The 243,793-nt window shown below is 40.7% G+C and overlaps 1 protein-coding gene and 1 non-coding gene across 3 annotated transcripts; one reads left to right on the top strand and one right to left on the bottom strand.

Moving 5' to 3' along the window:
- Positions 1–34,872: 34,872 nt before the first annotated feature.
- On the bottom strand, positions 34,873–243,252 carry RSU1 (Ras suppressor protein 1). Of its 2 annotated transcripts, XM_066385508.1 has the most exons (9): positions 243,071–243,246; positions 242,726–242,837; positions 217,430–217,480; positions 197,380–197,500; positions 189,928–190,046; positions 187,882–187,964; positions 187,489–187,603; positions 138,819–138,951; positions 34,873–35,732 (listed from the first exon to the last, which is right to left on the bottom strand). In XM_066385508.1, exons 2-9 carry the CDS (start codon positions 242,832–242,834, stop codon positions 35,630–35,632), a joined length of 834 nt encoding a protein of 277 aa, XP_066241605.1. In that variant the 5' UTR covers positions 242,835–242,837; positions 243,071–243,246; the 3' UTR covers positions 34,873–35,629. The 2 variants fall into 2 exon arrangements, with proteins under 2 accessions (XP_066241605.1, XP_066241606.1); XM_066385509.1 differs by lacking the exon at positions 217,430–217,480 and having other exon boundaries at positions 243,071–243,252.
- Positions 148,144–148,219, top strand: TRNAI-AAU (transfer RNA isoleucine (anticodon AAU)). The gene has a single exon. It is a non-coding gene; the product is annotated as a tRNA-Ile (tRNA).
- Positions 243,253–243,793: the final 541 nt, after the last annotated feature.

A 243,793-nucleotide genomic window follows, 5' to 3' on the forward strand; every position in this document is an offset into this window, starting at 1 on the left:
CCAGGCCGACGCTCTACCACTGAGCAACCAGCCAGGGCCTTTTGTTGACTTTTGATGACTTCTTATGTCTGTAGGAAAGCTATGGCTGCAAATGGTAAATGAGCTTAGTCCTGACATGAATGTGGCTGATATTTTCATTTATGTTAATGAGTAAGAGGAAAGTGAAACAACAGAGAAGACATATGTTGGAATTTCATTCATTTATCGATGACAAGATGGATTTCTCTGCTGAATCAGGTAATAATTTTGAGTACTAGAAAACTGCCTCAATTTTTTTTGTGTGTGGGTCACAATATATTAGCTACAAATACAACAGAATTTTAAATTTCATCTGCATGGTTAACATTTGCCCTATCACTTCATCTTTTTAAATAGTAACTAACATTTACTGAGTAGTTATTATAAACCAGAAAGTATTCCAAGGCCTTTATAGACATTAAAACATCGAATCTTCATAATGACCTTATGAACTTGATAGTACTATTATTCTCACTTGACAGATGAAGAAATTGAGAGATAAAGGGGTTTCCTTGTCCACCCACAGTCCAAGTCACATAGTGTTCTCTCCAAAGCTGCCCCTTCAAACTTAAGTTCAGAGAGTCAATAAAAAACCTCAAACGTGTAGAGCTTGTCAATTGCTCTGCTGTAAATCTTTATGTAACCCTCAAGTGTTAACTGCTAAGCTGGAAGCTCACACAGGGTTTACACTGCATCCCCAGGAGTTCGTACAGTTTACAACACTTAGTAGGATCTCAAAAGATTATTTAAAGGACGAATAAGTCCTCTCTATCTTCCCTATTTGAAAATAAAGAAAAAATGAACATCCCTAACTTTTTGGGAATTATTCTATTAAAATTCCTTGTTTTTGAGTTTTTTGTTCCTTTTTTTCCTGATTTGTGATTTAGGTCTAACAATACCAACAAAGGCCTAAGGGTGCCTTCCAATACGTTTCCCTTCCTTGGTCAAGAACAGAAGAGCTGAAGGAAAAAAGTGAATCAGAAAATCCAAGTTACATTTCTGCTATTTAGAGTTTGGTATAAATTCCTAGTAAAGCATGGATTTGGGTGATGAGAAAGGGATCACTAATCCATTCTAAACTTGCCTTTTTCCTCCTCATATTTGTGCCAGTTACAGTTTTTCATTCCCCTCCACCATCTCCATTTTGATCCCAAGTGAATTCTGCCTTCTTTAGGTCTTTCCTTAACTATCACTTTGCTGGTATGTCCTTCCTTGGCCACCATATGCATTCTCTCAAATCACTATAATCTCTACCCTTTTAAAAAATTTTCTCTCAAACTCTCTTCATATTATATATATTTTATATATAAATTATTTACATAAAATTTATATTTTTTCTCCAAAATATTCTAAATACTATATGTTTATTTGTTCATTTTATGCCTCCTCTTCCTCCCCCTCCCACCCCAAAATGTAAGCTCCATGAGGGTAGGGATTTCTTTTGGTCTCTTTTATTTACTGTTATACCTTTAGCTCCTTGAACAATACTATGAAATCAATGAACAAATATATCAAGCACCTATTTTGAGCCACATATAATGCTAGGAATATGTTATCACTATCCTAATTCAGGCATAATTTTTATCTTTAAAATTTATATTGTCTAGGAAAGCCATGAAACAAAAATTAAGCAACTAATTAATTATAATTTTGTTCAGTTGTAAGAAAAATTACAGGGGTATTAACTTAATTTTAAAGTCATGGAAGACACTGTTTAGGCTGAGATCGAGAACAATAGCAACACAAAGCCGTCACCAAGCACGTGAGCATGTTGGAGTACAGTGACTCTTCTATAACAAAGTTGCTTGCTGACAAGACCCAGCCCATCATAAATTAATAAAAATAAAACCTTTAGGAATAAAGCAGATACGGTGCAGAACAAGCTGTAAGCATTAAATCTATTTAGATAAAGACTAAAAATCAATATAGTGGCAATTATGGTTACGGACCACAGTGAAAATAATATAAACCTTGACAATATAAATAACAGTAGATAACCACAAAAATAGGAAGAGATGGGAGACATTGGAGAAAGTGTAAGGGCTAATTTCCTCATCCTTTGTTGCAAGGAGTTAGGAGATTCTGTTAAACTCAAAGTATGTAGTTAGAAAATGTATAATGAGTTGTTTGTTTTCTTGAGTTTTGAGAAGTCTGCCTATATCCTGGACACAAATTCTTTCTCAGATATGTGCTTTGTAAATATCTAGTCCTAGTTTGTGGCTCATCTTTTCATGCTTTCAACAATTTCTTTTGAAGAACAGAAGTTTCATATTTTCAGAAGTCTAATTTAACACTGTAATAGCCTCAAGTTATGAACAACCCAAATGCCCATCAACTGGCAGTGACAAATTGTTTTATATACATACAATGAAATATTATGTAGCAATAAAAAAATACTACTGAGGAACACTATAGAGGAATCACAAAATAATTATGCTGAGTGAAAAAAGCCAGGCAACAAAGCGTGCATACTGTATGACTTCATTTATATGTAACTCTAGAAAATTCAAACTAATCTACACAATAGAAAGCACATCCCTGTGATGGGGCAGGGTGGCATGCAGGGGAGAGGAAGAGGTTTGCATGGGGCGGTAAGAAACTCGAGGATGAAGGAATGTCCACTCTCCTGAGTGTGGTCATAATTTCAGGGGTGTACACACATGCAAAACTTAGCATATTTTAACTGTTTAACTTGTATATTTTATGTACAATGGTACATTTTACGTGTAATTTATTGCATGCCAAGTATTTATTGGATGCTAAGTATATCTTAATGGAGCTTTATAAAGGAGAATGGTTCTAGTGATAACTTGTGTTTTTATTAACTTTACAGAGGTTTTTTAGAAAGTAATATTACTTGTGGTGAAGAAAACTTTGTTTTTCAATTTCCCCTTAGTTTCTTTTTATTATTTTATAAGTTCAAATAAACATAAAATTTTAACTTAAAATCTATGTATAATGCAATCCTTTTTTAAAAAAAATTATCCTTATTGGTCATTTTTGTAAAAATATACACAAAGTAATTTTTATTTCTATATATACCTGTGTGTAATATACATACATACATATATATATGGTTTTATATATATATGTATAGTTATATATACACACATATTGGTTATATAATATATATAAGATTACAAATATTAAACATAAATGATAGTTATTTCTTAGTAGTGGCATAATTTTTAAAAACTATATTTTGAAGTTCTCTGTATTGGTTGGGTTATATCAAGCATGCATTTTTTCATAAATAAACATAGTTATTATGTTATTATGAAGAAAAGGAGGGTGAGGAGAGGTATAAAAAGAGGGTCACGGGACAGGAGGAAGAACATTTGATGCAATGAGAGGACTACAGGGAACAGCACGCAGTAGGAGGGGTATCATGTGAAAACAGATAAACGTACAACCAAACCAACCAATAAGCACACACACACACACGCACGCACACACACACACACACACACACACACACACACACACACAGGAATATGAGGCTGTTCCCATAGATAAGGTGAGGACAGAAAGTGAGATCCTAATTATGTAGGACCTTGCAGGCTTTTTAAGGACTGAGGACTTCATCCAAATTTGAAACAGGAAAATACGATGAGCTGTGTGTATAATAAAAAGATCACTCCTTTTAAAGTCTGCCTAGATTGCTGCTGTTTACAGAGGCTTCGTAATAGGGGCCAAAAACAATCATTTCTAGAAAATCTAATTTAAAAGAAAGGAAGGAAGGAAGGAAGGAAGGAAGGAAGGAAGGAAGGAAGGAAGGAAGGAAGGAAGGAAGGAAGGGGAAGGGAAGGGGGGAGGGAGAGAAGAAGGGAGGGAGGGAGGGATGAAGGGAGGGAGGGAGGGTCATCACAGGGCTTTCTTTTGAAGTGAGGTGAGTTTTTCCAGTCCTACTTGACTCAGCAATGCAGTCAGCACGTCTGCGGGAGCCACTGTGGCACTGGAGGGGACTCTGGTCTTTGCTTTGGGTTCTACCACCAGCAGGGCATTATATAGACAGATGCATGTTTTCTTGCACCAGGGTTTGATCAGTTATGAAAAGTGAGATCCTCATTTAAGACAGGCAGAGAAGGGCAGGGAGAGAAGGAGAAGAAGCAAGGAAGAAAGAAAGGAAGACAGAGGGGATTGCAAAGCTGAGCATAGTTGAATGAGGTACACAATGGTGCTGAGGGCAGAAATGAGAGAGGAGGAAGGCAGGGAGGGTAGAAAAAGAAAAGAAACAAAATAAAATGAAAAGAATACCAGTAGACGTGGGTTGGTACCTTCAGTCCTTGGCCTAATTATTTAGCTTCATGGGTTAGGGCACCAAGTGATGGACCCTAAAGGGCTGGATTAGAACCATCACTGGGACTAATCAGTTTCACTGTATTCCCTGCTCACCTCAGCCACTTCTCATCACCTTGGGTCCTGTACTTCAGATGTTTAGTTTATCACCCTGAGATGATTTTCCTATAAAATGGAGCCATAGATATTTTTTCCTACCTCATGAGACTGCTTAAAAAAGATTTTCAGCCTGGTCTGTGGTGGCGCAGTGGATAGAGCGCCAACCTGAAACACTTAAGTCGCCAGGTGGAAATCCTGGGCTTGCCGGGTCAGGGCACGTACAACAAGCAACCAATGAGCAACTAGAGTGAAGCAACTACTTCTCATCCCCCCACACCATGCCCTGTAAAATCAATAAATAAAACCTTTTTAAAATCTGCATAATTTGCTTGAAGGAAGCTAGAATGTCTACATTTAAAACAGAACTGTCAATTCAGAGCTAATGTTTTTGCTTTTCCCAGTTTGCCAATAAACAAAGATAGACTAAGGGTCTACTTTTGTGTTCAAAAAGCTCTATTCTAAGTTCAAAGCTGTGGAGGAGACAAGAAGTAGATATTATAAAGAGTTGTTTTTATTAAAACTCACAACTTCTGGTATTCAAATTACAAGAAAATGAAAAGGCAAGAACCTGATTAGAGAAAATACAGCAGGTCCTAGAATAACGTCATTTTATTCTACATAATTTTGTTATAACATTGATGAGATGCTGCAGGAATTTAACTCTTGTTTATATCAATTATCTTATGGTAAAATTGGTTTTTTTATGTGCTCATTCACTTAAAGTCACAAAACCTATCAACAATGTTAAGAAAGGACTGACTACACACACAGACACACACACACACAGTCACGCACCACTTAACAATGCAGATACATACAGTCTAAGAAATGCATCATTAGGAGATTTTTGTTGTGAGTATCATAGAGTGACTTACAGAACCCTAGATGGTACAGCCTACTACATACGTAGGCTATATGGTATGACTTACTGCTCCTAGGCTAAAAGACTGTACAGCGTGTTACCATACAAAATGCTATCAAGAGACGTGGTCAATGTGAGATCTTTGAGGCTGCTGTTGCTATAGCATACTATGTTAGAGCAAACTTAATTTTATAAGCAGAAAAGATACACTCTAACAATAAAAAGTGCAGTACAGTAACTACATAAACAATTAATATCATCTGTCATTATCATACTCAAGTATTATGTCCTATACATAGTATCATTACCAAGTATCTTGTACTATACACAATTGTATGTGCTACACTTTCACACAGCTGGCAGCACAGGTTTGTTTAAACCAGCATCACCACACATGTGTGAGTAATCAGCTATGATGTTATACAGCTATGATATCACAAGGCAATAAGAATTTCTCAGCTCCATTATAATCTTATGTGACCACTGTTGTCTATTCTATCTATCTATCATCTATCATCTCTCTATCTATCTATCTACCTACCTGACAAAGGACTATATCTAGAAAATATGAATAACTTTCACAACTCCACAATAAGTTGAACAACCCAATTGTTTAAAATAAGATAAAGATACGAATGTACACTTTACTAGGGGAGATCTATGCATATCTGATAAGCACATGAAATGATGCTCAACATCAGTTGTCATCACCCGCACTTTGCTATCATTACAAACCCATTAGAATGTCTGAAATTACAAAGATGAGACAATACCAAGTGTTGACAAATATATGGAATAGCTGGTGGTGAGGATATTAAACTGTTCAACCTTTTTCAAAAACACTTCAACAGTTTCTTATAAATATACACGTACCTTGTGCCCTACCATGCTAATAATGCATATTTACCCAAGAGAAATAAATACATATGTTCACAGAAAGATTTATTCATGAATGTATAAAGCAGCTTCATTTATGATAGCTAAAAATCTAAATAGTCCCATCATCAAGTGAATGGATAAACACATGCACTACCTTCATATAATGGAATACAAACAAGCCAAAAAAAAAAAAAAAAAAAAAGGAATAAACTATTGATACATGTAACAATCTAAATGAATTTCTAAAATACTATGCTGAGTAAAATAGACACAATATACCACATTCCGTAAGATTCAATTTATATAAAACTCTAGAAAAGACCAATCCAATCAATAGTAACAAAATAGTTTAGCAGGTGCCTATGGTTGAGGAGAAGAGGAAGTGGACTAAGAAGAGAGAAAATAAAAAGGATAACTTTTGGGGTGATGAAAATGTCCTATACACCTCGATTGTGGTGGTGGTGGTTACATTTGTGTATAAATTTGTCAAAAAGTATTGAATTGCATGCTTAAAATAGGTACATTTTATTGTCTATAACATATACCTCAATAAAATTGAATTAACTTAAAAAAGAAAAGAATCCTTATATCAAAACCTTTCAGTATAAGAAGCATTGTATCCTTAGGGTACTTTGTTCCAAATTATATCAGTTTGAGGACAGGGAGAATTTTCTAGGTAGGGGATCTTAAAGCTTGTTCTAATATTAACATACTTTCTATATTAATGTTACCATCAATCTTATCTCAATCTATAAAGTGACAAAGATGCTAAGTAAATCAAGTCGCATACCAATTCCTTCACCTGACATCTTGATTATCCCTTATAATGTCATGTGCCTTCAAACAAATCAAATTTTATCCTAAGAAGTACTATTCATAATATTTGTGCCACAGGTTGTACATTTACTGTGCATACTGGCCAATAGCAAGGTTTTTTACATTTAAGAGACGTAAGTGACATTTGAAAAATATCTGAGATAAAAAATAGAGTAGATGAGGAGTTTCCTTAATCAGTTTAATCTTCGAGAAATTGATTATCACAGTTTAAAACTGATCGCTGGGAGTATTTTTAAGGTCTTGGACTACCGTGAAAAATCAATGTATTACAAATGATCATTTATATTATAAAGAGAGAATTAATAATAAAAAGCTACTTTTTCATATCTTTTCTACTCAAATTATTTCTAATTACTGTCACCCATTCCTTTGTGAAATTCTTGCCATTACTTTTCCATTCCAAGTTTGAGCTCTGGGGTGTTCACAGAGAGCAAAAATTGTGCTACTGCAGAGTGATGGTTGCAGCAAAACAACAAACTTTAGTCACTCCTAAAGGTGACATTTCCTTGCGAGTGCTCCTTGTGTGGCTCCAATTATACCCCTGTCAACCAACATGTGGTAGAAAGGTCCCCTCTGGTCTCAAGAGCCAACAGGTTGCAGTGCAAGATACAGGTTTTTCACTTGCCCCTCGTTTCCATTTGCAGCAATTAGGGAAACGGAATGATAGGGTTGACTTGAGAGTCTTCTAGAATTAACCAATACCAACACCCTGCCTGATGTGGAAGACAGGTTTGTTGGTCCAGTAAATCTGCTGGACCCTATTCAGTTACAATCTTCATTCTTATTTGGGCCAAAACCATCGCTTCCCTAAAATAAACCAGCAAGCGTCTATTGTTCACGAGGTGCTGTAGAAAGAGTTTTAATTTAATCCTCTGAATCTCTCTACTTTTTAAATTTTTTTCTTGAAATAAAACAGACTCAGAGTGGTTATATAATATCCCCAAGGACACACAGCTAATAATTAGAAGAGGTAGGAGTCAAATGTAATCTGTCTGCCCCCAAAGTCACCAAGGCATGTAACTTTTCTTATTGGAAAATTGACACCTAAATATTTGGAATTCAAGGAAGAGAGATTTTGCAGAAGAATATTCCATGACTCATACCAAAATTATAAACTAGGGTATAATCTTAACCTTGCAATATACTGCAAAAATATTAAAATAGGAATAGTAGTTATATATGTTCATCCACTACTAATACTACTAATTTTCAATAACGTTGATTCAAATAAATTCATTTCTTAACAGCTAATGAGGAAACATTTTGGAGGGTAGACTGGCAGCATCTTAACAAATTTAGATTGTATAATTTTTTACTTAGTGTTTCCACGTCTAGGATCTGTCTTACAGTTAAACTTGTACAAGTATTGATCATCTACCTATCATCTATCTATCATCTGAATATATAGATATATACAAAAAACATTTTTTTTTACAAAGGTGCTTATAGGAGCAAAAAACTGAAAGAATTCAAGGAGCCATCACTGGGGAGCAATAATAGGTGGGTATAAGACTCATGGACATAGATAAAAGTGAAGTGGTTACCAGGGGGAGAGGGTGTGGGGGAGGGGTTGGAGAAGGGAGTAAAGAGGGACAAATATATAATAATGAAAAATGATTTGTGTGTGATGGGTATACAACATAATCAACAGTTCAAATGCTATAGAAACATTCACCTGAAATCTATATACTCTTATTGATCATTGTCACCCTGTTAAATTTAATTTTCTAAATAAAAATTGTTAAAAAAGAAAGCTGGGTAGGAGTTATAAAAGAAATAAAAAGAAAAGTTTTGCTACATTTATTGAATGACATTACTATGTAGGTTTAAAAAAAAAAGAGGTAGATTTACATGATTTAGGAAGTTATCCAAAATATATTGGCTGGGAACATATATTACATAACATTATGTATACCACTTTGGTTAAAATAAAAAATATATATTTGTATGTGAGTATAGAAATCTGAGAGGATACATGCTATTCGTTAACAGTGGGTACGTCTGTGGAAAAATATTGATGCTATAAGAAGGAAGTGGGATTTTTGTTATCTTAGGTACTCCTGGATGTTCGCAATGAGAATGTGCGTGTGTTTGCTTCAATAAAAACAAGGCACCTGAATTTAATTCATTACTTTTTATAATATATTTTTATCTCAACTTAAAAACCTAAATGAATAGATCAAAACGGTAACAATGGTCATGGATGTCTGGGAATTGGGACTAAGGATCATTTTTAATTTTGTGCTATATATATTTTCATACTTTAATTTTCATTAATGAATATGTATTAGAATATGTGTTAATTTTATTATCATAATGGTTTATGTGAGACCTTAGAAAAACATCCTCTCTCTGGAATGTGGCTCTACCAGTCATGCTGAATGCGCTAGCCTGAAGCTGAAGGGTGTCCTTTAGCACATTAGACAAAACAACACACTCTCCACATTTGGCCTAACCATATGAAAAACAGTGTTTGGTTTTCTGAATATCTATAGGCACATTCTTACATCTCTGATGGCTTGAGGATATTTGTTTGGGGAAATGATCAATTAACACAAATTTATTATGCACTTGTTTTTTTTTAAAGATCTCAAAGGTAGTTTATTTTTTTTTATTTTTTATAAATAAATTTTTATTTTAATGGGGTGACATCAATAAATCAGGGTACATATATTCAAAGAAAGCATTTCCAGGTTATCTTGTCATTTAGTTCTGTTGCATACCCATCACCCAAAGAGAGATCGTCCTCCGTCACCCTCTATCCAGTTTTCTTTGTACCCCTCCCCCTCCCCCTCTCCCTCCTTCCCTCCCCCCACCCCCCGTAACCACCACACTCCTGTCCATGTCTCTTAGTCTCATTTTTATGTCCCACCAATGTATGGAATCCTGCAGTTCTTGTTTTTTTCTGATTCACTTATTTCACTCCACATAATGTTATCAAGATTCCACCATTCTGCTGTAAGTGATCTGATGTCATCATTTCTTCTAGCTGAATAGTATACCATGGTGTATATGTGCCCCATATTCTTTATCCAGTCCTCTATTTTTTTACAGTGATTAAATGCCTTTAAGCAAACTCTTGGCCAATACAGCAAGAATCCATAAAAGAGTAGTGTCCTTAACATGTTCACCAAGTCCAAGTTGGCCCCATCACCATGCCAAATCCCTGAAAAATGCAACCCAACCACAGTTCAGTCTGTTAGGAGCTGTTACAGGGAGCAGGAGTCCAGGAAAAGTCCACATCCAGGAAAAGTCCACATGGCACTGGAGTTGTCACCATTTATACTTTGCAGCTCATGTCCAAGTCCCAATGACCGCAGCTTCTAGCTGGTAATGATTCAGGTAGACTGGAAAAGCCATTTGCAGCATGCGTGGATATGGAGCTTCTGTTCTCCTTTGCCTGGAGAGATGAGACCAGGTTGCTTTTCCTTGGAGCTCTGTGACTGTGGCATAGTAAAGAGAACCTTGGGATACACTAAGCTGGGTGGCAAAGGTAAATTCATAATAGAAGTTGGCAAAAGGGGGAAAGAGAGCTCTAAATTAGGAGTAGGTCCCAGTCTGAAATATGAGTGGGGCATTGAGGTAGGAGGGATAAAGAAAACACTATATATTAACCAAAGCAGCAGAAAATAGGACTATCAACACCCACAACAGAGATCTTTGAGGGAAGAATAAAGAACCTGACTATTCAGGCAAGACATAGTTAAGTGGCCCTTGTGCAAATGAGATCAGTTTACCTGCTTCTTGGAAGAAATACCCTAGGCTCATCCACAGTGTCATAGATGGGGCCGACGGCCCTGGGCACCTTCAGCCTTCAGTGGCAAACCCCAGCTTTCTGGGCAAGGTTAGGTCATAGGTGGCTGGAGCAGGGCTGGAAGAGACTGAATCCTCCCTTAGAGGAGTGAGGGGGAAGCCTACCTTCCAGTGTCCCTGTTTTCTCACAGCAGAGGCATGTAAGCCTGGCAGGCTTTAGCTCAATGACCTTCCTTTCCACTATTGAAGCAGGATCCAGATGGCATCCTATGAGACCCCTTTGGGGCGTTGGAGCCTCTAAGGGTGTATCCTAAAAGCTGGTAGTTCCTATTATGCACTTGTTTTGCTTGGTAGGCAAGTGCAGTTGGAGAATACAATAATAGGACATGGAACTCATCTTCAGGGAGAAGGCCAGCAGCTTGTGGAGCAGGGAAATATGTACACAAGGAATAGCAGACACAATCCAACACAACTGCTGAAGGTTTTGTATGTGGAGTACAGATTAACAAGCACCCAGACATCCGGAAGAGTCAGAAGAGATTCAAAGGGTAGACAGGGCTCACGGCAATGTCGCCCACTTGCCTCATTTGACACAGGAGGAGACGCCTCAGCCTTAGGGAGCTGACGCTACTCAGCAGAGCTCAGACTGACCCGCTTCTTGTACACATTTGATGAGGCTAGGTTTTCTTAATCTTGCCAATCTTGAATTTGGGGCCAGATAATTCTTTGTTGTGAGAGGCTGTCCTGTGCATTGCAGAGACAGGCCAGTAATACCCTCTTGTCTAGGTGCAATAAGCAAAAATGTCATTGCCAAAAATCACCCCCAGCTGAGAACATTGTACTAGTCCAGGCTGATTTTTGATAGATTACAAAGAAAGAGAGAGTAATTAAGACAGGGAATGAGAAGGTAAAATAATGCAATCATTTTAGGGGGATAGGCAGAAAATCAGTCTGAAGGAATCAATATATATTAGTGAATAGTGGAAAGTATTGTTACATAAGCAAAACAGGAAAGTCTCTGCAAAAACAGATGTACTTAGATATAAAAGAAAATATGAGGACACGGAGTTAATTTGTTTATTTACATATTTATTTGTATTTTGAAATTAAATTCAATGGGGTGCCAGTGATCAATAAGAGTACAACAGGTTTCAGGTTTACTGAATTTACTAGAATGACACTAGTTAACATAATTATACAGGTTTCAGGCGCCCAATTCTACAACACATCTCTGTACATGGTATTCTGTGGTCACCTCTCCTCCCACCCTGCAAGTCAGTGATGATGGTTAGACCATCACTTCTGTCCCATACCCTCCTCCACAACCCCACCCAGCAATCATCACACTGTTATCTGTGTTCGTGACATTTAAAAAATTTTTTTCTATTGGTTTGAGGAGGCAGAGGTAAAGAGAGAAGCATCAATTTGCTGTTCCACTTAGTTGCTCCATTTAGTTGTGTACTCATTGATTGCTTATCCTATATCAGTGGTCCCCAACCTTCTTTGGGCCACGGACTGGTTTAATGTCAGAAAATATTTTCACAGACTGGCCTTTAGGGTGGGACGGCTAAATGTATCACGTGACCGAGACAAGCATCAAAAGTGAATCTTAGATGAATGTAACAGAGGGAATCTGGTCATTTTTAAAAACTAAAACATCGTTCAGGCTTAAATATAAATAAAACGGTAATAATGTAAGTTATTTATTCTTTCTCTGCAGACCAGTACCAAATGGCCCACAGACCGCTACCGGTCTGTGGCCCGGGGGGTGGGGACCACTGTCCTACATGACCTGACTGGGGATCAAACTCATGACCTTGGTGCCCCTGGGTGGTGTTTTATCCACAGAGCTGGCCAGAGCCATAAGATTTTTGTTGTTGTTATTCTTTCTTGCTCTATCCATCCACCTCCCTCATCCAGCCACCCCTCAGAGCTGTCAGCCTGCTCAGGACACTGCGAAGTTTGAATAGGGAAATATCGTGATGAAATAATGTTCAAGGTAGATTGGCTGCATGCAATAATTTTATGGCGGACAGACTGGATCCAGGTAAAAAATTGGGAAGAAATAACAGTATTTTTGGCAGCTAAGGATGTGGAATGGGGTGGGGGCAATGGGAACAGAAAGGAGGGCAAGAGATTAGACACCTTTTACAGAAAACATAAGCAGGATATGGCTTGATAGGGACAGTAAAGGGGGGAATGACTCAAAGTTGGGTGTTCGATTCTGGGTGACCACAGGCATGGGGATAAAAGTAATAGGAATGAGAAAGTCAAGAAAGGCAGCCAATTTTTGTTCACAGGTGATCATGAACTTCTTTATAAATCTGAGGTCTTAGTAATACATCCAAATAGAAGTGACATCTAGGCCCTGGGAAAGAAATCATTCCACCTTTAACAGTTCCAAATGTGGAGATATGACCTCAAAACAGTGAGACCAGTTTTGTGGATAGCTTGTGGATTTGCGCACCTCTTCTATATAATTACAGCTTGTACAAACAAACTAACACACAAACTTAACAACAACAACAAAAGACATAGTGATGCATGGCCCAGATCACAGGTACAAAATAGTTTCCAATCCTATTACTATCTCACTTAGTCATTCCCTCATAAAGAGCATACAGGACATAAGCTGAGAATGGAAGGTTATGCCTCTGAGGGGTTCATTTCATGTTTTCAGATATCTTCATTACCTAGGAGGATTTATTTATTACCAAATTAAGCTTGAGCTTTACCAGGTGTTGCACAAAGATAATAGCACAGATGTGGTGGTCCCTGGCTTCCAGACTCAGTTAATTCAAATGTCATCATGAAGGACCCAGGCATTTTCTGTCTTTCTACTCTGACATCCTCTGGATGTTGGCTTCAGTCTTTAGGTTTATCCCTGTTCATGTACAAAAATGGCTGCCACAGCTCCAGCCATCATATCTTCAGGCGACTGAGATTGAAACTTTGAGGACTAAGCAATGCATATATCAAGTATAGATCCTGGCATATAGAAATTGCTCAATGGATGTTAGCTTTTATTATTTTTGATATTATGGAATAGTATTTTGCTCCAGAGAACTGCTATATTAACTGCTGCCATAACAAAGTGTCCCAGATGGGATGGCTTACACACATGGAAATGTGCTGTACCACAGCTCTGGAGGATAGATGTTTGAAAGCAATGTGTTAGTAGAATTGGTCCCTTGTGAAGAAAGAATCGGTTCTAATCTCCGTCCTTGGTTTGTAGATGTCTATCTTGTCCCTGTGTCTCTTCACATTGTCCTCTCTCTTTGTGCATCTTTCTCTTCAGTGGCATTCCATTTATAAAGACACTGGCCAAATGGGATGAGGGGTTCATCCTAGTTCAGTATAAACTCATTTTAACAAATTACATCTGCAATAGCTCTATGACCAAATAAGTTTACATTTGGAGTTCTGGAAGAGGTTAGGACTTCAACATATGAATTTGGGTGGGGAGAGGGACAAAATTTAACCCATCAAATGGCTCATCAATTTGCTTTAGTTAAGGTGTCTTTATTTACCTATACTTCTAAAAGTATTTTTCCTTTTAAGAGAAAGAAAATAAGTAAGAGGTTGGCCATGTGTTCAGTGGACTAGCTCTCCCTTCTAGGTAGCAAACTCCTTTTCTCTGACGGCAGGTAAATTTACAATCCACTTGGAGGTTAAAGCTACTGTAGGAAATTTTACATATACTCATTTCTTTTTATAAAGAATTATTTTTGGGGCCCTGGCCAGTAGGCTCAGCAGTAGGGCATTGGCTCAGCATGTGAAAGTCCTGGGTTTGATTTCCAGCCAGGGCACACAGGAGAAGCTCCCATCTGCTTCTCTACCTTTCCCCCTCTCCTTTCTCTCTGTCTCTTCCCCTCCTGCAGCCAAGGCTCCACTGGAGCAAAGTTGGCCCGGGCGCTGGGGATGGCTCCATGGCCTCCACCTCAGGCACTAGAATAGATCCAGTTGCAGTGGAGCAATGCCCCAGATGGGCAGAACATCGCCCCTTAGTGGGCATGCCAGGTGGATCCTGGTCAGGTGCATGCAGGAGTCTGTCTCTCTGCCTCCCTGCTTCTCACTTCAAAAAAATACAAAAAAAATAAAGAATTATTTTGTCTTCCTTTGGTTTTATTTCCTTCACTCTGTTCACCTCCAACAGCACCTCACTTATTTGCTTGTTCTTTTTAAGGAAAGAAAAGAAAATCCCAATATAATCATTTGCATTTCTTCCCAACGTGGGGGAGAAAACCAACGGCCAAGAGTTGGTGAGAGTGTTGTTTGTTGCCATCCTTTCTACTGTTAGAGGCTGGGCCTGGAATCCTGCCATGGTTGATGTCGACCACAGAGTAAAACAAAGCATAATACTTTTTTTACCAGCTTACACGTTCTCCCAGGTGCAGAGAGAGTTTGTAAGCTATTAAACGCGGAGCGAGGGCTCTCAGCTGCTTGAGGGAACATCAAGGCCATCTGCACCGTCTGTCCTTCTCTTACCTAGGACCCCGAGTCTCATTTCTGGAAAGAGATAGAAGATGAGAGGGGACTCACAGGGCTCTCCCTCCTGCTCCTCAGCAGGACAGCAGGCTTCTTCATTATGCCAAGCTGAGCAGCAGCCTGGTCTCAGCCCCTGTCCAGCTCCCTCTTCCTTCATCATTCCTTCCCACCAGTCCTACTAGTTGTTGGGAACCAGGGTTTTTAAATTTTGTACATTTGAACATCTAACCCACAGCCATTCTACCAGGGCACCTGGCGCATGCTCTGCAGCCACTCGCTGGGATGGAGAACCCGGCACTTGTCTTGACAAATAAAATGATCAGGTTTGTTCATTGCGGTTACTTGCAGAGGCTTTATTCACAGTTAGATGTACAATTTTTAATTTCAAACTTAGCTGTCAGAAAACCAACTTAAATACTTTTCCTTTCTTTTTTAATGCTCACCATTAATATTTTCTAAGAGGAAACGAGAAAAGTTTTAGCATTTCCAACAGCGTGTTCCATGAGTTTCCTGGTGGGAGGTGATAAAGGCATTTTTTTAACTGACTAAAAATGGTTAGCCACAACACCATGGAAATATCTCAGAATGTTTTGAAATGAAAAAGAAAACCCACAAAACTCTGTGACATGGAAATAACAATTTAGAGGGGGGTTCAGGGGTTGCTGGCTGCTGTGAATGGCTGGTTTAAGCCTGCCCTGGGCCTCCCTCATGATTTCCACACAGATTTCCATCTACTTCAAAACAGCGAGCCTCCTGAGGTACAGAGGGGGAAGTATGGGACCATTTGTTATTTTGGACATAGATGCTTCCAGCTGAGGGAGGACATTAAAATGTTTCAAGAAACACACCCTTTGAAATACAGCGATAGATTCACATTTATCACAGACTCTCCTGTAACACGCAGCCTCCACGGGGTGGAACCCTTCTGTGACTCCGCGTGCTTCAGATCCCAGCCGCTAGGCACCTTTTCAAACAGTGCACTTCAACTACAGCCTTTGCTGATGCTTAACAACTGCTTGTCCCACACACAGATCTAAGCACAAGATTATGGTTGAAAATGTCGTTCTATAAATGTTTACCATTTTAAACTTTTCTGTGGAAAGGAGGGTGGGAGTACACCGCTTTGCGATATATTCCTGAAAGAGGATTAACACCACACCTGTAAAGAGCTTTGTGTCCCTTATCCAGAGGATTCCAGTTGATGAGGCTGGAAAGCAAAAATGTTTTAGCGTATTAGCATGTTGAAAATAGAGGTGTGACGAAGGAAACTTAGTTATTATTTACTGTTAATCTCAATAATACTGAATAAGAATATGAATTCATCATTTCGGTTGTTAATGATTTGAATTGCTTTATTAATATGCACATTCTTCAGGACCATCTCTTTGTTAGGCTACTGTTTCTCTTTGATGCTACTCTAGTAGTTCTAGGTTTTGATGTCCACAAACCAGCCTACTCAAGGGCTTTCACTCGAACACCCTTCTAGATGCTCATTTATTCTGGTCACTACTGATTTTTCATTTATTCAAGCTCCCCCGTACTTAGGGAAAGCTGCTTAGTGCTTGTAACCTTCTTCTGTAAGAGACAGAGGGGCAGAGGGCTGGAAGAGAGAGCAGGGAGGCAAAACTACAATAAGATGCTTCTTTGCATTTCAACCAGGTTTAATGTTTAAGCCATCCTGAAAAAATAAAAAAAATAAACAGCAATGAATGGAGATATGCAAAGCTAATATTTAGCACTAATGTATGATGCTGGGATTTTTTTTTTTTTGTATTTTTCTGGAAACGGGGAGGCAGTCAGACAGACTCCTGCATGCGCCCGACTGGGATCCACCCGGCATGTCCACCAGGTGGCGATGCTCTGCCCATCTGGGGCATTGCTCTGAGGCAACCAGAGCCATTCTAGCACCTGAGGCAGAGGCCACAGAGCCATCCCCAGTGCCTGGGCCAACTTTGCTCCAAAGGAGCCTTGGCTGCAGGAGGAGAAGAGAAAGACAGAGAGGAAGGAGAGGGGGAGGGGTGGAGAAGCAGATGGGCGCTTCTCCTGTGTGTCCTGGCCGGGAATTGAACCCGGGACTCCCACACGCCAGGCCGACGCTCTACCACTGAGCCAACCAGCCAGATGCTGGGATTTTTGAAATTTATGAAATAACCTACACACATCTAGGCACATATTAGGGGCCAGATTAAATGAGAGATAGTCCTCTTTCTTTGCCTTCTACCTCTTTGTTACTTTGGGAGGGAAATCTAGTCTTTACTTGAACAGATTAATCCAAACAGTTCTGTGGACAGTATATGTCTCTGTTAAGATAGGTTTGATGAATTTTTAGTCAAATTGAGTTTTCCACTTCAGGCAGTCTTCAAAATGTGTATAAAACCACCAGTTCCGTTTCACTAGACCTTCCCTGACTGTACTTGGATCGTTCTTGAGGTTTTTCCAACAATTAATGCTTATCTTTGAAAGAGTGCTGCTCCATTTTGCTCAGGGAACTAAGGAAGAGGGTTTGTTTTTGCTTGCTGGGGTTGTGTTTCCCCGCGCCTACAGTAAATCTCTGGGACTTTATATATAAATATCCTGTTACATTCCATTTCAGGTGTGGAGGCTTTGCCATGTGGCCTTCAAGTCAGCTGTGATTAGATCCGAATGGATCCAGGAGGTTCGGCTCTACCAGTGGTGGTGGGTCTGAGGGTTCTGTGCCATGGCAAAATAGTGGTACCCACGCTCTCGATGTTTGGCAACTCCAAGCACACCTGGAACATCAGGTCTCCGGAGTCACTCAGCTCCTCAGAGAAGTGAGAAGAAGTAGATGTTGTCATTCTCACTTCTCAGGTGAGGGAAGGGCTGCACTTACATGTGCTGACCACGCACGTTCCAAGGACAGACCCCGTTAGCATAGCTTTTGTTGGTTTGTTTCTATTCTTCCCCTTTAGTGTTTTATTAAATGATTCCTGAATTATGTCTGGACATCCTGATTCTTGAACTCCTGGAGTCAATTGACTTCTCTGGGCATCAATGTTCTCATCTACTCAGTGCAGAGGCTGGATGGGATGGTTTCCAAAAACTGTACTTGAATAAATCCGCCAAGATTCTGTGACATTGTTTTCATACTGTGATATTTGGGGGGGAGGGAGTGGATAAGATTATAATATTTTAGCCTGACCAGGCGATAGTGCAGTGGATAGAGTGCTGGATTGGGACACAGAAGACCCAGGTTTGAAACTCCAAGGTCGCTGGCTTGAAAACGGGCTCACCAGCTTGAGCGTGGGGTTGCTGGCTTGAGCGTGGGATCACAGACATGACCCCAAGGTCGCTGGCTTGAACCCAAGGTTGCTAGTTTGAGCAAGGGGTCACTCTGCTGTATCCCCTGGTCAAGGCACATATGAGAAAGCAGTCAATGAACAACTAAGGTGCTGCAACGAAGAACTGATGCTTCTCATCTCTCTCCCTTCCTGTCTGACCCTCTTTCTGTCACTTTCTCTCTGTCACACACACAAAATAAGATTGCAATATTTTATTTCCCAAAGCTTTGATTCAACTGAATTGGCTGAGTAGGAAAGTGATATCTCCCTACTCTGGTCTCCATATATAAAGGCATAAGTTACTAACTATATGTAAGAAAGCATTTCTTGGGAAAAATATAAAAATTATAAATATGCTAAGAACTTTTATAATGCATACATATGATCTCTACTTTATAAAGTTGGTGACCTCTGATCTCTTGCAGTCAGAAATCATAAAGAAAAAAATGAGCTGCTACAAGAGTAAAATAACAAAATAAAAGTTATAACAGAAATATGATTAATTGATTTTGTGCAATGATTTGGTGCCTTATCTTATTCTAGTGTCATTATAGAGCTCCGAGTTTATGACAGGCTGTTAAATGGTGGGCAATGGGGAATTTGTGCTAATTGATCTTCATGGTGAAATGAAATTTATAATGTTCTTTAAAAGTCAGTGGTCAAAACAACTAGATCAAATACCACCTTCTTAGTTTTTGTTTCCTAGAGAAACTTACTCAGAATAGACACATCATGATTATAGGATAAAATAAACATGATTTTTCTAAAGCCAGTAAAATAAACATTGGTTATAACTTTGGTGTCCCCAGCAAAGTGGCCCGACAAAGCTCAACACCCAGGTGCAGTGCTCCTGTGCCAAGGCAGACTGGTAGGTCTGTTCTCCACTGCTCCAAAGTGGTCTTCTAAACGACTACATCAGATCATATCAATTCTCTATTTTGAATCCTTCAGTGGATTCCCTTTAGCTTTTACTGAAACCCAATCTCCACCAGATGGCTTAGAAAGCCCGTGCCTGTTTACTGCTGTGGTTCTAGTTCTGCGACAGAACCAGGCGCAACTTACTTGTTGAATGGATTAAAATTCCATCTGAGCTGGTCCTTGCTTACCTCTCCTACTTCTCTTTCCTCACCTCCAGCCACTCTGGCCTTCCTCCAGGTTGAGAACTGTCCCAAGTGCCTGTTCCGCTCCAGGCTTCAGCCTGGACTCTCCTTCTCCCTTCTTGTCTGGTGACTTCCACCTTCCTTCACATGAAACATCGCTCCTAGGTTTTCAGAGATGCTCTCATTTTATCCTGTCCACCAGATGATTCATTCTTCTAGTATCTAGTTCTTCTCTTCCAGAGGACTAGAAAATTTGTAATTATGTAATTATTTGTGTGGCTATTAATAAATAGATGGTTTCTCCCATTAGATTAGACCAGCGATTTTCAACTGGTGTGCTGCAGGAATTTTTAAAACATGCAACACCTGAGTATTTAGTCAGGGGCACTGACCTCTTTTCCCTTAGACTGTCAAATAAAAAAATGACAACAGCTAATACAATAGATGTCCAGTGTGAATTAATCAAAATTATACCTATTTTTTTGTTAGATCAGCAAAAATATATAAATTCTTTTGGTGTACCATGGAACTTTAGTAATTAGTTTGTGTGTGCCATGAGATGAAAAAGGTTGAAAATTGCTGGACTAGACTACTACATTTCATGGAGGCAGGGAATATGTCTGCTTTGTTTACAACTGCATACTCTATATGTAATGCATGCTCAATAAATATTTTCTTATATTTCCAAAGTTTATTGATTTTAGGGAGAGAAAAGGATGGTATATATATATCAATATATATATATAGAGAGAGATCAATTTGTTGCTGTTGCACTTATTTATGTATTCATTGGTTGATTTTTGTATGTGCCCTGACTGGGAATCGAACCTGCAACCTTGGTGTATCAGCATGATGCTCTAACAAACTGAGCTCCTGGGCCAGGGCCTCAATATATATTTAAAAGATTATTTTAGAGAAACCATTGGCTGGCATACTAAAATTAAATACTTATTTTTTTATTCTAACTATAGAATACATGTATATACTTCCTAAAAAAGGGAAGATAGTGACAAACAGCTCTTCAGTTTCTGCCTCTGGAGCAAGCGCTGCCACACTGCGGGGGCACCCTGCCAGAGACCGTCTGAGAGGAGGGGCACGTGTCCACGGCACGCAGCACAGGTTCTTCCCTGAATGAGGAGATGCATCATTTCTATGATCAGAAAACCACTGTGAAGTTTTCCAGGGGACAGCAGAATGAAAGCTTTTCATTCTGTGCATAAAACTATATAAAGTAAGCCTTACCTAGGGAACAAGGGAAAAAATAATACAATTTGGCAGTGCAGAACAAAAAAACCTTTTCATATTGATTCATTTTGTCTTTGTTCATAGCTCTGGATCAGCAAATATGCATGAATATAGAATGTCACTAACACCTATAAAGAAATAAAATTTCTTTAATGAAGTAACCAAAAAGTACTTTTTCCTCAAAAGACATAATTCCACTTTTAGCCATTTTTGCAGACAAAGGAGCTACCTGAAGGAACAGGAATCACTCAGGTTCTTCCCTGGGGGACTGGATGCACAGCCCGGAAAGGGGTGAGGCATCTCTCTAAAGCCGTCCTGGGACTCACAGTCCAGGTGGACACTCGGATGCTGACTGCACCTCATTCTGGGTCAGCCTACAACAGAACCAACATCCACAGACAGCCCTGCTCTGCGCTCAGATCAGGGGCAGTCACAGCTGGCCTCCTCCAGGGAAGTGGCCCAAGTCTGTTCTGAGCTGATTTGAGATGCCTGTGTTCTTTTCCTAGGTGTGCTGTGACACAGGTCCATAAACCTAGTGGCTTACACCAACGGAAATGTATTCTCTCCCAGTTCCCGAGGCGAGAAGTCCAAAGTCAATGTGGGGGCAGGGCCGTGCTCCCTCTGAGGGCGCTGAAAAGGACCCTTCTTGCGGTTTCCAGCTTTGATGTTGCCGGCAATCCTTGCAGCTGTATCACTCTGACCTGGGCCTCCACTGTCATCTGGTCTTCCCCACGTATGCCTCCCACCCCGTGTCATCACATGGCCTCATAGGGACAACATCGTTGAACTCAGAGCCGACTTGATTCAGTACAACTTCTATTTTCACTTAACTAATTACATCTGCAAAGACTCTATTTCCAAATAAGGTCACATTCTAAAGTTCCAAGGGTAATGAATTGGGGGAGGGGGGGACACTATTCAAGCTGTCTAGTCCCCAAGGCAGGGGACTTGCTGCCAAAGCAAGCCAAAGGCAGCGCCCATCTGAACACCTCCGCAAACACGACTGACTGCAGCTGCTGCTCTGCCCTCGGGAGCCCAGGCGTCTCCGCGTGCTCCACACCCCTACACTTAAACCACAGCTCTCTCCTACCCTTTATTTTTAGAATTAGAGTGGTTTCTACTGCCTTTCACCGAAACACTTTCCATCGCCGATGCTAACGACACAGCAACAACAAAGCCCCAGCCACACAGTATTTTAGGTGAGACAACCTCAAGCTCAGACAGCGTCTCCAGGCAGGGCCTTCCTAGTGAAAACCTCGGTCTCACGGCTGCGCTGCGATTGAAGAGGTGGCGCCTTGTTACCATCCTGGTTGCACAGTGAGAAATACAACAGCCCACGCAGGCAGCAAGACGGTGCGCCTGGCATGGCAGGGTATTTTGGGTGGTGCTTCGGGAGAGTTCTGAATGGATCGAGCTGCTTTCCTGACTTCAGCTGCTCACCAGCGGAAGCTGCTTTCCTCCTGGGGCAGGAATCAGCCAGCGGTACTGCAAACACCTGGACACAGGATAAGCCAACTTCCCAGCGTGTTGGGCAGTACAAGCATCCAAAACACGGTGCCTCCAGAGCCGAATGAAGTTGGTTCTGGGAATGTGGAAACTGGGATGCTTGCTGGGGTGGGATGGCAGAGGTCTTGACCTCAGGGAGCAGTGTGACTGTCAGCAGTGGAACCAATAGCTTGTTCAGTTCTTGCATGAGGAGCTGGTGCATTTTGTAAGTAGCAGGTGATGAGCAATTTTCATAACTGGAGAGCTTTTCTGGAACACTATATTCATACTCAATCCTTTTTACATAGATTACTCCTCCTGATTCCTGAGCCTGCAAAATTACCGTATTTTTCGCTCCATAAGATGCACTTTTCCCCCCCAAAGTGGAGGGGAAAATGCCCGTGTGTCTTATGGAGCAAAAAATACGGTATTTTATTAAATATTTTAACACACCATTTGGTTCAGAAAATCTTTTGTTATTTTCCTCCTTAAAACCCTAGGTATGTCTTATGGTCAGGTGTGTCTTATGGAGTGAAAAATATGGTATTACATGTACTGTCAGATTCTTCAGAAAGTCTCCTCATATCTCCAATGAGACATGGCCTCTCCATGTATAAAACAAGTACCAGTGTTTATTTAAGATAGCATAAGACATCAGAATTATCCAGTGAAACAGCATCCATTCATCCAGCATTATCGCCTAACATGCTCTATGAACTCCGCCAGGAATGAGGACAGCTGGGCAAGATCATTTGTACTACTAAAGACAGAGTCAAAGGCCCTGATAATGTCAGGACAAAGTGGCTTGAAAATAAACCCAAAAGCCATTTGTCACCTCTTTCAGGAGAGAATACTCTTCGGCTGGGCCATGTGAGAGAACCTCGTTTGGAATGAAATCTTTCCTTGATGGGATAGTGTGTGAAGAGCTGCATCCCAGACAAGACAGGAAAAGGGCAAAGCTATTCTCAGGAGTGAGGTGTACCTGCTTCAGTCAGTACATCGCTGGGCCATCAGAGAGACGCTGTCACCTCATCAAGCACCAGGAAGAGGCCACAGGAATCAGAGGGCCAGCAAGTAGAGATGGAATAATGCTTCACTAACCTGGCTGTCGTCATGCACTGCCTTAAATGTGTTAATAAATGAACATTTCAAGGGATCAAAAGCAGAAACTCCAATGTGAGAGATGGTGGGAAGGGAAACGGCTGCCTTTGGAGAGACAGAGGGAGATCTGCGTGCCAGCAGGGTGACAGTGTGGGGCTGCGGAGAAGGACATCGCTCCAGGGTGGAAAACCTCCCGTTTCATCCCTGTGCTGCCACCAGCCAGCTCTGGTCCCTTCATCTCTCTGAGGTTAAATGTCCTTTAAAATGAGGAGACCACTGAGTAAGAATAAAGAAAAATATACATATATGGAAGTCTCTCAATAAATAAGTCCTACTGATAACATTTTTTTTTAAAAAAAGGAGAAAATTAAGCAATGGTAAACTACCAAATTCTATTATGTATGAAACATGATGTAAGAGGTAATACCACAAAATATTTATATGCAATATTAAAAGAAACCTGACTTATGTCTAAAGTGTATGGAGGATTCCTAAGGTTATAAATAGGAAGATTACACACACACACACACACACACACACACACACACACACACACACACACGATTACATGATTAACATATTTATATGTATATATAACACATATATGTAGTAAGATCTTGCAACCATATTGTAGGTGGACAGCAATACACATGAACGACTAATGCCTAATTTGAGGTCACAATGTATCTGCGTAGAACAGAACCTAATAATACTTTGGCTGCCATCTTTAAACATCATTTCTCAGAGTGTATTTTGGTGAAGACGCACAGGTTCTTTTGCAGTTGACTCACACTGACCAGAGCACTTTGGATTTTGCTTTCGAGTCCTTCCTCTGGACTCTTAGTAAGTAAATTGGGGTCTGGGGACCTTCCAGTTCAAGCTGCTACACAACAAATTCATAGTTATTTGAGGAAGGTTGTTAACTAATTATGTAACAAGTTATTATAAGAGAAACTAAAATGTCAAGTAAGAGTCTGAAGGTTATGCAGGGGCCAGAGACAATATGTAAACAATGGGAACGGCTGGGTTCCAGAAAGATTTCACGAAAACAATCATGGGCAGAATTTGGCCTTGGGCCACTTTGCCAATTCTCTTCCTCATAGAACTGACCCTCTAGGGATGAGAGCACCCACATTTGAGGGGTAGGAGACAGGCAATAAACAAAATAAACTGCAAGTTAAAAACAGGGTGATCAGGGTAGGACTTCCTGAGAAAGTGATCTTCTAACAAAGACTTGAGGTTGGTGAGGGAGTTACAGTTGGAAGAACATTCCAGTAAAACGATTGAAGGCACAAAAGCCAGGAAGTGGGAAGACGCTAGAGGCCAGGACAGCTAGTGTAGAGTGAGCAGGAGCAGAAGGAGCAGGGCCAGGAAAGCAGATCACATGTGATCAAGCAGATCACTCTGAGTGAAAGGAAACCCCAATGGAAGATTCTGAGAAGTGTGTTCTGATGTCTCTGTTCAGAGCATCACTATTGAACATAGATTTTAAGACAGCAAGAATGACTGCAGGCAGTCAAACCGGATGGAGGCGACTGCAGTACTCCAGGTAAGATGATGGTGTGAAGTTCATAGTTCTGATTACCTTTTGAGGGAAGAGCCTAGAATACTTTCTGAAAGGTATACATTGTATCTTATCATTATGAAGCTTTGCTAGAAACCTAACTTCATAATTCAATACAATAAACAAGTATTTATTATTTATTATGTGAGTGTAAGTAAAAGTAAAAACATAGGAAGCTAGGGTCAACTTTTGTTCAATATTTATAGCAATCAATTGACACACTGCTTGAGATAATTTAATTCATTTGGACTCTTATAATTTTCATTCTATATCCCAGCTTATTATAGTAGGATTTACCAATGCAAAATGGTTCCAAGTAGTTTATACTCCACAGCAAATCTGATGTGACTCTAAGACAGTTGCTTGCCTCTATAGGAAATGTATTCCAACGTGAGTTCCACAGATATCAAGTGTGCTATAATGATTAGTGAAAAAGTGATTCTGTGGCCCTAAATATCATAGCCCCTTCTAAGAGATTCAAAATAAGTATTAAAATGGAAAGATAGCTGCAATCTTGCACCAAAAATACCCCCCAAAACAAAAACTAATTAACCACATACATTACAAAAAAATAAATAAACTGTAACAACAACCTAAAATGTGAGACGAGAAGTAAAAGTGTAAAGTTCAGATTGCTAACAAAGTTAAATTGTTGCTAGTTTAAAATAGGATATTATAACTTAAAAATAGTTTAAGTAAGCCTCATGGTAACCACAAAGGAAAAACCTGTAGTCATTACAAAATAAAACTTGATAAAGGAGTCAAAGAATACTGATATCAAAAGATACCAAAACACAATGACAGCAGGAAAAGCAAGAAACAAATCTACAAAACAAGCACCAAACAATTAACAAAATGCCAAAACGCCAAAACATCCATACTTATAATTACTTTAAAAGTAAAATGAATAAATTCTCTATTAAAAAGGTATGATCCAACAATATACTGTGCACAAGAGACTCACTTTAGCCTTAAAGGACACATATAGACTAAAAGTGAAGGCATAGAAAAGAACATTTCAGGTAAATGATTCCAAAAAAAGGCTAGAGATCTATATTTATATCAAACAAAATAGACTTTAAAAATGTTAAAAAAGAGACAAAGGAGATCATTATATCATATAATGATAAAGGGGTCACTCCATCAAGAAGATATAGCAATTGTAAATATTTATGCACCCAACACTGGAGCATCTAAATATATGAAGAAAAAAATTAATAGAGCTCAAAGGAGAAATAAACAGCAATATAATAAAAGTAGGTGACTTTAATATGCCATTCTTAGTAGCTCATACAGGCAGAGAATAAGAAAACAGTGAATTTGAACACTATAGGTCAAATAGACTTAAAAGACATACAGAACATTCTATCTGACAATAGCAGAATACACATTAAGTGCACATAGAAGATTCTCTAGGCTAACTCATATGTTAGGTTACAAAACAAGTCATAGCAGATTCAACATTAAAAGCATGTCAATTATTTTCTCTGACCACAATGGTATGACACTAGAAACCAACAATAGGAGGAATACTGAAAAACTTACAAATACATGGGAATTATACAACACTCTAATGACCAGATAAGAAATTAAAGAGGAAATAAAAAAGTATCTCAAGACAAATGAAAATGGAAACACAATATACCGCAACTTATGCAAGAGTTGAAGGTGGGTCATTGCAATAAATACCTACATTAAAAAACAAGAACAATCTCAAATAAACAACCTGACTCTATGTCACAAGGAAATAGAAAAAGAACAAAATGGACCCAAAGTTCATAGAAGAAAAGAAATAGTGAAGATTAGAGAAAAGGATGAAGAAATGGAGAACAGGAAAAAAGCAGAAAAGGTTAAGCAAATTAAGGGGTTGGTTTTTTGGAAAGATAAAATCAGTAAAGTTTTAGTTATACTAACCAAAGAAAAAGAAGAGCCCAAATCAACACAATTATAAATTATAAAGAAGAGACATTGCAATTGAAACAGAAATACAAAGAATCATAAGAAGTTAGTATGAACAACTATATAGAAAAAAAGCTGGGCAACTTAGAAGACATGGAAACATTCTCAGAGACAAACAACCTACCAAGAATGAATGAGAAAGAAATGGGAAATGTGAACAGACCAATTACTAGTAAGGAGATTGAATCACTTAATTAAAAAAAATATATCCCAACAAAGAAAAGCTCAGGACCAGAGGCTTCTCTGATAAATTTTAACCAAACAAATAGGTGTGAACACCAATCCTTCACAAACTCTCCCAAAAAATCAAAGAGGAGGGAATATTACCAAATTCATGTATTGAGACCATCATTACCCTGGTACCAAAGCCTGAAGAAGATACTACGAATAAACTACAGGGCAATATCCCTGACAAATGACAAATGCAACAATTCTCAATAAAATACTAACAAATCAAATTTAGCAGCACACTGAAAGGATCTTCACTGTAATCAAGTGTCACTTATCCCTGGATACAAAGATGGTTCGACACATAGAAATAAAAAATGTGACACATAACATTGAGAACAAAAACAACAACAACATATGATCACCTCAGTAAATGCAGGAAATGCATTTGACAAAACTCACCATCCATTCATGACAAAACCACTTAACTTAGGTCTAGAAGAAATATAAGTCAATATGATGACAAGCCCATGGCCAACATACTTAGAAAAGTTGAGAGCTCTATGATCAGGAAGACAAGGGTGCTCACTCTCATCATTCCTATTCAAAATACTACTGGAAGTCCTAGCAAGTTCAATAGGCAAGAGAAAGAAATAAGGTATCAGAATCAGAAAGAAAGAAGTAAAACTGTCTCTATTTGTAGTTGACATGATTTTATATATAAAAATTGTAAAGACTCCACCAAAACCTGTTAGAGCTAATCCATAAATTCAGTAAAGCTGCAGGATACAAAATCAACATGTAAAAATCAGTACCCTTTCTTTGTAGTAATAATGAATTATCTGAAAAATAAAGATAAAAATCTCATTTACAATAGCATCAAAAACAATAATATACTTAAGCATAAACATAACCAAAAAAAGTGGAAAAATCCATACACTAAAAACTACAAGACACTTATGAAAGAAATTGAGATAGACACAAATAAATGAAAAGGTATCCATGCATTAGAAGAAGTAATATTGTTAAAATGTTCATGTTACCTGAAGCCATATATATAGATTCAATGCAACCCATATCAAGATTTCAATGGTGGCCCTGGCCGGTTGGCTCAGTGGTAGAGCGTCGGCCTGGCGTGCAGAAGCCCTGGGTTCGATTCCCGGCCAGGGCACACAGGAGAAGCGCCCATCTGCTTCTCCACCCCTCCCCCTCTCCTTCCTCTCTGTTTCTCTCTTCCCCTCCCGCAGCCGAGGCTCCATTGGAGCAAAGATGGCCCGGGCACTGGGGATGGCTCCCTGGCCTCTGCCCCAGGTGCTAGAGTGGCTCTGGTCGCAACAGAGCGACGCCCTGGAGGGGCAGAGCATCGCCCCGTTGGGCAGAGCGTCGCCCCCTGGTGGGCGTTCCAGGTGGATCCTGGTCGGGTGCATGCGGGATTCTGTCTGTCTCTCCCCGTTTCTAGCTTCAGAAAAATACAAAAAAAAAAAAAAAAAAAAAAAAAGATTTCAATGGCATTTTTAACAGAAGTAGAAAAAAACAATCCTAAACTTTTTATTCAACCACAAAGGACCCTGAATAACTAAAGCTATCTCAAGAAAGAACCAAGTGGGCAGCATATAATAAAGATTTGATAATCAAAATGGTATAGTAGTGACATAAAAAAGACATGTAGACCAATGGAACAGAATCAAGAACCCAGAATTAAACTCAAGCATATATGGATATTCAACTAATATCTGACAAGGAAGCCAAGAATACTTAATGAAAAAAAGACAGTGTCTTCAATAAATGATGATGGGAAAATTGGATATTCATATGTAAAATAAAACTAAACACCTATCTTACATTCACAAAAATTAACTTGAAGACTTCAATGTAAGACCAGAAACCATGAAACTCCCAGAAGAAACAGGAAAAAAGCTCCCTGACCTGGTTCTTGGCCACAAGTTTTTGATATGACACCTAAAGCACAAGCAACAAAATAGAATACACAAGCGGGGCTGCATCAAGCTGAAAAGCTTCTGCACAGCATAAGGAATGATAAAAAAAAAAATGAAAAGACAACGTATGGAATGGGAAAAAAGATTTGCAAACTATCTATCTGATAAGGAGTTAAGCCAAAATATATAAAATCATTAGAACCTAACATCAATAAAACAATCCATTTTTTTTAAAAATGGCAAAACACCTGAATGGATGTTTTCCCAAAGATATGAGTGGCCGACAGATACCTGAAAAAGTGCTCAACATCACTAATCATCAGGGAAATGTGCATCAAAACTACAATGAGATCATCTCCTCATGCCTGTTAGAATGGTTATCACCCAAAACAAACTAACAAACAAATCCAAGGGATACAAGAAATGCTGGTGAGGATGTGAAGAAAAGGGAACCCTTGTCAACTGTTGGTGGGAATGCAAAGCCCATATGGAAAACAATATAGAGGTTTCCCAAAAAGTGAAAGATAGAATTACCACATGATCCAGCAATTCCATTTCTAGAAGTACATCTGAAGAAAAAGAAAACACTATGTTGAAAGGATGTCTGCCCTCCTATGTTCACAGCAGCACTATTCACAGAAACCAAGATATGGGAACAACCTGTGTCCATTGGCAGATAAATGCATAAAGAAGCTGTGATACATATATACAATGAAGTATTATTCAGTCACAAAAAAAGAAAATCCTACCATTGTGACAGCGTAGCGTGGATGTACTGAGGTCATTATGCTAAGGGAAACAAGTCAGATGGAGAAGGACAAACACAGAATAATCTCACTTATTTGTAGAATATAAAAAAATCCCCTAAAACACAAACTCAAAGAGAGGTAAGATATGGTTACCAGAAGCAGGGAGTGGGAAGTGGGAGATGATGGTGATCAAAAGGTCCAACTACCAGCTATAAATAAATACTAGGGATATAATGTACAACATGATGACTACAGCTAACAGTGCTGTTCAGTATACTTAAAAGTTAGATTGTAAGAGTTCTCATCAAAAGGAAAAAGCATTTTTTCTTTTTTTGTATCTACATGATGTAATGGACATTAAACTTATTGTAATAATCACATTACTATATATGATATATATCTATATATACACAAACTATAATGAACACCTTAAATTTACACTGTGTATGTCAATTATATCTCAGTAAGACTGGGGGGGGGGGGGAAGCTACCTATTAAACTATGGATCTTTTCTTAATCCAGGTATCAGGAAATAAAAAAAAATACACAAAAATATGTGAGAACTCACTTTAGTGACAAAAAAAACTATCCTAAGATTTTATATTATGCCTTAAATTTAAATATATTTTCTAGATTGCATAATATACTAATTTCATTCTTAAAATATGCATTTAATATTTTCTTATTAAAAAAATATACATGCTCATTATAGAAAATTTAAAGAAATAAGTATAAAAATAAATTTTAAAAAGTCCTAAAGTATCTAAAATAATTTATCAGCCATAAAATCCCAGTCCCTCTCCATTTAATTTTTCTACACATACATATTACAAACACAATTTCTTTTTTACACAAATAGAATGGTTCTTATAGTTCATTTTAAAAATTTTGTTTTACCTAACTGGATGATATAACTATTCCCCTTTGCCCTTAGATATTGTTCAATGATTTTCAGCGTCTTCATAAAAACTTACCATGTGGATATAGCAGTGAACCCTTCCTCCACTGGTGAGCACTTGGCTTTTCTCCATGTTTCCATCAGTATATACACTGCTATCAGGGCAATTTTCAAGCATAGTTCTGTGTGTGCATCTCTGATTATTTCCTCAGGATAAATTCCTAGAAATAGAATTTCTAAAGTTTTGCTGCTTATTTTACAAGACAAGAATGTCTACTATCCTCACTTCTACTCAATAGTATTGGAAGTTCTAGCCACAGCAATCATACAAGACCAAGAAATAAAAGGATCCAAACTGGGAAAAAGAAGTAAAATTTTCATTATTTGCAGGTGACATGACAGAAAACCTTCAAGACTCCACCAAAACACCGTTAGGACTAATATGACTTTAGTAAAGTTGCAGACTACAGAATCAATATACAGAAATCTGTTGCTTTTCTACACACCAATAACAAACAGAAGAAGAAATTTAAAAACCAATCTCATTTACAACTGCATCAAAAAGAATACGTAAATAAATGTAAACAAAAGGTGTTAGACCTGTACTCTAAAAACTGTAAGACATTGAAGAAAGAAACTGAGCAAGACACAAATAAAAGGCTATAACTTGCTCACGGGTGGAAAGAATTAATACAGGTAAAATGTCTATACTCAAAGTAATACACAGATTCAATGCAATCTCTATTAAAATATCAATGGCATTCTCCTCAGAATTAAAACTAATCCTAACATTTATATGGAACCACAAAAGATCCCAGATAGACAAAGAAATCTTGAAAAAGAACAAAGTGAAAAGTATCACATGCCCTGATATTAAATTATACTACAAAGCTAGAATAATCAAAAAAGTATAGTACTGACATAAAAATATAGATAACTGAAAAAAAATGGAGACTAGAAATAAACCCTCATTTATAAAGTCTATTAGTCTATAACAAAGGAGATAAAGACAGTCTCTTCAAAAAGTGCATTGGTAAAACTAAACAGATATGCAAGGAAATGAAATTGAGCCACTTTCTTACACTATATACAAAAATAAATTCAAACTGGATTAGACACTTAAATGTAAGACCTGAAACCATAAAACTACTAGAAGAAAATAGGCAGTAAACTCTTTGACATTGGTCTTAGGACTATCTTTTTGGATATGTATGTCCAGGCAAGAGGAACAAAAGAAAAAAAATAAACAAATGGGATTACATCAAACTGACCCCCCCCCCAAAACTTTGCATAGCAAAAGAAACCATCAACAAAACAGAAAGACAACCAACCTACTGAATGGAAGAAGATATTTGCAAATGATTGGTCTGATAAAAGGTTAGTCTCCAAAATATATAAGAAACTCATGCAGCTTAATATCCCCCCAAATCTGATTAAATATGGGCAGAGGATCTGAATAGATATTTCTTTGAAGAGAACATACAGATATGGCCAATAGACTTCTGAAAAGATGTTCAACATCACTAATTAGCAGATAAATACAAATTAAAAGCACAGTATACTATCACCTCACACCTGTCAGAATGGTTATCAATATATCAAATAAAAAGTGCTGGCCAGGACGTGAATGTGAAGAAAAGGGGAATTTCGTGCACTGTTGGTGGGACTGTAAATTGGTACAGTCACTGTAGACAGCAGTATGGAGGATCCTAAAAAAAATTAAAAGTACAGTTGCCATATGATCTAGCAATTACCCTTTTGGGTATTTATTTAACGAAAACAAAAACACTAATTCAAAAAGATATATGTGTCCCTATGTTCACTGTAGCATTTCTTACAATAGCCAAGAGATGTAAACAACCTAGATCAGTAGGTAAAAATGTGATATATGTATTTTTATATATAGTGTGTATATATATATGTATATATTATTTAGCAATAAAAAGAATAAAATGAATGAAATCTTGCCATTTGCAACAATATGGATGGGCCTAAGTGAAAGAAAAATACTGTATGATTTCACTTATGTTGAATCTAAACAAAACAAAACAAAAATCCCCACACTGTCTATAGCTGTGTTGTTTTTTTTTTTTTTGCTTAATCCCTCCCCCTTTTTCACCCAGCCCCCAACCCCCATCCCCGCTGACAGCTGTCATTCTGTCCTGACTGGAGGTGAGGTCTGGTGGGGAGCGGTGGGGGAGGGTAGAGGGGAGAGATGGTGACAGAGGGAGACTTGACTTGGGGTGCTGAACAGCCAAATACAGATGATGTATAATGGAATTGTACACCTGAAACTTGTAGGATTTTAATAACCAATATCACTCCAATAAATTCAATAAAATTAAAAAAAATAACAAACAAATAACAAAACTAAACAGGCCCACAGATATAGTGAACAAGCTGATGGTTGCCAAAGAGACGAGGATGGGGGATGGGAATTTAAAAAAAGGAATTAAGGCCCTGGCCGGTTGGCTCAGTGGTAGAGCGTCGGCCTGGCGTGCAGAAGTCCTGGGTTCAATTTCCGGCCAGGGCACACAGGAGAGGCGCCCATCTGCCTCTCCTCCCCTCCCCCTCTCCTCCCTCTCTGTCTCTCTCTTCCCCTCCCGCAGCGAGGCTCCATTGGAGCAAAGATGGCCCGGGCACTGGGGATGGCTCCTTGGCCTCTGCCCCAGGCGCTAGTGTGGCTCTGGTGGCGACAGAGCGATGCCCCAGAGGGGCAGAGCATCGCCCCCTAGTGGGCAGAGCGTCGCCCCCTGGTGGGCATGCTGGGTGGATCCTGGTCGGGCGCAGGTGGGAGTCTGTCTGACTGTCTATCCCCATTTCCAGCTTCAGAGAAATACAAAAAAAAATTTTTTTAAATAAATAAATAAATAAATAAAGGAATTAATACTAGAAAATTGAATCAGAGACCGGAAAAATATAGGAAACTTTTGATAAAAAGATATAAGAAGTACAGAGTTTGATTGGCAGCTTCTCTAATCCACACATTTTCTTTTCTTTCTTTCTTTTTTTTTTTTACAGAGACAGAGTCAGAGAGAGGGATAAACAGGAACAGACAGACAGGTACAGAGAGATGAGAAGCATCAATCATTAGTTTTTCGTTGCGCACTGCAACACCTTAGTTGTTCATTGATTGCTTTCTCATATGTGCCTTGACCGTGGGCCTTCAGCAGACCGAGTAACCCCTTGCTCGAGTCAGCGATCTTGGGCTCAAGCTGGTGAGCTTTTGCTCAAACCAGATGAGCCCTCGCTCAAGCTGGCGACCTCGGGGCCTCGAACCTGGGTTCTCTGCATCCCAGTCCGATGCTCTATCCACTGCACCACTGCCCAGTCAGGCTGACCCGCACATTTTCTAACCAACTCAAGATATTTTGTTGTTTTGATTTTGGCTTCTTACATGTTCCAGTGTTCCTCGCCTTGGGGTTCCACTGTGCAAGGAGAGGCCCTCGGCTGATGTAGCTCCACCACCGTCCGAGTATGTTATAGCTTCACACACCTTTTGTCTGCAGGCATTCTGGGGTTGGCAGCCCTCTTAGCACTAAAATTCTGCTTGGATGTATTTTCACTTAAGTACACGTTACTGATGATAAGAACAAAGCTGCCTATCACAGCTGTTCAACTGTCGGTGTTGGATGACTCTCCGCGTGCAGTTTCCTCACGAGGTGTGTAGCAGAGTGAGCACATTTACACAACTTCTTTGGCATCGCTAAATCCCCTTAGAAGAACGCTTTGATATGAGCTGATTTTCTGCAGTGACAAAAAACATACTTGAGTTTTTTTTCTCCCTGTTTCACAGCTCTTGACTCCCAGCCACAGGGAGCAGTTACCGTTTCTTCAGCTAAGAAATGCTGCTTTCCAAAATCCTTTGGCAGAATCTCCCAGAGATTTGTTTTTTCTGCTTCTTCTTAAATTAGTATCAGACTTCAAAGAAAAAAAAAAAACACCCCAAATCCTGACAAATCAATGTGAGACAAAACTAGTTCTAATTTTACATTATTTTTTTTCCCGTGGAAAGTTTGAGTTTATTATCTATAGCCAGTAAAAGGGGATAAGAAAATTGGGGGCGAAAAAGTAAAGAAATATGTATACACCCCAAGATCAGATTGTTTTCTATACAAGAAGAAACACATGACACAATTCAAGATTTTATTAAAATCATTTGTTAACAATATCTCAGTGGTGAAGAAAAAATTTTAATAAAGCAAAAGAATGAGCTATGTGAATAAAGAGAAGAGTGAGCAGTGTTAGCTATGACAGGAAAGTGACTGTGATTTAATTATTCTCTGGCTAATAAGCAGCTCTATGAACATCTATTCAAGAAACTCAAACCTGAGCCTACCATGAAATTTGCGGCTGAATTAGAGCTTTGTTTCCTGCCTTTGGTGGTTTTGAAGAAAGAAATTGAAACGCTTTTAAAAACTTATAAAAAATCTACCACATACAAAAGAAATTAAAAGTAAGATGGTAAGCACTAGGAAGAAAAGTGAAAAAAAGACACACACATGGTACAGATGACCCTTGACCAATACTGGGGTTAGGAGTGCCAACCCCCACAAAGTTGAAAATGCACATGGAACTTCTGACTCCTCAAAAACTTTATTACTAATAGCTCACTATTAACCAGAAGCCTTACTGGTAACATAAGCAGTTTATTAACACATATTTTATATGTTACATGTTTTATTTATATGCTGTATGCTTATAATAAAGTTAGAGAAAAGAAAATCCTAAGGAAGAGAAAATACATTTATAGTATTTATAGAAGAAATTCCACGTATAAGTTCAAACCTCTGTTGTTCAAGGGTCAACTGTATTTATTTGTGGGACAGAGCAAGAAAGAACAGAAATAATAGTGAGAAAAGGGAGAAGTCCAGCCCATGCCCAACCCCTTATTTATTCTTGGTGGTCAGCGGTTTCCGGCTGATCTTTTTTGATTTGTCATTATTTTTCTTCGGTGGTTCCGGATTTGCCTGCATGTGTCTGCCGTAGAGACTGAAAAGAGAGAAGGAGAAACCATGAGATCGACCTTCCTAGTACAAGATAAGCTTCTACTGGTAAAGCTGTAAACAATGGATTCATCTCCAGGAATATTCAGTAACCCAAGTGATCAGAAAACCAAAAGATCATTTCTGCTTTCTCTGGGTCATACACTGTATTTAAGAACTAAAAATGCTTACACACACACTCCAGGAGGTCCAATTCTGAAAGTCTCTTGGAATTTCTCAGTCACTGGCTGGCTGTGACGACACCAAAGAGAGAAACAGGGCTGTGATAACTGACAATGCCCAGCCCAGATGTTCCAGACAGACACTCCGAAGGCTGTGAGCGTTTAAGTCGACAATAACAAAAATTGGATAGAACTGAAGAGACAGAGTCTCCATTTAGTGAAAAGTGAGCACCATGCCTGGCCCGAAAGCCCAGTGGCTGGATAATGTGACAGAGAGCAACGGCGTCCAGCCGCGCAGCCTGCTCGTGCCTGATTGATGGTGCTGGGTGGCGACTGCACATCAATGTCGTGTTAATAAGTACCGCTGATTAAATGTTGACAAAGTACCCTACAATTACGGTGGATGGCATTCATCACAGAGAAAACTAGCTCTGTGGCTGAGAGGATTGAACTGAACAGCAGATAGTAATTAATCAATAATTTATGAGTAATTCTGATTAAACTAAATTAAAAGCTACCTTAAAATAAATTCAGCTCAACCTCAACTCCCTTTATTGATGATATAACTGTGTCACTAAGAGCCGGTGGGTGTCTTGGTTTCTGTAGAGCAAAGGCAATGCCGTACTTTGCCTCTGGCAAGACATCTGTGCCAACTGCACTAGGGCTGCACGAAGACTGGCCTCCCTGTTCTCAGGTCGTCAGGGAAGCGAGCCCTCTTCTGATGCTCGCGTTCTGCCAAGGGCACAGTGTGGCCCTACTTGGCACTTACTGATCTCTGGATGGCACTGTGGTGATGGCCTGAGGGACAGGGCTGGCACATAAAGTTGGTCAACTGATCAAGTGCTATGGGGAAGTTGGACACTAGGGTTTTGCTAGGCGATTCTGCATTCTATCTTCTCCAGAGGCTGAGCATCTCCTTCAGAGCAGTCTGAGCAGGTTCCACTGACAGTGGCCATGAAGAGAGGGCTCTGCTCCCAAGCAGCTTAGAATGCAGCCCGGCGCCGGCAGCACACAGCCCAGACGCTGGAGAGCGTACGTCCAGCCAGGTGCTGGGTGTTCTCCAGGGCCCTGGTTGGCAAACTGCAGCCCGCGAGCCACATGCGGCTCTTTGGCCCCTTGAGTGTGGCTCTTCTGCAAAATACCATGTGCGGGTGCTACTTCATAAGGAATGTACCTACCTATATAGTTTAAGTTTAAAAAATTTGGCTCTCAAAAGAAATTTCAATCGTTGTATTGTTGATATTTGGCTCTGTTGACTAATGAGTTTGCTGACCACTGCCCAGGAAAGCAGAGGGCCATCTCTTGAATCAAATAGGTTCCACATGTTGTAAACAGGTAACATCTGAGCGTGCAATTAGCTTTCAACTTCTTTAAGGTAGCTTAGACTGTTTGCTAATGCAATGGGAGAGGCCCAGGACTACCCTGCCTGACAGTGGGCGCCCTGTGCCTCCACCGGAAAAATTCCTCCTTCAAGAGACACTGCTACTCAGGAAAACGGATATTTAAACCCACATCTGTCCCTCTCCGTCAGACTTTAAAAAGGGTCACTGGTTTCCCTGAAGTCTATGTCATGGACACCAGGGGCCCTGGACCCCAGATAATGAGCCATCGGTTTAGGCCAAGAGGAAAGCCCAGCTGGTCCAGTTCTACGGCTGTGGCTTCCTCAACCCTAGTGATGCCCCCGTCCCAGTCCCCAGAACCTACGACTGTAACCTTTCATGGATAAAGGGATTATGCAGAGGTGATTAAATTGAAGATCTTGAAATGGGAATATTCTCTTGCATTGTCTTTTCTCTCCCCCTCCAGCATGTCTCCACGTCTCCCAGATGCATCTAGCAGGTAGAGTAAACCCTGAGCCAAAGCAGCCTTGTTGGTTTATATTCCTTGATCACACACTTTGAAACATACATCTTCTACCAGCCTGCCCTCCCGCTCCTCCTAGCATGCCCCTTGCCCCACGCTCAGGGCTGAGGGCCTCAGTGTGATATGCCGGAGGGAGCCCTCTGCTCTCACTAACACAATGCAAAGACATGGCTCTGCTCTGACCATTCGCACGGTCCCAGGATCTTCAGTTATGGCTTCATGTATCTCCTCTATTTTCTAAGTCCTTACTCCATAAGGGAAAAGAATATATACACGTTATTACTCATAGACAACATCAGACTTTAAGGGTTAAAAGACCCTGCACTTGGAAATGCAGCAGTACTTAGGTGCTAGGAAAATGGCATTAACAAAAATTAGGTCAGAGCAAGAAGAGAAGATGTGATAAGGGCAGGCTACGTACCACGTACTGACCTAGGAAGTGTGGAAGGCTTCTCGGAAGGGGTGGGGCTGACTGGCCTGGAAGGTGGTCATCCAGCACAGTCATTTCAGAAGGAAGTGCTGAAGTCCTCTAGGCTCAGCAAGGCTCCTTTTGTAAGGAAGGAACTGGAATGTTCCACAGTTTCCATTCCTGCCTTTTTATATGTAGACCCCACTGTGAGCCTGAACTTCCCAGGGCTGCACAGCAAGTCCCTGCAAAGGGCCAGATGGACAGCACTCCTGACCTGGATGTTTAAGTCATAGTTTTTCCACTTCCTAGTTGTGGACTCTGGGCAAAGACAAGCATCCCTCACCTCCACCATGCCTCGGTTTCTCCATACGTAATTTGAAAATAACATGGTTTTCCTCATGGTGGTTCACTAAGCCAGCACCACGACAAGCCTCTTGCAATTGGACAGCAAATGCCACTTGAAAAACAGGACTGACATGGGGTTATAATCAGAGTGATTAAACACAGATAATTACATAATTACTTCTTAAGGGATTTTTCCTCTGAGGGGAAAAAAAATAATATGGTCTTTTCTATTGTGCCAAATCCCCAAGCATCTCTGGAAGAAAAGTTTTAATCCTCTTTTTAAAAGAGCAACTAAGGCAGAGCTAAGCGCAATGCCCCATTTCCCCAGCGAGTCGCCACCGAGCCTGGATGACACTGTCTTTCTCTGCAGGACTCTTCTGCTCCTCCAGCTTTGTGGGCAGATGCAGGTCGCTGTGTCACTAAGCAGCCATTCCCACGTGGAGATGTCACTGTGCAGACCGATAAGGACAAGTGTCCCTGGGCCCACAGCCATGGATGTGTTTTTCTACCAGCAGTCAGCCATGGGGGCTACATTTGGGAAGTGTGGTAGGCAGAACAATGTTCCCCCAAATGTCCACGTTCAAGTCTCTGAAACCTGTGACTATAATATTATATTGGCAAAAGAGACTTTGCAGAGCTGAAATGATAAACCTGGATTATCCAAGTAACCACAAGAGTCCTTACTAGATAGAGGCAGGAGGGTCAGAGTCAGAGAAAGACCGGAGCCCGTGACCCTGCTGGCTTTGAGGGTGGAGGAAAGGCCTACCACCCAAGGATGTAGGTGGCTTCCAGAAACCAGGAAGCCAAGGGGATGCATTCTTTCCAGAGCCTCTAGAGGAAGCAACCCTGATTTCGGATTCCTGACCTCCAGAATGGTAAGATAATTCTTTCATTTTCAGACACCAAGTTTGCCGTCATTTGTTACCACAATAGGCACCTTATACAGTAAGAGAAACTCTCTGGGCTGTACACAGGGCAGCCAATCAGGAAGATTCTGCTTAATTTTATCAGCAAAAATAGAAATTTTCTGGGGTAGCAGCTCATTGAAAAAAGGAAGGAAAAGTTAAAAACCAAGTTTCAGAAAGGACACAAAGTGTGCCCACAGGAACCATGGTACTGTTTCTACCAGCAGAAGGGAACAGGCTGGCAGACTGCCCCCTCCCCACTGCAGTTAGACTGGACGGTCCTGCCCCTCCAGTCTCTGAAGCTAATACGCATGGCTCATGTTTTGACTTTATCTGGGGTTAATTCATAGAGGGCAATGAAGGATTACTGAGTGATGACACAGAGGTCACTATCACTGAAAGTTTTCCTCTGTGCAGTTTCTGACAGGGGCATGCTGCGCCATGCAGGGCCACGCCAGGCAGCACCACGGGCGGTCAGGAGGCAGAGGGAGTGAAGGGAGGGGCATGCTGCACCATGCAGGGCCACGCCAGGAAGCACCATGGGCGGTCAGGAGGCAGAGGGAGTGAAGGGAGGGGCATGCTGCACCATGCAGGGCCATGCCAGGCAGCACCACGGGCGGTCAGGAGGCAGAGGGAGCGAGGAGAGAACGTGGCCCACAGCCTTTACAGTGGTTCTGCAGAAAGAAATGGGTGAGGCGGCCTTTGTGGTGGTTCTATGGAAAGAAACGAGTGAGGCAGAGTAGGCAAGTTTGAGAGTGTAGGGTTAGGGTTTGTCAGTGGCCTCTAGGCCACAGGGATAGTGGCTAGCTGAGGAGAGGGGAACCCTGTCTTGGTATATGCTTTAGATGAGGGCGGTGGTTGGGGGTACGGGCGCAGAGTGGTTGGTTTGGATGGGAAAGGCATGCTTGCAGGCGTGGTGGTGTTGTCTCCAGGAGTCAGCTAGCTCTTGGAGGGCAGTCTCTCCCAGCCAAAAAGAACCCCATATGTCAAAGCCTCATACAAATATAGAAGCCAAAAGACATGATGAATGAATGCAGCTCACAGCGTGTGGGCGAGACTTCTGTCCTGACAACCACATACCCTCCTCTCATGAAGTACTCTCCCCCTTCAGGCTTGGTGACTACAGTTGCTGGGCTTGTTCCTTCTACCTCCCCACCTGAGAAAATCCCAACTATCCTTGAGATCCTGGCACACGGCACTTTCCTAACTAGCACATCCCTCAGTCCTCTGCTCAGGTGGCATCTGCCCCAGCCTGCCCAGAGGAGCCCTGGGGAAGTCCCAGTCCTCACTGACCTCTCATCCCTGCATCATTTGGCTCTGAATGATGTATGACTTTGGGCAAAAGACTAACGTGACACAATCTGATGTCCCCATTTGCAAAATGAGGATAAAAATTTCCAGCTACCTTACGAGACCTTGGAGAAGGTTAACTCAGACAGGGAAAAGCTCTTGTCTCTTCAAGTCCCTCGTAGTCTTTCCGGGACGGCTCCGCCACCTGAACCTCTCACGAAGGTCCGTGACTCGGGCTCAGGTGGCCAGATCCCTCCCCTTCTCAGACACAGCCTCCACGCAGAGCACAGGCAGAGTGCTGCTTGACACCAGGTCCTTCTCAGGGAGGTCTTTGGCAGACATGAAACCTGGCCACATCGGTGTGAGTACTGACAAAGGGAGCCTGGCTGAAGGTCACCAATGGGGCAGCCACCACCAGTGGGCAAGCGGTTCAACCCAGAAAATTAAGGAAACCTATGGCACAGAGCCTTAGAAAATCTCTCCCCTGAAACCTGAGCTTTATAGATGATAATTGGGAGATGATTAAAGAGGGGGAAAAACCCAACAAAGAACAATCTAAAGTGACAAGAAAGGATCGATTACACTCAGGAGTCTGATGAGTGGGATTCTGTTGCTAAAGAGACTACGGAGGCGAGATGTGAGTGCACTCCTGCTGTGGGACATGAGCGAGCCAGGACTACCAGATCTTCCCCTCGTCCCTGTGGGTGGCCTTTTCCCGAGCAGCCACCTGGAGACTCCCTGCTGAAGGGCAGCACTAGAGGCACCATCGTGACTGCTGGGGTCACCAGGCGGGCCCCTTAGAGGCGTCCTGGGAAAGCAGCCTGCACACTGGCCACGTAAAGCTCCACGCAACTGAAAGCTCCTGACTGTTGACATCTATGACTGCATAGCAAAAAATTCTAGCCCACTAGAATCAGAATACATTTTGCAATAAATATTATATTAAGCAGGATGATATGCATGCTTTCTATTATCAATAGATATTTACTATGTGCATTTTCATTTTTAGGGAAAAAAACCTCACATGCCTTAGTGTCTGTTGGATCCAAGGGTCTCATAGAGACCCTCAACCCCCTCATGGCTGCAGCAATAAGACCAGTGTGAGCCACTCCAATTCCTTCTTGAAAACTTCCTCATTACTTGAAAATTGGTTGCAATACACTATCCTGGTTGTTACTTTCTCATGGGATACTTCCTTGGTCCGAGTGTTTCTGCATTTATCTCTTTGTGTTCTTTTCCCTAAAACAATCATCTAATTCTATAGCTTTGATGATCATCTCTGAGCAGCAGCCCTCCAAGTCACTGCCATCCTCAACCCCTGCTGTGCCTATTGTCACTTGGAAACTTTGCTCTTAAACCCAACCAGAACATATGACAGTTCTTTCTTTATTCCAACGTCCACAGTCTGTCCACATCTCTGGACCTTCAGGATCAAAGCTGAAGTCACTGAAGTCATTTTGACTTCTGTCTCTTTTATTAGGTCACCACATAAATCAAGTTTGACTGACATTTGCTCTACAAAAGATGTTCTTAGCCTGGGACCAGGGAAGCACCTGAAACTCTAAGCAAAGCTGTATTTTTCAGTGGAAGGGGAATTCTGTTTTCTTTAGCTTCTCAAAAGGCTCATAACTCAATGGATCAATTAGTTGCTTATAATGTGTGTTCTTATTTTCATCATCTTATAATTTTATCCATTCTTTTTCTCTCTTGCACTAATTCTGGCCCCTGTCACATGGCCATTGAATTATTATAATGGGTCTTTTTTTTTTTTGTATTTTTCTGAAGTGAGAAGCAGGGAGGCAGAGAGACAGACTCCCACCTGCTCCTGACCAGGATCCACCGGGCATGCCCACTAGGGGGCAATACTCTGCCCATTTGGGGAGTTGCAACCGGAGCCATTCTAGCGCCTGAGGCAGAGGCCATGGAGCCATCCTCAGGGCCCAGGCCAACTTTGCTTCAATGGAGCCTTGGCTGTGGGAGGGGAAGAGAGAGATAAAGAAAAAAGAGAGGGGGAAGGGTGGAGAAGCAGATGGGCACTTCTCCTGTGTGCCCCGGCTGGGAATCGAACCCGGGACTTCCCCACGCTGGGCTGATGCCCTACTGCTGAGCCAACCAGCCAGGGCCATAATGGGTCCTTTCTTGGTCTCTCTGATACTGGTCCATTTCCTCCTCTAGTGTGTCCTTTACATAAGTGACAGAATTATCTTTTCTTGGTTTACTCATGGAAAACAGCATACACTGCCCACAGGATCCAGTACCCAGTCTGGTACATGGCATATAGCTGTCAAAGAACATGCCACATTGCACTTAGCTTATGCAACCTCATCTCTCTGTTCACTTCCACACCCGAGTATAGAAAGGCTGGCCTGGAGGAAGGCTGTGTGGATTGAGTGTGAATTCTGCCACGTATTAGCTGAGTAACCTTAGAGTCACATCTTTTTCCGGGACACCTATTATCTTAGCTGGGAAATGGGTGTATCTGCACCTGTCTGCCTCTCAGGTGTATCTGACAGACTGGCTTCAGTTCACTGAACTGTTGTGAAAAATACAAAAGTGCTAAATCAACCAGAGGCCTGGGATTAACCTTCCCTGCCTGCCAGCACTGCTTTGGGCCTATTTTTTGCTGATCTGTGTTACTACTGCTTGGGATGCCTGCCTGAGTTCTTTCTGTAATTAAGATCTCATCCATATTTTTAGGCTTTTCACAGTCCCCATCCAGCTCCCCCACCCCCGATTTCTGTCTTCACAGAATACTGTGGGATTTATCCGGGCTTCCCCATGAAGTCCTTGATGGGCTACACAGCAATTCCTGCTCCTGGCTTGTTATTCTGAAGGACCAGTAGAGTGCTTTTATGACTGCACATTAAACTATGGCTACCATTCATTCTACACTCACTGTCAGAACAGTCCAATGAAGTAGGGGCTTTTCTAGTCTTCATTTTTCAAAAGAGGAAACTGAGGCGTAGCAAGCTGGGGCTCTGATCAAAGCCAGGCAATCTCCAAAAGATCAAATTCTTTAATTCACCAAGTTACCCTGTCTCCCATCTTGGTAGATTTCTCAGCTTTGTCTTTTTAATAAGCTGTCCGTTTCCTTGTGGGCAGATTTCACTTCTTTTGTGTTCTATATACTATGGCACTGCTAGAAGCACATTGTGTGCTACGTAAATATTGTGTTTCAGAATGCCAGGTATATGAGAGGTACAATACGCTGTTCTTCAGTCATTTGCCCATGTCATCTTCCTCCCTCCTGTTGTTTTGGGTGTTCCCATGGAAAGTCCTTAGACCAAGAAAAGAACCAATTTTAAAATCTAAGTACATGGCCAGGGACAATAATGAAGAGAAGCAATTTATTTATAATCTCAAATCAGATGCTAAATTAAAAATTTTTACAAGTAAATCTGAGTACAATGTGTGAAGCCAGGATTATTAATAAGCATTTTTTAATAACTTTATTTTTGCTATCTAGAAGCTATGAGGGGCCGGTGACAGAAACTTAGCAAATAAATTGCTGAGTCTTAAAGGAAAAAAATTAACATTAACAGCATATTCTCATGAGAAGTCTCATTAATTCAAAAAACAATGATTTTTGGAGCTCAAACCTCTGAGAGATGGTTACACGTAATTCAGTAATGGCAGTATGAGGCTTCCTCATTCCCCTTATAACCCACAGTGCCCTTCACCAACACACAATATAGAAATGTATAAAACACACAGGTACCAGTGGCACCCCTATAAATAGCCAAAAATGTCTATAGCTGGCTTACATATTAAGCTATACCAAAATATAAAATATAAGATATTTTAAAATGCACCATACATTCTAGACTCACTATCTGCCTCACTGGAGGGGAGAAACAAGGATTCTGGCAGAGCAAAACTAACAATCTCATGCACAAAAGATGCTCATTAAACTTCATCATCCTGTCTACTCTAATGATACTTTTACTTAATAAAAATTCCCCGCGCAGTTGCAAGGGTATTAGGCAAGGTCTTTGGTTATGTATCAGAGGTCCGAGCTGTCACCAGCAAGCATGCAGTTCAGAGGTATGGTCCCTGGGGACAGAGCAAATACAGCTTTCACGGAAGACATGCAGAGAAAATCAATAACTGCAACTTGCTTCCCTGCTTAAGCATTTAAGAAAATAGGTAATCCTTTTAAATTAAACTGCAAAGTGCTAAATGTTGCAATATCCAGAATAAACTAAAAGACAACAGAAAACAAGTCTAAGGGATTTTTTAAGTTCCTAAACAAGCTTTTTCCTTAATAGATTTCGTACCTGGATATTGAAGAATATTATTTCGAAAAATAATTATTTTGTGATCTAGTACTTGTATCTACAGAGATTTAAAAAATGATAACCAACCTTACAAATGCATGTATATCTATGCATTTGTAATACATGCACAGATATACAAACCTATTCATAAATATGAGAAACAGAAAGATTATTTATTTATTTAGTGACAGAGTAAGAGAGAGACAGATAGGGACAGACAGACTAGAAGGGAAAGAGATGAGAAGCATCAGTTCTTGTTGTGGCACCTTAGTTGTTCATCAATTGCTTTCTCATATGTGCCTTGACTGGGGACCTTCAGCAGAGTGAGTGACCCCTTGCTCAAGCCAGTGGCCTTGGGCTTCAAGCCAGCAACCTTTGGGCTCAAGCCAGTGACCATGGTTCATGTCAATGATCCTACGCACAAGCCAGCAACCCTGTGCTCAAGCTACTGAGCCCGTGCTCAAGCTGGATGAACCCACGCTCAAACTAGTGACCTCAGGGTTTCGAACCTGGGTGCCCTGCATGCCAGTCTGACGCTTTATCCACTGTGCCACCGCCTGGTCAGGCAGGAAAGATTGTTTTTATATTTGCATTTACCCCCTTCAAAATGATTCCTAAAAAATACTACTATAAAACTCACTAACTTGAATCTGGCTCTCAAAAGCTAAATAATAATTACCTAATAGATCCTTTCACATGGACAGCTAGATGTTAGTATTATAAATAATCACAAATGACTGCTTTTGTTCATCATATTACCCACTTTAAATTTCAGAGCCTGCACTCCAAGCATCCTGAGACAGGCACAGTTATCGTCCCCAACACACGGGAAAATGGGTCAGGCCCCTGCCCACTTCTGAGGTTTGAACTTACTATTCACGCCCTCTGAAATGTTCTTCTCCAGGTGCCCCTGAGAAGGGCGGTTACTGCCCCCATCTTACATGGGGAATAGGCACAGCACTGATGGGAATGGAGGCATCCTCCTGCCTCCCGCCTGGCTATCTTGTTGCAACTTTAGTGTCGCAACATGACTCAGTCTCAGACTTTGCTTTTACTCTGGGCACAGTAACTGGCTTCCACCTGAGTCTGTGCCTCCAGAGGGAACAGAAAGTTTTTCTCTCTTGTTTAGTATTCTTTGTGACTGCTATGCCATGGCCATGCAGTTAACATTTGTTGACTGAATGGATGACTGTAGGATGTAGAGGAAGTATCCAACTATGTGAGTAGCTTCCCAACTGGATCATTAGTGCCTCTGAAACAGAATCTACCTTAATCATTTTGTTTCCTCAGCCCCTGCCACATGCTAGCCACCCCATAAATATTTACTGGTAGACTGAGAGAATATCTTAGCTAAAGAACATTTCCTGATGTCCTCAAGTCCAGGCTCAAAAATTGATTATATTTCACTTTCCCAGTTAGAGCTGTCTACTGAAAGAATATGTCCTGTGCTGGCCAAAGGGCTGTTCTAGTCTGGTTTCTATATCTGTTTCTCACATGCTTTCCTCAGTTTCTGTAAGGCTTCTGAGTCTGGAATGCTCAGGCTGAGATGGGACTGTAGTAAATACATCATGGCACCATTTAGTGAGGCCTCTGGGGGTCCAGCATCCTCCTCGCATGGAGAGTCTCTTTCCCGGCACTGTGACCAGGGGTTTCCATTAAATTCCTTTAAGGTACAATGGCATTTTGTTGAATATTAGTAAGAACTAGCTGAAAATAGTAACTGTGTATAAAAGAGAATTAACTTAAAAATAAACATCATAAAACCAGAGGGTCTTTACCTTTGGACAAATAAAAAATCAGAATTTTTATTATGGATATAAAAGTCTTTCTGGTCACACATGGTTCCTTCGTGAATGGCTCAAGGTTGTTCACAACCTCAAACGGTATTAAGCCAGTGATCACAACAGCAAAACTCATGTAATTCTGATTATATGTTAGCATTTCCACTTGAAGCTTCTGTGGAATTTTCTACGTATTAACTCATTTGAACCTCACACAAAATATCACATAAATGAAAGAAACTCTGTGGGGCACATATTTGTCCTTTGGCTCTAGATCAGAGGTCCCCAAACTTTTTACACAGGGGCCCAGTTCACTGTCCCTCAGACCGTTGGAGGACCGGACTATAAAAAAAAACTATGAACAAATCCCTATGCACACTGCACATATCTTATTTTAAAGTAAAAAAACAAAACGGGAACAAATACAATATTTAAAATAAAGAACAAATAACTTTAAATCAACAAACTGACCAGTATTTTAATGGGAACTATGGGCGTGCTTTTGGCTAATGAGGTGGTCAATGTCCGGTTCCATATTTGTCACTGCTAGCCCTAACAAGTGATATGATGCGCTTCCAGAGCCGTGATGTGTGCATCCTGCATCACTGGTAGTACTATACGTGAGCGACGCTGTGCTTTGCTCTCCCTGACCACCAATGAAAGAGGTGCCCCTTCCAGAAGTGCAGCGGGGCCGGGTAAATGGCTACAGGGGGTTGCATGCAGCCCGCGGGCCGTAGTTTGGGGACCTCTACTCTAGATAATGATGTCCTAAGCACAGTTAGTGTCACAACAATAGAAATACCAGTGTCCAAACAGGGAAGGCGTTGCTTTTTCTCTTTTTCATTTTCCAGATGAGGACAAACGGTAGAGTACAGAGGTATTACTATCTTTCTCTTCCTCTTCCCCTTTGTGGCTAACGATTTATACTCTGCTCCGGGAACCATACTTTCCTCTTAGTTTCTCTCAGTCCAGGCGACTCGATGATTTGACCATGGCAGGTAACACATGAGTGAGTCAATGGAAAGCTAGACATGTCCTTAATTTAAGTACAAACTATAGGTTCCAGAGTGGAGGACAAATAATACTGCATGAAACTCAGAAGGCTTTGGACTGAATCCACAGTCTGTGTTTCCTAGTCAGACAGCGGGGCACTTAGACGGAAACACGTGGTCGCTGTCCAGGGCGCTGCCCTCTGCCCTCACACTCGAATCTGTGCCGTGTCAGACTGGACTGCTTTGACAGAGCACTCTAGGCAATGACCTCAGCCTGGCAAGACTGGGCATCTGAAAGGAACTTGAACATTTTACATGTGAAACCTGCACAGCACTGTGCTGGCATCAGCTCATTTAGCCTTAAGCAAAATCACATTAACCGAATCCTTACAGGACTCACATCCCTAAGGTTCTTTCTGTGTTCTGGTCAGATCAAGGCACGATACCTGAGATTTCAGACAGCATGGTAACATTTGTCTCTCCTCTCTGTCCACAGATTTTCTGTGAGGTGATTCACATTCCACTTAGAGCAAAAATATATAAAAAAGAATACTCTTAGTAATCACAACCAGAAGCATCCATTTCCCACAGGCGGATTTATCCACACAGTGCTCTAGCCAGTGGACTCTCCCCGGGTGCATGTCAAGAAGTGCAGCGCCATTCGTGAGCCCTTGCCATCTCCCTGGCAAAGCTTAACTTCCTCATGTAAGCTGGACTCTCTCTAAGGTGCCAAACTCCATCCCTGGAACATGGCAGGGCAAGTGGCTTCCTGCTTTCTCTCCTTTCCTGACCCCAGTCATTGAACTGCTGGCCAGCGGTAAGGAGAGATGGCAGAATGGAGGAGTCAGGCTTTCATGGGCAATGGAAAAGAAGTATTTGGGAACAAGCCAATAGTTGTCAAAGAATCATGGAGAAGATGTGTGAGAGCTCAGCAGTGGGTGAGTCTTTGGACCCCACCCTTCCTTTAATTCAAAATTCATGGTTTTGTATTTTGTGGAAAAAACATACTCCAAAAGAATTAAGGACTTAAAAAATACTTTTATCCCTGATATATTCAGCAAATATTAATAAAGATATGATATCCATGTCTTCCTATTTCTTTAAATCAGATTTTTAAGAGTCTCAGAAATTTACGGTCTTTAGCTGCAAAAAGGATAAAAACTAAGGTGTTTGTGGTTTATGCCTGATGTAGAAATGATATGCTACAGGATTCTGGGCATCAGCAGTAAATCTGGGCCGGGACCCTGGGAATGCATCAAGAGGGGACCTGACACTCTCTGGGAACTCAAGCCTCAGTTATTGGGTGTCCCCCACAGGCCTTGTCGACAGGGAGCAAAGCGGTGGCTGTGTGTGGGGAGAGAAGAGCTAAAGCTTGTCACAACAGACCTGTTCACTCAGGAATCTCAAATGTGGCATCTGGGAATCTCACCCACAAAACACTCCTGGAAGGTGTCGCAGCACTCTAAAGACAGAGGGGGAAGTGAGGTGGAGGCAGAGCATGAGGCAGAGGGGCCAGAGGGCCGGGGTATTTGTGAGACGCTACCCAGCTGCTCTTCTGTTATGGCTGCCAGTACGCCCAGTGGATGAGGCCCCGAGGTGGCCAACACGGAAACACCTGGGTGAAATGTCAGAGGAAATGCATGCGTAACAGTTCTCTCACATACTAACAAACCATGCTCTATAAATACTTGATTCAAGCTGACCGATGTTCTTACGGAAAAACATTTTCCCCAAATAGCTATTAATAACCAAGATGATTTCTGCCCAACGTATTTTTCTGAGAACGGTAAAACAAGCCTCTCTCAAGTAAGTAGGGTCTGCTTATTGAATACTTAAAGTTAATTAATTTCCTCCTCCTGTGTTTTATAAAGCTATTTTTAAAATCTTCTTTTAAAACACACATTAGTACTTCCAATTTATAGAAACATATTCCATACTTTCAGTTATTTATAGAATAGCTCCTCCAAAATATGAGATCCACAAATGTAACTTTAAATTTCTAGTAGCCACATGTAAAAAGTAAAAAAAAAATAGATGAAATGAACATTAATAATATATTTTATTTAGCCAAGTTTACCCAACATATGATCACTGCAACATCTAATCAATATAAACAATGATTAATGATCATTTTATCCTTAAAAAATGATTGAGTTATATATGTGTCTTTGAAATCTGGCAAGTACTTTACTCTTCCAGCACATCCCCATCAGACAAGGTGGAATTCACCAAGAGCCACAGGTCCTTAGCAGTTCCTTACTCACAACACAGATAAAGACCATTTGAGCCTGACCAGGTGATGGCGCAGTGGATAGAGCATCGGACTGGGACGCAGAGGACCCAGGTTTGAAACCTCAAGGTCGCCAGCTTGAGTGTGGGCTCATCTGGTTTGAGCAAGGCTCACCGGCTTGAGCCCAAGATCACTGGCTTGCACTGCTGTAGCCCCCCCCCCCCCCCCCAGTCAAGGCATATGTGAGAAAGCAATCAATGAACTAAGGAGCCGCAAAAAAAAATAGATGCTTCTCATCTCTCTCTCTTCCTGTCTGTCCCTCTCTGTCTCTGTCACACACACATACACAAAAGACCATTTGAATATGAAGGAATTGAGCCATCCTCTTGTACTTTTTGAAAACCAATGGACCCTTTCTTGGCCCAGGGTTACTTTTAGTGCTTTAGGAAAAGGATAAATATATATACCATATAATTTTTTTAAAATAAGTAATCTCAACTAAAGGTCCTTCCAATATTTTTCACTGTTTATAATAGTTCTGAGTATGAACTGGAAAAATCTTCAGATCAATACAAATAACTCCTAACTCCTAAGGCCCATTACCACTACTTGGTTAGAGAAAAGTATAGTCAGTCCTTCTCTTTCCCAAAAGCAAGAAAACATAACACCTTCAAGAGCCAAAAGCGCTCAGCGTGGCCCTGGCCAGGTAGCTCAGTTGGTCAAAATGTCCTCCCGATACACCAAGGTTGCAGTTTGATCCCTAGTCAGGGCACATACAAGAATCAACCAAGGAATGCATAAATAAGTGGAACAACAAACTGATGTTTATCTCTCTTTCTGTTCGCTCTCTCTCTAAAAATAAATCAATAAACTAAGAACTATATGAACCCATACATAGATGGGACATAAAAATGAGACTCAGAGACATGGACAAGAATGTGATGGTAACAGAGGGTGGGGTGGAGGTGTGGGGAGGGGGTGAGGAAGGAGAAGGAGGGGGTTGGGGGAGGGGAGGGGCACAAAAGAAACCAGTTAGAAGGTGACAGAAGACAATTTGACTTTGGGTGAGGGGTATGCAGCATAATCAAATGTCAAAATAATCTGGAGATGTTTTCTCTCAACATATGTACCCTGATTTATCAATGTCACTGCATTAAAATTAATAAAAATAAGATAAAAAGTGTTCATCTTGAAGTTGGCCGGAGTGCACCACCTGTGCAGCTTTCACTAGGAGGGCCAAGTCTAGCGCAGTAGTCGCAGGCTGTGTGCATTAAGTTTTACCGATTCCCAGGCAATCCTGACTGTCACCTTGCTGCGCTCCTTCTCAAGTGGCAAATACTAAATCCGGACGCTGGCACTCTGCCCTGCTCTCACTCCGTCCCCTGTCCATCTCTGACTGGTGGACCAGGGGCTGGGGGCTGCAGGGAGGTCTATAGAATCTCACTATAGGTGGCCACAAAGCAGGGCATCATCATCAAGCTTTAATAAAGGAGAGAACAAGGTGCTTAGATGAAATAGGAGACATATATGAAACTTGCTGGCTATATTAAGGTAATAGTATTTTTAAATTCCACATTTTTTCTCAAGTTTTTTCCCCCAATAAAACTCAGAAATTGAAAACTACAAGAAGGGGAGACCCAAAGACTCACCTACTCCTGAGCTCCCAGAGATGCCTTATTCTTTTTTTTTTTTTTTCTGAAGCTGGAAACGGGGAGAGACAGTCAGAGAGACTCTCGCATGTGCGCGACCAGGATCCACCCGGCACGCCCACCAGGGGGCGATGCTCTGCCCCTCCAGGGTGTCGCTCTGTTGCGACCAGAGCCACTCTAGCACCTGGGGCAGAGGCCAAGGAGCCATCCCCAGCACCCCGGCCTCTTTGCTCCAATGGAGCCTCGCTGCGGGAGGGGAAGAGAGAGACAGAGAGGAAGGAGAGGGGGAGGGGTGGAGAGGCAGATGGGCGCCTCTCCTGTGTGCCCTGGCCGGGAATCGAACCCGGGACTTCTGCACGCCAGGCCGACGCTCTACCACTGAGCCAACCGGCCAGGGCTGATGCCTTATTCTTTTGACAAATGGCTGTCCCCAAATGCCACTGCTTCTTTGCCTGCAAAACAGCTCTCCACCCATTATTAGCCTTGTTGGAGTCCCTTATTGTGATGTGTCTCCACATCACTAAGTACTGCCACCTTCACCTCTGGCTATATCAACAGGAACCCTCATGGAGGACATTTTCCTGAGCTGACCTACAAACTGTGCACAGTGACCAAGGCTGGTGTGACTCGAACAGCGCCGTGCAGCCTGGGCTCGGCGGAGCCTGTTTCCAGTCTGCACAATCAGGCCCGCACTGCTTACAGCTGTGAGGACTGGATGAGAAATCATGTAAAGAGCTTATTGTTGTAGCCCCATATTAAATATAAACTTTCTTTTTCATTACAACCACTGTTAAGAGAGGTTAGGTCACTTTGTTAGTTTTAGAGGATCTCATCTCAAATGAAAAAGTAAAGGTCCAAGCCCTAATTTGTCTGATTTCAAAATCCAGCTGAGAGAGAGAGAGAGAGACAGAGAGAAAGAGGGAGAAACATGAATCTCTCTCTGTGCTCAGCACCTATGTGGAAGTTAAAATATCTGGCAGACTAGTAAGTTCATCTATAATAACGCACAGCTGGGAACTCTTGGAGAACTAACCTCTCTAAGCATATTTTTTTTCATCTGGATAAGGGACTGTTAATAATATTACATACTCCATAGGGTCATTAGGAGCATGAAATATAAATAACAGTTTCTTTCCATAGGGATATTTTTTAAATGTAGTAACATTTAAAAATGGCAGAGAACATAAGGTGGAAACCTTGGATATAAAACTATCAATAAGTTTAGTTGCTTTCCTTATCAGCTGATCACTTTGTAAAGTACATAAAAATGTCTGATCACTATGTTGTACACCTGAAACTAATATTATATTGCATGTCAACTGTAATTGAAAATGAAATTTAAAAAAAGTTCATATAACATGCTGGTCAGTGCCAAAGGTAACCATGGACAGTCTTTGTGGAGGGAGGGCCCATTTCTGTGCTCTGCCCAGAGTTCTGGAAGGGCAGCACACATGCTAACTGGAAAAAATGAATGAGGAACAGTAAGCGTTGAGTACATCTTCCTCCTCCTCTTGCTTCAGGCTCCCATTCACATGCTAAGCTGTTCTCCAACCTATTCAGATGGGAACTGCATTACATAAGAGTCAATAATCTTTATGGTAACTCTGCAGTGAAAGTGTCATTCGTTGTAATGAACACTGATCATAAGTTAAGCCCCTAGCTACTCTCTCTGTTATTTTTCATTACACTGTTCCTTGCTCTGTTATATTTCAGGAGTACTGAGGGAATTCAGCCAACTATGTTCACTAGTCAGCTCTTCGTTACTCAGATTAGATTCTGCTAAGAAACAATGAAGCAATTTGCAAACACACTGAATCTTAAGGAAATGCAAAAGACACTATTCCATGTTCTCCTGTGCCAATGCCAGCAGGCATCCTGCCTTCCCCTGGCTATCTGTCCTCTTAATTTGCTATTTTTCTCTCTATTTATCTTCCCTTCAACTCACAGTATGGTTCTCCAGGCCCAAATCCGAAAGAGTATTAACAATGTGTTTCTGGTTATTTTTCCCTTCAGTAAAAGACTCTGTTCATTTCAACACCCAGAATAATATTTCCAAAGTCGTCATCAGCTCTCACACAGCTCTCCCTTGCAGACGCCACTCTGCTTACATTACAGCCATTCCCTCTCCGGCTGCCGCGAAGGGTACTAACTCCAAAAGGCACACCAATGACAAAAAGCTGAATTCTTTCATTTTTTAAAAAACCCCAATGTGAAAAATTCATTTTGCATGTTGCAGTATTAAGGCTGAGAGTGAAATTTCCATATGCCTCTGTGCTTCAAGTGCTTGGAATGGCTTATAAGTAGGTTGTGAGTCCTGGGAGAGACCACGTCACTGCCACACTGCAGGTCACCAGCACAAAGGCTCGGAGACCACGTGGGCTGGATAATGGCTACCAGTATTTGCAAGCTTTCACACTCTTACTGGGGGGGAGGGGGCTTCCATCCCCTCACCCCATCTGAGAGTGGACATCACTACTTTTCATTAAGGCCCCGAGTCTGGTCCTTTTTGCTATATTGCCAGAGAACAATTTAAAGTATTATAATAAGGAAACAACACCTGCAGACGCTGAGGATCTGGGCTTGCCACCCTGGGTGTCGTTTTCATGAATCCTTGGCTGGGAATGCTCCCTTTTCAGGGAAATCTAGTCTGATTAACTGAAATGCATTCTGACAGGCAGGCTGCCGTAATGCTATGCTTTCTGTTACTGTACCTCTCTCCTGATGCACATCAGAGAAAAGCTGAGAAGAAACTGAGTGCAGAAGACTACATACTGGTGGACAGGAAGACCACATATTTGTAACTATACATAAAGCAACCTCACACCAGGTGATAGTTCTTGGGAATCTTGTAGTTGTGGGGAGGGTGCACATAGAATTAAGTCCAGGAAAAGAAAAAAGAAAGAGTTTAAACTAAGGAAAAGGAAGGCGATTCCTTTAAAGCTGAGATGAACCATAGGCACCCTCACATTATGAACATGAGCAAAATCGGTAAACCCAGTCCTGCTGTGCTTAAGGGACATAATCATGTTGAGTAGTTATTTCACCAAAATCTCAATTTGAAATTAGATGTAACACAGGAAAAGTCAATAGGCAAAAGCATCTCAAACTTTTAGCAGATATTAAGTGAAGAAACAGCATTTAACAAGAACTATACACACCAAAAAGAAAGCTCCCTAAAATGGTACAACAGATTTATTGTATATTCAAAAGGAATCACAACAGACTATATCACCATACAGAACCAGAGGCAGGAACTGTTAACCTATCCGAGCCTCATCTTACTCAGATAGAAAACGGGCATTCTCACCCCACCACCTAAGACAGTGGTTATAAGGCTTAAATGTCACATACTTAGCAAATCTTGTGCACAAAGTTCACAGCTATTGCCCAAATACTCCAGTCAAAAGCACATCTATCTATTATGAAAAAATGAAAAATGAATGGCAAGACACTATGGGAAGAAGGTTTAAATAAAAAGATCATGTGTGATATCACCCATGTAGTTTAAAAAATATGTTCTATGCATCCTGCAGGCAAAGAAGCATCTATTTGGCTTATGTAACCGAGCACAGCATGTTCACTTCAGTCTTATCAATTTGGTTCCCATTTGTAGTCTTCACTAGTGACATGGGACACTATCATCACCCCTCTGTACAGCAACATGAATAATGGCTGTCACTAAGAGTGAACCAACTTTGCCTTTTCTTCAGGTAGGTAAGGCTTAAACTCATCACATCGGTATTTTTTAAAAAACAACAAATCACCACTGAAAACAGAGGAGGCAAACCCATTGCTTGCTTCCATCAGTATATATTACTTTGCCCAAGTGCCTCAAGGAACTACACTGTGTGCTTCTTTCCTTCAACAAGACGTGGCTGCCCAGCCCTCTGCCCAAACATACAGCAGAACCAAATCAACTCTGAAAGAACACTGACCCCAGACATACAGGCATTTGTACATGTACAGAAAATGGACATTCCTTTGCTAGAATTATAAAGAGAACTTTAGCATAAATTTGAACTATACCTTCCTTAATTTTTTAACTTAACAATTTCATTTTTATTTATTTTTTAAAAAGATTTTATTTATTGATTTTTACTGAAAGAGGAGAGAGAGGGACAGGGAGGGAGAACTATCAACTTATAGTTGCTTCACTTTAGTTGTTTGTTGATTGATTGATTTTCATATGTGCCTTGACCAGGCAAGCCCAGGGTTTCAAACTGGCAACCTCAGTGTCCTAGGTCTACACTGTATCCACTGCACCACCATGGGCCAGGCACCATTTTCATTACTTTTTCTTCTTTTCCAAGTGAGAGGAGGGGAGATAGAGAGGCAGACTCCTGCATGCGCCCCAAATGGGATCCACTCAGGAATCCCTGTCTGGGGCCGATGCTCTGTTTCTCTGGGGCCATGCTGGCAACCTAGATATTTTTAGCTCCTGATACGGAGGCTCCATGGAACCATCCTCAGCAACCTGAGGCCAATGCACTCAAAATAATAGAGCCATGGCTGTGGGAGGGGAAGAAGGGGGAAGGGTGGAGAAGCAGATGATCACTTATCCTGTGTGCCCTGACTGGAATCGAATCCAGGACTTCCACATGCCAGGCCAATGCTCTACCACTGAGCCTGCCAGGGCCACCAAATTTTTTTTTAAAGAAATAGAAACATACTTCAATTCACTTATAAATCCAGATGTCTTCTATTTAAACAGAACTTTACTAATATCTTGGTTAATTTCTTTCAAGTTTATATCCAAAGTACTTTTTAAGCAGTAATGATGATAACTTATAATTTTCTAATTAGGTATATAATTTTAAAAAGTATAGCTTTAGTATTTACCACATAATCATAAACAAAATTATTGACAAGATACCTATGAATTCCTAGCGTATTTCATAATTAATGTAAACATTTCTTTGTTGAAGACAGATGCTTCCAATATTCCACTTTAATAGAAAAGCAACTTCAGCACTGTGGCTTTGGGCAAATCATTTAACCTATCGCTTCTGTTTTTCCCATGAGGGAAAAACTAAACACAGATAAATGATATTAACCAGCATCATTAGACTTTTGTGAAAGTTTAAAAAGATAATAAATTTAAAGTACTGTTGCACAAAATGTAGGCCTTCATTGATGTAAATAGTGAATAACAGATAATATTGAATTTTCTTAAAATGAAACGTATCTGCATATCAGTCAGAAACCCATGAGGAGGTAGGGAAGGTGAGCCAGTCTTCCACTTACCAAGGAAAGTCCTTTGGGAGCTGAAAAGTAGTGGGAGGAAGTGACTCGCCCTACACAGGAGGGACTCGGTATGCCCCAAGATCTCAGGAGAGGCCAGGCCAACTTCCATCTTCCTACACCAGGGGAGTTACAGGCACGGTCACAAGAATGCTATAAAACATGGCCTCAAAAATTGCAGTGTATTTTATTTTCTTTTTGAAATGATTGGGATGACAAGGTTCACCAAACCATACAGGTTTCAAGTGTACAATTCAATGTAACAGCGCCTACATACTGCATAGCGCACCCTCCGCCCTGAGCTAACTCTCTTTCCGTTCCAATTCCCCCTCCATTTGTCCTCTGCCCCCTACCTCCACCCCCCCACCCCATTCCCTCTGGCTCTGAAGACCCTGTTGTCTGAGTCTATGTGTTATATATATGTTTTTGGCTAGCCCATTTACCTTTGTGCATTCAGTCCCTTTGCCCGGCTGAACCAACCCAATCTCATCAGCAATGTATTTTAAAAATACACACTCAAAGTAACAATTTAAGACAACAACAACAACAACAATAGAAAAGGCAACATAATAATTTATGGATTACACAGTGGCTCCCAACCAGGCACAACTCTGCCTTTCACCAGGGGCCACCTGGCAACGTTTGTCCACTCTGGGTGTGCTACTGGCATCTAGTGGTGACAGGCCACGGATGCTGCTAAACATCCTCTGACAAATAGGACAGTCTCTAACAACAAAGAACTGTCTGGCCCAAAGGTCAGTAGTGCTGTGGTTGAAAAATCCTGGTGTAAACAAAACTCACAAGTGAAATGAACCTTGAATATTAAAGCTAGGGATACATGGGGCTGCTCCCCTCCCCTCACCCCAGCCCCCCACAGTACAACATCTGCTTCAAGCTATGTTTCTTACAGGTGTTCTAGGAGGTGAGTGACACAATATTTACATTTTAATTACTATGTATGTATTTTCCTTAATTGCAAGTGATGCCAACTTATTGTTTAGAATACTGCAACACAGTTTCTTTTAAAAATATATTTAAGGATATAAATTGCTATCAGGAAAAATATGAGATCCTGTAACAATGCAGGGGTTATCTGGAGTTGGCAAAGCCACTTTCACAAACAGTGTTCTGTACTTATTCCCCTCTTGGAGCAATTGAACAGATTCAATCTTGAGGCTGAGAATGACATGAAGTGAGTAAAATTCTCCAAGTCACAAAACAAAAAGAAAAGCAGAAGTCCGCTAGTTCCAAGGTTTTGTTTTCTCTGAAGGGAGCTGTGTAATAACATTCAAGTATTTTAGGGCCACAGAATTAGGGCAGCATTCCAAGGATGGCAACTGATCAGGACTGTGTCGATAGCAGCAGCGGGTAGGTTTCCAGAAAGCCCTCAGTGGAAAGTTTAGTTGGGGGAAAAAGGATTGTTCTGGATGTCTGGATTTACTGAAAAAGGCTGTTTGGTAAAGCAAGGCTAGAGAGGGTTTATACACACATACCAAGTACGTCTGACCTGTGGTGGTGCAGTGGATAAAGTGTCAACCCAGAATGCTGAGGCCGCCAGTTTGAAACCATGTGCTTGCCTGGCCAAGGCACATATGAGAAGCAACTTCTACCATAAGTTGATGCTTCCCACTCCCCCACCCCAGCTCTCTAAAATCAAGAAATAAAAAAATCTTTAAAAAAATGAATAAAATTAGCACTCGTAAAGTAGGTATGAGATGAAAGAGATCAGTGGCAGAATTTAAGGAGACGTGTAAATCGAATAGCTCCCTGAGATGAGTCTAAATCCATCGAGCACAGGCCTTATAAATAACCGTGGCTCAGGCTTACAGCTCAGGATTCCTGACTCAGAGCTCTCCTTGGATCATCTGAAGGAGACGCTACCCCACAGAGTCGTGAGGAGCATGGATGGTTGCAGATTTCTGGGTTTGGGACCCTTGCAGGAGACTTGCAGCATTCTGCCAGGTGTTTTAATAGAATGTCAATCCACAGATATAACTCAGCAATTTGAGTTTTTAAGTACAAAATTAAGACAGAATTGCAAATTGACCTGCAATTTGAGCTTGAAAAAAAAAAAAAAAAACCCCTGAAAATTAACACTCATCAGGAAAGTCAAAAGAAAGTACATTAAAACATAATCTTTATATAATCCATCTTCAATTGCTGGGGATTCAAGGAACTAGAATTCAATGGATATTAACACATCAACGTCAGGAGACTTAGACCTTAGGAACGTGGACAGAGATATTGAGGTGCTTCATGTAAAGCCCCTCATGCTAGGAATAATTAATTGTATTAAAGAACTGAGAGCATCGAGTCTCTGCTTCAGTCACCTCCCCCACCCTCTGGCTCAGGGGACTAAGCATCTGCAGGTGGCCACATTTTAGGTGTTTTTCTTTTTTTAAAAAAATTACATTTCAAGTATGTGCAGTCTTTTTTGAATCAATTACACACACATTAGCCTGTCTATAAAACAAACAAAAACTTCTCACCTTCTCATCCTTACACATTTCATTATTTTCTACGCTCCTGAGGTTATTTGCTGCTACTAGATCAGTGTACCAGAAACAGAATACGCTGATGTATGTACCACTGGCAACTTTCCCAACTCGATGTTCAATGCCATCATGTTGGCAGCTTGAAATCGGCCATGGCAGGCAACTGGAAAACACTACAAACTATGGGTTGATATATGGTATTGTTGAATACCTAGATTTAGGCGGTAGTAATGCAGGTAAAATTTAAAAGGATGTTAGCACACGGCCATGCATGTGTCCAGCACAAAAGCATTTAGGAAATATTGCCGTATTAAAAAGCGTGTGTGGAAGCATGAGCAGCGCCCACAGAACCGTTCACGCAGCAGCTGGGGACGGACTGAGCCCTGAAGAGCTGGGGTGCGGGTACCAGGGTGCTGCCCATTTCTTCCCTTTTTGGTCCAGCTGGCCTGCTCCCTCTCCTTCCACCTCTGCAGGCTGCCCATGGCTCATTATTCATTGGAAATCTTGTCCCTCTTCTTAGAGCCTACTCTAGTCATGCCCACCATTTCCCTACTGCTCCTTCCTTTGAATTCCAACTTTCCAGTCTGCTGGGTGGTCCTCAGCCTTTCTCCACCCTCCCATACGTGGGGCTACGATACCCTCCTTAAACTGGGGGCTCCTGAGACCCTGGCAGAGGGCGGGCACCCGTGTAGTTTGCAAGAGCTCCCTCCCACTGTACCGTACCCTCCTCTTACTCAGCTGATATGACACCCAGCCTTCTTTCACTTCGCTGTCCTGGAATACCTGTTCTGTTGGCATGGACTCCTCAATTAGGTGGAGATTCTGAAGGCAGAGACCGGCTCTTACAAATCTGTCCACACAGCCTGGTCCCATAGACACAAAGTATACTTAACAGATAATTGTTTGTGAGCTGATTGATTAAAAGAAGCTCAGGCTTACTCCCTTCAGAGATTCTTAAGGAGAAATATACCATAGAACCAAAGGATTCAGCTAGTTTCCTAATTAATATTAGTCACTTGGCAATTCTTAATTAAGAACTCTAAAATAAAGACCACCTTTTTACCATGTGAAGTAGGTATCACCTTCATTAGTATTTAAGAGCCATTACCAGTACTTCATTCTGACGCCCCTTTCTGTGCCCTGCCAGATGGGAACATTAGTTGCACAGTATTTATTAATACACAAAGACAAGTGCAGGAGCTTGGGGAAATCCAGGCAGAATTAGTCAGTTGTACTACTGCCTTTACATATACACTGAAGGAAGCCTTCTCTTGCCTTGCTTCTCAGAGGACGCGAACAAGGTTTGATATAGAAAGCAAGCTCTCTCTCCTGGTGTCCCCAGCAAACAGTTTCTGTCTCCTGCGGGTCCCGTGTGTCCCAACCCTCCAAGCCTGCTGTCTGCCTACTCTCATGATGCCCCGAGAAGCAATACTGAATGCCTGCCTGTCCGGGCCTCATGTGCTCTTAGGATGGGTGTGATGTGGAATTTTTAAACTGGAAGAAATCTCAAAAGAGAAAAGGTAATGTCCCTTTCAAGATGGTCACAGTCACTGGGGGCAGCAGCAGTGTGCCTGTGAGAGCAGGTGCCCAGAGCATGCTCAGTGAGAAGCAGGTGGCACTTTTTCTAGCTCTGCGTATGAGCCTCCCTGGTGAACTGGCGAGTGTTTCCTTCTTCAAGGCCTGGGAAAGGGGGATCACAGTGGCTTTTCCTTTTAATTACACAAGGAACAGGTGATGTTAGGCAGTCTGTTTCTGGATTGCAGAGGCATGACAAAAATACTGGTTCCATACAGAATCCGTGAGGTCTGAGGAACAGGGCCTGTCCTCACAGGGCTGCTGTGAAGACTGAGCGAGGTAACTGACAGCAGAATCCCGAGAACAGAGCTGAGCACGTAGTAACCGTTCAAGAAATGTTAGTTACTATTAATACCACTCACATCACCAGTAATCAACTTCTCCACTTCATGTTGCTTGACTAATCACTACGTAAAATAAAGTTCACTTTCTGGTTTTCCACGTACTCCACTCAGAGGTCAGACGGGCAACACTGAAGGACGTTTTTCTCTGCACTGGAGGGAGACTAGTAACGGATGGCAGGACGCCCAGAAGGAAGAGAGATTTTTCCCAGTAGCTCTGACACGCACAGAGAGTAGTTCATTAGCCTGTCTATTACAAACCACTTCGGAGACATATTTATTGACAGCAATCTGCCAATTGATTAAACATCTCAATATATGAAGCCGACTTTACATTAATTAGCAGTTTGGAGAACATGATCCTAGAAGTTAGAATGCAGAGCTCTGGAAATCCTGGCAACATTGCTATTTGCTTTATAACCTATAAAGTATCAACACATTACAAAATCAGTTAGTTATCTCCCTCCAAATCAGAACACATTAGGTACACACACATATTAACACACTTACATTCTCACAATTCACAATAGATTTAATTTCCATTATAATCAATCCATTTATGTTTTATTACTTTTATATAATTCTTAGTTTTATTTTCCCAATGTAAACCTTAAAAAGTTCAATGAGGCCCTGGCCTGTTGGCTCAGCGGTAGAGCATTGGCCTGGCGTGCAGGAGTCCCAGGTTCGATTCCCGGCCAGGGCACACAGGAGAAGCGCCCATCTGCTTCTCCACCCCTCCCCCTCTCTCTCTTCCCCTCCGCAGCCAAGGCTCCATTGGAGCAAAGTTGGCCCGGGTGCTGAGGATGGCTCTGTGGCCTCTGCCTCAGGTGCTAGAATGGCTCTGGTTGCAACAGAGCAATGCCCCAGATGGGCAGAGCATCGCCCCCTGGTGAGCATGCCGGGTGGATCCTGGTCAGGCGCATGTTGTGGGAGTCTGACTGCCTCCCCGTTTCCAACTTCAGAAAAATACAAAAAAAATAAATAAATAAAAGTTCACTGAATACATAATTTACCTCCCTTTAAATAAGCTAGGCTTCAGTTTTCACTTATTGGTTAGAATAAACTGATTGCCAGAAGTTTTATGTTTTTTTACTTTATGTTATAAAATTCTGTGCATTTAAGAAACAGCTGCAGCAGCAGACAGGCAGGAAAGACGCTGTTGGCAGGATGCCATGCATTCCTTCTTAACAAATATGAGCAATTATTTCATACGACATGTATGATTTTTCACTTTGGAGTTGTTTTTAGAGGAAATGTGGACTTTTAGGGGAAAAGAAAACAAAGGGGCTAAGAGATCTACAGTTAGCTTAAAATGAGAGCCTTGGAGTAGTCTATTTCATAAGTTCTCATCTTCTCTTTTTATTATTACTTTTTACTAATTGGAATTTATTGTTTGAATTTCTAAACAATCTAAAATAAATCTTTCTAAAAGAATAAAGACCGTTTCTTCCTCAGCTATGTAAAAAGGTCCATGGAAACAGAATTTTATTTTACAGCTTCTCTTGTGTTCAGGTCATTCTCACTCCTCAGGAGTCCCATTCTCCACACCTTCACGCTTGGCCACAATGTTACTAACAGTACAATCATGAAGCTATAGTGTGTCCCTCTGTCCAGCCACACAGGGTTGTCCTGGGGACCGGCCAGACATGAAGAGCTCCCCAAAGCTCCACGTGCACAGGAAGCACTGGGGAACCTGTGCACGTGTGAATTCTAATTCAGTGGTTCTGAGGAGTTACCAGGCAATGCCCATGCTGCTGGTTCAGGAGACTATACTTGAGGTCATAGTGCCAGAGGATCTCACCATCATTTTAATTAACAAAGGTTTGCCACTAGAGCCACTGGCAAAAGGATGATCTGGAAACACTGAATCCTCTGTGTGTTGTGACACAAAATATTCAATAATGAAAAATATACAGAAGGGCTCTATGAGTACTTATGTGTCTGTAGTAATCACATTAAATTATTTCAATTTTATTCCACCTGCCATCATGCGTGCACCAGACTGCTCCATGTGTTAGGCTACTGGGTCTTTGAGTCACATAGAAGATCTGGACTCCAATCCCATTGTAACAGTCACTGATGTGTGAACTTGGAGAAGTTACTTAATCTGAGTCTGGATTTCTTCATCTGTAGAATGGGGACAGTATGAACATCACAATGGTACAAGGGTACTAACAGAACCTCCATCTTAAGATTGTTGTATTAAATGAGGTCATGTCTGTTTGGATAACACATTGTAAGTACTCAATAGATGACAATTGTAATTACTAAAGCAGCCTCTGACTTTAGGCAGCTTAGCTGATATTTTAAAAATTCATCTTGTCCTAAAAGGGGGAAAAAAATTTTTTTTGTTCGGTTTTCCCTCCCAAATCTGTTTTGTTATTTATGATAACAAAATCATTGGGATAAACTTTAAAATCACTGGTAGTGATTAAAGTAAAAAGCGTATTTTAGCTCTGGCCGGTTGGCTCAGTGGTAGAGCATCAGCCTGGAGTGTAGGAGTCCCAGGTTCGATTCCCGGCCAGAGCACACAGGAGAAGCACCCATCTGCTTCTCCACCCTTCCCCCTCTCCTTCCTCTCTGTCTCTCTCTTCCCCTCCCGCAGCCAAGGCTCCATTGGAGCAAAGTTGGCCCGGGCACTGAGGATGGCTCTGTGGCCTCTGCCTCAGGCGCTAGAGTGGCTCTGGGTCGCAACAGAGTGACGCCCTGGATAGGCAGAGCATCACCCCCTGGTGGGCGTGCCAGGTAAATCCCGGTCGGGCACATGCGGGTGTCTTGCCTCCCCGTTTCTGGCTTCGGAAAAATACAAAAAAAAAAAAAAAAAAATTGTATTTTAAAAATTAGGACCTAAACTTACCTTCTTTAAACATCTTATTTTACAAATGAGAAACTGAGGCTTGTCTGGGACACATGAGTTGGCCAAGATGACATAGGTGGTCAGTGGCAGAAACATGCTCAAAAACTGCTGGAGGTCCCGCTGAGGCTCTTTTCAGACTGACTGCATCACTACACCAAAGTCACACAGAAGTTTCAGGCAAAGCTGACGGTGTTCAGAGACCCACTTGATTAAACCACTGATGTTATAGTATAGTTTTCTGATATTTGAAAATCAGGGGGTGCAAAGCTGTAATTCTTGTGTCCATTCATAATACCCAGTAGGTAACACAGCTCTTAGCCTGTATTAACTTGGTTCTTACGGTTCATCTCTGTGGGAGTTGCTGGTGTGAGGTGTCTCAAAGCCATATAGATGCTGCCATGCCCAGCTGGGAACTGCACCCTGAGGGTGGGGCCCATGTCTTCCTCACAACGATAAAATATAGTGCCTGGCACTCTAGTAACACTCAGCAAGTTACTGTGGACCAGTTATTGAGTGAACAGGTGTGTGACTAAATAAATGTGGAACTCCTAAACAAATCCAGGTGTTCATGATGGAGGCTTGGCCCCAACCTTTCTCACCCCTTCCACTCTCCTCCTGTGCCAGGTGGGGCTCGGTCACGGCAGCTTCTCTGGAGCAGAACCAGGGCACATTGGAGGCGCTGAGTCTCTTGAAACACAGAGAGGGCTTTCCCTCCGGCTCATGACAGGGAGCACTGAGGTAACTGAATTGCTGCATGGCAAGAATAAAAATTATCAAAGGGAAGTTGGGGAAAAAAAAAAGAAATGAGATTTAATAAGAAAAATTCTCTAAACTTCCCATTTGTCTTATCTTGCACATGTACCTTGGCAGCAAGAAAAAGTATTAGATTTAACCAAAGTATAATTGGAGAAAAATTTTCTGAATTTTTAAAATAGCCCCTAGAACAGAGCTGTCTCCTCAGCTACAGCCAGCTTTACATGGAACACTATAGTTTATCTTTGAATATTATTATTGTTTTTATTTTAGAAGACTTTTTAATTTAGAAATTAAATTTAATGGGGTGACATTGATCAATAAGAGTGCATAGGTTTCGCCTGACCAGGAGATGATGCAGTGGATAGAATGTCGACCTGGGACACTGAGGTCCTAGGTTTCAAACCCTGAGGTTGCCAGCTTGAGCGTGGGCTCACTGGCTTGAACATGGGGTTACAGCTTTAGCATGGGATCATAGACATGACTCCATGGTCACTGGCTTGAGCCCACAGGTCTCTGGCTTGAAACCCAAGGTCACTGGCTTTAAACCAAGGGGTCACTGGCTCAGCTTGAGCCCCCCAGTATGAGAAAGCAATCAGTGAACTAAAGTGCTACAACAATGAGTTGATGCTTCTTATTTCTTTCCCTTCCTGTCTGTCTCTCTCCCTCTCGCTTTAAAAATTAAAGGAGTCCATAGGTTTCAGGTGAACATCTCTATAGCATTTGAACTGTTGATCTTGTTGTGTGCCCATCACCCAAAGTCAAATAATTTCTGTTGCTGTATATTTGTCCCTCCTGACTCCACTACTCCCACTCTTCTCCCCTGGGTAACCACTTCACTTTTATCTGTGTCTATGAGCCTTATATCCCACCCATGTGTGAAATCATACAGTTCTTAGCTTTTTCTAATTTCTAGTATAATATACTTAAGGTCCATCCATGTTGTCATAAAAGGCAATATGTCATCAATCCTTCTGGCTGAGTAGTATTCCATTGTATATATGTACCACATCTTCTTTATCCAGTCCTCTATCGAGGGACACTTTGGTTGTTTCCATGTCTTGGCCACCATGAATACTGTGATGAACATGGAGTGCATTATATCTTTGAGTACTAATGTTTTCGAGTTCTTTGGGTAGATACCCTGTAGAGGGGTTGCTGGGTCACATGGTAGAATTATTCTTAATTTTTGGAGGAACCACCATACTTTCTTCCATAATGGCTGTACCAGTTTAATTCCCAACAGCAGTTAATAAGGGTTCCTTTTTCTCCACAACCTCTCCAACACTTGTTATTACCTGTTGTGGATAACAGCTAATCGAACAGGTGTGAGGTGGTATCTCACTGTAGTTTTGATTTGCATTTCTCTAATAGCTAGTAAAGATGAGCATTTTTTCATATATCTGTTGGCCATTTGTATGTCTTCTTGGGAGAAGTGTCTGTTCAGGTCCTCTCCCCATTTTTAAATTGGATTGTTTGTTGCTGAGCTTTGTGAGTTCCTTATATATTTTGGATATTAATCCCTTATCGGAGTTGTTGTTTGTGAATATCATCTTCAATTTGGTTGGTTAACTTTTAGTTTTGTTGTTGGTTTCTTTTGCTGTGCAGAAGCTTTTTAGTTTAATATAGTCCCATTCATTTATTTTTGCTTTAGGGGTCAAATTCATAAAATGTTCTCTACGACCAAGGTCCATAACTTTAGTACCTATGTTTTCTTCTATGTAATTTATTGTTCTAGATCTTATATTTAGGTGTTTGATCCATTTTGAATTAATTTTTGTTCATGGAGACAGATTGCAGTCGAGTTGCATTTTTTTTCTGCATGTGGCTTTCCAATTTTTTCAGCACTGTTTATTGAAGAGGATTTCTCCATTGTGTGTTTCTGCTTCTTTGTCAAAGACTATTTGTCCATATATATGTGGTTTAATTTCTGGGCTCTTGGTTCTGTTCCATTGCTCTGTACGTCTGTTTTTCTGCCAATACTATGTTGTTTTGATTCTTATGGCTCTGTTGTATAATTTGAAGTCAGGTAGTAGGACTACCTCTTTTTTCTCACTCTTTTTTCTCGGGATTGCTTTGAATATTTGGGGTCTTTTATGATTCCATACAAATCTGGTGATTTTTGTTCTATTTCTTTAAAAAACGACACTGGGATTTTAATGAGGATTGCATTAAATGTTTGGTAAAATTCACTAGTGTAGCCATCTGGTCCTGGCCTTTTATTTTGGAAAAGATGTTTTATAGTTGTTTCTATTTCCTCCCTGCATATATATGGTTCTATTAAGGTTTTCCACTTCTTTGTGACTTGGGCTAGGAAGATTATATATATATACTTCTAGGAACTTATCTATTCTAGATTGTTGAATTTGGTGGCATATAATCTTTCAGAATACTGTTGTATAATCTTTCACATATCTGTAATATCTGTGGTAATTTCTCCTCTTTCATTTCTGATTTTGAGTCATTTTTCTTTTCTCCTTAGTAAGTATAGGCAGGGGTTTGTCAATTTTAGTGATCTTTTCAAAGAATCAGTGCTTTTTTGTTTAACTTGTTAATTTTTTCTATAGTTCTTTTGGTCTCTATTTCACTTAGTTTTACTCTGATTTTCACTATTTTCTTTCTTCTCATGTCCTTAGTTACCTTTGTTTTTCTTTTTCTAGTCCTTTCTGATGTTAGGTTGTTTACTTGGAATCTCTCTTGCTTCTTGACATAAGTCTGTAATGATATAAACTTCTCTCTTATTACTGCTTTTGCTGAATTCCAGAAGTTTTGATATGTTATATGTTGTCATTATTGTCTGTTTAAATATTTTGATTTCTACTTTTATTTTTTCTTTGACCCATAATTTTTTTTTTATAAGTATGTTGTTTAATTTTCACATTTTTGTGGGTTTCTTTACTTTCGTTTTGCAGTTGAATTCAAATTTCAAAGCCTTATGGTCAAAGTGTATGCTTGATATTACTCTTTGAATTTGTTGAGGTTAGTATTATGGCCCAACTTATGGTCTATCCTTGAGAATGTTTCACATGCACTGCAAAAGAATGTATAATCTGATGTTCTGGAATGAAATATTCTGTAAATGTCTATTATGTCAATTTGGTATATAATGTTGTTTAAAGCTGATTATTTCTTTTATTAATTTTCTGTTTCGGTGATCTTTAAATCTTTCAATGGTGTGTCAAGACTCCAAATATGATCCTGTTTTTGTTTATCTCTCATTTTTGTTCTGTTAGTAGATGTCTTATATATTTTGGTGCTCCCTGATTCTGTGCATATTAAGAAGTGTGATGTCTATATTAAGATGTGTGATGTCTCCTTGATATAGTATCCCATTTATTATAATAAAGTGTTCATTCATCTTTGTTTCTTGTTACCTTTGCTGTCTTGAAATCAGTATTGTTAGATATAAGTATGACTACACCTGTTTTCTTTGGGTATTATTTGCTTGGAGAATCGTTTTCCAACCTTTCAGTTTGTATCCACTTTTGTCCCTGAAGCTTACATGTATCTCCTAAAGGCAGTCTATTGTTGGGCTTTGCTTTTTGATTCAATGTGTTACTGTGCCTCTATTGATGCATTCAGTAAATTTACATTTACGATAATTACTGATACATGAAGATTTCCCATAGCCATTTTATGTTTTGTTTTCTGGTAGAACTTGTTTCTCTCCTTTGGTTCTTTCTTTTTGTTTTTCTGTCAGTTGTTTTCCTCTGGTAGTATTCCATGCTTCTTTCTGCTATTTCTTAAGCTATGTTTTTCGGTTTTCTTTCTTTTTTTTATTGTAGTTGGTTATCTTTAGGTTACTGAGAAAAAAGTTTCATATATACAAGAGTCCTTTGCCTTATAAATGATAATACACTCCACTCTCCTTTACTACTTCAGACTTTATCCTCTCCCCTTTTATGTTTTTGTTGTCTCAGATTATCCTTTTTTATACTGTAACCGTATTGGAGCTCTTACCTGTAGTCTTGGTTGTTTTGTTCTTTGTGTCCAGTAGGATAACTCCCTTGAGTATTTTCTGCAGCAGAGGTTTTCTGGTGATATATTCCCTCAGCTGCTGCTGCTGCTGCTTTTTTTTTTTTTTGCTAGAGACAGAAAGATTGAACTGCTCCTGTATATGCCCTAACTGGGGAATCGGCCTAGCAACCTCCACACTCTCAAACTATGTTCTAACCAATCGTGCTATCCAGCCAGGGCTTAATTTTTAATTTATATAGATGGGAGAGGGAAGGGAAACATTCATTGGTTATTCCAGTAAGTAGTGCATTCACTGGATGCTTCCCAGGTATGTCCTAACCCAAGATCAAACCCACAACCTTATTGTTTCAGGATGACACTCTTAACTGAATGAGGTAACTAGCCAGGGCCAAGTTCCCTCGGTTTCTGTATCTGCACAAATTTTTATTTCTTCTTAATATTTGAAGGATAACTTTGATGGATATAGTATTCTTGGCTGGTAGCTTCTCTCTTTCAGTACTCTGAATGTTTGGTTCCATTCTCTTCTGGCTTGTAGAGTTTCTTCTGAGAAGTTTCATGATAATCTAATGGGTCTTCCTTTATATGTGATGTTCTTCTTTTTCCTAACTGCCTTGAGGTTTCTCTCTTTGTCACTGATTTTTGATAGTTTTATTACAATGTGCCTTGGAGATGGCCTGTTTGGGTTGAGGTAACAAAGTATTTTCTTTTTTTCTTGGATTCAAGGACCAAATTCTTTCCACAGACTTGGGAAGTTCTCATCAATTATTTGTTTGAAGAGGCTCTCCATTCCCTTCTCCCTTTCTTCTTCTTCTAAATACACATTATTCTTATATTGCTCTTTCTGATGGAGTCAGACAATTCTTGTACAGCTCTCTCAGTTTTTAAAGTTCTTGAGTCTCATTTCTTCCCTTTGTATCATCTCTAGTTGCCTGTCTTCAATGTCATTGATTCTCACCTCTGTCTGGCCTGTTTTATTAGCTTAACTTGCTAGTTCATTTTTCTTTTTTTTTCTTTTTTTTTCTTTTTTTTCATTTTTCTGAAGCTGGAAACAGGGAGAGACAGTCAGACAGACTCCCGCATGCGCCTGACCGGGATCCACCCGGTACGCCCACCATGGGGCGATGCTCTGCCCACCAGGGGGCGATGCTCTGCCCATCCTGGGCGTCGCCATGTTGCGACCAGAGCCACTCTAGCGCCTGAGGCAGAGGCCACAGAGCCATCCCCAGCGCCCGGGCCATTTTTGCTCCAATGGAGCCTCGGCTGCGGGAGGGGAAGAGAGAGACAGAGAGGAAAGTGCGGCGGAGGGGTGGAGAAGCAAATGGGCGCTTCTCCTGTGTGCCCTGGCCGGGAATCGAACCCGGGTCCTCCGCACGCTAGGCCGACGCTCTACCGCTGAGCCAACCAGCCAGGGCGCTAGTTCATTTTTCAATTCATGTATTCAGTTTTTCAAATCTGTTTTTAAAGTTTTAATCTCCTTGGTGAAGTACTCACTTTGTTTTCTGAGCTCATTAAGTTGACTATAAATGTTTTCTCCTCTCTCATTGAGTATTTTCAGATCTTCAATTTTGAGTTCTCTGTTGCTTAACTCTAAGGTTTCCATGTGATTGAGACTGCTCTTTGGAGATTTTTCATTTTCCTTCTGAATCGTGTCTTTCTTGTATAGCCATGGTATGTATGTATGTATGTATTTATGTATGTATGTATGTATGTATGTATGTATTTGTCTTGAGGAAAATTCAGAGTGGTATTGTTTAGAAATCAAGCAAAAAAAAAAACAATAAAAAATAAAGATAATACTGAAGATATAAAATAAAAAACCAAAATAAATAGAAATAGAAAAACCAATAGTCAAAAAATAACAACAAAGAAAAATGAGGGAAAAAAAGAAAAAATTAGAAAAAAAAAGAATACCCCCAAACTTCTAAGGAAAAAGAGTTTTTCTATTTTTTTTTCTGGTAGGTGGCACTGAGCTACAAGTTTTAGCTTTGTGAAATTTCCAGGCTATCCTCCACTGAGAAGCTGCTGTCTGCATGATGGAGGCAGGGATGCAGTCACAAAGAAGAGTGGTGCCTGCTGTGAGGTTTACAGCTTTAGCAATGGTGCTATCAGGCCTCCGGGCACTCCTTCCTGTGTCTCAAAAGACCAGGGAACCAGAGAACAGAGCATCTCTGTTCTTCAGGGGAGAGACTGGCTCTGTAGAACTAGCTGTGGGGCACTCTCTGTGTCCACAAAGGGTAGGAGGCAGTACCTGTGAGGTTGGAGCACTGCACTTCATATTTTTTTTGTCTCGGTCCAAGTGCAGGCTACCAGCAGAATGTGGGAACCCTGGCCACGACCCCTCATTCTGCCACTGCTTTGTTTCAGTATAATGCCAAATTCCCTCCAATCTTTCCACTCCTCCGGGCAGGAGACCCAGTCACTCTGGGTTTCTTCCTTTTCCAGAGCCCAGGCAGACAGAAACCCGGCAGTCTGGGTTTCTCTCCTCTCTGCAGCCCACAAGGAGTGCATCTTATCTTATGACCTCCCTATCAGCCCAACCAGGTGTGTGTCTTATCCCCCTCCCCCCCACAGCCCTTCTCACCTTTAGTCCATTTGGTGTGCAGACCTTTCAGGTGTGCCTGTGAGCCCAGCTGGGGTTCCTTTGTTGAGCTCTAGCTGTTCGTTCACTTTGAAATTTTAAGGGGAGAGATCAAGAATCTCTCTCAAGCCATCATTACTCTCAAAATCTCACAGCTTATTTTTATACGTCTTTGCCTTTGTTATTTTCCCCAAGAAATGATTCTGCATGGAGAGTGGCTCATGAATAGGAACTCCCTGTACCACTGTGTCCCTAAGTTAAGAACTAACAGGTAGTTCCATGTTTCTACCACATGGTCTTATCTGATAAGTAATGTCTGAGACATAATATTAATTAAATACATTTACTTTTCATATTTTTATTTTATTTCTGCCACCTGATATAATAAGAAATGATGAAATCACTGAACTCTGAGAAAAAAAAATCTATTTAAAAAACAACAACATGGAATCCCCCTAAAGTATTTATAGTCTGGGTGCCTTTTGTTTACTTAGTCTCTTAAGATTTCTCTGGATTTATGTTTGGAATATTGTCTGTACCCTATCATAAGCCTTGCAAAAGAAAACCGACCCTTCACATACCTATGTGAATTTATTAGCAAGTTTCCTGTTCTTATTTTCTCTACTTTTCTGCTTTCTCATTAGTACTTGTTCCTCTTCCTACCTTTTGAACAACATCCCAATAGATTCCTTCCCAAGATCAAGGGTCTGCTGACCTTCTTGTTTACCCCCAATGAAAACCAGTGAAAGCATCTACTTTCTTGTGTCAGAGAGCTCCAGGAAGGACCCACCAACCTTTTTCTCTCCACCTCACTAACACTATTGATGGGGAGAATGAAATAATATCCAATGCCAGTGTTAGCACAGGCTGACTCCCAAACTGTTCCTTTGTGAGCTGAGCAGTTTTGTTCACATCATGGCCTCACAATACAGGTACGTTTCATGATTCTTTCTCCAGTGGTTACAATCTATTTAACTGGAAATAATTCTTCCCAGGTAGAACTGGCTAGAAAGAGTCCACAAACCTGGGACACAGTATGCAGTCAAATCGAATAATCAAACTTAGAAATTCTGAGAACATCTCCCCTAATGTCGCCTTCAATTTAATCAATGCCAATTATCTTACTTTGCATTGAAATATCCAAACTAAATACCTTCTTTGCCAGAAAGTAACAATTAACTACTTCTTCAATCCCTTTCCCCCACTAAAGATTAAGTAGCTTTAACCCAGATCACAGTTTAGCACAAAGTTTCCTGGCCTAATCTGCATCGCTTTCAGTTGTTTTAAACAAACAAACAAGAAAACCAACAAAATTTCTTTCACGTTATAGCTTTTTCATTTTTAACAACAATAAACAACAGATTTGGGCTTAAGGGCCCCAAAGGTTCCAATCATAATTAGTATCCAACTGTCTGCCAGCAGCCCGTTTCTGATAATTAATTCGGCCATCACAGAGAAAACTGTCATGTTCTGTGGGAGAGGGTCAGAAGACAAGCTTTTGCTCGAGCTTCAGTGCCCCCCGGTGGGGGCGGTTCAGAGCATATCTCCGGAGGGAAGAGCTAAGAGCAGTGGGACGGTTTAAGCCACGAAGAAGCACAGGCGCTTCAGGGCACAGTCACTTCAGGGCACAGTCACTGTTCAGAGAGCACACCTGCCAGTGGCACCCACCAGCAGGACCTCATCGGGCTGCACATATTTCCGTGAGCCTCACCATAAAAGAAAATGGGGGAGGGGGAATACAGACACATTATTTTTTTATCATCAATAAATAGCACCACCAAAGGAGTATTTCTAGAACACGTTCAAACTCCAGTTGGTCCAATACTTACTTAACAAAGTTTACTAACTTTAGTTTTGCCATTTTCATTTAAAAGTGAAAATAGTCATTCAATAATTATGTTTAAAAGCCAGAAAAAAAAAAGAAACTCATCCAGTGGAGCAATTCACTCCTTTGTTAACACTGCGGGTACACTATCACTGTGTTATTCCATGGCGTACTGTTCATGGGGCCAGGGCTGCCTCCGTGACCCTACTTCTACAGCCCTAAAGTATGTGTTTCCTGTTTCCATTCTAATACCCACACCTAGCAGAGTCCGCACAGAGGGGTGCCCCACAAATGTTGATGTCATTCATTTTCAAGTTAGGAATGGTCTGAGTCCCAGGAATGGGGGCAGAAGGGAACCGAGCTGACACTCGTGGTGAATGTGACAGGGTGTGTGTCTGAAAGCTGTCCAGGGACGCACTGGAGCTGATCTAATTAGCTGCTGCCTTGGCTGACAAGCTCCTCTGCAGCCTCTCAGCATGGGTTCTACCCCAAAAAGGGTGGTGGGGGAAATTATTCAATGCTTATAAGGTATGCTATCATATAGCAAAACTGGCATAAGACAATGTGGAAAAATAAGACTCACAAGATGTTTTTCAAAAAATTTTCTTTTTGTCTCCCCACCTAAACAAATACAACCAATGAAACAAAACCCCTACCAACAATAAAGGATACACCAGACTTAGAATCCAATGGAAAACAAGTGCTTCCTGAAAGCTTAAAAATAAACTATTGAAAAAGCAAAGCCTTTTATAACTCTCTGATCCTGACTGCCCTCTCTTTTTTAACCGGACATAGTCTAGGACACTGAGTTCAGGACATAGAGGACATCACGCATGCACAGGGTCCCCAGGAGTACGAGATGACTCAAGGCAGGAAACAACAAACAACCTATACCTACCTTGGGTTTATTAGCAGTCAACTAACTTTAAAAACTCAGAAGGCCTTTAACAAATAAGTCCCTATTTAAAATTGAAAGGTACGCACCAGTCCATGAGGGCAGTTATAAATTAAAGCAAGCAAATGCAATGCCACTAGCACCCCATTATAGCCACGTCCCCAACAACTGATTCTCAGTGAGTCCTTTCTATGGCAAACGGCTTAGGTCTACTCTAACTCTTCTGTAAGAACTGCGAAGACAAATACAAATGCAGAAGCTCTTCTGCTTATGAAATTCAAATTCTTTACTCTTCCTAGATTTTTTTGTGCCAGAGCAAAAAAAAAAAGTCATCTATGCTGGCTGCCACTGGATGGTATTGGTACCTTTAGACTGAAGTTTCTCAATTCCAGTTCAAAGACATTTTGAATCAGGTAGTTTTTTGTTGGGCGTGGTGTGTGTGGGAAGCTACCCTGTGTACTGTACGAGGTCTGGAGGTTTAACAGCATCCCTGGCCTCAATTCATTAGATGCCAGTAGCATCGCCCGCACCAGATGTGGCAACCACAGTCTCCAGAGTGCCAAGCGTCCCCCCGTGAACAAAACTGCTATGGTTGAGAATCACTGCTTCAGGACAACAAACAAATGGACCTTTGAACAATACAAGCCCAAAGTGAGAAAGGAGTCGTCATTCTAGATCAATGTAAGGACATATCATGGCCTTTTAGGACACAATGGTCCCTGAGTTGTAAAAAAAAAAAAAAAAAAAGCTTATTTGTGTTTCTTCAGACTACTACAAAAAATCATAAATAAAATGCTTATGGTGCCCATGACCCATCCCCTCCTGAGAAGAGAAATAAATTCACCAGAGCTGCCACCCTTGGAGCTGTGGGTATGCTTTCCTCACACCACGGGGAAAGGCCACGTGGCGCTGGCTGGCGAGACTGTGTCCTGAGAGGATGTACATGTGCTACAGCAAACATGCTGAGAGAGTGAGTTCCAGGTCCAGTGGAGGTCAGATGACAATCAGGCTGGAGACACCTGGGAAGGGACTCCACATGTGACAAGAGTCTGGCTTAAGTGACCTCTAATATTCAAATCCAGTATTCCATGCCTCTGTCTGCCTTTCAATGCTCGGACTCTTCAGAGACCCTTTTGAGAAAGCTGTGACAAGCAGAGGGCATTCATCCTGCCCTGGGTGGGAGGATTTAATAACCCCTGGACCTAGGACGGTGACGGACACCCACTGGACATTTATCTTCCCCAACCAATCACGCTTAGTCAAGACTCCCCACCTAGCTCACAGTCATCTCCAACTGGTTTTTCCCTCCCCGCTCCCAATCCTCATTAACCCGAAAGACAAATTACAGAAGTACGTGATCTCACACTGATGTTCAATCTGTCATTTCTAGCATTCTCTATTTATCAGATGGCTTCAACCAAGTGAACCATGACTCCCAGCCCTTACCACGCAGTGGTGAAGCCCAGGAACAGGCAGCCAGGGAGTGATGAAGACTTGAAACAGCAAACAGTTAAACCTGTTTCTAGACAAAATGTAGGGCAAGATGGCAATGGGGCTGTCACTTCTGTTGCTGGAAGGTCACAGAAATTTTCTTTGCTCTTGGCTGAAGGGAGCACAGATGAAAGGAATACTTACCCAGTTCTGCAAAAGTAAGAAGCCAATGTTTTGTTTCTCTAGTTTCAAAGCAAACCACAATGATCCAAACAGTGGATGTGCAGGCAATACTTGCTTGAACCATCTAATTGCATCTTTAGTATATGTTCTAATGAAATCAGAGTGGGCGCTATTCACAGGTAAACAACTCTTTCTATTACATTTTCAGTTGAATACTCCATCAGCTTATGTTCTCTTTTAAAGAATATGTGATTTTCACAGGCAACAGTGTGCATCCTATAAGCTTGTTTCTCTGCACCTTATGTTCTAAGATTGTGTTCCTGTGTCCAGTACATTAAATGCTGCTCAACTCCCACAGAATAAAAATGTGCAGAGATGTGATTTTCTATTCATTTATTACCATGTAATACTGTAAGGATATATCAGGGCCTTTTAGGACAAATTCACCAAAATTCACTGTTCAAGATCTAAAAGAGACCTAGTAGATCACCCAGTTCATTTCCTCCATGTAGCTTTTGAGGAAATTGAGTCCACAGAACTTCAGTGACTTTCCTAAGATTAACTAATGACTAAGCTGAGACTGAATTTCTCCCACCGTGCACTTTCCATTCACTGTAACATTTTACAATGAAGAGGGTGAAGCATTTGCCTGGTTACTTTTGCAGAAACACTTGAGAAAACTGGCAGTTTCTTACAAAGTTAAATATATATATTTATTCTACATTCCAGTGGTTCTGCTTCTAGGACATTACCCAAGGGAAATGAAAACATATGTCCTTAAAATGACTTGTATAAGAATGTTCACAGCAGCTGTATTCTTAATAGCCCAAATTGGAAACAACATTAATGTCCAACAGTAAGCAAATGGATAAACAACTTGTATATTCCTACAATGGAATAGTGCTTACTTTTGTAGATATCCTGGGCAAGTTCTCTAAATAAAGTAAGAAAGAAAATAATTCAATTCTCTTGGATTTCACCAGGAGCTCTCTGTGGCCCTGGCCAGCCTACCTCATTTCCTCAGGCTGTTCTTTTTCTTTTTCCTAGCCAATTATTTTAGTCACTTGTCTCTCTCAAATCTGTGATACTATAATACTTTCTCCTCCATCTTCCTCCTCAGCTGATAATCCCGCTCCCTATTTTACTGAGAAAATGGAAACACTCCAAAGAGAAGTTCCATATAGTCCCAGCATCACATTCCCAACCCACCCGTTCCTGTACCATATACTCTACCTTCTCTTCCATCACTCCAGACGAATCCCCTGGATCCCTAAACAAAACCAACCCCTCCACTTCTATTCTCCATACCAATGCCTCTTACTTACACAATGACGTTGCCCTAGCAACTCTCCCCTTTTATCCTACATTACCTACTCCTCTAACTCTGCTAGCCACTCATTGGACATAAAACACACTGTATTACTGCCCATCTTAAAAACACCGTCTCTGAATCCACACCCCTCCAGCTGCCATCCATCGCTTGCCATCATTTGGAGCAAATTCTCAAAAAATTTGTGTTGAACCCATTTCAAGTTCATTAAGCTTCCTATTCAACTCCATTTTGTCATAAAAACAAGCTCTTAGCCTTGAGAAGCCTCCACAATGTTAACTCCAATGTTCAATCTCAATCGTACTCCAGTTACCAATGACAATCGGCAGGTTGATCATTGCCACCTTCTTGAGAACCTTTACTTCCCGTGGTTCCTGGAACACTCTCAGTCCAGGTCACGACTCAGTTTCCTGTGACCCCCACCTTTTGCCCTTACTCTTAAACATTGGAGGGCCTTGGGCTCGGCCTCTGGACTTCTCTTTTCTTTATACTCACTGCCCAGATGATCTCCAGACTAGTGACCACCAGTCATTCTATACACCACTGCCCTCACGTCTGCATCTCCAGCCAGGATCCCACCCCTCCCTCCAGACTCGGAGAGCCACTTGCAAACTGAGTGTCTCCCCTGGGCGGTTTGAGGGCACCTCCCCTTAACCTCCCCAAACTGTGCCTCTCTCAGATCCACTCCACTTGCAGAATCCCCTTCCCCCAATTTGAGTAATATCAACTTCATTCTCCTAGTTGCTCAGCTGTAAGGAAACATCATTCTGACTCCTTTCTTTTCCATCCCACATCTGGTTCATAAGCAAATTCTGTCAGCCTCTTCCCCTTGAAGTACGTAACTAGTGTTGTACTACTTCTCGTCATTCTCACTGCGGCCGTCTGGGCCAGGCCTCCATCAGCTCCTGCCTAGGTCCCTGCAACGGCCTCCCATTGTTTTCTCTGTCCCTCCTTTTAACCTCCAGGTAACAGTGATCCTTCTAAAACATAACCATATCTTGTCACTCTTCTGCTCAAAACACTCCAATAGCTTCCTATCTCATTGAGAAAAAAACCAAACTCTGGTTCCTGTCTCCTCCTTGACCACATGAGGGCCTCACTCCTGTGTCACAAGCCTGCTTCTCCCTGGGCGGGTATACCTGCCAGCTCTACTCTGAAGTCCTCCTCTCCAAAATTTCTGCACATCCTTCAGGTCTCTGAGGCCTCCCTGACAAGTTCTTCCCCTCCCTCTTACCACCATCTACCATAATACCCCTGCATTTGCTCACTGAGTGTTTACCCCACTAGAATGCACACTTCAGGAGGGGGGAAGGGTTGGATGTTATTCCCTGTTGTACCCAGGGCCAGTAACATGTGCTTTAAATGGGAGTTGTTAAGTAAATTGCAGAAAGAATCCTATGCTTCAGATTGGGCAGAACAGGTCCCTTCTACTTCCTCCAACCAAAGCATTATAAATGTTACATTATCAACAAATTAGCTCCCTGAGACCACTGCTGAAAAGCTGCATGGTCTCTAAATCCCAGAAGAGAAGAGAATCAACAGCACTGACTCAAACCATGAAGAAATTCCATCTTGCCTCCACATGATATCAAAATAGCATTCATGGTCGCAAAGTTACTTATTAATTCAATAAACACTTATAAGTAAGCTACTGTGGGCATAAACTAAAGAGGAAAAATCAGGCAGTTGGAGCCAGAAGGAAGTTTCTTGTAGGGCAGGCTGTCTACATATCTGTGTTGCAGGAATCTGTTGTGAACCTTACTGCCTTGCCCCATCTTTAAAGCTTAGACCAAGGCAGAAACACTGACTGCGGGAAACTGAGGCAACATGCAGGTGATTGCAGGGTTGCATCAATACAAAGAAAGCCATCCTGGCATTTGGAACTGACAGTGAACACAGCGAAGGCAGCGGAAACACAACCAGAAAATCCACGTAAAATGAATACTCAGATCAACCACAGACTAATGATCAATTTCTGTAATCAGTAATATGAACCCTCAAACAAAGAAATGATCCGCCCACTGTGGAGGCCGCAGGGTGGGAGGCAGAGGGAGCACAAAGAGCAGTCCCCACATCACTGGCATCTGAACAATTAAACAATGTGGCACATGATTTTTGACACTATTTCCAACAAGATCAAGGGAGAAAAATTACCATAATCTGTTACATTTTTATAGCACTTTACAGATTGAGAACCTGATGAACATACACAAAGTTTGCGTTGTGGACAAAACACTGTAACTGTGTACTTTCTATACATTTTATTCATAAAACGTATACATTTTATAAATAAAAAATATATATTTCAGAGGGGAAAAAATAGCAGGGTAAGGCACTCTTCCAAAAAGGATTCTATGTCAATAAAGTTTGGAAATTACTGCCCCCTGTATGCACTGGCTCACACGAAACGTGAACACTTACATATCAGAAGTTTCTCCGTGGCTCTTCAAGCTTATTTGAACATAACAGACGTTTTCAGCTTAGAATGTATTCATATCTTTGCATCATATGCAGACTGCCCCAGCCTGAAGATTCTCCAATCTAATTTTGTGAACTCAAAAGACTTTCCAGAATAAAAACCCATTGGGCTTATGATTTTAAATAAAATCTTTCCAAAACGACAGGCGTAAACTAGCCCCGTGCCTGTTGTCAAGTTGTCAATCACTGAGTGTGTGTTTCCTGGCTTCCACACAAGGACAGCGTCCTGAGGTGTTCTCACAGGGGCTCTTAAAGAGGTTAGTTTTGGATAAGATGTGCTGGGCTGTCCCTGAGATGGCAATGGATGCCCAGAGGCGAGGATATAGGGAGGCTCTGCAAAACCTAACTAAAGCATGACACACATGCCATTAAAATACAGACAGCTCAATCTAGTCCACAGAACAGCTTCTGACATGCCTTGAAGCCTGGCGGGACTGGGGGAGGGGGCAGTGTTAGACAAGAAAAGGCCACAATATCTCATGAATTCAAAACCCTCATAAGTTTTCACAACTGAAAGAATGGACGTTTACCTCACCGGCTAATTCGTGCTTATTAAACATGTGTGAAAGGACTGTGCTAAGTCTTCCCTTCTGTTTCTTAAATGACTTTGTGGAACTAGACTTGGCATCCACAGAAATTAGGCAAAATGACTTCATTATTAAAAGCACTGCAACCCTGCCAAACTCTGTTCCTGTTGATGAGTGGTAATGTATGGGGTTAATTAATTCTTAGATATCACGCAAACGCAACTTCTGAACTCATTATGTATAAATTAAGTTATAAAACACCACTGCTAATGAAACTGGCTACAATAAGAAGTGTGATTAAAGTCACACGTGATTGTGACCTATTAAACAATAATGCATTAATTCACAAAGCTGTATACAGCTTATCCAGTTACTATAATTAAAATATGCTTCACCCCTAATTGCCTTACCAACCCTTAAATCTCCCTGAAACTATTTGCAAGTGATGGCAATACAGCGACTGTTGCTATAATAAGTTCTAGTGCTGGTAGCCAAGAAAACCCTTCTAATAAAAAACTTCCCATCTCTGTTTTAATGCAATCCTATTCATTAGTCACAGATTTATAGCTGGCAATTATTTTGGTAAATTAATGTATGTTTAAAGGTTAAAAAAAAAATCCATGCACAGAAATTGAGGGGAATAACAATGTTTCACATATTTCTGCCAACATATTAACTAATACTGCAAAAAAGATCCTTGATATGTCATTTGCTGAATGATGAGTGCACAGAGCAGAGACTCAAGCACGGAATTTTATTGCTGAAGACATTTTCATCTGCAGCCAAATCGCTAGGGAAACACTTTGTCAAACAACTTCATTCTGCATGGAGACTCTGTGACAATATTGGCACCTTAAGAATTTGTTCGGGTTTTTCCTATTGCATCTACTTGTCTGTGCCCAGAAATATTTACAGCAACACTGCAATTCATGCAGACGTTCAGTTTACCACCTAGAAATCGCCTAGCCAGCTCATGTTTTTATCTCACCAGAGATTTAAAAATAAGTGCTCAGAAGATGTATGCTTTTAATATGAATGTGACAATATATTTTAGAATGGTTTCATATCAAACTTCCATTTCATATTAATAGAAACTGATCAAGCATTGGGCATTTCCAAAGCTACTGAGTGAAGTTTCTTTACAAGCACCGAATCTTTCGTCTTTCTTCCTGAGTTGAACCAGAAACTTAAGAAAATTAGGAGGAAAAGAAAGAGAGACAAGAGAGAGGAAGAAAGAAAGAGAAAGAGGGTAAGGGAGGAGAGGGGGGAAGGGAGAGAGAAAGAAGAAAAAAGAGAAAGAAGAGAATGGTGGTGGAGGGGAGAGGGACTGAGGAAGAAAGAGTGAGGGAAAGGAGGGGACAAAACTCATGGCTTGTTAGATTGTGGTTATTTTGAATTTTAGATCCTGCATTTAATTTGCCTGAAGTGGGAACATAACCCCTCGAAACAGTATTTGACACTTCATCTTTCCTCCTATCCAATAATCGCATAAATGCTACCAAATTCTCAACCCTTAATAAAGCTGTCAACCTCTCCAACACCCCCTGGGCCGAGCTACCATATCTCTCTCATCTAGGCTCCCGAGGTGGCCTGGCAATGGGCATACAAATCCTCTGACCCCTCCACTCCATTCTGTCTGTGTAGTCTAGAGTGACCTTTTCAAAGAGCAGATCTCCCCACACTTTCACAATTGCCATTTCCCTTTGCTCTGGGATAAAAATCCGTAACATGGGCAACCAGCCAGCATGAGGTGGTTCCTGCTCAGAACTCGGACTTTACTTGGGATGTCATACTGTCAGTTTCTCAAATGAGTCTGCCCTCTCTCGCCACAGGGACTTTGCTTGTGCAGCGTTCTCTGTCAGGAACGCTCTTTCTGCCTTGATGCTGGTATCCACTCACCTTTCTCAACCTTTCATCTGCTTAGCTTCTGCCACTCTTCAGAGCTCCGTTTGACTGTCAAGTCCCCTAATACAAGTTCTCACAGCACAGTGTACTTTTCTAGTTCCATAGTTATTGCTGTTTAGAACACACACCGATTTACGAGATTTTGATTAGGGTGTATCTCCTCTACTGCACTGCACAGCTCGTATGTGCTGGGGATGTATCTTTCTTCACCTCTTGACTACTTTAGTGGAAGGTCTCCCGTGAACACAGGTGACTGAAGGAATGGAGCTGAACAGTGTGTCCCCACACCACATTAATATTAGACAAGAAGATGACTAATATCACTCCTGCCATCACCACCAGTCAATTCATAGGCTCTGCAAAACCACATAGGGAATTGCCTGACAGGATGACCTTGTACTCAGTATTTATGTTATCAAGTATTTTTTTTTCCTCAGAAAATTTTAAAAAGGTTACTTATACACATACACACACATGCACACATGCACGCGCTCCAATATATAATGGCAGTTATAAACAAATCTCTTTTAGAACAATCAGAGAGCAAGAACTTGGGTCTTTCTGTTCATGGACCTGGCTCTCCATGTGGGGCCAGAAACCTGCACCACAAAGTGAAGGGTCAAGGGTCCACACCCTGACACAGGGCCACCCCGTAAACTGGCTGCTTTCAGTTTAAAGTGTCCCAGGTGAGCCTGGGTGGTGCAGTGCATAGAGCATCCGACTGGGACACGGAGGACCCAGGCTCGAAACCCCAAAGTCACTGGCTTGAGCGTGGGCTCATCTGTATTGAGCAAGGCTCACCAGCTTGAGCCCAAGGTCTCTGGCTTGAGCAAGGGGTCACTCAGTCTGCTGTAGCCCCCCGGTCAAGGCACATATGAAAAAGCAATCAATGAATAATTAAGGTGCTGCAATAAAGAATAGATGCTTCTCATCTCTCTCCCTTCCTGTCAGTCTGTCCCTATCTGTCCCTCTCTCTGTCTCTACCTGTCACAAAACGGTGATACCTTTTTGCTCTGAGAGCATAAGATACAAGCTCACTTTTGTAAACCTGGCATTGTATGGTTTTTTGTTTGTTTGTTTTTTGTTTTTTGTTTTTTTGGCATTGTATGTTTACAAAAAAATCCTGCTCTTGATTTTTCATTGGTATGGAAATAGGGATGGAATTGATCATGGGCACCAGTCTGAATTTAGTCTAGTTTTGAATTCCTCTGTCACCTAACATAGACCCTGGTGATGCAAAAGAATAGTGATATTCACTTTCTCTTTAATAAAGTTACTAAAAAAAGCAATTAAATGTGCAAAGGCAGGCAGATAGGAGAGGAGCTACAGGAACAATGAACACGGCAATAGATGGTCTGAAAAACCAAACCCGGAATAATAGATCTGCCATAGAAACATAAAGAAATAAAGTGCTGCTGTGTAGAGACCCACACAGGGCACGCGAAAGGAAGAAACTGCCCCAATGCCAGCCTTTGCTTTGGACTCTGGTCAGCAATAAAACCTACTACCAACTGTATAGAATTTGCTGTCTAATTTCTTCCATCAGTGATTTTTCACAGACTGTCTGCTAAGCACTGGGAAGAGCCACTTTCTTTTGTCTAAAATTTTCTGCCCATTAATTATATTCAAGATGACATGTTATCATATGGTAAGTAAGCAAAGAAACATGATTCTTGGCTTTGGAGGAATATCAGTGTTATGTAAAACCCTATCTATAACATTCTTTTCTATTCATATAGATATTCTCTAAATGGCCCTGAAATAATTTATTTTGTAAAAGCATTAGACTTAAATTTATTTCCAAAGACTAACCACGATATAGAACAAAATCTTCATGAATTTTCTGTTTTGAATTTATATATGATTCTTTGCTGCTAGTCTCAAGATTTCAAATGTTTACACTTTATTTTTTAAAAGTTAGGTTTCCTGGGATATCATTAATGTACAGTGAAATCTCATGCTTATCCTTTAAATAACAAGCCAGAACAAAAATTTACCAATGCTTTAAAATTAACAATCCTAAGAGGTAAAAGGTAAAAAGCCATTTTTGATCAGTTCATGATAGGTTTATTGCTTAATTTACTAAGGAGACAAAATAAAAAGTAAACAAAATTTTCATAACAAAGGGATTTACAAAACAAGATGGCTCTCAGAGATACTGTGAGGAAGGACAGTTAAGACTGTACAGGATATAATAAGAGAAGTCAATCTAATAACACCTGGCCATGTAGACCGTACAGATTTTTCTGGGCAACGTCAAGCACATAACAATGACTTATAGAAAATGAAAACAGATGTCTTCCGTTACTGAGAAGACATATACTATAAACGCCTTAAAAATGATGACTACCCCTTTACTTCAGAGTGGATTTCTAGTGGACACTTAAAGATACAATTATTTTCAGTATGTGAATAGTGCTCGTACATTAAAGAATTCATTAGATCATTAGTTTAGCACTTTATGAAGCAACGTTTCACTTATCACAATGAATGAACTACATAAATATTATGTGAATTATTTATTATACAAGAAATTATGTTAGAAACAATATATGGTAAACTCTTGTTCCCTTACTGTCTCCTTTGGAGAATTAAAATAACAACTCCTGTATCATAATTCATTCCCACTCACATAAAATAAAAACAATCAATATGTAAAATGAACTGTATAGTTATCAATCTGGTGTCATCTGTAGTATAGGTGTGGCTTTGTCAAAGTTACCTATCACACAACGGAGATAAGTTTAAGCCTCTGTGCCTCAGTTACCATATCCTACAACGGAGATAATAGGAACACCTGCCTAACAGGGTCACTGTTCAGCTCAATTAGAAAATATTATACAAGCATAGTTCTCCATACCCCACCCCTGCACTCCCAAGTTGTGCCTGGCACAACCCAGCCCTCAATAAATCTAAGTTGTGGTGGTTATTATAAAAAACTTATCCACTAAATACCCAGATGGAGATGACCTACAAATTATATAAGAAGTTCATGTTTTCACAGTAACTTATAACCACCACAAAAGTGTTTCTTGCATCTAAGAGATCAAATTTAAACATTCTCCTTTCCTCTGAGCAGACTTCAGCATGACAGCAGCTACAGATTAGATGGTGGGTGTGTTCCAGTACCAGGTGCTCTGCCCTGTGCTTTTCATGTGCTATTTTATTGATTCTCACAACAGCCTGCGGATGTGTACAATTATTGATTTCCCACGTTACAAAGGAGAAGACTGAGACATAATAGAAGTTAAAGGACTAGCTCAAGGTCGTGCAACTAAATAGTGGTGACGCTAGAATCTACCAGACCCTGTGAGTCTCCGAGACCTATGGAACTAGCTATCAATGCCAAGTGCAGAGTTCTGACTTTGTGTGCTAAAGTTCGGGTCTGCAGAGACAAGAAAAGGAATATTGATGAACTAGAGTAACATTCAGAGCAAAGGGATTACGAATAAAAGTTGTCACATTGCTATTAATAAAAGCAATTTTTAAACAAATTACATATGTTAAATTAGTATAAGAAAACACTAGTACAAATGATTGAATTCTAATTATTTCTTGGCATTTCTGCAATAGCCTATTTTTTTGTGAAAGCATCCAAAAACCCTTTGAACCCTTTGTTCCTCATCTAATTTCATCTACAGAAAAATAAAATCAAAGAAATTTTGTGTATTTAATAGCTCTGCTTACTCAGAACCCCCTTTTTGAGGGGAGGAAGACATGTTATTAGAAAGGTTCCAGAAGTTTCAAGATGCAAGTCAGTTTTTCCTTAAGCTATCAAATGTTGTCACCAATGGGTAAAATCATTTTATATGGCTTTCTAAAATATCACATCAGAGTTGCAAATTTAGTCAACATAAATAAGGATTTCAGCTAGTCAAGAATACTGTAAGTCACTTCTGTATCTCCTTTTTTTTTTGAGAGGAGACAGAGGGAGAGAGTAATGAGAGAGAAGGGGGGAGAAGTGGGAAGCATCCTAGTATATCTGTTAAAGACCATTTTGGAGAATATTTAAGAAGAGAAGTATCTAGGTGAGATTTAGTACATTAAGTTGTTTTATCTACATGCTTCACAACAGCTGATCTTTTTCTCTAAAACCATCATAGCAATCAGAAAGAGAAAGAATAAAAACACAAGGAAAAAATTCATTATGCAAAAGACCTAGGGAACTCATTTCCAATTTTATCAACTGAAGGTTACAAATCACATATTTTCTAATTTATTTTTGATTGGTTTATTGATTGACTTTTAAAGAGAGTGAGACATCTATTTGTTATTCCACTTATTTATGCATCCATTTGTTGATTCTTGTATGTGCCCTGACCCAGGGATCAAATCTCCCTTGGTGTATCAGGACAACACTCTAAGCAACTGAGTACCTGGCCAGGGCCTATATTTTTTCTAAAGAATTTGTTTTCCAGGTGTCAACTGGGCACTAAAAAGAAGTCTCATGTGTAGTCAAAAACAACAACAACAAAAGCAGTTTCCAGACCACAGCACTTCTTATTTAGCTGCTTGAGCTCTCTTGCCTGGTTCTTACCTGATATAAGAAAGGGAAGGGAAGGGACAAACACGGTTGTAAGTGCTGTTATATGTGCTCTAAGACATACTGATGGTGAAAAATCCAGACCCACAATGGCCACTGATGGCTCTTAATATAGTCAGGAGCTGTGTCTTTTCATTCTTATATCCCCTCTTGGGTTCAATGCGTGAGAGGTAATTGTGAAGTTCACACGTAAACCAGTATCATCTCTGTGACTTTTTTATCTTGATCAATCCCCTTCTTTTTCTCCAGCAGAATTAAACTTGTCCACCTTGTGTTCCCATTGTTCTCTGACCATACCTCCATCCATCATAGCTCCCCAAAGACTTCCACACATTAGTTAGCATGTTTTTTCCTTCCTTCCTTCCTTCCTTCCTTCCACCCTGCGTGTCAGGGGTTAGAACAGACACAGCACATGCTCACAGATACTTCTGAGAAGTGGTTTCACCAGATACAATGGCAATAAGCAGCAGTGTGTAACATACTTCACTGACAATATTGAAATATGAATACACACATGAAAAGATGCTCAATTATCATAGCCATTAGAGAAAAGCAAATTAAAACCACAATTAGATACAACTTCATATCTACTAGAATGGCCACAGCCAAAAAGACAAATAACGATGTGTACTGGCTGGGAGGTGGGAATATCGGAACCCTCTCACACACTCTTTGGACAATGTTCTGGAAGTTCCTCAATTGGTTAAAGGCAGAGTTGCCATTAAGACCCAGAAATTTGACTCCTAGGTATATACCTAAGAGAAATGAAAACAGAGGTCCATTCAAAACATTGTACAAAAATGTCCACAGCAACATTGTGTACAAAAGCCAAAAAAAAAAGGGGGGGGGGAACAATCTAAATACCTATCAACCAATGAGTGGATAAAAGAAAGGTGGTATGACATACAATGGGACATTCTTTGGCCGTGAAAAGGAATGAAACACTTGACACATGGATGAACCTGACAAAATTATGCTGAAGTGAAAGGAGCCATTTGTAAAGGACCACATCATATGATTTAATTTATATAAAATATCCATAATAGGTACCTGTGTGGAGACAGAAAGTAGATTAGTGGTTACCAGGGGCTGGAGAAAGGGTTGAGGCAGATGCTAGGTGGGTGGATCTTCTTTGGGGGTTAATAAAAATGTTCTATAGTCGACTGTGATGATGGATCCCGACTGGATGCATATATGACAAGTCACTAAACAGTACACTCTGGATGGACTACATGGTTTGAGGATTATATCTCAATAAAACCATTAAAAAACCAACAGCACCTAAGCTCTTTGGCATTTGACTATTCTTTGATTGTCACATGAGCAGAAACTGGGATGGTCACTCAACTAAGTACTTACTTCACAATGAAGTCTCCCTGAATTACTTTTTTCTACAGTCTCTCTTGGACTGATCATTTTGGGGAAACTAAAGCAGTTCAAAGACAGTTCAAACTATCAGGGTCAGCTAATCTGATTTCTCTGATGCTAATCTGCTGACTCTAGCTATACTGCTCATTGGTTTTCTCCCTCATACTGCCTGTGAAGATTTGTCAGAGCTTGTTAGGAGGGCCTGAACTGCAGATACTTTCAGGAACAGAAGCTGCAGTATCCATTAGTCAAGTGTATCACCTGCTTGAGGAAGCAGGAGGGAGACAATAGTGAGGGAGGGAGGGCTGGGATGGCTAAAACAACAATTATTCATTTTCCATGGAATTAAATAGGAAATTCATCTTACACATAAAAGCAATGGCTCACAGAAAATTAAATGTACCTGGAATACATGCAAAAGATTTAGAACGAGTTTCTGTAACTGCTGTTGAAAAGTAAGTTACCATTTTATAAATTACATAACTATTACAAATAGGAAACAGTGGGACAACACATGTTAAATTTGCTCAAGTCTCAAGCATTAGTTAAGGCAGATGACTTTTAGATTTCATTTATTTACATAAAAAAAGACTTCGATAGTATACTCACCTTTCTCTTTCTACTAGTTCTCCTTTAAAATGAGGATGTATTCTGAGACTTCTAAACAGTTAAGGGAAATTCATTTAAATATATTTTTTAAATATGCCATAGAACCTTATAAACTTGTTCAAAGATTTAAAACAACTTCATCTTCATGTTTAATTTGCTTTTTGATCCATCAATGCAAGCTTTAGCTTCAAAAGGTTTACATTTATTCATAAGCAAGTCAAACACCCTAACAAAATGCAGATTAGATGGGACCTTGTGAATCACCAAGACACAATATTCAGCATCTGTGAGAACTCGGGATTAAATTACTCTCCTTTCGGGAGATATGGATCTTACTTCTTCAATATCCAAACAACTGAAATAACTTATTTATCTAAATCAATTAACAAAATTAAAAAGAAAAAGCATATTCAAAGGAGAGAACAATCTTATCAGGATTAAAAAAAAATATATATATATATATATTGTACAAGAAAGAATCCAAGACACAGCTTTGTAAATCCTAAGAGGTATTTAAAATCAAAGCTAATAAAGGAGACAAAAGAAACAAAAAATTTAACTTTCCTATACAGGAGAGGCACAAAAAGAAAGAAAACTGAATCAAAGTCTTTGTTATCAGTTCTTGAAAATCAGGGTAGAGAAAATGACAAAGATTATAGTTTCCTGTCTTCTCTGTTAAGTTCTTTATAGGCAAGCGATTTTTATAGGGGGAAAGACAACACGACTGAATTCTTCACTGAATTCAGTATAAAAATCCTCTGCAGAGAAGAATACAAGCAAGTATCTTTACAAATCAGTTACGTTTGACTCACGTTCCAATTTTACTAAAAATCACTCCTTAATCTTGGTTGAAATGAAATTTTATGAGATGCAAGGATGTTCATTGGAAAGCTGAACAAACCCAAACACAATGATATATAACTTCCCATTGTCAAAAACTTTTATAGTATTTAACTCTACTTTAAGATTTTTGTTCAAAATAACCTACCAAAAACATATCCTACCTTTTAAACTCTTTCCAACTCCACTCCCTCCAAAAAACGAATCAGGGTTAGGCATTTCTCATCAGGAAGAAACACACTTGTGGAACGTCTAGCTAAATTACATGTGTGCAATTATCTCATTAATTTTGACAATAACTAACTTGTTCTTTCCCTCAGGTTCAATCTGTAATAATGAAACAACGCTAATACAAAACTAAATTAAAACATGCAGGCATGTCCTCTCTGTAAAAGCAGAGACCACCTCTTTATGTCTTTGAGGTTATTTTTTAAATTTCCTATATTTACAGGCACATCACAAGGTTGACAGGAATAAGCAGGTTATACAGTTTTATTAATCACCTTTTCATACAACAGAGGTTTAAATGAAGACTGTACAGTAACACAGGTAGGTACAATTTTAACACTTGTCTTCCTATTCAAAATACTGTTGACCTACTGTCAATGTCTATCAAACATGGCGCATAGTAGGTGCTGCATAGATGTTATTATTGATAAAGATAATAAAAAGGTATCATTTGGGAAGAGACTCTTTTATAGGTAGATAGGTAGAGAAAAGAAAAAAGCATAATTATCAAGGACTTTAACAAACTGAAAATCAGCAACAATAGGGAGTCATAAAAAACTTTGTTTTTATCTAAAGAGAGAAAGCAGTAGACTTTCACAATATATATTTCATTCATGATTTTAATATTTATAACTGACACATGGAATTTATGAACAAAATATAGACTGTGGAGATTTAGATTTGATTTACTCAAATCATCTTTATTAAATTAATTTTTATTATTACATACCCAAGATCATTCTCTGCACATGAATTTTTACTACAAAATAGTTTAAAATTTTAAATGCTATCTGTGTCAACATTTTTACTACTGAGCTATCATGTTTCTTTTCGTGTATTTATAAAAGCTGTTTTTCAGGCTTGTGTCAAAAACAAGGCATATGTGATTGAATGAATGCTCGGAAATACCTTCTTTATTTCCTTCTTTCTTTTAAAAGATGTTCTGTTTCTTTTCCAGGTTAAAAAGTGGTGTTTAATGATGACACTTATTCATATATTTTGCTAACTCTTCATCCAAAATTTATTTGATGAAGAGCCAGTTCTAATTTACATTATTTGAAGGGAAAATGCCAAATGCTCACCCTTCAAGATTATGTATTTTTTTACTTTCCTTCAGCATAAGCAGATAAATTCTCAGTGTCACTGCTGCTGAGTTTCCCTGCTATTTTTATATTCTACTGACACAACATCCAAAGCTGACAAATGTTGTAGAACAGACATAGTTATTAAAAGCTTCAATTTACAACAAATAGTGACAAGTTTGCTTTTGCTGCTCATAAAGCAGAATCGAAAAGGTGTAAATACACAGGAAAGGTGAGACAAACACACCTCACTTGAAGTTCCAGTAAGCAATGCCCGTTTCAAATACTACTCTAATTAGGTCAGTTTTTAACTCAAAGAATAATAATAGAATGATAACGGGCAACTTTTAATAGTACTTTAAAAACTTTACTTTACTTATGGATATCGTTTTCATCTAAGGAAGGTGATTTTAAAAATCATAAATAACTTATTTAAAACACAAGATGAAGAGTTCAAAACTAGTCAAGAAAGAAAAAAAATTAAGCCAATAAACTAAATATTTATTTCCACTTCACAGGAATGGCTAGTTTGCTGTTGAGTTAAATTTCCTAAAATTTACAGTAATCCCAACTTTTACTACATGTTACCAAAATTTTTTGAGGGGAAAAAGCATTTATATTCCTCCAAATATATAAATTTTGAGTGATGGCAGGGGTAAAATAATGTAAGGTAAATTTCAGAGACAACATTAAAATATTTCTTATATGGAATCGACTTGATGACTCTCCGGTGACGCTCTTTGGAGGCTGACATTCCGTGGTCCTAACCCTTAAACTATATTGCCAGCAGAAGTTAGAAATGGGAAGAGAGGCAAAAAGACACAGAAATTCACACAGAAAAAGCAAGCAGACTCTCTCCCATTCAAAAGGCATGTGTCATCAGCAAAAGGGGCTGAGAAAAGTCTATTGGGAAGCTATGGGGGGGAACCAACAAGTGAAGAGGTAGGCGATTCACCAGCCCCAAGGCCAGAAAATCAAGTCAGAGTCTGGAGAAATGAACCACATTCAAACACAGATAAACTTTTGAGGATGATGAAAGGGTTCTATAGGGTTTTACCCCTTTATCTGCAGGAGATGCGTTCTAAGACCCCCATAAATGCCTGAAACCTTAGATAGTATCGAACCCTACTATGCTGTTTTCCTATAAACACATACCTTGTCACTTAAAGGCAACAGTTTACAGCTTTTCTTTGGCATATCTGAATTGGCAGCATAGCAACTCTTGTGCTCTGAGGCCATAAATAAGGGTTACTTGAACACAAGCACTGTGAAACTGCAACAGTTGGAATGGTAACTACTACTAAGTGCAAATGAGGGGCATCGACATCGTGGGGGCGCTGGACAGAGAGATGATTCATTTATGCACAGGCGGGATGGAGTGAAACAGAGCAAGTTTGATCACGTTACTCAGAACTGCATGTGATTAAAAATGTATACGTTGTTTATTTCTAGAATTTTCCATTTAATCTTTGCAGACCCGTAGTTGACCACAGGGAACTGAAACCGTGGAAGATGAAGCCATGGAAAGAGAAACTGAGGATAGCAGAGGACCTACTGTACCTTGACTGGGGTATTGCTTATATGAATATACTTGTTAAAACTCAAGGAACTATACACATATGGTCTGTATGTTACATGTATGTAATTATATTTCAGATTTTGAGGGGCTGGATGAAAAAGGTGAAGGAATTAAGCAAAGAAAAAAACATAGTCACAGACAACAGTGTGGGGACTGAAGGAAAAAAGGGTGGAGGGGAGGTGGCGGAGGGGGGAGAGATGGTGATGGAGGGAGACGTGACTTGGGTTGGTGATACACATGATGTGCTATGGAACTGTACACCTGAAACCTGTATAATTAATTTTATTAACCAATGCCACCCCAATACATTCAATATAAATTTTTAGAAACTCAAAAATATGTTGATTTTAATGCTTTAGAAGGAAAATTAAGAATCTCTGTTAACAATTTTTTATAAAGCTTTCTTAAAAGAATAGAAAATTTTCCCTGGCCAATTGGCTCAGTGGTAGAGCGTCAGCCTGGTGTGCAGGAGAACTGGGTTCGATTCCTGGCCAGGGCACACAGGAGAAGCGCCCATCTACTTCTCCACCCCTCCCTCTCTCCTTCCTTTCTGTCTCTCTTCCCCTCCCACAGCCCAGGCTCCACTGGAGCAAGTTGGCCCGGGCACTGAGGATGGCTCCATGGCCTCTGCCTCAGGTTGCAACAGAGCAACAGAGCGACACCCCAGATGGGCAGAGCATCGCCCCCTGGTGGGCGTGCCGGGTGGATCCCGGTCGTGCGCATGTGGGAGTCTGTCTGACTGCCTCCCCGTTTCCAACTTCAGAAAAATACAAAAAAAAAAAGAATAGAAAATTTTAAAAGGGAGAGCACAGCACATCTAGGGGGGAAAAGCAGGAGTAGAGCAGAGATAAATCATTAAACTTTGAGTCACCTTTGGGAAAAAAAAAATGCTTCCAAAGGCTTACATATTTAGTGCTCATCTGAGCAAGTGAGAAACAGAAAGGAATAGTACCTCATATCTGTACAACTCTATGCTATCTACTTTTTATAAGCAAGTTTTTGCGTTCTAGTAGCTATTTAGGGTATTCCCATTTTAAAGTTGATGAAACACGGAATATAGTTCAGTGATGTGCATGAGGATACACAATTAGGAAAAGGCCAGGATGCAAAGAGATCTTCTACTCATAATTATTCTCACAAAACAATACTGTGTGTATATTTTGTGTGTGATGTGTAAAATAAAAACAACTATTAGCTTCACATAGTGGTGATGGAGCTTCCCTGCCTCCCTTCTACATGAGACTGGTGAGTGTCAGTGTTTTGGAAACTGAGTGCAGAACTAAAACAATTAAGAATTTCTTTGTCTGAGATATTCATCCACTCATTGGCTTAACATCTGCCACACATTATACTTGGGTATTCAAATATCTATCAGCTAAATACTTACATCCCAAAGGGCTCTTTGACTAAAAGTATTCAGCATAATTTTATTATTTCAGTACAATTTCTACTATTTGATTGAAGTTAACTGTAACTGATGTCAGAAGAGCAGGAAGAAGATAATAGCACAAGACTGCATTTTCAATGAATTAATTATTAAGATGTGCTTTTTGAAAGTGTTACAAAAAGTGGGGGGAAATGGTATTCCCAAAAGAATTTCACAGAAGTTCACTGAGGCCCAAATGTGACACCAGAGCTAATGGGCACCAGGGCTGCTCCCAGAAGCCATGTTCTTATTAGACAGTTCAGATTCCTAAACACAGACGTAGGATTCTGCATTAGTATGTTCCTCTTTCCATACAGCCTCCAGAACCTCCACCTGTGAAGCCTAAGAGGGTCAGTGTGACCTTGAAGCACAAATGTTTGGCATATTTGGCTCACTGTGCTTACTCCTAATTTAAAACACACATACCTTTAATAAACGGAATCTGTTAGTGTGTATTTAATAATCATCATCACAACTCATGTGGACCTTATTTTTCCTCAATAGAAAAATGCATTTGACCAACTATACTTAAATTTAAAGTTTTCAAAATAAATAAAAAGTTGGCACTTCAAAAAAAGTATGTATTTTGTATTATTCAATAAAATGTGGGATGATATCACAGTAATAGCTACATGAAAGACTCTTGATCCACCTCTTTGAAATTTCAACAAATTGAACAGCTGTAAATCAGAAAAGAAACCCAAGCTGGGCTTGTAGCTTACCTGAAAAGATATGTGCATGAAATTGACTAATGGTGGGAAGGGTAAAAACAGCAGAAGTAGGTGGGGAAGCACTAGGGGTCAGGACTCCAGATAAGAGCGAGGCCCAGACTGTCTGGTTTCGTCTGCCTGGGCTCCACAGAGGAGGGAAACCCAGAGTATCTGGGTCTTCTTCTAACAGGAGGAGTGGAGAGACTGGGGGACGGGGGGCACTTGAGGCTAGTGAACCAAAGCAGTGACAGAGCAAGAGGTCATAGCCAGTGTACCTGGGGCCTGCTGGCAGCCAGCACTTTGGACAGATACATCAAAATACAAAGCAAGCAAGATCAAAAGATATATATAGACAAATGAGAATGACAACACAACATATCAAAACTTCTGGGATGCAGTGAAAGCAGAAATAAAAGGGAAGATTATATCGTTACAGACTTATATATCAAGAAACAAGAGAGATCCCAAGTAAACAACCTAACATCACAACTGAAAGAACCAGAAGAACAAATGCAACCAAAGTCAGCAGAAGAAAGGAAATACTAAAAACCAGAGCAAAACTAACTGAAATACAAAACAACAACAACAAAGAAAAAAACTATAGAAATGATTTAGACTAACAAAGAGCTGGTTTTTTGAAATGATCAATAAAATTGACACACCTCGGGCTAGACTCACTAAGGAAAAAAGAAAAAGTATTCATATAAACAAAATCCAAAATGAAAGAGGAGAAATTACCACAGACATCATAGATATACAAAGGATCATACTAAAATACTATGAAAGATTATATGCCAACAAATTCAATAATCTAGAAGAAATCGATAAGTTTCCAGGAACTATACAATCTTCCTAGATTGAGTCATGAAGAAGTAAAAAAAACTAAATAAGCAAGGAGGAAATAGAAATACCCATCAAAAACTTCCCCCAAAATAAGCCAGAACCAGATGGCTACACTAGTGAATTCTCCCAACCATTCCCATAAGATTTATTACCTATCCTTCTCAAAGTCTTCCAAAAAATCAAAGAAGCAATACTCCCTAACACAATTTATAAGGCCAACATAACCCTTTTCCAAAACCAGGTAAGGACACCACAAATAAAAAAAACTACAGAATAATATATCTAATAAATACATGTGCAAAAATCCTAAACAAAATATATCAAATCAAATCAAATAAAAAACATATTACAAAAATAATATATCATGATCAAGTGGGATTCATTCCAGGAACAAAGGATGGCTCAACATAGCAAATCAATCAATATGATACACCATATCAATAAAACAAAGGACAAATTTCATATGATGCTATCAATAGATGCAGAAAAGACATCTGATAAGATACAACATCCATTTATGTTTAAAACACTCAAATAAATGGATATAGAAGGAAACTACCTCAACATACCTCAGCATATATGACAAATTATCAGGCAATATCATACTAAAGGTGAAAAATGAAAAGCTTTTCCTCTAAAATCAGGAACGAGACAAGGCTGCCCACTCTCTCCAATTTTACTCAACATAGTTCTGTAAGTTTTAGCCAGAGCAATCAGGCAAGAGAAAGAAATAAAAGGCATCCAAATTGGGAAAGAAGTAAAGATATCACTTTTGCAGATGACATAATTCTGTATATAGAAAACCCCAAAGCCTGACCAGGCGGTGGCACAGTGATAGAACGTTGGAATGGGATGCGGAGGACCCAGGTTCGAGACCCCGAGGTCGCCAGCTTGAGCTTGGGCTCATCTGGTTGGAGCAAAAGCTCACCAGCTTGGACCCAAGGTCACTGGCTTGAGCAAGGGGTTACTTGGTCTGCTGAATGGCCACGGTCAAGGCACATATGAGAAAGCAATCAATGAACAACTAAGGTGTCGCAACAAAAAACTAATGATTGATGCTTCTCATCTCTCTCCGTTCCTGTCTGTCTGTCCCTATCTATCCCTCTCTCTGACTCTGAAAAAAAAAAGAGAGAAAACCCCGAAGACTCCACCAAAAACTATTAGAAACAATAAGCAAATACAGTCAAGTCACAGGATATAAAATCAATATGCAAAAGTCTACTGCTTTACTATATGCCAACATTGAAACTTCAGAAATTAAACTGAAAAAGCAATTTCTTTTACAATTGCACACTAAAAATAATATACCTAGGAATAAACAATATAGGATATGAAGTACCTATGTACTGAAAACTACAAAACATTACTAAAAGAAATAGAAAAAAACACAATTAAATGGAAAATATTCTATGTTCATGGATAGAAAGAATCAACATAGTTAAAATGGCCATATTACCCAAAGCAATATACAAATTTATTATAATCCCCATCAAAATCTCAATGTCATTTTTTAAAGAAATAGAACAAAATATCACCAGATTTGTACGGAACCATTAAAGACCCTAAATAGGCAAAGCAATTTTTCTATCCTAAGAAAAAGGAGTAAAACTAGAGGTATCACATTAACTGACTTCAAATTATACTAAAGAGACACAATAATCATAATATCATGGTACTGGCAGAAAAGCAGACACAGAATCAAAAGCCCAGAAATAAAACCATATATACAAAGAAATAATCTTTGACGAAGGGGCCAAAAACACAAAATGGTTCTCCATTTCTCTTTTTAGAAAGCCTCTTCAATAAGTGGTGCTGGGAAAATTAAAAAGCCACATCTAAAAGAATAAAACTTGATTACAACTTGTTTCCATGAACAAAAATTAACTTAAAATGAATCAAAGACCTAAATATAATATCAGAAACAAGTTACATAAGAAGAAAACATAGGTAATAAAGCTACGAACCTTTTTCGTAGAGAACATTTTATGAATTTGAACCCAAAGGCAAGGGAAGTTAAGGCAAAAATAAATGAATGAGACTACATCAAAGTAAACAGCTTCTACACAGCAAAACAAACCAAAAACCAAACAGAAAGGGAGCCAACCAATTGGGAGATGATATTCACAAACAACAGCTCTAATAAGAGATTAATATTCAATACAGAAAGAACACATACAACTCAACACCAAACAATTCAATTAAAAATAGAGAGAGGACCTGAACAGACACTTCTCCCAAGAAAACATGTAAAAGGCCAACACATATAAGAAAAGACGCTCATCTTTGCTAGCTATTCAAGAAATGCAAATCAAAACTACAATGAGATTCCACCTCACACCTGTTAGATTGGCTATTATCAACAAAACAGGTAATAAGTGTTGGAGAGGCTGTGGAGGAAAAGGAACCCTCCTCATTGCTGGTGGGAATGTAAACTGGTATAGCCATTATGAAAGAAAGTTTGGCGGTTTCTCAAAAATCTAAGAATAGAGCTACCATATGACCCAGCAATCCCTCTACTGGGCATCTACTCGAAAAACGTGAAAACATTGGTACACATAGACACATGCAACCTCATGTTCACCACAGCATAATTCACTGTGACCAAGAATCATCCCAAGTGTCCCTCAATAGAGGACTGGATACAGAAGATGTGGTACATATATATACAATGGAATACTACTCAGCCATAAGAAATGATGATATACTGCCATTTATGACAACATGGATTGGCCTTAAGAACATTATACTGAGTGAAATAAGTAAATCAAAAAAAGCTAAGAACTATTTGATTTCACACATAGGTGGATATAAAACTGAGACTCATGGACGCATCCTCGACCAACCAAGTGGATACAATAAATATACTTCTATAAACACAAAGAGAAAAGGGGTTTTAACAAGCCAGAAATGTTACTGAATTTTTTTTTGGACGTCAAATAAAAAAATACCTTATTTCTTGTACTATTTACTCAACATAATTCATAATCACCAGAAACAAAGTGAGAGGCAGATGTATTAGTAACTGTCAATAATGTTTTTCAGTGCTATATAAACAGAAGAAGCAGATTAATGTTTCAAGAAAAAACACTCTTCCCTTTAAATCCTGGAAATATGCAAATACAATATAGCTTCATATGCTCAGAAAACTGGTTATTTATTCTGAAGAGATTTTTCTGTCAGTGTAACAAGCTAAAAGCAAAATATGAATGACAGGTGCATACACTTAGCTGATGAAGAACACAGAATTCAACAGTAACCATATTAATCTCTCATCAAGGTTATGTGACTTCTAGGCAGAAATATTGATTCAGTCCTAGTCTACCACCAGAGTTTGACAAATATTCACATCCGTGCTGGGAAATTTCCCCCATGATGGTAACTTCTAGTACTTCTCATAGCTTATCTGGCTAATCAGGTAACTAACTTGATTATCTAGTTTAATTCAAACATTAAGAACTTTTAATAAACAGGCTGTTAAATAATAAAGGTATATGTGTGTATGTGTGTATGTATATGTGTGTGTATATGTATATACACACACATATATATATATACCTTACCAGATGCCAAAAGTTCTCTGAAAACTAAAAATTTGGAGAATTGGGCAACACTATAAATGTCATAATTCTAGGTTAGGTTTTTAGCTTTGTGGGGCATTTGGGGTTATTTATTTTTGTGACAGAGACAGAGAGAGGGACAGAAAGGGACAGACAGGAAGGGAGAGATGAGAAGCATCAATTCTTCGCTGCTGCTCCTTAGTTGCTCATTGATTGCTTTCTCATATGTGCCTTAACGGGGGGCTACAGCAGAATGAGTGACCCCTTGCTCAAGCCAGCAACCTTGGGCTCAAGCCAGCAACCCTGGGCTCAAGCCAGCAACCTTGGGCTTCAAGCCAGTGACCTTTGGGCTCAAGCTAGCAACCTTGGGCTTCAAGCCAGTGACCTTTGGGCTCAAGCCAGCAACCATGGGGTCATGTCTATGATCCCACGCTCAAGTCAGTGCCTCCGTGCTCAAGCTGATGAGCCTGCGCTCAAGCCAGTGACATCGGGGTTTTGAACCTGAGTCCTCTACATCCAGTCTGATGCTCTCTCCACTGTGCCACTTCTTGGTCAGGCCATTTGGGGTAATTTTTAAATATTACCATAAAATCTTTATCATGTCCAACAAAAAGAACAATTCCAGGTTAGATTTCATTCTTGTATACTAAAATTTTGTGTTCGCATAAACAGAGTTCAGAAAATTCTTATTTCTCCTCTCCACAAGTCTTCAGGTGCCCCAGAGGTCATCCTACAGACAGTTCTTGTACCCATGGTGATCAGGTTCTGTACCCCTTCCTCATTACTCAGGATTAGATCCAACTTGATTTTCTACTGGATTCTTCTGGTAAATAACTGGGCTTTGTGGCACGATTTCTCTTCATCTAAAAAACAAGGATATTTAGTGCCATTTCCTTCAGTATAATCACTGTGTAGCTTGTGTTTTCATTTTTCATTCTGTATGCCAACTTGACAACTTTAATCACAAGAATAAAAGCACAATACGTTTTGACTCTTCTTTTGAATTACCTAACCTTGGGGTTTAAGATAAAAAACAAACGGCTGTTGTCTGGTCTGCTGTGGATCTTTCTTGAAATACAAATCAAGTTTGTCTGAAGGTTCAAGTTTGACCAGAGAATATTCTGGCTTCAAAGTTTAAGTTAGTGCTTATTAAGAAAAACAAAATAGCACTTTGTTGAATTATTTTTCTCATTATATATGACACAATTAAAGATAAGGTAGATTCTATTTGTCTATCTGGGTTTTGAATGAATAAGATTGCGAGAACATGAGAATTCCGGCAGCCCCACACCCTCGCCCACAAATAGTAGTGTTCCAAATTTTACCAGTTGGTAAAATTTTAAAAATCTGTTAATTGTAAAATGGCATTATTGTGGTTTTAATTTATAATCTCTAATTAATAATGAGTTTGATAATCTTTCATGAATAAAAACCATTAATGTTTTATTTTCTTTGAAATGTTTGTTCATAACCTTTTACCTATTTTTATTTTACTCATATAATTTCTTTATTTTAAATACTAATCTGTTGTCAGACATATGTGTTGAAGGTAATTCCTCCCATTCATGGCTTGTCTTTTTGTTAATTCTTTGATAAATTGAAAATGTATTTGAATGTAGTTGAACTTATCAATTTTTGTCCTTTACTGTGTTTTTTTGTTTGGGGTGAGAAATCTTTCCCCCATTTTATTTTATTTTTACATTCTGTTTTGCATTTATTTCATAAAAAAGCTCATTTCAAATCTACATTAAACTAAGCTGAGTACAAAGTCTTACTGAAATAGCCTTTTGGTCTCATTTACAAAAACATGACTACTGTCCTTGGCCTTCAAATTTCAGGAATCTTCAAAGGGCTTCGTGTTTGCATGTTTCCGCGCCAGAGCACAGGAACGACTCCCGCGCCCACGTCTGGTGCTCTACAGCCACCAGCGGCACAGCTCTGCAGCAGGAAAAATTGCTGGTGAAAAATTGCTGCCAGAGATTCTCCACGCCCTGGCTTGTCACAATGGGTGGGGTACAGTTTGACAAACCTGGATCCATACGTACAGCTGGAGACCATTCAGCAACATTTATAGCCAGTTTCTCCTCAAGCTCCCGAACAGCTTGGGTCATAAAAATATTCTCTTATTTTTCTTTCTTTCCTCTTTTTGTTCATTGAAAGTTCTATAATTTTTCTGTCTTTTTAAAACATTCTGTTGTTTCAAATATTCAAATATTTAATCTACCTAGACACAATTTTTTTGTATACAGTAAGTGCCCAAGTTACAAACATCTAAGTTATGTACAACTCGTACTTATGAACAGAGAGCACTTTAAGGGCTACTGGTAATCAGCTGCAGTTGGACATCAGTGAAAATGATATCCTAGAGTTACCTGACTCCCGCAGCAAAGAACTAACCAATGAAGACCTTAAGAAACCAGAGCAGCAGATGACAGCATTTAGAGAAGAAAACAGGGACCTAGAAACTCCAGAACAAAAAATGTTTTCTACAAGAGTTGGCTGGTGCTTTTCATCTCAATAAAGCAGGAATGGCAAAGTCAGAAGAGCAAGATCCTGATACAGAGAGGTTCACCAAAGTTTACCGTACAGTTACCAAAGGCCTGAGATGCTACAGGGCCATTTATGACGAGAAAAAGAAAAGCTCTGCACAAACCTCCCTTGATGCTACTTCGAGAAACTGACTCCAGCAGCAGAATCAAACTGTGTCTCTAACACCAGTCCCCTCCTCTCCAACAAGTCCACCATCTTCTGCATCATCTAAGATTAATGTTGTGTTTAAAAATGTTTAAGTATTTATATGCACAGAAAGGTAAAAATAAATACTATGTTAAGACACATCTAAGTTGCGCTTATTAGGTAAATGTACCTGTTCTAACTTACATACAAACTCAACTTAAGAACAAATCTACAGAACCTATCTCATTTGTAACAAATCTACAGAACCTATCTCATTTGTAACCTGGTGCCTGTATGTCATAATTGAGTTGTATATTTTCTCCACAGGTATAATCTTGTAACTGCATTGTTTACTGAATCGTTTATTACCCTCCCATTGATTTGCAATACTCATCATGTCCTAAATCAAGTTTGCATATAGGCATGGGATTATGTTTGAGCTCTCAATCCTGTTCCATTGGGCTCTTTTGCCTATACCTACACTAACACACTAATACCACACTGTCTTCATTACTATAGGTTTATGGCAGATGTAGGTCTTTATAACACAAGAGACACTCTTCTTTCCTGCTCTGGTTCTTCCTAGCAATGTCTGGTTATATTTTGATCTTTCATTTTTCCAAACAATTGTAGAACTAGCTTGTCAATTTGAACTGTTTGTTCTCTGTGGCTGCTTTGATTTATTTATTAAGTTAATTAGTTAGTTAGTTAGTGAAACACAGAAAGAGACAGACAGGGACAGACAGGAAGGCAGGGAGATGAAAAACTTGAAATCATAGTTGTGGCACCTTAGTTGTTCACTGACTGCTTTCTCATATGTGCCTTGAATGGGGTACAGCCAAGCCAATGACCCCTTGCTCAAGCCAGCAACCGAGGCAGTCATGTCTATGATTCCATGCTTAAGCCGGCCACCCCGCGCTCAATCTGGATGAGCGCATGCTCAAGTCAGCAACTCTGGGGTTTCAAACCTGGGTCTTCAGCATCCCAGGCCAATGCTCCATCCACTGCACCACCGCCTGCTCAGGCTCTGTGGTTGCTTTTAATGTCTCCTCTTTTGCTTTGGATACATACCCTATAGTCCTATCATGGTATGTCTAAATATGCATTTGTTCACGCTGCTTGGTATACAGTGTATTCTTTCTCTAGAAGATGCTAATCTTTCAACATTTCTAGAAAATTCTGTCTTTATACATTAAACAAATTGCCTCAGAACTACTGATACATGATTTCCCACAGGACTCTCATACTTCTGCATATTTTGTGAGCAGAAGCATTGACAGCTTTAATTCTGGGATAAGTATTCAAGGATCTGTACAAGGAACAGCCTTAGAAGACAGAGGCGGAGTCCCTGTGGAGCAGAGGACAGATTTGTTCACTGTTCTAGGGAGTAAAGATGATGTCTCACTCCAAGGCAAACAGCATATCTGTTTACAGCCCATTCTAAAAGATTATGTTTGCCTAAGCTCGGGTCCTTTGGTGTGACTGAGAGTGCATACTCAGCAACCACTAGGGCCACTCTGCATTACTCCCATGGGACTTGGGGATCGGGACAAACTGGCTTGAACATACAGCTCATGCTGCTTCTTGTGCTGAGTAATCACATCCTTCGTGTCTGACCCAGGAGCCCCATGTCTTCAAACAGCATCCATGAAATTGTAACAAGCTAATTTATCAAAATAAAATTTTTTAAATTATTTTTATTTATAAAATGTATTAATAAGTGTGTAATGTAGTGATATTTCAGTCTCTTCACAGCTCTTGACACCCCCCCATTTTCAATATTTTAGCATTCTTTAATTCCAAATAGACATTTGTTAGATATTTTTCATTTACTCATCCCCACGTCCTACTCTGTCTTTACTATTTTCCACCTCCTTTGTCTCTTGTGTGTCTCATTTTGGGTGTTTCTTGACCTTTAAGTCCATTAATTCTCTCTTCAGCCCTCTCTAAACCTCTGTTTAACCTATCAAATTTTTAATTGTGATGATTATATTTCTCATCTCTTATAATTTTGTTTGGTTCTTTCTCAACTCTTTCTGATCACTTTCATGGTCTCTTATTCCTTGCTCAATTCTTCTCTTTATATATTTTACCTGCATTTGTCCTGACCATTCCAGTGTCCCAGGCACAGGGTATCTAAATCTGTTTGTTCCTACTGATGCTTGTAAATTTTGGGTTTTGTTATTCTCTGTTTGGTAACTGTCTTTGTTGAGTGTTCAATGTTTTTGGTTTTTTGTTTTGTTTTGTTTTTTAACAGAAACAGAGAGAGAGTCAGAGAGAGGGATAGATAGGGACAGACCGACAGGAACAAAGAGAGATGAGAAGCATCAATCATCAGTTTTTCGTTGTGACACCTTAGTTGTTCATTGATTGCTTTCTCATATGTGCCTTGACCGCGGGCCTTCAGCAGACCGAGTAACCCCTTGCTCGAGCCAGTGACCTTGGGTCCAAGCTGGTGAGCTTTGCTTAAACCAGATGAGCCCACGCTCAAGCTGGCGACCTTGGTGTCTCGAACCTGGGTCCTCTGCATCCCAGTCCGATGCTCTATCCACTGTGCCACCACCTGGGCAGGCAAGTGTTCAATTTTTTTTTATGGTAACCTCACATAAGCTGAATCTGAAGGAATCTGAGGGAACTGAATGCTAGTGTGTTCCTTCGGAGATGGTTCATGCTTCTCTCTCTACCAAGTGATAGAGGGTTCCACTGATCTGGAACCATAGTATTTAAATTTTTTAGACTAAGGTTTACATGACCCAGAAAGAATTATAAATTTATACCACACATTTATCCAAAAACAAGCTTACAGCAACAAATTCTTAGAAGATATGATTATTATTTTTCCCCTTAGAGCAATAGCAAAAACAGACTTGCTCATCAGCTCTTTGTCTTGGTGAGCTAATATTTTTCATCGCAGACTTTCACTGAGGGCGCAGCCTCTTTGAACGTTCTAGCTTTGTGAGAGTATTTCATGTTTGGCCCTCTACCTTCTCCAGACCCAGGGCTAGTCATGCAGTGACGCTCTGAGTTCCTTACACAGGTACTGGCACTAGGATCATCCTGGACTCTTTACCACATCCCTCTGCTTTTAAATTATTGTATATAATTTGCCCCTTGGGGATTCCTCTTCCTCTCTTACAAGTTCAACATTTCTAATAGGTATGTTTCTTGGATTTACTTCACATCTAGTCTTTCATGTTGAGAAAGCTTTTTGAATATCTTGTTTCCAGAAGTCATCATTTCTACGTTGTTTTTTTTTGTCCATACACATTCCCCACAGTGAGTATCTTTTTCTTCTTACAAGATCCTTTAGAGATGGTTAAAATTAGTTAACCATACAAGCAGACAGGAAAGACTTTGAAATAATACCTTTTCTTTAAATTACAAAATTTAGAGAAAAAGCATTATGCAAGAGCTATGCAGCTGGTATAATCTAGTACATTTATCACACTGACATTCCTACTTTCACAAGTTTAGGACAAAACATTTGCACTGACCATTTTACCCAATGTGCCCATGGTATCTATAACACTTCTCTTGAGAAATATCAGAGAAGTTTTTAAATGAATTTCTGATGAAAAATACTAGAAATTCTCATGTTCCAGTATTTATTTGAGACATCAAAAACTCCAACTACATACTTGAAGGAAAAGTTACCTTTTATTTTTGTTAAATATACAATGTAGCTTCTTATTGATCCTATAAGGATGTCTCTATGTTCACTTTTCTAACAAAATAATACTGTTACTTTTTTACTGTCCTTCATGTGCAAAATCTAACCCACCTTAAATCCTAACAGACAATTTGGCTGCCTTAATCGTGGCAAATTTTAGTCACAGCTTGAGAAGTATATTTTTGGTGACATAAAATATACTTTTTAACAAATCCCACAATATAGAAATCAATAAATGGAAATGCTGTTAAAATTCTGTGTATTTAGATCAAAGGAGCTTCCAAATTTCAATTAGTTAAACCTTATCTGATAGTTCATAAACTAACTCATAAGGATTTATTTTAATTAAAGAAAATAATTGGAAACAATTCTTTTTCTGTCATTTTATAACTGCAAGACAAAATAATCAAAGAACTCAAGCAAAAGATAATTTTTCTTTGAAGTTCAAGATAAAATTAAACTTGACTATAATCCATGACTGTGGTAATGGCAATAATTTTGGGGACATCTCTCAGCAACCGCTCAAAAAAACCCCATAAGTTTGAAAGGATGAAAGCATATTTGTTCAGTATAAAAACATAAAGGAGACAAAAATAATGATGTATAGAAAATCCCCTTCAGCCCTGGCCGGGTAGCGCATCGTCCACATACCAGTGCCTTGTGGACCAATGAATGCGTAAGTAAGTGGGAAACAGGTCCATGCTTTTCTCTGTCCCTCGAATGCCTTTCCTCTCTCTCTAAAGTCAATTAAGTGAAAAAAAAATTTAAGCCCATTCATGTTCTTTAGACCGTTGCTTTCACTTCATGTGACATGTGCACATTTAAATATCTGCCAGCCAGATCAATGTCATGGGCAGCTTGTCAGACACGTTTACTACTGTTCTGAAAGACTTATTCAGGATGGTACATTCAAAGTCATTGTGTTTTAAACACGGGGCGTTTGTAACATTCTAGTTTGTTCTGCTCCTTTTCATGCATCAGAGAGGAGACTCTTTACCTTGGAAACATGGAGAAATTGAAATAAAGATGGATTCCTTTTTTAAGGTTATAATTTTCTTGTTTGGATGTATCTACTTTCTTAAATGGACAGAGCTGCATTGAGACTCTTGGAACATTTCCTCCTAATGCTCTTGATAATGGGTTAAAAATATTCTCCAATTAAGCCTCAACACTGCTCCATGGAACAAGCCGGGACCATTAGCTCTGCCATTGCGCAGGGCTGGAGGCTGGCGGCTGAAAGGCTGTGCTGACAACCAGAGAGGTTACAGACCCCGCCACACGCGGAGCAGAACCGCCACGTGGTTTGCATGCAAAGGTCACCCAATAATCTTTCTTCCTTTCACACTTGGTCTCCATGAAAATAGAGAAGGGGTTCACTCAGCACACCCTACAAATTGTTTTGATGACAATCTTCTCACTTCAACCACACATAAAACTCCAGCCCAGCCTAAGGGAGGTTCCTAAGCCCATGCTGGTAACACGATGAAATCATCTGTTTTCTTTTTCCCCTTTGGTAAAGGGTTGGGCCCAGAGACAGTAGGTTAGTACTTCTGTGAAAGAGAGCACCCAGGTGGCAATGGAGTCATTTTGAGGAGGTGGTGTGGGTCATGGGTCACTTTCAAAGACCAGTTCAGTTACTATACACTCCGGAACTCACAGAAAGATGGGGGTTAAATATGCATCCATGAAAACTGTTTATGGTACAAATACTGACCTTTATTGAGTATTTTACAGAACCCACTAAAATATAGCTCAGAAGCATCTACTGCATCTCCTTGAACATATGAATCTATTTTTTTTAAAGAAGGAAGGCTTCATTTTAATTTCAGAAGTTTATGACATCTCAAGGGAAAATCTACACAGCTTCAGAAATGTTCCCTTTTCTGTATCTTGCCCAGAGCTGCAGCTGTAGTCTCACTGTGGCATTCAGATAGAGCTCCTTCTACTCACTGAGTTAATCATTTTCTTCATGAAACAATATTTCTGGAGGATTAATAATCACTACAACGCCAAACCAAGAGAGTAAGTGTTATACTGTATACTGAATAAGATGTCATATGCTTAGTTCCTAAAACAGTGATCACATCTGGGAGGTGTTCAATAAGTGTTTCCTGTTGGTAAGGCAATACTTTAAAATAGAGAACTAGGCGTTGAGCCCAGAGACATTAGTTAGTCTGTTGTGGCTTGGTAATCCTGGGAGTGCACTTAGATATTCTGCAGATGCACTTCCCACCCATACAAAGAGAGGCATTAATCTAGATTACCCAAGATTTCTTTGAATTCTAGTACATTATAATATTCTATATTAAAAGCTTGCACATGTTCTTCTTTTCTAACATCACCTAATTTTCACCAGTTTAGAGACATGTTACTGAAGATAAACAGCTCTTTACCTTATATATTCTTGCTAAAACCCCAGCCCACACTTCCTGTAGCCCTTCCTCCCTTCCTCCCTTCCTTCCTTCTTCCTTTCCTTTCCTTTCCTTTCCTTTCCTTTCCTTTCCTTTCCTTTCCTTTCCTTTCCCTTCCTCCCTCTCTCTCTCTCTCTTTCTTTCTTTGTATTTTTCTGAAATGAGAAGTGGGGAGGCAGAGAGACAGACTCCCGCATGCGCCTGACCTGACTGGGATCCACCGGCATGCCCACTAGAGAACAATGCTCTGCCCAACTATGGTGTTGCTCCTTTGCAACTGGAGCTATTCTAGCACCTGAGGTGGAGGCCATGGGGCCATCCTCAGTGCCCGGACCAATTTTGCTCCAATGGAGCCTTGGCTATAGGAGGGGAAGAAAAGACAGAGAAAGGAGAGGGAGAAGGGAGGAGAAGCAGATGGGCACTTCTCCTGTATGCCCTGGCTGGGAATCAAACCCGGGATTTCCACACACTGGGCTGACACTCTACCATTGAGCCAACTGGGTAGGGCCTGTAGCATTTCAAGATATATTATGTTTAACATATTCAGCACCTGATATTTATTTAGCGCAGGGGTCCCCAAACTTTTTACACAGGGGGCCAGTTCACTGTCCCTCAGACCATTGGAGGGCCGGACTATAAAAAAAACTATGAACAAATCCCTATGCACACTGCACATATCTTATTTTAAAGTAAAAAAACAAAATGGGAACAAATATAACATTTAAAAAAGAACAAGTAAATTTAAATCAACAAACTGACCAGTATTTCAATGGGAACTATGTTCCTCTCACTGACCACCAATGAAAGACGTGCCCCTTCCGGAAGTGCCGTGGGGGCCGGATAAATGGCCTCAGGGGGCCGCATGTGGCCCGCGGGCCGTAGTTTGGGGACCCCTAATTTAGCGCTTACTACAGTGTTTCCATAAAGTCATGGTGCACTTTTGACTGGTCACAGGAAAGCAACAAAAGACGATAGAAATGTGAAATCTGCACCAAATAAAAGGAAAACCCTCCCAGTTTCTGTAGGATGATGTGGCAGCATGTGCGCATGTGCAGATGATGACATAACATCGTGTATACAGCAGCGCAGCCCACGGCCATGCCAGTAGAGATGTGGACGGTACAGAGGAAAGTTCAGTGTGTTCTGTGGCTCGCTAAATTCAAATCCATGACCAAAGTGCAACGTGAATATCGATGTGTTTATAACGAAGCGCCACCACATAGGAATAACATTACTCGGTGGGATAAGCAGTTGAAGGAAACCGGCAGTTTGGTGGAGAAATCCCGTTCTGGTAGGCCATCAGTCAGTGACGAGCCTGTAGAGGCTACGGGATAGCTACCTAAGGAGCCCTAAAAAATCTGTGTGTGAGCCCATATCGAACTGCACTAAATAGCTATGAAACTGGGAGAGTTTTCCTTTTATTTGGTGCAGATTTCACATTTCTATCGTCTTTTGTTGCTTTCCTGTGACCGGTCAAAAGTGCACTATGACTTTATGGACACACTGTATGTTCTTGACCCAGTTTTAAGTACTCCATATACCCTATATTTTAGAATCTTCCCTAACAGCCCTCCAAAGAAAACATGATCATTTAATTTTGCAGATGAGATCATTGATGCTCAAAAGTTAAATAAAATCAGTAACAAGTGAACTTAAGGTAGGAACTAAAGGCAGTCTGGCTCTAGAACTCATCATCCCAACCACAGACCACAGCAACATGTTAAAGACTCCACGAATAATACCAAAACCAAACACAGTTCTTTATTAAATATATATGAAGATGAAGACCAACTTCTACTACTTTTCTACTATTCCAGAGAATTCATATCTTGTCCAAATTTTTACGTAACAGGAGTATTTTTGATCCCTAAGTATTAATGGTTTATAATAACATAATGAATAAAGATTTTGTCTAAAATTTACTCCCTAAAAAGAACAACTGTAATTTTTTTATATAGATGATTTCTTATAAACGTATGTAAAATATCATATTAGGCAAAATAGAAATGATAAAATATATAGTTAGGAGATGCTGATACTGAAAATATTCCATGGATCGCTCTAAAATTTAGACAAATTTCTATTACAATACCATGATAAAATGGACAAGATTATATATTGGATCAAGGAATAAGAAGAACTCAACAGATTCATCTGGGCAGCCATGCAGTTATGAATAATTTTAATAAATATGCAAAGCTGGTATTTGGCCACATAAAATATAGTCAGTTGTGAACCTGAAATATATTTTTAGACTACAATGTGTCTGTCCTTGGAATTAAATAATTAATAGTCACTTTCATGAATACTAGTATTTTTTATTCTAAGATAGCTGCATTTTATCTTGTGCTTTAAGATTAATTTTGATCTCTTCACCATTTATCTGTGACAACTATATAGATTAATTGCATAGCTCAATTTTTATTCTGCAGCTAGGTTCTATATACTAGAATGTATTGCCAATCACTTCCAAAGGCATCTCTATACCCTAACGATAACACTGCTGAATTAACTGCAATGACATGATTTGAAATAATAAATCCCATTCACACTACACAAACTATATACAGGAAGACATGGAATATATGTAAAGACAAATGTATCTGAAAGACCCAAGAAAGGCTCAAGAAGCAAGCACTTATCTGCTGCAATTTAATGAGGACATAATAAATACCCTGAAATAATGTGTTGATTTGAATAAACTTACTTTAGCCTTTCCTAATGGTCCATGTTCAGGAGGCTGGTTCAGAAAGTTCCCTATATATCACCACTAGATCATAAAGACTCTGGATCTGACTTGGGCTCAAGGACGAAACCACTATTTGCCAAAGGTGAAACTTGTACTTTATTTGCCTATCTAGTTAAGAAATCAGCTCTGGAAAGAAATATATTTTCTAAGATTCACTTTTCTAACTATGTTCATTATAGGTATAAAAAGGAATACAGAATAAAAGTTAAGAGCACTAAACATTTGAACAGAGATTCTGTCTTGTGGTCTTAAGTTACTGCTAAGTCCGTTTATCATAATTCTAGCCTGCAGTGACTGAGCACTTAACAGGTGACCTGAACTAGTGAGCACTTTGTGTGCATTTTCTCAGTTTGCAAACAGTGCAATTGTATTGTACTACTCTATGCAGTGGTACTACAGTACAATGCAATTAGAACCAATAACACCATAAAATGTACTATTATTATTTTTATTGATTTCAGAGAGAGAGGTAGGGAGAGAGAGAGAGTTGGAAACATTGATCTGCTCCTGTATGTGTCCTGAATGGGGATTGAACCTACATCTGCGTTTTGGGATGATACTCTAACCAACCAAGCTAACTGGGCAGGGCTAAAACTTTCTATTATTATCTCAATTTTATACATGAAAATGTGAGCCTGCTAGACGTCAGGCACTTGAGAGGTAAGCAAAAATATACTGCTCACAAAAATTAAGGAATATTTCAAAATGAATATAAAGCAATTAAAAACAGAAGCATTGCCCTGGCCGGTTGGCTCAGTGTTAGAGCGTCGGCCTGGCGTGCAGAAGTCCCAGGTTCAATTCCCGACCAGGGCACACAGGAGAGGCGCCCATCTGCTTCTCCACCCTTCCCCCTCTCCTTCCTCTTTGTCTCTCTCTTCCCCTCCTGCAGCTAAGGCTCCATTGGAGCAAAGATGGCCCGGGCGCTGGGGATGGCTCTGTGGCCTCTGCCTCAGGCATTAGAGTGGCTCTGGTCGCAACATAGCGAAGCCCAGGATGGGCAGAGCATCGCCCCCTGGTGGGCAGAGCCTTGCCCCTGGTGGGCGTGCCGGGTGGATCCCGGTTGGGTGCATGCGGGAGTCTGTCTGACTGTCTCTCCCCGTTTCCAGCTTCAGAAAAATACAAAAAAACAAAAACAAAAACAGAAGCATTTGATTTTTTTACTAAACAAGAACATCAGAAAAGCAAATGACAAGTAAAAAAAGGTGTTCAATTATGCAAATGAGATGCAAAACCAACTTTTATTTCATTGGTGAAAATGCACTATAAAAAAGGTTGAAAGTACTGCAGTATCTGCACATTCCCTGATCCCCTAATTTTTGTGAGCAAAATGATACATGATCTGAATATTCCTGAAGGTTACAATCTATTAGTAGGAAGAAGTATACACTATTACAAAAGTAAATACAATATTAAGAGCAGTAAGTGCTAAGAGAGGTACAAGGTATCCTGATAACAGATAAGTGGCAGAATAAATAGTATGCTGAGTTGAGCTCAGATTTTGCAGCAAGAATGCCTGGGTTTGAAACCTGGTTCTACCACATATGAACTGAAACCTTGAGCAAGTTATTTAACACCCTTGTGTCTCAGTTTCTCCTATACAACGCAGATATAATAGCTTCTCCCTCAGAGTTGCTAAGTTGATTAAATACGTGTTGAATAAACAATTGTGGCTGATTTCTGTTATTATTAGGCCTTGACGAGGGGTGGAGGCAGTTGTCAGGGAGGGAAGACTCCTTAGAGAAAGTGACAAATGTCCTAAATTATGCAGGACAGTGAGAATTAACCAAGCAATAAGGGAGTGCAGATGTTGCTTGCTTATTAGGACAAGTACTACAGACAGTGAAAAAGCATCTGAAAAGGTTCTGTCAGCACAATCTGATGTTAACCAACTAGGTTATCTTAGATCACTTAACCATTTTGGGATTCAACTACATCATCTAAAAAAATTGGAGGAAACTTAGATTATTTTTATGCTTTTATGATGTTCTTTTTTTGTGACAGAGACAGAAAGAGAGAAACACAGACAGGGATAAACAGACAGGAAGGGAGAAAGATGAGAAGCATCAATTCTTCCTTATAGCACCTTCGTTGTTCATTGATTGCTTTCTCATATGGACCTTGACCAGGGGGCTACAGCAGACAAGTGACCCCTTGCTCAAGCCAGCAACCTTGGGCTCAAGTTAGTGATCACGAATGAGGTCATGTCTATGATCCCACACTCAAGCCAGTGACCCCGCAATCAAGCGGTGATTCTATGCTCAAGCCAGATGAGCCCGCACTCAAAAGCCAGTGACCACAGATTTTCAACCTGGGTCCTCTGCATCCCAGTCGGGAGCTCTATCCACTGTGCACCACCTGTCTGGCTATGATGTTCTTAATTCTATAAAATTTGAACACAATAAAGCAAAATACTTGAAATAGACTTTCAATGAATGTGTTTTACTCCTTTCCCCGATTCCAAATGCAACCAAAAAAGATCCTTAGAGGTAAAATTTAAGAACATTCCCATCTTATCTCCTTTCTACTCCCCTTACTCTGATCTTCCTCATTATTTACTTCCCTACATCTGTAAATAAAACAGTCACACTGCAGTGCCCTCATTTTCTGCCTTTGAAAGCGGTTTACAATTCTACAACTGTAATGTTAATCTTCTGTTTCAAGAGTACTGTCCAACGTCCATCAACATGATTCCAGGCTAGGTCCTGTCAAAGGGCCTATTGTATACAAAGATGAATGGATACATGTTTAACTTAAGCAAACTGCTGATGTAACATTTCATACATTTACAGTGGTAAGATATTGCCAACTCACTGAGAGGCATGTGCTTTTCTTCCACATGGTGGTGTATTGCTTTCTGTGGGAGTTCAAGACTCCCTACTTCAACCTCTAGTCCAGTGGTCAGAAAACTCATTAGTCAACAGAGCCAAATATCAGTAGTACAACGATTGAAATTTCTTTTGAGAGCCAAATTTTTTAAACTTAAACTACATAGGTAGGTACATTCCTTATCAAGGTAGCGCCCGCATGTGGTGTTTTGTGAAAGAGCCACACTCAAGGGGCCAAAGAGCCGCATGTGGCTCGCGAGCTGCGGTTTGCCAACCAGGGCCTTGGTGGATTCAAAGTTATTTGGAAATTTTTATTGTTTAAGGGAAACTTTGACATAAATTCAGAATTGTGAGGTGTTGGTCTGTCAGAGCTTATTTTCAATAACCAAATGTTAGACCAAGGTTATTCAGAGCGTGACCCATAGTACTGCAGTCTTTCAAATGTTACAGAAGGGCAAACAGATTCAGAGCAATTAGTAATGCCACCACCTAGACAGTGGAGCTGTGATTCAAACCCAGGCCTGCCTCGCTCTGAAACAGGGCTGTAAGTTCCCTTATGGTGTCTTCTTGAAATTCACCTTTTCTTCCCTCTCCCTCCCTGCCAAGTACTACATAGCTGTTTAATCATTTCTCATGAACTTCCATTTTGGGATTTCCACAAGCTGCTGGTCTTCCACTGTTTTGCTACTTTACCCACTTAGGGAAAGCCACTGTCTTTCTCCCAGTTCATTAAAGAGAAAACCTCTACCTAAAGGTGACATTGAATCCATACATATTTCTTCATCTTGTCTTCTTCATTCTTGCTTATATACCAGCCATCAAAACAAAGCAAAAGAGTTGATGTGTAATAGTGGCTAGCATGTATTACCTTGCAGACTGACTGCAAAAGGTCCCCTAAAAGCACAGCCCAATCACAATAGTTTCTAGGTCAAAATCTTAAATTATAAAACCAAGATGTAGACAAAGTAGTTTCTCTTCAGGCCTGTGTAACACAAACCAGTATATTGTTTTCTAAAGCTGACCATATGAATGTCTGCTTCCCATTACTTATGCTAGAGACCAAATGAGTAGGTTATTTACAATATATTTTAAATTAAAGAAGCAAGCACAGGGACTAGTAGATTTGGCTTGGTACCTAAAAGGAGAAGAAATAGAGTCTGCCCAATGTTCCTCATGCTTGATGCATAATAGGAATCCATATTATTCACTGATAAGATCCAAAATATAGGCACTTAATCTCTGAGAAACAACTTCCTCAACTCAGCTAGCGATGCACATGTATAGACATGAACGGATAAGCTGATATCATCTTACTCAAAGCCTTTAAAAGCCCAGCAGAAGAATATTCTGTTGCTGCCTATCTTGGGCTACAAGAGAGGAAGAGGCTGACAGGCTGGTGACTAATCTAAGGCCTGGGAGAACTTAGCTAAAAGATTCCACCTTCAGCCTAAATGGGCTTCCTGAATCCTAGGTTCATAAAAAATCTCTTTTCTACTAGATATCTCTCCATCTAGGGATATTCGGAAACCTCAAATTCAGTGCATATAAGACCAAACTTATTTTTCATGCCTTCCTGCTCTGCCTCCTCCCCCTTCTACACTGTCCTTGGTCAACACCGGTCAGCACCATGGGCAGCTCTGCAGGGACTTTCAGCCCCACACTGGACTGAAAGAAAGAATCTTTCATAGTCTGGGGAGGTGGGAGGTGGCTGAGGTGGAGTGCATGGGATCTTAGCTACTTTTATTTTCTTTTTGAAGGTGAAGTAATGTGAGGACTTTATAGACACACAATTCCACAGCTGACATGCTATTCGTCTTCATCCTATTTAAAATATTTTTAAACTTTATTTGGGAAAATTTCACCCATACACAAGTCAAAAGAACAATATAGTATCTCATGTACCCTTCATCAGTTCCAAAAACTATCTATTCAAGGCAAGTCTTGTTTCATTAATTTTCACTTCTACCCACCATCTCCAGCTCCACTAGATTGTTCTGAAGCTAAATCCCAGAAACTGTATTAGTTCTTCCATAAACATTTTAGGATATAGCCACAAAATATTATCACACATTAAAAAAACTAATAATTCCTTAAGTATTCAAATATCCAGCATTCAAATTTCCTGATTATTTGGGAAAAAATTTTTATACTTTACTTGAATGAGACTTTGTAAAAGCACACTGGAAGTGTTTTTAAAATGTTTTAATATTTAATTATTATTCTTACTGATAACCACCAACCTGTCCCATCTGTGGCCAATGGAACCTCGTTAGGGTTGGCACCCCGAGTTCTTAGACACAGTCTTTGATAGCTTCCCTGCTTTCTGAACTGACAAGATATTCCCGGCTCCCGATAGAGACCTGGAATTAGTCATTTTCCTAAATATCTCAAATGTTCTCGTAGTGGGAAATGGCATTTACAAAAATGATCCAGGGCTGCTGTGTTGGTTATTTTTTTCTAGGCCTCTTTGGTGCAGAAAAATATATATATATTTTTAAAGAAAAAAAGCATATCATAAATTTTTACTGCTTTTCAAATTCAAATTTAAGATTTTAAGATCTAATTACCTTTTCTAATTTTTATTTCCTTTCTCTTTTGCTGAAAATCTTAGTCCCTGATATTGATCTAATTACTTACTTGATTTATATTACAATACAAATGCAATTATTTCAAAAACAATAAAAATGTTATTACTAATATATATCTAAAAATAGTTATTTTTTTGCCATTCTTTCATCACTAGAGTTTAATTGAATAGACTATACAACCAAATCTCTGTATTTTCAAGTCACTTAAAACATTTTTAAACTATGAAAATACAACTATTACCAAAAGTGCATTTACGTGTGTGTGTATGTGTATTCATTTAACAAGAATTTTTTTTTTCATTTAACAAGAATTTTAAAATAAATGACCATATAATCTTCACCTATAACACTAAAAAAGTAGAGGTTGGAGCCCCTCTTCCTCAAATTGTCTCCCTTTCCTATAGAGTTCATCAGTAACCTGACTTCTAGATAATACAAGAGACCCAAAATAATTATGAGACAAAAATATATGAACTAAAAAGATCAGTGAATTTTAAGACTACAGAAATGATTTAAAAGAAAACCCAGGAACAGATAAACAGAATATAAGTGAGCTGTGGGAACTATGAGAGGCTGAAACAGATATAAATAAAGTCCCCAAAAGAGAGGTGGGAAATGGGGTGTGGGGAGATTAGCAAAAATATCTGGAGGAATGTCTGAGAATTTTCAGATTTAATAAAAAATTAAAACCCACAGAGCTTAACAAAATCCCAATGTGCGTGAGTGCATGGGCGCGCACGCGCGCGCACACACACACACACAATGAGGAAAACTGCACTAAGGCACACTAAATCAAATGCTGAAATCCTGGAGAAAGAGAAACCCTTTAAAGAAACCATGGTGGTAAAAGGGTGGCAGACAGAGGAACAAAGACAAAGATAGAGCAGATTCCTTGTCAGAAACTATGCAAATGAGAAAATAGTGGGAAAAAATCTTTCAAGTGTGGAAAGATAAACTGTCTCTCCAAGATTCTATATCCAGTGAAAATGTCTTTTAAAAAGAGAGGGTAGGATGAAGAGTTTTGTGCATATTTGTAAATTCAGAAAGAATTCATACATAGCACAGCTACATGACAAGAAAAGTTAAAGGAAGCCCTTCTACTAAAAGAAAAATTATACTAAAGAGAAATATGGATCTTCACAAAGAAATGATGATCACTAAAAGTGGTACATACATAAAATATATAAGATGCTTTGTTTTTTCATATTTCTAGTAGAAATATTTAATTTTGAAAGTAAAAATAATAAAATGTAATGTAAAGTCTATAAATCTAGTAGAACTAAATGTATGACAACAAAAGCATGAAATCCTGGAGATGACAAAAATACATCATTTTAAGGTTCCTATACTATATGTGAAATGGTATATCACTGTAAAATATTAAAGATGTAAACAACAAATCCCAAAGCATGCACTAAAATTAGAGAATAAGAGACCAAAAAGGAGACAAAATGATGTCCTAAATAATACATAATCTAAAAGATACAAAAGAAGCAAAGGAAAAGAACAGATGGAACACAAAGAAAAGAAACAGTGAAGGGATAGATTCAAACCTACCCATATCACTAATCACATTAATCCTTTGAGTAGTACGAACGTTCATGTACGTCCTTGTGCCTCCTGACTATCCAGAGTACAGTTGTTCATGTACGTCTTTAAACTCTAAGCTGGAGGAGTTTGTGAAAGAGAGGAAATCACCCAGAGGAGGCCGACCATTGTCAGTAGGAGACAGCCTTCATCTTTCAGGGCATCACTTCCCAAAGCCAGTCCCTGCAACAGCCTCAAAGGATAAGCCACAAAGAAAATGCTCCGTATGTCAGCACACTACAAGAAGGGAGCATGAACGGGGACACAAGGGTGGTGTACATTGAACGTAACAAACCACTTTGCCTGCATCCATGTTTTGAGGAATACCAGTTTGAAAAAATTTTAAATGTAAGGAATAAAAATACCTATAAATTGTCCTAAGAATATCATCATATGAGAGTACATATTTGAGATTCTGCTAATAACAATACTTCTTTATTTACAGATGAGAGATACGTGAGAATTGTATGAGATAACAAAAATTTTTATTTTAAAAATGTATAAGGCAACATTAAAAAAAGGGAAACATAGGCCCTGGCCGGTTGGCTCAGTGGTGGAGCGTCGGCCTGGCTTGCAGAAGTCCTGGGTTCGATTCCCGGCCAGGGCACACAGGAGAGGCGCCCATCTGCTTCTCCACCCCTCCCCCTCTCCTTCCTCTCTGTCTCTCTCTTCCCCTCCCACAGCTGAGGCTCCATTGGAGCAAAGATGGCCCGGGCGCTGGGGATGGCTCCTTGGCCTCTGCCCCAGGCGCTTAAGTGGCTCTGGTCGCAACGGAGCGACGCCCCCTGGTGGGCAGAGCGTCGTCCCCTGGTGGGCGTGCCGGGTGGATCCCGGTCGGGCGCATGCGGGAGTTTGTCTGACTGTCTCTCCCCGTTTCTAGCTTCAGGGAAAAAAAAAAAAAAAAGGGAAACATATGTTCTTCTTGTTTCCATAAACTGGCTACCAAACAAACATGGTTTTAAGTTAATAAAATTGTAACTGGAACTAATTTCATTTTTTGAAAAAAAAACTCTCAGCGGTCAGCGAGCATGAAAAAACCTCACTTCTCAAGGGGTTAATAAAACTAAGAATGTGGAGGAACAATACCTCTTATATGATCCACCATTCCATTCCAACATATATTTAGTGACAGTACATGTTCAAGGACTTCACACAAAAACTCATAGATGATTTATTTATAATAGCTCCAAACTGTAATCAACTAATCCAAATGTCCATCAACTGGCAACTAGATAATCGAACTGTGGTTTATCTACTCAATGGACTACTGATAATATGTAACAAGGACTCTCAAAATAATTATGCTGAATGAAAGGATCCTAATTTTTAAGAATATATACATTCTTAAAAAAAAAAAAATATATATATATATATATATATGTGTGTGTGTGTATAAAACACTCTACAAAATGCAAACTAACATACACATAGGAAGTAGGTCCGTGTTTGCTTGGGGACAGGGGAGAAAAAAGGGGGGCAGAGCATGAAGAAGGATTATGGTTTATATCTGGGCACAAGAAAGCTTTTGGGGATGACAAATAGATTCACTCTCTTGATTGTGGTAACTGTAATGCTGGTGGCCGAGGCCAGGCAGGTCATGTTGGATTCAGGCAGACGGTAGAGGAACTGCGGAGCAGGAAAGCGATGGGCCATTTCTGTGTATTGGAGGCTTGCAGAGATAGGTGAGTGAATAAACAAAGGAAAACCGCTTTTCATAGTGGAAGGCAAGAAATCAGGAGCAACGTCCCTCACGGCGGCGGCTGAGGGACCAGGGAACCTCACCTCGCAGGGGCAGGGGAGCGATCTGGGAGAATTGCCACTGAGGGAAAGCGCCCGTGGCTTTTCATAGAGACACGCAGGTGGCTTTCTGCCACGTGCTCACATACTAACCTACAAAGTGCTTACAGACAGGAAACCAGGGAGCAAGGCTAACAAAGCTGTTACCCACCCACAGTAACTCTTTTACAAGTGTATACATATGTCAGAATCTATCAAACTGTTTACCTTAAATATGAAGCTTATCAGCTCTTCAATGAAGATGTTAAATTAAAAAAAAAAAAAAAACAACGAATTGAACCGATGTGACAAAGCTAGCAAAAGGTAAGAATCAGGTTCAAACTCAGGCAGATCAATGAACATCCACTGGTCTAAATTACGGAGGAGACTCCCGCATGCCTGCTGTAGTTAGTTTATTGTCCAAGGCCCAGTCCTCCTCCTCCAGTGTTCCTTCTCCTCCAGAGACATTACACATTTGTTTACACTTCCGTGGGGTATTCAGAGGTCCTTTGGCACCATGGAAATGCCTCTCCAAGGTCCCCAAAGCTTTTTGGCAGAAGTCTGCCCTCCAAGCGCTGGCAAGACTGTAAGGCCCGAAGCTGGGTGATGCTGGCCACTACTGTCTCTGGTTCTTCTTTGTAAGGGAGGCAGCTACACTCATTTGCAAAAGAAGAATTCTGATATAACGTTAACAAAGCAGCTACATTTCTCCTGCTCCTTTTGTTTTTGTGGTACATACACATAATTAAAACAAATTCACAATATTCCCATGTCTTAGGAAAAATATATAAAATGCTATCTTTATGTACTCAACACAGTTAATAATGAAAATGTGACTAGGAGAATTTTGTTTTAAATATAAAAACAATGCAACCTGTGAAAAACTTGAGTATCAAATTTGAAAGCAGGGTTAAGGATCCTTCTGTGTGTAGATAAGTCAATTTTTTTTTTCTGAAGTTGGAAACGGGGAGGCAGTCAGATAGACTCCTGCATGCGCCCGACCGGGATCTACCCGGCATGCCCACCAGGGGGTGATGCTCTGCCGCAATCAGAGCCATTCTAGCGCCTGAGGCAGAGGCCACAGAGCCATCCTCAGCGCCCGGGCCAACTTTGCTCCAATGGAGCATTGGCTGCGGGAGGGGAAGAGAGAGACAGAGAGGAAGGAGAGGGAGAGGGGTGGAGAAGCAGATGGGCGCTTCTCCTGTGTGCCTTGGCCAGGAATTGAACCCGGGACTCCCGCACGCCAGGCAGACGCTCTACCACTGAGCCAACTGGCCAGGGCCAGTCAAATATTTCTTTAAGCACACCATCACTCCTCACCTTTGTTGGGAGTCTGCTGAGTTAAACAGGTCATACAGCACTTCAAATGGCATAGTTGAAGGAGATAAGTAATGACATTCAACCTCCTGCAGGTTAAGGCTTCTTAGGGCAGCTGATCGGGTTCCCCAGGACTGAGTGAGCCCCGAGGGATACCCTACCCCCTTTCACATCTAGCTCTGGTTGAGAGATCAGGCACTAAACAATTGTTCTGATTTGTCAACAAAACATATTTTGAGGGTTGGGAGAAAGAACTACCTCCTCTCCTCACTCCCCTTTTTCTGTTTACTGCTAAGCAATTACTCTAGTTCAAAGCCTGCCAATTCCCTTTTGCAGACTCTTCCACACTGCTGTGATGGAGGACAAAAGCTACACCTGCATCCTGAGATGCTCAGCAGCCGAGACCAAGGCTCTGCACACAGAGGTACCAATTAGAGGAGGGAGGCCCGGTTGACTCAAAATCAAAACCCCAAACAGGCTATCGGGTTGGGTCCAAGTCAAACACTCTCCTACGGCTCTGTTATTTTTTTTTTTTTCATATTACCCTCTAAAATTCCACACGTAGAGTTTCTTTCAAATCCTAGCTAAAAGAAGCTACTAGATTTAACGGGAAATAGCTGGCTGGCTAAGGCTAAGCCTTGGAAACATCACAGAAATGTTCATGGTGATGGAAGCAGCACTAATAATATCACGAAGTCTTAGCAACTGAAGACACGAGAAGAAAAGGGAAACACTAAAATCATGTAACGAATGCATGATGGAAAATGTTTTTTAAAAAATTTCCTCTAGCGGAAATGAACTCTGGGCTACAATGTACGGTTGAAAGAACAACTATCACTCATCGGGTATTTTGGGAGCCCACTAGTACCAGGCAATGTCTGAGGCCCTAGTCCCTGGTTGGCAAACTGCGGCTCACTAGCCACATGTGGCTCTTTGGCCCCCTGAGTGTGGCTCTTCCACAAAATACCACGTGCAGGCACTACCTCGATAAGGAATGTACCTACCTATACAGTTTAAGTTTAAAAATTTGGCTCTCAGAAGAAATTTCAATCGTTGTATTGTTGATATTTGGCTCTGCTGACTAGTGAGTTTGCCAACCATTGCTTTAGGAGAACCGCTATCCTGGAAAGGCAGAGGAGTACAGATGAACAATAAAGTTGGGGGGGGATGGGTGGTGACAGAGTGATACGGAAATGTTTTGTGAAGATGACACCTGGGCAAGAAACTTGAATAAGATGAAAGAACCAACCAACCAACCAACCAAAAAAAAAAATCGTTAGAGTAAAACTATTGGTGTTAAAAGACAAACTCTAGTGCCCAAGAAAATAAAGAGACAATACACAAAACTTCCAAAGGTTGCATTGGTATGTTTTCCTGCTTCACTGTTACTGTTTCTGAACCTAATAGGATTCTGTAGATACCAGCTGATCTACACCATTATATTACCAGTATGTGCAGCTTGGCAAAGGGGAAACTGGATTAATAAATTGCAGTAATAGAGAAAGGGCCAAACTTAACAAAGATATAAAGAAACAGGAAGCATCAACATGCATGCATGCTCCTTCGGATACAGGCAATTTTTCTGTTTTGTCCCTGAAGGGGTGGGCAAACTGCTTGTCATTCTACTCAACCCTTGATGCTCATTTGGGAGACATGCTCTTCTAGACCTCAGACTTTGGATTCTAATGCTATTTGTTTAAAAGAAGCAAGGCTCCTTGGAGAAGAGTCAGTTTTTTGTCGTTGCTGTTGTTTTAGTGGGGAGATAGAGAGACAGACTCCCGCATGTACCCCGACTCGGATATACCTGGCAACCCGTCTAAGGCCAATGCTTGGAACAACAGAGCTATCCTCAGCACCCGCGGCTGATCCTCAAACAAATCGAGCCACTGGCTGAGGGAGGGGGAAAGGGCGAAAGGAGAAAGGGGGAAAAGGGACAGTGGGAAGGGGAGAGAAGCAGGTGGTTGCTTCTCCTGTGTGTCCTGACCAGGGATCAAATCCAGGATGTCCAGACGCCAGGCCGATACTCTATCCACTGAGAAAACTGGCCAGGGCCAAGAGTCAGTTCTTTGTTGGAGCAAATGATTATAATCTCAGTTTCGAGTTAGTAAGAAAATAAAAACACAAAGGAGAGACCACGGAGAAAGTCTGATGCTGGTACTGCTCAGAGATGAGCTGAGAAAGACTAGGAGTCCACATGATGCCCAAAGAGATAAATACTATAGAGTAGAAAAAGGTCACACCCTTGAATATCATTAAATGCTTGAACTCCAACTACAAAACAATATAAACATATAGCCCTCTGTGGATAAATACACAGCTATTGAACCAGAGTGTCTATGTAGCGGGCAGAAAATGGATCCATATCGGCTGGACCACAACCACCCACACAAGAGGCTATTAAATTGAAATTAAGGTAGATGCAGGAAGACAGCCTTGCAGGGACTGAAAAGCTAGCAGCGGGAATATTGTTTTGGGACTCCCAAATGCCACCTGTGCCTTCAACTCTAGGAAGAGGATGTGCCTTGCAGGAGGCTGAGTTCCAGTGAAGTATAAGACAAGTGCAATGATCACATACAGGTACTCTTAAGTTCCATACACCGACTTCTCGTTAAGGACATTATCATTATCTCAGCATTTCCTTAATTTCCTCCTAATTACTGCCTAACAGCAACAAGGAAAATTAGAGGCAGGACAGATGGACTCTGATTTCTGGCTCCATCACTAGGCTAACCCACTGGTTATTTCACTTGCTATGCGGCTCTCGTTTCTCAACTGAAAGCTGGGTGAACACTTACACTTCATGGAGTCCTGAGGCCTCTGGAGACAAAGCCTGTAAGGAACCTATCAGGGCCGGAGCCATAGCAGAAAGTCAGTGCCTGCCAATTCTCTCTCCTTAGCGTGACAGAGGAAACCCGTCACACACAAATGTACCTGGATGTTAGGACAGGAACAGAAGGAAACTAAGGGAGGGAAGGCATGGGCGGGGCCAACTTTATCACATCTGTTCTGAAAGTTTCTAATAAAAGCTACTCCAGACTCTCAGTAACAGCTCCAGCAGTCACCCAGTGGTCTGCAAGAGCATTTTCCCTATTTACCATTATTTCTTTTCTTAGCCATGATTCAGTATAAAATTATTAGAGGTTATTTTTACTCCATCAGCTTGATGATCAGTATTTTTCTTATTGTTCTACCTTGTTAATTAGACTTATAATAGTAAAGCAGAAGACATTTTCAAAAAACTTTTAAAAATCTAGTTTCAAGATTATTTCACAACAAACAAAGAGAAATTTATATTCCTTAGGAATTATCTAGAATATGGTACCAAAATAAATTTGCTAGTTAGAAGACACATTCTATTAAAAGATCACCACTCATGGAGTATCTATGAGAATGCACAAAAAAATAGATTAAAACTGCTCATAATCTCACAGAAACAGTCTGAAACATACACAACATCTTAACTTACAGCCAAAATAAGTAACTAAATAAACAAGAGAAAAGAATTAAAACAACAACAAAAAATCAATGTCTCATAAATGGAAACCTGAAGCCCAATCTCATCCTCCTAATAATTCTTCCAAGCTTCCTTCTTCCTTATTTCAAACGGTCACGACCTTCCAAATACAGAAAAGCTTACCTCACAATCACTTGAAATCCTAGGTGAAAAAAACACCCCTTTATTATAAAGAAACTCAATGAAGAAATATGTTTTGTTGTTTTTTTGTTTATTTTTCCTTGTTCTCTTTTGTTAGGTCTTTGTGAATGACTACCTTTTCCTATTTCATGTTGGATTCTGAAGGAAAAACAATCACTACAGATTTACCTAAGGATACAGGAAAGCCTGAGAGGTATTATAAACAATGTAAGATTTCATAATGCTTAAGCCAAGAATAGGAAAGATCCATGCGTTCAGTGAGAAACCGTCTCATAAGCTCATTCAGACAATTCTTTTCCAAAACTCAGGACACATTTTAAGAGGCATCATCACCTGAAAGGTGTTTGGTGTGCCTGGTTAAAGGAAGACTGGTAAGTATGGATTCCACTGGGCAAACGAATGGGAAGGGGAAAAAACAGAAGAAAAACCAATTTTATTGCTAAATTATTTGTGGTTTCCTCCCTCTTAATTTCATGGGTCCTACTGGTTACTAGTTGGTTTTTCATTTTAAATAATCTCTTAGAGCCCCAACCCCCGGGCCTCGGACCAGTACCGGTCCGTGGGCCATTTGGTACCGGTCCGCAGAGAAAGAATGAATAACTTACATTAGTTCTGTTTTACTTATATTTAAGTCTGAACGATGTTTTATTTTTAAAAAATGACCAGATTCCCTCTGTTACATCCGTCTAAGACTCACTCTTGACGCTTGTCTCGGTCACGTGATACATTTATCCGTCCCAACCTAAAGGTCGGTCCATGAACATATTTTCTGACATTAAAGCGGTCTGTGGCACAAAAAAGGTTGGGGACCACTGTCTTAGAGAACACACATAGAAAATAGAACAGTAAAGAGATCCAAAGGATAAAAGACAATGTACCCTCACCTCCATGCCTCTAGCCATCCAATTTCCTTCCCTAGACATAACTAACAGTACTAGCTTATGATGTCTCCGTCAGAATATTACAAACATTACAAACAATCACACATGCCACACACCTCATGAAACAGTGCCTTGGTGGACAAGGAGAGGCACACAAAATGGCCACAGAGTGGGCAGATTCATAGAAAAAACGTCTTGCTTTCAAACATGATTCACTTACTTACAAAGTTTAGGAACTGTTTCACTTCCAATATAAGAGCAGCATGGTAAACAGAGATGTGTATAAACCATAAAAGACTATTGTGAAAACACAATCTTCACTTAACCCTTTGAGTAGTGAGTTTATTTCATGCTTGCTGACTGCCAGGAGTGAGTTTGTTTTTTTTTTTCAAAAAATGAAATTAGTTCCAGTTCCAGTTTTATTAACTTAAAAGCACGCTTGTTTGAGAACCAATTTATGGAAACAAGAACATACATTTGCATTTTTTTAATGTTGCCTTACACATTTAAAAAAAAAATTTGTACAATCATACTCTGGATGGTCAGGAGGCACAAGGACATACATGAACGTTCGCACTACTCAAAGGGTTAATATGATATACTGAGACCACCTTTTACTGTTTCAAGTATTGCTTATTATGTAACAGCAAAAAACAGAGTTACTATACTGTGGTCCCTTCTCAATGTCAGAATGTTTTCCTTTCAGAAATCAGGGTAACCTGTCAGAGCCTCCACTGCATAAATGACAGGTCACTTATATAAGGTAGGAGGGCATGCCCCACACAAAGCCCAGTCACAACAGAACCATGAGTCTTACTTTCAAAAAGATTCTAGTCCCTTAAGGAAAAGAAAACAGGTATATAAACACCGATCCATATATAAGTAGTACTCACAGAAATAAATGTGAGTTTCAAACTGATGAATAGCACATGTGAGTTTATCACAATGTCTGTCACATGGTAAATACTAAATAACCAACAAACATTATTATTATTAAAATTGCTACTAAGGAAAAGTAAAGGCTCTGAAGAAAACTGATAAAAGGGAGCTAGAGTGGATGGGCAGTAAGGAAACGCTCAGGAGGAAGGTCTCTGAGGATGCAACATTTAACTTGATACCTGAAGAATAACTGGACATTCAATAGGTAGGTAAGTATGCGAGGGAGGAACATACCAGACAGAAAATGTAACACTTATGGAGAACTTAGGTGCAAAATAGGTTGTATTTTTGACGGGAAGTAACCCAGCCTTCTCTGGCCGGGTCCACTCCCAGTGGGTTTGTATACAGGCACACAGAGCAGCCCAGCTCCCGCTTGGCCCACTGCCATTATTCTTCTGTCCTGGAAGACAGTGAGATTCCAGTCCTATCAGGACAGGACTAGCATCATGGAAAACCTCCCTCCAAGGAACTTATCTTACACAATGAAGATCTAGGTCTTTTATTATGCCTTCAGAAAAGCTGTCAAAACTGCGTCAGGAAGACGGTAGACATAAGCCTGTGCCTCCCATTTGTCAGAAGATACACATGGAATGCATCCACAAGAAAGGCAATTTGCATACTGCTATTTCCCAAAGCCGTATCAAGGAGTTTAACTTTAGCAATCTTGTCCCAAAGGAAAGGACTGAATTCGATAATTCTTAACTTTGGATGACAACTATAATAAAATGCTGAAGAAAATTTAGATACTGTTTTAAAATAAACGCAATGAGCTTAACATTAGAACACGATGTTTCCTCCCATCTGTATATTTAGCATTCTCAGCCTTACAGTGAGACCAACGCAATATTCTCCTGGAGAAGACTTTACACAAGAAGCTAACTATCACCCTGCTGACTCTGCATGAAATTATGAGTAAGTTCTCTGCTACTGGTTGTAAATATAACACACAACGGACAAAAAGCACAGTCCTAAACGATCCTTTACATGCCACTTTCTCTACCCTATTAAGATTCTCGTTGTTTCTTTGATTTATCTGGTAATAAATTTTTGATGACTGGTAAGTCTCATAAAATTGCTCTGGTGCTGACTACACTGATTAATAAGTCTGAAGAATCGAAAGTGTCAGGAATTCATGTGTACGAATAAGTTACTGCCAAATATATATTAGGTATTCCATAAAATATAGAATAAAAAGGTTGATCTGATAATTTTATCTTGTATCCATTTTCCTGTAACAATTTATATTCAGGGTCATCATCATCTTCCATTCCCTAGTAAACCCAAATGGGGACAAATTCAACAATTAAACTAAATTTTAAAAATAATGAATTGATATATACCATAAAGATATTTCCCCAGAAAAATAAAGAACTCAGAATTAGAAACCATTGCTGGACGACTCTCAGAGATGATCTAGTTCATATCCCTTACTTTCAGAACAAAGAAGCCGACATGGGCGTGCTGCGGTCCCTTGCCGCGGACGGGCCAAGACTGGAGCTGTCACTAAGACAACCCGAAGAGAGACCTCCCTGTCCGTTCTTTCCCTCGCAGCTGCAGAGCCGAGTCCACCCTGCATATTTACGCTGCGATGCAGCGTATGAAACGATGCATCCATCTCTTACATCCCTATGTCCTCTGGAGAAGCAAACTCACTTTAATTACATGAGCAGAGAATTCTGTGCCCTGGTTTTAGCAGTCTTGATCTTGCCCATTAAGACTCCAGAGCTCTCCTGAGACAAGGCAGGAAAATGAAACAAAGATAGAAGGGCTCCAGGTGTGGCCACTGGAACTCCAAGGTGAGACAGAAAATCCCGACTCCACATCTCACAGGGCAAGACGCCAGCAGCTACCACTTGGACAGCTAGGTCAGAGGGACAGTCCATGCCTACCAGTGGGGATCCCGTCACAAGGAGCAGCCACAAAGGCCCTCCACACTGCTTCTTCCCTCCACAACATTCTTGTGAAGGAAACCACACAGGGTCCATGGTCGGTGCTCCACATGGCCCTCCCTTCCAGAATTCTCTAGCCCAGGGGTCCCCAATCTACGGCCCGCGGGCCGCATGCGGCCCCCTGAGGCCATTTATCCGCCCCCGCCGCACACCCGGAAGGGGCACCTCTTTCATTGGTGGTCAGTGAGAGGAGCATAGTTCCCATTGAAATACTGGTCAGTTTGTTGATTTAAATTTATTTGTTCTCTATTTTAAATATTGTATTCGTTCCCATTTTGTTTTTTTACTTTAAAATAAGATATGTGTAGTGTGCACAGGGATTTGTTCATAGTTTTTTTATAGTCCGGCCCTCCAACGGTCTGAGGGACAGTGAACTGGCCCCCTGTGTAAAAAGTTTGGGGTCCCCTGCTCTAGCCAAATAGGACAGTGTCGGGGATTTTGTTAGCTGCTTCCATTCCCAAGGGATCTTCAAATTCTAACCAGCTTCTGTTTTAACATTGCCCATGCTAAATAGAAGACCTGAAATAACATTACTGACCCCTCTCCCAAGATCAAGAGCCTATCAGAAAAAGTGTGTTCCCGAAACGAAACAGTGGTGAGCTGCATGTGTTGGAGGAATATACAACTCCGAAAGCCAAGCACTGGGGGCGGGGGGTGGGTCAAGCCTGAAAACAGTTAAAACACATTCACTAACACACAGAATTGGCCTGCTCAGGAGTTGCGGGGACTATGGAAGGGAGTACGGAGAAGTGGTGGGACCACCTGATACAGAACCCAAGGCTACTCCTCGGAATGTGAGTGACAGTAGTGCTGTAGGTTAGCATTTTATCCACCCCGTCCCCAACAGTCATCTTTAAGTCCTAACCACCAGTACCTCAGAATGTGACGATACTTGGAGAAAGGGTCTTTACAGGGGTAATTACCAAGTTAAAAAGAAGTCATTAGGGTGGGCCCTAATCCAGTATGACTAGAGTCCTTATAAAAAGGGAGATTTGGATACAGAGATGGACACATGTAGAGGGAAGACTGTGTGAAGACACAGGGAGAAGATGTCATCTGCAGGCCAAGGAGAGAGGCCTGGAACAGACACTTCCTTCATAGCCCTCAGAAATTCACAACGCTGTGGACCTCTGGACTCAGACCTCCAGCCCCCTAGAACCGTGAGACAGTACATTTCTGCTGAGTGGCTAACCCAAAGTTAGGTATCAGAAGGGGAAAACAAGGCCCAGTGCTTCTTCAGTACACTTGCCATGTCAAATAAGCAAAACTCAACAATAATGTATTTACTTACTAAGCAAACATTATCTACTTGGATACAGAATAAAAAGTCCACATATTTTGAAAGTAATACATATGTTTCAAGTGAGACTTTAAATATTAACTATGTTTTATAGTGGAAAACAATGTTTTCACCACCACAAACTTTTTATACCAACAGTCTTAAAACCACATATAAAATAATAAACAGCATAATAAAATAAAACATGTGAAGTAATTACTTTAATGTTTGATGTATAAACTGGGGCATCAGTAAATGCTTCTGAACTCACTTTTCAGGTTTTTATCTCATAAAGCTGATTAAAACGTCTTTCAAAATAGTATGTATTCTAAACCAAAATATCTGACAACAGATAAGAATCCTAACTGCCAATATAAAATCCAAAACAAAACAAAAACAGAAAACAAAAAAACTACCCTCCAACAATGCCCCACCAGAATAAGAGAGCAGAGCTCAATAAAAAGTCAGTATGTAATAAAACAAGATATTACTGTGTAGAGAATAGCAATCACAGACAGTTTTGTTTGATTATAAAAGCGCCAGTTGTTAATTTATCTCTCAAATAAAAACAGCAAATGCTGGCAATAACTCATCTTAGCTGGCTAGAAAGCAACAAGCATTGAATTTTTTAAGATTACTGGGAGTTAATAAAGGTTATCAATATGCAGAGCTGGCCAAATTTATCTCATTGAGTAGGTCAATATTCAATAGTTCTATATGATTATATCAAATGACTAGCATCAAAAAATGGAACTAAAATAGCTTCTCTGTAATAGGAAGTAACCTGACACTTTTCCTTTCTGAAGTGTGAACTGAGTCTAACCTTTATCTACCTTGTGTTAAGTGGGAGAAATTATATTCTACTCACCCTAAATCAATACTGTAATGTTTTATCTGCACCTTAGAGGCTGTACAAAATATACTGAACGCAAGCTTGACAGTCAACACACAAGTGAGGAGGGGATCAAGACAGAGGGAGAGTCCCAAGTAAAAGCCTTTTGTAGCACAAGGTTCAGAATAAACATCTCTTCCACCTCTGCTGTAGCAGCCTGTTTGTTTTCCTTCGGCCCTTCCTAATCTATCCGGAACTCTTTCAGATACGTGTACTGGTCAGTGAAGTAAAATGCAGAACAACTGACACAGATCTTGCCCATTGGTCCAGCCTGATCCTGCCAGGCCTCTGCAGAGCTCACAGCCAGCAGTGTGTCGCAGGCGTGACCCCACTGGAGAGCCAGAGGACGCACACGGACACGGATACATGAGGGGAACTTTTCCAAGTCTGGATTTGTATGTTTCACTGCACATCACAGTGAAAAACATTCCAGAATATATACAGGGTGCGGTTTCTTAGATTCTTCAGGAATAAAAGCTAGCCAGAAGACACTGGTCTTTAAACGCCTAACAGGGTTCACCCCTGATCTTCACAGGTTAGGTGTGAGGTTAGGTGGGAAGGGTGGGTGCAGGTTCCCTACTGTAACTCTCCCAGAATCCGAGGGCATTGGAAATTTCAAAAGGGAAGCACCTCCCATTTTAAAAACTAAAGCATTTTGCATGATCTTTACAATTATAGAAAAATAAAGCTTCAAAGACTTGAAAAAAATTATGTATCAAAAAATTGTGAAAACGCATACACAATACTAATTACCTGAAGTTTATCTGAATAATAGTGCTTACCAATTTAAAAAGCAAAAATGCTTTTAAATGTAAAATAACTTGAAAAAGGTAGAAAGTTGTTATAAAAAATGCTTTTAAATGTAAAATAACTTGAAAAAGGTAGAAAGCTGTTATGTACTCTTCCTCGAATAGTCTGTTTTCTTTCTGTTACCTTAACAAGGAAGGTATTAATTTACCTGAGCAATTAACAGCTCATGCCATACTGAGGAACAGTTGAGTGACCATGTCAAAGATCAACAGTTGCTTTCCTGACTTACATTTATTCGACAGAGAAATAAACATTCTTCTACTCTATGCCCAGCAATATACTAGCTGAGGAAAAAGGGATGATATGTAATTTTACCATCTGAAGTGAAATGAAATAAGATATATGACACAATACTACTCAAAAGATAACATTTTATGGTTTTACCTTTTCTCTTACATATTTTTTAGCAATGTTAGTTATATGGAACATATTTGCATAAAAATAGGTCCAGATATGTCAAAAGTTTGAATCATATCTTGTATTATGGAGGAAATATGATAAAACATTTATAACCTTAAAAAAAGGAACCAAAATATACATGTGTAGTATCTATAAAGGAAATACAAACTATATAAACTACTGGGAACATAATACATAGTCAACTTTTAAAAATAAAAAAATCTCTGTCAAAAGTTTTGTGTTTTTTTTTAAGCAAGAGACAGACAGGAAGAGAGAGTAATGAGAAGCATCAACTCAGAATTGTGGCACCTTAGTTGTTCATTGATTGCTTTCTCAAATGTGTCTTCCGGGTTTCCAGCCAAGAAAGTGACCCCTTGTTCAAGCCAGCGACCTTGGGCTTCAAGCCAGTGACCATGGAGTCATGTCGATGATCCCACACTCAAGCTGGCGACTAGTGCACCAGCTGGTGAGCCCACGCTCAAGTCAGATGAGCCTGCACTTAAGCCAGATGAGCCTGAGCTCAGCCCAGTGGCCTTGGGGTTTCAAATCTGGGTCCTCAGCGTCCCAGGCCAACACTCTAGCCCAGGCATGGTCAACATATGGCCCATAAGCCGAATCCAGCCTGCGTAATGAGTTTATGTGGCCCGTGATTAAATTTTTAATATTCTCCGCTACTTTAAAATCTCTGCTACTCGGAAGCGGAAGCATAGGAAATCGAGATATTTAAGAAGATGGTGAGTAATACGCAGAAAATTCCACATGTGACAAATCTAGGGTTAACTTCCAATAATTGGTCGAATGGATTCGTGATACTTATTTTTTTTTAAACTGCATTATAAAGATTTACAACTTTTTTATTCGTCTGTACTCAATATGAATGGTTTGACGTTTAGTGGCGATGTGAAACCCATTCTTTTAGACGGAGTTTGCCAGTGTGTACCCAAGGTCAAACAGTTCGTTATTTTTGTGGTCAAGTGTGCTGAATCAAGTGGGCTTGTAGCATAGACAATAGCTGTAGCTGATAACTGAAAACGTGTTCAGGCTGTTTGTAAAATGAAATAATTGTTTTATTTGCAATATAACCCCTTCAAGCTCATTCTATTAATTAAATATTGTTTCAATTGATTGTGATATAGTTTGGATATTTATACAGTATGTAATTATATTTTTATTAAAATATATTTTTATTAAAATAATATTGTATATTAAAATTTTTTCCACTCACATTTATTCATAAACAAATTACGTAATAAAATTTTGTTTACTTAAATGAATCATTTTTGTTGGATTCAGAGTCCAGAGTGCTAACCATTACACTATGGAACCTGACTGCCAAATCATTTTTGTATTTAACATCTTTAAATTTTAATATTTCATCCGGCCCGTGAAAAAAGTTTTCTTTCTAATCTGGCCCAGGGGCAAAAATTGTTGGCCACGCCTGCTCTAGCCACTGTACCACCACCTGGTCAGGCTATGTCAAAAGCTTTATTAAAAAATAAGTGGCCTGCCCTGGCCAGTTGGCTCAGCGGTAGAGTGTCGGCCTAGCGTGCGGAGGACCCGGGTTTGATTCCCGGCCAGGGCACACAGGAGAAGTGCCCATTTGCTTCTCTACCCCTCCGCTGCGCCTTCCTCTCTGTCTCTCTCTTCCCCTCCCGCAGCCAAGGCTCCATTGGAGCAAAGATGGCCCGGGCGCTGGGGATGGCTCTGTGGCCTCTGCCTCAGGCGCTAGAGTGGCTCTGGTCGCAACATGGTGACGTCCAGGATGGGCAGAGCATCGCACCCTGGTGGGCAGAGCATCGCCCCCTGGTGGGCATGCCGGGTGGATCCCGGTCAGGCGCATGCAGGATTCTGTCTGACTGTCTCTCCCTGTTTTCAGCTTCAGAAAAATGCAAAATAAATAAATAAATAAATAAATAAGTGGCCTGACCAGGTGGTGGCGTAGTGAGTGGATAGAGCGTCAGACTGGGATGTGGAAGGACCCAGGTTGGAGACCCCGAGGTTACCAGCTTGAGCGCGGGCTCATCTGGTTTGAGCAGAAGCTCACCACTGGATCCAAGGTCGCTGGCTTGAGCAAGGGGTTACTCGGTCTGCTGAAGGCCCATGGTCAAGACACATATGAGAAATCAATCAATGAACAACTAAGGTGTCGCAACAAAAAACTGATGATTGATGCTTCTCATCTCTCTCCGTTCCTGTCTGTCTGTCCCTATCTATCCCTCTCTCTCTGTAAAAAACAAAACAAAAAAGTAGCTTTTCATTTTCATGTCTACTAATAAATCTGGATTAATCTGAGCTATTTTCAAATATAGTAAAGACAAAGAAAAGTCTACACTGTTCAGCATACAGATTGTCACTATGTAAAATTCACTCACTGACAGAAAGGTCCTGGCAATTTAACCCTCTCCTCTATCCTTCTGTGATATTTCTAAAGCCATCTGCTAGTTCTGTGTAACCACTTATATTTCACCAGAAAATAATACAGTTTATACAGATTTGTTAGACAAAATTCCTTTTGCAAAAGGCTGTCAAAAAATGAATGGATCACCAATAAGGTTGAAATGCTCTAGCCTTTTGGTAGACCATATAAATCTGTTATTTTAAGGATCTTTTAGACCAGTGGTCCCCAACCTTTTTTGGGCCACAGACCGGTTTAAGGTCAGAAAATATTTTCACGGACCGGCTTTTAGGGTGGGACGGATAAATGCACACACACAAAAATTATGCGACCGGCGTAAAAACTGTGGTATTTTGATATATAATTGTCGAACTTACGAGACAAGCATCAAGAGTGAGTCTTGGATGTAACAGAGGGAATCTGGTCATTTTTAAAAAATAAAACATCGTTCAAACTTAAATATAAATAAAATGAAAATAATGTAAGTTATTTATTCTTTCTCTGTGGACCGGTATCAAATGGCCCATGGACCGGTACCGGTCTGCAGCCCGGAGGGTGGGGATCCCTGTTTTAGACCACTGACTCAGAAGCCATTAGAGGACAGAGCAGTTGTTTAATAAAGCTCATTTATGCCCATAATAACCTCTAATATGCTTGCATACAATATGGAAAAAACAAACAAACATTACTTAGTTTTAGTTCTACAAGTAAAACAACTTGAAAAACAATAACCAGTAGATACAAGTAGCCTTCCTTACAAATCAAACAGGATGATTTATTCTGCTAGATTTCTAGTGAAGAGAAACTGCCAGCATTTTCTTCATCATTGCTCACTATGCACCAAGCATTGCTTTGTTAAATGTTTCCATTAACTAACATGAGTAATACAATAGTATGGCCAGTCTTCATTTAAGACTAAAAATCAAAATAAAACAAAACAAAAAACAAGGGAGTGTGGCACCTCTCTAGAGAGAAAAGAACGTCACAAGACAGGAGAATGACAGAGAGGCATCCACTGAGCTATGTATGCCACCCTGGAAATAGGACTGCCATGCTTCACAAATTGTAGCCTTCATGAGGATGCCTGTTTTCCAAATGCCTCTTTCAACCGACACGTTTTCAGCCTAGCATTTGTCAAACCTCGCCTTTTGTTAAGAGTTAACTTGTCAGCTTTTAAAATAGCTTACAGTTTCTATCCACCTTTCTTGATGGAAATGTGAAAAGTACAAGTTACTCCCTTTCACAAAGAATCTTGTCAAGGATCCTGACTCCAATCTGACTTCTCCTCCTGGGGGGAAAAAAATCTACCTTCTGAAAGCTTAACAAGTGGTGACTATTGTATCATAATTTTGCTTCACAGCAATAAAAGAGGTCATACAAAGAAACGGGGACCATCAAATAATTAGTTAAAAGATGACTGTATAATTCAACAACATCCGGAAAACAGTAATGTGCTTGTAGAGTTGATCCTCCAAGCTAATTATTTTACTTTAAGCACTGGAATAACTCATAGTGAAAGGGCAATGAATGCTATGATCCAGCCAGGATGTTCCCTTTGCTGATAGGACGATAAATGAACAAAGAGTAATCTCCATTTGAGAAGTGTTGACGAAGACATGATGAATGCCCAATGTGTACTCAAAAGAATCATCTACTAAAGAACACACTTCCTCTGTCTTAACTGCACAAGCTCATCTCTTCATCAAGTTCAACAATCATACAGTACTTTAATTTTTACTAAACACTAACTCTACTGTTTTGTTTCAAATGTCCATGACTCCTCTTGGACTCCATCACAGCCTGGAAATCATATGATCTATCATGGCTGTTTGCCACTGCTCTAGACTCAGAAGACTTCTGAGGATGTGCTTAGAACATGAAGGTCACTGTGAACGTTTACCACAGACATGAATGAAATGAAACATACTGGTAAGCTTTTTACTACTTTCATTTAGCTAATGGGTCAACTGGTTAGAAAATATTTTTTTTAAAAGGAAGGAGATTCACTGATTTTTTCAGTGCCAAAACAAAATTTAAAATATACTATCATGACAGTTTAAAGATCTACATATAAAGAATTTTTTTATTGGATGGGGGTGTTTGTGGTTTATATAAAAAGACAAAGAAGATTGGAAACTACAGGCTTTAGACTAGAGAATTATGACTAAGGTACTGAATGTCAAATTTGCTTTTAAAAAAATATTAGCTTAATGATATACTGCCTTCTTGAAGATCACTACAGGTACAATTTTAAAAAGTAGCCAAGTATCTGCTAATTAAATATTTTTTAGATAGTTGTAAAGGAGACTGAAAGTTCTCTAATTATGAAGTAGCTGCTTAAGAACATAAAAACATTCAGTTGGATTCAGTTACATTAAGATATATTTTATTTATGTAAAAAAGAAACTTGAATTTTAAAAATCAACATAATTAATTGCATTAATAAGTGTACATATACTATATTCATATAAAAGAGGACCTTAAATTTTAAAAATCAGTAAAACATAATAGTGGTATTTTTTACACAAATATTTTTTTAAAAGACTAAGATTGATTTAGTCTCTATTCAGTCAACAGTTCATGTTTTCGGCTGGTATGTCTGATAAAGGAGGGAAGGTAACTACGGAAGAATGATGACGGACAGAAAGGCTAAAATTAGGATGTGGTCAACACTCTCCTTCTCAAGGAGGAGACCTCTCGTTGACTTCCAAAAGGTCCCCACCCTTGAGCAGTTCACATCAAGTGTTCTCTCTCAGCAGCAGCTCAGAGAAGCCTCTGAAAGCAGTGTGTCCCCCTAGAAAGGGGACAATGACTCTCCTGTACTCACTTAAGCATTTTAACATTGATTTAACTGTATAAAAAATAATATATATAATTCTCCAGGAGGAAATCAAATACAAAAAGGTATGCCAGTAAGCAAATTGCTTAGATTACTTCAATCCCCAAATATAGGATGCCAATAATAGAGATAGGAATATCTACATCAAATAGGTTACTGATTAAACTGTTATGTTATATATATTTCCTTTCAAATAACGTATCAGTTTGATTTTGGCTTTCGAAGCAACACAGCCTTTATTCATTCAGAATCCTGACCACCATCAAATCAACTGAAATCCTGTTGTGGGTAGAACGGTGACTAACTGCCTGATGACTACTGAGGTAATGCAAAATTAACACATTCACAACCTAATCTTTTAAAATGAAGTTAAAAGTAGAAGCACTTTCATATGTAATATATTTCAATTTTCTGTAAATTATAAATTAATGTATAGTAAAACAAAATAATGGTTAACCAGAATAATAAACTACTAGTATCTACCCCAATTATGGGTTAACAGTAGCTCATTTGTATACTTCACTCCATGTTAAAGCAGACACGATTTTCTAAAACGATTTCTCACAGACCAACCTCTAAATAGCCTCCCATGTAGTGACAAAAAATTAAACCTATATCTCAAACTGATGATAGCAATGATTAACAACTTAAGAGGAACAAAATGAACAATAATTTGCAATTACATTTTCACACATTTTCGTAATTAACTAAGCCAATTTCCAATGCTGAGCTATATTCATATCTATGTGTTGCATATGACTTGTGGCTTGTGAAACAATACACACATATCCTATACTTCCCTCCTTCTACTCTTAAGGTAAGACTTACAATATATTGTCATCCACGGTATTATATTAAAATAAAATCTAAACCACAATTTAAGCTGCTTTTATATATGAAGATATACTAACATTTTGGCATTACCATTTAGTCTATTTACTTTTAATGTCATCTTTCTTCAGAGCTCATCTGCCTGTGATTGTGTCAGACAGGACATATGTGCATCCCAAGCGCTAGCGTGTGTGACCAGGAACGGTGCATCTGGAGAAGAGGCTACAGGACCACAGCTGGCCACTAATAAGTAGTGATCCTGCCCTGTCAGTCTGTGCTGCCCCATTGCCCAGCACAAGTTTGGCAAGGGCCACACTAAGTGTGGGGCATTTTTCTGATTAACAAAAAAAAAAAAAAAGGAGAGAGGGAGTCCTACCTGAACGTGACCTTCAATAATCCTCTAATTTTTCTCTAATAGTTGGGATGTTAAATTCTCAAATGTTGGTAACAGATACAAAAAAGACACTAAATTTAATTGTGGATTTTTACAAGTTGTTTGCATTTGCTTAAAACTAGAGGTGACTAGATTTCAGCATTAGGGGGTCACTGAAGCATAAGATAAATGATCACCTCAATATGGAGGTGGGATGGTAAGAGGGGAAGATAATGACAGAGGCTATCATGGAGTAGATGGGGCCAGCTCGGTGTTAGGGCGGGGGTGGGGGGTGGGGGGGTCCCACAGTGCCCTCTGGCCTGAGGCGGAGGACAGAGGGACTCTGACGCTGCGACCTAAGCTAGCTGGTTCCTCTTCCCTACCTGCCGTTCCTTACTCTCTTAGAGATATTATCCTCTCACTAGAGTAAGAGCTTCTACAGAATAGAATGATGTGTTCCTAGTATTCCCTACTCACTTAATAAACAAACTGCTTAACAATTTTGTTCATAACAGCTGCTATTCTTGGAAAAAAGGTATGTTCTGATCTTAACGTGTCTGGCGAATTTTCTTAGTGTCATGAATATTCAACTAATATAATACCTTAAAATTTTTCTATAAACTCTGTATAAATTCCCTTTGATAGTGTCAATTAAAATAATCAATATGAAACAATTACTACATGTGATTATTAATAAAACATGTAAAAATGCTATGAGCTGTCTGCCACCATGACAATAATATCACACAATAGATGTTAAAATGGCATAATTACAAATGCAATAAAACAGGGGTTGGGAACCTTTTTGGCTGAGAGAGCCATGAACGCCACATATTTTAAAATGTAATTCCATGAGAGCCATACAACGACCTGTGTACGTTACGCATTACCCAGTAAAAATTTGGTGTTGTCCCAGAGGACAGCTGTGATTGGCTCCAGCCACCCGCGACCATGAACATGAGTGGTAGGAAATGAATGGATTGTAATACATGAGAATGTTTTATATTTTTAACGATATTATTTTTTTTATTAAAGATTTGTCTGTGAGCCAGATGCAGCCATCAAAAGAGCCACATCTGGCTCGTGAGCCGTAGGTTCCCGACCCCTGCAATAAAACCACAGTGTACTACTTTGGAAAACTAGTCTACTTACTACTTATATGTCTCAGAACGAATATATTCAAAAACGTGGGAAACGCCAAGCTGGAACTGGTCAGCGATCGGGGTAACCCAAGGATTGTTTTCTGCTTTGAATACCTGCTTCTGACCAGTCAGATCCAAGTTTCCTGAAAATATGAAGAATAAAAAAAGATGAAGGTCCTTTCATCTAACACAGATCAGGACTAAGAAGTCCTACCCAATAACCACAGCACAATCATAAGCACATATTGGTTCATTTGATCCAAATCTTTAAACATTTCTTACCCCAAGTCATTACTGGTGCACAAGCAGTTAGTACTCTAGTGCAAGAAATAAAAGTCAAAGAAAGAGGGAAAGAGGTCGTGGAGAGAAGGAGGTAGATAGAAAGCAAACTTGGAAGGTATTCTTACAAAGGTAGTATGTGCTTTATTTTTCCTAGGTATTTGCTACAGAACCTAAAATGATGCTGTCCAAAACTGCATGAAGTGTTATTAGAACCTCTTAAAATTCTGCCTTGACAAAGTGAATCTCTGCTTGTCTAATCTGGTCTAGACTCTAATGGATCAACACCACCTTTTTAAATTAGCCAAAGAACAATATGAATGAAGAGATAAAAATATTTCCTAAGTAAAATTACCATTGAGTTACTCAGGTACCATAAGAAAGAACATCCCAGCAGCACCACCAAATCAATCTCATTAACATGGTTATATGTGATAGAAATTCACATTTGTATTGTCCTCATCAGTTTACAAATTATCTATTCAAAGCATTTCCTATTTGATTCTCCAGCAATTCCCAAGGTCAGTTATAACATCACTTTATAGGTAAATAAATAGAAATGTGGGGAAATTAAGTAACAAGACTAGAAAATTGTCACAGCGGGGTTGAGAACCAAAAGCTTCTGACTCCAAATCTCATATTTTTTCTATAATGTCTGTCTATATACCTGTTAGTCTAGATCAACCAAGGATGACTTAATAAAGGTAGCATAAAAGAACCAGAAAGTGCCACCCTGTTGATCAGTCGGCTTTTTGTTTGTTTGTTTGTTTGGTATATTCAAACATGAAAAAGCAGTGTGTAAAAAGCTTTCTGTAACTTGCTTATAAAAGGGACAAGGACAGAGAAGCTAAGCAGCAGAGATATATGTGACTTCACTTGACACCAGACTCGCCGAAGGCCTCTCCCTAAAAGTCCAACAGAGGAATTCCTTTTCAGACTCCTGGTTCACGGCTTTTAAACACAGACAAAAGCAATTATTCTTCCCGGCCACAATCAAAGTAACATATTTGTCCTATTCTGGGGCTCTATTGCCAATTTTGTTATAACTAATAGCTGTGATAATGAAAACTCAATCTGGGATGCAAGTATAACATAAAGCACAAAATTTCCTAGCTGATCTGACCTTCAAAAAATGAAAAGTTAATATTTTTTACTATGATTATATATATTTCTTCTTAAAACAAAAATATTAATATTTTGAATCCAAATTTTTTTTGTTAAACTTGAAACAATCTAAAAGAATGGAGAAAAGACCAATATAAAAGTGATTATAATTGCCTAAAATGCTTTTGGAAAAAAACAGATGTCACCAAATATCAAAAGGGAATAACATGTCATGATCTTTCCAAAGCTACTTAGATTCTGTTGATGTTAAGGACAAAAATAAGCAGATATATTTCTAAGAGTATCAACAATATCAATTTTCTCATCTTAATGGTTAAACATCAAAAGTCAGATATTAAATCATTTGGGAAATTAATGGGCTTGATTCAGAAAACTGCCTAGGGCAAATAAAAATCCAAGAGTTGCACTTAATATCTTAGCTGGGTACTTACCTGGGCATGACCTTGCCAGCAATGGCTACCTTTTATCTTTTTTTGTTTTTATCTTTACTTGGGGAGGGGGGTTATAGCTTCCCAAGAAGGAAACTGATCTGTTCAAATTTCTCTGTAATTCTTATCTTTCCTTAGGACCTCTTTGCTATATACTCTACTATGTCCTCTCTTCCATATCACTCATTTTTTTATTACTTCTTTTTATTTATATTTTCACTTTTCCTAAAAATGAATACTACTAGAAATTTCTGGAAGAGTCTTCCATTCAAAACAAGTCTATTTCTAAAGTGTCCTGTTTTAGATGCACAGTGTATATGTTCCCCATTCTTCTCCGCAAGCTTGGTCCTCGAGAGAAGGGTGTCTGTATCAGGAGACAGGAACCATGCTGCAGCAATTCACTAATAAGTCAGGGGTGGAGGCGCTGGAGGTGAGCACATCTCTCTCAAAACATTCACCTACTTAACAGCTTATGCTTACATGTTATTATTCTGTCTGTAAATATGCCCACAGACATCACCACAGAATCAACTATGGAAAAGATTACTAAGACCTTTGGGAAAGTATACACAATTTAAAGGGAATAAGAAAAAGAAAAAAGAAGTCATGAAAAGCATAAATTGCGCAAGAAATGAACCAATTTCTAAGCAAAGAGGATCTCCCTGCTAGCAGCCGCTTGTGCCCTAAATACCTTTCCTCCTCATCCCCCAAAGTCAGCCATCCTAATGAGAAATACGGTCTAAATTTCTAATGGGTAGAATTTGATCTGTTGAACATGCATCCAGGACTCCCCATCATTCATTCGCACATTACCATGAATTAACTCAAATGAATTGCTTTCCTCTCCACATCTGATTCAGATGCGGATCAAGGGAATATGATTTTTTTCACTCTGAGGAAGAAGAGAGGCAGGAAGAGGAAGCCTATATTTGGAGCATTTCTCAGCATGCTGTGGATTCAGAGCCATAGATCCATGTGGGAGCAATGTAGACCAGGGAAAGGCTCTAGGAAGGACCCCACAGACAAGCCTCAGCTACTCCAAATTAGTCCAGGGATGACTTCCATGGTGCAGTAAGAGAAAGGAGAGGCTTCTTGCCCAGGCTGTATCACAAGCTCCTTTCCAGTTAGGTCCAACAATCCACAAAGACAGCTATGTTATGAGCAATCAGGTTTTAATTATCTCTGAAATTAAGGTATAGGTGCATATTTATAGGGACAAGAAGAATGTGCATTCTATTGCCATCTACCTACATACCCACTTTGGAATGTACACAGCCTCTTGTTAACTTATTAACAACCTCTTACTAAGCCTGCATGCAGCCTTTTGAGTAATAATCCTCTAAAAATGATGCGCTAAATTCTACACTCCCTGATTGTAACACATGGAAAACAGACCTAAGGGAATAATGCCAAGAAAGGTCAGCCATGTTCTCTGGGCCCTTTTGTCTGAAGCGTCTAACCCCCAGAGACCTGTCAATCCCACACAATGTCTCTATTAGAGTGCTGTCAATGGAGACAGAGGAGGTGTCGGGGATTGCTAACGACGTCTGCTAACTGGAACAGGCAGAAGATGCGGGATGCGAGGTGGACACACTCCCTTCAGGGAAAAGGAGTCTTACACGGATGTCTACAAAGTCTGGATACACAGAAGGGCCCAGGGCTCTTCATGAGCATTTTCACTGACATCACTTCAAACTCATCCGTACATTCCAGCTATTCATTTTAGTCTCAAACATGCTACACAATCACATCCACAGGGGTTTCATACAGCTACCAGAAATAGGGAGCCTAATAGAAAAGAATGATTCAGGTTCACTGGGGGAAGAAAAAAACCCCTAAACAATAGCCTTGCCGGTGACGCTGTGTTTTCTTTTTAACAAAGAACCATGAAAACCGTTTTTAATGTCCACAGCAACCCTTAAAGCAGGCGACTATTACAGATGACAGAGATGGAGACCATGCGGGCCAGCCGAGCACTGCCTCTTCAGAGTTATCACCGCGCTTGGCGGAATAGGGTGTGCTTATTTTGTTTTTCAACTTAATGTTACTAGCGGAGAACACAATACCGGCTTCTGTGTAGCCGCAACTCTCCCAGCCAGCTATTTGTCTCTGGCTCTCTTACCTCACTCGGCACCAACCTGGAATGTGGCCGTTTCAGAAGAGGGTTAATATAATTAGAGTAAAGCTAGGCCATTATACTGTGTGAAAAGATGACACCCGTCTCGTACTGGCCTAGCAACAAGTTACCCTTGCCTCAGCACAGCTCATCTGTCAGCTGTCGGAGGTGGCTTCCCTTTCAAGTAATAACATGCAGGAAGCATCTCGCCCGCTGTCAGTCAGGTGGCAATCGCCCTAACTGCTGCACGCTTCAGTGCGTCTAGTTAGGAGCCCTCACCCATCTCCTTTATTAGAAGCCTGAGCACTGCTCTGGTGCTGTTCTAACAAGGATCAGGCAGCAGGATTAAGCACTGTGACAAAGAGGATCTAATAAGCTAGAAAGTGGTGCGTCTACAGACACGCTGGCTGGCTCCCACACAGAGAGATTCCCCATGCTCACTCTTCAGTGGGATGGGCCAGGCCACAGGGGAAGCCAGCCTGTGCGTGATTAGCAATGACCCTCTGACTGATGCTGCTATTAAAATCATATATTACTCAGAAGCTTATTCTGCAATTGCAAATTGGATTTTCCATTTTATTACCTGCAGAAGTACCACATATGCTTCATATATATATAGTAAGCTTTGCTGTGTGATTGCAATTTTGTAAACACTGAATTGTGCAAAACAATCATTCTTCTTACGAGTTATAAATGTGCCTGAATTAGGCAATTGCACCTCCATTAATAAGTATGCTCATTTTCACTTATGGAAATTGGTTGTTTTCATAATCACAGTTAAAAATTCTTCCTTAGTATTCAAAATCCTGAAACATATGGCCAATAATATTACTGATCACATATTAAGCAACTGAGGGGGTCTGGGCAAATTTGTCACCTCATGGAAGCAGGATTTCCTCCTTTCCTGATTTCAAAACACCATAGAGCACTTTTTAAATTAATGCACTGTAAAAGGTAGGCTCTCTCTCTCATACGTATCTAAGGCGATGGTCAAAGAAGATAAAACTAGCAAAACCTGGCTGACTGGGTAGTCTATCATTAGATTACTAGATTTGCCCACACCCAGGTTACTCTTCACCCTTGAAGTGGTCCTGATGAGACGTTGACAGCTAAAAGATCACCTCTGCTCCGCAGTGAGGCCACACACAGAAGCTAACCACAATAAAATAAAATAAATATTTTTTGCTCCAGCACAAAATAAAAGCTATGTTTGCATCCACTCCAGGTATAAAGAGATATTCTACACATAAATCTCTATAATTCTTATTACTAGGTTACAGGCAATTAATTATAGAAGTGCATGATTATAGTAACAGCTGAAGATGCAAGGTTCCTTCTTGACCATTTCTTTAGCAACACACTTTATTGAGTGTAAAATGACCATAAGGCTTATGAAATGATTCTTATAATAGTAAATGTTTGCAATAATAAAACAGTGGAAACAACCAGAATGTTCAACAACAGGTGAGAAGCTGAATAATATATGCTACCGCCTTACAATAAAATGTTAATCAGTAATTAAAATGAAATATATTTGTCTGTACAGGCTTAGAAAGAGGTCTACACTTAAAAAAAAAACACACACACACAAGGATTATACTGTTTGTTATGATTTCATTTTTGAAAAAAAGTAAAGAAATCCCATATATGTGTATGGAGGAAAGACAAACAAGAGACAGATACATATCTAATTGGAAATGTTGTTTCCTCAAAGAGGGGAAATTAAGATGGGATAGGAATTTGAACCAGCAGAATGAGGGGTAAACTATTAATTTTCTCTTTTGAAAATTCCATGTGACTACAAATATGAGTTATTTTCATAATTAAAAAGGAATAAAGTGTACTGAAAGGAAATCATCAAAAACAAATTCAAAGTACACGCAATCATCAATTCAATTTGTACAAAAGAGTGCATGCTATTTAAAACAGCATCATCCTACTGCAGTGAAAACCATGCTTTGCAGATGAAGATCCATGAAGCCCTGCCTGGCCTGGAAATCTAGGTCTGAGGCTGCTTCTGCGTGTGCAGTGATGATGCATCACAGTGGGCTGTATGTCTCATGACAGCTCTCAAATTTATTCCGTGCAGAACTTGAGGCCACACTGTCACATTCTGGCAATTGTGTGCTTCGCCTTCCTGGCATCACATTTTTAAAAGAAGCGTTTTGTTCATTTAACAATTATATGCATTGCTACTTTAAGAAACGTACTTAAATGTTACTCTTCTGATTAGGGCAGGGAGAGTACAAGTTAAGTAGAAAAGACTGAAAACCAAAACAAAAAACCCCAAGCCACTCTGCCAAATGGCTCCAACAAAAATGGCTTTTGATTTAATGTGTATGTTAGAGTGAATGGGTCCAGAAGCCCACCTACCAATGAAGAAAAACAGCATTTTACATAGTTTCCCTGTGATGCTCTTCTTGGTCATTTGTTGTCTGTGTTCCAGGGTGAGGTGGACTAGAAGGGGCTCTCAATCAATTACAATAAATATGATTACCCAGCAACGGGTCAGTGGGCACCCCAACACATACTTCCAGTTACTTTACCTTGCAAGTCCCGTTCTGTGGATAGTAAATAATCTGTTTTGAACCTGGTATTCATGTAGAATTTCCCAACCATTTTTCTAAATGTGGGAGGTCATCTTATTTTGCTTGCAGGATTTCCTGTGTTCACATAATGCTATCAAGTGGAGACAAATCCCCAGTGGCTCTGGCCAGGGACCTGGTCCCTGATCCCAAGTACATTCATGGACTCTGTGACCAAGAGACTGAGTAAACGCCTATGCTTTTCTGAGCTTCAGTTTCTTCATCTGCCAAAGTCAAGATTATAGTACGAACTGACAGGATTGTGGACAGGAGCCAAAAAGCATATATGCTAGTTCTGTAACCTGGAAATCACTGACTACACACACACACACACACACACACACACTCATATACATATGTATATATATGTGTATATATACATATATATGCATACACACACATATACACCTACAAAGATGTGTCTATATACTCTTTATGTTATTCAATATTATTTGAAGGTAAATCTGCAAAGGAGAGAAAAATATATATTTGAAAATAAGTGCCTAAAATGGTTTATTCAAGAAATTCACAACCTCCTGAAACTGAGTGCACAATAATTTGCATGGTGACACTCTTCTGGGGCAAGTGCCCTGTTCATAAGCTTCTCAAAGGTGCATGGTCAAAATCAAGATAAAATTTATGTATACTAATTTCATTTCCTAGAAGACTGAAAGATTGATGGACAGCAGTAGTCTAGAGCATCCCCTAAGGCTGGTCCCCAGCAAGTATTTCTTCACTCTGACCCCCACTCCACTCAAGTCCCCCAGTTCACAGGAACTGAACTCAGGACGACAGCCTCTGGCCACCTGGGATGCTGGAAACATCAGCACCAAGGGAGCCCCGTTATCCTGGAGACCTCAAGGAGAAGTCACTGATGAATGCAACACAAACTAAAATAAATATATGTTCAAAGAATAAGTCTTAGTGATCACAACTTTTTATAGGATCAATAAAGGTATCACAAAGCAGCCTTCACCATAGATGTTTAAGTTCATTCAGGCACACCTCATTTTATTGCACTTCATAGACGCTGCATTTTTTACAAACTGAAGGCAAGACATTCCATCATTGAAAAGATTATGACTTGCTTTATGTCAATACTCACTTTATTGTGGTGGTCTGGAACTGAACCCACAATATCTCTGAGGTACGCCTGTATATGAAGGCCACCTTACAATGTTTTCTGCTAGTTTAGCATTTACTTAACATTCTATCTCAGATCCCTTCAACAATGCTCGCCCTAAGTAATACTGATATTTAGTATTACTATGTAATACTTAATTGACTTGAAATACCACAGACAAAACTCGTGTTTTTCTCTCCCTAGAAGGCCCTCTAGTCCTTAGTCCCTACAGCCTGAGGCACCTACGCTCACCATCACATCATGCTGTGTAGTTACTACTGTTCCAGAGCACACCTTTATAGGAGCTACAACAGCCTTTCAACAGAACGTGTAGTCTTTGTGAGATGAAAAGGGCAAGCAGTAGTAGTATTGGGCAAGTAGAGTCAACTTTAGAAACTAACAACCTTTAGTTTTATAATTAAGAGACAAGAGTCAAGACAGCATCTATCATTTATGCTTGTGAGTACAAGAGTGTAGGCCAATGCAAAAACTAAGAAGTTATATTATATTCACTTACAGTTCAGAACAGGTTCCTATCAAACTGACGTGTATTCAAAAGAACTCAAAGTCCTGGGTTGGCCAGGGCTCCAGGAATGGACACTTCGTCTACACTGCTGGTTAGAGTACAAATTGCCACCTCTTTTCTTATAGGTAACTTGACAATTCATATCAAGAGCTATAAAAATTTTGATACCATTTAAGTCAGTAATTCTATCCGAGTAATAAATTTATGCTAAGAAAATAATCATAGATGTTTATAACAATTTATGAATACAAATTTTCAGCTCAGTGTTGCCATGTTCCTCTTAAACATCTGGAAGTTACTCAGATGTCTAAGGAATTGCTGAATAAATTATGAGATACAGGATGGCACATTATATAGCCGTATGATTAAAAATGGTTTTAAATAAAATTTAATAATGGGTAATAATCATAATATTGAGTTGAACAGTAGGCTCTAAGACTCATCTAATAAGATCATAATTTAAAAATATGAGTTATACACATATGAATAGAGAAAAAAAGAAAATATAATCACAATTTGAACTGGTTATTTCTGGGTGGCAGGATTATGAAAATTACCCTTTAATGTAATTCTCAGATTTCCTAATCAGTGTTCCTGAGTGTGCATCATAATTTCCTGGGTTCTTTGTTAAAACCTCTAGAGTTTTCAGTTTTGTAGTAATTGAGATTCAAGAGTTTACATTTCTAACAAGTTCTGTTGATGTTTCTGTTCCAGGGATCACACTTAGCAAGTAACTATATATTTGTAATAATAAACTTAGTAATCATTCTGCCATGAATATATCAAATTGTCCCACTGTACACTTTAAATACATAAAATTATATTTGTTAATTACTCCTCAATAAAATTAAAAATATTTGAAAAATCAAAAATTTTTAGAATTTGAAAATAATATAGCAAAAAACATTAAATCCATTTAGAGTATTGAAAGAGAAATCTGAATTTTTAGAAGTTATTATAAGTTTCTATTAAAGGTATCAAAAATAAACCCACAAACCAATGAATGCTTACCAACATCATCATCATCATTGCTATCATTTATTGAACATGTATTTTGTACAGATGTTGCTTTAGGAACTTTGCATACATTATTCCAAAAAACCACATCATGCATGGGAAGTATTATCAGCTCAATTAAAAATAAAACAAATATGCCCTGGCAGGTTGGCTCGGTGGTAGAGCATTGACCCAATGTGTCAATGTCCCAGGTTCAATTCCTGGTCAGGGCACTCAGGAATAAGTGACCATCTGCTTCTATACCCCTCGCCCCCCCCCCAACTCCCTCTTCCCCTCCTGCAGCCATGGCTCGGCTGGTTCAAGCAAAGTTGGCCTGGTGGGAGGGATGGCAATAGGATAGCTCCATGGCCTCTCCTCAGGCGCTAAAATATAGCTCAATTGCCAAACAATGGAGCAGTAGCTCCAGATGGCCAGAGCATCCCCTGGTAGGGGGCTGGCTGGGTGAATCCCTGTCGGGGTGCATGCGGGAGTCTGTATCTCTGCCTCCCTGCCTCCTACTTAATAAAAAAATAAAAATAAAAATAAAACAAATAATAGGGGCATCAGACCCACACGCAAGGTCATATAAGTAGTACATGGCAAAGCTGAGATTCAAAAGACAATTTATCTGGCTCATCCAAAGCCCTGCATCTTTCTAGTATATGACACACAAGTTCTTGCTCATGCAAAAAGGTACTGAGATATTGTTGAAATAGTAAAAAATGTGACATCATTTAAGGAGTACTATCGGAGCACTCCCCACCTCCGGCCCCACTCAAGAGATGCCAGAAATTCTATCATCAGAACCATTTTCTTAGGGCTGAAAGCCTTGTTGCCTCCAGGAATTTTCTTTTTAAATACCCTCGCAGAAAAGCAAATTAGAATGATAACACTTTCATTAATGTGACAGGGCGACTTTTAAAAGGCATTAATATAGACATGCACTTCTTTACTCGAGTCAAAACACTAAGTCAAGGACTTTTTTGTTTAAAATTAAATTAAAAACAATATATATTATTTTTTATAGTTTCTTAGAAGAAGAGAATCTCATGTAATTGTACAATGAACAAATCATTATTTTTAAAATAAAACTTTTTTAGGGCCTGACCAGGTGGTGGCACAGTGGATAGAGCATCGGGCTGGGATGCAGAGGACTCAGGTTCAAAACCCCGAGGTTGCCAGCTTGAGTGTGGGCTCATCTGGTTTGAGCAAGGCTCACCAGCTTGAGCCCAAGGTCGCTGGCTCGAGCAAGGGGTCACTCGGTCTGCAGCAATCCCTAATCAAGGGACATATGAGAAAGCAATCAATGAACAACTAAGGTGCTGCAACAAAGAACTGATGCTTCTCATCTCCCTTCCTGTCTGTCTGTCCTATCTGTCACTCTCTCTGTCTATCTCTGTCACACACACACACAAAACTGTATTAGGTCAGAATTTTTTAGGACAACTACAAGACTATGAGAGCTGAAATTACCCAGGGGAAATTTTGAGCATAAGAAAAGGCAGAATAGGATTGAGTCTGGGTAGGACATCACAGATAAGCTGGCAGGACCAGGTTAAAAATGGTGTGAGCCAGGCTATGGAATATTGGGGGTAGTAGTGGCATATTTTAATCTATGTTTTTTTAAAATAAAAAATTTCTATACTGTTGCAGAGAAACAACCATAATTCATGTTTCAAGCTCTGTAGCTGATCATAAACACTTCTGAGAGGTCTCACCTGTCCCTGACAGTTTCAAATGCTGCTTTTTGGGGAAGCTAGAAGTGGAAAGCAATGGGATTGTTCCCCCTTCACTCCCATCTCCTGTCACTTCCCAATGGTTAGATGTGTCTAACCAAGCAGATTTCAGACTCCTTTTCACCTGAGTCTACACTTTGAAATTCCACATGCACAAATTCAGGTATCTCTTGCTTCTGAATGTTCACTTTATATCACTTTGCTTTTAGGAAAGACCTATATTAACAACTGATTTTGATAAATGAATGAAACCCAAAGAGAATTTTTGCTTTTACAAAAAAGAAAGAGTGAAAATCGCATTCTGCACGTGATTTGTATGGAGGCAATATGTAAACCGAGCAGCAAAAGTGGCCCGGCCAAGCGCCTTCCCTGGAAACTCCACTCAGCGTCTCCACATCAGACACCAGGGCTTTGAACAATGCCTGTGAGCATGCGCTTCACTTCTATTGCTTCCATGCGTCCTTTAGCAGGGTGGGTCCTAATGTATCCAGAAAGTCCAAGGCAGCTCATAAGGATGCTGAGCTTAGTGTAAAACTAGACAGTTAAGTGGATTTGGTAGGTTGCTTTTGGGATCTGGGAACACTCAATAATTTTTCCATATAAATTAATGGTAACTGTTTCTTTACTTTAGGCCATTTAGGTTTATAAAAGTTTGCACAGACATATTCTACTTTCAGCTAATGGGGAAAACTGCTATACTAACTGGAACATTTATTTCCTAAAGAAGGAATTGAACCATAATCCAGATGCATGTACAACTTGAGAGCACATTCAGCGAAATCTTGGGTGTGAGAGCTTAGGGGAGACTAAGATTTCTATCAAATTTTAATTTACAAATTATGTAAAAAAAAAAAGAAAATGACTTCTTAAATAACTTCATAGCAGATAAAATACCAGACAAATACAGACTGATTCAATCAGTATAAGTACATAAACTTAATGATCATCTTAATAACCTTCCCAAATGATAACAAATTACCTTGTTAATGCCTATCTTCCTAAAAAAGTATGCCCATTTTTCAACCAATAGGAATAATACTAAAGTTTAAATGTCATTGTAATGCATTACTAGGCACTTGCTCATATAGAAGTATGAAACAAAATTAACTTTATTTTTTATTTATATAGATGGTAAATACCCTTGAATCCAATTTTATTAAAGGTTAAGTAAGGGATCAAGTTACTACACAGAACCTACACTTCAGTTCTATGTAAAAATAGCTTGTTTCAGCTTTGTGCCTCACTCTCAAGCTTACACTTTTATTACTTTGGTGCCATGTGTTACGCTCTCTGAAGAGGCTGTAGATGGAGGGCGGATATTATGTCACGTAAAAAATGTACTAAGATAATTAAAAATTCTGAATGACACAAATGGTGTCTCCATGAAAAACTGCAATAATTGTAACTTAATTTCCAGTGAATTAAAATTTTTACATTAAAATAATGTTGACTGGCCTGACCAGGCGGTGGCACAGTGGATAGAGCGTCGGACTGGGATGCTGAGGACCCGGGTTCGAGACCCCAAGGTTGCCAGTTTGAGCATGGGCTCATCTGGCTTGAGCAAAAAGCCCATCAGCTTGGATCCAAGGTCACTGGCTCAAGCAAGGGGTTACTCGGTCTGCTGAAGGCCCATGGTCAAGGCACATAGGAGAGAGCAATCAGTGAACAACTAAGGTGTCACAACAAAAAACTGATGATTGATGCTTCTCATCTCTCTCTGTTCCTGTCTGTCCCTATCTGTCCCTCTTCTCTGCCTCTCTCTCTGTCCCTGTAAAAAAATAAAAAAATAAAAAAAAATAATGCTGTTTTTAGACTATAAATTAACAATCTATTTTAATATGTTTTGATAAAACTTATTTTCACTTATTTTTTTTTTTTAATTTTTCTGAAGTAAGAAGCAGGGAGGCAGAAAGACAGACTCCCGCATGTGCCCGACCGGGATCCACCTGGCAAGCCCACTAGGGGGCGATGCTCTGCCCATCTGGACCATTGTTCTGTTCCAACTGGAGCCGTTCTAGCGCCTGAGATGGAGGCCATGGTGCCATCCTCAGCGCCCGGGCCAACTTTGCTCTAGTGGATCCTTGGCTGCAGGGGGTGAAGAGAGAGAGAGATAGAAAGAAAGGAGAGGGGGAAGGGGGAAGAAGCAAATGAGCGCATCTCCTGTGTGCCTTGGCCGGGAATCGAACTCAGGACTTCTACACGCTGGGCTGACGCTCTACCACTGAGCCAGGGCCTTCACTTATTCTCAAGATTAACTGTATATGTTCAGAAGTAAGAGATAATGGAAAGAATACTATCTGATCGCAGTATTTCCATGTGTGTAAATGTATCCATACACACCTGTATACACACACCCTACTTCGGAAATACAACAAAAGCAAAAAACTACGTATTATACCAGAAAGAATGTAGTAGGGGGAAAAGCAGAAAAAAAGTTGATAGTTCTACTTTCATAGAAACCCATGTACTTTTTCCATATAAGTGATAAAAGGTAAATGACTACTCCAAACTAATAGAAACAAAAGAGTATCTTATTATCTAGTGCTAATCCAGAGTTAAGAAACAGGCCAAAGACATAAACTAATATGTTTTAAAACTTTAACAATAAGGCTGGAGAAAAATCAAAACAAAATTACTCAAGGGAAAAAAACAATGACTCAAGGTAAATAAAGTCTACCCCACTTCCCAATTTAGATAACGAGCCAGTCCTAACATATGACAAAGCATTACCTATAAATAACAGAGTATAAAATGAAGATTTACCACAATTTGGGATTCAGGCGAGGTTGATTACATCATGGATTTATTTACAGTATTTTTGGAAAGCCAACTATCTTGGGTTAAAAATACAAAATATTGTCACAGTTAACAATAAAAAAGGAGAGTACTATGATACTCTACTGAAGGAAAAAACAATCCATAAATACAAAATTGTTTTCAATGTGTGAAGGTATTTTAAAGCTCAATTTATTTACCCAAAAAAATAGAGCTCAAATTAGCCAAGCCCTGGCTTGACTCCAGGCACCGACTGGTATTGCTAAACAACTCTTCTCACTGCTGCTGGTTTACACAGTGTTGTCAGTCCCAAAACTCCAAGTTGCTACTGTCAGTCCCCAAATCTCAGACTATCCTGATATGCCACAATATCATCATAAACATTGTTATTAAAAATAATGTATTTTTAATGGCAAATGTTTTAAACACAAAATAACAACCTTTAGTAAATAAATTATTTACATGTCATTTTATACGTTAGTCACATTTGTCATTTTATTTAATTTTCATAATCTAGGGCCTTGGTCAGCAAACTGTGGCTCGTGAGCCACATGCAGCTCTTTGGCCCCTTGAGTGTGGCTCTTCCACAAAATACCATGTACGGGCGCTACCTTGATAAGGAATGTACCTACCTATATACTGTAAGTTTAAAAAATGTGGCTCTCAAAAGAAATTTTAATCATTGTACTGTTGATATTTGGCTCTGTTAACTAATGAGTTTGCTGACCACTGATCTAGGGAACTACAGAGATGTTCACAAGGGAAAACTTTGGGAGAGCAATCTGATATCAAGCTGCATTGGTTACAATAGCCAAGATCTGGAAACAGCCTAAGTGTCCATCAGTGAAAGAGTTGATAAAAAAGCTGTGGTATACTTATACAATGGAATACTATGCATCCATGAAAAAGGAAAGCTTACTTTTTGTGACAGCACGGATGGACATGAAGAATATTATGCTCAGTGAAATAAGCCAGACAGAGAAAGACAAATACCACACGATCTCACTTATATGTAGAATCTAATGAACATAATAAACTGAGGAACAAAATGGAAACAGAAGTAGGGTAACAGGAAAATGGACTGCTGTCAGAGGGAAGGGAGAAGATGGGACAGGAACAAAGAAAGTGAAGGGATTAGCCCAATCACATACCATATTTCCCCATGTATAAGATACACCCTTTTCCAAAAAATTTGGGGTCTAAAAACTGGGTGCGTCTATATAGTGGTTGTAGATTTTTTACTTGCATTTCCTGCTTTTTTGACAGTGATGAGAAGTATGAATTTTATAATGAATAAAACTTGAGTTCAATAATTTTATGTAGTACATTTTTTTTTAATTTTGGGCCCCAAAATTAAGGTGTGTCTTATACACAGGAGCATCTTTTATATGGGGAAATAGGGTATATATAACACACAGATATAGATAACAGGGTATCTATATCTTTCCCCAGAGGGAAAGGGGGAGTGAGCAAAGGGGATGAAACGGAAATGGAAAGAGATTTTGCACGGGGCATAGGGGGGCACAGTGCCGGGGTTGAGGGTGTTATATTGTGTAGGACACTTGAAACCATGTTAACACAGTAAATTAAAATTTAAAATTATAAAAAACAAATATAAACAAATGATGTCCTATGATTTCTCAAAAACCAGGTCCCCTTAGTCAATGATGCAAATTTAAAATAATGTATGAAGTGTAGGATTAAAAAATAAAACAAAAAACCTAGGCTCTTCACAGTGGTCAGAATCATGGCTTCAATTTTTAAACAATTATACTTCAAAAACTGTACCATGCAACATCATGCACAGAACATCCAGACTCAACTTCCATCAGACAATGTGTGGCTTACTTGTGATTACCCAAACTCACTATGAATTTATCCAAATGACCTCTCCCCTGTGAGTCTGGATGAAAGGTAACCTCATTCTGTGTAACCTCTTCAGAGAAAACTTCCCTACAATTTGCCCACTACAGCACTTGTTTGTAGTATTTAATACATTTTATAATTATTTTGTTGGTTTTCTTTGGTTTGTTTCTCTAACTTCATTGTAAGCTCCAAGGACACAGAAGCCATGATAGTCACACCCTGTGTGGTGCTGAGCAGCACTCCACAGGGCCCTTCTCCGCTGTTCTCCCAGCGCCTCCTGCAGCACTCCCTGTGAGTATCCGCCCACTACACCACCAAGCTGGAATTACAACCCAGCTGTTTCCACTTCAGCTCATTAAACCGGAGGGGCACTCTGTCTTACTCTTTTTTCCCTGGTGTCTTGCACATGATAGGGATGTACTTCTCAACCGGGATGAAATTCGATCCCTTAAAGGTGTCTTTCCATGATCTAAAGGGAAAGGGTTTTAAAAACAACTCAAGGCTAGTTTATCTACGCTCGTGGAGCCCCTACCACAAATTCTGATGTGCCCCTTTTGCTGCCTCAACTGAGTGATGACAGAAGACATGCGAGTGAGGTAGGCATAGAAGGACACGGAAGAGAAGCTGAGGGCACTGTCGCAGGACGCTAAAGTATGTCAGACCGGAAGTCTGCTAGTGTTGATTTACAGGCAACTCAACTTCACCAAAACATAAAAAGGAAACAAACTTTTTTTTGGCTTAAGTGATAATGTAATCATTTGAAAATGGTGAAAATTCTTTTTTTGAATTTATGTCCCAAAGACCAGCCTAGAATACTTTATGTATATAATTTCAGGCCTTTCCAAAGGACCCCGCAAACTGAAGGGAGCTTTACAGTTAAGGAAAAATGAGGTTCTGAGAGAATTCATTATTTCCTTTCTATTCTTGCTAAACACTGTCTCATGTACTGGAGTTCCTCATATTAATAAGTCTACGAGATAGAAAATAAGTTATTCCAAGGACTGCAACTCTCTTTCACATTGTCCCTGTGCACACACACCTCCAAATATCGCACTGGTTTTTAGAAGTTGTCTTCTATGCCGCCATGTTAGTCTGCTAGGACTGCTATAATAAATGTCACAGACTAGGTGGCTTAAACAACAGAAATGTTTCACCTCACAGTTCTGGAGGCTAGAAGTCTAAAATCAAGGCACCAGATCCGGTTTCTCCTGAGGACGCGCTCCCTGGTTTGCAGATGGCGTTCTCATTGTGTCCCACATGCTTTCCCCGTGAGAGCACAGCCCTGGTGTCTCCCGATACATCAGACCTGCTCTTCTTATAAGGACACCAGTCAAACTGAAGCAAGATCCACCCTAAGGGCCTCAGTTTAGCTCAATCACCTCTTTAAATACAGCCCTATTCTAAGGAGCTGGGAGTTAAGCTTTAACACATGAATTTGTAGAAGGACCCTATTCAGCCCAGAGCAGTCACTCTTTTTTATTGTCTTAACAGCTGAGTAACTAGAGTGGCAAGAAGTCTGACCTACATATCTGATTCTAATTAATTGAGGTACTTATCCATTCACAAACATTTGTTTAGTACAGTTTGTGTCAGAAAGATAAAGAAGAAACTGTCCCTAAGGTGCTCATGGTCTAGTGGTTCAGACGGTACACAGGACAAATAATCAGAATGCAAGAGGCACTTGATCCAAAATGGAGATGGCAGCAGAGGTTAGAAATCACTCCCAAGGGGAGGTGATACTTAACCAGTTCCTAACTGGAGTCTCCAGAAAGAGAGGAAAATCTCTGCAGGCAAAGAGCAAACACTACACTGAGAACAGGGAAGAGTGGGAGGTGAGCCAGATTGTTCTACAGGGGCTAGACTGTCAGCCACGCCAAGAAGCCTGGGCTTTACCTGCACCAGCTGTGAACCAAGGGAAAGGTTAAAGCCTGGAAGTCAGAGTCATTCCGTACAGAAGGGCAGTCTTGGCTACACAGGCACACTGGTATGTATGTGGCCTCGAGCTGCTTCCCAAGCAATCTGTTCTTAATGATAGCTGAATGATTTATAAAACGTTCTTTATAAATCAGGCTAGATCCAAGACTAACTCTTTAATGTCAACGTGCTCATACTCTGGAGTGAGAAATGGGTGGAAAACAGCTAGTGTGCCAATAACTGCAACGTGGAAAGAATGTTCTGGTGTTCCTTATCCATTTCTATTCATCGCCATTCAAATCTCAGATGCAACATTCACTAACTCTAAGACTTTTTACAAGTCATGTATCCTCCCCGTGTGTCAGATGCTTCATCTGCAAGACGGTGACTGTGTTTACCTCACAGTGCTGCTGAGGGATTAACATGCTTAATAAATGCAGGACTTTTAGAACAATGCTCGGCACACAGCAAGAACAACAAAAACATTTTTATCACTACCACGGTGACTGCTACACTCCTCTACTCTTACAACAAACAAGATAAAGAGGAGAAACTTCTGATCTAGAAAACTTATTTGAAAAAATACAAGAACTGATACCAGGGCTTTTATTTGGCAAATGTACAAACGGTTGTGTCACCAACTGAAACACAGAATTCAGGGAGAACAGCAGAAGAGCCCAATCTCAGGCATGTTCACTGTGATGTACCTGTGGGAATAGCCGCCAGGCAGTGAGGTACACAGTCCAGAATGTCAATCAAGAAAAGTAGCTGGGTTGAGGATATGGAGTTAAAACTCATGAGTAAAACAATTCAAAATTGTTTTAAAGTTAAGCATCTTCAAGAAATGGGCCCATATAATATTTACAGGTGGGCCAAACAGACAACATCCTAGACAATAGATATTAGAGAAAATCAATAATTCCAAAGAGCCCACAATTTGTATGTAACTCAAACTACAACATATTTATATAAAAATGTACAATTTATTATATTAATTGCCACAACTGGAACAGAGGAGTAAGGGGCATGGCAATCTGACTCCATTGTTTTTATTGGCATTTTCAATTTTGGCTACTATTTTGGTGGATCAGAAAGAGAAGGATACAATCAGATATACAGGTTAAATTTCTCTTTAATTATGCAATAGCCAGTATTCTTTCATCCTTAAGAAAAAATATTTCCTCAAAAATGTTGCTGTCACTTTAAATCTTTAAACTGTGCATATTCTAGATAGAAGTATTTCTCCTTTGTAAAAGTTACAGCTCCATCTTCAGGGGCTGCCACACTGGCACCAAATTGCACACAACAGAACAAAAAACACCTCCATACAATCCAAGGAAGCAAGGGCACTGGAGTTCTGATGGCAGCTTTCAGATGCTTGCAGATGATGAATGATAATATTAAGCTCCTACTCGAAGGCAGCATACAATAATTCTCCATTCCCTGATATTAAAAACCTATAAAGGAACATAAAGCTAGATTCAAACTATTATTTACCCCCTTTGGTTAAAGCACGCCTCCGAGATCAGCAGCCTCAAAGAAGAATGGGAAGCTTCCGATAGGGTGTCAGGTGTCAGGGCTAACGCAGGACAGGAGAGAGACGGGCCTGTATAGAGATGGATACAAAGGCTGCAGGTACAATGCTGAGTAAGGGGGGAGGAATGCAGATCGAGACTGCTCCAAGAGGAACCGAACGATATTACACCATTCTTCCATATTGGTCAATTTGTACTATCAATGTTAGATTTTAAAAATAATTATTCCTAAGGTAACCTATGAGACACACAGAAAAATAGAATGGAATAATAACATTTGTCTATATCCCCCTTCCTTAAAATCCACTAGGAGAAGGAAGAGAATAATTTCTTAAATGAAACAAATAAAAAGTCACCACTTCATATCACAACTATGATGAACAGTAGCTGAATTCAGAGATATTTAGACCAAAAAAAGGGAAAACATTTGTAGATGACATAAATATAGCTCCTCAGAATTCAGACACACCGTAGATTTTTATAACAGTCCTAACATCATCATCATCAGGCAAATGCAACTCAAAAACACAATGAGGTATCAACTCACACCTGTTAGAAAGGCTATATTCAAGCCTAACCAGGTGGTGGTGCAGTGGATAGAGCATTGGCCTGGGACGCTGAGGACCCTGGTTTGAAACCCCAAGCCCTCCAGCTTGAGCATGGGATCACAGACATGACCCTATGGTCACTGGTTTGCAGCCCAAGGTCGCTGCCTTGAGCAAGGGGTCACTAAATCAGCTGTAGCCCTCCGCTCAAGGCCCATATGAGAAAGCAGTCAATGAATAACTAAAGTGCTGCAGCAAAAAACTAATGCTCTCATCTCCCTTCCTGTCTGTCCCCTTCTTTCTTTCTCTCTGAAAAAAATAAAATAAAATAAGAAAAGAGAAAGAAAAAGAGGTTATATTCCAAAGACAAAGACAGTAAGTCCTGGGAATGTAATGTACAGCATGGAGACTACTTAATAATACTGTATTGCATATTTGAAAGTTGCTAAGAATAAATCTTAAATTTCCACATCACAAGAAAAAATTTTTTAACTAAGTGTAGTAATGACTGTTAACTACACTTATTTCACAATCTATTCATATATCAAATCATTATGCCATGCATCTGAAACTAATGTTATGTGTCAATTAAACTTCAATTAAAAAAAAGAAGAAAAACCCCATCAAATGAGTAGTCTTTGATTAAAGCACAAACAGCTAAGGGCACAGGCTAGCTAGAAGGAAAAAGGAGCAGTGACTATCCCCAGACAAACCCTGTTCCACTGCAAACAATACAAGAGGAGCTGCAGGGTGGGCCACCACCAACAGCAGCTGTACTGTCTTGAGAAGGGAACTGACAGGAGGCCGCACCAACACCGAGAGCCGAAATTCCACTGCTAGCCCCAGATGAGGAAGGGCTAAACAGTGAGAGGGATGATGCTTACGCAAGTACATGGCTCAAATGAGAAATGGGGCTGATGTCAAATAAGTCACATCATGGAAGCAATGACAATACATAAGAGTCAAGTGGTCATGGGGGGGAGAGGGAGGAGGAATGAGAGAGAGAAGAGGGAGAGAGAGGGAAGAGGGGTGAGACAGGGAGTAGGAGGGGAGAGAGGGACAAATATATGGTGACAGGGATAGAAAATGATTTGACTTTGGGTGAAGGGCACACAACATAATCAACAGTTCAAATACTATGATGTTTACTTGAAACTTATGTACTCTGATCAATATCACCCCATTAAATTTAATTTTCTAAATAAAATTTAAAAAAAAATTAATTTCTAAATAAAAAATAGAGCTATATGAAACACTATAGATAAATCACAAAACATAATGTCAAGAGAAAGAAGCCAGAATAATAGTAAATGGTTCCATTTATATAAAATTCAAAAACAGCAAAACTAAGTGATCATACCCGACGTTAAGAGAAGTAACTTTGGGGCAGAAAGAAAGACCTAACAATTGACTGGCAGTAGCCCTAGGACTAGTGGTATTCTATTTCTTGACCTGTGTAGTTGTTGCTAGTGTTTGAGGGCTGATAACTCACTGAGCTATAAGCTTATGCTGCATGACATTTTATGTATGTGTGTTATGCTTTAATAAATAGAATGGGATAAGAAAGGGAAAGGAGAGGTAGAAAATAAATTAAGTTATCCTATAGGCATCCTAGTAGGAAAAGCAAGTCTCCCAGCAAGTACAAAACTTGGCTGACCTCTGAAGTCCCCCTAACAACACTCAATGTCAAAAGGCAACATTTACAAATTTCTAGGAAAAGAAATGTTGGTTCATGATTTTTATACTCAGACAAGTTATCCATCAAATTAGGGCACAGATTCTCAAGTATGCAAGAACTCAGAACATAAAATAACCAGTTTGAAAAACAACTACTTGACAATGAAATCCAGTCAAATAAACAAATCAAAAAGCTACCAAACTATTTTTTAAAATGTAGTTTTTCAAATACATTGTCGTTTCAAGCTGGTGAGATTTTGAAGTTTCTGAGCTTTATGAATGCATTAGTTCTTTAAACTAATGAACATAAATTATTGTATAACAGCAATACAATATTATTCCCAAACTGAATTAGCTGATACCAAAATGTGGTGTCCCCTCTCCTTTACCCAACATCCTCCATCCCTCCCTACCCCACAAAAAAAACCCACGAAATTTAATGCACCTAAAACAGACCTTGTTCTCTACAATCTGTACCCACTAGATGATGTGAGCACCAAGATTCAAGAAAGATCTGTACCCTAATGATAAAACTGATGCCCACAAGGAAAGAAACTATATATGAGTTGACTGTTTTACAAACAAGATGACATACTCTGATGACTAAACTTGTTTTCTTTTTATCAAGTCCAACACTCTCACCTCAAAAACATCTTCTCTAATAATTTACCTGGAATTAATGAGGGAAGACTTTCAAGCAACTACTGAATGCATATCCCTTCCAACACAGTCTGCCATTTGCGGGTTTCCCCACGAAGGAGCAGGCTGCTACCCTCTCACCTGAGTGACAGGAGCCGCAGACTCCAAGTTGACTCACTTGGGTGGGAAGAGTACAGGCGTTCCAGCTGGCTGCATCTTTTAAATAATTATGTGGAGTAGATAACTCGAATTGAGACAAGTCATCCCAAAATACTAAATTCAATTTTTATATTAAACAAAAACAAGTGTTACCTTTTCTGACAGAGATGTGTTTCTGGCAAATTCATAATCACAATGAAGGCCAATTAAAGTTCAAACAGAAGTTAGCAAGAATTTTAGAATTCATTTTTAATCAGCAGAGGCTGTTCAATTGTGGATTACGGTGACAAACATCTAAGTATTACTGATCGTGCAGGGTATAAATGGAGCTGAAATTTCAAAATTCAACTCTCAAAATACACAAAACATCTAACATGGGCCACTGCTTCAGCAAAAATTTTGGGATGCTCTTAAGGAGAACCTTTTTCACTGCCGATCTACACTGTGGACTGGGCCTTGACATTTCCAGTGGAGAGATGAGTAAACAGTAAGAGTAAAGTGATAAAATATGAAAAAACTGAAAACAGCATCCAAGACACCACTAGCCAAACGATACCGTGCTAATGACTTCTACTTTTAGCTGACAAGTTGTGCTATTTCAACAAGCAAATTTCACTGCAGACATCCTTCAGGAGCCGGTACCAAGGCAACCACGCTGACGCTAGGCTGCAGGAGCCGTGGGGGACTGGAGGAGGAAGAGCGCACTCGATATATTGATAATGATCCAAAACACCACAACACACTTCGAAAAGTCTGAAGAAAAACTAAAAACTGGACTTAATTCAACATCCATCTGGCATCTCTGAAATAGAAAGACATAACTTAGGGCTCTCTGTCTTTAACACATTTGATATTTTATAACTGCAAGTAAAGAAGATTCAAGTCCTTTGAATGAGAGATTATTTAGAGGTTTTGTGCTTGACATTTTAGTGATATTTCTGGCCATCCATTTTTGGTTGATTACTCAGGTATGGACTATTAAGCTAGGAGTCCCCATAACTCACTCTTGTTAGATCCGCTAAAAGCATGACACTGCTGCTGTCAAAATACGTCATAAAAGACTCCTATTTCAAAACAGTTTTATGTCAAAAACTATTAATCATAATATCAATATATAGAACGAAGGAAGCAGGCAATATAAACTGCATATCTCCCAATATGAATAATGAAAATCAGTCATACATACACCTACACTGTTCATCAAACCCAGACCCAAGTCCCAGTGGAATTAGGTTCCGAAGTCAAGAAGCACCACAAAATCAGCCAGCTTACATGGTTCTGCAGTATAAGAAGCAGGTGTACCAAGAAGTGGGGAAAAGAAATTATTTTCACAAATGTGACCGCATCATATAGCTCATGGGTGCATTACTATGAGTGATAGGCTAAATAATGCCCCCATCCCAATCTCTGGAACCTGTGAATGTCAGCTGATATGACAAAAGAAACTTTGTAAATGTGATTAAGGATCCTAAGATGGGAGGCTATCCAGGTGGACTTGATCTCACTGCAGCAGACCTAGAGGAATGGGGGCGGAGCCAGTGTGGGAGGGCAAGGGGATGACAGGATGCGGGAAACAGAGGCTGGAGAACCGAGGCCAAGGTATGCAGACAGTCACTAGGGCTGAAAAAAATGCAAGGGAGCAGATTCTTCCCTGGAGTCTCCTGGAGGAGCCAACCCTGCCAATACCTTGATTTTAATTCAGTGACTTCTGACCTCCAGAACATTTGGTAAGAGAACAAACTGGTGCTGTTTTAAGCTACTAAGCTGTAGTAAGCTGTTACAGCGGCAATGAGAAACTACTACACTAAGCAAAAGCATTCTGGGTGCTTAACTACATTTGCTCTGTCAGCTATTCACAAGGTCACCTTCTTCAACATAGGAAACTCTTCAAGTGCTCAATGAGCTATTCATAAATGTCTACGAAAGTTGTTGCCTCCTGTTACATAAAGTGAGACTAACATGATACATTTTTATCTCAACACAAAAAAATTTGCAAATACATTTTTTCTCCTCAGAGAAGTTTATAAAACATTATTAGCAATGTTACAAAAACAAAAATATACTTCTATGTCAGACCCATAAAATGGGCATTCTTCTGTTAAATTTCCATTAACTTCCATGTCATTCTTTCTATTGGGCATGGTAGAAAGTTTCAGTTCAAGAGAAATAAAGATGAATGGATAAGCCCAAGCTCCTGGCTCCCCAGGCTGGGGAATGGAGTGGTAGGAAGATGAAGGCAAGAAAGCCAGAGGAAAATTAACTGTATGTCAGTTCCTTGCTCACTACTCTGTTCTCTACTCATCACAACCACAAGAGAGAAATGATGAGGAGACAGTCAATGCCTACATATCATAAAGGTGCTCAAAGGTTGGAAAGTCAAGACTTCAAGTTAGTTTGAGGTTTCTTTTTAATCTTTTGACAAAATTTATTTCAATATTTATGCCAAAGATTGCTTGCAAAGAAGCTGCCATACTCCCTTCTCCCCGTAACCACAGACTGAGCCCCCTGCACATGGACTCTGGGCTCAGTCAAGTGACTTGTGTTAGCCAATGGGACCTTAGCAAATATGACCCAGGCAGAGCCTTAAAAAATGCTTGTGTACCTGAGCTCATACCATGTGAATGAACCCAAACTAGCCTTAAAGGTGATGGAAGCCACATGGAAGGGTACTGCTGAGCCTTGGTCGATAGCCTGATAGCCACCAGACATGTGAGTGATATGAACAAAACCATCCTAGATCATCCAGTACCAGCAAACACCAGCCGACTCCAGACCCATAAGAAAGTCAGTAAGTTTCAGCTGAGGCAATTCTGACCAACAGAATTGTGAGCAAATAAAATAATGTCTTTTGTTTTAATCTACTAGGTGTTAGCTTGATATACTTTATAACAAAAAACACATCATTGAAATTTTGGGAAGAAAAAAAAATTAGAGCCTGATTTATGGTGGTGCAGTGGATAAAGTATCAACCTGGAATGCTGAGTTCCCCAGTTCAAAACCCTGGCTTGCCCAGTCAAGCAAGGCACAGATGAGAAGCAACTACGATGAGCTGATGCTTCCCACGCCCCCCTCCTTTCTCTCTTTCTCTCTCTCTCTTTGCTCTATAGTCAATAAATAAAATCTTTAAAAATTAAAAAAAAAAATAACAAGTAGGAAAAAAAATGACTTGTAATCCCAACACACAAAAAACATGAACCAATAACTTTTTAATTAATTTATTTTATGTAGTTAGGTAAACATTCTTATAATTAGAATCACACCATAAATTTAACCTTATAACATGCTAAGAATTTCCATGTCATTTTATATTCCATAATTTACCATAGTTTATTTAACCATTCTTATATCATTGGACTTTAAGGTGGCTTTAAATTTTCACTATTATAAATACTGCTGCAAAAACACAGTGTACAAACTTTTGTCTAAATTCTTGATTCTTGACAACAGATTCCCAGAAAGAAACATACTGCCACAAAAGGTGAAAAACTTCAACAGTGCCAGGTATTTATGGTTCAAATACAGTCTAAGACAACCTTAATAATTTCCAATCCAACAGCACTGTATAAAAATGTCCATTTCAGCCTGACCAGGTGGTGGCACAGTGGATAGAGCGTCAGACTGGGAGGCAGAGGACCCAGGTTCGAAACCCCGAGGTTGCCAGCTTGAGTGCAGGCTCATCTGGTTTGAGCAAAGCTCACCAGCTTGAATTTGAACCCAAGGTGGCTGGCTTGAGCAAGGGGTCACTCGGTCTGCTGTAGCCCCCTGGTCAGGGCACATATGAGAAAGCAATCAATGAACAACTAAGGTGCCACAACGAAGAATTGATGTTTCTCATCTCTCTCCCTTCCTGTCTGTCTGTTCCTATATCTGTCCCTCTCACACACACACAAAAAATGTTCATTTCACCAAACTCTCACACCACTTTGTATAATTTTCTTAAATCTTTGTTAACTGATACACTAAAAATTGGCAACTTGTTTTCATTTGCACTTGTCTCATTACTAATAAGGTTGACCAGCCTGACCTGTGGTGGCTCAGTGGATAAAGCGTCAACCTGGAACACTGAGGTCACCAGTTCAAAACCCTGGGCTTGTCTGGTCAAAGTACATATGGGAGTTGATGCTTCCTTCCTCCTTCCTCCTTCCTCCTCCTCCTCCTCCTCTTCCTTCTTTTCTCTCTCTCTCTCTCTCTCCTGTCTCACTAAAATGAAAAAATAAGTTTAAAAAAATTAAAAAACATGGTTGACCAGTTTTTCATATGCTTGGCCATCAATTTTCTCTTGGAGAACACCTGTTTTTGCTACTTTTTTCATACTGAAGTATGTCAAGTAGCTCTGCCAACAACCTTGAAGGGCAGTTAAGATAATCTAATATTGGGGACCCAAGGAAGAAATTTTTAACCTCAGGTCCAAAGATCATGTATATACATATTTTTTTCAAGACAGAATCCATAGCTTTTATCAGTTTCCTTAAGTAGTCCATAATCTCACAAACATTGAGAACCAACTGGGCTAAAAAAGGAAGAAGAGTATTAGCAGGTTTCTCCATGGGGACACTCAAAACTGTACAGTCAGTCACAGAACACTGAACTGATTGAAAGACAGTTTTTGATAAGTGTTGAAAGAAGGTATATGAGAAAATGGGGATGATGGCATAGTAAATAAATTGTATTAAATTCATGAAATTTAATATATCCCACTGCTTTCCCTTTTCTTTTTCTGGCTATTGATTCTGCTAAAGGCCAAAGTCTCATGTCTACTTGCTATGAATTAACTGTTTGTCCTATTAAAATTGAAGCCCTAACCACCAATGTTCTGATATAGAAAGAGGGGCCTTGTCAATGGCCATACAACCTAAAACGTGCCCAATCCTGTCTGGTCTCAAAAAAAGGTGGGGATTTTAGAAGGTGATTAAGTTTGGGGTGGAGCCCTCATGAGTGGCTTATAAGAATAGACTGGAGAGAAATGACCTCTATCTCTTCCACATAAAGACATAGCAAAAAGGCATCTGCTGGCCGGGGCCAGTTGGTTCAGCTGTAGAGCATCAGCCCGGTGTGTGGATGTCCTGGGTTCAATTCCCAGTCAGGTCAGACAGAAAAAGCGACCATCTGCTTCTCCATCCCTCCCCTTCTCCCTTCTCCTTCTCTCTCTATCTCTCTCTCTTTCTCTCTCTCTCTCTCCCTCTCTTCCCTTCCCACAGCTATGGCTCAGTTGGAGCAGGTTGGCCCTGGGCTCTGAAGATGATTCCATGGTCTCGCCTTAGGCACTAAAATAGCTCAGTGGCTGAGCAACAAAGCAACAGCCCCAAATGGGCAGAGCATCGCCCCATAGTGGGCTTGCCAGATGGATCCCAGTCGGGATGCATGCGGGAGTCTATCTTTCTGCCTCCCTGCTTTTCAGTTAAGGAAAAAAAAAAAAAAAAAAGGAAGGCATCTGCTTACAAACTAGGATAGGAAGAGGGTCCTCACCAGGAACCTAATCAACAGGCATCTTGATCCTGGATTTCACAGCCTTCAGAATTGTGGGAAATAAATGTCTGTTATGTAAGCCACCCAGTCTGTGGCATTTCTCTTAACACAGCCCAAACTGAAGTCTTTCCAGACTATCTAAAGCCGTGATAATTTTTGCTCAGCCTGCAGTCCCTACTGCAATTACATCTGGTGTCCCAACTTAACAGTTCCCTGTTCTTTAGGTTTCATTTGGTTAATAGCTCTGTTATAAGAGAACTTTGTGTCTTTCAGAGGCTTGGAAAGATATTAGCTAATATTCACTTTATAAATATTTAATAGGCTCCTAACCACTGTCACAAACATAAGTAATAGTTAAAAGCTTGAAGTCTGACAGATAAAGACTACCTGTGTCACTTTTGCAAGTTACTTCCTCTAAGCTTCACTTCCCTCGTCCCTAAGACGGGTAAACAGTAACACCCCTTCGCAGGTGTACCTCATTTATGAATAAATATCTTATTTAGAAGAGATAGATACTCATAAGTAGTAGTTAGTTATCATTATTATTGACGTTTTCAAATGTACACCTTTATAAAGCTGATCAAGACAATGAAATGCAAAGTTATAATAAATCTTATTAACACAGAAAATTCAATGTTATTCAAAGTGGTGTGTGCTACAGTTCATTAGTCATCCTGAGGTTCTGATCTGACAGTGCCAACTCTGCCGGCCTGAAGAGAAAAAAAGCTGTGTGAAATTGAGGCGCAGGAACTGTTATGAAGGATGCAAACACAGACCACAAGGTTTTTGTTAGAAATTATATGAACAGTTAAAGTTAAAACAAATGTACACTGAGTAGGCAGTTATAGAATATCAATTAAAAGCATGAATGAAAAGCGCAAGGCTGATCTTTTGGTCACTGTCCTAGCAACACAGTAGGCTGAGAAATAACTTTCTCCAAGATGTTGTAAAGTTGAGCAACTCACTTTCCTCCATCGTTTTACAGCAAATTTTAGGTAGAGAAGTCCTTTGGACAGCAATTGCTTTCACTTGGGTCACCCAAATGACCAAACAATGAACCTTTAACACCAACCATTGATCTTGCTAATTGCATCTGCCACTATATTTGCTTCTTTTGTTTCCAGTCAGCCCTCCTTTCCAACCCTATTCCAATTGTTAAATGGTTAGAACACACACAAGTGACAGATTTAGTGTTTCACTGGCAATTTATATAGCTGAATGCAACACTGTTGTTGTACTGAATCATGATTTATTTGTCTCACACTGTAGCATATAACCTTTTAAATGCAAGGGGAAAAAAAGCCAACACCTCTTTAAAGTTTATATATGACCATCTACCACTATATACTATGAACTAGATTCAAAAGAGAACCAATCACATGAGTGATGGATTTCTCTTTAGGTAGCTATAACTTAATACACAATCCCTTCCTGTACCCAGGGCTCACTATTTATCTGCAAGAGTGAGGTAGTTACCAGAGGGAGGGGGATGGGAAAAAGGAGAGGATGGGAGGGGAGTAAAGAGGGATAAATATACAATGATGAAAAATGATTTGACTGTGGGTGATGGGTACAGAACATAATCATCAGTTCAAATGCTGTGGAAATGTTCACCTGAAACCTATGTACTCTTATTAATCAATGTCACCCCATTAAATTTAATTTTCTAAATAAAATAATTTTGAAAAATCAGAAAAGAATTTGAAAGGAAACCAAGTTTACTGAAACAGTACCAAGGCACTTAAAATATTTGTGACTTAGTAACATATATGCTTCTTTATTAACACATCAAGTAACAAAGTAGGAGGAGTCCTCACCAGGAATCTATTAGCCTTAGCAATAGGTAGAATAACTTTAATAACCAATGCTCTACGGTATCTATAGTAATGTAATTGCTATTGTTTAAAAAGTTATAGATGTTTTGTTGTCCCTATTCATAGATGAAGAAAATGCTAGATTTTAATTAGAGATTAACTGAATGGAAATAAAGATAATTTCCCCTCATCCAAGTTTCACAGGCCTCCTAGATTCTACCCACAGAGCTTCTTTTGAGAACTCTCGCTCCAGATGTTAGCCTTCAAGGGAAGCTCCCCTCTCCTGAGCAGCTGTGACCACCTGAGTGACAGGAGGGGGAAAGGCCAGGGTCGTGGCTGCCTCCCCATGCCAAAGGACTTTCCCAAGGAAGCTTTCTCAAGTTGGACCTTCTTGGTGGACTTGAGCTGCCAAGTGTGGATCCTGGCACAGTAAGAGAGCACCTTGGCAAGGATAAAGTCCAATCTCCAACATCGCTGCCTGACTCCCCCTAGACACATGAGCACTCCAAGTGACAATCCCCGTGGAGACGGCTTGCACGTAATGAAGGCATGTGTCCTGTCTCAGGGCTCGAAGCTCTGAGGTGGGGCTGCTTTCAAGGTTCAAGGGTTCGGCATTCAGTCATGAATCTTGTTCCTTTTAAGTCAGGGATCTTGTTCCTTTTACTCTCTCCCCTTTGCCATCATGGCTTTAACTTCATCCTAAGATTGTCCCCTCATTATCATGAGTCATATGCTTCCTATTCAGCACAGAGGAAACAGAAAAGGTCTCTCCTTCAAATGTAATTTCAGCTCTGCAGATCCATGTGGCTCATTTCAGATCGTCTGCCTACCTTGAGCTGGGGCTCAACTAGGTATCACTTACAGCCTATGCCTGTGTAGATGTGCTCTGCAGATGCCAGAATTAAATAAGGGCATCTATTTTAAAAATAAATCAATTATTAATAATACTAATAATTACAATAATAATTTGAGAGGTACACGTAAATGATGTCCATGATAGCTAATAAAAACCTACGACAGCCTGACCAGGTGGTGGCGCAGTAGACAGAGCGTCGGACTGGAATGCCGAGGACCCAGGTTTGAGACCCCGAGATCGCCAGCTTGAGCGCGGGTTCATCTGGTTTGAGCAAAAGCTCACCAGCTTGGACCCAAGTTTGCTGGCTCGAGCAAGGGGTTACTCCGTCTGCTGAAGGCCCGTGGTCAAGGCACATATGAGAAAGCAATCAATGAACAGCTATGGTGTCACATTACGCAACGAAAAACTAATGATTGATGCTTCTCATCTTTCTGTTTCTGTCTGTCCCTGTCTATCCCTCTCTCTGACTCTCTCTCTGTCTCTATAAAAAGAAAAAAAAAGAGTCACAAAAACCTACAACAAAAGATTAAAACTAAGAATACTTGCAGTGCGAATTCTGTTTTGAAGAATCCATGGATGGACTTGGGGGTATTTTTAAATTCTCCAAATTTAAGAGAGCCAGTTGGCTCACTGATAGAGAGTCGGACCAGTATGTGATGTCACAGGTTCGAATCCCAGTAGGGCACACAAGAGAAGTGACCATCTGCTTTTCCACCCTTCCTCATCCCCCTTCTCTCTCTCTCTCTCTCTCTCTCTCTCTCTTCTCCTCCCATAGCCATAGCTCAAGTGGTTCGAGTGCACTGGCCCCGGGTGCTAAGGATGGCTCTGTGGAGCCTCTGCCTCAGGTGCTAAAAATAGCTCGGTTGAGCATGGCCCTGATGGGCAAAGCATTGGCCCCAGACAGGGGTTGCCAGGTGGATTCTAGTCAGGGTGCATGCAAAAGTCTCTTTATCTCTCCTCCTCTCACTTGGGAAAAAAGGGAAAAAAATTCCCGAAATTATATATAAAACTTTATATGTGAAAATAAACATTTTGGGGGAGTAGCTCTAGAAGTTTCACTGGTTTCTCAAAGGGATCAGTAATTCTTGAAAAGATAAAAACTAATGGCTCAAAGGAACTTGACCTATTGTTGCAAAATAAAAGGGATTATAGGCACAAATTGCATCTAAACCAGTGGTCCCCAACCTTTTTTGGGCCACGGACTGGTTTAATGTCAGAAAATATTTTCACAGACCAGCCTTTAGGGTGGGACAGATAAATGTATCACATGACCGAGACAAGCGTCAAGAGTGAATCTTAGACGGATGTAACAGAGGGAATCTGGTCATTTTTTTAAAAAATAAAACATCGTTCAGACTTAAATATAAAAACGGAAATAATGTAAGTTATTTATTCTTTCTCTGCGGACCGGTACCAAATGGCCCACGGACTGGTAGCAGTCAGTGGCCCGGGGGTTGGGGACCACTCATCTAAACAATGAAATATCAAGAAACATCAAGCTTTTCAAGCTTTTTATAAACAAAAAATGAGAGGTGAGAGAAATGGTTGGTGTTATGGGCTGAACTATGTCCTTTCACAAAATATTCACATTGAAGTTCTACCCTCATGTGACTATATTTGGAGATAGGTTCTTTATAAAGGGGATTTAGTCAAAATTAGGTTATTAGGGTAGGCACTATTCCAATATAACTAGTGTCCTTATAAGAAGGAAAATTTGGACACAGACAGCCACAGAAGGAAGATAATGTGAAGATAAAGAGAGAAGATGGCCATCAACAAGCCAAGAAGAAGAGACCCTTTCCTCAGAGTTCTGAGAAAGAGCCAGTTCCACTGATTTGATACCAGGATCGGGGACTTGCTGCCTCCACAACTATAAGAAAAGCTTCGGTTGTTAAAACCACCCAGTCTGAGGTACTCTGTTATAGCGGCCTAGAAAACTAATATAGTTGGTCTTAGGCTACAGCAACGGATTGAGAGATAATTCAAAAAGTAATAATAAAGACCAAGAGATTATTCTAAGGGTTAAAAAAATGAAAATACCAAGAATGAAAGTGGAAATGGTCTTAATGACCATTTGTAAGATGACACAGAGGATGACACACATGATAATACTTCCATGCCTGCAATAGTACCCACCACTGGGTTTGAATTTGAGGGATAAGCTGAGTGAAAACAACTTCGTGAGGCTGCATAAATGGGCAAGAAAGAGGCAGAAAAATAACTGTATTATCCCTGCCCACACTGAAAGTTACCAAAAATTAATCCAGACTCCTGCTTCTAGCAATAATGAAGTAACTTGACAAAATAAATGATAGAACTGCTTCTAGACACTGGGCAACAGGCAGCCTAGGATGATGACCCCTGAGAGAAGGGAAATAAATAAGTGAAACCCCACAATCACCCTCCTTTTCTTCTGGAAGACCTTCCACACAGCCCAGCAGGGAGTGGGCGCTCCAACAGTACAGTGGCGTCGCTGAGCTGTTAGAAGAGAGATCAGCTTGAGGCTGCTGGGAGGGTGGGTATTTGTGGATCAGGGGCATAGGAAAAAAGATGCGAGAAAGCAAGACACTCAGAAAAGTGCACAGGAGTTCTCCTGAGTCTTTGGCTGAATAATAACTTCAATGTCCAGGGCAAGATTCCTCAAGGCTGTCAATTAGTCAAATCCAATCAAAATCCCAGCAGGCTAATGCTAAAATTTCTATGCATGTCCAAAGGACACAGAATAGCCAAAATAATTTTGAAAAAGTTAGGAGACTTACACTATGTGATTTCAAGACTGCTCATGAAGCTACAGTTATCAAGACAATGTGGTCCTGTCATAAAGGTTTAACAATGGAACACAGTCTAGAAATATACTCACACATAGAGAAACTGGTTTTTATACCCACACTTATATAGTAAATTGGTTTCTGGCTAAGCACTAAAGGAACTCCACAGAAAAAAGAAATTATTTTCTCTAAATAGCACTGGAGCAATAATTATTATATGGAAACAAGTGATCTCATATCTTACACAAAATTTAATTTGATCTGATCCTAGACCTAAACCTCCATGAGGGCAGAAATTTTTTCTTCCCTTCCCACCATACACACTGATATCTCCCAAGAGACTTACCGCAGTGGGTGACACAGATTGTTTTCATATTTAGTACTGGACAGATATTTGTTGAATGAAAGAGCTATGCATAAAAATAAAAAGATGCCATAATAGAAGATAACAAGAAGAGACTGTTGAAAATGGTAAGGAAAGGGCTCACTAGGGAAAAAAATCATGTGAGTTAGTTCCTGGCCAGCTCTGTAAATATTCAGGAGATGAGGATGCTAAGCAGAGAACAAAGATCACAAAGAACTGAGGCCACTGAGAGTTGCCCGTGAGTGAGTGAGCAAATGAGTGAGTGAGCAAGCGAGTGAGCGAGCGAGCGAGGAGGAAGAAGAGTAGCATAAAAACCATGAAGGCCTGGTCATAAGTGACCTTACAGCTCAAGAGTACATTAAAAAATTCTAATCACAGAAGTGACATCATCGAATTTGATTTGCTATAATCACGTTGCTGGATGTGTGAAGAATGGACTGGAAGAAGCTGGGTCCATAGCAGGGACATCAGTTACGGGCTCTTACAGCCACCCGGCTGAGAGAAGAGGGTGGCACACTCTTCTCTGTTTAGGATGGATACTAAAGGGTTACACCGGAGCTGACTCTCTAGTAGATCTGGGTCTTAGTAGCGATTTTCATTTTGTCATTTTCAACTCTTTGTTTAGTTGTTTCTTTCAAAGATTCTCTTTATGATGGCAAGGATTAGGTATAGTTCATTTACCTCTCTGCCTCAAACCCAGCAGATTACAGGAATATTCTGTACATGGGACCAAAGGTCAGAATCACACATGCTAAGTCAGACAGGGGATGTCTAAGGAGAAGGGTCATTCTTTTTAAGAGCAAATATAAAAGGTAACAGTACTGAGGCCCATTAAAATCATTAAAATATGCTGAGAATAATCATGGGCATGTGGCTATTGCCTAAAACTTGACAAAAGTACAAATGGCGGCCCTGGCCAGTTGGCTCAATGGTGGAGCGTAGGCCTGGCGTGTGGAAGTCCCAAGTTCGAATCCTGGTCAGGGCAGACAGGAGAAGCAACTATTTGCTTCTCCATCCCTCCTCCTCCCCCTTCTCTCTCTCTCTCTTTCTCTCTCTTCCCCTTGCACAGCCATGACTCAATTGGTTCAAGCACATTAGCTCCAAGGCTGAGGATGGCTCTGTAAAGCCTCCACCTCAGGCACTAAAAATAACTCAGTTGCGAGCATAGCCCCAGATGGGCAGAATATCGGCCCCAGTTGGGGGGGTGTCAGATGGATCCTGGTTAGGTGCATGTGGGAGTATGTCTCTCTGTCTCCCTTCCTCTTCCTCTCAATTAGAAAAAGAAGAAGAAAAATAAAAAAGAAGTACTAATAGCACCATTAGATGCTTAGTACTCAGTTGAAAACATAAATGATTCTGGAAAGATAGATCTAAATAAACATGAATAAGAACTCATCCACAATGAGTTATGATAAGGCATAACTATCATGAGTCTCTCACCAAGTTCTAATGTTCACAACATGAAATATATCATCCTCCATTCCATCCCTTCCCCGGTCCCCCAAAAGAAACCCACACTCACACAAGCAATACCATTCGAGTCCAGCTCAATACAATATTGCTTATTTTTTATATATGCATAATATAATATGTAGGAGATGCTTTGTGGGAGATGCTACATAAACGTTAAGACATTATATATGTATGCAGATGTAGAAACTGTATTTACAGATACACCTCCGGAATAAAAATAATTAAATCTGGAATCTCATACTGCCGGCATTTCTCCCAGGGCAAGAATACATTTAGTGTCCTATTAAATCAAAGGATGGTCCAGTGCAAACGGTGCCATGCTTTACCAGCCAGTGTTAACACAGATTAATGCACACATTCAATCACACTTTAACCTGACACTGGGCTTCCTGAAATCTATCATACAGAATGGAAACGTTTTATATGCTGCATCTTCCCACCCCTTTTAAGGCAGTAACTCACTAGGTAGAAATATAATTCACTTAGCATTTTAAAAATCCACACTTAAAGCATTTTCTGGGGCTAAAAATTCATCGAAATGGAATATATAGAAAATGAAACTTGTTAAAAAAAGATCATGCAGGAGACCTGATGGGAGTCATTTTTTTTTGTTTTTGTTTTTGTTTTGTTTTTTAATTTTTCTGAAGTTGCAAATAGGGAGGCAGTCAGACTCCCACATGCGCCCGAACGGGATCCACCCAGCACGCCCACCAGGGGGCGATGCTCTGCCCATCTGGGGCATCGGTCTGCTGCAATCAGAGCCATTCTAGCACCTGAGGCAGAGGCCACAGAGCCATCCTCAGCGCCTGGGCCAACTTTGCTCCAATGGAGCCTTGGCTGCAGGAGGGGAAGAGAGAGACAGAGAGGAAGGAGAGGGGCAGTGGTGGAGAAGCAGATGGGCGCTTCTCCTGTGTGCCCTGGCCAGGAATCGAACTCGGGACTCCTGCACGCCAGGCCGACGCTCTACCACTGAGCCAACCAGCCAGGGCTGGGAGTAATTTTTTGATTATCAACTTAAGAACATGGAAATCAAAGAACATGATACATAATCTTTTGTGTAGTGTGGCAAATGGAATATTAACACAGAAATAATATGTAACAGCATGTCATATAATTTAAGTCAAAATTTAAAGATGGTTAAAGACTTTCTATTCCTCACATTTTTTTTGTTTCTCAGAGAAAAAAATCAAGCCCTATGTTTGAAATTACTGCAGCCTGTCATCAAAGATAAATGGTGACTTTCCATTGGCTCAGTATTGATACATCTGTGGATACCCTATTGGGAGGAATAATTATTTTTGAAATCAAAAGACCTGAAATAAAAATTTGATTCTGTCAATAACAAGCCATGTCAATATTGTAGTTTGGGGCAAGTCACAATCTCCCCTAAACACTTCAGCTTCACCATCTTTAAAGAGTGGCCAAAGAACTCTCCTTCCCTACATTAACAGAATTGAGATAAAGACTATAACATTATTTTGTAAATTAACATTTTTTGGCCCTGGCTTGTTAGTTCATTGGTAGAGCCATCGACCCCAGCATGTGGAAGTCCCAGGTTCAATTCCTGCTCAGGGAACACTGGAGAAGCGACCATCTGCTTCTCCTCCCTCCTTCTCCCTCTTCTTGCTCTCTTTCTCTCCCAACCAGTGGCTCGGTTAGATTAGTTAAGTGTTGGCTGTGGTGGCTGAGGATGGCTCCATGGAGCCTCAGGCTCAGGTGCTAAAAATAGCTCAGTTGCGAGCATGGCCCCAGATGGACAGAGTATCAGCCCCAGACGGGGGGGTGGGGGGTGCCAGGTAGATCCTGGAAGGAGGGTATGCAGGAGCCTGTCTCTCTCCCCTCCTCTCACTCAAATTAAAAAAATAAATAAATCATTTGTGTACAAACCAAGGCATTCATAATTAAATCTAGCTTAAAAGTAACTTCAAAAATATTTGTGATCAATTGACAAAATTCTATACAAGTGGTAGAGTTTATAATACCATAAAGAAAGTTTTTTACCACTCACTGCTCTCTTAACCTAACATATCATGGCATTTGACAACCATTTCATAGACTCACAATTATGTTTTTGGAATATTGTTGGTCAAATAAGTTTGTAAATATGATATGTTTGCTCGCTTAAAGTTTGCATTCAGTGTAGGGGACAGGCTGTAAGCAGGCCGGGTCGTTATAGCCTAAGGCTTAGTTTTAAGACTAAGCCTTTCCTACCCTTGACTGTTGCATGATATGGGGTGGTGCACTCTCATGAGGACTCCCATTATTTCTCAGATAAGTGACTTTGTATCAGAGACTTCCTTGTTTGTATATTGGATTAAAGGTTTTGATTTCTACACTATACAATGGGGCAGAGGAGCCCATGCTAGAGGAGAGCAGAGAAAGGCCACATGGAGGAGAGGAGAAGCAGCCATGATGGCGGAGTGCTGAAGGAGAAGCCAGTTTGTGCAGAGAGAAGGAGATGGGAACAGAGGTGAATAAGGCTGGTGAGGTAGAAATCTTTGATTCTAGGAAACTTGGATAAGTCAGTGGTTTGGGGAGCCCTGAATGGAAAGGGAAGTGTTTTCCCACTGTGTGTATTTCTTGCCCGCCAGGTGCAAGCTAGGATTAAAAAGGTAATGGCCCACCAGCTCTTGGCTCCGTTGTTTCATTACCATCTGTTGAATCAAATGCGAACCTGCATGGGCCAGGCGGCTGTGATGGTGGCCATTGTTACTGGCTTTACAAATATGTATCTTCATTAATAACTAATCCAGGGCCTTTTTCCCCCTATAAAATGCTATTTCTTTATATAGACTAATTTATATTTTACTTTGTCCTAGCATAAAGCAAAAGCAGCAAATGGCCCTATGTTGGTCAAATAAGTTTGTAAATATGATATATATGTTTGCTCGCTTATAGTTTGCACTGGGTGTGGGAGACAGGCTGTAAGCAGGCAGAGTTGTTATAGCCTAATGCTTAGTTTTAAGACTAAGCCTTTCCCACCCTTGACTGTTGCATGATGTGGGGTGGTGCACTCTCATAAGGAATTCCATTATGCCTCAGATAAGTGACTTTGTATCAGAGACTTTCTTGTTCGTATTTTGGATTACAGGTTTTGATTTCTACACTATAAGGAGAGCAGAGAAAGGCCACATCGAGGAAAGGAGAGGCAGCCAAGATGGCAGAGTGCTGAAGGAGAAGCCAGTTTGTGCAGAGTTTGTGTAGAGAGAAGGAGATGGGGAACAGAGGTGAATAAGGCTGGTGAAGCAGGAACTTTTGATTCTAGGAAACTCGGATGAGTCAGTGGCTTTGGGAGCTCTGAATGGAAAGGGAAGTGTTTTCCCACTGTGTGTATTTCTCGCCCGCCAGGTGTGAGCTAGGATTAAAGCTAATGGCCCATCAGTTCTTGGCTCTGTTGTTTCATTACCGTCTGTCCGAATCTAATGTGAACCTGCATTGGCCAGGTGGCTGTGATGGTGGCTGTGGCTACTGGCCATACACCCTACTCTTGGTTCACCTGGTACAGTTATCACAGTTCGTGCTGCAAGTCTTACATTCCAGGTTCTAGTCTAACTAGCTGTAGGTCCTCAACAGCTTACTGAACCTCTTAGAGCCTCACATTCCACCCCCCCCCCATAAAAAGGGGGAGAGAATCCCCAACCTCCCATAGCTGTTGAGATTTAAATGAGAAGATACAAATAAAATGCCTAATGGGACAATTTACATACTCAGTAAGTACTTTCCCCTTACATCCTTTAGGCTTCTTCAAATCAACACATAAAAACTAAAATAATAAAAACAAAATCATAAAAAAATGTAAACATACAAATAGGTGCTCTGCCACTTCCTGGCTCCCACTGCAGAAACCTCCTGCCTCATCTCTCCTCCCTGGTCTCCTCAGGCGACCGACACCCACTTCTCCCTGCTGATCACAAGCGCTCTGCCACATGCCTCAACCACACCCAGGCCCGAAGGCAGCTTTCCCAGGACGCTCCAGTAGGCAGGATGCAGCCACAATCAGTCCCTACTTCTAAAGGGCAGAGACAGAGACTAGAAGAGTAATGCCAGAGCAGCTGTTGCAGAGTGAGCGCGCACCAATGCTCCCTACCAGCCTGTTACTGGACTCCTCCCGGCCGGCGGTTCGCGCATTGGAAGACCAGGTCTGGAAAGAAAATCAGGGTTTGTGAACTCAAGTGTAGACAGGGGCCAGTGAAATTAATGCAATAAGCAGAGCAAAAGAAACAGCAATGTGAGGGAGGGGACTGGACCAACAGCACTTTCAAAAAAGCCTCAAGAGGACATTCTTGACATTTGCTAGAAGAGAGTTTGAAACGAGACTCAGATAATTTTAAACTTGTGCACCACCATTTAAACTTCACCAGCAGCACCCCAAAATGGATTTTATAAATCCTTTAATTGTCCAGTAAGAGGATATCATGCCATATTTTTATATATCAAAAATTTATTTTTAAGTAAAAACAAAATATACATAATATAGTATAACCCTGTTCTGTAATTTCTTCATTTATATTTTACCAGGAATCAAACAATCAAAGCAGCTCAGGTGAGCTTCTGGTGACCTAGAAATTGTAGTCCAGTTGGGAAAAGGCCAGCTGCTATTAGCTATAGCCAAGGATTAACCTGTGGGTAAGTGACTTGCTCATCCATCTTGCAAATACATGGAGAAAGGATTGTCACCTAGGCTAGCTAATGACCCATTCTGTATTCAACTATGCTGCCCACATCTTGCTTCATTCACAAATCGAAAATGGACACATCAACAAAACCAAGAAGAGAAGCAGAAGAGATGCAGAGTCAGTAGTGCTACTTCTCAGCCTCACTGGACAGACCATGAGCCAGCTCCACCTTCAGATTCAGGCAGAGAAAACCCATTCTGATAACAGTATAAAGATGCCCTGCTGCTGCATACCTGAGACTAATGCAAAAATAATACTGAATATAAACTGTAATTGAAAAGTAAAATGTTTTTAAAAATTAAAAAAAATAAATAAAATAAAGATACTATGGGTTAGGGCAGGTAAGTGTCCAAAATGGAGAATCTAGACTAAAAAAACCTTTTTAACTTCTTACGCCCTTGGTGCCTGATATTCTGGAGATGGTTTATAACAGCCATTGCATCTTTTTCTTAAGACAAGAGATTTCAGATGGTAGCTAAACTAGTTTGCCTAACTCCAGAACAGTCAGACTTCACACTCTGAATCTTTAATGATTTTAATTTATAACAAAATAAGAAGGGTTTAGAAAATACATTCATTATAGTGTGCTTTCTACGTGGAACAATTACCGATATGTAGACAAGTGACAATGGACTACAGTGTGTGCACACATCATTAATATTAAAAAATGAAAACAATTAGTACAGAATAGTGATTATCATGAGAAATCATTCTTGGAGAAAAAAACAATCATCAATGAAATTAGCACTGTCAGAAAAGATAATATAAGACAGTGACAAATGAAACAACTGGAAAACAAAGCTGGCATCTGCAGAGATCTCAACATGAGATTAACAAGTGAGTCTAATTTGTTAGTGCAAGGTATTCAATACTTAGGAACAAGTTCAGAGGCACACAAAGGATGTCAAAAAGTAAAGTGAATCACTAAATGAACTAATGAACAAATCAATGAAGCAAGCAACCAAGCAACCAATGGTCCAATCAAAAAGTAGCCACAGAATTTTCTAGGCAGAAGAACCAGTGACTTGCTCCCAGGCTCAATATAAAACTCACAAAAAAAGCATAGACACGGAAAGTCATTTGTGAAACAAAGAAATTATTAAAATGATGATGACGGGATTGAAAGGTTGGCAGTGACACCCTTCTCACATGACCTGGCCTGCCCTATGCATTCACCATGTGGAGCCTCTCCCCACCTGACTCACTCCCTCTGGACCCCTCTCTTCCCCTGTGTGTCCCTTCGGGCACCTCCAGGGCTTCTCAGCTTTCACACAGGAAGCTAATTCACAGCTTCTCTTTTATCAATGTGATAAACCGATCAATCACAGTGTGTGTGACAGAGACTTTGGCCTCTGGACCTTCTAGGTCATTCTTTCTTACCAGGTGCTCAACCACTAAGTGCATTTCTTACTGTCAAAAAGCTTACTGTTTTTAGAAAAGCCCAGGAGTTTCAGAAAATCAGCCTCTAAATCCAGTCTAATAGTATAAAAATCCTGTGTGTGTACACACACACACACATCTGTGTGCACGCTCATTTACCTCATATATACTGAGCATTTTTACTTAATTCTGGCATGAGGCAAAGCTCTTTATATAGATTATTCTATTAATCCTACCAAAATACTACGAGAAGTGGATATAACCCTCATTCTACATGAGGCATAGAGGTAAAATAATTTATCCAGAGTTACAGAGCAGAAGTAGTAACATCTAAACCCAAGCCTAGTGATGAGGAGTCAAACTTCTACAGTTTACTGTATATATTAAAATGTGTTTAAACATCTGGATAAGATAACTGGGATCAAATGACCAAGTGGTAATAACACAAAATGGTAAGACATTTAAAATCAGAATCTTGATGACCAAAACAAGAATACTGCATTTCCTCCTTGCTTGCCTACAAAGAGAAATGTTTTTCTTTAGCTGCTCAACAATCAGAAAGAAAAGAATTAAGTTGTAAAATAGGAAGGAGTATAGACTGGTATAAGTAACTACTTTCTTAATTCTGTTCATTCTGAAGAATTGGAGGGAAATTCTTAATTCATGACATCACTTACTCTCTGAATGTGATTAATAGTTGTTTTTACTCCTCAAAGCACACTAGAAAGAATACACATGTGTCTCACATTACTGAAATAAAAGTTGCCCTAGACTACTGGCACAAGGAGCAGGACACTAAGCCCAAAGCCCCCTGGCCCCAGGTGTACGTAGCATTGCATACATCCCTCCCATAGATTGTTTCAACTGGTGTCGAGGTTCTGACATTTAAAACACTTTGTTCATTGCATGCCTAGCCAACCTAGCCAATTGCCTTCTCCAAAGGTAAATATCTGCAAAAGAGGAGGTCTGATAACTGTGTAGAAGCCAGTAATGATTCTAAACAGAACAAGTAACTGAATTCTGGAAGAGACTAGACAAAAACGTAAGGAAGAGACTAGACAAAAACATACATTTCCCATCTTCAGCTCGACAACTATGTCATGTGTAAGAAAATGTGTAAGTGGAACAGAGGGCTGCTCAGAGCTACCAGCTCTGAAATCAACTTTAGGCTCTTTATTCTGGGGCTTAATCTATTCTGAGGCTAGGTCGAGTATCTGCCTTTCTTTCCTCCCTTACCAATGTGGGCCTTTTCTCCATTCCATCCACTAACTAAAAGTGGGTGAAACTTCAGTTAAAAGCATGTTGCTGCTTTTTATAGAGGAAGAGATTGGCTGTGAGCTGAAAATGCTGGCCCAAAAGAGACGTTGTATTCAGGCAGGCTCAGGAGATGTCAGTTGTGTCTAGTTCACTCCTTCGCTGGCACAGTTAACTATGCATTAGGAAACACAGTTTTCCTATGAAGCACAAGCATCCCACTGTGCTAGCACTGAAGCCATCATGGGGCCACCAGGGAAAGCCAGTCCCTGAATTGGTCACAGATGCTTGCCTATGAGCCAGCCTGACCCATAAAGGTGCCCAATCCTTCTGGCTGCACTGTTAAGGAAGCAGAGAGCTTTACGAATAAATCTTCCACCCGCTACAGTCACATCAAAAAAATTTCATGCAATCTGTGGCATTATATTTATGCTGATAATGCCCTATCTCTATAGCCCAGACTGCTCCTCTGACCTCCAGACTCTAATTTCCAATCGCCTTCTAGATTAAAAACCCAAAAGGCACCTCAAATTTAAGACACCCATCCTCTGCTCATGACTAGCTCCTCTCCCACCCATCTCCTAACCCAGTGGTTTTCAAACTTTTTGAAGTCAGGGCGCATTTAAAATCCTACAAATAATTGTAGGTGCACTATATACAAATCTCTGAGATATATGTTATAATAATTAAGTCAAATATTAAAGAAAAAATATAAAGTCCTAATGTGCTTTTATGGTAATTAAACAAAATAAATATGACAAAATTAAATTTATTCTGACATTATAAAACATTTTTATGTTACATTTTTTTGAGTTATGCTTTTTAGAATTCGTAAAAAAGAGGGGTTAAAAATGACAAAAAAGTTATCTTTTTATATATATAGATACATTCTTAGTAAGATTTAGTAAATTCAGCAGGTCCTGGCACGAATGTGATGTTTTTTTATTCTTGTGTTTATAAGAAACATGAGCCTGATGTGTCCTGGCTATTTCTTCAATGTTTGGGCATATATTTGAAAGGCAAACTCTTATTTCCTCATCAATATATTGAAGAATTTCTCTCTTTTTACTCTTAATTGTGCTGAGTGCAGAAAACCCCCACCATACATATCATAACTTTACACCAAACAAAAGATAGAAGAAACTTGCCTCCAGTCTTTCCGGGGAACATGGGGGGTAGTGTAAACAATCCAGCACCACAGCTTAACAGCCTTTTGCAACCTAATCAGGCAAGTGAGGTGGGGGTTGGGCAGACTGTCAGCTTACAGCCAATTCCCCATACCTCTGTCCCACAAAAATATAAACTCCGAGAACCCTGTGGGTTTTTTGGTCCCCAACAGGCACATATTTCTCTGGAATACCATAGGGTGCACCTGGAAATCTTCTAGGGCCCACCAGTGCACCCTGGCGCACACTTTGAGAACCACTGTCCTACCTAACCTCCTGTTATCTTCCCCAGCCCTTTAGTTCGCCAGGTCCAACGCCTCAGTCAGTCCTCATCTTATACCCCTCATCTAAACTGTCACAATTCCTGTTAGTTCTGCCTTTGAGACAGACCCAGAATGAGATCATGACCACCAGCTGGGATGAATGCAAAGGGGCAGTATTCCTCTGGTAGCTCAGGGAAAAATCCATTCTCTTGACTTTTTCAGCTTCTGGAGGCCACCAGCATTCCTTGGCACATGATCCCTTCCATGCATGACGCCAAACTCGAGATTCTGTCATCACATATACTACTTTCTCTGACCCTCCTGCTTCCCACTTCTAAGGATCTGTATGAGTATACTGAGCTTCCCTGGGTAATGCAGAATAATCTCCCCATCTCAAAATTCTAAATCACAGCTACAAGGTCCTTTTACCATGCAAGGTAACATATTCCTGGATTCTGGTGATTAGGATGGGGCATTTTTGGGGGGCCATTATTTATGCTCCTACACCATGTCACTCCAAGTGAAAGCCAAAGTCCTCACAGTGCCCATGAGTTCCCATGCAATGCAGTCCCCACTTCTTCTAAGCTCACTGCCTCCAACTCTCACCTTACTCGCTCTGTTCCAGCTACGCTAGTCTTGCTGTTACTCCTCAACACACAGCCCATCTCAGTCCTTGGCCCTTGCTGTTCCCTCTGCCAGAGAAGCTCCCTCCCTCCTTTAGGGCTCTGCTTAAAAGACACCACCTTATTAGTGAGGCTATCTCTGCTGACTGTATAATAGAGCAATGCCCCCGCCCCCAATTTGCACATCCCCTTCCATGCTCATTTTCCTTCATAGAGCACTTACCACCAACTAATATGCTATCAATCCATCCATCCGTCCATCCTCCCCCAATAGGATGTCATAAGGAGTGTGTTATCTCTTATAGCTCCAGGAGATAAAACATGAAGCTGGGGCTCGATAAAGTTCCTTGGAGATAAGACCTGGTCTAAAGTAGGAACTCGGTAAATGTTTGAATGAATGAACAAATGAATGAATGAATAGATTGGTAAATAATAGACCCAATTTATATTTAATTTCTATGGCTGAATTGGACTAACATCAAATAAAGTTAAGTTATTGTGTAGGAATCAGAAGTAATGGTTAAAATAACTTAGGGATTCTATTAAAACCCCTGACTTTATTTTGCAGTATCCCTGCATGTTCTCACATCTGACAGGTCAGAACTCAACTGGATTTTCTTTCTTTTTTTTTTTTTTTAAAAGAGAAAGTCTTTTTTTTTTTAATTTTTTTACAGAGACAGAGAGAGAGTCAGAGAGAGGGACAGATAGGGACAGACTGACAGGAACGGAAAGAGATGAGAAGCATCAATCATCAATTTTTCGTTGTGACACCTTAGTTGTTCATTGATTGCTTTCTCATATGTGCCTTGACTGTGGGCCTTCAGCAGACCGAGTAACCCCTTGCTCAAGCCAGTGGCATTGGGTCCAAGCTGGTGAGCTTTGATCAAACCAGATGAGCCCACGCTCAAGCTGGCAACCTCGGGGTCTTGAACCTGGGTCTTCCGCATTCCAGTTCGACACTCTATCCACTGTGCCACCGCCTGGTCAGGCTCAACTGGATTCTCTTGCTTGGCACAAATACTCTCACCAACAAGGTATCTAGTTAATAAACTCCAAACTTATTTTTAAAGGAAATTTTATAGAAATCTCAAAAGCTTATTCACAGATGTAAAAAATATACAGGGGAGAGATTATTATCCACAGTTTAAAACGCACCCAGAGCAAAGCTGCAGCCAGGGGGTGCTGGCGGGACAGATGTAATCAGCTTCAAGTGCATTGGCCCCTCATACTGGTGCCTCCCCAGCTCCACAGGAGCTCCCTGAATGTCCAGTACGCAGACAAAAGCTATTTCTCCTGCGGCTGGGTATGTACTGGGGGGGAAGAAGCATGGGGCAACACAATTGGCTTGGAATGGACCGGAGAACAGCAATTTGTTTTCCAGAGGCAATCTCATCTACATTTTGCCAAGTGTTATCCTGGCCCTGCTGTTCACACACCAGCCCAGTCAGCCATGCAGCTGGCCGTTCTGTGTCATCTGTCCTCCTGCCACCATTTGGGGAAATGGGCCAGTACTGCATCTTGCTCACACTTGGAAATTGCTTTCTATGAATCCTTCTGCAGGCACAAATGGGAAGGAGTACACCACAATGGTTAGGAATGTGGACTCGAAGGACAGGGTTCATATGACACTTCCATGACTCACTAACATGTCACTTACTCTCTCCAAGCCTCTTTCCTCATGGCTAAAGAGTAAGCTTACTATGTTTATGACAATTACAGGAGAGAATACAGGGGAAGCACATATAGTTGTGCCTTGGCACACACTGCTTTAACACATGCTGGCTATTAATATATCACTATTACACTTGACTTAAAAAAAATCCCTGTTTAAAAATAAATAGTACATCTGTCTTCACCTTGAGTTTAGATCTATAACAGAAACTCCTGGGGGTTTATCATTATTTCTGGTAAGTGTTTACCTGCAATTAAGGAAGGCTGCCATTAGGCAGATGTTCAGATTAAACTTTTCTAGATGTGGCTCACAAAAATAAAGTTATTTAAAGACTTTCTCCTTAATTCTATTGCTGAATAAAAAACATGTAAGTTGTTATCTGAGAACTCAACAGAAATGTGAGACAAATATAATAACATGCTGTAGGTAAACAGGACAAGCAATAAGTGTGACTTTAAGATGTGTGTTATTTACATAGGCTCAAGTAGACTTTTTCTAACAAATTATTATCTGATAGAAATCACTGGTTAATATAATGCTCTGCATTGCCTCACTACTTGAAAATGAAATAAAACAAAATATACTTTATTTTCCCCTTTCTCCTAATCACACTAACCAAGGATGCACGCCAGACTCACCGAGAGGGCAGTACCAATTAGACAAGAATTAGTCTCCTGCATAAAAACTTGGATTCAGCAGGTTGGGAGGGAGCAGGTGTTTGTATCCTACAAAAATTCACCTGGTTTTACTAATATTAACACCTACGGTGAACAATCAGCATACAAAATCTTTTTGTGACAAGTTGTTTTCTTGATCCTGTGGCCTGCTCCTAAAGTGAGACTTGATGCTTGTAACTCATTGAAAGGGAAGGTGCTGAGTTATTCCCCTGCCCTTAACGTCAGTACGACTTCTCTAGACCTTTTACAGTAACAAAGGATCAAAGGAGATGAGAAAAGCAGGGGTAAAAGTTTTCGTTTGTTCCATGAAATCATGGGAGGGCTTTTCCTTTAGACCAATGCTGAGCAGCAGAATTTCCTGTGCTGACGGCACGTTCTTTCCCTGTGTCTTCCACACCTGACTACTGAGCTCTTGAAATGTGGCTCGAGGCTTCCACTGTGAACAGAACAGCTCTGAATGGAGGTCAGACCCCACCTGCTCATAATCCTCCTAGAACCTTGGTATGCTATCTGACGGTCTCACTGTACTAATTCATTCAGGACATATTCCTTGAACACATACCCCATGTACATAGCTGTCATGGAGGAACAAATATAGAACTACCCTGGCTCTCAGTGAGCTTACATTCTAACTTATAATAACTAGCCTCTTTAAAATCACCAGACTCATTGAGGTTATCTCCTCAAAGAACTTTGGGTTAAAAGCGTTTGGCCCTGGCCAGTTGGCTCATTGGATAGAATGTCGGCCCAGAGTACGTATATTTCCAGTTTGATTCCCCGCCAGGGCACACAAAAGAAGCGACCATCTGCTTCTCTCTCCCCCTTCTTTTCCTCTTCCCCTCCAACAGCCATTCGCTTGACCGGTTCAAGCGGTGGGCCCAGGCGCTGAGGATGGCTCAGCAGGTCCAAGCATCAGTCTCAGGCACTAAAAATAGCTCTGTTAATTTCAGCGTCAGCCTCAGACAGGGGTTGCTGGGTGGATCCCGGTTGGGGCACATGCAGAAGTCTGTTTCACTATCTCCTCTTCTCACTTAAAAAAAAAGTGTCCTGACCAGGTGGTAGCCCAGTGGATAGAGCATCAGAGTGGGACACAGAGGACACAAGTTCGAAACCCCAAGGTTGCTGGCGTGGGCTCATCCGGCTTGAGCACAGGCTCACTAGCTTGAATGCAGGGTCGCTGGCTTGAGCATGGAATCACAGACATGCCCACATGGTCGCCGGCTTGAACCCAAAGGTCACTGGCTTGAGCAAGGGGTCACTTGTCATGCTGTTGCCCCCCCCCCCCCGTCAAGGTATATATGAGAAAGCAATCAATGAACAACTACTATGCCGCAACAAAGAATTGATGCTTCTCATCTCTCTCCCTTCCTGTCTGTCCCACTCTCTCTCTGTCTCTGTCAAAGAAAAAAAAGTGTCTTTTAAAATGATGGTATTTTGGAGCAGAAAAGCAAATTGTTATATAGTCTCAGTTTGGGAAGCAATGCAGTTCAATGTATAAGAAAAATCAGGGATACCAAGAGTGTGCATGAGCAAAGTGAACCCATGAGCCTTCTCCAGAGGGCAGCACAACCTCAGTAACAGAACAACAGGTCTGGACGTGATTTCCGAGGGAAGTTATAAGCCCACCTTGGGCCACCGGAGTGGCCAGGCAGAGGAGTAAGATTCAGCTGCCAATGGGATAGGACCAAGGAATTCCCAGCTAGAACATATTTAAATATTTGCACTGGAGGTAGAATCAGGAGCGAACCAAATTCATGACTGGACAAGCTACTTTCAAGAAGCTATAATAAACACTAACTATTTGGTTTTCAAGAGACTAAAACAAAAAAGTGTGGGAATAAAAAAAAAAGTGATGGTTTGATTTTAAAAAAAGACACATCCCCAGCTAGCAAAGGAAGAGCCATAGGTAGACAACCGGCACCAGTCTCAGGTGCATGTCACTCCAGCATGCAGGCAGCTGAGCTGGGTCATCTCCCAGCAGCAGTGTCCGGGACCCTGGGCACTGCAGCTACTGACCACAGCGTCAGGGCAGGTGAAACGGCCGAACTCTGGTCGATGACAAATGCTAGTAGAAATAACCAGAACTGGGTGCCTCGCTGGAGTGTACTTGCCAAGAAGAGGAGAGAAGATTGTTCAGAATTGTTGCATTTGGATCATCAGTATTAATTAACTCCAGAACTAAGCTCATTCATCAGCGGCCTTACCTAGCTCTGGGGGCAGAACGGTCAGGCGGTTCCCTTGAATGTGGAGCTCCTTAAGCTGAGTAAGCTCCCCGATTTCCTTAGGCAGCGAGATCAGGTCGTTATCCCTAAGACTGAGCTAAGTATAAGAAAACAAGGAGTTACCAAAAATAATTTCATAGAAATCCCCATAAAGAGGCACTCAACATAAACTCTTGTCCTCTTCCAAGCCCTCTCTTTAAGCCTCACTCCTTTCAATTTATATACAAGTGTCTGAAGATAAACAAGAAACAGTACTGAGGCTAGTGGTTTATTCCAGCAAAACAAACCCTACTTCTGTTCAAATTGACTTGATTCTACTCCTACAGGGGCTGCAGAAGTGAATTGATTTTCTCAGAATTTAGATAAATTACTTACTATCTGCAACTTTGTGAGCTTCCCAATATCTGGCGGCAGGATTTCAAAATCGTTGTCACTGAGATAGAGTGCACGCAGGGTGGCTGCAAATTAAACAGCAATATATAAACAGGGTGGCACAGGACTCAACCGTTTGAGGTCTGATCAATACAAGGGAGTCAGCTTTGATTAATAACCCTGGCGCGGTGAAAGCCTGTGACACACTTAGGGCTCACAATAATAACAAGCAGGTCACACTTAGATTTACTGGCTTATTGTGGGGTTGGTGTGTTCAGGAAAATATCTATATCTGAGAGGACTGACACAATTAACAAGTGTGGGCACCTGCAGTTTCGGGCATAAAGTTTTAGTACGCTTTCAGAAAAGAGAGCTATTTTTCTTCTATTACTTCCGATTCACTTTTCTTACTCCATTTGCATCCAAAGTGAAACAGAGAAAACCAGTGTCATTGATATCAATACTTGGGGCAAAAGGGCTCTTTCATATAGAGACCTAAAAAGTAAGCAACTATAAGGTTTTCCAGTGGTTGGAGACCAAAATTACATAATTTCCATAATTCGACTAATTACAGTTGACCCCTGAACAATAAGGTTAGAGGCAATGACCCCCTGCACAGTCAAAAATCCACCCATAACTTTTGATTCCCCCAAAACTTAACTACAAATAACCTACCGTTGACGAGTAGCCTTTCCGAAAACAAATAGTCGATTCACACATACTTGCTATGTATATGATATATTGTATTCTTACAATAAAGTAAGCTAAAAAAAAAAAAGTCTTATTAAGAAAACCATAAGGGAAAATATATTTCCTGTATTTATTGAAAAAATCCATGTATAAGTGGATTTATGCAGTTCAAATTCATGTTGTTCAAAAGTCAACTATATTATTACTTGTTTCTGTAGCCTTAATAACAAAAGTAAATAAAGACAAAGGGGCTAAAATAATAAGATGAAGTTCAAGTGGAGAAAACCTCAACTTAGGCAGAATGTCTGTAATCAGAAATCTCTTCACAGAATTACACAATGATAACATGATCCAAACCACTAAGGGCAAAAACCCTAAAGTCTTTTTAACCTCAACAAAAAGGAGTAAAATCAGATGTACTTTATTTTTGTTTACATGTATTCAATTACACTTTAATGTTTTCAAATTCGACAGAATTGTATGTTAATTTACATAACAAAAAAAATTTCTTCCACAGCCCAAGAAAATATTTTAGAGTTGTTCTCACATGTTTAAGTTTGAGAGAAGGTAGATAAAGGTTAAAAAAACCGTAATTTTAAAGCCTAGCTCAGAAAACTGAGTATTCCTGGATGCCATATATGCCACTATTGGGAACAACAGAACACTCATTGAAGGAAAGCAGCTCTTCCTAAATAATTCTTAAGTTCTTAAAAAAAAAAATCAGTTTTTTCTCATTTTTACAAGTATCTGCAATAAGACTTTACTTGCATATGAAAAGATAAAATGTGTTCAATTGTATGCTATCAAACTAGACCACATCAATCACAGCACTTTTGAGAGGCTGAGAACAAGAATTATAGCTAGAGATTTTAAAAATTCTGTCAGTTGTTTATTGATAGATATTTTTACATCTAATTGATTGGAGTATCTTTGGGCAAATATTCTACAAAAAATTAACTGTAACATGGAAGGGCATATACATTACATTTTTTACATGCTCTTTAAAAAAGAAACTCAACCTCCTTAGCTAAATGTGAGACAATCTTATTTAGACTCATAATCTCCATCAGAAAGTTAATATGACATTACTAAATCCACTTCAGCACAATGGTGTCAGATAACCATATATCAAATATACATATTACCTAGCTATGAAGGAATATTCAAAAGGTATCTGTAATATATATATATATATATATATGTATATATATATACATACACATGTGTATATATATATTTATATATATATATATATATTTCCAATAATTTCTCTTAGAGTTTGGGTCCTGGCCAATAAATTTCACTATTAGAATGCAAAGTACCATTTTAAGGAAATTTCTAGAATTAAAAGTTTCTTACTCAGGTAGAAGAAGTTTCCAGGAAGGGAATTTTCACTCAAGTTGTTGTAAGTCAAATCAAGGACTTCAAGAGCTGGGAGAGAGCCAAATCCTCGAGGCAAAGTGTTCAGTCGATTCATGCTGTCGGTAGAAAAAAGCCCAAGACGTCACACACAAAACCTACGTTAGACAGAATACTCGGCCTCTGTCACACAGACCCCGGAGCACGTGTGAGAGGATGAAGCTTAAAAGAGGCCGTAATTCCATAATCACTTTATGTTATTTTCTTTTTCTTTTTTTTTTTTTGTATTTTTCTGAAGCTGGAAACGGGGAGGCAGTCAGACAGACTCCCGCATGTGCCCGACCGGGATCCACCCGGCACGCCCACCAGGAGGCGATGCTCTGCCCATCCGGGGCGTCACTCTGTCGTGACCAGAGCCACTCTAGCACCTGGGGCAGAGGCCAAGGAGCCATCCCCATTGCCATGGCCATCTTTTGCTCCAATGGAGCCTCGGCTGCGGGAGGGGAAGAGAGAGACAGAGAGGAAGGAGAGGAGGAGGGGTGGAGAAGCAGATGGGCGCCTCTCCTGTGTGCCCTGGCCAGGAATCGAACCCGGGACTTCTGCACGCCAGGCCGACGCTCTACCACTGAGCCAACCGCCCAGGGCCACTTTATGTTATTTTACCCATCCTAGAAATTTTAGTCCATGAACCTATCCAGCCATGAAACAGTTGCAAATGTCTTAGTTGCCATCTTCTCCAATGGTGATGCTCATTGTTTTACACAGAACATTAAATCATCACAACAAAAATCTGTCCTTTTAGGGAAAAATTTCCTTATGATTATAGCAAAAATAACACCTCAAAAGAGACATAGTAAGCTTTGTAGTTTTCAGAGTTGACTTTATTTTACTTATTTCTTTCTGCCAAAGGGAGGGGGGGAAATCACTTTTTTGTTCTGCAACTTCTAACATTCAAAATGATCTTCCATTAGAATGGTGGTTACAAGAGGCAGAGGCAGAGGCAGAGGCAATGGGGAGTGGTTGTTTCAAAGGTGAAGGGCTTCCGTTTTACACAACGAGAAACTTAAGACCGCTGCACAACAATGTGAATACATTTAATACAACTAAATCATACACTTTAAATGGTTAAAATGGTCAATTTTATGTTACATAGCTTTTTTTTTACCACAACTGAAAATAATACACATCTCCAAGGAAATGTAAGAAAAATTATTTTTCTATTATTTTTCTACTATTTTCCTTTATCATTTTCCTCAAGACCCTAACATTCCTAACATGGTTCCCTTTAAGTATATTTAAAAGTTGATTTTTAAATAATTTTTTTAAAAATCTAATACAAGCTGACAGGTGTTGAAAGGTGGGAGGGGCTGGGACTACAAATAGTTCTAGACATCAGTTCTCATAGGAGCCACAGTCCCATCCACACCCCCCCACCAGGCCTCTCAGAAAGAGTGCTCGCCACTTCTGGATGGATAGAAAGTCCTTGGTTAACTTTACACTTAACCAAATAACCTCTATGATAATTTGTTGTAATGATAACTGTTATTTTCTATGAATTCACAACTGGTGAAGAACATTTACATCAAGGATTTCACCTGAATCACCAAAACTATCATGTAATATAGGCAAGATGGTACTTATAATCATCACTGTGACGTTGACACAAAGAAACAGGTTGAGAGCGGTTAGGTAGCAAGAACTGCTAACTGATGAGGGTGACAGGTGTCTATGAACACCCGTGCCTCGTGGAGGCCAAGACTCTCCTACCCCTTAGACTCCAGTGCAAGGAGTGAAGTGAACTGAAGGAAAAATCAGAGATAATGGGAAATGCACAGAAGTATACCTTAGCTGCTTCTTTCTTTAAACATTGCTCTTACCCATTTTTAAATATCACCACTAAAGTCTTTCTCCCCAAACACAGCAGTACACTTTGAAACATAAAGAGCAGGGAATCCATGATCAGACTTCCTTAAAGCGGTGATTTTCAACCTTTTTCATCTCATGGCACACAGAAACTACTAAAGTTCCATGGCACACAAAAGAAATACATTATATCTTTTGTTGATCTGACAAAAATAAAAAATTAGGTATAATTTTGATTCAATTACACCGGACACTATTGTTGTGTTGACTGTTGTCATTTATTTTTCTTTTTTTTTTTTTTTGACAATCTAAAGGGAAAGAGGTCAGTGGCCCTGACCTGACCAATTAGTCAGATGTTGCATGTTCTAGCGGCACACGGTTGAAAATCATTGTCTTAGAGCAGGGTCCCCAAACTACGGCCCGCGGGCCACATGCGGCCCCCTGAGGCCATTTATCCGGCCCCCGCCGCACTTCCGGAAGGGGCACCTCTTTCATTGGTGGTCAGTGAGAGGAGCACATTGACCATCTCATTAGCCAAAAGCAGGTCCATAGTTCCCATTGAAATACTGGTCAGTTTGTTGATTTAAATTTACTTGTTCTTTATTTTAAATATTGTATTTGTTCCTGTTTTGTTTTGTTTTGTTTTTTTTTACTTTACAATAAGATATGTGCAGTGTGCATAGAGATTTGTTCATAGTTTTTTTTTATAGTCCAGCCCTCCAACAGTCTGAGGGACAGTGAACTGGCCCTCTGTGTAAAAAGTTTGGGGACCCCTGTCTTAGAGGCAGGAGGCATCTCACTGACAAGAGTTCCTTCCCATCCTGGCTCCAGCACAGAGCAAGCCTGAATCTAATGAGGTGCAGGTGTTCTCTCTCTTTGAGCGATAAACCAGTACCCCTCACGTGTTAGGAACACAGCAGTCAGTGGCAGTAGTAGGGCCACTAACCTTGGCAGAAACGAAGCCCTAACTGAAATGCTTCAGAAGGTTCAGAAGCAGTGCTGACAACAGGTCCAGCTACAAACAATGCAAGAAGCAGTGAGGGCCCCTGGCTGTTTCTCTTGACACCAGCACTCGTGTAACAACCAAAAGTCTCCCTCTCTGCAGAATGATGGGTGGTATGTGCTGGCTTCCACCACAGTGAGTGCTAATACCCACCACCATCTACATGCGTGAGATGTATTTCATCCTCAGGGCCCCGTCCAAGAGTGCTGGCACTTCAAGGTGTCCTGGGAGGTTATATAGTGGAAACAGTGGAAGAACAGATCTAGGTTGAAGTCTAGCTCTAGCATCTGCTAGCTGGGTGACCCTGGGGAAGTTACTCAGCTGCTCTGAGACCCAATTCCTCTTCATCCAGGAGGATGAGAGAAAACACGTGAAGCACCTAATATAATTTGTGGCTCACAAATGGGTTCTAAAGAAATGAAAGCTAAAAATCACAATTAGTTTTCACGAGGTTTGAGAGGAATTTTTACTCAGCCCCAAAGAGGCAAGCTCACCTTAAAAGATCATGGTGGAAGCCGCAACTCTCAAGGGTGGTTTTTCCATTTGCACCAAACCAGCTTACCTCCAAGTCACTCCAGGCTGTGGCTCTCCCATGCCAAGGGGCATACAGTCCTGGTTTGCATGTGGACATTTTCCAAATGCATACTGGGCATGGGAAATGCTGCATATAATGGAGAAACTTACAAAACCAGATAGTCAAAGGCTGCTCAGCATCTTTTTCCTTTCTACTCCTCAAAGGCCACAGGAAGGCCCGTATCAATGCTTTCCTTTAGGAACATTGGGATCTCCGGAGGTACTGTTGGGCTCCTCTTTTTCAGTAAAACGTTCCTACTAAAGGCAAGGATTTTTCTCAACTCCACTGTGACCTGCTCACACACTTAGCAGAAAATTAAAACAGACAAACCCATGACAACTCAGCACTGTGCTTAGTGAGAACATCTAACTACACACTAGACTAGCCCCAGCATTTTACTCGCGGAAAGCTAGTGAGAACATCTAACTACACACTAGACTAGCCCCAGCATTTTACTCGTGGAAAGCTAGTGAGAACGTCTAACTACACACTAGACTAGCCCAGGCATTTTACTAGCAGAAAGCTAGTGAGAACGTCTAACTACACACTAGACTAGCCCCAGCATTTTACTCGCGGAAAGCTAGTGAGAACGTCTAACTACACGCTAGACTAGCCCCAGCATTTTACTAGCAGAAAGCTAGTGAGAACGTCTAACTACACACTAGACTAGCCCCAGCATTTTACTCGCGGAAAGCTAGTGAGAACGTCTAACTACACACTAGACTAGCCCCAGCATTTTACTCGCGGAAAGCTAGTGAGAACCTCTAACTACACGCTAGACTAGCCCCAGCATTTTACTCGCGGAAAGCTAGTGAGAACCTCTAACTACACGCTAGACTAGCCCCAGCATTTTACTCGCGGAAAGCTAGTGAGAACGTCTAACTACACGCTAGACTAGCCCCAGCATTTTACTCGCGGAAAGCTAGTGAGAACGTCTAACTACACGCTAGACTAGCCCCAGCATTTTACTCGCGGAAAGCTAGTGAGAACGTCTAACTACATGCTAGACTAGCCCCAGCATTTTACTCGCGGAAAGTTACTCCAGGACAGTTGGCCACGGTTCTCTTGAATAATCGTGACATTATCCCCGATGTAATTACCAACATGTAACCTATGTGGCTTTTCATTTTTTGGAAAATAACTCTATAAAACAAGCCACATTTGAAGAATTAAGAACAAAATTCAACGTTTTTTTATTTATTCAGATGGTCTAAAAATCCCTTCCGGTCTTGCAATCACCAGAATAAACAGCAAATACTATGAAAACTTGAAAAGCAACTTTTGGTTGAGTGAGCTATTTGGATTATGCATACACATGGCCTAATGGCTCCTCTGTAGGGCCCACAGTGTGTGAGTTTTTATTGTGGCTGCTTATTCTAAGGAGTGTGCTCTATATATCTGGCCTTAAACAGAACTGTGCAGGTATAATTCTTTATGCCACTGAGAACAGAAGTATCCTTTCTTGCAACCCATCTTTATTCCTTTCCAGAGAACTAAGACTTTTGTTCAAACTCTGACAACCACATCTGTGTAGCTAAATAATTAAATACAAAAAACTTCACATAATCAATAAAGCACCAAGAGCCAAAAATATGCAGCAGCTCCGAGGATAACAAGGAAGTGACTATTACGATGCATTCAATAAAAAAGCAAGTTTACAACTCTGTCCTAAAGCATCTGGAACCTAGCCAAACAAATCCTGAGCTCATGATCTTCTGAAACCTGCCTCCACCTGAGTTTCTATCTTAGCTGCCCACAGCAAATACCTAGGCATCACCCCATCCCATTCATTCCCATCTTGCCAGTTTTCCCTCCTCTGTATGTTTCACATACAACCCCTCCCCTGCCTCCACTGTCACTGCCCAAGTTCACCAGGAACGTTAATCTAGCCTTCTAGATTAACGGGGCTCCTGACCTCCGGTCATGCTTCCCTGCAGCCTCTCCTCCCACAATCCTCCATATGAAAACATGACTTTATCTCATACTCGCTACTGCACTGTGTGCAAACTCCTCCACGCTCAGCAGCATAAAACTGGAGCTCCTTTATCTGACACACAAGGCTCTTCGTTAGCACACTGACTCCTGGCCAATGACTTATTTACATATTTACAGTCCATTTCTCCAACTGGGATGTATGCGCCATAAGGGCTGGACATACCACCTATGACAGAGCCTGGTGCAAGTCGGAAGCTCAAGAGATGCTCATTGAATGAAGAGCAGACATTGATTGATGCTTCTCTTCTCACCTCTTACCTCACCACTCCCTACCTCACACTTCACACTCAGCAACACCAGACAACATGCAATTCCAGACCATGCAGTGCTCTGAGCTCTTAAACACGTCATTCTCACAGTCTGAGATGTCTTCCCTCTGCTTAGCAGTATGAGAAATTCCTTCTGGTGTATCAAGTCTCAGCTCAAATACTAACCCTGTAGGAACTCTTCCCCTGAGAATCTCACCTGCAGACCACGAGCTCCTGGCCCCTCTTCCACGGCATGTCTAGAACCTGCCATCAGGCAATGACCCCTGGATACTGTCACTGTTCATGGACAGCCAGCTCTGCCCCCATACTTAAGGCCAGGGTCTGTGATTTTCACCATTAGCCCCCAACACTGGCAAGAATCCTGACGCAAAATAGGCACTTATACTCACAAAATAAATGAATTAATAAACAAAACAAAGACGATGGTTATTTAATAAAGGGAAAAATTACCCGTAAGAACAGATCTAGGGTTATATATCTAGTATATATATGTAGTTTCAGCTTCTTTTTACATGCAAATTAAGTAGTATGACAATAATTTTTAATACAAAGATATAAATGGAAAATCCCTTCTTTTCTTAGGGGTATTCAGTCTCCATATTTATGGGGGAAAAGCTGTCTGATTAAAGGTGATATTTCCCCTCCTTTAAGTGCTACTTCCCCTCCAACATTAGGAAAAAGAATGCTCATAAATCTCAAAATATCATCTCTCAACTAAAATGAACATCAAAACAAGAGTGGCTATAACCCAACTCCCCATAGAAGCAACAAACTAAACTAAAACTCATTCCATGAATGAGATTTTTCCCCCATGACTGTCCCTTATTAAATTGATAAATACCTGGCCAGCTTCTATTACCACTCCACGTAAATCACTAACTTACTAGAGCATTTAATGGCTATAATTTCATGAATATATTACTTTGCACAATGAATAAAGCGTGAGTGGGCAGTTTCCGCTCACAGCTATAGCAGTGAAGCATGAGTTCAGAAGCCCACGATCTGGGCGGCACCAATGATGTCTGGTGGGAAGGGGTTCCCTGCCTAGCTCAACCACAGACCTCAGGGGCAAGCAGGGGCAACACTTCACCTCTCGGGAATGGCTTGGCTTACTCTCCTGGAAAAGAAAGCAGTAATGCCTGCCTGCCCTGCCTTGTAATGTTTGAGGGTCAAATGCTGGCTGAGGACTTTAAAAACTATATACAGATACAAGGTATTATTATTATCCACTGCTACCTGCTTCTGCAACCTGAACTGAATCAGAATTCCTCTCTTCATCTTTGTATAAAGACGGACATAGGATCAGAACCTCTTGACTGTAAAACAGGATTGCAAGAATCAATTAATCCATGTTAAGAAATGTATCCTCCCTTCCACATAAGGAAGGTGCTTTGTAGACTATCTCTACTTAATATAGAGAGAAAACCAACCACATTACTGGTCTGAAAGGGTAAAGCTATGCAAATAAGTCCCTTCTCTGTTAACATCATGGAAATAAAATTTTATTGAAAACAAAACACAGCAAAAAACCCAAAAATCCCTTATTGCACCAACAATTAGCTTCTCAATTAGCTCTCAAATATGCACTAACACAGACCACTGCAAGGATATATTAAAACAATAAAGGTTTTTTTAAAAATCTAAACATAAAAAGAAATTAAAACCAGCTTCTCCTGTGCGGAATGTCACTGGCCCGCCGCCCACAGCGGCACTCCCTCTAGCTCCTCGCTTCCCTCACGGATACTCACCCCAGGTTCAGGTGCTTCAGTTTCTGGAGGCTGCTGATCTGTGTGGGCAGCTCCTCAATCTGGTTATTAAAAAAGTTAAGCACTTCCAAGTTCTTCAGTTCTGCTATGTTTGGTGGCACAGCTACGGAAACAAAAATGCCAACTGTGAACACAGAAACTTCACTCCCTATGAGGAAGGCCCGCAACGCAATTTATTTTTCTTCACAGGAAATAGAGAGGGCCATCCAACATGACTATCTAATTCACATATACTTATTTTTTGTTGGTTTTTCTTAGATTGTAACTCACCACTGAGTAGAAAGGGAAATGTTTCTTCAAAGGGCAAAAAAAGAGTTTATGTGTGATAAACAGCCTTTAGGTGAGTATTACGAAGCATATATTCTTGTATAATTGTGATATAATGTCTAATAAATGCAACTGTTTCCTTCCTTTTGGTTTCCTTGCAGCAAATTCCAAACCTCTTCTTCAGTGACCATTTCAATAATCTGATATCTGAACAGCTGTTCTCTTCATATTGCACTAAATCACAACAATTTAAGTTTGACCTTAAATGATGAAATAGCCAACTCACCCAGTCTCTGATTTTGGACTCCAATCTTTGCACCGTGATCAGTACACACACAAGTTACATCTGGTTAGCAACAGATCAATGCACTGTTACTATACAGAAATATGAAAAGCCAGCTCAGTACCATGACACGGAATACTAGTGTGTAGCGCAAAGGTTAACATAAAACAGTAGGGACCTAAGAGACTCTTCCTAGAGTATATACCTGCAAATACTAATTTAAAGCAAAGGCATAAGACATGGAAACAACCAAAGTGTCTCTAAATAGAGGATTGGATCAAGAGGATGTGGCACATATAGACAATGGAATACTACTCAGCCACATGAAAAATGACATAATGACATTTATGACAACAGGGATAGACCTTGAGAACATTATAGTGAGTGAAATAAGTAAATCAGAAAAAGCTAAGAGCTATATGATTTCACCCCTAGGTGAGATATAAAACTGAGACTCATGGACATAGATAAAAGTGAAATGGTTACCAAGGGAAGGAGGTGTAGGGGAGGGGCAAGTGGGGGAGGGGATAGTGGGAAGGGTGTAAAGAGGGACAAATATAAGGTCATGGAAAATGATTTGACTTTGCATGATGGGTATACAACATAATCAACAGTTCAAATGCTATAGAAATGGTTGCCTGAAACCTATGTATCGGTACTCTTATTCATCTCCGTCACCATGTTAAATTTAATTTTCTAAATAAAATTTTAAAATAATAAAAAAAAATAAAAGCAAAGGCATTTTTACCTCAAAAGTACTAACTCTCAAGTGTTCACAGAAATACTTCCCATAGATTATACTCCATGTATCCATTTGCTGATTCAAGCCTTCTATAAACATTTTATTGGCCATGAGCTTGTTGGCCATAGTTCACACCAATACCAAGACTATGGCCTGGGCCTTGGGTACAACACAAGAAAGTGTTTTGTCTCGTGTGTTGGTCAAATAAGCTTGTAAAATATGACTTTTATGTTCGCTCACCTAAAGTTTGCATTGGGGGCTGGGCAGCGCCAGGTATATGTGGTCTGTGAGATTACAAATTACCTTCCTGCTTGGGAAGGGCCACTTTTTGCTAATGTTTGCTGGAGGAGAGGTTTTCTCACCAGAAAGGTTTGAAAAGAAAGAGGAGAAGAAGAAAGAAAACATGTTTGCAGAGAGGGGCAGGAGAGGAGAGAATGCAAAGTGCTGAGAAAGAAGCCACGTTGGCAGGGAAAGAGTTGCGCAGATGGGAACCAGGGCTGAGGGGCTTTGTGAGTTTCGCTGAGACTGGCGAGGGCTTTGATTCTAGGAGGAACTAAAGATTCTCCTGGATGTGGAACTGGAGAATGTGTCAGTGGCTTTGGGAGCCCTGTGTGTTTGCTTGTTGGCCGGTGCAAGACTTGAATAAAGAAATGGCCCACCGTTTTTGGCTCCACTGTTTCTTTACCATCTGCCCAAACCCAACGAGAACGTGCATGTGCATGGCCCCGACGGCCGCGACCACTAGCCATACACTCGTGTCAGTACACTTACTTCCATCCCGCCAGTTCTCTCCAGGGAACGCTCCAGTGAGCGGAGAGAAACTGGGAGCACTTCTCCGAGCAACCACTGCAAAGTGTGTGTAAAATCCCATCAGACATCTAAAATATTCAGAGCCATCCAAGGGCTCCAGTGTGTAACTCCCAGGGAAGTAAGTAAAGAGTGTAGACACACTGTTCAATCAGCTTTGGGTCATCATTTTCAACTTTATAAAATGTCTAAGGTATCGGTGACCTGATTTCTTTTTCTTTTTATTGAATTTACAGTGATGATACTGGCTAACAAAACTATACAGGTTTCAAGTGCACAATTCTACAACATATCATCTGTATACTGTTTTGTGAGTTCACCACACCAAGTCAAGTCTCCTTCCAACACCATTTCCCCTCTATACCCTACTCCACCTCCCCTCCTCTACCTCCCCTCCTCCACCCCGGCAATCACCACTGCTGGCTGTGCCCATTAGAAGTCTCTAGACTTCTCTTGTTTGCTCAATCCCTCTGTCCCATCCACACACACCCTGTCCTCAGCAGCTGTCAGCCTGCTCTTTATACGCGTCTGTCTCTCTTGTGCTTGCTCATTAGATTCCACATGTGATTGAAATCATACCACACTTGTCTTTCTCTGCCTGGCTTATTTCACTTAGCATAATGTTCTTCAGGTCCATCCATGCTGTTGCAAAGGGTGAGATTTCATTCATTTTATGGCTGAGTAGTATTCCATTGTGTAAATGAACTACAGCTTTTTTTATTCATTTATCTACTGATGGGCACTTGGGCTGCCTTCAAACCTTAGCTATTGTAAATAACACTGCAATAAACAGAGTGGTGCACATATTCTTTCAAATCAGTGTTTCAAGTTTCTTTGGATAAATTCCCAGAAGTGGAACTGCTGGGTTGTACAGCAGTCCACTTTTATTTTCTTGAGGTAACTCCACATAGCTTTCCACAGTGGCTGCACCAGTCTGCATTCCCACCAACAGTGCACGAGGGTTCTCCTTTCTTCATATCCTTTGTGGATTTACTGATGACAGCATTTCTGACAGGTGTAAGATGATATCTCATTGTGGTTTTAATTTGCATTTCTCTGATGATTAGTGACATTGAGCATCCTTACATACATTTATTGGCCATCTCTATGTCTTTTTTGGAGAAGTGATCATTAAGGTTCTTTGTCATTTTTTAAATTGGATACCTGATTTCTTTTAGAGAGAAGAAGGCTTGGTAAAAGGTAAGGGAAATGCTTTCATTGGAGGGATTGTAAAGAATACAAATCACTCTACTCTAAAGCACTTGGGAAGAGGCAGTGATCCAGATGGAAAACGAGCAAGACCTGGATTTGTTACTGAAGTGGCTGGTGGTAGGGATGGAGACCAGAGGGCAGATTTAATGGGCTGATCCAGGTAGCTGGGAATTGCCCCCTAGTAACCATGCTCTTGGACACCGATACGAATGCACATAAGCCCTGACTGCAAAGCACATTTTTAGATGTGTAGTCAGTAACACACTCTTGTGCAAATGACCGGTACTCACTTTGCATAAATGATCGTGAAGAAAATCAGGTTGTGCTACTGAGCCTCCAGCTGTCAGTTTACCTGTTCTGATCCTGAACCATGAAGTGTGTGAGCTCCACATATGACAACAACATTGCTCAGAGACCCCCACCTACTCTCCCTGTTCCCCCTCCAGCTACCACCGTTTCTCTCCCGGCATTTATCTAATTAGTTTGAAGAGCAATAAAGAAACTTAGTGCAACCAGGAGAAAATGATGACCTCAATTTAGCCACAAACCAAGAATAATGCAGCCAGAATTACTGAGGCCTTCCCAAAGTTACTTTGCCAATGCAATTAAACGCTAGTCTGAAGGTATCGCCTTTTTGACAGAATGAGAGATTATTTCACTCTCTTTGCTAAATCAGTCCAATTTAAAACCACAAATTATGCGAAATGTGATTTAGGGCTTTGTTTTGTGGACACAAACAATAACACTACACTCAATTTACTGAACCTCTCCCAGCCTTTTGGTGTGCATGTGAAATTTGTGTTTAAGACTCCATTCAAGCCAAATGAGGGGGGAAAATTGCAGTTAATATTCTCCCTGAACTATAGAATTTTTCCCACAGCCATATTGTAAAAAGCAAAAGAAATTAGTGTTCAGACCTGTCTGGATGGGGTAACCTTCACTCTTTCAGACAAAATTTAGTGAATGCTTATTATGTACACAACACCTTACTTTTAGCACCTAGCATTTCAACACTTTGGGGATAAAGTAAGAGAGGCATGCTATTTAAAGAAAGTAATCTACAAAAGAAGGGGTAGCAGGGTCAATAAATAGAAACAGACTCAGTGCTTAGAAAACAAACTAACTCCAACAAAACTGTCCATAAAAAATAACCAGCTAACATAATAAGTCGTCAATGACTAAAGCATACCCATGCATGGCAGGAACAATTTATAAAATGTTATTATGGAAAGGTGGCAGCAGTAAGTCACGGTTAGGATATTCTGGCAGCATTTTCAAGATATCTATCCGACACATTAGCAAGAAGTATTTTAAAATATAACAGTAAGTATCAAGATATTTCGTACCATGTGTTTAAAATGTTCCTTTTTCATCAATCTGTCCAGAGTCTGACTGACCCCCACAGTACACACAGCCTCCAGACAAGGGCTGAGCCCATCAAGAAGAGAGCAGTGTAAGGCAGGGACACAGGAGTCCTAGCCGGGTCACCCTAGGCTGGCTTTAGCCTCACCTGATCAGCCCTTATACTTCCTGTCCTTACTCAGCTCAGCCTCGCTGGACCTCCGCTTCCTCCAGTCTAAAACGAGCGGGCTGGATGACGACCCGTTCTAAATCCTCTACCGCCTGGCTTTGACATTCTACAATTCTAAGAAGAGCTGGATTATGAAAATCAATTATATAAATTTAAATAATGCAAAAAACGGAGCCCTCAATTAGGAAGCTCAGTCGTGTAGAACTTTGCTAATGACAAAGAAATTCTTTTAGTATCATTTTCTGTCTAGCAACAATGGCTGCTTTAATTCTGAGACTTCAGTTGCTTGATATAGGAGAAAAGTCCCTAAGTACTCTCAGGTGTTCCCTGGTTCCTAAATGCCACATTGTGCTCTGGTCACAGGATGAGGTGAATACTGGAGACATTTTTAGCCCAGAGCTTTTAACGTTTTAAAAAGGTGACAAAGATGTGATGTCACCCCCAAAACTATACCGAGACTGGTCTCGGAGTACTTCTGAAATCTAAGAATCTGAATCTGAACGCTGTTCAAGCTAGAGTTTCGTGTATCTGAAAACCTTGTGCAGGCCCAGACTCTGTAATCAGCCCCCAAAAGATTTCTGGATGGTTCCACAAGAAACCCAAAGTGCCTAGCAGGGCTCAGAAACGGTGGTGGTGGTGGTGGTGGGGGGGGGGTGATGGGGGAACAAGGGGACTGACCTAAACTACTACATTAAAGTCTCTTTAAAAAGCTTCTTCCTGCGACAGGAAGCCCCAGAAAGCACTCGCGGGACAGTGGATAGACGAGAGCTCCAACTGTAAGAAGCCGCTGACCCAGCTCGACTGCTGAGCAACTCCTGACCTCGAGAAGGACACTGATCCGTCCTCATCAGAGCACTTACAAGAGGCACAGCCGCCGGGCGCAGCACAGCCGAGGCACAGGCACAGCATCGGTGTGCACTCAAGCACCCACTGCCCCCTGCCAGACAGCTCATCTCCCCCAACCGGAGAACCTAAATAAACCATGGTTATAGCAATTGGAGAGCCTCTTTAGGGGAATGTTCTCTGAAAGAGAAAATTAATAATTCCACAACTGGCAATTTATTTGTAAGCCTTTTAAGAGTTTAGCTACACAATAATAAATACCAAGGAATGCTCTGGGGTTGGGCTGTTCACGCAGCCACTACTTAAATTTAAAATTAAATCTAGACTGGGAATGTAAATTGGCAATAGTCACCATAAAAAGTAGTATGGAAGTTCCTCAAGAAGTTAAAAACAGAACTATCATACGATCCAGCAAATTCACTTCTGAGGATTTAGCTAAGCAACCTAAGTGTCCATTGAGAGATGGATTAAAAAAATGATATACATGATAGAATATTATTGTTTAGCCATAAAAGAGAAGGAGAAGAAGGAAGAAGGAGGAAGGAGGAAAAGGGAGAAGGGAGAAGGGAGAAAGGAGAAGGGAGAGGGAGAGGGAGAGGGAGAGGGAGAAGGGAGAAGGGAGAAGGGAGAAGGGAGAAGGGAGAAGAGGGAGAGGGAGGGGGAGAAGGGAGAAGAGGGAGAGGGAGGGGGAGGGAGAGGGGAAGGAGGAGAGAAGGAGAAGAAGGGGAGAGGGGGAGAAAGAGGGAGGGGGAGAGGGAGGGAAGGGGAAAGGGAGAGGGAGAGGGAAAGGGAGAGGGAGAAGGAAGGGGAGGGAGAGGAGGAAGAGAAGAAAAGAAGAAGGAGGAGGAGGAGGAGGAAGAAGAGGAGAAGGAAGAGGAGGAGGAGATGATGAAAAAAAAGAAAATTCCACCATTTCTGATATGGATAAACTTTGAGGGCATTATGCCAAGTAAAATAAGCCAGACAGTAAGACAGATACCATATGAACTCATTTATATGTGCAATAAAAAAACAGAAAAAGAAAGAGAGCCTGACCAGAAAGTGGCACAGAGAATAGAGCATCGGGCTGGGATGAGGACCCAGGTTCAAAATCCAAGATCACTGGCTTGAGTTTAAGTTCATCCGACTTGAGTGCAGGCTCACCAGCTTGAGCACAGGGTCACCAGCTTGAGCGTGGCATTACAGACATGACCCCATGGTCACTGGCTTGAGCCCAAAGTCACTGGCTTGGCTAGATCCCCCTGGTCAAGGAACATATGAGAAAGCAATTAATAAACTAAAATGATACAATTATGGATTGATGCTTCTCATCTCTCTCCCTTCCTCTCTGTCTGTTCCTATCTGTCCCACTCTCACTATCTATCTTTTTCTCCTTCTCTCTCTGGCACTGAAAATAAAAGAAGAAAAAAATATCAAATTTAAAAAAAAGAGAGATTAGATCTGTGGACATGACCAGAGGTAGGGCTTGGGTGGAAGGGGGAGAAGGGATTATATGAAGGTATTTAAAAAAAAGAAACGAAAAAATAATATATTTAAATCTATGGCCCTGGCTGGTTGGCTTAGTGGTAGAGCATTGGCCCAGCATGTATCAACAGAAGTCATGGGTTCAATTCCTGGCCAGAGCATAAAGGAGAAGCACCCATCTGCTTCTTCATCCTTCCCCCTCTCCTTTCTATCTCTCTCTTCCCCTCCCGCAGCCAAGGCTCCACTGGAGCAAAGTTTGCCCGGGCGCTGAGGATGGCTCCATGGCCTCCGCCTCAGGTGCTAGAATGGCTCTGGTTGCAATGAAGCAACGCCCCAGACAGGCAGAGCATCGCCCCCTAGTGGGCATGCCAGGTGGATCCTGGTCGGGCACATGCTGGAGTCTGTCTCTCTGCCTCCCTGCTTCTCACTTCAGAAAAATATAAATAAACAAACATAAATAAACATACATAAATAAATTTAAATCTAAATTAGCTAAAATTAAATAAAACTAATAATTCAATTGCTTGGCCACACTAGTCACATTTCAAAAGCTTGGCAGCCACACGTGGCTAATGACGACTGTTTCAGGCAGCATGGCTCCAAAGCACGGCCGTCACTACAGAGCTTCCTACTAGGTGGCACTGTTCTAAGCAGTGCACAGACCATCAGGCATGTCACAATTACAGAGGGCTTCTTAGAACACACACGAAAATAGGGGGTACCACACAGTTTCTGAATTACTAGGTTTGGGGCCAGGTGAGAGAATCTGCATTTCCAAGTCCCCAAAGGATGCTGATACTGCTGGTCTGGGGACAATATTTTGGTTCAGAAAACTTTGAACTCATTAGGGACACCAAAATCATTACCCTAATACGCATTTCCCAAATCCCCTACAATAACGCTAAATAAGATTATAATAATCTCATCCGAATGAGGACTCCTCTGTCACTTCAATGAGCTGCTGAACCTGCAGATGGATGGAAATCACACAGACTAACACAAAAGATACTGCAGGTGACCAATGCAGCCAACCCAGAGGCTGCCGTTAAACTGTTTCTGGTGGACTCCGCCTCCCCACCCACAGCTTTACGGTGAAGCAATGTGAAGAAGAATGGACAACATTCAAAGAGAAAATAAAAGCACTAAATTCCCAATCTACTGAATTAAGTCACTCTGCAGCAACTCCACCGGGCCCAAGTGTGGTCACATGCCCAGATGCCACTTGCTATACTTCTAGCCTTTGAAACACGCCAGCATCGCGATAGAAAGGTGGGTAGCAGCAACAGCCCAGGGAGAGCAGCTGGGGTGCAGCCAATCTGGGGACTTTATGAGTAAAAGCATCTTGTGGCCCCTGAGGCAAAGAAACAAAACTGTGAAGAGTGACAGGCTCTCTGGGAGCAGCCGGCATCACGCAAAACCTAAGGACAGAAGCTCGCCTGCATGCAGCCCACAGAGGGGCTGCTGGGGCATGCACGGGTCTTCAGAGCCATATGCTCAGCACTGGCAGCCAGGTCCTCTGCAGCTACAAATGGATGGTAATAGACTGGGTACCACGTTACCACCCACGCTTCTGGGAAGCCGGAAGCTGCTCAGAACACATGCAAGCTTCCATCATGAGCTCAGGCATGAAATCTGGAAATGAACTCTGTCTACTGCCTCCAGCAAACTTCTGAGTTGTTAGAAGTAAGCTCTGCCTTTGCCTAACTACTTCTGCAGAAGCACCCAGACTATCTTTAGCTCCAGTGATTCCTACAAAGGAGAGGTGCTAGGCTGGGGCATGAAAACCAGGGAACCCTGCCCATGTGGCTCTTTAAAAACCTGAATTCATGGTTCAGCCACTGCCTTCTTCACCTTCACGGGAAACCAAGGAGACTGCAAAGCGCCCTGCGTCGGAAGAGGAACGCTTACTGGGAACCAAAGGCTGAGAGGAGGACACAACCCCACGGTGGACTCGTTCCCTGTGCTGTGGGTGGAACATGGCCATCTGGTGCCTAGTTCCAGTGACAACTAAGTGCCACAGACCCACAGGCCAAACAAGGCTCAAAGATATCATAGATGGGATAAGGTTAAGCAAAATGTAGGGAACAGCACAGCTGCCCCAAATCTGACATATTTACATTAAAAATAGATTTTTATCTGTTATAACAAATAAATAAGTCCCGTCAGATGTTTATGTTTGTTGCTTTAAAAATTAATTTTTTTTAATTTAAAATGCTTTAATATGTTTCCTTTAAAAAAATGTCTTTAACAGAGAACAGTAAAGTTACAGGGAGGGATGGTAGAGGAAATTAAGATGAGGTTGGGTGTTTAGATTCCTAAGTTACACTGCTAACAACAAAGTGATTAGAAAAATTACAAAATAACAAGAATACAGGAAAATGAGTGAGACTATTCATTATACATACAATGGAGGGAGAAAGACCATATGAGAAAATGATGCGAGCAAACATTGCTTTGCGCCAATATTTGATGAAAAGGACAATGGATAACAACCATCCCCGAGTGCCTGGAATGAGGCAAGGTAGGAAGAAGCCAAATGAATGAAATTATATAAAATATAACTTGAGACATTATTGTCCAGAGTGAAAGGACAGTCCTTTTAATCCCTAGCTACAGTAGCTAGAAGACATTAGTTTATTCACATCACAGAGGTGCTGTCTAGACTAATTATACGAATGCCAATTCTTTCATCCAATTAGGAATCATAGTCTTGAATTCCATTTTAATGATTACATGTAAAAGAAAAACCTCTTTATTCTCTCATAAAAATAATTATACTTTTCAGAATCTTATATGCAAAAAAAAGTTTATTTGAACTAACAGAGATTAATGATTTTTGGTTTCTGGTCAAAAATCACAAGGTAAATAGTGAAGCAATTTTATCTTAGCATAAGAATTTGAAGTTCAAAAGTATACTAATGATAAGTAACTGCAGATTTTTTGGGACTTGCTCCAAAGCAAGTATTAAAACAGAGAATTGCAGTAGTTATGGGTTCTTTAAAAACAAAGTTTATGAAACAGTAAAGCAAAATCTCATTTAAAATGATCTGCTTGGTCCTCAAGGTAAAATTAAATTACCAAAATATCTAAACATCTACGCTATAAGGGCCAGCACCTCACAATTATTTATTAGCTTTATAAATGACAACAGTAATGCTACTTTCAGTTACTCAGCAGTATTTAGTGACCAGCTACACCTACAAGTACATACTTAACTGTATCCCATCAAGAGTCTCCTAAGATTCTGCACCTTACGTAATTTTAACTGCATTAGGCAGTTAGACGGCCGAGCAGAGCTAGGACTGCAGGCTAGGCACAGAAGGCCATCAGGGCCGAAAGCCTCAGGTGCCTCACAACGGGCAGAACTGGGAAACAAGGACCTCGCTCCCCCAGCGTGACCCTTCCTCCTTTAGCTGGTCATGCAGTTTAGAATCCTGAATTTTCTGTCTCTGGTCATGGAATTCAGACCCTCCCCTGATACCACCCCCCCATATCACAAGACATGTGGTTCCTCCTTCCCCTTTAGAGGAGGAACAAGCAAGAAAGCCACAGACCGCACTTAAGCATTAACCCCTAGAGATAACATCTAGGCCTTAGTTGTGCTTCAGCTTCAGGCCCAGAAAAGCAGCAAAACAGACAAGGAAAAGCCACTGCTGACCTTCTCCGGACCATCTGCATTGACTAATGACCACCTACCTTGGCACCGTCCAATCAGTGGAACACACCCTGAAAGAACACAGCTGGAGAACTACTGAGTATTTTATTAAAATCCTCCCTTGGGACCTCCCCTAAAGTCCCCACCCTTAAAATCCCTTAGGACAGAGGTCCCCGTATGCCCCTTCAGCAGTATACCAGCCTGTGCCTTTCTCTTCCTGCTCCTCCTTCGCTTCTCCCCCCAGGCATGTTCCTTGTCCCCCTTTTTTCTAAGCTCTGAAGGATCCCACAGGACTTGCAACCAGGGGAGCTGTGGGCAGCGGCAGCTCATCCTGAGCTAACCCCCTGAACCCATCTCCAATGTCCCCTTTCCTCTTTCTTCCTGCCTGGTCAATAAACTCTTCCTTTAGCCGCTGCATTCTGCCTCTTGATTGAATTCTTTCTCACAAAATGGTAAGTAAGAACTGAGGTCTCCTTGCTTTCCCTACAACATAACCAAAAATATTCCTGACTTAATTCACATACAAAAAAAAGGCCCTACACTTTCAGCAACAATAAGAATAATCAATTATACAAAAATTAGGGGAAAATGTTACAAGCAAGGAGTAGGAAGATCTTATAGCATAAAGTCAAACACGTAAAAATAAATGTCCCTGGGCTAAAAAAAATAAAGTGTGCAGACAGAGTCAAACAAATCTAAAAAGCTGACAAGCGTGGATTTTGACTCCTCTGAGCAGCAAATATTAGTTACTGTCTGAATCTCAATTTAACTTCCAAGAAAAAATCAAAAACTGGTCCACACCACCTTCAGGAGGACTTCCAAACCCCAGCTTGTTCAGGAACACACACTAAAGCTGCTGCCCAGGCGAAGGCACCACCCTGCAGGAAGGCAGTGCATCAACAGACAGCTCTCACAGGGGCAGGCTCGGAGCAGCGGCGGTGCAAGGAGAGGCTCCGCACTCGGGGGCCTGGAAGGAAGCATCCCGTGACAGCCCCAAAATGGACAGAGCCTCCTCTAGGAAAAAGGCCTAAGAAGTTCTGAAACATTGGAAAGAGTGAGAAGAAAAATGAGAAAAGTAAAAAACATCACTTCATCAATGGGGGGGGGGGGGGCAGCTCAGTGTTATAAAAAGAGTGCTCTAGGCTCTTATACAAACATAATTATATTTTTTTGGACCTATACACTCTCAATTCTTGATTATTAACATTAAGAGGGAGACAGTAAAAAAGTCCAATTCTCACACACACCCACACCTTCTGCCAATAATCCCTGCTTTCTTCTACAGCTAAGAATTATTTCAGCAAAAGGCCATACTGGGTTGCTTCACTTCCTTCTTGCCTTATGTTCTGATGCTGAGAAAGGAAGTAATTACAAGAGAGAGGGAAGGAGGAAGGAAGGATAGCAGTGGAGGAAGATGCTCAGTGCTAGAAAAATCGACATAGTAGCTCTGTTAACTGTCTCCAATGATAATTATAACTTTGAACCTTAGGGATTCCCCCTGCTTTTGTACTTGAACAAGTAAAGACCCAGGGCCAGGGCTTCACCCACAGAGCTCCTCGGTTTGCCTCCGTGCCCACTGAGACTGCACACAGCACCACTGGCAGGGGCAGCAGGGGACGGCAGACAGAGCCTGGAAGCCATGACCGCCCCACCCCCACCGCACACGCACACACCCTCCAGCTCTCCTTCCTTCATCACTTTAAGCTTTTTGCTACACCAGATACGGAGGGGGGTGTCTACAGACACTAGTTCTCTTCTCCCCATCCTTTCTGTGGAGCCATGGTATATGTAGAGTGTGGTCCTCAGAGTCCATAAGCTGTGGGGTACCTTAACTTGACTCTCCTCAGCGCTGGTGCTGGAGGCTTCATGGAGAAAGGTGAGGATGCACCTCAGTTTTTTGAAGGAAGCGGAACATATGGAGAAAGGGCAGGCACTTCTAATCAGAGAAGAATCTGGTAATTAGAACAGATAATATGTAGGCAGGCAGGAAAAAAGGGCTAAAAAAGTAAAAAACTAGACAAAGAGGATTCATTGAAAATAGCTTTAAAAAAATAAAAAAAGCCTATGCGTTTCACTAGTGGTCAACCGTATCAATATCAATATGGGTGTATTGCCCTATTAAGTTAAGTGACAAAGAGAAAGAAAAACTGAAATGGGAAAGAGATTCTCAAGATTTCACTGGAGATATGCATTCTACTCAAGGTTATAAATTCTTATTTAAATTAAAAAAGTTTAATTTGATCAGATAAATTAAGTGAACTTTATGAACAATTTTTAAAAATTATCATGAGTGAACTTCACAGTGCATTAAATATTATCTTTTTAAAGTTTTGTACAAATTTCCAGGAAACAACTCCTTTAAGAACTAGCATCAGTGTATCCACACTGCAGACATAGAATGGGGCAAAAGTAGGTTTACAGTTGTTCATATAGAAAATAATACAATAATTAATAACACTACAAGAATAAATGTGTTTTGTGTATTCATAACTGCAAATCTACTTTTGCCCACCCTGTATACTAATGTTATCTTTCCTCTATTCTAGGGTTTCTGAATCTGACCTACGTGCACCCCGCTAGAGAATTCATGGATTTGAACAGGATCCACAAACTTGTTGAAACTGTAACCATATGTGCACATTCCTAGGGCTCATGGACACAACTCTCAGCCTATTCTTAAAAAGGTCGGTGAGTTATGAAACGTTAAGAGCAGCTCTAATAGAAGGCTGTATACAGGCAAGGAAAGCACCTCTCAGAATATCCTCTGCCACCCTCTTCCACCCTGCATACTTGTGTACATGTACACACGTTATCTAGGACAGACTATCAACAGATGATTTAGATATAAATTTTTGCTATTAAATCAATTTTGTTTGAGAGTTCTGTTGTAAATAATAAGAGAAACCCTTCTCCACATCAGCCCCCCCAAATGACCTAGTTATGATTTGGAAAGAGACAGGTTCAAACAGCACCCACATTGTTTTCTCCAAAGCCTACCAGCATTCTGCAATTCTCATAACTGAAATTTTCCACTTAGAAATATACTGTGGAAGGAGTAATATACCACACTTAGCTAGCTTTCTCTCAGCGCAAAGCTGGACTCCAGGAAAAGGGATTCTAGAAGAGGTCCATTGTGGCTGGTGGGGCTGGCAAGAAGAGGATCAAAAGACCACAGTCTCTGAGCAGAGGACACAATACCATGGAGAACCAGTGTCTCCAACTTCGCCCCTTGGCCTTGGACAATGCTGGTTCTGGACTGGAGGACCAACAGATTTTTTCCTGGGAAGATCTTGCATGCTTACTTACTAAAACCAAAAATAATACCAAAATGTCAACTGCAGGTAATATTTTATGATAACCGAACCGCTGGTGCCATCCAACAGCTATTGTGTAATTCACAGCCACTAGACTAAAAAATGCTAGGGATATATTTGTTCAAATCCAATCTTTCAAATGATGAACCAGTAACAAACTGATAAATGTACACTAATTAAAAAAATAAGCTATTGATCAAAGCCTCTGTATTATAAATACATTTACACTTTGTTAAAATGCAAACAGCAGGCTGTTTTGACATTGTCACAAGATAAATTCATGACACAGAGATGATTTATTTTGCATATTCCCCCTCATAGTTTAATTTCACACAAGCCATGCACAAGAACTTCTGCATAAGGCATGACAAATAATCTATGAAAAAGGAAATAACTAGAGACTTCGGAACAGGAAGCTATTAGAAGCTGGTGAAGGTCATTCTCAGGAATTGGGAGAGTTAAGTTTTCTCATTCATCAACAATCTGTTATGTCTGTATGAAAGTGTTTCCATTTATTATGCTTTAAAAAAACTGCTTAATTTTCTTCATTATAATTAGATCTGCATATTAGGAGAATGAATTTTTTATGTAGATTATGGTACTTAATTCATTTATAGTAACACTTCTGGTAGACACCCCATCAATATATACATCTCCATAAAATTTAAAACATGTTAACATCTATGTATTTAGCACAGTATCTTTAATAAAAAAATTATTGAAATCACACACATACACAAAAACATCTAGCATTTCTTGGTCACTATAATTTCAAATTTATACACCAGCTGAGTAACAGGAAATAATCTGCTTTAAAAAAAAAAAACAAGACATGTTTTGCCATAAAAGTAAAGTTTACTGCCTGCCTAGTCATTTCCGATATATAAAATGACAAGGTATGATCACATTAAAGCCTGATACTGCAGGCAAAACTGCTAATACCTCAAGGTTTTACATGACAGTTAAAAGTTCAAAGTATAAAACTAAAAAATTATATTCAGAGACTCACACTTATAAAAGGTTCACATAGAGGCTGCTCAATGTTTGCACGGAACAAAAAATACCTCTATATTTTTTGATAATGATAAGTGCTCAAGCCACAATGTGCACGAGTCCACAAAATGAAAAATATTGTTATTATATTTAAGGTTCTAGCAATACCTATATATGGGTTTTGCTTTTAAGAATAAAATTATTTTTAATATTAAAAGCTTCACATTAAAAAATTAATTCCCAGAAGATGTATTACTGATGCAGAATGTAATTAATTTCATAATGTACAATGTTCTTTCCTACACAATAGTATTTGGTAGAAAAATCAGTATAAATATGCACAAAATGCACATTTTCCTGAGTTTTACATGGTTATTTTTTAATTACAATCTGGTTATATACACACATATTTTAAATTTTCTGCCACAAGGAAAATATATCTCACATATACTCAATACAAAATACTACAAAAAGCAATACTATCCTCCCAATTTAAAGATATCATAAGAAAAGTTTCTAACTTGAGAAAGCAGCCATAATTAACACTAAAAATATATGTGAAAATAAATGTACAATTTTAGGAGCAAAACAAAAACAACAGCTCCTTATAGAACGGTCTACTTTAATTATGGTAAAATGCATTGTGTAAATAGAAAGAGCAACAGGCCCTGCTGAAGGGCGCAGAAGAGCTTGCAAAATATTCATTTGATACAATTTTAATTTTTAATCTTCAGTTACACACAAGACCTGAGGGGGAGAAAATACCCATCTCAACAGTGACCTCTGGTGGACACATGCTAAAATGACTGAATCCAAACAATATTTGTCTTTAAGATTGAAAAGGAGTGGGAAAACATTTACAAAACTAACACTTGCAAACACTGGAAGGAGCAGGGATCAGATTAAAGAGTTGAGACTGAAAAGACCTGGCTAACACTGGCATACAGAGAGGATAATGACAAAGATGGGGTGGAGGAGCAGGGCAGAGACAGAGACAGACAGACTTGGGAATAACTGCAATGTTCCCTTCTTTGGAAACACAACGCCAGCCCTTGGGTATTGTATCATCTTGGCCTGCTGGATTTGGCACAACTCATCACCTACCAATCCATTAAGTCACCGGTTATCCAAGTACCTATTTCACATTCACCATGCTTTGAGCATTGTTGTGGGGGTAGGATACAAAACAGCATCAAACAGGGCCCCTCACCTCAAGAAGCACATAAAATATAGTTACTTATATGAAGAAATTAGTAATAATGTGGGACCTTAAGTACATATATAAAACTAACTTCAAGAGAAAGACTAACAAGCCTAAAAGCTATGAACCCTGGAGTGTGTAAAAGGCGGCCCAGGAGGTCGCTGGGCAGAAGCAGCATCTGCGACTCGTCGCGGCACCAGGCGCCGACCACAGGTCCTCAGGCGTGCGTGGCGAGCGACGTCCCAGCACACTGTTCCTCAAGTCTGACAGGGGCCCAGCAACTATTCAATACAAAGATGATGTCATACCGATTTCCAGAACATACGGTAATGTTTCTTTAGCGTTTTTCACAGTCCAGCACGTCTGAAATGAGCCTTGAGTTAAAACAGAAGTTTCTGGTGGCCACATCTACTCAAGTCCCTAAATTGGGTACACCTGAAGAAATCGTCCAGTTCCTATGCCAGCCATCTCACCTCAGGCCAGCCTTCCACCGCCATCGACTGCTGCCTTCCATCAGCTGCTCTATGTAGAGAACTACTAGGAAACTCAGCAAGAATAGGACAAGGTCCCACTGTCAATAAGACTGGAGAGGGAGAAGAAACGGCAACAGCAGGACAAGGACGTAAACACTGCTATGAAGAGTCCATGAACAATAGGGGTTTGAGGAAGAAAGACTTCCAGTTGGCCAGGACAGGTGGGGAGGCTGGAGGGAGATGGGGCAAGGCCACTGCAGAGTAGAAGGAAGGAGCAAGGTGGCCTGGAGCAGAGCGGGCCAGGCATGGGGAGGAAAGGCTGCCTGCAGGATGTGGGGCAGAGCAGAAATGGTTTATTTTTATTTTTTTGTGACAGAGATGGGGGGGCAGACAGGAAGGGAGAAAGATGAGAAGCATTAATTCTTCGTTGCAGCACCTTAGTTGTTCATTGATTGCTTTCTCATATGTGCCTTGACCAGGGAGCTACAGCAGATCGAGTGACCCCTTGCTCGAGCCAGGGACCTTGGGTTCAATCTGGTGACCTCGGGGTTTCGAAACTGGGTCCTCCACATCCCAGACCAATGCTCTATCCACTGCGCCACCGCCTGGTCCAAAAATGGCTTAAAAAGGTAGGCAAACAGCACCTTCTACTGGGTATGTGCAGTATTGCAGGGAACGTGGTGTTTCCAAAGGGACAGCCTGCCCAAGGCACCTCATCTTTACTCTGAAACCATTTGCACTGCGCCAGAAAGAACCCCTACTGGGCTCCCAGATTATACATGCCTAGTCACAGCAGAAGGAAAAGGTTCATTACTAACTCAGCCTCCCACTCCTAAACACGTTCTGGATACACACATCTCTAGGAAAGTGGTTGCAGACAAGGCAATTTCCCACTGACTTCCCAGTTTCAAAAACTCACCAATACTGCCCCAATCCCTCAGGTCTACATTTCAGTAGTTTCACTGTAATAATGACAAACCTCTAACGGGAATCACCTTGACAATTTTGAAATATTTTTTATGAACTGTCATTTAGAACTTATACTCACAAAATTTTAGGGGATTTAAGAATCATCAGATGCCCACTCTCACCTTCCTTGTGGCCTCACTTTGTGCTGCACTAAGTGGACCTATCAATGTCAAAACCACCAGCAGGGAAAGAAAGTTACTAAGTGTCACAGTGATCAAGTGGCCCACAGATACTGACTAACATGGAGTCAATTGGTGTCCCCAAATCAAAACCCCAGTTTGAGTAAGCCTGTCCATAAGCCCACAGTGGAAATGTCAGAGAAGAGTGTAATCGGCATACTAAGAGAAAAACACAAATACTTTTTCAAATAAAAGCAGTGCTAAGGGGGCTTAGCTTTTGAGTCGCAGTGGTTTTAAAGTAGTGTTGACAGCCAGTCCCTTTTAAAAACCACAGAAAGTGAAAGACACTGATTACAAAAATAAGTGGCAGGAGGGTGTACTCAGCCACTTACACATAATGCATATTTATACTGCCTTCAAACAGACATATTTACTATAAACACTTGAAAAACCATTGCAAAGTCATTCATTTAAATGCCAGAAAAATAGTAAAAGATGCTAATTTGACCTTAGTGGAACAGACCAGGAGTCACTGACACTGCTCACAGTGGCATGAAACAGAACTTACCCAGACGATTAATTAGAGTTTACTGGGTTAGAGTCTCAAGTTGGGAAGAGAGAAAAATAAAATGGGGAAGGAAAAAATACGAAGTTTGATCCATTCAGTCAGTCTCTTTAGAGACACAATTCAATTCCATATTTACACATCTCCAAGGTAATCTGTAATCGTATGACTGAAGGTAGAAGCTGACCCTTTGATACCTGAGATTTCTATCTTTGTGAACATGTAAAAAGAAATAAACTACAACTATCTGAAAGATAGTTTAAAGAACAGGTCAATTAATGATATAATAGGAATAAAGCAGGTTTTGCCTTCTAGATTAAATGCAAAGTTTCTCCCTCTAATGATGATACAGATCTAACATGTAAGTTTGGGAACTAAGAACCCTTTTTATAACTATGGGGTATAGAGCTTCAGGAATCTGTGGTCACAAAATCTTGGGGAATTTAGAAATCATGATGCCCAACCTTCAAAACAAATAGCAAATCCCCTCAGACTGGGATAGGTTCTCAGTGGAGAGCAGGACCATTTGCAACAAAAACAATAAAAACAGCAGCATGTTACCTGTTACAAAAATGATCACATGGGACTTGCAGCCCTCACTTTCAGCTTCTGTGGTCCCCACTACTCAAAAGTGACAATTGTGCCACTCTGCTTTTGCCTTATAAACATGAGTTTTTTGCTTAAAATGAACGATTCTGCCTATCTCCTGCACACGAGGGGCCCTGCCACTCTTAATTCTTAATAATCAACAGCTCTGTGACATTGCTTCAAGCTGTACATAATGCACATAAATTCGCCATACAAATCCCTCAAGATGACATTCTGCTCAATTTCACCGGACTCGGAAAGCTCCCAAACAAATTTCTGCCACACGATTGGAAAATCATTCAAGTCTGCAGGAAATATGGCAAGCGCAAAGAAGTGACAGTCAATTAGGAATGAGAAAGAAGAATGCATCCCAGTCATTAAAATCTTTAAAGCCACAACTGTAATAATAAAATGGCCAAAATGGCCCATATCATTCACGATGATATTCTTATAAACACAGGTATTAAATCTACTACATGTTAACTATATCAAGACACTAGCAATGCCCAATAGAAACCAGAATAAAAAATTTTTTAAATACACACTCAAATTTATATAATGTATGCAACTTTGAGGGGCTTTTTTTCCCTGCTACACAGGAAAGGGAAGTATATCAACAGGTAAATTTTTCCCTTTGACGAGGAAGTGTAGATGAAAAGCCAAGAACTCTTTTTGTAACTATTTTTTTTTTTTTTCATAAAATACTGATGACTGGCCCTACGGTTCAAGTTACTGCAGCATTTATCATCCCTGAACAGGACTGTTTCCAAAGAATGCCATTTTCCTTCTTCAGTTTACACACACAGCAGGAAAGGATCCTCAAAACTGAGCCAAGTACAGAATACAGGACGACAAGATGCTCATGTTAGCTTGGTGTCACACACTACATTTTAGGTTTCCCCAAATAAACAGTTGTCATTGTGTCCTTAAAGGAAACAAGAGTCAGCAGTATCACCGCATTGCCCACAAGTCAAAAACTGAGAAGCAAATGATAAAATCAACTCACTTGTTAGCTTGTTGTGGCTAAGGACAAGTTGTGTGATGTGGGATAAGGAAACTGTAAAAGAAAAAAAAAAAATCAGTTAGATAATGTACCCAAATTATAGCTACAAGGTAAAGTGCTAATTTATTTTCACAGGTTGAAAATGTTACCACTCCCAAAAATAGATTCAAGGATCCATATAACACTGTCTGTTAAATATTAAACCAAATTAAGAAAAGTAATGCAATTAGCAGTGCAATCAGCACAGCAAGTTAGAGCTAATGAGATTAATGTCGCAGGATCAGACATTACAAGGGCCGTTTAGCTTTGCTGGGAGACCTGGTTTCTGCTGGCCCAGCCCCAGTGATCCATCTCGATAAACTGTCCTTTCAGAGCCCCGGCCAAGAGTGTGGAGAGGCACAAAGCCCTCACTTGAGCTAACACACCGTCACATCAAGACAAAAGATCATGTAACAGAAGACTGCCAGCACCTTATTTCAATGGCCACTGTTAACCCAGAAATTCTTCTATGTATTATCAGATGATCAGAATTTTAAAAAATTTCCTCTAAAAATAAGTTGGGCTGATGTTTTAATGCACCTACAGACTGCACCAGTTTTCAACCATTATCATGGAGGTTTAATCTGCTGAACAAGGTTAGATTTGTTTAACCAAATGGTTTTTCCAAATATAAACATATACAAACCCGCCAAAATAAAAAGGACCGACAAAGAAGGTACATACCTTCCTATGTTTTCTTTTGGGTTCTAAAACTTCACTGAATGGTCAGCATGACACACACACACACACACACACTAACTACATCAACGCAGCCAAAAAAATGCAGTCATTTTTTCCTTTAGGAAATAAGAAGGCAAAAATTCTTCTCAAAAAGGATCACAGATGGCCCTAGCCAGTTTTCCCAGTTGACAGTGTCAGCCCAGCACGGGACAGATGTCCCAGGTCCAATCCCCAGTCAGGGCACACGTGAGAAGCAACCAACTGCTTCTCTTCTCCGCTCTCTCCCCCTTCTCTCTCTCTTCCCCTCTTGCAGCCTGTGGCTCAGGTGGTTCAAGCGTCGGCCCCAGGCGAGGGTTGCTGGGTGGATCCCAGTCTGGGCGCATAAAAGAGTCTATCTCCCCTACTCTCACTTAAAAAAAGAAATCACAGTGTTGGACCCCAGGCTAGAAGAAACTGAGTCACTCTGACCACAACTATTGTTTTGTGGGGGTTTTTGACCACCAGAAAGCAATATAAAACTTGAAAATACAGTAGTACACAGACCTATTTTTCTGCCATGAACGACTCAGTTAAAGCTGCTGGCCATATACCCCACAGACATTGGGACATTCTTACAGAGACACTCTCCTACAATACCATGACACAGCCATTTTAATACCTTGGCAATTGTGAAGCTGCCAGGCATTATTTGTATTACACCATTCATGTGGATTTGTCATTTGTTTCTTGCTTAGGTTTATGTAAAGCACCTTTTATAGGAATGTGGAAGAAATGCTGTATTCTCATTACATCACATCAGGTGGCACACAATTTCCGCTTGTCCTTATCACTGATGACCTTACCTTGATCACTTATGTCTGCCAGGCCTCTTCTTCACTGTCACCTTATTCTTTTTCACTTTGTAATTAGCACTGGGGGGAGGCTTTAAATCTATATAAATATTCTGTCCCACATGTATTTCCTGGTCCCCACCTGGGGCAATTTTGACTCTCATGGGACATTTGGCAATGTCTAGAAACATTTTTGATTCTGACCACTCTGGCTGCTAGGAAATACAAACTTTCCTGTGTACCTTGTATGACATTTCTATTGGATAGGATCCTACAGTGCAACCCCACAACAGATGCATCCAGTCTAAGATGTCCAAAGAGTTGCTGTTGAGAATTGCGATTATTTACCTTCGTATGGCTTTGTAGTTTCCTACCTTAGTCAGTGGGTTATAATCCATCATAAATATGTATGTTGATGTTCAAACTGTCCTAGATGACCAGCAGGAGGCAGTCTAACCTGGCTGCTAAGCCCCTGTGTCATGTTCTCTCATTCTGAGCCCTTCGTTGTTTTCTGACATAAAATATTTAGCCCATCTTGTCCTTTTTCTGCCACAACCCCGAAATATGCCTCTTCTGCAATGAACTCTGGTCCCTTTTTGTGGAAAATGTATTATAAGCCCAAACCTGGATACTAGATGTGCTTATTGTCATCTAGAGGCTCAGTATTCTCAGCCCCTCTCAGCAGACTAAACTGAAAACACATGAACATACATACACATACACACACACACACACACACCTAACTCCAATACAGCATGACACAGTTCATTCAAGTTTTCTTCCTTTCCACATTTGTAATTCTCTTCTCATAGCAAGAACTCTGGTTTCCATTACTTTTAACCTACTTATTTCATCAATACTTCTCTATATAACTGCATTGAGTTATCTTACAGCTCTATGCTTGCCTGCAGAAAAACCCAGAAGTCTGGTACTGATTCTTGGTCAAGATCAGGATGAGTGGGTCAGCTAGAGATACGCAATGTTTTGTATAAAGTTGCAAGTTCCCCAGGGCTAGACTGTTTACCTGTTCAGGAGCATGTATCTGTTTAGGGGCTTACATCTGGCTACAAGGACATGGGCAGTCGGGCATAAAAGACACTGCTGGACATTTTTGGGTGGGCCTTCCTGAAACTCCGATTCTTCCACATTGCTTGATAGTTCATATCTGAGGACAAAATACATTCTAAGAAGCAAGAAACCACCCTAGGGAATCACCAGTCAGCCTCTTGAGCCCACGAGGCTCACCTGTGTTTTCTTACTTCTGCTAAACAATATGTGAGTAGGTTCTGCAGACCCTTCCAAGTGCTTTCCACTCTCCAGTGTAGCAATGCAGAATAACCGATCTCCCCTCCACTCCTCGCCCACCCCCTCACCCTGCCTGACCTAGTGCCTCCCAAGCACACTGACCACCCCGCCCACCTCCTCACCCAACTCAGGTTCCCCACACTGCTCTAGAGGCTAGCAGCCCCCCTCCCTGAACACCTCTCTTTTCCTGCCCCACTTACTGGCTTTGGGACTAAACAACTACAGAAGGGGAAGAGCAAGGCAAAGCAGAAGAACAAGAGCATCTTGGTGGTTTTTAAGGGTCACAGTGGTGGCATCTCATGTAGCATTTAAGATTTTAGAGACTGCAGAACATCTCATACATTTTCACTTACAAAAGTTAAGATTTTCTTGTCCACCAAATAAAGCATTTCTTTATCTGTGTTATATATGTAAGGTGGTCAGCAATGGGGGAAGGTCACATGAAGAACCCAGACCTGGGAACTTGGCTGGAGCCGCCCACATTCATGTGTGCCAAAAGAAACTTCCCAGGAGTCCTTGGGAAAAAGAGCGACCGTCCGTCAGCCAGTGAGATTTCACCACGTCCTACCAACTCGACCACCCTAGACAAGACCCTTTAAATATTCCCCACCCGGGTCACACCCTACGACTTCTCTGGCCTCTGTCCCCGGGACCAGGAAACCTCGTCGGGCGGGATGCGCTGTACTCAATAAAGCTTTTATTATTCCACACTTCATGACTATGCCCTTCCTTCTTCCTCGGCGGGGAAAAATACCTGACATTTGGTGCTGAAACCCAGGAGGAGTCAGAAGTCTGCAAGGACCGCTCCTCTCTCCTTCCCCTCCGAGAAAGAACCAGAACCTCCGACCTTCTACCCACTTCGGCGCTCAGTGAGGTAAGTCCCCTGCCTCTAGCCTCCTCCCAGTTCTTTCCGCCGCCTCCTCCCAGTTCTTTCCGCCGAGACTCCCTGTCCGAAACTGCAGCTGCGTCAGGGACCTCTTTCCGTTCCGAGTGCGTGTGTGCCCGTGGAGACATCCTGAGCACATCCATTTTACTTATCCGTCCGGGGGCCAGAACTTGAGTTGTGGAATGCCAATTCTCACCTCTGACCACTCCGAGGACTGAGGGTGGCTGTGGGGGCACAGGAATCTAAGCCTAATCCAAAAACACTCCTGGAGTGCCTTATCCAAAATCTCTCCCTCCCTAAAGAAGAAGAAACTGTTCTTCTCCACTGTGGCCAGGCCACAGAACCCACTGGATAATCGAACCAGGTAGCCTCCTGAAGGGACTTTCAGTTTTAACACCCTCACCAATTTAACTATTGCCAAAAGGACTGGGAAATGGTTGGAGATCTCTTACATTCAGGGCTTCTAGTTATTCACGCTCCCGTCCTAATCTCTGTGCCGCCTGCTAACAGCACAGGCCCTTTGGGCCAGAGAAACCTCACCTAAACCCTCCGCTCCTAATCTTTCCTCCTTCACACTACCCTCAACTCTCTCCCCCTCCAGCCTGACCCCCAGGGGTGCCCCTCTCTCGGGACCCCTCTCTGGTCCCTCTATGTACCTCTTTCACTCGGGTCTCTTCCCTCCAAGAACCTCCTCCCCTCCCTTCGCAGAAACCTGTTTCTCATTCACCTGCAAATACCAGTCTCTCTTGCTCCTCCCCTGCTGGCCAGGGGCCCCTCCTTTCTCCAGTGTTCTTAAGCCCCTTCTCCGTCAGGCCATTCTCAGCCTGCCATTGGCTCTTACACCGGTTTGCAGGACACACAACTCTAATCTTCTTACAGGAAGGCCTGGCCCTGTCCTGCCTCTGGCTCCAGCGTTTCTGGCAGGATCTGGGTGCCAGATTCCCCAGGAGCCCCCCTCCTTTTATTCTCAACCCCAAGCCCCTATCCAGGACCTGTGAACACAGAATTTAAAGTTTTTAATGGTCTCAACTGGTAGAAAAAGGCCGAGGCTGCTCACCAGGCCCTCATGCAGCAGAAGGTAACACTCCAAACCCAGACTCTTGTGGCAGCCCTGAGGCCAGCAGAGCAACAGGAGCAAGGCACAGGAAGTGCCCGATCCAAGTCTGGGCAGCAAAGAAAACCCCACCAGCAGTTCGCTTTAAGTGTGGCAATTAAGGTCCCTGGTCCCGGCAGGGCCCTTGCCTGCGGCTGTGCCCTGAGCCCTGCCCTGACTGCAAGCAGCCCAGTCACTGGTGGAACAATTACCCCTTTGGGCAACAGGCTTTTCCTCAGTGCCTCTACGTGAAGAACAAGCCAGCCAGGCGGGCCCACCACTCGAAGTCCTAGACATCATGGATGGCTGACACAGCCTGGACTCAAAGACCCCCATCATCCTCACGAAACCCCAAGGTAATGCTGCAGGAATGGGTAACTCCATCTCATTTCTTGTAGACATGGGGGCTGCCTTCTCTGTTTTGCCATCACACTCTGGACCTCTAGTTCTCTCACAGGTCTCGGTTATGGGAGTGGATGGGACCCCTTCCTTTCCGCTTCGTACGCCACTCCTGGCATATAGTTTTGCCTCAAGTTTGCTGCCCCTACCCATCTCCGGCTCACCAAAAGGCTGGAACCTGCAGATACCCCTATAACTCCTCTTTTTAAAAAAAAAAAAAAAAATCCTTCCAGTACCACATCCACAAAGTTTCTCAACTCACGGCCAAACAAATGTTCCTCCTGACACCCCTCAGAGCCACCACCTGCTGATCTCCCCCTCCCCGCGACACCCCTAATCAGCAGGAAGTAGCCAGGCGAATAAGCAGCGCCCCTAATTAACACAGAAGATCAGAATGTAAGGTGGTGGGCAATGGGGGAAGGTCACGTGAGGAACCCAGACCCGGGAACTTGGCTGGAACCGCCCACATTCATGTGTGCCAAAAGAAACTTCCCAGGAGTCTTTGGGAAAAGAGCGACCGTCCGTCAGCCAGTGAGATTTCACCATGTCATATCAACTCGACCACCCTAGACGAGACCCTTTAAATACCCTCCACACGGGTCACCTTATGCGTCTTCCCTGGCCTCTGTCCCTGGGACCAGGGAACCTCGTGGGGCAGAATGCGCTGTACTCAATAAAGCCTTTTTTTATTCCACACTTTGTGGCTATGCCCTTCCTTCTTCCTCGGCGGGGAAAAATACCTTACAATATAGTCTGATTTTTTTTAAAACTCTCAAAAGTTTCCCTCCTACTAAACAAGATGAAATGGACTCATAAATCTACCAATAGAGACTATGATCAGCTTTATGAGAGAACAAACCAGAAATAGCAAAGGTTATACAACACAGGAGTTTCCCTCTCATTTACACACAGGCAACCCAGAGGTTCCTGGTTCCTTGTTGCTCAACCATCCCCAATGCATGGATCCTATCTCGCGGGCCACGGCGGCTGCCTGGGCTTAGCCATCATGTCTGTATTCCTTTCAGGGAAACAGAAAGGGGGGAGGGGCTTTCTCCTTTAGGAAACTTCCAAGAAGTTGCACTGGCACTTCCAATCATGAGCAATTAGTCAAAATTTTGTAATACATGGGAAGCAGGGAAATGCAGGCTGTATTTCAGGTGACCATGTGACAGCTAATATTAGGGGTTTTATTACCAAAAAAGGGCAAACTGAAACTAGCAGACAGCTAGCAACCTCTCACACTAACAGACTTTGTAGTCCATTTAAGTGTCACAGAAATCAGTTGAGATTACTCAAAAAGAAAACTGATAACCCTACCTCCTCCTGCTTTTATTTTCCCTAAAATATCATGGCTAACCAAAAAGAAGGATATTCTGCTCTTCTCCCAGCTAACATTCGCCATGAAAGATTTAATCAGGGAAAGCTGTTTTTTTCCAACCATTTCATTGTGTTATTTCAACAAGCATTTACCAAGAAAATGGTAGAATGTGTAAGTTTCTTTTTTAATAGAGAACAGAAATCTAGTTTTTGCTACAGCGATCACATCACTAGAAAGTATTTTTTTCTTACAGGGCTACATGTTAAAGTAGGTAAAGAGGAGAAAAATTAGAGCAAAAGAGAAAAGGTTCATAGAAGATCTTAGAGGAAATATTTAGGACAGCTAAGAACTCTGGGCTGGGTCCGAGCAGTAAGGTTGGACAGAGTCAAAATAACAGACTCAATGGCAAAGCCTGGTACAGGAAAGACCAAGTAGCCAAAGGTGTATTCATATAAGCAGCCACTCCCTCCCACTTGGCAACGGTGACTTCACTGTGAGTCTCTTATGGAAAATGCACTGTTAAAAAAAGAAGAAAGCATCATTTTCTCAATCCACTGAGATTTTGCTTCCTGACAACGTCATCAGTTTGGTTCAAATAAACTTATAAAAGTTCTTAAAAAAAAAAAGTGTGAGGGGGGCAGTAAAGGTCTACAAAGATAGTATAGATTATTTAAAAGTACAAAAGCGGCTCTGGTCAAACATGTTTGGGAAATGGAAACAGGCTGTACCCACTGACCTGCCTTCCTAAGCTGATCCACACACTGGGAGACCTTCCACTGTGTGAACACAATCTAATGGTCCCTCTAGGTGTACACTAGCAAGAATGAGCTCCGCCAGAACAGTGAGAACTGTTATGAAAATTCCTAGAGCAAAATTAGACTATGCTTTACCCAGTCATGTTTCAAGTATATTTCAAAGCTCAACTAAATAACTAAGAAATGTGGTTGAAAGCAGAATATATTTCAAAAGTCAACTGACTAACTAAAAAGTATGGTGACAGACAGTTAAGTGTAACAGTACCTTGCCATCATTCTGTCTCTAGCCTTTAGAAATGGGATTAGGGTGAGCACTGAATCAGCCCAAAATGACAGTGGGAAACAAAATCATTGGGAAGGATGCATCTGTAAGGAAAGGAGTGGAGGGATGAGGCTGCTGGCACCGTATACGTGATTTATGATCATTTGTTGTCTAGCCAAAAAGAGCATCAGCAGGAAGATGTTCAGAGAGGACCTGGCTGGCTAAAAATTTCACAGGACAATCAAGGACTCTCTGACTGGGTAATTACTGAGCACAATGAGAGTGTCAAGTCTCCACCTTTGAGATCCTTGTGGGAGTAATGTCAGCCATACATCGTGGCTGGCCCGGGACAGTCTTGGATTATGCCTGCTATTCCCTTCAAACCTATCATGGTTAGTGTTGGGCAGATAAAATGTATTATGCTCACTTTGTTAAAGATTATGCTGCCCACGAGGAGGCCGTCGCCCAGGTGATATTAATGTGTGTTGGGGTGGGCTAAAGGCAGGCAGAATCCTTGTAGCCCGGGGCTTGGTTTTGGGATTAAGACTTTCCTACCCTTTTTGATGTGGGGCGGTACAATCCAATCATGCCTCAGAGAAGTGACTTTGTATTAGAGACTTCCCTATTTTTTATATTGGATTAAAGGTTGTGAAGCTACACTATAAAATGGGGGCAGAACGGGAGCTGGTGCTCTTGGTTCCTGAGATTATCATTAGAAGAAAAAGCAGAGGAGAGCAGAGAAAGGCCACGTGGAGGAGGCCAGGAGAAGCAGCCAAGATGGTGGAGTGCTGAGTGAGATGCCAGTTTGTGTAGAGTTTGTATTTGGGATAAGGAAGGAGATGGGGAACAGAGGTGAATAAGTCTGGTGAGCTAGAAACCTTTGATTCTAGGAAACTCGGATAAGTCAGTGGCTTTGTGAGCACTGAATGTGACTGGGTTTTGGAGCCCAGTGTGTATTTTTACTTGCCCGCCGGGTGCAAGCTAGAATTAAAGACTATGGCCCATCAGTTTTTGGCTCTGCTGTTTCTTTACCGACTGTCCGAATCCAATGCGAACCTGCATGGGCCGGGTGGCTGCTCTGATGGTAGCCCTGGCCCTGGCTTCTGGCTTTACAGTTAGGACAACAAATTACACAGGCACTCGATCTGGGGAACATAAAACATTCAACAAAATCCTAAAATGCCAGATATAATAGGACCATTGACAAAAGAGACATAGAAATATATCTGCAAAGATAATGGCAGTTCAGAAGGAAACAGTACTTATTGCGAGAGAACACATCCAAAAATGCTATAGGGCAGAGATACACCAGGCACTGAAGCTGGACTTGGAAGACACATGGAAACTGAAGGTTATGGAAGCAATCCCAGCTTCCTTAGTGGAGGCAACACATGGAAACAGGGATGGTCCAGGATTGGAGATGCAAACAATATTTTAATGAAATAAATTCAGAAAAATCAAAAGACTAAAAACACTTCTAGGAAAAGAATCATCTTTTCTAGATAACACATGGAAGTAGACATTATTTAAATAGGTTTTTTTCTTCTTCAGCATAAGGGAGCATAAGAAGAGAAAAATAAGCATGATGAAGTCCACAGCCCACTAAAATGAAATTATAGACTTGCTTTCAAAACAACCCAACATATCACAAAGATGTGGCACAGTGGAAACTGTCTCTACAGTTTCATTTTGGCAAAGTATTCCTTTGGTAGCACTTTAGAAAGGGTAGAAAGTTCTGGCTTTACAGCATGACATTTACATCCAGAGGAAAAACATGGCCAGGAAGGCACTAGGGGAATGAGACTAGAAACACACAAAGCAAAGGAGGCTTGAAAGTTTCTGCAATCTTGTCACAGGTCGGAATTGGCCTTCCTTTTGTTGCAAATGAAAGGTTCTGTAACACTGGTCACAATGTTGTAAAGTGCCAAAAGCTACAGAATTAATATTAATATTTTAGGAAATTTAAAGAACATTTTATTAATTTGGGCTAGGCATGCAGAAAGATTTTATGATTAGCATAAGACCAAGATGGCATTGTGTTGTAAATGCAGAAAGAGGAAGGAGACTTGGATTCCCTGACCTTCCCCCATACCTATGGGGGAGGGGTCAACGGCTAGCCAGGTGTAGGGAGAAAGGAATTAAATCTTTTCTTGGGCTAATGGACCATTTGCAGGCATTTGTTCCCATGGAAACAACCCCTCCCCTCCTGAAAGCATGTGGTTAATGTATGTATCTCTAAACAAAAGGTATAAACTTATGCTGTGATGTCAGGTTTTCTCCCCTCCCATATATAATTTGGAGTATATAAACAGCCCCTGAACTGTTTTTGGGGGCTGCACAAGTTTGGTCTGTTGCCCTGTGTCAGCCATATGCTGCTGGCATATTTAATAAATTTCCTCCTTTAATAAAACTTTTCAAAAACTTATTTGGACTATGTGACTCTACAAACACCCATGGATTTAGCTACTTTACAACAACAAATGCTGGTCTGCGATCACCAGTTTACTGCACAGACTGTTCTGAAATGAAGCTGTGGGCAAAAAAGGGGCCACATGCTGAACCTGACAAGCCCAGGGAAAGCCTGCACGGTGGCCCTGCAGCCTCAGAGACCTCGAGTAGCCACACAGGATGGTCTCAAATTAAAACTGTCTTAACTACAAGCAGTTCATAATGGGTAGTCATGTTCTAAGGGAGGTATTTATTTTTCTCTAACAAAGGTCAATGCTTACCTTAATCTAGCCTGGTGGTCTTGATTCTACAATAATTTATCTGATAACATGTCTTTAAAATGTAAGGATCATCTTCTCCTGCCCCTCAGGGCAGGCATCCCACCAGAACAGAAACCAACAGACCCCCTCATTGTTATTGTGATCAGGTGAATAGTTAACTGTTAACTGACTTGTTCCTGCCTCGGTAAAAGAAGTTCAGCACATACATTTTTACCTTTGATCCAATCCCACTGACTTTCCCCGCTTTGCTTTCTCTCATCTCCCTAATCTACCACCAATCAATTTCATGTAAACCCCCTCCCCCTTACGCCGTCCCCTTTGATTCTGGTGTATAAAATAAGTGGTGAAACCACCATTTTCCGGAGCACTTTCTCAATCTGTTGAGACTTTGCTTCCTGGCAATGGTCCAGTTTGGCTCAAATAAACTCATAAAAAAGTCTTACAGGTTTGGAAGATTTTTACATTGACAAAGCAATCAGAAAAACACTGCTATCACCAGAAGGCAAATGGTTTATCCCTTTTTATAGCTTTCATGGTATCAAATATTGCCATACTAGAAGAACCACCAGATCTCCTGGGATATCTAAAGAGGGTCACCTTGTTTGAAAACTCTAGGGGGCACCATTCAAGTACTGTGCTACCTCTTGAATGACAATGCAAATAATATCCTATGTTAATTCATTTCCTCCCAAAGTTATAGAACAAAAACAATTAACTTGAACTAAAAAGAAGGATGGTCCATTTTGGCTCTCCAGTAGGCTACACATAGCAACAGCTCTAAATAACCCTGATTCAGACTCCACAGGGATGTGGGAGCCGGCCAGATGTCAGCAGCAGGAAGTGATGCTGACCAATTTGGGTTCTGCGTCTCCACAATGCATGATTAAAATGCCTGCCCATGTCACATGGCTGAAGTTATTTCACCCTTGGTACTAGAATATAGATTCAGGTCTTCTTAAATATGCAGCTTCTAACAATATATTAAAGTGAAGGCAGACAATAAAGTGTTTGGTACCAAGATATAATACAAATATTATATTCATCAACATGCTCAGAATCCTAAAAACATTTCTTTTGAATTTCCTTCATAATTTAAAACTTAAAAAAAAATAAATCACCACGGTATGAAAGCATTCCTTTATTTCAGAACTAATTATTTTGTAAAGTTGGAAACTCTTTAGTAGCAAGTTTTCCAAACTGATTATTTGACTGAATTCTATTTACGGATAAAGGGTCTATCAACCATAATTAATTGCTCTTTCACTCAACAGAAAGCAATTTATCATAGGAGACCATTGAAAATAAAGTGATTCTCCTTCTATACATAAATAAGAGCAGAGAATTGACAAGCGCAACCCTCCCATGAGCTGGTCATTGACGGGGGAAGGGAGGTTGGTGCATCAATTAGGACATTAAGTCAAAAGACAGTAGACTCGAGGTACTGTCTTATTAGCAATGTAGAACCTATGTCATTCCCAACCAACAGATCACTTTATAGCCTCTTCTTCAGTAAACAAAGACGAATTATATTTATGAAGTTGCCTGGGATAATTAAAGCGAAAAACACAGTAAACTACCCAAGATGCACACTTTGAACTGCTCATGAGGTTTATGTAGGGCAGTGTTAACAACACTCAGTAAACTACTTGGTACGAGAGGGACAGAATATCAGTGCTCACCCTGGAATACAGCAGGTTAATGTAGGGCAGTGTTAACAACACTCAGTAAACTACTTGGTATGAGAGGGACAGAATACCAGTGCTCACCCTGGAATACAGCAGGTTAATGTAGAGCAGTGTTAACAACACTCAGTAAACTACTTGGCATGAGAGGGACAGAATACCAGTGCTCACCCTGGAATACAGCAGGTTAATGTAGAGCAGTGTTAACAACACTCAGTAAACTACTTGGTATGAGAGGGACAGAATACCAGTGCTCACCCTGGAATACAGCAGGGCCCCCCATCCGCGGCTTCACTCTCCAGTTTCAGTTACCCACGGTCAACCATGGCCTGGACTATTAACTGGAAAGTTCCAGAAATAAACAGTAAGTTTTAAATTGCTCACCATTCTTTCTGAGCTTCATGAAATCTTGGTAGTCCTGTTCCATCCCTCCTGGGAGCTGAATCATCCCTTTGTCCAGCGTTTCCATGCTGTGGACACTCCTGTCCTTTAGTCACTTAGTAACCATCTCTGTTATCTGATAACTGTCGCAGTATCACAGTGCTTGTGTTCAAGTCACCCTCTTTGAGTTAATGAGGGCCATAAAGCACCAGAGTAATGATACTGCAGTTCAGACATACCAAAAAGAAGCTATAAAGTGCTTCCTTTAAGTGAAAAGGTGAGTACAGTACAATAAGGTATTTACTGAGACAGATCACAGCCACAAAACTTTTATTGCAGTTATTGTTATGATTGCTGTTATTACTAGTTATTGTTAACCCCTTACTGTGCCAAGTTATTAAACTTTATCACAGGTACATATATTTAATAAAAAACATGGTATACATAAGGTCAGTACTATCCGTGGCTTCAGGCAAGCACTGGGGGGTCTTAGACCGTATCCTTTGCAGATAAGGGGGGACAAGTGTGTATGACAAGCAAAGAATGATTAAGAAATCATTCTTAATACATGATTTTTCCAATGGAAAAATATGCTGGTCCTGAAATAAAGGATGATGTTAGTAGTATCTGGTATAGAGTATGTACTCAAAAAACGATGGTTATGATCAGTAATTAGGAAATTCTGCATTTGTTCAGCTGACGTTCAGGCTGTTGTGATGATCTCATTGTGGGAGCTCCAGTGGGGCAGGAGACTGGGGTGAAGAGTCTAATGGTCCTCGGAGTGAGGCGTGCAGATAGGGTTTGTGGGTGCCATCTGGGACACACCCATCTGCCAGATCCGTGTATGTAAGGAGGAAAGGGACGGGCAAATGAGGCTGGGCAGGCCTGTGGGGGGAGGCATCACCAGGAGATAGAGGGAGACCTGCAGCTGGTCAGAAAAAACATCCCAGCAGTGAGCTGGGACAGCTGATGAGTGTCAGTCCAGGAGGCTAGTTATCTGAGACTGGAGAAGGAAGCACCGGCGGTCAGGGTAAGGAATAACATGGAGAGAGAAGCTGAAGGCCAAGGGTAACATCCATGAGCTGCCCGTGAGACCAAATGATGGGTGTGGATGAGACCAGTGGCACCGAGGTTCTCGAGCACTCAGTGGCTGCTGGATTTCCAGCTCTCTGACTCAGAACCGCCTCTTCCGAGGCAGCAGGTCTACGATTCCACTCTTTCCGCTTCTGCAGGGGATGTGCCTTTTCAGGGTCTTGGGTTGAGGTAAGAGTATGGACAGAGGCGGAAGTGGAGGCTGCTCACAGAGAGACATCAGAAACCAGAGACACACATCTACCATCAGACCCCGGGAAGCAAAAGTGCCCCTGCCCTGCCAGCTGCATCATCTCCACAGACGTGGAAGTTGAGGATGCCCAGTACTGTCTGAAAAGGAAAGCAAGCACACTGAATACTGCCCGTGTCCTCATTTGGCAAAAAATGAACTTAAGGACAAAGATTCCTTTTTATCTTCTGGATCCCTTAAAATGCCATACAATTGGGCCAGTTGTGGATTTGTTTGCTGTATTTGTTTGGACCACTAAAAACAGGGTCGGAGTTCTTTGTTTGAAACAGCTTTTAAAGGATTCTCTGCTCACTTGGTTACTCAACCTCTCTGTGCCTCATTTTTCTCATTTAAAATTGTAAGAAAAATGGTTAATAATAGTACTATATCATGTAAGGTAATATGAGGAATAAAAAAGGAAACTAAAGTGTTACAACTGTGCCAAGTATGTTCTAAGAATTTAGTAAACATCAGCTATAATGTTACTTTATTTTTACATTTTTTATTTTAGTGAGTGGCTCTACAGTGCCCAGCATGGCACACTGATGTAGCAGGCACCACATGAAAGTTCGTTCTTATCTCTTTTATAATTCATTTCACAGAAACAAATAAACTCAGACTTTCATTTTCAAAATGAGGAACCTGTGCTCTAGAGAAACCCAGTGATTTTCATCAGGGTGTCTCATGGAATTACAATCTGGGTCTCAGGTTCTTGGAACAGCATCTTCTTGCTTTGCTTTGCTTTGCTTTGAGGCACTTTTATGTAATTGTCATATTTCATTTAAAATAGAAAGGCATCTTCTCATTCTGGTTTATACTCGCTCTGGTATGGCAGGAATTGCCACCACCTTGAAAAGAGCACTCCGTCCAGGTGTGAATATTATTTTCCCATTTTGGAAAGAAGCGGAAGCACTGGAATCCCGAACCATTGGCTGCAGTCTCAGTTCTGACTCTGGTACCTGTGGAACCTGAGAAAAATCATTGTACCTCTTGGGGCCACAGTCCCCTTACCTGTAAATAAAGAGCTTAACGTTTTGAATTCTAGGGTTCTATTAACTGATTCTAAAAGTACACCTATTTTATGTTACACAAATACAACTGTTTATGCATGAAAATTAGTCACTACAGACAACCTGAAGAAGGACAGGGAAAGGGAGGGGTGAGGTAGAAAGGTAGGTGTGGAATAAAACTGACTCTGGATCTTGAAGATCTTACTAACCCTGAAAAAAGCTTTAAGCATTTCCCTTTTAATGGGAGTTTAAAATCAGCTTACCTCCTTTGTGGCACTCATATTCTATAACGTGCCACAGTGTTTTATTGCCTCCCTTATTACAGTCGTCCCCTTATTCACGAGGATGTATTCAAAGACCCCCTAGTGGATGTCTAAAACCATGGACAGTAGAGAAGAACCCTATATATACTATTTTTCCCTATACATACATACTTATGATAAAGCTTAATTTATAAATTAGGCAAAGTAAGAGATTAACAACAATAATAAAACAGACTATAACATTACACTGTAATAAAAGCTACATAAACGTGTGTGTGTCTCCCTCGAAATAACTTATCGACTGTACTCACCTTTTCACTTAAAGGAAGCCCTTTAGGGCTTCTCTCTTCATATCCGAATTGCCTGCATCTTCACATGTGCTCAGGGGCCGCCATTACTGAGTAAACTAACAGTGATACCCCAACAGCAGCTATGATAACCACGGCTACTCAGTGACTAACAGGCAGGGATTGCCTACAGCACGGAGCCCAAAGACAGAGATAATGTAGGTCCAGGCTGGATTAAGTGAGATAGCAGGAGATTTCATCACAAAACTCAGAAAAGGGTACAATTCAAAACAAAAATTGTTTATTTCTAGAATTTTTCATTTAATATTTTTGAACCAAGGATGACCACAGGTAATTGAAACCATGGCACATAAAATCAAAGATAGACAGAGACCTGTGGTGGCGCAGTGGATAAAACGTCAACCTGGAAACACTGAGGTTGCCGGTTCAAAACCCTGGCTTGCCTGGTCAAGGCACATATGGGAGTTGATGCTTCCTGCTCCTCCCCCTTCTCTCTCTCTCCCCCCCTAAAATGAATAAATAAATAAACAAAGATAGACAGAGACAACTGTTAAGTTTCAAGCACTTCCCCAGTTTTGGTGACTCTTCCGTTTAAAAAGTATGTAAAACTGTACTCCACGACAAACAATTCCAATCCTAGGTCTACAACCAACAGCAATGAATATGTATTCACTAAAAAGACATCTGCACTTATGTTCATAGCAGCACTATTGGTAACAGCCCTGGCCTAGAAATCACCCACAGATCCATCAACAGCAGACAGATGAATAAACTGATGGAGCCACTCATTGGATCTACAACCAACCTCATAGCATGAATGAAGCTCGTGAACATGATGCTGAGCAAGAGAATCACATACTCAAGAGTGCACTGCGGCCCTGGCCGGTTGGCTCAGTGGTAGAGCGTCAGCCTGGCGTGCAGGAGTCCCGGGTTCGATTCCCGACTAGGGCACACAGGAGAAGTGCCCATCTGCTTCTCCACCCCTCCCCCTCTCCTTCCTCTCTGTCTCTCTCTTCCCCTCCTACAGCCAGGGCTCCATTGGAGCAAAGTTGGCCCAGGCGCTGGGGATGGCTCTATGGCCTCGCCTCAGGCGCTAGAATGGCTCTGGTTGCAACAGAGCAATGCCCCAGATGGGCAGAGCATCACCCCCTGGTGGGCATGCCAGGTGGATCCCGGTCAGGCGCATGCAGGAGTCTGTCTGACTGCATCCCCGTTTCCAACTTCAGAAAAATACAAAAAAAAAAAAAAAAAAAAAAGAGTGCACACTGCATAATTCTTTCTTTAAAAAATGATGCATAAAAACAGGCAAAACAAATCTATACTTTCAGAATTGGGACTGTCACTAAGGAGACAGTGACTGGGAAGGGCAGGGGCTCTGGAGTGCTGATCATGTTCCACTTCTTGGTCTGAAAATACATCAAGCTATACTGTTATAAATGCACTTATCTCTATGAAGACCTCAACAAAGTTGTTTATTTTTAAGTGAGTATGTATATTTTTAAGAGTATACATAAGTGTTTTGGAAAAAAGGGGCTCCTGTGTCCTCAGCCAATCCTATCCAATACAAAACCATTAGCTCACACAAACAGGTGCCATGTCTTCTAGGCCGGCTTGCCCCTGGGCACTCAGTATACACTTGCTGAATTAGCTGTTTTATCTTTATATGTGCATGTGCTTGTCAAATGCGTTAGTGACATAAATAAGGCAAGACAGTGTACGCTAAGAACATAGCTTCTGATGTCTGACTACCTGGGTTCCAACCCTGGCTACACTGCTTACAGACTGTGACTTGGAGTAAGTTACTTAAATTCTAGAATTCTGTTTCCTCAGATAGAACCTAGAAGATAAGGAGGAGAATAACAATCATAATAAAATTGTGAGGTTTAAAATAAATAATCCATAAGGAGGGTTTAGGACTATGTCTGGCTAATGGCAAGCATGTGTGTTTGAGTGCGTGTATCAATATACTCATTATATATGGCATTTTAATTATATTATCTGTTTTTTACCCTTCTAATAAAGAATGCACAACTTAAATAACACAAACATATAACAGGTTAAATAGTTATTTTTCACACAGCCTGAGGACTGAAATATTTACAGGTCTATAAAACAATCCTACATACGAACATTTGCAAAACAACTTTTTGTATACTGAGGTTACAAACCATGTTACCAATCCCTGGTCTACAATATGCCTTAAAAAAACCAAGAGGCCAAGAGCCCTTCCAATTAACTATGTGGTGTGATGTGTGTCTTCATTTGGGCCAGTTTACCCTTAAAATCATGACCTACTCTTCAGTCCAGAGAAATAATGAACAGATGTGCAGAAAAACATATTAAATGAAAAGGTTTTTTATGAAGTGCAGGTAAATTACAACTAACAGTGCCATTTCATGTAATTCAGGTTTAGTCTGTTGAACCGATACTCCCCAAACACAATCTTCTCCAGCACACTTCATAGCGTTTCTGAGCTAAGGTTCTAAGTTTGAAGATAGAAAAACATGAATTAATATACTATGTAAAGACATCTCGCATCTGATCACTAAACGCATTTCAGATTAATAGTTTTTAGAAGATCACAAGGGAAAGGGTGGAGTTCACAGTTAATACTGACCAGACAGAGCACAAGTTGCTTCTAGTGTTTTCCTCCAGTAAAAGCTCTACAACAACACGATAAACCTGTTCTCCAGGCTGTGAACTAGCCAAATGATGCATTTTATTTGTCCAGTGTTTTCAAGAATTAGAAAAGAGAAAAGGCCTGGAGGTAAGGCCTGCTGCCCCCGGCAGTCCCGGAAACCCCACTCCTTCACCTGAGCCAGGCTCCCGGGATACTTCAGGGGTGGGAAACAACGTTGCAGTTATTACAGAACAAGGGAGTCAGATACACTTTAGTGTGAACTCTGATTCTTCCACTGTGTGATGCTGGGACTTACAGACTCTAGATAGCCTACTTGCTTATCCTTAAAATGCTGCACCAAAGCGTGATGTTACTAAGTGTGAGAAGCACTTAACCCCAGTGTAAGCAATCAAGCATGAACCAGTCAGAATCTCAAATGCAGATATGATGGGCTGAACTGTGGCTCCTTAAGATTCCTATGTTGAAGCACTAACCCCCAGTATCTCAGAATGTCAGTGTATTTGGAGACAGGACCTTTAAACAAGTGATCAAGTTAAAATGAGGCAGTAAGGTGAGCCATGATCCAAACTGACTGGTATTCTTATGAGTCAAGGAAAGAGGACACACAGAGAGACACCAGAGACACGCACACAGAGGGAAGACCACGTGAGGAAACAGCGAGAAGGCAACCATCTACAAGCCAAGGAGAGAGGCCGCAGGGGAAACCAGCCCTGCCTACACCTTGATCTTGGACTTCTAGCCTTTCAAACCGTGAGGAGCAAATGTCTGTTGTTTAAGCCCTCTAGCCTGTGGTATTGTGTTTGGCAGCCCTAGCAAACCAATATTATATTATCAATTATCTCTCTGTCTTTACCAACATCTCAAATCCAAAATACTCTTTCACAGTGGTAAACCTCACACACTGATGAAACATGCCCAAAGAGAGCTGGAAAATTCACTGACTGGTCAGCCCCTCTCTATTCAGAAGCTCCTGTGCCTCAAGCAGAGGCTTCAGGCCTGCACTGCAGTTATGAAATACCCTAATACTAAAGGTTGCTATGAGCTTCTTAGATAAAGTAACATAAAAGAGGATATCTCTTTACCGGAAGAAAGAGGCATGACTAGGCGAGAGGAAACTGCCCAGGCAGGAGTGAATGATGAGGCCTGTGGGCTGAGGAAGCCTGAGAAACCAGAGGCTCAACACTGACCCCTGCTGGTCAGGTACTTAATCTACATGGACTGTTCCCTGACATTTTTAATAATGTCATTTTAATTTGGTCCTGTCTCCAAATACACTTCTCTTTTGCCTTAATAAAAAAAATAAATCAACCTGCACAAACCTGCTATTCAATGAAGCAACAGACCTTTATATAATGTAAAGAAATCGATTCTAGTTTCTGCTTTGTAATGGTGATCTCATGTATCTAGACTGAATTTCTTTAAATCAGGATCATGTAAATTTATGAAAAGAAGATCCAGGATCGGGTTTTCAATTATTATCTGTATCAACTCTAGCACTGATGACCACAATTAAAAGCTGGCTCTAATGGCAAAGCAATGGATGCTACGGTTTCTTATGATTATAAGATAACTACTCCTGACCCATTAAATAGCTTACAGTTTTCTTAACATAGCAAATACTGATTTATCACTGGGTAATTTAAAGATTCAACAGAAATAAACTCCCAAAGACTCAGTTTAGATCATGCCCATCACAGGAAAAAAAAAAAAAATCAATAAATAGCTATTAGATGACATACAGTATCTTAATTATTAGTTTAAAAGTTGCAGGGTTTTATGTTGTCCGTCATCCTGAACAGACACGAGCACACCACAAGCACTATCCTGTGAAACACCCTGCTGTCCTCCGCCACCTCCCACTGGCCACGGCTCTGAACAGCGGCCATGGGGAGCCACTGCTCTTCCTCCCGACCCATCAGGCTGACACGCCCACCTGCCTTCTCCCAGGAAATCTCAACCAGGTGAGACAAGAGGCTCCAGGTGCCCAGACACGATGGAACAGTGAAACCAGCAGGTGAAGACCAAGGGAGGAGTGTCACGACCAAGTGCCAAAAACTGAAGAAACATTGTTTTGCATATTTTATACAATCATGTAAGAGTTTAAAATATTAACAATAGTGAATATAAAGACTAATATTTACCATGATATAGACCAAATGTTTGTGTTTTGCCCTAAAATCATATACTGAAACCTAACCCCCACGGTGTAATGGTATTAGGAGAGGGACCTTTAGGTAGTGATGAGGTCATGAGGGTGAATTAGAGATTAGTTACCTTATGAAGAGACACCAAAGAGATCTCTTGTCCTTATTATCATGTGGACACAATGAGACAGCTATCTATGAAACAAGAAGTGGACCCACACCAGACACCGAATTTGCCCATTCCTTAACCTTAGACTTTCAGCTTCCAGAATCATGAGGAATAAATTTCTGTCACTTATAAGCCACCCACACTATGGTACTCTGTCACAGCAGCCCGAACAAATGAACTGAAACATGCAAGACAGTATACGAGGCACATTACAGGTCATGACTCACAGCATTCTGAGGTAACTACTCTTACTATTTCCATTTCACAGAGGAGAAACCTGAGGCAGAGAAGTTAAGTGACTTGCCCAAGGTTAGACTGCTAATAACAAAAAAAGCTGCTTACAAAAAAAAAGATGCCATTGAACCAGTATGTCAAATCATTGAAAAACTGTAAAAGGTCGTATATTATTAGTTTAGTTACATGAAAGGGGTCACAATTTTTCTTTATTTTAATTTCCTACCTGGATGAAACAGTATCAGTTTTTACAAGGCCCCAAAATCAAAGGTTGAACACTGAACAGTTCTATCGTGTTCTTGAAGGTTGTGAACTCTTCTTCCTCTGGAAGTTGAGAAGTCTGTGGCAGGGAGATGGGCTACGTGTCCCCTCACCTGTGATATCTTTCCCCCCTAACTCCCCTGAACTCTTAACTAAAGCGACACCATCCTTCCTCAGTCAACTTGCCCCAAGCACAATGCCAAGCACCGAGATAACAGAACCGGGCCCAGAAGAACCACTTACACCAGGCAGGATGGAATGGTGAGAGGCCCTCAGAGGAGGTGACACAAGAATGGAGTCACGTGGATAGATGAGCCGTTCTTTCCTTTACAAGCAGTAAGAGATGAGGGAGGGAGGGAGGGAGGAATTAACTGGAGAGAGAAAAGGGCTTCCCAGGCCAAGACGCTGCAGGTTTCAGATCACAAAGGTGGACACATACAGGCAACAGGAGTAAAAATAAAAACGGTCTTAATGAAGATCACAGCTAACGGACATGGTCTTCCCAGCTCTTCCATCTTTCCCCCAAAGACAACCCACAGGCACATCTCAGAGATACCGTGCCTCTGGTCCCAGAAAACCACTGTGGAGCCTGTATCACAATAAAGCAAGTCATCATTTTTTTGCTGCTAGAGGGTCCTTGCTTTCAATCTGTAAAAATATACAGCTATGAAGCACAATAAAATGAGGTGTGTCAAGTATGAGACAAAATCATTCTCTGTCCGTGCAAATGAACTATTCCCCATGTTTAATCTCAACTCTACTCCATAAAAACTTTATAAAGACAGTTAACTGTATGTCTGTAACTAGTAATTCCCAACACAGGTGATTACTTCCAGGTTTAACTCGGCTTGTGAAACTGCCATTCCAGATAACCTATGAATACTTCTGTGGATTATTTTAGGGTCCTTTAGAAAGGCCACTTCCTCCAAGGCAGGTTATTTTTCTTCTTTAAGATTGATCTGAAAGATATTTTAGTCTAACCTGAAGAAAATTAGTAAAGGCATGACCACACAGAAAGCAATCAACTTGAAGAGATTAAACCATCAAAAAAGACTTGGAAATAAGAAAAGTCTTCCAGGCTACTGACAGGATTCTGGGCTCCCGGAAGCTGATTACAAGACCCTTCAAAAGTGACTTTATCACCCAGGTGAAGACAGCTGCTGCGTGGGAGTTTCTGCAGTGAAATGCCTTTAATAAAAAGAACTGATGTCATCACTCTTGGAAGCCTTAAGAACAGCTGTGCAGATTACATGTCATATAGGGGGAAAAAAAGAAAAAATGAGAGATAATTAAAAAAAATAGCAATCTAAATCTCTAAAAACCCTAGGCAAAATGCCAAACCCTAAAGGTCCTAATAAACCTCAGAAAAGCATCAACATAGGACACAAATATCTCGCTCAGTCTGATTAACCAGACTACTCTTGGTTCAGGCCACTATGGTGGAAGTGGTAACATCCGCGGCTTACAGGCTCCACCTGGAAGTTTCCATTAATAGTTAGCATCTCATGTGCACACACCCAGTAGCAGGCATAGTACTCAGCAGCTGACATATATCAGTGCGTTTAGCACTAAACCAATACTACCAAAAGGGTATTCATGTCTCCATTAGACAATGAGGAAACTGAGGCTCAGAAAGTTTAAGTAGCTTCTCTAAAGTTTCACAGCAGTAAGTAGAAGACAGAGAATTTGAAACCACCCTATTCAACTCCCAGGCCCCACTTATAAGAACTGTATGTACTCTTCTGCATTTCAAGACAGGATCTGACCATATACAGAACCTAGCAGAAAACTCTAAAACCTGTCTGCTGGCTCTGGGAAGTTTTCTCCGTCAGAGATCTTTTGGTGTCTGGGCTCCTGAAAACATTTTTTAAAAGGAATTTACTGTCTCAGAGGAAGCGCTGTGCTTATAAGACAATCTCTCAAGCAGAAAGATGACATTTCATACAATGATACTAAGTACAAAACCTTCATTCTTATCTTCAGAACTTAATTCTCACTTATCTTTTGAGAAACTGAAAACGTAAGGACAATGAAGAGAAAGTACAAGACAATTACCATTCTCTGTCCATGCAAATGAACCATTCCCTGTTTTCAATATCAACACTAATCCATAAAGACCTTATAATGATAGTTAAACTGTTTTAAGTAAAGGAATATGGGACTTCTTATACTAAATTAATATAACCACATCCAGTATTTTAATATATAAAATATCAAAATACATGGAGTAAGCATTATGTGCACTACTGATAAATTCCAGCTGATGAATGGGCTCCTGAACGCATTCTGGAAACCTCCAGGCTCTAGAGTCCAGAAGTAAGGGAGGCAGAGCAGAAAGCAGCCACTCCTTGGATCCACACACACTGCAGAGGCCAAATTCACTTCCACTGAACTCCCCAGGAAATAGATTCTTCCTTTAGTTACTTCTCTAGGAAATTTTAAGAATGATCTTACTTTATGCCACTTCATATTACACAGGAAACATCTTTTTCAGGAAGCCAGTGGATATCTTTTCGTCTTCAATAGAAGGCAATGCCTCAAAGAGATACTGCAACTGAACCAAAATAGCTACACCACTCTCTCTTCTTATAAATATTACAGAAAAAAATCCTCTTCAGAGCTGACAAGTATAACATTTTTTTTTGCTGAAAGCAATCTCCTTCTTCAAGCCCATGAATAAGAGGGTGCCCAGGGGCAGAAAGCCATGGGGCCAAGAATACAGCAGAGCGAGGCCTCCTTCTGGCCACTCACCATGGCCTCCCTCTATTGCAATGATCATGAGGACCACAGCAGAGCCAGGCAGGGGCAGCTCGGGACACATCTAGATCCACAGGTGCCAATTCAGAACCAGAGACATCTGTTCTGCTGCTGCCACCAAGAAGCCATCACCACTGAGAGATACCAATACGTACCAGGAGGCTGAGATGCTAATTAGTACAAAAGCTAAGCTTAATGGCAGGTACCTTCCTAACAGTCACCAAATGCAAAACACCTACAACTTTTCATCTTATTTTTGGAGACGTACTAATGGCACCAACCCCAATCTCTGTCCCAGGCACAGCCATGGAGTCACAGTAAATATGACTCTGCTCTGTCCATACCTAACTACCAATCCATCACCTTTGAGGGCCTCTTGAACCTCTTCCACTCTTCTCCAGTGTCACATCCTGGCCTGGCTCTCATAAACTCACAGGCCTCATCCATCCTTCTTTCCTTCAATCATCAAACATTCTTGAGCACCTACTGTGTTCCAGGTAATATTACAAAGAAGGCAAATATGAACATTGCACAGCTTTAGCCCCTCCAGTCTCCCTGTGGGGCAGAGAGACATCTAGATTAAAAACACATTATAGTCCTGTGTAACAAGTCATGAAGCAAGGGATGTCTAACTTTATAGAAGTGAGGGTAACCTATGTCAGCTGATACAGACAGGCTTTACCTAGGCTGTAAGGTCTAAGCTGACTCTTAATAGTAAAAATATTTTGGGTGAAGAAGAGTAGAGAGGGAGCAAACGAAACTTGTAAAAGGCATACAAACCTGAAGGCGTGTGCCCTGGTTCAGGAGGGCGATGAGGTACAATGGCTGGGATGCCAAATGTAAGGAAGGGATGGGAGCTAAGGTAGGCTGTGGTCAGACTCAGGAAGGCCTTGCATATCACGCCAAGGAAACTGGAGCATTACTGTTGGTAACGAACGACCCGGAAGTGTTTATGGGAGAAGGTCCGGACTGAAGACACATTTAGCCTGAAGAGTGTTTTGTTTCACCTTTATAAAGTATTTTTCAAATACTGAAACTAGTTGCCAACTTCTAAAAATTAGTACATTTCACCTGGATACTTCGTTTCTTAAAAATAAAATCCAACAACACTGAGCCAATGTCCCCAGTTGGTAACAACTGTTTGGATCTGGGTAGCAGATGGGATACTGTACTTAAGAGGTTCATGACCATCCTCACCTGGCCCTCACAGGCCTTTGAGCTTGTACATCCCAGTTTAAAGGACGGAATAACACAGAGGCTTTTGTTACAGAAAACACAGAAAGCTGTGACTAAACCACAGGGGCAGTAAACCTGGAGGCAAGAGGAGAATTAGGAAAACATCTATAACAGCACAAGCTGGGAATAACAAAAGCCTGAACTAAAGAGAACATAGACCCAGAAAACAGTAATGAGTGCAAAGGTGTTGAATGGACTCGAGCACAAGGACACTTAACACATAACATTTGTATGGAATTTGTTCACCGGCCAAAGACTATATATTAGGAGAAAAGAAAAACGATTCAGAAGTTATTTTCAATAAACAAATTAAGTGGCTATTAAGTAAACTATGTGAACAAGCCACCTGAATGCCATAAATCAGCATAGACAACTGCTGAAGTACAGCAGGTACCGTCTGAGAGATTCTTGTCCTAAACAGAGCAAATCCTGACTGCACCCTTTCTGAGCTAAGATCTTAACAAGTGGTGTTTACAAGCAGAAGGCGGAATATAAACCATTACAACCTCCAACATCATGACCAGCAGTTACTTGGAAAACTTATAAGTCCTTCTAGTTCCTCCAGGGGGAAGGCCCTGACCGAGAGAAAACTCACACAGGCCGTTGACATCCAGCATGTTGGAGATGCCGCGGTCACTCATGTCCACTTCCGGCTGGTTCTTCTCCCGACTCTCCTCCACCAACTTTTTCAGAGACTTGGACATGATCTGTACCAAACGACAACAACAGAGCACGTGGGTGAATGCAGGAGGGTGCAGGGACAGAATGGAGAGAGCACCGTCTGGCACTCTCGGTTTTCCCCTGGACCTGGAAAGTGGACATCAGCAGGCAGGGTCCGGGTGCACGGAGGATGGGGCGCGGCAGGGGAGTTAGAAGGGTCCAGAAACCCTCCGGCCGCGCAGAGACAAGCAAAGTCACGTGCAATGCCACAGACACTCACCGCGGAGAACTGCACCTAGCAGGTTGGGCGTGGAAACAACTGGCTGCGGCAGGGCGGACTCCGCAGTGAGATACACTCCGCCCGAGCTAAACGGGAACTCGAACAGGGAACACGCCCTGTCCCGTCGCTCGGCGCAGGCGCACTCGATGCCACGCGCAGCACCCCGTCCCGCCTGAGCCGCACCCTTCCCAAATTAGGAGAACACTTTACTAGGCATTGCCCGGGGCCGAGGCTCCGCCTATATAAGAACGTGTATCCCTCATCCGGCCAATCACGTCCGTTTTCAGGCTTCGAGACCCCGCCCCACCCGGAGATTAGTCCATTCACCTGAAATTCGGTTTTCGGGATATCGATTGGACTGGAGTTTGCGCGAGCGCACTAGGGTTAGCGCAGGCTCAGTTCTTAGGTAGAAGCTCAGAGAGCTGTGGGCGGAAGTGGAGAAGCCTAGGAAGTGTCTGTGAAATTAGGGGTTTTAGGAGGGGCTAGGTTTTAGCCGGGGAGGCAAAAATAAATTTTTCTGTGTCCCGTTTCTATAGCTGTGAGTCTATTTATAAGAAGTTGCTGCCATGAGTCTCTTATTCATTATTGTGCCTTCCGCTGTATCATGAACTCCTCGAAGGGAAGAACTGCATGACACTGGCGGGGTTGTTCAATTGATTAGAGCAGGGGTCCCCAAACTTTTTACACAGGGGGCCAGTTCACTGTCCCTCAGACCATTGGAGG

Source organism: Saccopteryx leptura, chromosome 5, assembly GCF_036850995.1.
Source record: "Saccopteryx leptura isolate mSacLep1 chromosome 5, mSacLep1_pri_phased_curated, whole genome shotgun sequence".
Taxonomy (NCBI): domain Eukaryota; kingdom Metazoa; phylum Chordata; class Mammalia; order Chiroptera; family Emballonuridae; genus Saccopteryx; species Saccopteryx leptura.

Bases quoted from the DNA above. Each gene is read 5' to 3' on its own strand.
- RSU1 (XM_066385508.1), bottom strand. From the start codon at position 242,834: ATGTCCAAGTCTCTGAAAAAGTTGGTGGAGGAGAGTCGGGAGAAGAAC. The intron at 197,501-217,429 runs GTGAGTTGATTT...TTGTTTCCGTAG, and splicing joins TAGCCACAACAAGCTAACAA to CTGTGCCACCAAACATAGCA. The intron at 187,604-187,881 runs GTAAGTAATTTA...TCTTATACTTAG, and splicing joins AGCTCACAAAGTTGCAGATA to CTCAGTCTTAGGGATAACGA.